General features: G+C 33.9%; 13 protein-coding genes and 1 long non-coding RNA gene across 24 annotated transcripts; 10 read left to right on the plus strand and 4 right to left on the minus strand.

Moving 5' to 3' along the window:
• Positions 1-55086: 55086 nt before the first annotated feature.
• On the minus strand, positions 55087-157864 carry sfl (sulfateless). The gene is made up of 15 exons (XM_053746249.2): positions 157688-157864; positions 97128-97696; positions 93290-93481; positions 85573-85825; positions 84504-84666; positions 82598-82804; positions 81037-81214; positions 78996-79241; positions 77308-77470; positions 70051-70233; positions 66762-66982; positions 64620-64775; positions 61399-61515; positions 58494-58676; positions 55087-57015 (listed from the first exon to the last, which is right to left on the minus strand). Exons 2-15 carry the CDS (start codon positions 97322-97324, stop codon positions 56796-56798), a joined length of 2679 nt encoding a protein of 892 aa, XP_053602224.1. The 5' UTR covers positions 97325-97696; positions 157688-157864; the 3' UTR covers positions 55087-56795.
• Positions 73050-75932, plus strand: LOC135309737 (uncharacterized). The gene is made up of 2 exons (XR_010369923.1): positions 73050-73532; positions 75287-75932. It is a non-coding gene; the product is annotated as an uncharacterized LOC135309737 (long non-coding RNA).
• On the plus strand, positions 123969-130873 carry LOC128670889 (uncharacterized). The gene is made up of 3 exons (XM_053746906.1): positions 123969-124034; positions 125670-130445; positions 130635-130873. The coding sequence occupies exons 1-2, from the start codon at positions 123969-123971 to the stop codon at positions 126969-126971; spliced, it is 1368 nt and encodes a 455-aa protein (XP_053602881.1). The 3' UTR covers positions 126972-130445; positions 130635-130873.
• A 666-nt stretch (positions 157865-158530) lies between the features above and the next one.
• Positions 158531-159595, plus strand: mRpL47 (mitochondrial ribosomal protein L47). Its single transcript, XM_053746789.2, has one exon. The coding sequence runs from the start codon at positions 158656-158658 to the stop codon at positions 159415-159417; it is 762 nt and encodes a 253-aa protein (XP_053602764.1). The 5' UTR covers positions 158531-158655; the 3' UTR covers positions 159418-159595.
• Positions 159590-163936, minus strand: LOC128670806 (uncharacterized). 2 transcript variants are annotated; one of them, XM_053746788.2, is made up of 7 exons: positions 163410-163936; positions 162895-163053; positions 162077-162528; positions 161607-161787; positions 161157-161277; positions 160353-160946; positions 159590-159704 (listed from the first exon to the last, which is right to left on the minus strand). In XM_053746788.2, exons 1-7 carry the CDS (start codon positions 163686-163688, stop codon positions 159673-159675), a joined length of 1818 nt encoding a protein of 605 aa, XP_053602763.1. In that variant the 5' UTR covers positions 163689-163936; the 3' UTR covers positions 159590-159672. The 2 variants fall into 2 exon arrangements, with proteins under 2 accessions (XP_053602763.1, XP_053602762.1); XM_053746787.2 differs by lacking the exon at positions 159590-159704 and having other exon boundaries at positions 159951-160946; positions 163410-163900.
• A 1823-nt stretch (positions 163937-165759) lies between these two features.
• Positions 165760-169124, plus strand: LOC128670834 (cuticle protein 19-like). Its single transcript, XM_053746839.1, has 4 exons — positions 165760-165809; positions 167700-167927; positions 168116-168289; positions 168673-169124. The coding sequence occupies exons 1-4, from the start codon at positions 165792-165794 to the stop codon at positions 168778-168780; spliced, it is 528 nt and encodes a 175-aa protein (XP_053602814.1). The 5' UTR covers positions 165760-165791; the 3' UTR covers positions 168781-169124.
• Positions 169116-174698, minus strand: LOC128670832 (stomatin-like). Of its 6 annotated transcripts, none has more exons than XR_010369917.1 (9): positions 174570-174698; positions 174113-174207; positions 173700-173855; positions 173167-173264; positions 172774-172935; positions 172436-172601; positions 172090-172181; positions 171587-171678; positions 170480-170564 (listed from the first exon to the last, which is right to left on the minus strand). XR_010369917.1 is itself a non-coding variant. In XM_053746832.1 (7 exons), exons 2-7 carry the CDS (start codon positions 171686-171688, stop codon positions 169181-169183), a joined length of 786 nt encoding a protein of 261 aa, XP_053602807.1. In that variant the 5' UTR covers positions 171689-171740; positions 172090-172181; the 3' UTR covers positions 169116-169180. The 6 variants fall into 6 exon arrangements, 2 of the variants coding, with proteins under 2 accessions (XP_053602807.1, XP_053602806.1); XR_008404795.1 differs by having other exon boundaries at positions 171587-171740; XR_008404796.1 differs by lacking the exon at positions 170480-170564 and adding an exon at positions 171436-171487 and having other exon boundaries at positions 171587-171740.
• A 329-nt stretch (positions 174699-175027) lies between these two features.
• LOC128670833 (band 7 protein AAEL010189-like) lies at positions 175028-182280 on the minus strand. Of its 5 annotated transcripts, none has more exons than XM_053746837.2 (8): positions 182035-182221; positions 181631-181672; positions 181247-181347; positions 180696-180851; positions 177507-177604; positions 175848-176009; positions 175398-175563; positions 175028-175169 (listed from the first exon to the last, which is right to left on the minus strand). In XM_053746837.2, the coding sequence occupies exons 1-8, from the start codon at positions 182123-182125 to the stop codon at positions 175035-175037; spliced, it is 951 nt and encodes a 316-aa protein (XP_053602812.1). In that variant the 5' UTR covers positions 182126-182221; the 3' UTR covers positions 175028-175034. The 5 variants fall into 5 exon arrangements, with proteins under 5 accessions (XP_053602812.1, XP_053602808.1, XP_053602811.1 ...); XM_053746833.2 differs by lacking the exon at positions 182035-182221 and adding an exon at positions 181757-181900; XM_053746836.2 differs by lacking the exons at positions 181631-181672; positions 182035-182221 and adding an exon at positions 182230-182280.
• A 5864-nt stretch (positions 182281-188144) lies between these two features.
• LOC128670782 (cuticle protein 8-like) lies at positions 188145-192796 on the plus strand. The gene is made up of 5 exons (XM_053746759.1): positions 188145-188285; positions 188970-189095; positions 189386-189482; positions 189925-190037; positions 191918-192796. Exons 1-5 carry the CDS (start codon positions 188181-188183, stop codon positions 191990-191992), a joined length of 516 nt encoding a protein of 171 aa, XP_053602734.1. The 5' UTR covers positions 188145-188180; the 3' UTR covers positions 191993-192796.
• Positions 192797-195481: 2685 nt separating this feature from the next.
• Positions 195482-197720, plus strand: LOC128670785 (uncharacterized). Its single transcript, XM_053746763.2, has 4 exons — positions 195482-195602; positions 196073-196187; positions 196590-196764; positions 197502-197720. The coding sequence occupies exons 1-4, from the start codon at positions 195585-195587 to the stop codon at positions 197689-197691; spliced, it is 498 nt and encodes a 165-aa protein (XP_053602738.1). The 5' UTR covers positions 195482-195584; the 3' UTR covers positions 197692-197720.
• A 569-nt stretch (positions 197721-198289) lies between these two features.
• On the plus strand, positions 198290-199627 carry LOC128670776 (uncharacterized). Its single transcript, XM_053746754.1, has 3 exons — positions 198290-198480; positions 198738-198885; positions 199240-199627. The coding sequence occupies exons 1-3, from the start codon at positions 198390-198392 to the stop codon at positions 199604-199606; spliced, it is 606 nt and encodes a 201-aa protein (XP_053602729.1). The 5' UTR covers positions 198290-198389; the 3' UTR covers positions 199607-199627.
• Positions 199628-202317: 2690 nt separating this feature from the next.
• Positions 202318-210615, plus strand: LOC128670796 (cuticle protein 19-like). The gene is made up of 4 exons (XM_053746774.1): positions 202318-202411; positions 204467-204634; positions 208669-208765; positions 209702-210615. The coding sequence occupies exons 1-4, from the start codon at positions 202400-202402 to the stop codon at positions 209836-209838; spliced, it is 414 nt and encodes a 137-aa protein (XP_053602749.1). The 5' UTR covers positions 202318-202399; the 3' UTR covers positions 209839-210615.
• A 3494-nt stretch (positions 210616-214109) lies between these two features.
• LOC128670777 (cuticle protein 7-like) lies at positions 214110-218224 on the plus strand. Its single transcript, XM_053746755.2, has 4 exons — positions 214110-214416; positions 214855-214951; positions 216228-216494; positions 217339-218224. The coding sequence occupies exons 1-4, from the start codon at positions 214321-214323 to the stop codon at positions 217443-217445; spliced, it is 567 nt and encodes a 188-aa protein (XP_053602730.1). The 5' UTR covers positions 214110-214320; the 3' UTR covers positions 217446-218224.
• Positions 218225-248225: 30001 nt separating this feature from the next.
• On the plus strand, positions 248226-276114 carry GV1. The gene is made up of 5 exons (XM_053746749.1): positions 248226-248385; positions 271752-271819; positions 273150-273334; positions 273882-274278; positions 275545-276114. Exons 2-5 carry the CDS (start codon positions 271796-271798, stop codon positions 275599-275601), a joined length of 663 nt encoding a protein of 220 aa, XP_053602724.1. The 5' UTR covers positions 248226-248385; positions 271752-271795; the 3' UTR covers positions 275602-276114.
• Positions 276115-288358: the final 12244 nt, after the last annotated feature.

The following is a 288358-nucleotide window of genomic DNA, read 5'->3' on the forward strand; positions in this document are numbered from 1 at the left end:
AAGCTACAAATTACTAGCATTTCAAAACGAACACTGCTGAGACAATGGAATTACTAGTAGTATATACCACTATGTCGTAATATGGCTGAGACAGCGGTTTACCATTAGATACACCTACTCTTTACTATACTGTAGCTACTCTGTTGTTTAATCAGTAATGGTTTGGTTATAATACTTAAGCATTAGTACCTTTGTGTCTATGGCGTAATTTTTCCTGTGAAACAACAGCATACAAATCTAAAATTAAAGCCGTCCTAAAAATTCTAAAAACAGACCGAGGGTTGTTGGAATACAGAACTTTTTCGTATACAAAGAGAATAGGACTCGGTAGAAGCTGACAATAGGCCGGCACGGTGGCACGAGATCAACCATTTTCGTGGAACAAAACACGCCGCAAGTTTTGTCCTTTCTATGTTACGGACTATTGTATTAGTTGTATTGTGTATTTATATTTGTTTTGTCCTGATGAAATTCATTTGGATACTTAGCTATATTAATGTTATTTACTTTCGCGATTTGAAATCATAATTTGAGCGCTATCTTATTAGAGTTTTGCAGTAACTAAGTAGTACGTATGTAGAAGTAATAAAATAACTTTTTGGAAACCAGTTACCAAATTCCGAATAGGTTTAAAATAGGACTTAAGTATTTATCTACATGTCTTTTTCCTAAGTTTTGCAGACGTAAGTAGCGGTATATAGAGACTATTGAGATGTTCTTCATTAAGTTTCCTTTGACTTGCGCTTAAACCTGTGGCTGCGGTCGGTACCCTCAATACTCCACAGTCAGTATTGCAAGTACAGTCAACAATACTTTGTCTCTTAATGATCATTGTCCTCCCCAAATTATTGACCGAACGAGCGAAGCGAGCCAGGTCTATACATCAAGTTGGGGCAAAAATATATTTTTTTGTATGTATTATATATGTTTGTTTGTCTGATTTTAATGAAATTTAAAAGGTACGTATGTAGGATCTGTCAATAGATTTTTTAAGTTCGTGGGGCAACAAAATCGGTTAAGTAGTTTTTGAAATATTCACAATTTTGTAAAAAAATATTGTGTTCGCGAGGTCTAAGTTCGCGGCGAACAAGTACTTAGTTATTTACTAGCGACCCACCCCGCCCCGGCTTCGCACGGGTGCAGTATTATGCATGTTATATAAATATAAACCTTCCTCTTATCTATTTAAAAAACCGCACGCAAAATCCGTTGCGTAGTTTTTCTTTAAAATAGGAACATTGTTTATTGTCTACGTAGTGATTGTAAACTTTAAAAAATAAAGAAAAATTTGAAAATGTATTTATTTTATTATCAATCATTGTTTACAAACATGATATGCTTGTAACAGACAGATTTACTCTTTCATAACTAATTTTTTTACATAACATAGATATTTTATGATTAAAACACATACTACTTATATATAATATTACAATACGAGTAGGTATACTATATAATATTACAATATAATTTGTGAATTTGATGACAAGCGGTCGGTTGTAAAATCATAGCCGATCTTCAAAAATATTTTTTACGCTGACCCCTGGCTTCGCGGTGTCTCCGCTCCGAATGTAACCGCGCGGGGATGAGATAGGGCTATTATATTCTTAGAATAGACTTAGAATACTGATTACATCGAGTAAGGATTATATGAAGTTGGAAGGTTTCATTGCATATAACATACATTTACCATTGTATTGCTGACTGTACCCACTCGGAGAGTTCAAGCGCATTTCTTAGTAGGATTAAGATCGGAACTTTAGTTCCAGATCACAATTTAACGACAGTTGGTACTTAGGTAAAATACCCTTTAAACAATTTTAAAACTAGTATAAAAATCACTGCATATGAACCAGGTGACCTATAAAATAAAGGAGTTCTTTTTATTGAACTTTATACAAATTAGTAAAAGTACATATTAGTATTTTCCCAGTTTCTTTCGCCGCCATTGAGCATCGAACTCAGTGTCTGTTTTCCGACTTTTTATAACTAATCACACTATTTGTGAAAATTGTCCTATAGTCGATTTTCACGCGTTCCTACATACAAACACGATTTCTTTTTATAACATGTAAGGATGTAAAGGATGTGAAGGTAAGTAGTATTCTAGTTATAATAAAAAATCAGGGAAGTTTTATAAGACTGAATGGCCTACGTAACGAAGTGCTATTTAAGTACCCATAATGGCAAGTTAATTGTGGCTCACTTTGCAAAGTGCTTCCTTTCGCATGATAGGGCTATTAAATTCTAAAAACAGACTTAGAATACTGATTACATCGAGTAAGGATTATATTAAGTCGGAAGGTAGGTTTTATATTACAGACCTTTATATTTATAGAGACAATAAGACGAAGAAATATTTAATTTTCTTTTTCAATGTCTGTTTTAATAGTTAAAATTAACTATGTGGAAAATGGACGCTGCACTAAGGATTCCGACTGGTCTTTGTTGCTTGTAGGAATTTGTGTTAACAGTGTACCTGTGACAAGGTTGTATGGAAATATATTAACGACAGGGGCAAAATTTTAGGTCATTTTAGCCCGTTTTCAGCATGGCTCAGAAACGGGCTTTAGAATGTACATAATGAAATAGTTAAGACTGTACGACTAAGTTAAAATTAAGTTAAGTATAATATTTGAGTTCCTAATGCCTCCACAGAAGTTTGAGACGATGTTTTGCGTGCTCAGAGACGTTATCGGCGGTGGCAGCTGGCAGTTCGCACGTTTGGACTACTTTGGACTCATTAGCGACTGCGGTCGACCGCTGACGCCATCTAGCAGTGACATTACAAACTAAATGTGCATTCAAATCGTAAAAGTTTATAACCCTATGGAGGTTCGGCGCTAATATAATGCCGCCTTCACACTATCGCGTAAAATATTCGAGGATAGTGTGGAGTCGGCATAACACTACGTAGATGCAGAATGTGAATGGAACCAATTTAGTAGTTTACAGTAGAATATGTTAGAATCAATTTGTAAATTTTAATATGTGTTCACTTTATAATTTGTTAGAACTCTAAAATATATTGTAGCCTTAATAACCTTTGAATAGGTAAGTACATTAGTAATTATGTACTTATCATCATCATCAATATCATATAATAAAATTGAAGAAAGGTCAAATTTGTACATTGGTTATTTTTTTAAATTCTTCATGGAATATACTTAGTTACTGATATAGATGACGAAAATATAGTTTTGAAAATTTTTGTCTGTTTGTCTGTTGTCTGTCTGAACGCGCATCACTCGAAATCTACTGGACAGATTTGCTTGAAATTTGGTATGTAGGTACTTTATATACCGGGTTAATATCTTAGATACATTTCATCCCGGTAAATGGTCAGGTTCCCGTAGGATAATTAAAAAACGCAATCAAAAATGTCTCAGAATCCCGGGTTAACATCTTATAGACATTTCATCCCGGAAAATGAGGAGGGTCCTGTAGGAAAATTAGATACAATTCATCCCGGTAAATGGTCAGGTTCCCGTAGGATAATTGAAAAACTAATTATTAATCAAAAATTCCTCGGAATCCCGGGTTAACATCTTATAGATATTTCATCCCGTAAAATGAGGAAAATTAAAATAACAAAGGAGCCGATTTACTTTAAAATTTTGTAGAAAGGTGTAAACAGAATATATACTTACAAGTTATTTTTATCGATTAAAGTCTGGTATAGATATAATGGGCGCAGTATGTATCAAATATAAAACTCTTCCGTTACTGAGTGACTGACTGGCTGACTGATTCACTGATAGACAACATACGCCTGAAACTGCTGGGCGGGAAGCTGAAATTTGGCATGGTAGGTGAGCACTAAGAGAGGATTTTTGGAAATTCTATTCCGAAGGGAAGTGAAAGGGGTGAAATCTGTAAATATGAAAGTTTTACACCGTTGAAGTTAGTGACTTGAAAATTTGGTTGTTTACAACAAAGTAATGAATACGTGTTTCAGATTTTTCTGAAAATTATATAATAATAATAAATCTTTAATGTCTCACCATAACCACTAAAAAGTTTACAAAACAACTTATGAATTACTTAAATTATCTTAATATATTACTTAATAAAAAGGAAGAAGGATTATGGTGGGTTGATACCTAAACTAGCAAGATTCCTGTATCTCAGGTTATCAACCCTCCACCCCAGTAAATGTATTAACAAAAAAAAAAGCTGAAAATTGGCACACTTACTTTTTGTAGTAAATAACAGTAATAGTAAATACAAAAATTGTTTAATTTACGTTTGTGGTTAATAAAAAACCGGGACGTAAAACGTCATGGAAAATGGGACGGCACGCGTTGCAGAAAGCGGGAGTGGGAGTAGGAGCGGGAAATGGGAGGTGTACTTTACATTACATAGCAGGAAGCGGGATTGGACAAGTTTGCGGGACGAGACACGCAGCGGGAAACCGAAAATTGAATTAAAGATGACAAAAAATGCGAATTTGAATCATATATGTTTACCAGTCTTACAGAGTACGCGATAAAAAATTATTGCGGGCGAAGCCGCGGGCAAAAGCTTGTGTACAATATATTTTAGAGTTCTAAAAGATTTATAAGTACATAAGTAATTATGTACTTTATTCAAAGGTTATTAACAATATATTTTAGAGTTCTAACAATTTATAATTAAGTATTTATAACACCGTGCGAAGTATGTATAGAAGAAATTGTACAAAAATGGGCTACGACACTAAACGGCTGGGAAGCAATCGCGACAACGCCCAGAAGAGAAACGATGAGGTGCTTATAATTTTATATTTTATCTATCGATTTGCTACAATTGAATGTTTTTTTTCTGAATACTACGATCGTACTACAAGTTTGCTACAGAATTCCATGAATTTGCTACGTAATGATAAGTCGAAATGGTGTTAATTTGAACGAAATCAGCAAAATGTTGTGTATTTTTTTTGTAATATTACGAACGCGCTACGAGATGCCACGACGTTGCTACAGAATCCTACGAATTTGCTGCGGAATGTTTAAGACATGCGACAGATACAGAAGCCAGCTACATTTCAAGAACATTTAAAATTTAAAACCACAAATGTCATGGTCCATGATTTATCAATTAATTTCGTTAATTATGTGATGTTAGATGTAAAAACTTAATTAATATTTTGTCCGAAATAGTTTGTCTTGAATATATCAAGAAACTATTTCGGATTTATGTATTGAGAAATTTTAGTTGAAGTAATTAGGTAAACCTATTAATAGTGTACTGATTATTCTATTCGTTGTTGGTTTGAATGGAAAATAAAAATCAGGATTCAATATCTTAAATACGTACAATTTTAAATTGAAGCTTACATTAATTAGCAAGTAATTGTGTTCATAATTTCAAGAATATAAATTGCTAGGTTGTTCACGGAACATTACAAAACAAGTTATGAAAGCCGCCTAATTTCGCAGAGAATCTACTTCAGCCATGGCTGGCTGAGCCCTGATATAGTGTGCAGTTTAATTTAAACAAGTTGCTAGTGCTTCCCTATTACCACTACTAATACCACAACTTTATTAACAATTAACCGATCGATGAATGGACAGGACATGAATTTGTCATTTTTTCAATCGCCGGTTGACAGTCAGTGATTTCTATACATGCTGTATTAAGTTCCTGTTCATTCCAAAATGTCAGTAGTATGTAGCTTTTTGAGAAATAACTATATAATAAAAAAATTGACGTGAAAAGTGCCTGAGATTTAATTTCTGAAAAAATTATTTGATTCGGATATCATTTGGTGACATATGATTTTGTAGATGATGACGATGCTTGTCGTGAAGCGTTATAGAATTGCGAACTTTAATTGAGCACTCCCGGTCTTATCCAACTTCCTGCAGTTTCCAACTCTCGACATCTCGGGTTCGCCATCCCAAAAGTTTAAAAGCGATAAGTATTACACATTCAACTACAAATATTACTGTCTACTTTTTAATTTAGTTTAAATATATAATCAGATGAATATTGACGATGAATTTCTACCTGTCATCTGAAGTACGCCCGCGGACCTGCCGGCCTGGGCGCGCGCCGTGGTATATTTCTGACAAGGGAATCTACGCTCATTCATACTTAGGAGCCCCAATTTCATAATATTAGTATAGAAGTATTGATTATTTTTATTTTATGATATAGTGGGCAAACAAGTCAAGTCAAAGGGTTGCCTGATAGTAAGCAAACACCGCAGCGCACGAACTATCTGGTCGGTGGACTTCGTTTCACGTAAATGTTTTACAGATTACTCCTACGTAATATTTGTTTGTTTATTTTTCGGAACTCGTTATTAAAATGAATCAGTTAGCAAACACAACTCCAGCAGTAACGTTTCTGGCATGTGTTTACCCGAAGTAAATATGTTTGGATGCTGAATGTAACCAAACCTGAGTTAAACTGTACATATCTACTGTGTATATTCGGGGTTTCCAAAGCGTTCTCGAAACTAGTTTAGACGTTTTGCTAATATCGACTGTACAGATCATAAATATAATAAAATACGACAGAACATTTGTCGGAGTCAGAACTAGTTTAAAAGATCGTGTGGTAATATGAACTGTATAAAGTAAACACGACAACGACTTTCCTTTACTCAGCAGTGGCGAACTTGTTGGCTACTACTAATCTGAGGACCGCTGAATTGAACCGACCAAAAAAAAAAACTTAACAAACACATGCTCAATAAAAACCCGAGAAATGGAGAGCTACACAGTGCTATACTCGTATTCAACGAACTCTGTCAGGATTATACCAAGAAGAAGAACTAGTATGAGGATTTTGATGAGGTCCTGGCATGCTGGATGACCCATAATGCGCATTGGTGGGTTTTCATTACTGCAAATATTGCTACGACAATGCGGAGGAAATCGAGTTACATTTTTTTTCACCCATCCTGTTACCGACCATTCCGAAAGATCCTTTACACCCAGTATCGTATAGACTATTGCGAAACCGAACTACTTTTTTTTTTTTCATTGTTTTAGTTCCGCAATAACCGGTGCGGCCGTAGGTGCACCACTGATAGCGTAATCTGCCAGAATGCACGTCGTTACAAGCTGCAATGCCTGGCTATAATTACCCGATAATATCCCTGTTGCGTGCTATCTTCTGATTTATCCGTTCCTGTTCCTATTACGAAGGAAATAGAAAATTTTAAAAATTTCGACTACTGACTTTTTGAATAAAAAGTTTTGAAAACATATCATTCGTTATATCTTTCCGCTTGCTGGAGAGAGAATGATAAATTTCTTTTGGCGTAAGTTCAAAAAAATTGTTCAAATTGTGAAGCTGTATTAGTCTTTTTCTGAGTGTGATTCTGATATAAAGTTTCATGTTCTACTTATAATCTCAATTTTCGCAACAGCGATGAGCACCGCAGCTGCGAAAATTTTACAAATGAGGCGTTGTGGCCGAAATCAGTTCCTTATGCGCGGGAATTGGAAAAAGAAGCGTATCAAAAATCCATTATGGAAGCCAAATAACAAGGGTGTAAATCAGGAAGCTCGGAATAAACCAGGAGCGCCTCGAAGCCGACCATAAATTCCCACGTCATTTACTTGTGAATGCAATAACTTCGGAACAGGCTCACCCGCCAACGAAGGACGAGTTTCGCTGGGGATCAACGGATTCGACCTGACTCACTTCGATTACGTTTTAACCGTATATTTTTTACATTTTTCAAAAGGTAAAAGCATCTGCAAGTAGTATTTTACTGTACGATTTTCGGATTCGGGTAACCAGTATTTTAGTTAAATGAAGGAACATTGTGATATTTAACTTTAATGTAAATGATTGGATACGAAAAACTATCGCATGATTCAATTATGCACTGTTTCATAAATGTCATCCTCGTTTTTCGCGATAAAAGCCTTATCTTTTTTTTACCTCATTGCATTGCGTACAACAACGCACGTCAGTGTCAAAACCTTTGGAAAACAACGGAGTACAAATCATAACTACAACGTTCTGTGTTGTCCGTGGCAACGGAGCACTACCGAGAAATGGCCAATGGGGCAAGGCTCGCAGTCCATCGCTGCCAAATATCATCAAAATCGGCTCAGCGGCTTTTGAGTTTATTCATTTAAATTAAAAATACAATTTTTCCTCTTTCTAAATCAGTTTACAGCTGATAGACTAACTGAGATAGGGCTAAGTACCTAAGTAAGTAGTATGTTTATTACAAGTTACAAAATCCATACAATAATTACTTAGCTAGACATTAATCATGACCAACTTACTCCTATGCCCAAAATCAAGACAAAATATTTGTCACGGTCACAGTCGCACTCCTCGGGTAAGCCAAAAAAATTGGCGGCTCAGCTCCGAGACTCCGTTGGAAATGATTCTGTGGAGTAAACAAATATTTGAAAATAAATAAGGCTTTGTATGCGCCTGTGGCGTCGGGAGAACACTTCAGGCAGACATGACGCGACCGCGTCACAAAGTACTGAGGTTGTTGTTGAGGTCAGGCGCCGCGGCCGGTATTCAAACCAGAGCTGAATCTTCAAAATTTAATGGTTTATAATTACGCGGACACAGACTGTGGTAACACATAGAATTCAACCGAAAACACGATAAAATTAGAGAGATTATGGATTCGCGATACAGATTTTTATATTGTCAAGTAGGTATTTAGTCTGGTCGATATAGTATTCCAGACATAAATTAAGTGCCATAATAAATCGAACTATGGTCGCCATAAGCTTCCTTCAGATATGAACTTGCCCGTATACATTAACACATGCTTACTAAGCACCAAGTTCCAAACTAATCCGCCATCGGGGAAACAACTTAGTTACCTATAGGTATCTCGACGCCTATAGGTTGTCTACCACCAGTACCATTAACATTGTAACATTTTATATAAAAACTAGCTTTTGGCGGCGGCTTCGCCCGCGTAAATTTACCACGGGAACAGTTATTAGTCCGAGATGAAAGGTATCCTATGTCCTTCTCCATACTTCAAACTACATGTATGCAAAATTTCAAGAAGATTGGTTGAGTAGATAGAGCATGAAAAGGTAACAAACAAACTTACTTCGCATTTATAATATTAGTACGATACGTATTTTTGTAACCGTGTGTACATGTGTATAACCTATATACTTATAGATAGGTATGTACTTACCTAACTTAGCACTAAGTTGTCAACTAATCCGCTTTACAAACGCTGTTCGTCTACTTCGACACTGTGTTTTTAACAATGTCCGACGTGTCTAGGTCTATCTAAAGATTTTAATACCCTTTTATCTATATTTTTATTTATGTAGCCTACTAGAACACGCAACAAAAGAGATGATTTAGAGTTATTAAAAAGAGCAAAATAAGAAAAAAGTATTCTTTTGTAGAAAGTTACAGCTTCGTATTTTCCTAGTCAATATTGATAAGAGATAGGGAAAAAATAAAGAAGAATTACTCCAGGCTTATTAGGTGGGTTAAAGTTTCTAATGTCAAGGTCACAACATAATATAAAAAGGTAAGTTTGTAGCTTTTAGAGAAATTACTGTTTACTATATAATAATGAAATTTGTCGTGAACAAGTGCCTATGAAGGCCTAATTTCTGAATTAATTTGAATTTTGAATTAGATAATGCACAAAATATCGAATAATGAATAAGTTATCTAACTAAAGCTGGTCTGTAACCGAGGTACATAATTGATGACCAGTGAGCAGTCGGTATAATATGTAGGTCTCGTCCCAAAGCCAGGCTAATCTAATAGAGTCAAGTGAAACTAGGTTAAATTGGAATGATAGCTACCGCGCAGCCGGGACTTCTAGCAAATTTCGATTGCGAATTCAATATTTAAAAAAATAATAACAATAGGGACATAACTACCTTTTTGTTATTTTGTTTGATAATTTTATGCAAAAATCAAGTCAACATATTAACCTCAATTAAACGCATATAGTTCGCATTTTCGAACTTTTTTGTTGATTTTAAGTATTTTAATAAATTGGTCTTTAGATCGGTTAACATCAGACAGGGCGAAGTGGAGGAGACTGACATGCTGTACCGACCCCACATAAAGTGGGATAAGGGTAGGCTGATGATGAATAAATTGTTATTCCATTTCAAGCCACACACAATTTATAGTTTCTTACTAAGTATAAGACAAAAAAAAAGTGGATACAACAATTTTTTTCATTCTCTAGCACTACTTCCATGTCATTTTTAACGATAGAATCGCAATTCCATAAGAAGTTGAGCAGACTCAGGCGTGGCGTGAACAAGATGGCTAATTAGGTATTAATTCGAGAGAAGCGCGGGTAATTCCACTGAAGTTTCAAAGGATCCTTTGCACATTCTTGAGTTTTTATCGACCGAGACGAGCCAATGTCGATAGGTTAGTGTTATGTTTTATAGAGGTAGATGGGTCCTATCTAATGGTTATGTAGGTTAAAAATTTAGGAATACTTGGATGACAGAAAAAAATCTCAACAGATAATATAGTAAGCAACAACTGAAAAATCTAATAAGGAATTTTGTAATGGGAAATGATTAAAAAATAGGGATCGCAATGGTAAGCCCGGAAATGTATTGACCACGGCCCTTTCTAATAAACGAAATGGAACATTTAAGTATTGACAGTGGCGCCAAAATAAATAAAATGAATTGTGTCATACATACGAACCCGTACGTAAAAACAATTGCCTGTTATAAAACAGGCCCGTTATCACCCCCATTTTTCCACGCCCTATCTGGTGACAAAGCATTTTTCCCAGTTAACGTATTTGTAAATGAAACAGAATTAATTTGAATTGCACTTACAATGTGTTGTGTAAAAATGGAGTACAGGAAGTATAGCTCCGGTAAACATTGGAATTATCTAGTGTAGTATTGTACTTACGTTACTGCTATTGTGTAGCCAAAAAATAAATCTTTCCTTGGCAATGCACTCCTTAACATAATATTGAAATAAATGGAGCCAAGTACAATTATTGTAACACCTATTTGGCAATATTTAAATATGGAAAACAGGAAATTCGAATTTTTGTGTGGAAACTAGGCTATATTTTCGTCTGTGGAAACTCATGGGGGCTAAAGCAAATTCTGGCTGGTTGACTCACAATTTACTGGTGTCCAAGGAGACTGAAATGAAATATTAGTGCATGACGTAAAACATGTGAACTACTCGTAATTAGGTAGGTACTAATTACGTAGTTACTAATTTGATATATTTCTGCACTGACATTATTTAGACTGTGGTTATATTTTTGGTGGTCGCGACCGTGGCCGACACTGGGCGGGACACAAACCAAACAGAGCATAATGCCGAATGTACGGACGTTTTGCCGCTATTACTGGTACATTCTCATTTTTTAATCCCATTAGCAGACGAGAGCAAAAAATATGACGGGCGTTGTAATTTCGAATTCACTGAGTAAATTTTGTATCAAAGTAAAATGTACATTTTTTGTTTAACATTTGCAACTTGAAAGTTAAAAGTTCTGGGAAATGGGAAAGGACTACCTATTATTTCTAAGCATCAAGTATAATATAATAATTAAATAAAATTCTCTTTGATAACATACATGAGTAAAACATGCTAGTTCCACACCAATATTTTTTCTTGGGCTCTGTTTTCTATTAAATGTTTACATTTTGAACACCAATTTTTACATTTTGAAAATAGAACTCAGGTCCCGCCGGGATTCAGTTAAAATTCCTGGGTATCGAGCGGGATTGCAGACGAGACGCCCTGTAAATAATGCCGACATAGCTCGCAAGACTGCTGCGACTTACAGTCGGGACATTAGACTATAGCTGGATTGTTCATGTACTGAAATAATATATTTATATAATTCTTTATAAAAAAAAACAATTACACATTTCTAAGCTTTGATAAATAAAATAACTGAGTTCTTGTATTTTTCAGGACATTATTTTGAGGACTAACTAAAGATATAAGTATAAATTAATGGACGTTCTTATTGAACTTTGGAGATTTGACAGTCAAGTGAAGAATTACGAAAATAGCTAATCAAATAGTGAAGATACGTTACCTACGTGAGGCTATTCACACTCCCTGATTTTCAGACCCTGCAACCGTGAAATGCACTGTTACAAATAAACAGGATCATTCATCTATTTATTAGGGGAAATAAGATCATATAATGATTGACTATTTGGTTCGTTAGAGATCCCTTAGAACAATATATATTAATTAATACATTTGAGATAAAAAAAATAGTTTGTAAACCCAATCTATGACTGTTTCAAGAATTGCCTACTAAGGACCTTGGTCTTTTATGGTGAATTCACCTAGGTAATTAATTAAGTATATCTATTTATCTTAAAATATTGTTTCAGTAAATTAATAAAATTACATTCAAAATATATTTCATTTTGACGAACTAATAATAATATATTTTTTAAACTTTTAAGAAAGAGACTACTCTCAATAAAAATAACTGCAAAAAAGTAACTCCTGGGGTAAGTTTCGTTGCTTCATAGCTATAAAGCCTCTGAATGGAGCGCCAAACTTCGAGAGTCGGAAACTGTGAGGAATCGGAAAGCAGCTTAAACGGTTACATAATTTGGACGTGGGAATTCGAGATAATTCCGCAGTCGCGTGAAAATCGCGGAATGCATCACACCAGCCAGCGAGGCTTCATTTCGCACTGCAGATTTGCAGAATGTACAAAATTGCGAGAATGCAGAAGCAGACTCGTGTAATTATTTGTTACTAGATGTTGCCCGGGGTTTTGCTCCCGAGGGAATTTTGAGATAAAATATAGCCTATAGCAATCTTTGATAATGTACCTTTCTAATGGTGAAAGAATTTTTGGAATCGGTTCGTTAGTTTTGGAGATTACCCGCCTCAAACATACAAACTCACAAACGCTTACCTCTTTATAATAATAGTATAGAATCCTGTTAATTCGTCGTGTCAACGTAAAGTATTTTAGAATAGAAGTTCTTCATAAGCTCCCAATCTTCTTCATAGGTGCACAAAAAGTTATGAATAAAATTGAATAAAATCTGACAACAATGTTAGTAATAACATAATCGATAAGAAAGAAAGCAGTAGTTAAGAAATTCATCCATCTTACTGATTGCCAGGTGACAACAGGGAATTTTTTTTTCCGCTTGTTCTGATAAACCTTTTTCACTTGAATAGCTAACCATAGCATTATGTTAATTCTATTTAATATGTTGAAAGTCTTTGTAGTTTTAAGTAACGGATAAGAAAAGGCTATTAAAATAGCTTATATACTTAGCTATAGTTATTTTTAATCTTACATCTATAATTAACTGTTTTAAAATTTAAGACATTTAATTACAGATTATGCAAAATTATAACAGTTTCTTTTTTCGATATTCATCAATCATTAATGATGATGCCTTATCTGTATCCTCACTAGTTGTGACTAATGCTTGCTCCGTGGGGTGAGCTGTGCTTCACTTGCACCCGGTATTTTTGGCGGCAAAACATTTTGTGGTTACTCGGGAAATTTTAAATTGCAATTACACGCTAATGACATGGAAACATGTGCGTTGTACTTATGTTCTTGAGTAAATAGAGTTTCATATGAAACATATATATTACAATTGTGGTGTGAAGCCTAATTTTTAATACGATTTTTAATACTAGTGGCGCCGATTTTTTTTCTTTTACTACCAAACAGACAAAAAGGCAAACAGGCACGCTAATGGGAAGAGGTCAATGTGATGGATATAGTTTTGTAAATGTCGACAAAAGTTTCACGTTCAGGCGTCAAATTTAATCATGAAGGAATTATAAAACTTGACTGCTACATGTGAAATTTTTAACTTTAGCGAAATTATAGACTGTGCATGAATATCCACCATTTTGAAACAGTTCCAAATTTATCACGATTTATTTCGTTTTGTTCATGGAATTAGACGGAGTATTTACCTACTAATTCCATGGTTTCGTTACAGTTGTGATTCACCGCTATTTCTGAAGCTGTTAAATTACCATAAGGATTATTGTGATTAAAATAGTACCATATCAAGATTATTATATTTAAAATAGTATAATATCTTATACTCATACAAAAGGCTCTCATTTGCTTCGGGCTATTTCTTGTTTCTATTTCTTTGTTGTAGGTAGTAACAGATATTGATATCCAAGCTCATTGTATCAATATTTACTAAAGGTTTATTTATTTTGTCTAAAGGTTTCGTGATATAGACAATTGACATGTTATTGAAATGTGAGTTGTATAGGAGACCTGCGCTGTTTACTTTATTTTTATTATATTTTAGTTAAAATAATACAGATTTCGTCACCTCGTATCTTGTACGTAGTTATGCAACTAATATTCTTTATTATCTCAAATCTTTCAAACGGTGGTCCAAATCCATTCACGATTTCCAATATTAGTCGTCCTGAGTGCCCAAGTGTCATATTATAATATTTACAAAATATTAAAAAAAAAAAACGAAAATCTCTTTTTTAGTCGACGTGCAAGTGGGTTTTTTGTTTTCCTTGTTAAACATTGTGAAACGGAATAACATATTGAGATGTATTTCTCTGCAAAAGACAAATAACTGAAACCTTTATCCAGAAGCATTTTAGGTCGGTATATGTACTTGCCATAATATATTTACGTACCCATACACATAAATCGATGAAAAACTATAGGTATACTTACTTATCTCAAAGTTGAATCTTATCTCAAACTCGTATCCCATGGTTTCCTCCGAGGCTTCCGGCTTCTCTGTCTCCTGGGATGAGATAGACGGGTCTATTTTTGCGTGTTTGTATCTATTGACATGCCCAAGGGGTTTATGTCTAACACTGCTTTTTATAAATCAACACAACAAAAATCTTTTGGAAGTATGAATTAATTTTAATATAAAAATATTATAGGGTTGTTACCTATTATGGTTTTATATTTAAATTGTTTTTGTTAGTATGTACTAACTGTAAAAATTTGGAAACTTTGGATATAAATGTGTCTAAGAGGGTAATTAAAGTAAACAAAAGCTAAAGATCAGGGTATAGGGAAAACGTTAATAAAAACAGAGAGGAAAATAATACAATTGCGATTTGGTTCGATCTTAAAATTGATTTGTTTGTCGAAGTAATGAGAATTTTATAGAACTTGTTGTATTTGTGACTGGAATGAGGAATTATAAACTCTCTCACGAAGAAACGTGCTGATAATAACTCTTTGGTTATTTTCTCTCAGATTGTTATTAAAATTTATTTAGCGAAGCTCCTTCGACATAGAAACAGACTCGTATCTTCCAGCTAAGTTGTATGTTCGAGCTAAGTTCAATAGGTATTTCAATACATTTACCGTATTTGATTGTATAGGTTTCTTTCCCATCTGAGCGTTTTCTAGGATGCTTCCTCAGGCACAGAGCGAGCGGAGCACAGCGTCCGCATGTTGGGGCTTGAAAGAAAAGTCATTTCAATAACCAAATCTATATCTAACCTAAATGTATATGGCTAAGTAACTGTAACCTAAAATAAATTTAATGATAGCCTTCCAAATAAATTAACAAAGATGCCTGAAACATTTTTCAAACAAAACGGAGGCAGATGTATGTTTTATTTTCTATTTATATTTTACGAATGTTTTTATTTTCATTTTTGTGATAGGTTTAAGGAATGTACATAATTATTGTCCTATTTATAACGTATATTTTAAAGGCATGATTAATTAGCGACCGTAGATCAGTCTTTTATCTTGTGATTGAGTCTTTTTCGTTCCTCAAGTGCATATCTAAAAGTATTCAAACTTGCAACAACGCTAGTTAAAAGTTGTACTGAGGCCTACAATTTTGTATAATATCGGCTGATACGAAATAAAACGAAGTTTGAAGTAGTCCGCAACCGAAGCCCACTTTTAAAAGTTAGACAGGCGAATTGCAGTGGGGAACTATTAAAGAATAAAATGGTTAGTACACATCTGGCGTTCGATATCGAACCTAGGCTATTAAATACTGGCGCGGCCAATCGAATTTAACGATTCTTTTTTAACTCGGACGTACGCTGTCTCAAAAGATATGAGAGAAGTCGCAAGTTGAATGGGAGCGAGTCAGCCATTAGAGTACTACAATCGGCGGCCTGGCTCCAGAGACAATCCAATTATAGAGAGGTATGGAGTCCCACTTTAATAAGATTGCTTCTCTATTGTCTAAATAAAGAAAGTTAAACAACAGATATCCTTGTTATATTTTGTTATTGTACTTATAAGTCTCTACTGCATTACAAGTGGGTTAATGTTATCAGAAGTTGGCAATTTCCTGCTGCGATTTTCGTAACACAACATTGAAAACAGGGCTTTGAAAACTTTGAATACAGAGAAAAATAAAAGTGTAAAGTGTTTTCTTTACGAGGGCAAGTCTAATATTAGCATTATTACATGTTCCTTATTTTTGTTGATATAAGAGTTCTCATTACCGATTTGGACGCGTAAATGGGAAATACACGCCCGGTGTCGGCTCACGGAGGCTTCAAACGGAATCGGGCACCGGGGAACAGTTTCATTTCCTTTCGCACATATTCACGAGACGCGAACAATATCTCAGTAACAATGGCTTCGTAATTTGGACGAGATGGCTCCCGCGGGACAATACGTCAAGTGACTCATTATCGTGGAGAACGGCTTCGGGCAGAAAAATCATTCTCCTTGCCTCGCGTCGCATATCGAACAATGTGTGCTGCGTGCGTGTGAATGGCGAGAACACATCGCAACCTAATTTGCGTCTCACGACCTCTCCAGCTAAGGGAATCTAGATTTTAATCGTACGTGATAAGGATCCTTAAAGATATTTTTTTCACTTGAAAATCTGCCTTAAACTTGTGAGGGTGCTCTCTAAGCGCTCTCTCTCCTCTTTTGTTCGACTTCGCGTGCTCAAGCTCGCAGTTATTTTTCGCTATTATTCCTGAAATATTCGATTAAATTGTTGCCCTTTTCTCAACCATGACATTGGTATTTTACTAACCCAAATTCAAATGGTATTCTCTAAAGAACTTTCAGATAATAGTTTTTATTCCTTTCTATTACAATAAGCATTCTCGAATGTACCCGACTCAGACCTGTCAAATTACTGGGTTGTGAAATGTAATCGTTTCTACAATTGTTGTTTTTAGAAGACGAAATGGCAATAGCTAAGTTATTTTTAATTAAACGAAGCCATATATCTTCTTGGAGTAGATTTGTAGTGCGCACATTTTAATTACAAATAAACTGTTGTAAATAATAATGAAGTATTTTCTACTGAAATAAGTTGATTATTATGAAATTGACAAGGATCATTTTGCATTTGTAAGTTAACATGAGAAATGGATGAGAATGTTCATTTGCATTTGCGGTGTACGTAAAATTGTATGCATTGGTTATTTCGCTGAGTGCACCAACCGTATGAAAGGTATTTTTGTGTTGTTTGTTTGCAGCCAGGTAATGTTACATCGAGACATCGCCTTGTAATTAGCCCGTGACGTCTCTGTGACTCATGCGACATCGCGCGTCAAAGCCCCTGTCCTTTGAGCTCCTGACATGTCACCCAGACTCACAATACCGCACTCTATTTGACTTTCCTTGCTAAGACAGGAGAAATGAACAAATGCACGGTGTAACTGAAAAAGGTGTTCGTAGGTACCTGAAAAATATCTTATTTTTTATCTTGAGCCAAAAGCTGTCAGGAAAATGTAATGTAATCATATAATAGAGTAGGCAGTATATCTCGAAATTTATAACTATACCTATTACGTATATAATTATACATACAATAAATGTGCTTCTTATACAAATATGTATGTAAAAACTAAACTTACTTCTGTACAATCCACGCGACTGCAACTTGCAATTTTCCTGTATTACTTGAAAGTACAGCAACGTATCAAATAAATTATTTAAAAATAATGAATTCTGAACAAAATTTTCTGTCGCGAAATTTAAAAGTAGTATATTTCCATTAAAATAATATATTTTGGTGCACCGGAGGCATCGGGCCGGAAGTCGGAAACGCACTTGGTGGCAGGTTGGCATCGAGAGCTATGTCACAAATTAATAATCTTTCAATGTGACAACCTTATATTTTTAATAAGCATACGTGGAAGTAACACAGGGATAGGTCAGGTGGTGTTGAACTCCTGGTTGTAGTTTAGTTTCCTAAAAATACATGACGTAAACGAAAATTTCTTACCTCTTCTATTTGGCTTCATAAAATCAAAGAAAGACATACATATATATAATAGTGTATGCACAGGTATTGACAGTTAAAGTGTAGATAATTAACTTTTATTTAGGACAACACTATACGGGTATCTTTCCGTAACTATTAACATTTATAATGGCCGTTCGCTTCGAATATTTTCATCAATGCAGTGCAGATTTCTACACTCGGCATACATCGCTTTTGTGAACACAAAACGAACATATCATTCATTTTATTTCGAACGAAAGTGCAGTTGAATTCATAGTGATTGTTCTCTCATGTCGCGAACGTTGGATCATGTTTATTTGGCTCGCTTACTGTTGCACGTTTGAGTGGCAAATAAGTCACCCACATCAAAAGCAGTTTAGAAACCTGGCTGTGCTGGTCGTCTGACTCAGGGATATTGACAATAGATTACGGTATTATATTGATCATACCTGTTCTTCATTTTTAATTCCCGTACTTGAATGTACAGACAAATGCGTTTGTCTACATGTCTGTATATTTTGAGAAATATTATAGGTAGGATCCACTATTAATTTGTACCAAGTAAAATCCAATGATTAATAATAACAAACAAATACAAACAAACAAAAGAACAAAGCCCCTTGTACTTATTTTATATTGTATACTTTTTCTGTAATTTTTGTACGAGTCGAGTTACGAGTCGAGTTAAAGAAAAAGTTAACGAAATCCGAATTACGTTCCATTTTCAAAGTCGTGTCACTGGATTCTTTTGGAATTCGGACAGCGAATGACATCGGCGCTGCAACAATACACTGGTGCATGGTGCAGTGTAGTTTTTGTTTTGAATTGTTTTGTTTTCTGTTGGTGACTGACAACATGTCGTGCGGTCACTACGTCGCAGTTTTTGCGAATATAGGAAAAGTTTTGTGGCTTTTATTGAGTGCCTTCCTAATGTTTTCTCTTTTTCATTCAGCAAACAATGGAGATGGACGTTTGAATGAATGTCTAAAAAAACATGTTTATTTTTATGTTATTTATGACATGACAGGGATGACTTTAGGTTTGGAGATTGGTTCTTATGTAAAATCTAAACAGACAATTCTAACCATACTAACTAAAATAAATACCAACATATATTATCTGCAAGATTACTGTGAATGAGAAAGTGTTTTTTTCCATTTAACATTATCATGGGTACCGAAAATGACTAAATTATAGAGGAAAGATTGTTTACATCCAGGAATAACTAAAAGAATCCAGGAATAATTTAAAGAACTAAAGAAAGAGGGCAAAGCAGTGTGAAAAATCTAGCAACGGGCCATCAATATGTCGATTGATTTTACAGACAAAGGCAAAAACTTTCGACACCCCAAACCGCGAATATATCATATTCGAGGAAACTGCGGAAAAAGTTACATGTATAAACAAATGAAGACCGATCGGGGTGCGTCGCCACAAAAACGATTTCCACCCGAACCGAGCATTTGTCTTGGAAAAAACCGTTGGATATACAAAGTTATGTAGTATTAGCTTTTGTTCGTGTCTCTGTATGAGTACAAAGTACCGTATTTTCCGTCCTCGTGGGAATTTCGGGAAATTATTTTACAGTGTTCGGAGAGAACTCGATAAAACACGATATAACCAGGCTCAGCAGTCTCGGCTTTGCGTTGTCTATCTGTCACCTACGGAAGCGGTTTGTACATATACTCGTTGATGTAGAGTTATCAGGCAGGCAATATTTGAAATTTCCTGCGCGATATCAAAGGATGAGGTTGTGCCAGGTTGATGAAGAGGGCTTTTTGTGTCGTGACAACACTGACGTGTTGTCAGTGTTGGCAGTCTGATGACACTTGAATGTTTTCCAGAGTTGCTGAAACCCACTCGGATCGCATTCACCTGTGATGACAATGAAAATCGCGCCATGTCGTGTTTTTGATGAAGGTATTTTTCTGTTTTGGTCTCGTACGTACAGTGTGGAGGCGTGTGGTTACTGCCATAGAATATGACTTCTTCATATACTCCCGTGGGTGTCCTAAGAGAAGGCTTTGACAACAGCTACGCAACAACAGCATTCTCAAAAAGGATTGACGTCAAACAGTTGTCCGGTCATAAAATCACAGCTGAATATAGAAAAGTTTTTTAAAAATGCTTGTAGGAAGATCGATTCAAGTAAATGAAAATTTCTACTTCGATGTATTAATGCATGTAAAAAAATATATATATTTTTGTACAATGCATTTTGTATCAATTTTTTAAATTTAAGTTCGTATTCCGAAAGTTGAAACATTTACTTTCCTTCACAAAAGGAATATTTGTAAATAGAACGTTCTGTCGCCGGACAGGTCTCCTGGGCGTTAATTCTACTAACTCGTAATCAACTGCTTTTCAATAGTAGCTCTTATTTACATGCAATAAGAACTACTATTGAGACACGATAATGACTTATCGTTAGTAGAATCGTCACCCTGGCAGTATTCAAATGCGTTATCTCTATTGAGCATATTTTCCATTTGCTCGGGTGTGGAGTGGCCCCATGATTGATAGCAGAGTAGAACCAAGCCTGAACATGATTCGCCGATTCACTGATCCTGTAAGGTTTTTGAATTTGATGGAGCCCGGCTTGAATGATTTATTGCTAGCCCGTTTCATATGTTTCCTTTTAACCACCAATGAAAAGGCGTATCTGTTCAGTCGTATCGTGTCAGTGGTTGTTTTTAGCGTATTTTTATTAGAAGATTCGATTCAAACGGCATGTTATTATTTCAGCATGTTATTTATTTGGATATAAATCTGAGCAGTTATCGGTGATTATTTTTTTTATTCCATATAATCTAAAATATATGTATTGCAATACTTTGTAACTCGTTTTTTTTTCAATAAATACTTAGAGAGTGAGTTTTTGCCCTTTTCATTTTAAAAAGTTTACGTGAACCTATCAATCCAGCCAACCAAAAAAAAATACCGAATTGAATAGCGACAGAATGGGAGAAAATACGAAAAAATCTTTTGTTGAAATATGATATCAGAACTAGTGGAAGTATAAATCAGGTCAAAGGTGGCTTTCAAGAGATTGAAAGCAAACTCGCTTATTTCACCACAATGCCTAGCGTATTTCAATATTCATAGCGTGTTTTCCTTCCATACAGAGTATTTCGAAAACATTTAATAAAGCCACAAGTCGACGTCATTACTTATAGTAGCGAGCATTGTACGAAACTGCGTGGTATTCCATACCGCAAGCTCAGTTCATCTATTGTTTTCGTTGGAAGTAATGAAAAATTCGTCGCAAATGTTTATATTGCATGCTACCTGCAATTTGGTGTGCATAAGTGCTCTTCTTTTCGTAGTTTTCGTGCCATCAAAAGGCTAAACGTCGAGGTAATAGCACACGGATATGACACAATAGATCGAAATAAATTTACAAAATATCTGTTGTAACTTTTTTACGAACAGTGTTTGTGGTTGTGTTCTTTTTCTAGACTAAAGTCTTAAGAGTGTACTCCACGGAGCCCTAGGGCTTCGGGAAGTTATGAGTGTCATATACGAGTACAACTTACATATGACATTACAGGCCGTCGAGTCGTAAGTAATGAATTTAACTAGTTTACAGTAGTAAAGATACAGAGCGTACTGGTCACGTCACTGGAATTGTAATACAACTTTTTTTATAATTTCTGGCATCATAGCATACTACCCTCATAATACTGGTGAAAGCAGGCGATGTCGCAAGTTGGCTAGTGGAATTTAACCAGTTGGGTAACGACAGCTAAGTTCGGCTTCTGTTTGCAGTAATGAGATAAGTTTGCAGATGTTCAGCAGAGGTTATAGGCACGCGTGACTTCCTATAACAATCGTCGTATGAGAACCAATCCGATTGCGGCCCGGTCACGTCACTGGAATTGTTAGTTGTATTGGACCGTTGCGTTGACCATCTGTTTTTGGTTATTGCAAGCAGTGAGAAAGGGTGAACATTATTATGACAAGATTATTATTATGAAATTATTATATTATGAAACAAACTATCTGCAAGTGTCATCTTATTGGTAAATCATTGGGTAAATGACATATAAAGGTCATTTACCCAATAATTATCGATGACAATTCTTTAGATTTACGTTTGATTCATTCCTCAACTTACCATTTTCGTATTTACAAAGTCTATTGAAATAACAAAAGGATTTCAATAATCCGGGAATAGTAATCCGTAACGGTGCGAGAGCGATCGGGATTCCTGGCACGTAGCGAACTTTCTTAGCATCGTCGCCTGCGAAGTTAACCGAATGTCATCTATCTACAATGCAGCGGCCACAGACGAAGAAAACTTTATAGACGACGGACGAGTAAGCAAATGAGATAGAAGATTTCCATACAACTTCGCGGCCAAATCCGGCAAAGTGGCAGATTGGGCCGCGCACGCATTGAGAGACAAAACATGTGTCAGCGCTCTGTCTCTTTTCTAACGTATTTCTAATACGCACATCTCTTTCTTGTATGAGCGAAATGGAAAATATGACGGGGTTTACAGACTTCTCTATCTACAACAGCGTCAGAATTCTTTGCCTGCCACTTGTCCTCATGCGTGTACCAACTATACAATTTGTCATATGCCAGATTTTCCGGACGGAAAAACTGAGAGACTTGGCTCGCGCTGCCTTGTGTATGCCGTGGGCTATAAATTAAGGAATATCACATACATCCATCATTGTTACGGATTATATCACTTTAAGACTATACTGAGCTAAGATGGTTATTATTTTTTGCATAAGCCATTTGACCACACTTTGTTTATTAGTTTAGTGGCTAAAAAATGAAATGTTTCATAAAAATTATATTTAAGTATTTATTAGAGCAATTGGCGTGTGGTCATCTCTATCTGGTCATATTATAGTGAATAGTCCATTGTTTAGACGTGTTTTTTTAGAACCAACGAATGATAACATCGATAAAAATCCATTCAAAAAAGTTCGATTGTCGTTCTCATTGTTGGCGGCCTCTCCATGAATTTTCTATTCGACTGATGACCTACCTATGCTTTGCCCTGTTCACTTACACACACTATCTGCCTAAAGGCAGATCTATGTTAGTATACTAACATAAAACATTCTTGATATTCTTAAATACGACCGTTTCACCAGGATTGATTGAGATTTTGCTATGAAATTCAGGCGTGCGAAGCCGCGGGCAAGAGCTAGTATATTAATCTTTATCATTATAAACCTAAACGGTTATTTCATAATGTATAAACACTATCCATTGTAATCGTTCCCAACGAAAACAATGAATTGAATTTAAGACTTCTATTCTGTATCTTGATCCTTGCGCCTTGATGATAAATAAACAGAGTAAATAAGGTACGACCAACCTAGGTACAATTATTCATTAGGTACATCACATTCTGTTTTTATCCAGTCTGGAGTGTTTAACGTAGAATACAATTAAAGATGTGTGCCCTTCATTGTGGCCGTAATATTTGGACACTACACTTTTCTACGTTGAAGGTATTTTGTATACCGGCGGAAGGAATCTTGCGTGAAAGAAAGAAAGAAAGAAAACATTTATTTGCCAAAAACATGAGTACAAATGGTCAAAATGAATTAGACCTACACGTTTTACCGAATACAGGTATGCAAATATAATTAAATAAAGTCAGTGCGTGCTTCAGTCCCGTACTGTAAGTAATATTTTAGCAAACTATACTGTCTCGTGGATCCTTTACAAATACGGCTAACTTCATAGCCTTTCATACGTTTGTCGCATTAAACTTTGCTTGCGGCTTTGCATTTGTGCCAAGATATTTATGAAGTACGTTTTCAAAGCATTCCAATATTAAGTTTCTCTTCATGCACTGATAATTATTTACCCTATCTAGCCGCACGCTAGGACTATCACATTTTTACAAATTTGTTTTAATTTTGGGCGAAAAATGAAAAACGGATCTTTTAAATTAAAATTTGATCAATTTATAATTAATGATCCTTTAAATATGATAGTTTTTAATACAGTAATAAAGGAGTTTCGGATTTTATTAGAAAGTTATACGGCGTCTAGAGGTACTGTATGTTGTGGACAAAATTGTGTGACTACATTGTGTAATGGTAACTATAATACTTTGTAATAAAATTCTTTGTCTAGTATGGTATAATATGACAATATTTACCACCTAGTGTGCGGCTAAATAGAGCATCAATATAGACTGACAACTGTTGATTGAGCTATAAATATGGAAGTGCAAAAGCAGCATAATCTGTCGATCTAATAATAGATAAATCATGATAAGTATCATTATCTGCTCCTTCTGCTGCGCTTACTGGCTACCTGCACACCGCCCTCTGCTTACGGATGGATGGTAATTTGACCTTTACCACAATACGACTACATACTTTCGTTGTTTGGGCAAACAAAAACATACGAACTCGACATTTCAGTCCGGGTTATCTGTCTTTGATATTCTTATGCATACCTCTGATCCGCAAGCTGCGGCGTATGAATAAATCACTCAATATGAAAATGGAGTGATTTGCGATGAGTCCGCGCTTCCTGGCCATTCCGCACACGTAGCAAACTTCCCGCCGCACTCTGCCACACCCCGCTACACCGCGAAACACAGAAAGTACAAAAGTTAAACTTCTTACCATGCGCCACACCCGTTGCGCCAACTTGTGTCCAACTATAAAATCTAAAAAGAACAGCTGTTGACAATGCTCCATTACAATGAGTAATGACTATAATGAAGCGGAGATTTTCTTTTGAACCGTTTTAACTGGTGTTGCAAGCGTGTATAGGGTGCGGTGCCCACTTACCATCAGATCCTTGATAGTATAAAAACCCTCCACACAAAATACTTAATGTTAGTGTACTTTGTAACCAGTTAGTTTCTTCTTATGTGCCTATTGTCTATTCTTTCCTCGGTGGCGTAGTGGTAAAGTTCTTGCCACTGAACCGTGAGGTCCCAGGTTCGATTCCCGGTCGGGTCATGATGGAAAATGATCTTTTTCTGATTGGCCCGGGTCTTGGATGTTTATCTATATATGTATTTGTTATAAAATATAGTATCGTTGAGTTAGTATCCCATGACACAAGTCTCGAACTTACTTTGGGGCTAGCTCAATCTGTGTGATTCGTCCTAATATATTTATTTATTTATTATTATTTATTTATTATTGAATGTTGACCGACATAGCTATATAGAGCTAGTTAGAACGACACACGACGAACGACAGGATTCTGACATGATTTGATATTGATTATTTCCAATTCTAGATATACTTACGAATACGACAGCTACATACATGCATTTTTCTTCGACAAAAGTCCGCCAGGACTCAAGTACCAACCACTTTAAACCCTTGCATAGAAAACTTTTCAGTCAAGTTTGGAAGACAATGGGAGTGCTATCATGCACGTGTAATTCCACCACTTTGTTTCTGTCCTCCATAAATAACAGACAACTCGCAGGAAAGAATCCTAACTTACATCTGGGAAATTTATATGCACAATTTTAATTTTTACAAATAAACAATCTTGCAGTTATAAAAATTCCACTTTCCACCACTTTTTATTCAGACAAATCTAGCAACTAGATGAAAACAAACATCGTTTTATAAAAAGAGGCAAAATAAATCTTTGGACATTTTTTGTTATATGAAATACAACAACACGACAATATGCAAATGTTAGGTGCACCTGTTATTTCAATATTTCGAAACAAAGTTGCGTATGCTGATTTTTGTTATAGAAATATTTGCGTGTTTATTACATAGAAGGAAGTATGAAATATCTATATCGTAAATAATACTGAGTCTATTGGATGGAATCATAGGTGTGGTAATAACTTGCTTGAATAAGTATTATATATAATAATCCCTAAAAGACAACTCGGAACAATAAGAAGATCTATTTTGATGTTATGCTCTTACACATTGAATATACATTACATATTCTAAGAAGGGTTATATAATAAAAGGTTTACAAAGTACACGGTCCTTTATTCTAAGAAATTGAAGTGAAAAATGTGCTTAACGAAATATTATTTTACATTTTCAGGTAAACTTTCGACGCCCTTACTCCTTTCATAGAGGATGTACGCTCAGTCGAGCTTGTTTCCTTACTTATTCATGGCTCTTAAGTTTTTATAAGTTGCGAAGTTTGTATCAGGATGCGGTTGTCAAAGCCAGGAAGATGAACTAAGTTGAGATCTGGGCTCCTGCACCACACAGTTTAATTAAAAACATCCCCTTTAATATTCCCCGGGTCAAAACAGCCATTGGGAAGTTTTCATGTTTATTCGAAAAAGTACATTTCAAATTAAATGTTTGTTCCGAAGTTCAACGTTTATATTTGTTGGCATTTTCTTTGAACTCGGTTTGTGCAAAAGCTTTGTGTTTGTTGTGTGCCGATGTATGGGAAACGTTTTTATCCGTTAAAAAAATTGTTTGTTGTTCAATATAAAATATATTTAATTACAAATATATTTTTAACTTTTAGTTACGAATGAATCAGGATTGCTTATTCAATATTCACTATTTGAATCTAGTTCAACACGGGCAAAAACATCAAGGAATTATTTATTAACAGAATACTGATTTTTTTAAAACGAAATAGCATTTTATAACAAAAAGGATGCAGATATAACAGCAATTTTCATTTCGTTATTGTATTTCATATCTATAGTATTTATATTTACAAATAATCGATATTATAGACCCATATCTTTCATATTAACTGCTCTTCATAAACTACGAGCCTCTACGTGTTACAAACGCTCCTTAGGGACTCAGCTCCCAAAATATTACTAATGGACAAACCCTTTTCGATACATAGCTAGTCATATTTACGATGCCTCTGTGTACTACAATACACTTTTTAATGGACGAAGCAATTTTTTTCTAATCAGACCGGTAGTGTCAGAGATCAACGCGTCCAAGAAACAAACAATCAAATTATTCGGTTTATAGATAGATGTTTCCAGAATTTTGAAATCTAGACATATTCAGATTTAGATAAATGATTATTTTTTTTATTAAGAAAGGAGATCGATATTTCATGTGTTACAAACGTTTAGTTATTTTAATAGGGTTTTTTAATAGACACAGTGATTCAAGATGATGGTGGTGTGGTGGTAGGTGTACAATTATTATGGTATTACCCGAGCGAAGTCGGGACGGGTCGCTAATATAGCATATTTATATGTCGGGTTGCCTCGTAGAAATGGTCTGTATATCCAAGAGGGGCTCAAGAGAAGCCAAACAAGACACAAAGGGGCGCAGATAAACTGTGCAAATCCCGCGGCATACAAATGCGAGCTCAGACCGGGACGAGAGAACTACAGAGATAGAGCTAGATACATCTACACATCATTATCTTCACATATTATAAAACAAAGTCCTCTGCCGCGTCTGTCTGTCAGTTTGCGATAATGGATTTTCATACCCGTTTTGATAGCGTGAGGTTGTGAAGGTTTAGGTGTACTTATAATTTAATTTTGTGTTTAAACGAGCAAGCCGGGACGGGGCTCTAGTAAAAAAGTAAAAACATATTCTCACTCTTTTATTAACCGGTGTTCTCGGGTCATTCGGGGCTGCGACGCCCCGTAGCTCGGGTTCAGCGCAAAAACATACCTTAAAACTTTGAAGATTCGGCTGTAAATCCAGAGCCAAGAGTTGCGAAACTCGGAGACTACGTTTAGCTGTATTGTAGACACACACTTATTTATATATTATTTATTTATATTCAAGATTGTAGAGATATAGTGAGCTTATCAGTGAAATTGACGTTAAATAATGAGTGGTCGCCTTGAGGTTAATATGAAGTCTGTGGTGGTCACTATCGATATCGATCGAAGGATCATCTTCTTTGAGAAGAATCTGTAGATTACAGCCTTTTGAAATGTAAAAAAATATGAATGAAATAAATCTATCTATTCAGTTTATATCTTAGTGTATGTAGCTTATTGGAAATGTATTTCGATATGTCAGAGTTTATAAAGTACCTGAATGGGATTGTTTATTGAAGTATGAAACTTAACGTGTTGTAAGCTATAATTTTACAAACAATATTTATAGCTATAGTTTTATGCTCTCGGTGTTTTGTGACTAGGGGCTAGCCCAATCTCTATGACGGCGGGACCCAACTGGATCCAATCCATTCATCATTTGGTCCTTGATATATCTTATGATTGTTACGTATAACATTAAAAATATCTTGTGAAGTTGTTATCCATTTCTCTTTAAATAGATTTTAGTCATGTCATTCTTTCCTGCACTGCAATCGAAATATACCTTAGTATAAAAAATATCAAATTCCTCACTTAGGTTACGTGGTGACCTAAGTGAGGAGACCTAATAACATTTTAAATGGGAAACAAAAATAAAAAGATAAAAAAGTGAATAATTTAAAATGTTTCATTCAGTGAAATCATATCTCATTTTTAAACTTAATTTGAAAGGTTTTACAATACTTACGTGATTGTAGTAGAGTATAAGACGCGGGCGGAAAAATTATAACCTCAATGGATACAAACGTCATTTAGACGGGGTCAAACATAATTTCGTTGTGTTATAATGTTTCAATATTAAAATTGACCTTTTTTTTAAATTTTGGAAGCCATGTAAAGACAAAACTACCATTACAACAGCAAGACTACCTGTCTTATTTACATTAGCATTGCCTTTATCATAATTCCTAACAAGCGCGCCAGCCAGCTGCATAGTTTAAAAGAAAATACCGATACACTCATAGAACTTATGGCTTGGAACTAACTCCTTTTATAGCTGGGTTAGAAAATTTTGGAGAAAAGTACCAGAAATTTGTGATTTATAGGTTATATAATGATAAATGTTGCCTCATAATATGGGGCATTAATGTTTACGAGATTTACTTCAGGCATATATTTTCATTTAGCTATACGTCGCCGCCCGGCACCGCTCGCGCTGTCGCCGCGTTTTCTCATTTATTTTCCACGTGTTAATCCCATAAAATGTCGCGAATTATTATATGCGGGGAGTAAGTTTCACTACACCTGCTGCTTTGGTTTATGTTGGTGCGGCTGTGACGAAATCAAACGTGTGGTTTTATGGACTTTTGCCTTTATTTATTGAATGTAAAAACAAAAATACTTACCTAATTTCAGTCACAATACATAGTTGTACAAATAAGATTTGAAAATTGAGGCGTGTGGTTCATCAACAAAATCCCACCATGAATGTCGTACGAGGCGGCGGCATAAAAAGCCATCAGAGGACTTAGTGCGAGTTTGTTTTTCACTTCTCATTCTCACTACACATTGTGTTGTGGTTGTCGTTGTGTCACAATGGCGAAATAAGTTTAGTCCGCAATGATGATTCGATGGTGACATGTAAATAGCAAAGTCGCACAACACCCACAGGTCGGAGTCATAGCCAGCAGAGCTACGCCCGCCGTTGTAAACACACAGAAACATCTGCAAAAGTTTCAACGTGTCACATTAGAGAATCGGGGGATATTAACTTATATGAATCTAAAATAAAAGAAAAAATCTAAAAGTATTTTCAGTGAATGCCATGAAAAATGTTAAAAACATTATTTTCTTATCTAGATTGTTTTTACAATTCCCTTTACTGAATGAGTCGTTTGCTTTCAGTATTTAAAAAAAGAGGGTAGAATAGATAAAGATGGTACTTAAAGATGCTATCGTGCTCTGACTAACGAGGCCAGCTATAGGCCCCGAGCCTTCTGAATATTTTAATGGCTGGCTTATCTTTGAGAAGCTATTCTGTCTCACAGTGCAATTGATATTAATTGAAGGTGACATTTTAATAATCCTTTGTTGATCTTTGGCCTCTGAGCACTAAAATTCTGAATTTAAAAAGTGAGGCGATTTAAAAATGGAATAGCAGCAAGATTTGTTTTTGTTCTTTACATCTAAAATTAAAAACTAGTCGCCTCTAAATATTTTTCATTGGGTTTTAAAATTGTTTGTTTTTTTATTTTATTTGAAAAGTTAATTTAGCGCCGCCAAGCTTTAACAAGTGAAACTACAGGGGGAAATGACATATTGGAATTATTTGCTTTTCCGTTTGTTTATTCTACTAATATTATAAATGCGAAAGTTTATGAGGGTGTATGTGTGTGTATGTTTATTATTTTTTCACGCAAAATCTACTGGACGGTTTGTCATGACATTCGATACACAGTTATAATATAACTTGAAATAACACGGAGCGATGCCCCGGGGCCCAGGTATAATATATATAGTAGTATTTTCATGTAACCAGTCCAAAATTACCCGGTTGGGCTGACCCTATGCTCCACTGTCCTAATCTGTTCTTATCAGCAAAGGCAAGCAAGCTATGGTGCCTTGGCCCGCATCCAGCCACATCAATCAGACACTTCATCCCCCCAGGGGTGGGCAAGTTGGGCGAATGCCCAGGGTGCTAGATACAAAAGAGCGACTTAGGTTTGCAAAAATGGCGGCAACACTAGCGATCCTTTTAGTTTCTTTTTTAAGTCGCAATAGTGGCTGTTGCAAGTGACTGTCAGTGACCAATGATATGGGCTCTGAGTCAAAGGGTAACATAGTTTATAATTTTAAAAACTTAACCAAATACATTGTGGGATGTGATATTAGTTGCCTAAAATAAAGGCAATTTGCTCATTTAAAAGGTTAGTCAGGTCAGTCAGTTTTCTTGGAGAAATGCGAAGATAATGCTAAAAAATATTATTAAAGATAAAAGCTAACGCTATTAGCCACAATTTTTTCCAAATTTTACCTACGGCGCTTGTAGTGATGGAACCGGCACTGCATCCTCCGTCCTCCATATCTTATAACCTCGATGCGATCATGAGACCCGATCGAGCCTCGCAAATTTCCTCCCTGATCGATCAGATCTGATGACCTGTGCCAATGTGAGCGGGAGACATTCGTTAAAACGGATTTACTAAATCAAATTTGTGATGAAATGTGTTTCTTCAATAAGAATTAAAGAAAGAACAAGCATAGCTTTTCTACAATAATAATTTCCTTAACACATGGATGGATGGATTAAATAAATTTGACATTTGTATGACATTTCGTTCTTATTTCAATCTGCGATTTAATATACTTTCACTATATATATAATGAAAGTACTTACACGAACGTGTTGTTTCAAATAAGAGTACCTATGTGCTTATAACAAATTGAAAATAGATAAAAAATAGGTCCATAAAAAACGGTCTCACATTATGGAACTAAAACTCATTAAAATCGCCTACAGTGATACGCATCCTTAGCATGAGACCGACTCGCACTTGGCACATCTCCAGAGTTCGCGACAGTTGGGCCCAATCTCAGACACGTAGTGCAATAGTGCATAGCAATAAATATTTATTGAGCTAATCTTGTTGGACATATGTCATCTTGGTTTATGTGTATTTGATAACGTGTAGCAGCGTTCATGACTGTTATTACATTGCTCGATTAACTGTGATCATTTACTATTATGCTAATTTGATGCAGAGATTTAATTCCTAATCAAAATGTACATTTTGAAAATAAAAACGAATAAGGAGTATCCTTTTACTTCCATATCCGTACCCCATGGTCAGTTTATTTTTTTCAATTAATTTATTTGAAAATTATTCAGATTACTTCATCACTCATAAATTATAAACTTGATAGTTCACAAGTTAAAGAAAGAATGATTAATAATCTCAGAACATAAAACTGGTTAGTTATGAAAAGTTGTAAGTTTGAAACTTATAAAATTTTCCACTAGTTACCATAAGTTGTTAGTTCGTGGGCATTGTAAACATGCCTAGTTTAAAGTGATTCCCTTGTATTTTTTTAAGAATTAAAAGACCAGTCTAGCGGAAATGAAGTTAGAAATATGTAGTAATGGTATTAATAAGTTAGGCTGCTTAAAACATCGATGAGGCAGTAGCAAAGCAAACTTATGTAGCTTACGACGTACTGTTACCAAAAGACAAATGTTAAGCATAAGACATAATATGAGAATATTATGTCCGTGAGTTGTTTCCCTGAAATATGAGATGTACATACTGTTTCGTTTCAATTTGTATGATATATCGCGAGGGATGGGGCGACTGCCGACCAAGGGTAAGGATTTATCAATAAATCTGATATCAAATGTAAAAAGAATTGGCTTGTAGTTCTGTCGTCGAGTCACGTCCACCGCCGAGCAAGTAGGCGTTGCGTAACTACGTCTACGGGTGTAAACCCGACCGACTTCGAAAGGCCCGTTTAAATTATTCATTCTGTGTATCGTAAAATAATATTTAAATTCGCCCTGTGAGAGTGTGCGATGCAGTTTTCTTTATTTCCTTTTTTAAAGAATGCGATTGAAATAGTTATACAAATTAATAAGTTTAAATAGCGTTTCATTACGCCGCAATAATGGTAAAGTATGTGTTTGTATATAGTTAGGAATAATTAGATACCTGAGTATTAGTCGGTTGGTTGGTAAACTCTTTATTGCACAAAGATAACACATACAAAAAAAACAATAAAAGAAAAGAGACGCGTACAAAGGTAGACTTATCCCAGAAAGGGATTTATTCCAGTTGATCAAGTGATTGAAAGGAATTGTTTCTTTTCAAATACTTAGCTGACTGGAAGCAAGAAAGAAAGATTTAGGGCAAACTAGTTATGAAACGTACGGATCATTATATAACCGACAAATGAAATGTACGACTTTGTTTTAAAATAAAAAGGACAATAAAATAAATTAAAAGAAATATTTATTTCAGACGAAAGTCCATATTAGGAATACTTTTATACAGTATCATAAATTATAGTATACAAATAAAATTAATGAAATATGTAAATAATTATGGCGGATGGAATAATGCAGCTTCATATTACTTATTTAATTAGAATGCAAGAAATGCAAAGAGGTTATGTCTTATACAGCTTTGTTTCTGTTTTCGCATTCAAATTGCATTAATTTAGTTTCAGTTTGGATTTTATTTAGTCAAAGAGTACGTCTGTCTGTTTGCAAATCCAAAGAGATTTACATAACAAACTAGCATCATGCCCCCGTTTCGCTCGGGTAAAACCATAATAAAAAAATTCCTTATGATTTCGTCTATCTCTGTGCCAAATATCATCAAATCGGGCCAGTAGTTTTGAGTTTATTCATTACAAACAAAAAAATATAAATATTTTCTCTTAATAATAATCTCTTAGTTATAATATTGTATGGATATGATTATATAATAATATTATATAAATTTACTCGGTATAGTTGGTCTTTGAAAAAATCCACACCATGAATAACAAGTTATAATAAATTTTAACAACCAATCAATAAATTTGACAGTAGAAAAAGATATTTCACTTTTTCTTTTGTCAAATTTCACTTACGGAACGTCTTTAAACTTACTTTTTACGGAAAATTACCGACATATAAATAAATAGTAGTATAAATATATATTTATATCTTGCATAAAGATATTAAAAAACTACAAAATTAAACAAAACCTGTAGTTTAAAATCATTATCTCGATTTAAATGTTTGAAAGTGATATAAAACTGAAATATTTGTTCTCACTCAAAAGTTGAATTAAAAAAGGAACAATGTTAAGGTCCGCGTTGAAGTGAAACGAAAAGAGTAAGGGAAATTTAGTAATTCTCCGTCGAGCGTCCGTCGGTTTGCCGAAACTATAGCCGGCGGATTTCAATCGGAATGCGCAAGTGCGCTCATTTTCCGTCGGCAAAACCGTTACGAGCTAGTTTCGCCATTTATTGGACTCTGCAATGCCTTCCACTAATGTAAGCATTTGGAGTACTTTTCTCTGCGTATATTTAAATTGGTTATTTAATTATTTTACGTAAATAAACTGAGATTGAGTTTTGTTTCTTTTTGACATTTTTTCGTAGAAAAGATTGTAATTATTAAATTTATTAAATTATTTCCTTTTGTGGTAGATAGTAGGCTCCTCATTTATTTATTTATTTTATATATATAGTCAGTGTACCTATTTTTTCTTTTAACACCAATTATTATACATGTACGTACAATACATGTATTTTTGCAAATAATTTTTTCTTTCTATCTACAGCCCGGTTATCAGACATATTTCAAAATTCCGTAATTTCAAATATTTCATCGGTAGCTGTTTATTTTTAAGACAAAACACTTTTAACAAAGACCTCGAGAGATTTTAATTATTTTTCTTTCCTCATGAAAAGAGTGATTTTTACTGCGGGTTCGGGGATAAATCGGGCCGGGCACAAAATTACCGGCTTATCCGGATAAGGCCACATTGAGCACCGCTGTCGCTTGTCCTAGCTTGACGATTTCTTTGTGTTACGACGAGGGCATCGGAAATCACGATAAATTTTGTAATAATTTACTTGACGCTGTCACAATTTATTATGCTTATATAGTGCTGGAAAATAGTAATATCAGAGAGACGGTGCTCGAATGCTGCCAAATTCAGGAGTAATTTTCATACGCAAAGAGCTAAATCTGATTTCGTGAAAGTTCCGTTTGAGAACTTTCTGCATGTATTCAGGAACAAATAGTAATATATTCATACCTTACTTATAATAGTGTTAAAATTATTAATAAAACAGAATTATTTATTCTATGTAGGTATTTTTAGAAAAGCTGAAATTACAATGGCTTTAATATCTATAAAATTATACCTAGTTAATTTTGAATGCTTTTTTAAGAATCTTGTTAACAATAATATTACTGAAATGAGAATAGTTTTCAATAGATAATACATCTCAAATTCGACTAAGAATTATACTATTATACAGATAAAATAACATTAAAGAAAAAAAAAAACAATTGAACTACTGAAACAGTCTCGCCTTACAAGATTGAACAGTAAGAAATCAAGCAATTATATTGCGTAGGTATTATCACACGGAGTCAATTAGGTTATTGCTGAGATGAAAGCGTCTCCAACTTAATTAGCTACTAATGTAATAACATGCCTAGGAGAATTCGCTCTCAAGTTACTCCACCCGGACTTACCTGGACAACTTTAGAATTTTATAGAAGTAATTTTATGAAATCTACACTAATATTATAAAGGAAATGTGTGTATATTTGTGTGAGGGGGTAATTTTCTCAGTCGATATCCAAAATTGAGTCACCTAAGTGACGCTACATTATTTCTGAGTGACAAGGATAGGTACTTATTATTCGGATATTCTCACGGGAGTGAAGCTCTGGGAAGCATTACGGAATATCGGGATTAATATGTAATACCTATGTATATTACAAGTTTTTATTTAGTTATACCTGTTCTAATGTTTCTGTCTCTTCTGCAATCTTCGTGCAATCTCGGCCGATGTTTCATTTCACCAATTACTTTTCTAACATGACTTCTGAGCGTATTGCGTCCACGAATATGATTGGAATTAGGACAGCTCTCAACATCAACCACTGACTGTTCAACAGTTTGTTCGTCTGTAATCAAATCTTGCAAGTTAAATTTCCCCTAATTTGTTGTCTTGTCCCACAGAGTCGACATTTTCTACGTTGCTTCAGTTTCTTCGAAAATGCATATTATGTTAAGCATGATCTGATGGTGCCCCCAGGATCGGTTCCCAATGAGAACTCCTCAACGGTTTACTACAAGGAAATGATTTCTTTGTCAAGCGTTAAAAGCAAGATTTTTTTCGCAGAAATGTGAATAACAAGAACATTTCAATTTGAGGCTTCGCACCATAAACCCATCTATCAACACTACCCTTGGAAATATCGATATCGTCGTCGGCAGTGTATGCCGAGCTTTATGTAAAGTAATTAGCGGGGCTCTTTAGCCCCCTTGATTGCATTTGACACGTTCCCCTCCCCCCGTAGCCCCCGCACCCAACAGGGGCATCCTGTTTCCGTATTCATTGGGCAACGCTAGGATAATATGCCTATTTATATTGTATTATATAGTAATTAATTAAGGGAATTCATATGTTTTTGGTAATGCTGGTCCGTGGTTCTATGTTGGAATATGCTGCGTTGATTTCATTCGAGTAATACAAAACGTGAGTTTGTTATTGAATGCATTAATTGATTTTAATGTACAGTGAAGCTATTATAGTTAGTTCATATATTGTGAAACTGAAATTCATTGTGGAATTTTAACTACCTGACAAATAGAAAAATAAACAATCAACATCAGCAAAATAATTATTAAAAAGCTGTAAAACTAAGAGTGGATTGCAGCAGTCATTTTTGACGTTAACATTAATCAGCGCAGAAAAATACAAAGTACGCACTTTTGTCTAAACTATAGTGGCGCGTAGGTTAAAGTTAATGTCAAAGTTGACAGCTAAGTTGGCAGCTGAAACCCACTCTAAAGTGTATTGATCGCCTACATATTTTTCACATTTGTTTTAAATGCAAAAGTAGCAATTATATTCACTTGTTATTAGATTATGCTTTTAGAATTAAGTCCGATAATTGTATTTTTACAAATTTTTGTGCAATAAATTTATTTTTGTACAATAAACAAACAAATAAATAAGTACAAATACGGCGGTACCCTTTAAGGTAATTGAATGTCATTATTTATCGACTTCACGAATGTACAATCTACGAACTTATTAATGCACAATTGTTTACCATTAGTCTGCAGACCGAACTCAGTGATTATTCTGTGAATGTAAATTACTCGGCTTAGTCCAGTGTGCAGTCGCGGACACGTTCCAGGACAAAGCTCGCAAACTATTCACAGACTTTTAAACTTTCACGTTTAAATTCAGTGGTGTAGGGAGAATAATGTGTGGCTGAATTTCATGCCCTTTATCTATCTAGATATGTAGGTAATTACGTACTTGCGAAAATCTAAGTCTAGCGCTCGATTCTCACGCAAACGGAGTACATTTCATTTCACTGCTTTGGCGCCAGGGTATGTGTACCAACAAGTGTATATCAAACTAACTAATCTAATGCTAATGTCTTCGGGCGAAACACTTCGTATAATTTATGATAGAACTTCACTCACTTTCTCCAATATTTGTAAAGGTTTAACACAGTTTCGGCTTTTACAGAAAATCAGAATCCAAAATCGAATACATATCATTCGATTAAATGTTTTAGATTGTGAATTTGCTGAATACCTTAAAAAATTGCAATTGTCATTGCCAATAGCCATTTTTTAAGATAAATAATTATTTTATTTTAATTTTTTAAATATTTTTTTTGGACTCGTGTCCACAATATACTTACGCAAGTAAAAATTATTATTGCTATAATTGAAGAGCATTTTAAAATTTCATAGGCAAAGGCATATGATAAAGAAGGAAAATGCATTTTATTAAAATACTTTATTACTTCCAAAACAGATTAAACAAGATCCAGAATTTCAATAGCAAAGAAAACTCGCAAAGCCAATCCATTTTCACGTTTTCTAAATCAACCCTACTTTAAACCCTCAATAGGCAAATAATAAATAATGGTAAACGGTTAACGTTTGTAACGAAGGGCACACCTTTTTCGCGTTTTCCCGCTTATTAATCTCTGTTTAAATTCCCAAGGGCTGCCCTCGGCCACATCGTAAGCCAATCGACACTTCTCAGCTGCTTCAGTTCACTCAGCTAAGCATGATTTTTTAAATAGATTCTTAGAATAACTTAAGTGGAATCAGCCACCACTCTAGAGCATTTTACTCATGTGAAATTTGTATTTTTTTCGTTTCACTGATTTTTGTATTGGGCATGGAATTTTTGAAAGGACAGAATTTGAGGAAGAGGAGGCATTTAAGATGAAAAACACTCTTTCCCAAATTTCAAGATTCTACGTTCAGCAATTCAATCAGCCAACGTCCACTTTTTTATATAATTACAGAATCTTGTCGTAAATATCATAAATATTTTTGTTTATAAATTTCCTCAGAGATACAGAACGACATGAAAAGTTAGCGTAACATTTCACTTTTGTAAGCTCGTGCTCCTCGCAGCCTATGATGTACCTACATATATAAGGTGGCATGTTCTACGGAAACTTTGTTTCTAAGAAGTTAACCACCCACACACCGCAAGAAATCTACCTGACTGTATATAAGTGTGTGCGAAAGATTAATATAAACAATGGCATTATGAAGAAATTTGACCTAAAAATGTTCTCTTTCAGGGGAAATTCGCAGAGATAAAATATGATTCATTCGGATTTTATTGAACAGTGTTCAACCAATGTTATAGACGAAGATCTAATGCTGAATCCTTATCCTTATAAACTCAAAAACGACTGCACGGATTTTCATGCGGTTTTCACCAATAGATAATGTGGTTACTGTGGAAGGTTTAGCTGTATAATTTATTATGTTTTGTATGCACGGGCCGCTAGTTACATATTAAATACTATTTTTTATTTCTGATAAGTCACAGGGCTCGTTGTAGAAATTATTTATTGAAACTCTCTCTCTCTCACACTCATTTAAATGTAAAGTTGTCACCCAAACATATGTTAAATTTAATTCTGTGCTACGAATAAACATTTTTTTATTCCTTCTTCTTTATAAGTCTTTGACTTAATTAAATATTTGACTATAAAATATTTTATTGTAGTATAATGAAACATTTTCTAGTAAGGCGTTAGCAAAATTTTAAAATTTAAGGTGTATTTGAAAATTTTGCAGTGAGATCTTTCACTAGCAGCAGGAAGTCGTCGGTTTATTTAAAACAGAAATCCGTTGTCGGTGGCTCCCTCATCAGCCGTCTGATAGAAAGCTAATTTACTGGCTTGTTTCGTATTTTAATTAAAAGGATTTGTAGATACAGATTCCCTTCAAAATGTTAGATTACTTTTATGGCCCCATTTGACAGACGAATACAGACAGAAGTTAATGATCAAAAATATAACTGTATGTAAAATGACAATACTATTTATTTTTAATATCATTACAATTCTCACAGAATGTTATATCTTTTGCACTCTGATTTCACTGGAATAACTGACTGAGGTACTTCTATAATGTAGAATAAGGATAAAAAAAAATCCATGGAATTATATTTTTATGCTTATTAGATGGATGACAGTATAGAGATGGAAAACAATGGACTGATTGGGTGGGACCACAGGATATTAAGGAGATGATTCAGAAAGTACGTCAAAGAGGGGCACAGCGTCGCCTGCCTCACTCCTCACTCACGCACGGACTTTAAAAAGAATATATCAGGTCAATTCGTACAAATAAAAAACAATATTAAATCACGCGAAAAGTCATCTTAGAAAAAATATATATGTCAATTTAAAGCCCCTCTGAATCGGGTGTTAAATAGTATAATTTTAACCAAGGTTTGAAAGGAATCCATTCCAATTAGGGCTATTTGTCCGAGTTGGAGTTGATGACTTTCAATCGTAACAAACATTCCAGTTTTCGTTTCGAAATAAGGAAATTAAAAAATAGTAGATTTTATAAAATAACTCACTACTATAAATAAAACCGAGTTTTATAATTTCGGTGCAGTTTATCCAAAAAATTATATATAGTCAATTTTAAAATATGTATGTCATTAGGGCAAGTCAAATAGGTACATGAAGAAAAAATCTATAAGGACCGGAATGGCGTTAGACGACGGTTATCGCGGTTCGTCAGGTGACGCGCAGATCTCAAACGGGTGACATCAGGTGACGCGCAGACCTCAAACGGGTGAACGTAAATTTAAACTGGCAACATACTGTATTATATGGTCGTTAAGATTACGAGCTTTCCTTTTGGCAGTGAATTCTAGAAATCCATTCTAATATAACCTTTTGGGTACTCTGTCTTCACACTATTTACTTGACTAATTAAAAAAGTTAATTATGTGTACGTAAGAATATCTAATTTGAAACAATGTCCTAGTTCCTTATTTAATTTCCCTTTTATTATAATAAATCGCTTAAAAAATTAACAAATGTATAAAGATTTAAAGATTTTCGGAAATAGAAGGTCTTATAAGGCGATATACTTATAGTCTTTTAGCCGGCTGTAAGTTGAACGAATATGTATAAGAGTTCTAAATTTTCTGGACAATTATTTATTTAAAACTTGTTATAGATATTTTAGTACTAATGAAGTAATTATCTGCCGTAGTAATTTAAAAAAAATGGTCATATGAACATACATAATCAACTAATACATATTTTTTTGCAGATATTGCTAAGTAAGTGCCTAAAATTTTAAAACACAATCTGTTTGAAGAATAGATAATAGAATAAAATGAATAATATATCGCTGGGTACACGTTTGAAGCCTACCTACCTATAAAATGAGAGCTACACTCGAATGGTTCATAAGTGCTCTTTTAAAATTCTCAAATAACTTAAAGTAGCGTTAGAGTGTTTACTGTGGCATGGAGGCCGCTCGTTTGTGTTCAATGAGTGCAGATCACTTGGCGGATTGTTTGCCGAACTAAGGACGCACTGGAGCCAAGTACCGGTCCGCCACATAGTTGCTTTTGGCTACTTCACATCCGTGCGCTGTAATTAAAGGAGTCTTTGATTTCTCCCGTCTGTTGTTTGATTACCGTTGATTAAATAAATTAAGGCATTTTTAATGAATGTTAATTCTAATACCTTTCTTAGTAATAATAAAAAAATATTCTCATCAAAACACAAATGTAAAATACGGCCAAAATCGCATGTGGTTATAACATGGACCTGTAACATGGAATAACAGTCATTTACACATTGCAGAATATATAAAATGACTTTATTGTGATGGAATTAACTACTATGGTATACTTAATTACAATTTCATTTCCCGAATGAAGTAATATTTTAGAAGACCTTCCTAAAGGAGCAGCTTTATTAATTTTAGTTTTGAGTCACTAGAAACTTGAATACAGAAGCACTTAAATGTTGATATTGGAGCTGAGCTCTAATATCCCAGCTGCTGGCTATTGCAGGCGACCTATTCTAAGAAACACTCAATTTCGCCTTCACAATTTAAAACTATAAAGCTTCTCGAATCAGTTCACTTTCTCGAAAGCTAAAAGCTTTTCTTTCTATTAGACAGTGATTGAATTGTAATAGGCTTTGTGTAACTAAACCATCAAATCTTTCACTTATATTTTTATCAGTGAAGGATATTTTACAGCGCTTATAACTGGCGATATTTATTTATTAACCTAAAAAAAATATGAAAAAGTTAATCAGAAAAAAAAACGGTTACTACGTATAAAATACATTTAAGAGTTTTGAACCGGAAAATTCACATTTGGTAACGGTATCGCGGTGGTTCGGCAATTATGGGACAATCGTCCGAATTATGACCATTATAAATTCCGTGTTCTCAGAGGAACAAAATAATTAGTGTATAGAAAATATAAATATGAAAATATTGCCATCCTGCCACCATGCCTGTTATGCTGCCATCTTTATTATACTTATTTTGGTTTAACTTGGCCGCAACCGCGTGATACTTTATTGAATTGTTATTGTTATTCTTGTGGTTGGACTACTCTATATATTTATCTAATTTATTTTCAAGTCGCTTTCGAAAAGGTTTACTTTTCATAAGAATTTAATTATCGAGAACGTTTTTCTATGCATTCATTTACTTGTGCCACTGGGAGAAAGATCCTTTTAATGCGTGCTTAAATCATTTTTATTAAGTTGAAAAGGTTGGATTTATGCGGGAGGCCGGTGCCTGTAATTTGCGAGAATCGTTGTAGAATTACGGGTCGGCCTGGAGGTGGCTCGCAGAGGCTTATGTCAACAATTACCATTATATAATGTTTTCTAATATGAGACCTTAGATTGTGAGACCTTTGTGAGATATTTGTGGGACCTAATAGAATGTTTATGCGTTTGAATCATACTTAAATTTATACATAAAATTTAAATATCTTAATACTAAAATTAAAAATTATTTAACCATGAAAACATAACATAGCATGAATATTAATAGCGCTATTTTTTTCTTTGTAGTATTTTGCCTTAACGAACACGAATAAAAAACTTTAACTGTTTATTTATTTTAGCTCATATCACATATGACTTTGCCTTGGACCGAGTTTAGTGGAAAAATCAGGGGGAGACCTTTGCTCAGCAGTGGGACATGTCATCAAAAGGTTAAAATATATCCGACTAGTAACTAGCTATTAAGTTCTGATTTTCTGTATCTGTATGTACGCACATATCATGATGTAATTGGAAAACAATCTAGTGCCTATTTATACCATATACTCATACTTGATTTACATTGATATAATGTAATCTGTTTGTGTATCATGTGTATAAGTAAATAACGTAAGGTAAATAGGTGAATTCATAAATTACTGCGCAGGAAGTTTATCGGTAGAATTATCGTATATTTTGGTTCACATCAAATTTTTGCCGCCGTTAACTGCCGAACTTGTGCCGTTATGGTCGATAAATAAACCACCCTGCGTCTATACTTTATAACAGTCATTTAGGGAGGGATGGGATATTCTTACATATTTATTACGGACTTGTGTAACCGCAACTTTTGAGTTTCCTTTTTGATTGCTACATCGAAAGTTAATGTTGTAATTAATATTTTATGGACAAATTAATGTAGTAATTTTACATCACCATTTTGGTCACAATTATAATAAAATCTTAAATAAACAAAATAATACAAGCATAATTTTAATAAACAATTTAACCAAAAATAAGACTGCCGTCCTCATTTCAAATGATCTATTTCGAATGGTCTTGGATGTTTATCTGTACATATATGTATATGTTATAACATATAGTGTCGTTGTGTCTCGAACTTACTTTGGGGCTAACTACATTATTTACTTATTACAAACAAACAAACGTTTACATACAAATATAAACCCTGAAAATATATGACTCTTTTATTTAGGCAGTCGTGTTTAAATTTAATTTATAATGCACTCATAAAATTACTATAATACTTAAAGCACGAAAAGGATATTTTAGAGCGCAATTATGTTTTTTTTTTAACCAGATACCGGCGATATTTTATTATTGAGAAAGTTATAATGGAGACAAATTAGTAAATTTGCCTTTGAAAGATTTATACCTTTAAACATATTTGTATATAAGCATTTATATACTTAATAGAAATTTTATTTGAAAAACAATATTATTTCAGCAGCCAACAGTTACTTTACTGCGGAACACACCACTAATTATGATCTAGAATAGTGTTACTAAGTTTGAATTAGCAATAACGAAGTTATCTACTTAATTAGCGCAAGTTACAAGCCCCGGCAAGTAAGCTCGGTGGAAAATTTAAAAGCGGAAGCACGGAATGTATTTGTGTTTTGATCACGGAAGTAATAACACTTTGTATGATTTCCATAGTTTTGGTACGAACATGTTTATATTTAGTTATTTGACTGAAGATTACTTTGATTCCTCACTTCACTACGTGTCAACGAATAAATAAATAAACTAAAATAAAAAACTAGACCAGAGTCATGTAAACATTCAATATGATTAATTATATGCTAGCATTTGTCCGCGGCTTCGCCCGCCATTAATTTTTCTGTGAAAGCGGATCTGAATTCTGAAATAAAGTTTTTTTATTGAAATCGTTTATCTGTTTGGGAGCTTTGATAACACAGACAGTCAATACGGCCAAGTTAACGGGATTAAAAATTATTTGTTGTTTAAATCCTAAAATGTATCTATGAATCACATTTTTTTAACTCGTAACAGTATATGAATTCTTTATAATATTATGACCCGATCGTAATAACGTGAGAAAGCAATTTGCTTCAAGAGGCATGCAACAATGGATACAAATATTTAGAGTTCTTTTCCCTGGCTGCTTTATTTGATTTTAGAGATATATTTTCTCTAATTTTTTTCTGTGCTTAAAAATTCCATTGAATCCGTTCATAACTTTTTACTTTATTAACGATTTTTTTCTGTAATATTAAGATATTGTTAACATTAGATATTTTTTTATTTTAAATTTAGTAACGCAAATATTTGTGCTGGATAAGAATATTAATCTTTTTAATTAAATTGTCTAAGAAGGCAATAAATTTTGGTAACCACTGTGGTTCTAAAGAAGAACGCACAACAAATTTCATAAAAGTTGGTCCTTCGCGATGTAATCCGTAGCCGACTTCATCTTGCCCAAGCAAATTCGTTTTTTATAGAGACTGATGACGCTATATACTTATTTTTTCCCGGCTATACTAAGGAAGGGTTGTATTCTTCGAACGTTTGTTTGTAGCTTGGTATATTCTTTATTATTTCGCATCAAAAGTGTTCTCGAGGAATTGAAAATTTTCTATTATGTCAATATGTTTAACTATAAACTAATTTTTATTTTATTATAAAATACATAGGTATATTTAACAATTTGTAAAAATGCAGTGAAGTGAAGGAACATTTTTCATCATAGCTGATGTTGTAGCAACTCGTAGCGCGTAGCCGACACCCGTCGTAGAGGCGCTACGCCGTAGCCAATTTGTTCTACGTTCGATACACATTGTCGTCACTCCACTCCGAGGGAGTATTTGGTCAGTTTAACTAAAACATATTATGTTTTTCGTGTAAAACTGGTAACCCGCTAAAAAATTGCAAACAACATATAAATACACCTCTGATACAATGTATTTATTTATATAACAAAAAGTGTAAGACATATAATTACAGTCTTGAATTTGTAATTCCTTTTGAGTATTATTCAACTAGAATGGCGCAGATTATTGTCATACAAAGCACATGGTTGTCGGCATTTGTTTTTATTATATCACCGGACATAAAAGTATACGCCAAGATCATTCCGATTCAGCTGAAGCTCGCCGTAAAGTCTAAATCTCGCACTCGGCCACGTATTTACACTGAATTTTTTTCCCAATTCTCCTCATGAATGTAACAACGGTCATAAAATAGAGAGAACATGGAAATGTGTTTCATTACGGAATTTCAAAAGTATCAATGGTAAAATTAAGTGAAATAATTTTTATAAAAATGAAATGTTGACACAAGCTTTATGGTTTTGTCATCTACACTAAACGTGTGTACAAAATTTAACATCAATAGGTTGAGAGTATCTGCTTCAAAATCGAGTTCCAAGATTTCACCCGAACATACATACGTTGACTGGAACGTGAAATATGTATGCCCGTAGCGGCACTACGCCGTAGTAGAGCTACGGGCTACGAGCTAGCTACAACCATATCTATGGGGCATGCTGCTGATAAATAATTTTCTATACTTACCTTCAAGTTTCACAACTCTTGTCTCTGTCTACCTCGTAAGGGATAAAGACGTCATACTGTATTTGTGTTTACTTCTTCTTCTTCATGTGGGGTCGGCACTGTATGTCTCCATTTAGATGTGTCTCATGACCACGAAATTAGTAGGTACACCGTAATACCTACTAATTCCATGCCACTTCCTATTCATACTTTCTTTGAAGCAATCCATCTACCTCTTCTATGGTTTTTCTCCATTATTAATACCCACTGCATGTATGTCTGTAACTATAAGATCTTATGACTTCAAAAGTAAAGGGGGTAGTAATATATCAAACGACCTAAAATAGTTTAATATTTTTAAGGAGTCGCCGTTTATCACTATTCATTCCAATGATAGAAACATCCACCTATAATCCCAAAAGTATAACTCTGTGCTATTTTTAGTTTATAGAACAGGCTCATGAATTTTATTGCGCGGTGCACGCGGCCGGTAGCAAGAATGGCGCTCTCCACTACTCATAATTGAATTACAAATCGGCGATCGGTAGGACAATCCGTTTGCGAGGTGCGATCGCGAGCCAACCGTTGCGGGAGTTACGAGATTTTTGCTGCTGGATTTCTAGGTGATTGATTTTTACTTTTTCGTAAGTATACTGGTAAAAGGTACTAGTTAATATTTATTTTTATAATTTCTCAAAATTGAATTACAAACCTCAGATCGGCAGGACAATCCACTTTGCAAGGTACAGCACCATGAGCCAGCTGTGAGGTGATTTTTACAGCTGTATTTCTAAGTAGTGGATTTTACTTTCTTCTATCCTTCTCCTCGCGTCGTTTTCCTCAATGCTGAGGGTCATGACTTCCCCGAAGGAGCAACTTTTCTTTCACGACGCGTCTCCACTAATTCCGGTCCTTTGCAACGTGAAGAGCTACATGCACCTTGGTATCCACAGTAGCACTTATTTAGCCATACTACTCGTATCTAATAGAGCTACGTTGTCGTCAACTTTGCCAGTAACAGCTAATGGTCACATGGCTCCAGATTTTGTCGGTCTTTCCGAGCGATGTGGCCAGAAAACTCCAATATTTTCCGCAGGCAGTTGGTAAAAAGCCTGGTTTTTATGTTTAGTTCGTCAAGGAGGCCCGTCAGAATCCTTCTCCAGCAACACATTTCCAAAGCGTCAATGCGCTCGCGGTCGGACTTTTTGTCTGAAACTATGGAAAATAAAATAATACTAATAAAAATAATAATACTTTCTCGAAAGGTTTGCAAAAATATTATTGATCAAGTATATTTTGAGTTCCGCCATTGCCATTCAATATAACAGTTTACTCCCTAGTCTAGACAAAGTAAAGTAATCATGGTTAAACTCGGAACGACCGTATATTTTGGCTAGAACTACTGTAGTTAGACTACATACAAGAGAGCTGGGGTTTTGTGGCGGTGTCCGAAATCGCTGGGATGCTGGATCGATGTAACAATCACCGATACGGGGATGAGAGCAATTGACTCAATAAAGAGGACTCGAACCGGTCGGACAGACGAACAAACTCAAACAGCGAAATAATGGGAGTCTGTAATAGACATGCACAAATAGGGTAACGTTAGTGTTCTCGTTTGGGTGGCTAAATTAGGTATAATTTTTTTTCTACTAGATACGCTATGCTTCGAGATTTTGCTCCAATATTTATATTGATTTCCAGTAATAGGTTATATAGTTATATTGATTTATTAGACAGAGCAAGGCAATATTACTTTTAAGATTTATTTTTAAGAAAGTTCAGAAATTTACATTTGTATCAAACTGTACTATATTATAATATTTTGTTCGACAAACATAATATTCATTTAGCTAATACAATCTAAAGTTATCACGAGTAACCAAGCTATAGCATTGACTAACAAGTTCTGTTATTAATCACACGCGGGGGAAGATGAACAATCTTTGTTCGAGGAGCTGTGACATTGTACAGTTTACGACACGATATCCTATGCAAACTCATCGGTAATACCGCCGCATAAAGGTCCACGTAGGATGCGCCAAGCAGGTGACTGTACTAAACACAATACACGTATCGAGTGTTATGTAATTCTGGGTGAATTATGTTGATCCTGCTCTGATTGAGTTACCGACAAGGCCGCAGAAACCCGAGATGGATTTACTGGAGAATTGTTCTAGATAACAATGTCATATTTGTTATGTTTTACTATCGATTATACTAAATATAAGGGCCCCGATGCCACCGACTTTGATTTGACTCGCTGTATAAAACATAATAATAATTATTATTTACATATCAATTCCCGCACGGCCCGATGTGACGCGATCTTCTTGTTGTTCGATTGTTTTTATTATCACCAGAATCGAAAGGTGAAAGAATAATTTCGATTAATTAAATTAGTAAGTATAAAATATACTGTCGACGTCAACTTTTTATTTTCTACTCTTGCTTGATACGATACATTCTTATGATGTATAGATTTATTGGAAATAAAGTAAATGTGTAAATGAATACTTTATATCTAATTATTAATTTGATGTTATTTGAAGCAAAATGTTTTTGTTTATTACTCTGAGGTTTCGAGTCAATAAAAATTATCGACTGAGAGTAAACAAATATGTTCCTGTATACCATTTTTATCCTTTACAAAGTTTACATACAATGCGACATGGACAGTGCCATACATACACAGAATTTAAAGTGTGTAGGTATGTTTCGACAAGCGTATTTCACAAACAATCGCATGCAAATTAACCATCATTGCGTCGATTGATCGCAGTTAATTAGATCGCAGAATAATTAACAGCTCTAAATATTTGGTCAATGTTACCTCACAGCACTTATTACTAAACTAGTTGTAGGTACCGCGAGATTGGTTCCTGTTAATTTCGGTATTTGGATAGATTTAGCCTTTCTTATGAATGTAGAACACATATAACACTCAGAACGGTTTCGTCAAATTGCATTAGTTATATGATATTACTCGTTATTCATAAAAAGATAAAACATAGTGCTAAAATATGTTTTGTTGCTATTACTCCCGGACTCAGTAATATAATAAATGGAATATCTCTGGAATAGCTGATAATAACGTCTATCAGGTTCCCAAGCTGCCTGACGCCGAGTCACAACGCGATTAACGTGCCACCTGCCTTCTGAACCCGAACTGATTTAAAGTTACGTCTCTCAATGGCAAATATTATAAAGTGACATAGTGACAATGCATATTTTAGCATAAAGTACGTTTTAACCTTTGAATAACGGGGTATAGTTTAAGCAACACAGACACATTGATATGTTATTATGATTTCCAGGAAATAATATCCATTGTATTTTCAAGAAACAACACACATTTCTGACGCTTCATGATACGTAAAAAAGTTCAATGTTCCATTGTTAAATTAGAGATGTCATTAAATTAATGCCTATACCTAAATAAAAATATACTAGATAGGTAATTTCGCCCACACAGGCATCAATTATTGTTAGTCCACCACACAGGCCATGCGACGACCGACTAGCAGTGCTATTTACCGAGGTATCCGTCCTCGCTGTATTGCCAAAAATTTATTAGACACTAAAGTTTTCATACGCTTTTATGTTTTGGGGAGATTACCGCTACAGTGTGCGGCCCGCCTTTTATAAGTCCGCCCTCGAAGGGACGCGGCAAAATCTGCTTTTTCTAAACATTGTCTGCCTCGCAAAATTATACCACAGAACCAATTTATTATACGGTTACTGCCAGTATTGCCGTAACCATTTTTGTTTCCGAAAACTTGCTTCCGAAAATAGGCACAGTAAATATGGGCAGAGTTCAGTAGGTCTTAGAATTTGAAACTTTTAAATAGAGTTTAATTTGTTACACTATAGTAGAATTTAGTTCAATATGTATAATCTGTCCCGATCGCCTAATCTGGCTTTATTTTCTTTTATACCTCGTTGTCTATTCATGAATTAAAATGGCTTATTAAAATAAATCCTTACGAAAACAAAGCTGTCTCGTCCGGTGTAGTTGAAGCGCTCAACTACATCTTCAGCTAATCCGAACCTGTCGCCGCTTTTTGCAAAGCCAAAGTTGCGCAAAGTTCGCTCGCTTTCTGCTCAATAAACGCTTGCACAAGTTGAGCGTGGCCGGGCTTCTGCCCCGCACTGGAGCTACAATAACAAGTTTCATCATAAACAGGCAGCTGATAACAAAAAGACATTCAAGATGGTAAATTGAAAAAAAAAAAAAACTTGTTTTTTTTTCAAATTTTAGAAATAAAGACACCTTCCAAATTCCAATAACTATAACCAATAATTTTACTGTGTAATTAATTGCACTTTACAATGCAAACAAAATATGACGTTAAATATAAGATTCATCGTAGATATCCAAATAATTACAAATATCCAGTTACAATGAAAGGTTTTGTATCAAACTACTAAAACATATGTTTTACATAAAAAATAGACGCTTAAAGCTTGAGCTAATAACTATTCCACATTCATGAATATAATACAACCTCTATTTGGTGCTCAGGTTGTTGATCGCAACTTTTTGGCAGAATGCTCCATTCCACTCACTCTCATACACCATTCCTGTAAAGTTTGAGCCAGTGATTAATCGGCCATTCGATGGAAAGGAACTTGTTTCAAATAAAAGGTGTTGTCTATTGATGTCGAACACCAATGCTCCGCTTCGTTGAAACTCGTAGTTTGAGGATTTCATATGCCAGTTACTTTGCTTCAATCGAGTCCAATTCATAAAGCTTTATTAAAAAAGTACAGATATAGCAATGTACTATCAATCAGCTAATTGGATTGTTCCAAACTCGGGTCACTTTTGATAAAGTTTTCCATTACCAAAAAAAAAAATTGTACCCGGTATATACGCAAGAAATGAGGTATATTTTGCTGTCGATTAAAACCAAGTACAACCCTAAAGCGGGCGGAGCCCCCTTTCGTATACCAGTTAAGAATATTTTAATAAAATTATTTAATAATCTAATTATGTTACTATTTTGGGAACAAAAAGTAAACATAGGTTCCTACAATGTAGGGATTAGCTGTTTGAAAAGTCAATAAAGGAAAAAAAAACAAAACTCGGGAGTCTTTTCATAGCCGAGAGGTTATTTCCAAACAACTTGTCATTATTTCAGAATATCCATTCAAACGATACGTGGTCTACGAGTTTAATTTATTTTATGTATTTATTAAAGGCCAACAGCTTACAATTACTTAAAAAGTTCATGTATGTATATTATTGTGTATTAAATGGTCTGTAATTCAAATACAAAACATAAAAGTTTAAAAATTTCTGAAATATCTATGTTACGAACTATTTCTTGTTACTCGAAGTATAAATATGTTACAAACAAATAGGCCGTGTCTCTGTAGAATTGAGTCTCGAGGTGACATCTTTTGTGAGTATTCAAAACGACGTGAAGACGCGGCTGATTTATGTGCCGCCATTATTCTTCCTTACTGCGATGTAAACACATGCCGCTCTAAGATACAACGCGATAAATAAAGAGCCAAATGCACGTATTTTCCATTATTTTTATACAAGGATCATGTCAGTGGCGTAGCTATAGGTACTTCTGGGACCGTGGCAAATTTCCAAGTTATATCTTGACCTACACTTTCATAGATGTACTTCACGATCACTCCATATTAAAAAAACAAAGTTTTCTGCCACGTCTGTCTGTTTATTTGCGATAAACTCAAAAACTACCGGGTCGCTAATAAGTAAAAAAATAAAGCTTATTTTTTATTTTGAATTTTATGTTATTCCCCGGAACTATTGTAATTAAAACAACAATTAACAATCAAGAGTTGAGCCTAGCAGATGTCGAAGGCCGAGCCCTTATTTCGGAAAGGGAAGACGTGGGCTATTAATATTAAGGTTTAGCAACTTGTAAGGCACTCGGTCTGCCCTGCTAACTTTCAATGCAAATACAAATTTCTGCCATTAAGCTAAAGCGGCTCTGAGGAGAGTCGGCCTACATGTTAAATAGGAAAACTTAATGAAAACTTAACGTTTCAAAGTATATTTTATGCAAAGTTTATTACAAAGTGAATATTTAAGCAGATACCTGTATATTACCTGTAATATCTAATCTGCGGCTTAGATTGTTAGCTATAATCTACGCTCCTAAATTCTTGGTAGTAATTAAAATAATATTTTTAAAAAGTTTTAAAGTACATTTATCATTGAGAATATACTAGTTAATTTGAGTTTATTTCACCACTTGTCGCCGTGATTAATATTAATGTTCCTATGCCAAATTACATCATTCTAATACTGAAGTTTTGAGCAAGACCGCGGACGGTCAGACTGACTTGGCGAATCTTATGACTTAAGAACCCAAAACACAATCCTAAAAAAGGCATATTTTAAGCTAAAGAGTGCTTTGTATCACACTAGCAAGCACTATCGCAATTTGCAATATTTGACAAAGACAGAACGAGACAAAACATAGGTACTTTAGCATGATGCTTTAACTTACATTAATATTACTTACATTCGAGGTATCCCTGGTAAGTTATTATTTTGTGAACAAGGTACTCGTAGGTAGCTCCCAACAATTTAACAGTAATCTATCTTGAGAAGTCGGTGTTGGCAACACAAATAGTAATAAGCCTGAGAAGTCGCAACTTCGCGGGCTTTCGGCGCTCGGCAAATATTGCGACACAAACTCTGATATTGTCCGTGGACATCCCTCTTGATGACAGTAATGACTTGAAACCGTTCCAGTTGAGTTACCTTAGTTACAAACTTACCCAAAATTAATATTTATCTTGCCCTTAACAATATCCTTGTTAAGGGCAAGATAAATATTAATTTTGACGAAATTAAGTTGAGTTAAGATTTTTCCAGTGATCAGGAGATAAAAACAAACGAATACATGTCATTAGTAAATATAGCAACCGCGCTATACCATTTTGAGTGAACGGACGACAAACAGAAATTGACTATATCTAATGCAAATATTCATATATATTTTTACAATATTAAATACCTTCGAATGCGATCGAGTAAAACTATTTTGTAATAAAAGGCATTTCTTTCACAGCCAAGCGAGCACACTTCAGTGCCATTTTATTGGCAGGATCCTATGAATCAGCAGTTACAGCGAGAATCGATTGTTCGAGCCGTGATAGCCCCGAGAGAATTTATATAAAAAAACAATGCCAGTTCCCATATTGCTGCAACTGGGAGCTCATCAAAATCGCGTTATCAACCTACACTAACAAATCAACCCACTCGGGGCACTACGTCACAAAACACGTCAAAAACAAAACACACACGAATTGTGAACTTTATTGCAAGTATCCCAAGGTATATTTTTGCACCCTTTGGGATTAGAGTTATCTGTTTTGTGCAATAAAGCTCACTGCTTGTACGCGTCATAAAATGGCAAATATCTCGTTTGCACCCATATACCTGTCGGTCCATGTCACGTAATATCGTTCCGCTATAATTGGACGATGCAAATGCACCCCAGTGCATCGGTGCATCTTCTTCAAGACATTTTTATGGCGACAGGAAAAGAGTTAATATCTTTTTATGTAAAACTCTCCACGCTTTAATTTCATTTTAGAAAGGTAACTTCCGTTTAAAAGTGGAGGCACGCCGTTATTACCTACCCACTGAATGGTTTGTGTACCTCAGGAAGAAACATAATAGGTAGATGAGATTTTTTTCTGCAAATTCATGTGCAATTGTTTATGTACGATAATGGATTATTCAACGGCCTATTAACACGTAAGTACTATCAATAGTTTGTAGATATCGTAGTTCATTAGCGTAACACTTAACACTTAAATGTACCTGTAGTGGGCCTAATGAAGCGGCGCGAGTGACCTTAATCACGATAAACGAATTACGCCGACATCCATCTCGCCTCAATTTTGAGATAAAAGCTATAAGACCAAAGTCACCCTTGTACGGGCAGAATCGACCCAAATCCACCTTTAATATTTGGTATTTGATTATTTTAGATTAAATAGGTACATGACATTGCATATTCTATTGGTGAAATTATAGGACAGAGCTAAAGGATATGTCATGGGGTTACTATAGATTATAATAGTTACAAAAATGTATCACCCTCACGGGGTAGACAGAGCCAAATGTAAACTCGAAAGTCACGTTTATTTATCTTGTTATTGGTTTTGAGATTAAATTGTGATAAGATAACTTGTTAGCCACCCATTTACACCGTAAAGCCTTCCCTTTGAACGAAATAAAGAAGCTGGCACTTCTACTCGTATATTTTTCTTCCCTCCCAACCAGTGGGCGAAGTGCGGGTTTGCATTTGATTTCTTTATATCGAATTGAAGTGAGACGCAGCGATCCAATCACATTGGGGTGTGGTTGTCGTTCCGTCACACTGTGACTGGTTAGCTGCGTCTCACGCAAGTCGACTCAATGGTAAGATGTAAATAAATAGCAAAGTCGCACTACGCATTGAAACCTTACGGTATTTATTCAGGTAAAAACTTTTGGTGCTACTTTGGGAATTTCGGTAAAATTTAAAACTAGCTCAAGCTGTAATATTTTAATTGCATTTATTGCAATCACTATCTTGTCATCTATTGTTTTGTCAATTCAACTTCTATATATTCTGACTATCCATAAAGATTTACTATTTCGATGGCCTCAAAAATAGCTATAATTTAATAAATATGTTACGTCTGGGAATCACTGTAGTCACTTAAATTTTTAATCGCGCGAACAAATATTAGATATGTTTTGCACTTGAAAAATATTACCTACCAAGTTTTTATACAAACTAATTAACCGAATTGATTGAAGTTTCATCAGAGCCGTTTCAGGATTTGGCAGCTGACATCGCCACAAAACACTGAAATGGAATCCAATTGATTGTACATTAGAGCCCTATGAAATGTCCGGCGAACGTCTCCTGTCACACACAGTGCTCGCCTGTCAATATCTATCGGCTAATGTGTACATCAGCCTTAATTTACGGGATATGCTTCAAAGAGTTGGATCAATGTGACACGACTCTATTGATAGACGATATCTATACATATAAAACTGTACCTTAGTAACCTATGTCTGTACACAGAAGATACTACAGAAAAATAATTATCATCAATAGAGTCTGTGTGTTTGTTCGCGCATCACGCAAAAACAGTAGTTTTTGCGTGTTTTGGATGGAATTTGATGCGGACGAAAATAATAATACGAAATAAACGCAGGCGAAGCCGCGGGCAAAAGTTAGTATAAGATAAACAAGGTTATTTCGTATTAAATAAAGACTTCATAACCAGCTCTTTCTCAGAAGCAGTTTGCACGAAATTACCTACTGACCCGCCACCATGGTAACTGCGTGGAATGACATAGTACAATTATATCAGTTAAAATACAACTTGACGTGTATCATTTAAGGCCTAATAATCAGTTCAATTACAAACTGAGCTCACCATATTCCTTTCAACGAGCGCGTATTCGCCCAGTTAATGAGCATTAAACCAGTGAAAACACGAGACAAAGGAAATAGTTCAGCGTCGGGAACGACGCTTCCATTTTATTTGCGGCTTTCATCGCACTTTGTTTACGGACACACCCATTCAAATCGAAATTATGGCTGCATGTAAAGTATTTCCCGGGCGTATTGAACAATACGCTGCGAGGTAATACATTTTTCAAGGCGCTCGCGGCTCGTGTCTCTCGGCTAGACTGTATTTTTCACAAACTGCACTTGCCTGCAGCGCTACGCGTACAAATGTCGCCATGACGCGGATGCCAGCCCACAATTTCTCTAAATGCCTCCCAGTTTAGCGTCTCGGGCACAATAGCGCAGGCTTGTACGGTAAATGTCGACCCTGCATATAAATCACTTCGAAATTCAGGGTCTTACAAGTCGAGAAATAAAACAAAGCAGATCCTTTTAAATCATTTAATAAAATAAGTAATGTTTTAATTTCTTATAAAGAACACATCTTAAGAGCAGTCATCATTGGCTGTGATAATAAAAAATATTTATAAATAATTGTAAAAATAACTACTGTTCAACTGAATGATAAATATAATTTCCTACTGGTTTACAGTTGCTCGAGTAAAACGTAAGGTTAAGTTATTGCCACATTAAACACAACCGCCCCTTAGGAACATAAACTGCCCTTGATATGCGCTCGGCATGTTCGCAACATGCAAAAACATATTTTATGAACAATTCCTTTTACTGACCGATACAAAACGTGGTATTCTGATTTACAAAATTATTAAACCGCCTTACACGTTAGATAAAATTAAGCTTATTAAAACAAACTTAAATAAAAATATTGCGGCAATAATACGTACCATAAAACACATTAATCCTATATTTAGATATAAATTTCGTAATATGATTTTCTGTACCGTTCTATTCTTGGGAGAAAACGAACTTTATACAGTTTTAAGTACTGACATCTATTAAAACAAAAAATAAGAATATTATTGAATTGATCTCGATTACTCTCCTCCCCCGTATTCCATCGCCAATAAATTCATCCATATCAAAATATATACCAAATACATTTTATGATTCATTCATTGTGTCACCATTGATATCATTTATTTAAAATATAACGCCACATTTTAAATATGTATATTAAAATTCTTAAGACTAAAACGGTAACAAAATGATGTGTTTACTGTGTACTTTTACTGAATGTCAGGACTCGCTCACTGCGCCTGCTAGTACGATCAAACTAAAATTATAAAAAGACTAGCTCTTTGTTCTATTGTCGACATACATTTTCATTGAAATAAGTACTTAAATAGAAAATATAAAAATACTTGTGTTAGTGCCGTTAGCATTCAAGTTTATGGCACGATAGACATAGACATGGTTGAAATTATATTTAGCTCAAAAATATTCGAAACATACAAAATAAATTACTTTAAAAATTGCATCAGGTACTTACATTATAAAAATGACATAATAAGTGTAAAATAAGCGTGGTCCGATTATTCGGTTAAATTGTGTAATTGATGTCGAGCTTTGGAGCGTATGTAAAATAATAACATTCATTTATGGCATGAAATCGATACAATACATTCGGTTACACGTGATTTGCAGAATAACTCCACGCGACTGTTTTACAATCTACATAACCGAACACAAAGGTAAAATGAGTTCATATGCAGTATTCTAACAAATAGCACCTAACCCGACAGTTAAATAAAGGCTGCCGTAAACTCCTCCCATAAAAATATGGCTACGAAACAACAAGATCAGGCAAGCAAAATCGAAACAACTGCGCCGCTGGATCGCAGAGGCGTCCTCTACTCTACACAGGAATATTAAACTATAATGATAACCAACTCTCGTCTCGAGCGAACAGATCGAGAACATTAAGTCATTTATAATATCACTCTTTAAAACATTATATTACAAGGATCGATAGACAAAGATATTTTCAACAAAGATACTCTCACATCGAAACACTTTGAAAAACAACAATGCGTAACGCGACGATCTACGACCGTAGTTTACAACTTACGGGTTGGCCATCCTTGGACCTGGTCAAGGTAAGGTGATGAGGCAGACTCCGAGTGAGCTGCGGGGTTCACGTGGTTCCAGCCGGCGCCGGCGCGGCCGCGAGCGATGCTATCCGTTGGACAGCTCGTCCTTCAGCCACTGCGGCACGGGCCGGCCCAGACGCACCAACAACTTCGATAACGCAGTGTTGTGGGGCGTGTAATATTTCTTCAGAAACTTAGCTGTCTGCTCGCTCATTGGTGGATATATTCTACCTTTGGACTTGCCGAGACATTTAGTTTTTTCGCTGCTCACCGCTTGACAGTAGAAGCCCTTTTTGGCGTCAAACCTGGAAAAGAGAATTATCGTTAATTTCTCTTAAAAAATACTCAAAAAAAGAAAATATTCCAAACTGACTAAAATGAATTTATATAGGCCCATCGGAGCTAGTTCGAGTTTTGGAACTCTTGGTTTCGTCTATGTATAGTATAGGATAAATACGTTTTACTGTATATGAATGAAACGCTAGAAAATAAATGTGGAAATGGTAAACAAAACATCTGTACAGTTAAATAAATTAAAGCATACTATTAACATACTCTTACTTCTACGCATATAAATGAAAGTTTTAATATCATAAACACATTCATGCTCGTTTCGGAACCAAACAATGTTTGTCAGTTGGCGGCCAGTGCTCAAATTGGCCGGGATCCAGTTGGGCGTATTATTTTTGAATGACAATGTAATTTCTTTATTCGTACTATTTGATTTGGATCAGTAGGGCACCATGTTACAATTCAAAATATACATAAAATAAAAATTGTGTTTGTAGTTTCTATTTTTCATTATGTAGTTTATTGTTTAATGTTGCTTAAGATATCAAATTAATATATTCAATACACATCAATTTATCAATCTCACACGTACGTACGTATTTAAGTACGCAGTTTGGAAGTATCTGTTCTGAATCATGATTTAGAAATCAAAGAAAGAACAAATTGGATTTCCAGAAATCTACATAAAAAATATACGTGTCAGAACAGACTTCTTTTTTTTTCTCAAGTCAGACAAAAGACACTTGATTATTCTAATAATAACGATCCAATCAGATCGATAACTCAACTTCTGCCGGAGCCGAAGTGATATAGATTGAATTGTTTTACAGATTTCTACAGCGTCAGATAGACTCGTGCCTCGATCTTCGTCGAGAATTCACGCTATTTTGATTTGAAACCGTCTGGACCGTTTCGCAGTGTTCGAGGCGCGAGTTTATCTGGCGCTCGACGTATTGTGTTATTTTGATATTAGTGTCTCAGAGCCATTACCATAACAATGTCAATTGAGTGGGGCGGGACGTCGGCAATGTCGCACTAATTACCCGGGGTATACCACTTACGACTCACTTGTGATTCAAGGACCATCTCGTCGCCATATTATGTACTTAGTGAAGGATTAAACGGAAACAATAAACTGCACGTTTATCGCGATAGAAATGTGTACTTAGAAAATATATTAATTATTATAAGCTGCACAAATAGTGTGGCATAAATAGAATTTGATTATGCTAGTTTCAAAAGCTCTCCATATTCAAGTAAACTATTCCAGGAAAACGTGCACTGATGAACCTTTCATACATATTACAAAGTATTTTAAAATTAAGCAACATGGCCCATATTTATAGAAAAACATATTCGATAGCACTAAAAATGTACTCTTATATTTTACTTTATAGGTCTTGAAGCTGCTTTGCAGTTGGCTGTACCTACTCGTAGTAACGACGTCGCGGATGTGCAGCCGGCTGTACACCGTACGTGGCTGTATACTTACTTGAGCAACCGGTTGTAGTCTACGTGCGGGGTTATCTTAAGGAACTTCTGCAATGAATTCATGACAGATGATGGTTCGGAGCGGAGCAGGGACCCGTCGATGATGTGCAGCTGGTGACCACTGAACTCAGCCAGCCACCGCTCCAGGTAGTGGCTGTACTTGCCCGGGTTGAGGCAGCGGTTCCTGCGTCATACATTCCTCACTTGTATTTGTTCTATTTGGTATTGTATAAAATTGTATTAAGCGATTTTATAAGCCACATAAAACGTAGAGAATGGCTTTTAAAATCTACAACGAAGATGTGGCCATATTAGCAATGACTTAATGAGGAAATATTTCTGCTTTACATATTGGTTTAGTCATCGATGGGTATAGTAATAGAAAAGTAGAAGAAAAATTGAAACTGCATTTGCAGCATTTCATACATAATGCAATGGCTTCTGTTCGTTCCTTAAGAACATAAACATTAGAAGAAATTGTGCACTGCAAGCCGGCTCTCGAAGGACAATCAATAATGCGAGTTACGATCAAACCCAGCTCGGCTGGAATTGATACTTTATTGATCAGCTAATGTAAATTACACCAATCGATTAAACTGTCTGCAACATCAAAGTAACTTTGCAATATAACGTTTATAGATTTGAATTTATAAGCTAGTTATTAATTGGTAGCGTAATTCCAAAAGGAATGTTGCATTTGGCTATTATTTATATATTTTTTATTGGTAAAAATTGGAGCAAATATTTTTCGGCTGGTAAAAACAAAATTTACAATAAGGTCGATATGTTTACGTTACACATACGTTATAGTATGTATAAATAGTCATTCTTTAGTCCGTGAGTATTTATTACAATTTGATTTCATGACACTGGTATATCGATACAATCGGGCGGGTTAGTAGTAAATGCTTTAACTTCAGCTGTTGACCAATGACCGTTGCGATGTTGTTTAGAATTTATTTTATTCTACGAAATACAAGTTTGATAAATCTTTGAATGTTGACGAAGTTTGTAAATGTCCCTGGACCTAATTTAATAGTAATTTTTTTAACCTAATTCAATAGTATTTAATGTACATATATTTATTTATTCAAAATATTGAACCCATACAGCAAACAAATCAAGAAGAAAACTTTCCTAAATACAAATTAACTACAAAACGGAATAACACGATAATTTTTGTAATCTCCCAACGCAAAGCTTGCGGAATGGGGAGGTAACGAGCTCGATACCTTATTAAAAATGTATGGCGGCCCGTGAAGTACTGAATCAATTCTTTATTGCAAAACGCGTTCGCAACAGAGGGATCTTTTTAAATTGCTTTTCCTCCCGTCTGCGCTTGTTTTTCTTATTGTCCAATTGTGTGACGGCGTCGGCCATGATTTGAGTGCGAAAACTAACAATCGCGACAGTATAGTGTTCTAATTGGAAGGTACTTCAGTCCGACTGTCGAGTCTTGATTGTGAATAATGTACGCGGAAACCTGTTAGTGAAGTGTAGTTATAGTAACAGTATTTAGTATAATATTGAATTATTTAACACAGGAAGCAGTGCTCGGGTCTAATGTGATTTAAATTCTTGCTGTTCTTACGGCAAGAAAGATTTAATGGATTTAATACATTTGATTTTTCTGCATACTCGATGAAAAAATTATGGTCAGAAATAATGGAATACAGATTTTTACAAAGAACTTCAAATGTTTTCATGTTTACTTTGTCGTTTATAAGCGAATTATCCAGTTTGTATATAATAGACATTAGAGTTTCTATACAAATTTTGATTAATAAGATACAATATCCATAATTATTTATTATTACATTATTTTAACCAAGCTACTTTATTATTAAAACTAATAAAAACAAATTAGTAAAAATATACGTATATCCATAAACATAAATATAATAAAAAAGACACTTCTGGTCCAAAATGTATTAGAAGACCTGTTTTATATTTGGGGTCCTGACCCCAAAAAAAAGAAAGAAGGAGGAGAAAAAGATACAATATGCATAAAAGTAACCTACATAGGATAATTTACTAAGCACATAATAAAAACGACAATGTCAATAAAAGAACGACCCGCGGTGCTTTAATGTTTAAATCTACCTTTATAACAAGAAATAAAACGGAACGCTCCGGAAAGTTAAACTTGAAAACAAAAGTACTTAGTCAAAGGAAAGGAGACCGTAAGCGGTTAAGTACACATGGGTTGAATGAAAGTAAATCTGACAACAGACATTATAACTAAGCTATCTCAGTTGCTTTTATCGTTTTGTATAATGTATTTATTTTAATTTTTTTCAATATTTTATCCGCACAAAATTTGCAAAAATGTGTGTGCATGACCAATATAATTGGAATTAAGTATTATTTTAGGCGTTTTGAACTATACAGACTGTTTTATTGCACATGTCACATTATCTTTGTTTCAAAACTTGCGTCAGTTTAAATTGACGAATCAAAAAAAATGTTTTTGAAAGACTAGTTCTAGAAACCATATATTTATTTGAAACTGATTGAAACACAATGAATATCATAGAAGGCAATGGCAAATCACCGCAATAACATTGCAAAGTGGTTCATTAAATTGAAAATCTTTATTTTCAACTTGGGATGAACTTGCCGGACTCGGCAAGAACACACTCATGCGGTGTTAATTTCAAAGCGCAGTTGAAGAAGAAGCGGCACAAGAAACTTCACCTTTTCTTCAAAAATATTCAGGCCATGTACCCTAACTCACACATAATAATACTTTGTAATAAAATTCTTTATAATCTGTTTTTTTTTCTCTAAGAAATAAAGGTAATTGGCGCTAGTTAGTGTATACGTAACAATAGTATGTGTAACAAACAAAAGTTGTAATGTCATCGGCAAAGAAGAGATAAATAAGAAACAGAAGGTATATCTACCTAAGATCTTTGAGCGGCTTAGGCGCAGAATCGTTGGCTGTGATAACTGTGTGGAAAGAGTAGTTGTTGGCCACCGGGTCGCCGTGCGACCGGATGTGTTGGTACCACGAGTACGCCCTGGGGACAAACATAGTTAGTTAGTAAACATATAGATAATTTTAGGTGCTTGATGAAAATAACACATGACAATGCAGTGTATATGTGTGTATCACTATGTGTCCCTTAGTCGCCATCGAGTTATGGAATGAATCTTATTTTAGGATGGAACCACACGCCAAATGTATAATACAGAGTATATTTGCTGCAGCCTATCATAGCTATAAGCAAAGTTTTTTTTTATAGTGTGGCGATCTATTTTCCTTATGTGAGATAGAAATAATATACGTATTCAGCTGGGAAATAACGAAATAGTCTCAATAAAGGTAATATCACAAAATGTCCTCTAACGTCAAAATACAAACCTGGCGTTATATTATAAGCAACATTCTTTATAGTAAGTACTTTACAAATTGCATACTTTGAACAAGACCACAATAGATTGAGCCAATACGTTTCAAACACACGGGTGGTACTGATCGGCATGTAGACTTAATATAAACTAAGGCGCCCCGGGGCCTACTTTTTATCCCGAAATTCCCATGGGAGCAGGAATTTCGGAATAAAAAGTACCCTATGTGTTATTCCTGGTTATAATCCGTGTACCAAATTCGCGTAAGAGGAATGCTGTAATAAATAAATCGGTTTAGTGCAATTGCAAACTTGAGACAATTACAATAAAAAACTAAGGCAAAAAACATTTTTCTCTGTGACATTAGACTTTACATTTCGCCGTGAATTTTTCACCGCCTGTCGTGGGGTATGATCAATCACAGCTGAAACGGAGTATAATAAACACATTAAGTGTACATTTCTCACAGTTGAGAAGGCGACGTCTTCATTCAGCTGCGAGCTCACGCGACGCAACGGCTTTATATAACGGATTGCCCACTCTTGTTTCTACCCTCTACTGTTCATTTTGGTTCATATTATTATTACAAGACGAACAATAAGCATAATATGGACGCTTGGAAGAAATTGTTCTCAGCGATAAGGTCGTCTTTTGCGCATATTAATATGTTTTAAGTTTGTAATTCTATGTCCTTATTTATGTGCAAATAATAGTTTTGTATTGTATACTATTATGAGTGTATATTGATAGAAATAGGCCCTTCTTACATTAGGATACTCCAAGCGACTAGTATTCTACGCGAGTTTCGGAGACCAGTCGCCGAGGACTATAGCTTACATATACTTGTGTGGTGATGCGCACACTACGCTACCAGTTATCGACGCGTCCAATACCAGTCTCGCGATACTCGCCATACCGGTCGTCGCGTCGTCTAAGAATCTCAGCAAAATGATAAAATAAAGATATGTATTTAGTAATTAGAGTATTTAATTTTTATCTTAGCGTTATCAATATTCTTTCCTCTGTATTGTCATGTAAGTATTATATTTTTTTGGTGTATTGCAGGCGTCAATCATTAAACAAGATACACATAGGATACTTTGAGACATTTGGTAAAATGAAATTATATTTATTTTAAATAAACACAAATACAAAAATGCCGTTTTATAAACAAAAATATAAGTAAAATGATAAATATTTTCTGTCATCTTGTTATAGTTCTATTGCTCTCAAAATTCAGTTTTCTTATAATGTAAGGATGAATCTAGTATTTTCTATTCTTTCTATTTCTATTTCTAAAAAAATATACATTGCAAGTGCTTCTTCGTCACTGCAATCACTCGACATAATTACAAAATGTCCTAAGCGGAGTGTGCTACGAATACAAATAAAGAATTTTTTTTAATTTTCAGTATCTTAATGTACGAATCTCGAGTATCGAGTATGTATTCTAGTGGTTCGCGACTGAAGTATCGTCTCTTGTTGGTATCGTAATGTATGAAGGGGCGTAGAGTTATATACATGTTTAATAGTATTTAACATAATCAAATGATCATATCTTTACATTTATACTGTCAATAAATCAAATAAAAATTGCCTTTATTTCTATAAATCACATGAATACGAAATGTATTCACTATTTAAATTACAATTACAAAGGCCTTTTTATTATATGTATAGTAAGGACTATACATATAATAAAAAGGTATTTCTAAAAATTATTTACTACATAATAAAGTCACAAATAAGCCGGCAATAAGCCCCAATAACGCCTCATAAAAGTGCGTCCCTTAATTTTCCGCCACTCTGAGATATGGCCCCCAATTTTGACGTAACACTGTCCGGAAAGTGATTTACTGAGCGAGGCAGGCAAGATGCCCATAATATAGAAGCGATTTAGGGACTATAGGATTTCCTAACTCGTTGTTCGCATTGTCTTTTTCATTAAGGAAAACGTGAGGTGAGGTATTATCTAAATGATTAAAATTAGTACAAATACATCGTCTAAATAGACTTCCATCGTGATAATTAACGTCATCATATTTATGTATCATAAAAGAGTTGTTTGATTTATATCATCTGGATAATACGGATACCTAGTCCAATTAATGTGAATGGAACAAATAAAAATACTTCACGTTGCTTTCTTAAAGATTTATTACTTGACACTACTCGTATTAAATTTCAATCGAGACTCGCGTACTTTCTTGTACAGGGTGCATTTAGTTGAGACAGGTGCCTTAGAAACTCCGCACCACACAGAGCAAATACGTATCACATTTCTGTTCAATTATTGACACAAGGAAACAATCTCTCTGTTTGATTATTCTTACATTTCACAGCTGTATAAATGTATATTTTGTGTCGGGTCACATTGGCTCATTTGTTTGACGACATTATTATGAAATTGATGTTTGATCGTACGCATAATAATATTTCTGTTCGATATTTTTGGGTGTACTACAAGCCAACTTACAATAATTTTGAAAAGTTATTAATATACAGTTTTCAACTAGAATACCATATACACAGGTACAATTAAAAAAAATAGTACCAAGTTTCTATGCAAGAAGTATGCCATTTATATAATTATATTTTCATTCAGTCGTCCTGTTTCAAATCAATATAATTGTTTAATAAGTTTTATTAAACAATTAGATTGATTAAGTATGCACATAGAAAAACATGATTGTTCATTCAGGGCTGGTATCGTGCGTGTGATTACTTCCCGCATGCCTGTCTGCATAAAAAAATGTTAATAAGCAAATCTTACCTTTTAGATGGCGATATAAGTATGGCGATGACTTTAGCATTAGGCAGGAGCGCGTGCGCCCGGCGCGGCACCAATTCACCGTCAAAGTACGTCGCAGATTTCTCAAACGTCATCTGAGTGGAGTTGCCCAGGCTCGGCGGGAAGAAGTTCATGTACCTGACAGACAGACACACAATATTATTCCAATATATAATAAATTTCATACGTACGTGGCTGTTTTCTGCCCTAAAGTAGGTCCGTTCCATATCTTCCGGTGGATTAACTAAGAGACACATCCTAGGCAATTGATAGGCAATAAACAATAATTCTAAAGGAGGGTTGACGTCAGGCAGGCGGCAGGTTGTAAAATCACAGCCGAATGTTCTAAATTTCAAAATAGGATTCTTAAATGTTTTTTATTTAAAAAAATAAGTTAAGTAAGCCTCAGATTTAATCATCAAAATCATGAAAAACTTAAAGAGTAACTCCATCGACAGTCATCCTGGGGTCGAGTCAAAGCTGACTTAATGCGTTACATACATTCTATGTAGGTAAATAAAAGTATATTTATTACGCAAACAGGAATAAAAATACTTTCTACGTGAACAGCACTGACATATTTGATAGCAAAACATATTTGGTTCCATTGAATGTTCACAGAGATTCAATATGTTGTATTGCGAATGTAATAATAAAATGGAGAGCACTTGGATCGCTCGAGTTGATGGATTCGCGGCGACCCTGCGCTGGTTTATGATTCGAGCACAATATGGACGAGATTGCACGCGTACCAGCCTAGTTTGAGCACGTGCGAGAACACCCTGTACTATATATGGTGTGATAGAAACTACCTGGCCACATTATACTATTTTAGTTAACCAGTCTCCAGATAAAACGTCTCACAAAATAATAATAAAAACAACTCAGAGAATATGAAAATGTTAAAACAAAGAACATATGAAAATATTGGATTAGAGTATTTCGAAATATCTACAATTACACACCCAACAAGCAAATACAAACAACAAACCCCAACAAACATATTATAATTAAATTGTTGATAGTTTATAATACGTTTCTGTCCTAGCGCAGTACATATTTGTTATTTACAGGAAAATCCTTGTACCCCAATTCTATATTTCTTTTTCATGTATGTATTTACAAATTCATGTACACATGAAAAATATAAATGAAGTATAAGCAGCTTATTTCTAAAGAAATCTCTTTCATCAAACCCGATTTTTGTTACTACTTCACCTGTATATCGTACAAATTCATTTTTACATTTCACCTCACAGTGTCAATGAAATTGAAATATGGAAACAAAGTATCAAAGGGGTCAAAAGCCGTGAAATTGCCCCGTGCAAGACATCTGATTGGATCCGCTGTACATTTGAACGGCGCCGCCGATTTACTACTGACGCTCTATTGGTTGCGATTCCAATCGGCCCACGAATAAAGTCCCCCATACAAATATAAAGCAACAAAGTCACTTTACTTCCTGACCGAATGCGAACCGTAAATGGCTGATGAAATATGACATATTGGTCACCGCACGTAATGACGAAATGTTTACAATTTTTGAAGTTTAATTAATAAAATTGTCGGAGAATTCGAGCGTGCCGAGCCAAACACCTGATTCAATAATTAAATACATATTTGCGATTTTCCACACGAGATTTTCACGTCGTAATAACATTGTCAATATTCACATGTAATTTACAAGTGCGCGCCCGCTTTATTTTTCAGTAATTTCTTCTTTGTGCGTCCTTTATGGCACTGGGAGGAAAGAACATGACAAAATGATAAAAATTACGAACCTCTTTTTTCAAATAGGTATTGTGAAAAATACTACTTATTATTGAATAAATCGTCAGTACTGAAGCAAGAAACACACTTCCATCTTACAATAAAATATATCTTGAAACATTAGCGAATATAAAAGTTGTAAAGATCATTATATTTCTTGGCGTATATGTCGTAAAAACTATGACATCATTAGAGGAATGCCTCTGATTACATCATAGATTTTACTTATTATATTATGATCATGCTATCTGGTGTCCGTTGTGGATGCACGTCGAACATTTGGCTAGCAGAATTCTGAAGGACTGCATAAGCTTCAGAATATAATTATTACTTAATTTGATTTCTAAAATTTACCAGTCCAGTCCTTTGAGATAGTTGTTGTTGTTGAAGAACTGCAGCTCCTCGTAGGTGGTCGGGCTGGGTAAATTGGGCACCAGCGCTGGATGCATAGCGAGGAAGGTGTACAGAGCTGTGCTGCCTGTCTTCTGAGGCCCGATCACCAGCAGCTTCGGCAGAGTGCCGCACCACTTGTTCTTGGACCAGATGCGACGGTGGCGGATGTCGTCGCAAGGATTCTAAGTGAAAGATGTTTGAATTTAGGCTTAGAGAACAAGTGACGTCACATTTTTTTAAGTCAAAAAGCGTAAAATCTTGTCCCTATTTTAATAATACACTGACCACTTTGTGACAAAATAATGACTGTTCTAATTTTGAAATATTTTCCACATGAAAAATTTTCCCTGCCAGATGTGATTATCATTAAACTTGTTATTTGGGAAGGTTTATTTACTTCGCCCACAAAAGTCGTAGACACAACCTATAATTATACTTTTATTACATTAAATTACTTTAATACACTGACCACTTAAAAAGACATTTAATTATAGTCTGTAATTATATGAGAGCATTTATACATTTTACTTTTTCAGGCAACTAGGCAGGCAGTAGGATTGTTGGGTTGGAAGGTAGTTTTACATTTTATTTACATTTCATGTATTTACTATTTCACTTATAAAATCTTAAAGTGAACTCAAGTTGGTTCCAAGTGTGGAAACGATAAGAGACTAGAGAAGATTTTATTTTACTTATTAATAGAATTCCACATGATATATTTCATTTCAGTAACCGTATTTCAGTAATAGTGAACTTGAAGAAGATGGCTCACACGGTATCGCACTCGACCACTGCTAAGTTTGAAAGAAAAATTAAATTCAGCTGGCAAAAACAATTGTCAATAAATTGCACAAATCAAAAGATCGGGTCCACTTCTCGTAACAACTCTCGGCGAGTCCACTGTCGTTTTCACAGCAACAGGAAGCCTCAACCCAAATTGATTTCATTCTGACAATAACGACCGCTCGTGCTTCACAAAACAATATATTTCCAATTTCCGCTTCATATTTCAGGCTTATTCTAGATATCTCGCAAGCAATGTAATATAAAATCCTCGCGTCCGTTCATACATTTTTCCTATTCGTTTTGCTGACTTCTATTTTCTTCTATAGAAAAATGCTTAGCAGATATGGAAATGGTTGTGAGAATATCTACGGTTATTAGGTTTCTAACATTTCGTTAAAAACATTATGTCTATCATGTCATGAGCATAGAAGCTATCTCTATCGAAAATTCACCTCGTGTCGTATATATTTAATATGTTCTATAATTTAGGCGGCATAAAACAGTTTCACAACAAAGTAACAATGTTACGGTTGATAAATAATTACCGATAAAAAATAAGGCCACCCGTAACGAGTTATTTTAATTATAATTATGTCCCATAAACTCCGTATAATAAACAATGGTTTTCGTAGGTCGTGGCTAGCAGTTTGCATATAAAAGTTTTGTATTTAAAACGACTCGATAACGGCCATAATGGTGTAATATAAATATTTACGTAAGCAGATTAATGTTGGATTCTGTTACTCCATTAACTGTTCGGTAATGTTGCTGTGCGGGTCATTAATTGGAAAGATATAAATTATTAAATATTGATATTGTTGACAATATGATTTTAGAGATCGACGTAAAGCTAATTAAAAATAGAAAGAACTCAAAACAGTCAGAAAAGAGTTTAATAAATACATACTAGGTTTTATTCTAGCAAATTTTGAATTATGCAGAGCATTAAAGACCCAAAATATGAAAACGCTCTGTGGAAAATATTTCCCTACAAAGGAAGCTTGCAGCTTGAAGGAGATAAATCGTTCCTTTGCCTTTTACTTCGCAACGTTAGCTCTAAGATATTTTCACGACATTTTAATTATGGCTACAAGCCGTTAATAATAAACTAGGCTATAGTTTTCAACATAGAAAGTACGTGTATTCTATTGAAATCTTATGGCATACAAATTATTCGGCTAATATATATTACTAAAATATATTACACATAATACATAAATTTGTTAAACCAGCTGATACTAAGACCTCTACAGTAAGAATCAAGATTTTTACAAAAATGTAATTTTCGACTCAAGTATATGTTGAATTTAAAGAGTGACAAAATCACCACGTCCGAAAACCGTTGAGAAGTTCCCTTATTGGGAACCGATCCTGGGTACCATCTGGTCGCCCTTATTATAATAATATATTGTCTTGGAACCTGAAGCGACGTGAAACTCTGTAGGACAAGCGGAAGTAGGTGAAATTTAACTTGCAAGATTTGATTACAAACGGACGGGACCATTGGGACAAAGGGATAAATAAAAATGGGTACATTATTCAAATAAATGACAGGACCCAGACCCAGAGGTGCATGTCGGAATATCCTGCGTAATCTGGTACCAGAAGTAAAAAAAAACTTTTTTTGAATATTCTTTATTCAATGTGGAGCGAAATTGGTACACTTGTCGCTTTGCAAAGATAAATGGGAGCAATTGGGGGAAATATTTGCCCAGGAGTGGACAATATAGGTTAAATAATAATATTCTGCCTCGAGCTAGGTATACTTAAACTTATTACTAAGTACGAGCTTATGAAACATTACTTTTAATATACTTCGATATGAATTTTGTCGTTAGTATAAGTGGGCATTATCGCAGCAAGGCACAACATAAAGACTAATAAGACTAAAGGAAAATATGAAGTAAGTTCCATGAAAAAATATTCTTCATTATTTTGCTAGAAATTCTCTAATGTTTTCACGTTATTAATTTTAGTGATAAATATTGTAGATATTAATAAAACACAGATTTGTGTAGATATTTGTATTCAGCCGTTTTTGGATAGCAGTATTATCTGAATTAGTTTGACAATGAGGTTTGAAATACAAAGGATAGTAACGTTGAAAAAACGAACATTGAATGATCATGTAATTACATGTGTTGATAATGTTTTATCAATAGTAACAATAAACTGTAAAAGATTGAGGATCTAACACAAGTATATTTTTGCATAGAAGAAATCCTCAAAAATGTGTTGTAAATGATGTTAATAATGAGAAATAAATATTTCTTTAATTACCTCTCGAAGATTTTCGTACCTCAGGTAGAATATACAAATTTTGGTCAGCAGAGGAGACGTTGAAACGAGGCGCACTAGCGGTTATCAAGCTTCTTCTTCTTCGTCCACCCCTTCTAACACTTTATTTGGGGTACTATGGGTGAACCAACATTCTGTTACAAAGTATGATCGTCTATTTACTTACCCCCCAAAGCGGGTTCAGCTCATCAGGTCTCAGTTGGAAGTATTTGTCGGCTAGAGTGAGAGGCGGCGCGGAAGCGAGACGCACGTTGGTCCAGCACCGGAGGAACTTGACGACCGACTCGAAGGTGTACAGGGCCAGCCGGTCGTTGCCGTAGTTGGACATGTGCGTCATGAACACGTTGATCTGTAGGCAATGACAACTTTTATTGATCAAGACTTCATGAATGAGTTCGAATACCAAAATTTTATTTTTTTTTAAGTATTCCGTACAACAGCGCACAATACAAAATGAGAAATAACAAGTTTTTTACATAAATGTCATTATTATCGTCAGAAAGACCCTGTTGCATTCAACGCGTGACAAAAAAATAATGTTGAAGTAAACCGTTGCGAAGTTCCCTTGTTGGTAACCGATCCTGAGTGCACCATCAGGCCATGCTTATCATAATAAATCATGCATTGTCATAGAAACTGAAGCGACGTGAAATATTTCTTGCTTGCTTGTAAAAATCGACATAACTTACTTATTACACGAAAATGTGTGAAATTTATCAAAGATACATCAACTAACACGCTCCACTTTTTAATGAAAAAATTACGCAACGTTGAAATTACAGGCGCATAATTAATAACAGATTAAATTATTATAAAGACGAATAAAAATAGCCGGGCGGAATATTCGGACGAAAATTGGCGATGGTTTATGCAAGCAGCTGATGAGCCGTGTAACGTGTAACAGGGTGAAATTGAGTGTAATCGAATAGTTCGCCGCTTCAATATACATTACGCCGTAGAAACAAATAACTAGAGGTAAACTATCGTATCAAGGCCATTGTTTGGCGTGATATCTACGACGGAATAATATATAATTTTTTTTGATTTTGTACAAAAGATATGTTGCCAAATTCAAGTATATTATACACATAAAATGAATAAGAATACATTGTATTTTAAGGATTTATATGAATAAACAGTTAGCTCTATAGTCATTATAGGCGTTTAGCTTCCTAGTTTCAGGTTTAGCCAACTTGATAGGTATAATCATACACATTGTGGAAATTCCAGTCAATATCTTCATACTATAAAATAAATTAGTATTTATTTCATCACAAATCCAATTTCAGTAGCATCAAATATTCATTAAGTTAATCCAAGATATAATCAATGAAATAAGCGAACACTGTTTAATATTTCGTTAATACGAGTACGATATAATAATCGTAGTTGTTTACATTTATATATATTGTTGTGAATGATTCCTCATTTTTGTATGTTTACTAATTTGGAATGTTTGTATGTTTTCTAAAATGAACTACGTATCAAACAAACAGATGGATGACGCCCGAATAAATTGAAATATTTAGACAAACTCCATTGTTTCTGAACAGGATGTTCAAAAATAAATCCCTAAAGATCAATCTCCAGGGAATGATTTTAAGATAAAGCGTGAAATTTTGTAATATCTGCGTTAAATTGGTTGTTGCTCGACCTGTTCGCTCGTATAACGTATAATGTAAAGGAGATGGGTATTATGGAATCATTGGAGTGAATTGGGTATTAAATTCTATAGGGGTTCTATATTTTAGATTTTATGTGTTTGCTAGAATATTGTAATATCATAGATTAATGTCTCCATCAGTTGCGCTCAGCGCTGCGTTGAGTGTGCACGTACATCGGGTCTGTTATCGTTTTTGTGGCGTAATATAAAACTACCTTCAGCTATGGAAAATAATAGTGACGGCGACATACAATTGAATAGAAGTTTGGAAGTTCAAGAAAAAACGAGCAGGCAGGAAAGTGATGTTGTTGAAGAGATAGAATGGGATGACTCAAACTTCAGGAATACTGAGAAAAGGAAGACTAGGGAAGATGAAAGTAATAGTGAGGAAGGTTTCCAAACTGTTACCCGCAGAAAGAGGGCAGCGAAGCGTTTACTGAGGAGTAACTCCCACAAGGGCCAAGTTGAACCATCAAGAGGAGAATCGCAATATATTGAAAGATATGAAGTATGTATTACTTCTTTGGAGATTTTACCTAAGCAAATGGCTATGGCAAAGTTGCTGAGAGGTGAGAATATTTCAAATATTTTGAGAATAAAATATAAAAGCCCCTATAAGGTTCTCATTCAAGTAGAAGACGAAGAGACGGCAGAAAAACTGTTAGGTTGTCAAAAAATACTTAATATGGGATGTAGATGTCAGATGACTACGGAAACCAGTTTTTGTTATGGTATTGTGAAAAATGTTGATTTAGATATGACAGAAAAAGATTTAGTGGATGTTGTAGAATCTTCAGCAGAAGTTGTCTCAATTAAACGTTTAAATCGCATTGACGCAGATGGAAAATGGGTACCGAGTGAAACAATAAGACTATGTTTTAAAGGAACCATTTTACCCCCATATATAACAGCATATGGATGTAGATTCAAGGTTGATACCTATATATTCCCTGTAACTCAATGTTCCGGGTGCTGGAAATTTGGACATGTAGTCAAGTTCTGTCCCACGAAGAAAATTGTTTGCCCTAAATGTGGAGAGAACCATGAAAATTGTGAAATTAAAGAATTTTCATGTGCCAATTGTAAAGGTTCCCACTTGGCCCTAGACAAAATATGCCCCATTTACCAAAAAGAGAAATTGATTCGCTCTATTATGAGTAAGAATAATACCACGTATAGAAAGGCATTACTTATTTATAAAGAAGAGATGGCGGAGAAAGAAGAGTCGGAGTCTGAGATCATAAACTGGGAAATGGAACTGACCCCTGCACAAGCAACTGGTATGGACACCAGCGCCTCACAGCCTGCCTCTGTCCCAATTTCCGGTACTTCTCAAAATACTTATAGCAATGTTGTAGGGGCTAAAACAATGGTCCAGCAAACGCGACTAGATAGTGAAGAAACTCCTGCCTCATATAATAAGAAGAAAAACGACAAAAAGAATAAAAAAAAGGAAGAAACGAAGGGAAATCTTTGCAACACGGAAAAATGTGCTATGGAATTCGAGGAAGTCGAAATGGGTAATAATAAAAAACAGGAATCACAACGAGCAACTCAGCAAGAAAGAAGATCAAAGTTTAGAATAATTTTTGAACGTTTTAAAGATATATTATTGTCTAATGTTTCGGTGGGAGAAAAAATTTTTTTGTTGCTTCAGTTGATTGTTGAACAATGTAAAGTTGTTTTAAAGGATATGTTTACCGATGGAGAGATGTTAGGCAAAATTTTTAAACTTTTTAATGGATAGACCTATTAAAAATTTTACTATTAATATATTACAGTGGAATGCACAAAGCCTCAGACCCAAATTGGCAAGTTTTGAAACATTATTGCAACAAGAAAAAATACACATAGCCATTTTGAGTGAAACATGGTTAGAGCCTGAAGCCTGTTTGAAGATCCACGGATATAATATTTACAGAAGGGATCGGCCTGATACCTATGGAGGAGTTGCCATCATAGTTCACAAATCGATTTCAGTACAGGTATGTCCTTTGAACTTAACTAACTCGGACATAGAAATTTTGCATATCAAAATTCTTAACTGTAGTTCTTTGGAAAATGTGTTTTCTATCTACTGCCCGCAAACTGTCGCTACTGGCCCTTCCGATTGGGATAGTATATTCTCTTTGTATTCAAAGAAAACTATAATCGCTGGGGACTTTAACGGCCATCATACTAATTGGTCATATAAGACTGATACAAGGGGAAATCAACTTCTGGACTCATCACTAGAGAACGGGTTTATATCTGTAAATGATGGAAGTCCAACAAGGATTAAACTCGTCAACGGGATCCTCCAAAAATCGTCACCCGACATAACATTTATTTCTTCAGACATTGCACTTAATAATACATGGCAAGTAAGCAACGAAAATCTAGGTAGTGATCATATTGTTGTAAAAGCTTCTTTGAGTTATCAGGATCATATTCATTTTGTTAAAAGTAGGAATTACAAGAGTGCTAACTGGGAGGCTTATAGGGACCATTTAAAAGATACTTTCTGTATACCTCACCTCAATTTCGAAAATATTCAAGAAAAATATGATTATTTTCTTGAGAAGGTCAACGAATCCGTCAATAAGCATATTCCCTTTAAGAAGGTATGTACAGATCCCAAGTCTAAATTTAAGCCAAGGGACTACTGGAACTCTGATCTCTCTAAAGTTATTGCCCAACGTAGATTAGCGCTAAAAGAATTTCGGCGTAATCCTACTCCTTCGAATCTTTCACTATTGGAAAATAAAATAATTGAAAGCAGAAAGTGTATTCAAAATGCTAAGTTCAGATGTTACCAGAAATTCTGTGACAATTTAGATGGGCAAACGTCTCCTCAGGAAATGTGGAGGCAAATGCGTTGGATTAAGGGATATCAAAACCAAAGATCAAATATATCTGACGAAAATAAGGAGAAGTTATTATGCTCTCTTACACCTGATTTCGTAGCTAATAGAGAATATTTAAGTAAACCTACTATTACGAGTAATAATACACAGTTAGACTCTAAATTTACGTTGAGTGAGTTTAAAAACTGCTTGAAAAGAAAAGATACAGCTCCCGGCGACGATGGAATAACATATTCCATGATTTTTCACATGCCTGATAATGCGAAGTTGTTTTTATTGAATATTTTTAATGACATTTTCTGTACTGGTCATGTACCCCGTCAATGGCGGGATATTAATATAATTCCTATCCCCAAACAAGGTAGTGTAGTGACAGAAAATCCAAAGTTAAGACCAATATCTTTGATTTCATGTATCTGTAAGATTTTCCACGCCATGATTTCAAGAAGACTCGAATGGTTCAGTGAGAAAAAATCGATACTATCCGTAAATACAGTAGGATTCAGACGTGGACATTCTTGTTTAGACTGCCTTTCACGACTTGTCACTTATATTCAAATAGGATTTGCTAAAAGTCAACCAACACTAGCTTGTTTCCTTGATGTAGAAAATGCCTACAATAATATATTAATAGGAAAGCTTATTAATTTGCTTGATGAACTTAATATTGGGGCTAATATTTGTAATTATCTGTGGTCGTTTCTTACCGAGAGACACCTGTCGGTGCCAAATGAAAATAAGGATAAAATGGTTACCAGATGGACTAATAGAGGCTTAGCGCAAGGTGACCCTTTGTCTCCTCTTTTATTTAATTTGGCCACTTATAAAATTTGTCAGCAAATACAAAATGTTATTGTTGGTCAGTATGCAGATGATTTTGTATTGTATTTCAGTCATAAGGATTTCAGTTGTTGTGAGGATGAAATTCAAGCCGCTTTGGATGTAACCGTATCTCTTTTAAATGATTTGGGATTGGAGCTATCTTCAAGTAAGACAAAACTATGTGTATTCAGTAGAGGTCGTAGGCAGCTGGTACCCAATGTTAAAATAAATTCGGTGACATTATCTTCCAGCGAGTGTATAAAATATTTGGGACTATGGTTGGACAAAAAACTACTGTGGAGCAAGCATATCAATGAAGTAAGCGAAAAATGTTTAAAATTTTTGAACATTTTAAAAGTACTAACAGGGTCATCTTGGGGAGTACATCCTAATCATATGCGAAAATTATATTTATCACTTATTAGAAGCAGACTGGACTATGGAAGTGGCTTGTTTGGAAATAGTGCTCAAACACATTTAAAAAAATTAGACAAGGTTCAAAATCAGGCTTTAAGAATCATAGGAGGTTTCCTTAAGAGCACGCCCATACATGTGATGGAGAGTGAATTAAGTATACCTCCCCTGTATATAAGAAGAGTTCAGTTGACATACAAACATTGTTTGAAATTTCAATCAATTTCAGAAAACGAAAGTGTAAACCTTCTTGATAAGTTAAGTACTCTGTGTCAATTTAAATACTGGAAGAAAAAAAAGAAACCACTGCTAGTAGAATGTTATGAAAAAACCAAACATGAGATTATCCATTCATCTGCTCCTCTGGAAATGTTTACTTTGAATACTTGGGTCTCAAGCATAGAGTACAAGATTGAGATTAATTTAAAAGCCGTCAAACAGGCAAAAGCGTCTTACGACGCGAGTGTCCTCAAGTTTGAAATAATGAATGAAATCCAAGAGAAATATCGTGGATGGCACATGTTGTTCACTGACGGGTCGAAAAGTGATGAAGGGGCAGGTGCGGCTTTTTACGACTGCACCACCAATTTCTCTGAAGGTTTTAAGGTCGATCCCTGTCTGTCTATAATGTCCGTTGAACTCATTGCAATTTTAAAGGCAGTATCGTACATAAGAGGGCTGGGTATACAAAGATGTGTCATCTTCACTGATAGCAAAAGTGCGCTTCAACACCTGGCTCGATGCGCCTCTGGAAATAGCAGAGGTATATCGATAGCCTACGATATTTTGGCACTTTTGTATGAAGTAGTTCAAACCGATGTTGAGTTAAGATTGCAATGGGTTCCATCTCATATAGGTTTGGTGGGCAATGAGAAGGTTGACTCATTAGCAAAAGAAGCAAGGACCAGTGGTTCTAGCACTACTATTTCACCGGATTATGTAGAAAAGTTTTCTAAATTCAAAAATATTACCTACAATTTATGGAAAGAATATTTTAACCGTAGATCATTGGAGAAAGGAATTTGGTATAAAACGCTACAGAGTCAACCTCCTCAAGTGCCTTGGTTTAGTAATGTAAAACTTAGTAGAAATTTAATTAAAGTAGCATTTAGACTTAGTTCTGGTCATTATTTATGTAATAAGTTTAAATTTATGATGAAAAAATCAGATACTCCTAACTGTGAAAGATGTGGTGTTTTAGAAGATGTACAACATATACTCATTGATTGTATTAAATATAAGTGTGAAAGGGATCAACTAGTGAGAGAATTAATGTTAAACTACAATGATGTGGGACTTGCCCAGTCAATATTGTCAAAACCTAACTCGATAGTTGCAAGAAAATTTTACGAGTTTGTGTTTATATTTTCTCAGAAGTAGATCTCTTAATTAGGGTACGATAGGGCTGACATGCCATTAAGGAAAAAGCCCTGTAAAAAAAAAAATAAAGAGAAAAAAAAAAAAATAGATTAATGTCTGATTTTTTTATTGTTAGGAGTAGTTAATGTAGAGCAATATTAAAAAAAGAACATTTATAATAAAATAAAACAAGTGCTTGTTGTAGAGCTCGCTGGAGAATTTTTCGTGAAATAAAAATAAGATTTCCTACTGGTTGATGCAGCTATTAGTGAGGCGTAACCTGTTGAATATTTGAGAGTCGATGTCTTAGAGCACTCACCGGGTTGTTGATGAGAGTCTGGAAGAGCTCGCCGCCCTGTATGGAGCGGTCGAGCCGTTGTCTGCCGCCCGGGTACCTCTCCAGTAGCAGCGTGTGTGTGAACAGGCCGCAAGTCTGCCGGGGCAACACCATCACATCATGGTGGCGGAAGCCACGGCGTAACCTATAGAAAAAAGTTAAGTAAATACTAGAAGACATTAGATAAACTAGAATGTATGGTAAAGTAGAGGAGAGGCCTTTTCCTAGCAATGGCTAATAAAAAACTATAGGCTAATTAAAAAAAAAACATTACGTTTTAAAATTCGAACTTCGTAGATATTTTTGTATTAGTAGGAAAAAAAATACAGTTCTACTTTAAAATTTCTAACTGTATGTTTCAGAATTATTATCTGCTGCAATTTAAAAAACTGAGTAAGATTTAGATTATTGATTATAAAAGCATAAAATACATAACGTATGCGAATGCACCATATACCTAGCGGATTTTGAATAAATATACGATTGTTAAACAAAATAAAAATCATATAAAAATATGTTGGCATCGATATACTTGCAATGTTACAGTAGTATCATATCATATATCATAGAACAGATTTTTTCAGTACCATTATGACCGATTTCAAATTGGTATGTAGATCACGCTTCGGAAGTGCAGGACGGGTGTCAAAGCTCGCATCGGAGTCCCGCACACCCATTTTTCATTCAACTGACAGTTAATAATATGTACGTATAGGCATTATGACTGTTATAATTTGTAATTTATTAGTTAGGTTTGTATTACTAGCTGATATATTTGATGACATATGTGCATAATTTAAATATCGAATCAATGTCGGCGATGTATTTTATAGTTTAATCAACAATACAGTCCACATAACATAAGAATTGGTACAGAAACAACAGAGCTGAAACCAAATGCATTCCAATTTTGAATGTTCGCATTACATAAAGTATACAAAACTGCTACATGTTGCAGATTGAAACGGCATCCGGCGAGCCCTAATCAATACGATTGCATGCGCATATTGGTAGTAACACAATTATTGGAATATCATTGTCTGCGGTTGTGTCCAGAGATGCTCTCTGTTGTATCTTCGCGAGTCTGTGGTCGAAACTAGTTTGTGCTAGTTTAGACCGATGTTGCTACGCTTATTGCAAGCATAATCGTTGTCATTGTGGTGAGTAGATACGCTATTAGACAATTATTTGTTATGCATTATATGCGGGCGTTAATCTACAGCTCTAATTACGAGTTAAGGGAGTAAATAGGTCTGAGAGAAAAGAATGAGGGCGAAGTTTTCGATGAAAAATTATGTCGCTGTTTTGTTTGGTGTTCAACAGACAGTTATAAAGTATACATTAAGATGGAACTAAAAAATCTAAAAAGAAATAAATGAATCGATACGTCACAGCGTGCCACAGTTAGTATTTTTATTTCTTCTTCTTGCTTATTCCTTTATTTGGGTTCAGCTCTTCTCGTACTTTACGTTAGTAGTTTTTAATTATACGTTAGTAGTTTTTAATTATAAGTATAAAACTGTAGCTATATTCAATTACTCGCCCAATGTTTTTGAATAAAGTAAAATTCACAAAAAATAAAAAAATAAAGTTAGATAGTCAATAGCTTAACTATGTTCATCTCGCATTCACTTCGCGCACCCCGCACGTAAAAATAAGTAATCTCTCACCTCGCCGGTCTAAGATGGGGGTATTCTTCGGTGCTAGTAACCCTGACATCCCACACCTTCCTCCAGGCTTCATACAGCGGCTCGTGCACAGGGTACACTCCGGAGTGGTGGGGCGACACGGAGTAGCACGAGTTGGTGGGGATGCCGTGTTCGATGGCGAATTGCTTGTTCAGCATCATCTCAGCTTCCAGTTGGGACACGTTCGTGTACAGGTGAGGTTGCTGGTGGTTCCACATGTGACAGAACCTAGGAAATTATAAATTACTTTAAAACTAGGTCAGTGTAAAATTGCTTATTGCTGTTTGGCTAGATTGTAATGATATTAGTATATTTATTACTAGCATTTTGATCTTGGCTTCGCCCGCGTGAATTTAAAATAATAAATTCATAATAACAGTCTCAATTTAATTCACTATAAAGTTGTTTTAGTGATAAACTTAAATCATTATAAAGAGGTCGGTCATAAAACTCAGAGTGAAAATGCAGCTGCCGGAGTCACTAGTATATTTTCGAGATTTACTTTTTATTCGCTTGAAGTTATAACAGAAACAGAATACGCTGACAACAGAGCAGTGCAGATGGATAAAAAGACAAATACTACGCTCGCGTCAAGCTCGTTACATGTTAATAAACAAACAAAATAAAACTCGTTAACGCTTCCTCGAAATTCCGGGCTAGCTACATAGGGAGATAACACGGCGAGCGCTATATTAAAATCGTAACTAACAATCGTGTGCGACCGAATGTCAACTCGAGTGAACATCGAATAGAGTGAGCTGTAATAGAGCAATTTTAACAGTGACTGAATTGATTGCAATATAACTTGTTGAACTGAACTTTATTAAAGTATGGTTGGAAATCATAACTTCCGTCCAAACGTTAACTTCAACAAGGACGTAAAATACCTATAAATCGTATTTAAAAGTTCAAAGGTAAGGTATGTAACCGATACTAAAAGTTCAAAGGTGGCACAAGTATCGCTTCTGCGTATCGATTGTACAAATACATACAACGTTAGTAAACAATTTTCTAAAAGGTAAATACATGTGTGACGAGCTTGTTAGCGTTTCGGTACGGAATATTGAAAATGGAAGAGTCAATGCCCGTACTACGTTTTGTCGTAAAGTTTCTTTTTCATCGTTACACGTAGGATTGGCGTAAGCTCGCATCTACATGGCACAGACTTCTATGTACACTGCAACGAAACTTTTTAGATTTTCAACTATCGTGCACTACAATCACGTTCTTGATTCGCTTTGATAACAAAGTTAGGTAAAGGAAAAGATTGTGTTGACAAGTTCAACAATCGCATTTTCTCTTCCTTTAATTCAAAATGACAGATGGATTGTAATTTTTAGTTTGTCAAAACTTTCAACTGTTAAAAAACTTCTGATACTTTCCCGGGTAAAAATTATGCATAATTTTGTTGTTACATTGGCACTTCCTCATATTAGAAAATAGTTTTTATCCAACAGACGAAATACATGACATATTATCATGAAAATACAAGCGGGTACACAATAGCAATATGGCGCTATACACGAGTAACATACACAAGTCCTTTTACCAATAAAGATAAGCTTTGAAAAGTGACTGTCGTCGGCTTGGGCCTTTGTACTGTTGACATTTCAAAGAGCCTGACTTATGGTGCGTTTGCGCTAGAATACATTGGTTTCATAAAAATATTATCACTTTACATGATGGTAGACTTAAGATGAAATGATTCGACCTACCTATATCCAAAAGCATCCGTGTGAGAAATGGCTATCCTCACTTGAGTAGTAAGTTGTTAGATACCTCTCTAGATATAAATAATGTCTAAATTATTTAAATGGATAGTGCGATGCTAGATTTGACCATAAATATAAGAAATCAGAATCACTCGTTGATAAACTAGTATACCAGAACGGTTAAATACGAGTAAGCAGTGGTAAACTTGACATACCAAGTGAAATGTTGTCTATTCTTGAGTCGTATTCTCGTGGTAGTACTGAAAAAAAAAGAATCTTGCTTCATTATGAAAATAAGTAACACGACTTACCAAGTGAAATGCTCTCTGTTCTTGAGCAACGCGTCGTCGCCTCTGTTCTCGGGCGTGGTCCCGTGGTGGTAGTACTTGGCGCTGAAGCCCAAGTTGAACTTGAATCCAGGTACAAGCCGTTGCAGCGCCGTCTGCGAAGCCAGGAGGGCTGCCACGTCCTCTTCGTGAAGACGAGTACCTTTGATACAAATTATTATTATTTGCGAATGCTTTCTCATTCAACATAAAACAACAAATTTAGAGGTAGGCTCTAATCCATTTTGTTTATTTTCGGCGTTGTCTTAGCAAAGCTGACCTCGATTGAGATTAGTGGACAAAGGTGCAGCATACTTTGAACGTCTCCGCAGGAATTCTTCCTGCCCAGCAACTCTGCACACCTTGCGTAATTCTACACTTCTTAATTACACTGATTAATGCGATTAGATTTCTGTCAAAATTCAGGTATTTTTCTAAAATTTTCATTTAGAATGCATATTAAAAAAAATCTACACTCTCGTTGTTTTTTCTTCAAAGATTTCACGCGATGATAAATGTTTGCCGCCGGGTTACGAAGAAGTAACATTATAAAATCGAGCCGGAAGATCATTTCGTATAACGAGTCCAGAATAGAACAGTGAGTAAAAATAGGTTGCGGGTGGGTGTGTATATGTGTAAAATAATTGTCGTGAAAACTATTTTAACATTCTATACTTTTCCAATCTCAGAAACAGATATCAATTGTAAATTATTAAAAACCCCTTTTCTTGATCAACTTTTACAATTTGGATTGGTTATATTATTTAGTAAATATAATTTAACATTTGTTTATTTATACGAAGTATTTAGGTATTGTCGTTCAATTGTTTTTAAATCGTTTCCAGACTACTATAGAATCAAACGAACCCTAAATTCGCAGTACAGATATTACATATTACAAAGCACATTCTAACTAATAGGAACAAATTACTGAATTTCTTAAATATCAAACCATGTAGCAGGATAAGAGCAGCATCAATTATTCTGAGATTTAAATTTCAAGCTCGCAGTCTGTCGGATGCAGCTGCCGTCAGTACATGTAGCGTCAGCCGTCAAAATAGCGCTCCATTTAAACTTAAATGAACCGTTTAAAGTTTATTCATTACGCGTGGTACACGTCACCGTTTTCCGTCGGTCAGAGATTAATCTGCCGGGTGGAGCTGTATTAGGCCTAAATCAATTCCTATATAGAAGTTACGCTGTAATATGTAGAGGATTAGGACCGGATTTGACATTTTGAACGAACATGATGGCCATTATGGCCATATATTATGATCTTTTGATATAAGATTAATATAAGATGTGGTTTTGTGGTGGATAAAATGGTTTTCTCACAATACTCTCAAAATACTTCTAATATACCACGACCGTATGTGTACTATGTACCTCTATATTCCAGATATTCTACCAGTACACCAAATTTCATCAAAATACTTCAAATTAAATTTTTGATTTTTTATCAAACATCCCACTCACTTTTAAACTTTCGCATTTATGACAACAGGATGGCATTTGTGTGCTTTCACAAAAACTTGGTTTTTATTACCTCTCTCTCCAACAAAGATGTCATCAATATCCACGAGTATCCACCTCTCGAGACTGAGGCTGAGTTGACCATGACTCAGGTAGCTCAACGCGTCCAAGAACAGCAGTCGATGCAGCCAGAACTGTAAGCCCGACCCGAATAGTACTCGTTGTACACCATCCAAGCGCCCGTGGTCTTGCATCACAGTTGCCAGGGGTATTCTCTCTTCTGTGGACAGAGATAGCTGTATAAATAAATTTTGATTTTCAGTAATTCCTAAAAAATCCTTAAGAGTAGCAAAACTAGTAAACATTAAAAGGTCTTTATATATTTAATTAGCCCAGCCTAGACAATATGAAGCATAAATAAAGTACAATTGTAAAGTCCAATTATATTAAGCAAAGAACTATCATTCAAACGTTCCACTCGTAAACTAGCTATTAACACATGAAAATTACACAGCAACCCTAAGCAATTGTTCACACAACATCATACAATGGTTACGGTCGCCCTAATTATAGTTTCCGATATCGCTAATTGATATAACTCACGCCCAATATGCCGCCGTCATGGGGAATAAGGGCACATCTGACATTTTTAAAGCTAATTTTCGAAAGTATCGTAGTATCAAAAGGTGATTATAAATATGTATATTACGCAATATCGAAAAAAAGCCAGATACGTCTTTTTGACGTACGATAGTTCAGCAGTACCTATGGCCTAATTAGTTACGGTAATTCCCGCATATGCGCGCAAACACGATCATTCCCGAAAGTATTTCGTTTCCCATGAATGTTGTATTCCCATGAATTATGAGGAGGCTGAATTTGCTTCAGCTTGATAGTTGAGTTCTAAAACTTACGTTATACGTCACTGTAACTAAAGTATGTGTTTTTATGAATTTTTGTTTTCCAAAATTTATTAATCTAATTATATAATTATCTGATATAGTACAATATCGGAAAATGGAACTAAGGTAAGCTCCACGATCTTTGGGTTAAAAACCTATAAAATAAAATAAAACAATATTAAAATAATCTCAATGGCTGAATTTCGTGGATATTTCAGGTGAAATTTAAAATTCGCGCGTAACGAGCAGACGTAGCACTTTGTGTCAGCGTGTTAGTGCACAAAATATTCCTTTTCATCGCAGAACATTTCCATTTCACGGCAAAGGTGGAGTTCGGCTGAGGTTCACTAATTTCACAACGAACCCTAACAAGAGGACACTGCTAAAAGGGTTGTTCCCTAATGGAAACCAAAAACACGCTAGCATATTTTGAGCCCACCTGTATTTTACGATCGCAGAAATAAAAAGAACTTTATACGAACATTGTAATGTCAACGAGAAAACTCGCTCAATGAGTGCTAATAAGATTATTTTTTCATTTCATTTTGTATCTTTACAAACAATGGAAACGAGTCAAAACAATATTCAGGTGCGGAACGAAAATAAACGCTTATTTATAGACGTAAGAGAAATATAAATTTTCGTAACCTTCTTGCTTTTATTATACCAGTTTTAAATGTGGCATTGCTATACTTACATAGATGTCGAGAAGTGAAATTAAACTCTGAAAATGTACATGAGGACATTTGGATTTCGGACATTTTCTAATATCTATTAAAAGATAGGGATATGATATGATAGGGACCAACACTGTTCAAATGAGTTTCTTTCGGCATTTCTTCTCAGCAGTGGTCGTTCCGAAATGCCAGTAGTTTGTAGCTTGTGAGAAATAACTATAAATATAAAGATTGACGAGAAAAAGTGCCTGTGAAGGTCTAATTTCTGAATAAATGATTTGAATTTGAATTTAAAAGTTGGACAATTATGTAGTTATACATCAAACACGTCGTAATACTGTCCTAATCAGTTCAGGTTATTTTACAACTAGTGGCAGCGTTCGGATAATCTATTGCTTACCAGTGGAAGCGTAGTCGTCCTGCCTCAGCGCCCACGCTACGGGTTCGTACGTGGAGCTGTTAGCTCGGAATACCGTCCAGTGGTCACCAGGTAAGGCTCCCCACGCGGTCTCACCAGCGCGGGCCAGCCGGAGCACTGGAGACGCGGGATTCAGTGTGGCATCCTAAATTAATAAAATCGTTCAGATATCTCAAAATTACTTAGGGTTTTTTAATTAAATAAAACGTAAGAAAATACCGAATATGTGAACAGTTGGACTTACGTCCTTTACAGGTTTTGCTTTTTAATTTTTGTTACGTGTGTTACGGAGCTGTTTGATAGAGAGAAACATTTGTCATTTTAATTAAGTTAAATACAATAAAAATGTTACTAAGGAATGCGTTCCATAACATCTAAATTTGTAATCTCAATATTGAACAGATATAGTAAAAATTTAAAATATTATAAGCTTCACATAAAATAGTATAAATATAAAGGAAACGTGGTTTGTCTACTTCAAATGTATATCGTCTTATCTAGTTGATTCGTCTGCTAAATAGCCCGAATACTAATAGGGGCTTAAATAATAACAAATTAACTGCCCTTAGTAACAGGGTTTTGTTTGGCAAGCCTTGGGTACGGAGCCCATGCTTCGCTTAGATAGCAACTTAAGCAAGTACTCTGCTAGCTCTGAGTAACGTAGTTAAAATCTATGCTATGGAAGTTATCAACGTGTCTTGTATTAGACTACATTGAATTTACTTGATAAGAAAGTTCTACCGTGAGTATCTCTATATTACTTCCTGGGTTCAAATTAATAATTTATACAACTAGCTTAGAGTATAATTACATAAATAAGATTTTATTCAATAATGTAATTTTTGACACAAGCTTGTATATTGGTCAAAGAGATTTTATTGCATAAAACACACAAAAAAAACATGTTCGTTTCGGTTGTTTTTTCCTCAGCCATTGAGGATATATACTTCAAAATTGGGTTGCGAGATTCATCTGAACTCGTATATAACATACAACAACGTGTATAACAAATTAAGTAAAGTCTTGTAAAAAAGTACTGAATGATCTTTACCTTCAACCTAAGGTTGGTATGCATAAAGAGAGGGAACCCTTTAAGCTGTGCGCCGACCAAAGTCTCTTCACCAGGGGTAGCGAACCCCACAACGCCCACGGAGTACTCCCGGCAGTATTTGTCCAGAAGCTCCCTATTCCACTTGTCCATGTTCGCGTATTTTGACAGCGATTCGAAGACGATGACGCCGTAGCGCCCCTTGTCCAAAGTGGTAAGGACGGGCAAGCTCTTGCCTGCTACTTCCACCTTGTACCTGTTAAACAAAGCAGCATATAATATGCATGCGTATATATTTTTACGCTCCCGACGACCGAGGTTTGTTTCTTTTAAAAATATATTATAGCATAACGTATTTCGTACTATGTGGGAATCGTCAATCACATGAACTGATCCCAAAGGCAAGAAGAGATGCAATCATATATTAAATAAATTAAATAAATATTATCATGGATAAAGTATTTTAAATAATTCACAGCATAAACCTTCACAATCGGTTTATCCATGATACGAGTATCGAATGTCGGCGGAGTTTCAATTATTTTCTTTATTTGCATAATAATAAATTAAACGAGGTTATTTACCATTGAAACTGGAGCACGCCATCGCTTCCAGGTTGACGTTAAAGAATTAATGTGACACGCCTGGCGACGTTTCCAAATAAATTTCGCGCCAGTTCAAAGGAGTCGACTGGCACGCCAGTTAAAATTGGATCTAGGCCCGAAAACAAGTGCCGGATAAATTTAATTCATTTCATTTGACATGATGGTCGTTGGCACATTCATTAATTAGACTCATTAATCATAGCCCTTTAACAACTCTTGTTATTTTTTTAAACACGCCTTTATTTACGCACAAAGATCTCAGGCTTCTTTTTCATCTGTCTCGATCCCAACAAGTGGTTAGCATAGGTCTAACGAAACTAAATTACCTGTATAATAATACAAATTCAAGACTTGAAATTAACACAATACTATTTGTGCTAGAAGTTTAAAGATGATCATATCGATAATAACAAACAAAGCTTGCATACTAATACACTTGTTCTTGGATTGCTACAGGGCCTTGGAAAAATATAAAATATATTGATTCAAGTCCTTAAAGAGATATTTTAAAGAAAAAGTTTATAGAGCAAAGAATAAGAAATAAAATATGTACCTAAATAATACGCGAATCGTCTCGAATCTAGAGTGCAAAGGTCAATTGAACCATATTTAAATAAAACAAATTTTAAAAATTGAAGTAATATAAAATTCAAATGCACCACGAGAAAGCTGATTTGTTTTAGTTGTAGAATAGTAAAGTTTTGTTTCTGCGCATTTGTTGCGAAGATCAATACTAAGGCAAAGAGGTCGCTGGCGGAGTGACATTGAGCACCAAGCAAGGATATATTATATGATATTTGTGCAAAATTTTGCATAAATCGTAGATACAATTCTCGTTAAATCGGAGCGGTGTCCAAAATTTTTTTGTATTGGGATATTGAAATAAATATTTTTTATAAATCTTGTACGTGCGATCGATCAGTACAAACTTCAGACACAGTTTCTAAGTCCTAATGAATTTAGGAACTGAGCAAACTATGATTCTCAGTTTCAAATACATGTCCTCCGGCAAGAAGTCAATGTTAATGAGCATTTCTCAATCGAAGCATTTTATGACATATTGGTTATCACATATATACATACACAAACTAATACGTACGTACAGTTAACAGCACATCAAGTTACGCTGCTTGAACCTCTATGGCGGGGTAATAGCGGCAAGTTTGCAATTAATTTGGGTAGGTTGATGTGCTGTTGACTGTACTACGTTTGCGAGCCAGTGTCAGTGTTGATTTATTATTACGTCGTAAGGTCGAGACCTGACGACTCTTTCTACGAGATTAATAAAACGAATAATTTAAAGTAGTACCTTTATAAATAACAAAAGTAGCACAGCAGGAGAATAATAATACCCTTAACCAAATACTAATCAAGACAATGATTGTCGACCCTTGTCATAAAATTGTTGAATTTAAATAGCAGCCAAAGCCTACGTTACTAAGGCGAACAAACGACCGGGTTTGATTGGCAATATCGAAAATTGAAAATGTCCAAACATTTGCTTTTGGGTTACTTTTCAATTTATCTATCAGAATGAGGTGAATTCGTCCGCGTCCAAAAATAGCTTTGAAAGTAGCAATTGAATTGGAAGATATTTATAATAAATTATCGGGCAGTAGGCAGAAAAGTGATGTTAGCAAGTGCATGGTATGGAAGGATAGGAAGGTCTATTCATTTCGCTCCAGTTAAGGCTCGTTGCAATTTGGCAGGCTGAGAGCACTAGAAACCGGGGCGAACTACCGAACGAGAACTCGAAAATAGCATTTATCTACTCTTGCTGCACTGGTACGCCGGCTCCTAATGCACGGTGTACTCGTTGCAAACTTGTTCATAGTATAGCTCCCTTATCCGGCCAAATTGGACGGTCTATCGATAACGGTCTGGGGCCGAAGTTGGGAAGTTGCCGACATGCGAATAATTTGTTTATGCTCGTTCATAAAACGACTACGCGAGGGCAATCGGTCGTTTCGGCTGCGCTAACATGTTTCAAATTACCTTAATTAGTGTCCTGCCATTAACTGGGAGAGCGTTGGGTATAAATTAGAGCACGTAAAATTGTGTACTTGAACTGAATAAGAGGTTAATTCGCGATAAGGGGGCGCGAGGCAGTTCAATAAGTGGGACAATGTCGCGGCCTGCGATCTCCTCATTCAGATAACACCAGTTATAGTGCATGGGCCGACTACGGAGCGGTTTAACTCATTAGTCAAGCCCCGCCGACGTTCAACTTGCTTCCGAACTTCAATGACTTTGCATATGCATGGAGAAAAGGTATTGTGTTGGGGATCGGAACATATTTCTTAATATGAGTCCCCACGAAAAGGTCACATGGAGTAGTTTAACAACTACTGTATTAATATTAGTAAGCTAAATCTATTACATTGCATTTTTAATCAATAAAATAAATAATGAACATTAAAATTAGGCCAAGTATAACGTAGTGAGTCAACGATTAGGTACTAAAACAAGAGATGATGGTAGAAAGCGCTAAAACTATGATTAACTAAACTAACGACATTTACTGGCAATATTATGGGTAACATTGCCAAGTTCCTCTACTCGCAAACTCAGTTTTAAGTGGAGTGGGCTGTAGTAAAAGTCAAATATTCAAATATAACTGACAGTTATATCATGAAATATATCAAAACACTAATTTTGTTACAAATACAAAGATAATCAAAAGTTTAAATTCGACCTTAACAAACTGCGTTGATGGCGGGTGAAGGGTCTATCAGAGGGCTGCCTTTGGGGCATTGGGCAACAGAATATCCATTAGTGCTCTATTAAAAAAGCGATTTGCTCTCTCGTACCACTATAAAGCCGAGTTTACGACGGGCGGGAGCAATAAACGGTGCTAACCTTTACATCACAAAGAGTCAAGTGGGTTTTAGAATCGGACAACAAAACAAAACACCTAGTACCTGTTATCAAGTCGTGGAAATTCTGTAAAATATTTTCGATGCACGCGTTCTAACTTTGCTTATGACTCACATTCGAACTTATGTGTTAGTATATAGGGTCCCCTAACCCAAGTTACTCGTACTACACGATAATCTACTTAATCGAAATAATTGTATAACTGTCAGTTCATCAGTTAGTCACGCAAAAAGTTAACCACGCATGCTATAGCGAAATATAACATTACGTTGCTCTTAAATTAAACAGTAATACTTAAAACCATAAGTACTTTTTTTGTTGTCTCTCAAGAATATAGTGATTAAGCATTTTTTTCATCGACTAGGTAACTAATCTGGCTAATTGGGATGGAAGACATTACTTAAAACGTACAGGCATTTGGCCGTAAAACAATCGCGGTAAGTTCTATTGTGACAATAACAGTAATTGATTGATGGCACACGGATAGTTGGGGAAGAGCCATCTGGGGCATTGAACGAAACTATGTCAAAACGAACGAATTAATGTGGAGTAATTAAGTCGTTTTGACACAGAGGAGCTTTAATGGAGAACTAGGCGAGATAGGGAGAGCCCGGGGCGCCTAATGGCACTACTAACTAACTAACTGTCACCGCAACGAGTCTGCCGGCTCCGCGCGCTGTCACCTTACACCTTGCTTTATATTTAATTAAGATTACATTACTCGCTTGCTAAAGCTGATGGTTGTTATTAAATTATCCGCTAATTAAACCGCATTGCATTATGAAATTAGGAGTGTTAATAAGTAACAATGCGAACTAATGCGGTCCTTAGGTTAGTTAGGCGAACTGGCAGAAGCTTTGTCAAAGGCATCATAAATCTTATTTTAATTACGCACTACATCTAAACTGAATAAGGCTTTTGATGTGACAGGCTATAAAATTGACAAGACTTCATAAATTCAGAAAAGCCTGTTTATTCAAATTTGATATCAAACCCACCTGTGAGATGCACGAATCTCAAACAACTGAATTTAATTTTTAAGTCGGACGAGATGTTCGATATATCATAAATATGTTTTAAACTTCAAATAAAATTGAACATAATTCATATAATGCAAATAAAAAATGAAGCTGGTATCAAAACAGTCTTATCATTAGGTTGACCTATTTAAATAAACAGAAAATTGCTTAGTCACGAACTCAAATATAACTTCATATAGCTGGTTGACACAACAATTGGCCCCTTTCCACTTATGGGACGAGTCGCCCCTCTGGGATTCGCTCAAATTAAATGCAATTACTCTGTTAACTTTCCACTTTATGATACTTACTTACCTCGAGCTACTGTTGTGAAACATCAGGATCCCAGACTGTAAACGATTGTTGACGGAACACTTAATAAAGAAACGCAAGAAAGTTTAATGGGGCCAATTGTGACCCTCAAAAGGGATTTGGATCCCGAGTAAACTAAATAAATCACTGAAATTGCTATATTTATATACGCTATTATTTTTTATATCCGCTTACTCGAATTTTACAAGTAAAAACTATATTGTGTAAAGTCTAAATTTTTATTTGAATTTACTACAGAAATAGTATTTGTACTTACGTAAGTATACATAAATCATCATACTATTAAGCCTGTGTTTAGATACCATAAAATATTCATAAACGTATACCTGATGCGAATGTAATATAATTGCTACTGTATATTTGCCTGACATTTTATTAATTTCGAATGAATATAATATATATGGGCAAAAACCTATCAAGTCTAGCTAGCCAAAGCCATAATCGCAAATTCCTCATTTTCATGTAGATTTTACTCGTGTTTTCACACAACGTAAAATTCTTTTTGTACAACGAAACAGCCATCATAAGAGCTCTTGCAAAAAAATATAGCGAAAGAAAACTAATTCCCGAGTCGTCAAACATTTCATGAACAGAATGTCGTCGTGACGTACCCGGGAGGAAACCGATTTTTAACCGGGGCCGGGCAAAAAGTCTCCCATGACGGGAGATGCGACGGACGGGACAGATAATATACACGAGAACGCTGCGCAAATGGGGCTCCGACTAGGGATGTCACTCTGCCCACTTATTTTCATTTCAATTATGTGATTCAAGTATTATTTTTAATGTGACTAAACCTAATCTTAAGTAAGTAACATACCATGTTACTTACCTACTTCAAATTAAAACAATTATTTTAAGAGTATAATTTTCTATAAAAAATAATTAAATGATACTTAATGATCCCAATAAAATAAATGACTTGATAATAGTTTCTTTTATAAAACAATTCCAGTTGGTCTTACTTCTCTAAGAAAATCAAAGCTTATTTCCATTTTCCGTAGAATTTCGCTTCCGCGAATTTACGATGCTGAGGTTCCTCTCCGATCTTTTACCGAGCGAGAGGCAGTACATCAAATCGTCCGCATATTAGCTGTCACCGCGACCCATCGCCCGAACAGGGGAAGTGGGAAAATAAACAATAATAAACCAACACGGCTCCATTCCCAGCAATAGTCTGCTCGGCGCACTCAGCAAATATTTGAACTAATTTTAAGAGACATTTTGAAATTTGTGTTTTCTTTACGCTCGAAATGGAGCGAACTTTTGCCGCGATGAAGATATGGTTCAACAATCAGTGTTGAGAGGCTTTTCTAGACTGTATCATAAAATTAATATTTAGCGAAAAATCTATTCGAGCATCTCTCTCGGACTCGGACGATATAATCTGGATGCGACATAGCCACGCCGGGTAGGGAGAAATGACGAAGTAATCACGAAGCAGTCACAAGTACACTACATAACAATAGAGATATTAAGAAATTACGATTTAAACAATAATTATGATCCAAAAATGTATCATTAAATGATTTTCTGATATATATTTTAATGTCAATAAATATTTTCGGGAGATAAAAATGTGAAAGAATCGATTATAATGCATTAGACTTTTCGAAGGACTGTGTTTATATGTGTAATAGATTATTAACACGCCACCTGTTGTGCTGCATAAATTTATGTTCCATTTTTTTTTCAGCAATAAATTATTTTTTTCGGCCTAAAATTAATTAATGGCAAAAACTAACGAGTCAATTGTTCGTGACTGGTCACATTCGCATGTGGCGTGCAAACATTCTCGTAGCGTAACACTCACTTTCCTTTTCATTGGGAATCGATCCTTCTTCATTAGGTATTTATAAGAAGTAGTCTCTGCGTGACGACTCAATTACATCACGATTTTACTGTTTTTATTTGTAATTAATTTACTGAAAAAAGGCCAGTCACCGCAGTCACGTGCATTTTTTATCTATACTACATTCGAAAATTATAAATAACTCTGTTTTTAATGATTGCAGTAGCAATGACTTTACGTCAAAGTTATAAGCATGCATTATGTAAGAATATTCTTACTTTCGGGACGATCGATGCAGTTCAAGAAACTTGGATATAATAAAAACCCGTACGAGTATCATTAGATTATTCAAACTAAAATTTTTTAATGAAATAAGAGTTTATTTATCTAACTACATGATAAAGAAATGTCGTTGTAGTTTAAGTTGATATTTTTTTCATTATTCCGTCTTTAATACAAATTACTAATTATGAAAATCAACTTACTCGGGGAGAATGAAGGACTTTTAAAAGTTATTTATTATTGTTATGCTAACAAGATTTGAAAACGCCCCGGGTGACATTAAAATTAAATTTGATTTTCTATTTAGTAATTACCGAGAACTTTCCGACTCGACTGGATGAATACATAATTCATTTTACATTTTAGTTATTAAAATATATCTCCTAAATTACGACCAATAAGATAACTTACTGTAGATTTGGTACTATTAGTAGTATTTAATCCCAATGAGATCTAAATAAATATCGTAAAGTTGTTTTTTCTCGAAATAGGAGAATTGTGACTCGACTGTATTCATATTTATATACATTTCATTTATATACAATTAATATTTGACCAACTATTATCACTGACAGGCAGAGCAGGTTGGTGAGCGCAATAGGTGGTATGATATTATTACATAAATGGACGCGGAGTGTTGATCATGCTCGAACGCACGTCCTCTTTTGTATTTTTCTTTGAGGCGCCTTGAACGATACCCTGCTAAGCTTTGGGAAAATTGCGTGATGCTATGATTATGCAATCATCGGAGATACGAAGCCCGACGGCTTCGCATCAATATTCAAATCAGAGGCTAGATAGTAGACACTCACCGTATTCGGTTGGCGACAAGGAGCTCGGCGATGTCGCGTCCAAGTCTTGAATATGCTGACTCGACGATGACCAGCACCTTCGCGTCGATGCGAAGTCGCGCGTCCGAGCGGTGGTCGCGCGCCGCCTGCTGCTGCGACGCGAGCAGCGAACATTGCGATAGTGGACGTGGCACGCGGTCGCGCCACACCAAGCTAAATTAAAATAAGAACATTATTCAACATATGACAACACTACGAAATTTTATCAGAGGACAGTAAAGCAGAAACATCACGCAAATTCGCGTTGGCATCAAAATAATTTTAAATCGTAAGCAAAGTTTTGAAATCAAAAACAAATCTTATTAAATACATCCAACGCCAAACTTTTTTATTTTCTACCGACTTGTATGTTCTATCTACATCAAATAGGTAAAGTTAAGTATAAAACAAATTTCTTTTTAGTATGCATCAAAGTGGGAAAGGTATTGAACTGAAGTTAAAAAGTCTGTAAACATTTATAAGTCTCAGAATCACCCTCAAGTAACTTTATGCCTTATTTTAGGAGCAAATTTATGGAATGTCGATTCTGATTTAAACCTTCAATGTTATACATAAGAATCAAACTCCTCACCTAGCTGAAGGATACCACCAGCCTTAACTTTGGTCGTAGAAACTTCTAAGATATATTTTGTAAATATTTATATGATATTCAATCACAATGAAGGTAAAAAGGAGTGAAAACAACAAAGATATGGATTTTAAGATGATTGAAGTTCAACTCGCGTAGAATATTATTTTCTGAAAACGAAACGAAAATCAAGAAAGTCATTATGTTCTATAGAACGATCCTAACTTAGGAAAATGTATTTAATCTAAATTAAAATCAATCTTGTACATCGATATTATTCATCAATTAGGTGGGACGGTAATTAAAATTGAATAAGGAATTACTACCACGTTATCTATCGTGGTAAAATTCAGAAGAAAATCAATCAAACACTGCCAAAGTTAAGGCCGCGTTCCAAGTTGAAACCACATCAAAGACCCATTAAGGTTTATCTCTACAGCGTAAAATAAATAAAGGCGGAATTTGTGGAAATATTTATCCTTAGGCGCCTGAGGTCTTGCGAGCTGGATCCTTGTGGCCTCTTTGGGAAGCCAAACCGGAGCTTAAAATATTAGAAACTTTAGTGAAACCTATTTATAATCATTCATTGTCCGTGCAACTCTTAGAGGATGGGCCAGAGGATATGCGTTTTAGTGTATATGTTAGATTATCGATTAGATGGTAATTTATTTAGCAAACTCGGACATTGTCGATGACACCGATGAGTATATATAGCTGCAAATATTAATAATGAGTAATTTTTAGATGCTGAACTTCAATAAAATGTGAATTAGACTTCAACTTTACAGACGAAAATTCAAATGGAACAATGAAAATTATATGAACTATTAGAAATTTATTAGTAAACAGAGGTAATTAATTTAGGTACGAACCCTGGCGTAGTTCAAGATAAATGTTCATAAAACAATACGCCATTAAATCAACGAGTTTTCTACGCGTTCACGAAGCAGCTTCCATTAATTAGCCAGAACACAAGTTTTGCTATAAATTCGCAGAGTCTGCGAAACTTAACGCCCGCTCATCTCCGAAGCGTAATTTTAAGCCGATAAAATAAAATATCATCGTTTTAACTACACGACATCTGGGCTAATTACATAAAATTACGCCATAAATTGCTGAAAACTCCAGTTTCAATCCAAAAATGAAACGTTGGCTAACAAAAACGCATCAAATGCGCTACACTAAGTTGGATCGTTTTAATTCTTTCAGGGCCATTTCCTATTTACTGCTAATTTTATGGATAAAGAACTTTCAGACCAAATAATGGAGTCCTATCTCCATTTCTATTTATTAGATGAGATGGTTTCATAACAGAATCGTTATTATTTCAGGACTTCCTTTTATAAAGTCTTGAAGTATAAATACTGCCCAACTTCTCTATTTAACAAGTGACATTAACAAAAGATTGGGTCCATCGAGGCACAAAATAGATTTCTGTGAAAATTTAAATGAAATAGTACATGCTTGATGTTGAATATACACAAACACCTCCCGTATTGACGCTAAACAAATTAATCAATAGCGTACGGAACAACAGACACCGACTATCTATGTCGATGGCAAGATTAACTGCCTTGTTTCTATTCATATTTCACAATATTAAATGTGTACTAACATTACAAACCTAGCCGTTATACATAGAACGGTAATAATACCTGCGTGTGGCAAAATATGAACCGGGAAGTAGGACATAAAGACGACGAGACTGAGCAAACAATTACGACACTTTACACCTGTCTGAGCGGAGACATGTTTGAACACTAGTACTCAGTTCAAACAGAAAATACTCCCATATAACAAATATATGTGGGTTGTCGAGCCATATATAATATACAAAGAATGAACTATTGCATAATTAATGTATGTTGGCAGTCAATAATGCTGTTATATTGTCATTTCTCTGTTTTCACATCAATATTTCATGTCATATGTTCAGTAACATTTTTGATAGTTGCACTTAATAGATTTCATTTTGTAGATCAATACAAAACTCTGTACTTTGATGACTACCTGACGACCTTTAATAACCAAATATAGATAACTAAGAGCAAGACAATCTCCCCGTGTTTGTTTTGCTTGTGGTTGTTTTATTAAAATGATATGAAAGTCAATGTTTAGAAAATATTAAAAACAGACAGACAAAGTTTATCAAGCAATATAAAAAATTAGTAACATCTTCTTATGACAAAGATGTGGAAAATTCGACGAAAGAAACGACTGAATAAGCGGATTGATATTAAAATTAAACAAACACAACACAATTGACAATACAGATGTCATAACTTGGGAACCTCTAAGGTAAGGGAGTCTAGTAGGGGATTAAATCACCATAAATAATTCTCAATTAATTAAAAGAGGGATCTCATTGAGAGGAGACAAAGTCTGGACAAAATTGTAAAAATCGTCTAGTTCCAGCGAAATGTTGCATGCAACAACATTTTATTCAATTTAGGTATCAGCTTAAAGATTTATTGATTTTGCCTTGTCAATCATGAATGCTCAAATTGAATTTTTAATGGATTCTAAATTTATAGCATGGCATCACTGAAAAGAGTCTTGTATAAAATACGCAGACCTGTTTTTTTTAAAGCATAGACATTCGCACACTCCAAATGTACAAATGTTTTCTTTAAATTAAAATAAATGGGTTACATATACCACATGCGCACTAATCGAGTATGATACCATATTAATTCGCACCATCAAATCGATATGTTAGCTTATGTTCCCGATTCGAATCAAATTGGATTTTGTGCAAATTACGCATGTTTTCGGCTAGCGTTATTAATTAACCTTAATGTTCGCGCTATAATTTAAAATCATTTAAATTTAAACTAAAGTTAATTTTACCTGCTCATCAGCAATTTAACATATTATAAACTTTAAATATCGAAGTGTTAACTGAACTAATAGCAAAACGTATATGTTAGAACTTTATACTAAGAGATCTATGTAGTACGTAGGGTTATGAAGATTAGATTTAGATTGGTAAAGCTTTTATTCCAGAGTCAAATTTTCCAATATCAATCAAAACACATCTATTATAATTTGCCTCAATTCAAAGATCCTAAAATAATTAAGATGCAGCATGTTCAGTTTTTATTTTTGCGCGCTAACATTACAGTGTTTGGTAAATTAGAAATTGACTCTAGGACAGGAGCTCTGGTACCGTGTCAATATCTTCAAACAACTTAGTCATGGTATATCTAAAACATGGAGTTCGCACAATACCTGGTGAATGGCACTGTCACGTAGTACGTATAGAAGAAGCTGGTGAGGACGGATAGCAGCATGATGCCGAACACGCACTTCTTCACGTTGATGTGGCTCGCCAACCAGAAGCAACACCGCGGCGCCGATGTTTTGTGATGCGCGTGCTCGCCGCATTCCAAAAGCGGCGCGCGCGAACCTCGAGTCTCACCCGCCATCCTTAAACTACACACCACTATATTTACACAGAACAGTAACACTTAGGCCTCTACGGATAACACTGTAGTCTCTATCTGGGCACTCTGACGGCCGCGTTAGTCCTTGGTGGTGACGTTTTCTTTCGCCACTTGCCGTGTTTCCACATTTCATAGTGCTGGGGAGTTTGAATGCGCGCGTGCGCAGGGTGGTGGGATGCGTGAGCGCAGACGGCCATCGCGAGCCGAGCAACGCGTCCGAATCCGGTTTAAAATGGCCGCCGACGCATAATGGCGGGTTGTGGTCATCACGGCGACGTCGGGCGCTGCCGGTGATAGTCACGGCATCCGTCTCCAAGGCAATTCAGCACCGTCCTTGGCGCTCATTGGTAGTATCTGAAACAAAGAAAAGTATTATAGGATGGTGAATATATACTTGCGTCTAACAGCCGTACACTATATGTCACGGATTGTGTAAGTCTTTACCATATTATGTTGACATAATATGACAGAATGTCTTTACATGCTACGAAATAATACAAATATTTGATAACTAAAAAGTAAACACGCTTCAATTATCACTTATGCGGTTTATCATTGAGAACTATATCAATTATTACAATACAATGTGTACCAAAATTTTACAGCTATTCGGTTAGATTAAGAAATTAAACCAACAAAGTTAAAGAAGCAATCAAATAAATAAGTTTTAACTTAAACTAATATCTATAACCTCGTAGGTTTCACCCTTATGCGGTTATTTAAAAGTATTTATCTGATCAATTAATTCGAAATGGATCATTTAAAAACACAGCATAAATCACTATTAGTTATTAAAATTGCACTTTTAATAAGTCGTCTATAACGACTCCATCCTCCAATGTCAATTGATAGATAATATTTCTTAAATGGCTTTAACAACAATTCTAATATAATGTTCAATCAGGTAAACGAAGACTATAATTGACATTAAAGGTAAGCAAATATCCAACGATATTAATAAAATATTAGGTTATCATCTCGCAGAAGGTCACCGAGGTCGCCGAGACGTGAACACGGTCATTTCCAAACCAGACCTTACAGTCATTCGAGTGATGGCTCACATTGAAACACTTCTTTGCAGTCCGAAACAAATTCATTCAACCATAAAATTGGGAGAGCGATCCTCAAAATTCTGAATTAAATTTGATCAAAAAGTTATATATAATGAATGCGAAATCGGTTTTAGGGACACAATGAACCGCTATTCCAGCTCCGTAAACCACATTTTCACAATTTGAAATGCTAGATTAGTTGTAACAATGCAAGCGTTATTCTAAAATTGATAAATCATTGTGGTTAGATACATACACATATTCCTTAAAATCATAATTCCCTGTATTTTTTTCAAGCAAGTTTGTAAATATAAATCCAATCCACACATTTTTACTTCCTAATAAAGTTTATGTTCTCGCCATATCTGAATTGAAGGTTAAACTACCTAAAAAAAACATTAAAAGCAATGTTAGTGCAGTGCGAACAAAAGAAAAAATATGTAGATTTGTGATTTGCCTGAATTCTACTCAACTAAGCATTTTTCGTTACTTTATTTTTTACTGAAAAATATTACACATACACAGCAACATAGAAACAGTCTTTTTTACATATAAGTATATACTAAATTAGTACTAAGAGTTATGTAAGTTGTATGTATGATGAAACATCGAAAAATCCCCATCGACAAAAAAAATCTAAGCTTAGCTAGCGTCTCGCAATTCCGAGTCTGTTAGAAATTAGATTATACGACGTCATTAGCTAATTCTGCACAAAAACAGTGGTCCATTTCGTAACTAAAAGGGAGCTTTAAAGAGTTCGTTCGAAGCGGCAGTGGAAAAGAGACGCGTGCGGAATCCGTGATTGTGCGACCTTTTGAATATTAACTAGTAAATGACCCGCCTGTAACCGGGGCATGGATCCACCGGATCTGCCCCAAAGGTTAATTCACATTGCCCATTGCCATGTCGAGTTTTATTTCTACACCTGACCCGAGAATTGTTTATTGAGCCGTGATAAAATAATTACTTACAAACAAAATAAAACGTAACAAGTTCAACACTTTACAAATATCATAATAACTGATAAAATTAAGGTAAGAAAAAAAGGGACGTCTTTGCCCAACAGTGGAATATTTAATGGCTTTAAATGCAATGATAAAATTATTAAGTAGCTCGAAACAAAAGAGACAGCATCATAAAATGGCTAGGGCACCTAAATTAGGTCTGTTTAAAAGCTCTTCACAAAAAGAGTGATCGCGGCGATGAGCCTGGCACGAGAAAAACCAGAAGTTGTTAATTAAAAGAAAAATACTAATCAGAATTTCGCAGTAGTCACCGAAGATAAGGTTTTTGAAACATGGGAAGGGTATAAGATAGTATACAAGTCATTCCAGCCGCACAATAGCTCTGTTAACTTAACTGCCAATATCTACCTTCGATAATAACCTTCGTGTTATCCGTGTAATGCCGGTATTACCTTTACAGGTATAATAACGGAGCACGGACGATGCTACCTTTGTTAAAGCCGATTCTGATTTGTTCTCAATTCAAAATCAATTTGCCGAATTAAATCTGATGAAAATATAAAACAAATTAAACCTACCATTTTCGTCTAAACTTATTTCTCTAATCTCTAACAATTACTTCAAAGCAAAACCTAATGTACTGAAAGGGCTTGTTATTTTGTGACTATTTTGGTTTTAAGTTTTTGCCCTTTACAATTATCTTACAAAAATTGACTATTTCTCCTTCGTTATAAAACTAATTTACAGGTTCGGTTACTCCCAGTCAAATTAAATAAAATATCAAACAGCAGAATGTTAAGGTATACTTTACCTGAAATTCGCCATTTGATATAATAAATAGGTCGAAACGCATTTTCAATCCATGTACTATTTATACACAGCAAAGATAATGCGGCGTTGGTCATTTAATAAAATGACTCAATTACCAAAACAAATACATGTTAGAAAAAACTCATTAATAATACTATTATTAATGGTATCCATAAAAATGTTTCGTGAGTGAACAGGGTCCCCCAACTATCAAAATGTTTTGAATAAGTTCTAAATGCGAATTTAGGAAGACTTAATGCATTTTGAAATAGTCTTAGAATGGTTTTGTAGTGTTATGCTAGACCCATTTTGGGCACAAAATTCAGGATCTTTGATCTTGAATTTGTTTTGTACAAGTCTTGGAATATGCTAATTACTCTCATTTTGATCTTCAAAATGCACTACATCGTGCTACAAATCATGCGCTGTGTACACTGCTACCCTAGTATCATTATGTGGCTAATCGTCAGTACAATATTACTCTCGGAGTGTATGCGTCGTTTGATAATTTAAATTAAAAAAAAAACAATAATTGACAACAAAAACAAAGCTGCCATTACGCGATCTTATGACTGAAAGTAATTGTGATTAGCTACGACCAGTTTTATGTGCGAAGGTGAGTTTTTCGTTGATACGAGGGCTGCTATTTATGTATCCGGAACTGGCCAATAATTCTAGAATATTTAAAAAGTAATTACAACATTTGAAAATAGAACTCTTCGGCTAGAGAATAAATATTTTTTATGTCCCTGTCATTTGTTTTTTTTCAATTGGCGCCAATTTTGAAAATAGCTTGTCTTCATTGCCATGGATTTAACTCGTGAACATTTTCGCGCGATGATTTATTATGATTTTCGGCGTGGATTAACTCAAAAACAGTGCATCGAACAACTGATTTTAACTTTTGGAGATGAAGCACCATCGAAAACCACTGTGTATTATAGGTTTAAGGAATTTCAACGTGGACGGTCTATGCTCACGGATGAAATTAAGGAGGGTCGTCCTAAATCGGTAGTGGTACAACAAAATATTGATGCTGTGCGACAATTAGTAATGCAAGATCGTCATGTTACATACCGCGAGATAGAGGCGTCTCTGGGCATTAGTATGACGAGTATACACGCGATATTACACGAACATTTAATTGTTAAAAAAATTTGTTCGCGTGGGATTCCGCACAACTTGAGCGTAGATCAAAAACAGGCTCGTGTCGACTGGTGTAAGAAAATGATAAAAAAATACAACCGTGGCACGTCAAAAGCTGTTTATAATATCTACACAGGTGACGAAACCTGGATCTATGCTTATGACCCTGAAACTAAACAGCAGTCAACGGTGTGGGTATTTCAAGATGAACCGAATCCAACAAAAGTTGTTCGTGCGAGAAGCACTTTAAAGCAAATGGTCGCTTGTTTTTTTGGTATCAACGGACATGTAGCTACAGTGCCACTAGAGAATAGTAGGACGGTTAATTCTGAATGGTACACCACCATTTGTTTGCCAGAAGTCTTTGAAAAAATACGAAAGAACAACCCACAACGCAGAATCATACTTCATCACGACAATGCTAGCTGCCACAAGTCGGCTGAAACAAATAATTTTTTGGAGGGTCAAAAGATTGAATTGACGGGTCATCCGCCGTACAGCCCCGACCTGGCACCCAATGATTTTTATTTATTTCCAAACATTAAAAATAAATTACGTGGTCAACGTTTTTCGAGCCGCGAAGAGGCCGTTGATGCGTTCAAAACACACGTTTTGGACATACCTCAATCAGAATGGAAAAAGTGCTTTGAAAATTGGTTTCATCGTATGCAGAAGTGCATAGATCATCGCGGAGAATACTTCGAGAAACAATAAAACCATATGTAATAATATATGTTTGTTTAATTTTGTTATTCCGGATACATAAATAGCAGCCCTCGTAATATATATGTATATTTATGGTATATTTTCAAAGCTCCCCCCCATATTTTCCTCTATTTAAAATTAATTAGAATATTAATATTTTTGTACCTGCTTTAATAAGATTGTTACAAGATCTGATGTCTGATAATATGCTTTTGTGAAACTTTTGTTCTGATTTAGGCGGCCATAGTTTGATACTATTTGAGAATTTAGGGTTACGAATTTAGTTATTAATTAAATGCATGTTAATTTTTTCAGTTTATCTTCCTGTGATATGGCGATGTTGGTGTTAGAGTATCTAGATGTAGATAATTATTTAACAACAGAAGATTTTCTTTTACTTGACTACCAGGACGTGACCATGGAAAATCACTAATTTTATTTTATCTGAAAATGAGTGCAAGTTGAGTTTTATATTATAATGATTACCTATATATATTGTATTATAATTATTAGTTTTATATTATAATTTTAAGAATTTACGAGTATTTCAGTTAAAAAAAATTGTTATTGTGTAATAAAAAAATCGTAATTTATCAGGGTGAACATTGAATGTTATATGATTGAGAAATAAAAGGAATTAAATAAAAGCAATGGATGTTTTATTTTTGAATTAACAGTTACAATCAAATTTCGTGTACATCTAAACACTTTGTCGCAGTTAATGTATTAGAAAGTATGTAACAGAGGTATGAAAAATAAATCTGTATGGTGTTCCATACATACTATCTTTCACTATACTTGGGTTACTGTATAAATACTTTCAATTTCACATAAAAGAAAAGAATATTTGAAAATATTAAATAAAGACGACTTTATAGGAATTTAAAAAACGTCACAAATATTCTTTATTCTTACAGCATGTATATAGCAGCAGCATAGTAATATTTCACCACTTATAACCTTTTCACGAAAATTTTGTGCGGAACCATTAGATTTTGTGTCAATAACGTACTTATGTATAATCATGAGATTTTTTTGCAAATTTTAAATTTTCTGTATTTGGTAAATACTTTTTTTCTAAACTCGCAGCTCCGTTTTAGTTTCTTCCATTTTTTTAGGTCCATAACAGTAATAGTATTTACTTTATATTAGTTATTTTAAATTAGTTGCAATTCTTTCTGTGTTATTCAACTTTTTTTAACAATAGAGCGTGTAGGTCCTAAAATAGCAATAAAAAGGATTAGTTTAAGATTTCTAGCCAAATTTGAGAACATTTCATGCTCATACTCTTGTAAAAGCCAAGAATTTTTCTTATATAGGTGTTTTATCATAGCTCGCACAATAAATGACGTTTGCAAGATAAGTAGTCTTATATTAATCTTATTGGCGCATTTCTATACATAAGTTGTGAACTTGGTTAAGACTTTATTGATACTAAAGTATTTAGTGTAGAGTTAAACTCTCATATATTGCTCCTGTAGGACTAGTACTTGAATATATCGTATATTTTAATCTCTAATGCATTCTCAAGACGTATTTTATCAGATTATTACTCTTGGCATTAATTTGTAATGCATTTTTAAGCAGACATACATTAGCCATGGCTTTCCCGTATAAGACTTATAGCAGTATAAGCTAACCAATTTGATAGTTGGAGACACCATAGGTATGTCGCCTTTACGAGCTAAAACAGCTTTTAACGTTCATACATTAGTATGACAAAAGCAAAAACCGTAACTATAAAACTTTACACCGTTAGAGTCGTAGCAAAAGTTACAAAAATCTACACATCGCGGTTTAATACACAGGTAGTTTTCTCTTAGCAATTTAGCCATTTAGATATAATTCCGTTTGATGACATCATTTTCACCGTTCCGGATCAAAACACAAAGGTCATTCCGTAGTGTCTTTAGGGCGAAGGGATGGACCAAGTTATTATAACTTCGCTCGTTCCCCACACCTCGAAGTCACGGGTTTTGGAAACCCGCATAATAATGCTATCGTTAACATGAAACTCGCATAAAGATCGCTCATAGTCATACAATATATCTGACCGTATGAACGAGACGAATCAGTGTCGATGACGGGGATAAGGTTTTGTCCGTGTCAATGATACTCAAGAAAGCCCACAATTATAGGAGAATGGTGTAGAACGTTTATTTATGTTGGAATATTTTCCATGAAAGTAGGGTTTAGTGGCGTGTAAATGTCAAACTGTGTTGAAAGCCTGGGGACAAAATGCGACCATGCGAATCTGATATGAAGCCGATGCGTGCACGCGACTCGGTCAACGGAACGGACATCTAGGTATAAAGTGGTATAAATTTACTTTATATTTAACAAATATTATCGTACCATGAATCGTCACTTTATAAGCCAAACGGAAAAGAGGTTGTGACATATTTTAATCACGTCTTTAATAATTATTATATTATTCAAGAAAATAAGTTGTGTGTTCACGTGGCTTTTAATTGGTTTACAGTAAATACGACTATTCTATCTAATCGAACAATGGCTAATCCATTTCTTTTTAACCATTATTTTTGTGTTGTTTCATATAATTGGTCTAGTAAAAATATATGTTGTAATCGCGAGTTTAAATTCGGAAATGACAAATGTACACACAAGAACAGCCATTATGATATATTTTGAGGAAAAAGCAACCTCCCGACATAATAGCCGCATATTTGGTCAAGATTAATTGCAGCCGACATCATCTGTCAACCCCCGAGCACTATTCCCATGTCTGCGTTCATTCTGCACTTGTACAAATGTCAACATACCAACTAGAATATACGTCACAAGATAAATCTATACAAGATCATTTTGTAGAAGATACTAACAAAATACTACGTTACAGAATACTAAGTATTAATGTAACAGAACGTATATTTTTCTTTAATATAACCTGGACAACTGGATCATAAAAACAGACTATAAATCAAAATTCACACAATCTCATCCGATATTAAAGACATAAAAGTAGTCAGTGAAACAGATAAAGGTAAATTGGTATATTGAATCCGGAGAGGATGGTTTTACTAGAACCAACTGAAATAAATATCATCAAGAAACAAACAACTCATTTAACTAGAACCAACTATAAAGACAAATGTAGGTCATAAAGAGAAACAGACAGACGTCGCCATTAAGGCTCTGGGAGTCCGCAATTCGCCCGCATATTTGGTGTTTGGTCAAGATTAATTACCACAGCATCATCTGTCAACCCGGAGCTTTCCGTTTTGTTTGTTGTACAAATGGAACATATCCATCGTTACGTTTTTAGCACGCTACATTGCGCGCTTTTAAAGGTACCTAAAATTATTTCAACGTTTCCAACGAGTTTAAAACAAAGAGATTGAATGTTTTTTTTTCATTAATTGTAATAAACGTGTAATCGGATAAAAGTAAAATATTACAAATACACGTTGTATTATAAATATATTTAACCACAATATAAGTACATATAATTTTTCTGGTACAGCTTTTGCCTAGGGCGGAACAGCGTAGGTTGTATTCGTGGAAACTCTGACAGAGTCATTTGGAAATAACAAGAATGTAGCTCGTAGCTTTAACACACAGATCCTGTTGATCCTCCCGGGTTTGACTATGTTCATAAATGATGCGCAAAGTTTTGTATTAATTACCGTTATCATTAAGCGAAGGAAAGTTTGCAACTTTCGAAAAAAGTTATATTTCAGCTATTGAAGAAAAATTACATCACAGATTTTCGCCTCGAAATTATTTGGGTTCAAGGAATCAAATTTGAATATCCATAATGCAGCTGTGGATTGAATTATGTACGGAGTGGGCGGCCGAGTGAAATTCAACAAAAGGCACGAATTGGAATGGAAACAAAGCATGCCGTTTCATAATTTATTTGCTGAATCTCTTACCTGGTTGTTTCATTTGCTAAATGCAGGCGGCGCGCGAACAACAATCGAGCGCTAATTGTGATTCTACTAATTTGCATCAGAGCGCCACTATTCCGCGCCGCGCCTCCGAGGCGCCTCGCTGGATTTGCACAACTATGTAAAGTTGCTAAACTGATACTTAACATTGAAAAAGATAAATAAATAAAAATTGTTTAAAGTTTTGCTATCACAATTAGGATATTTTAGTTTATGACTTTGCCTGTATGTGAAATCGAAATGGGAAATTGTCAAACCGTTGTGTTATCGTCCACAAAAAAGTTTTATCTTACTGACCTGACGAGGTATAACCTCTTGAATAAGAAGTTAGATGTCATATTTGAAAGAATCTTGTTTTCGTCTAACGATACAAAAACATTATTTGTGTAGTACAGTACAAATGAATGAGAAGACGTAGTGTACTGATAAATTCATTCATCATATTATCTCCGTAATTACCAGCGTATATTTTTCAAGACATGTTGATTTTCGCTGGTGACCTTTTATCTTTTAAACTACGATAAAAACACAAAAAGTAGGTGTTAAAGTCTACATCAACGTACACATTTTTGTCATTTAGAGTTACTTGGAAGGACGCAAATTGGGCACAAGTAGTATACTATCTTTGTATACGTATCTGTATAGTTTTACCATTAAATCCGATTAAAATGTGGATTTGGGTCAGTCCCGGTTGTTCGCAAACTATTGTTGCAAAACTTTCAAGGTGAGCTAATCCAGGGCGAAGATAATGGTCGATGTAATAAAACGATACTGAAACTGTTACTAATTGAATTATGTTGGACTAATGACCAGGTTTAACATAGCACGAGGTCTATAAACCTTTATAAACTGTCTAAATAACAATGAAATTTGCATAAAATTGAAAAGAAGGAAGCTTAGAAACCTAGAAACAGACAGACACGGAGGGCGACTTTGTTTTATACGATGTAGGTAGGTGATATCTGACGATACAGACTACATAGATCTGTAACGTTTATTAACCTTCATATAATCCATATTTGGCCAAGTCTATGGGAGATAGGGTTGCCGATTTTTGAAGACCAAATGTTTTGGATATACATAAAATTAATAACAAAAATGTAAAAGTGTATTGGGAGTTAGAAGGATTTCCAGCAGTGCCCTTCTAATGGGTTAAGAGAAACATTAATATTAGCCCGTTGCATTAATGTTAGTATGGGAGCGATAGAAAAACATTTCTTTTTTTTTTTTAATTAAATACCATTAATAATACCAATATCTGATTCGGATTTATGTGATTTAAAATTATTGCTAAGCTATTTACGTGTACAGATGAGTAACGAAAGAGTAGCAGACGAACATGTAATATTTAACGATGGAGATTAATTGGAATGTTATGAAATCGATCAAGGGCAATCAATCCCGTATTTCAATTAATCGTCGATGTATGCATGTCGAGTGCAATATCTCGATTGCTGCAACTTGCAGACAGATATCTAATTAAAGGAGCAGCCATCAGTTTCTCGTTAGCGCCTATTACTCAAAGTGCGCAATCAAATTATTGATTCTATTAGAGGGAAAATAATATAATTTAACTGAATATAATTGGACTGATTTTATTAATGGAGCAATTTGGCTGTAATTATATCGAATTAAGTAATTAAAGACAGTGATATTTCCGTATTAGATATTTATATATATATATTAGTGAGAGAAATATGAAATAAGATGTATGTGAACTAACAATAAAATTTAATGAACATTAATTATTTATTGTAGAAGTTATATCTGAAAAGCGACAACTGTCGTCTATTTTAGAAATAGTGCGAGGCATTATTATTATAACTAAAATAGAATTTGAAACATGGACAACGTAAGTAATATTACCACTAAAGACCCCCGTAACTGCTTAAGTTAAACAGTTAAACGTGTAGTGTAGTGACAGATATGTTTCCTTTTGTATTCTCCTGGCCACAAAAATCCATCGCGAAAAATCTATCAAGTTTATACACAAAGTTATGAAGTGCAACGCTTGTTTGCATTAAATTATGCAAGTGGCACTGGCTTCACACGATTATAGTAAATTTATGCGAGACATTATCCGGGGACAGCGTTGCATAACAACGCCTTCAGTGTCCGAGCGTGGCGTCTCGCTGCCTCCTTTATGAAACTCTATGATAAACGGCGTTATTGCGTCTACTACCGCACATCCTGAACATATTCGCAGTTTTTTTTTAGTTTTAGCTTAACTTTAGAAAAATATGTAATTTATTATACCATAATATGCCCAATATATTTGAAGTAATCAGTAGGTTCAACTGAAGAAGGCAGTGGGACACTGACACAAAGACTATAATCATTTCGAATAACGTTGAATACTTGTGAGTTCGAAATGTATTTCGGCGTGTTATGGTGAAACGTTAGAAACAGTGGTCAATAATTCGTTTTATTAGCTCTGTGCGGTTTTTGCTAATGACGGCCCGCTGCGAGAACGCGTGATAATCCCCCCGACCATTAGGCCCGACCACTCTCTCGCAAATCGTCCGCATATTTTCCTAAGATTAATTGTTCTCGAATATCATCTATCACGGTGAGCTCTCTCGTGACCGTCGTCGTCGGCTGCGTACGATGTTTTGTTTGAAACACAATAGTAGGAAACGCAATGGAGGTAATTAAATTTTTCTAACGACAGAAAAAGCGGTTTCCATTTAAAAATCTCGATGATTCCCAAGGCGCGAATGTTCTTTATGACGGTAAGCAGGTAATGGCGCAGAGGGATCGACCATTATAACAAGCGATTACCCGGGTCATCTCACGGGGTTGGAATTGAAGTCGTATTAAAAGTAACGACTAAAAATACCGATCTAAACGATATTTTTCGAAGATATAGGATAGTTGCAAAAAATAATAAAAATATTATTTCTTTTTTAGAATTCATTACAAGATAAAAGAAGATTTAATTTACATAATAAGCAGCAGTATATTAAAAATAGCTTACGCGACAAAATAAAGGAATAATGTAACATTAATTATGGCATTTACATAACCCATTTAAACAGTAAATCCTAATTTCGTCGGCCTAAATTAGGGTGATTACAAACTCCCAGAAGATAAATCCGAAGTTGAAAATACCCCTCGCAGAGTTTATTGCGTAACGGACAAGAACAAATTGAGTCGATCTTTTTTTTAGGGACGAAAAACCGAAACGTTGTGCATTTTTAGCGTTTTCAACGTGTAAACTTCGAATATCAATCAAGCCGACCTTTTTTCAATAACGCTACCACAGGGATCCTTTCAGAGGCAATTTTTCGAGTAATTTCGCTTTTAGATTCCAAGCCTCTGTGCCACCAAGATTTTGCGCTCGCCTCCAAACAATTTATCTACAATGGATATTTCATGACGACCACACGACATAGAATTAGTAGCAAGGCCAATTATTGTAAATCCATTGAAATATTGTAAAAGGAACCATAAATCATTGTATGTTTGTCTATAGTCAGACTCGTAAACAGACGATCTGAGTCATTAGTACGATTAGTACAATATTATTTGACATAATAAAAAATGTTGTTGATGTCGTGCGGTCCACGATCAGGCGTTTGTTGGAAAATTGTACTTTTAAAGTAAACGACAGAAGTTTCTTGTCTGCTTTTCCGGGTCGAGCTTTTATAATAAGAACGTGTTTTTAAAAGAACAACATCCAATGTATTAGACCTGATGCTTGAAATTAAAGTATTATATACGACGTATCCCTATTATCGAATAGTGCCTTATACAATACAATATGTTCAATGAACAAATGAATGTTCCAGTCAAGATTTTTCCTTCCTAATAAGTTGTGTTTCCCTACTTGTTTCCTTTCCTACGCGTAAATAAGGAAATTGTTAATTAATGAAATTATACGAATCAAACAAGACTATGAGGATTTCAGAATAGCCGATTAAATGAACCATTACCATAACAATAGATGTATTTCCCTAATAAGTGAATCTACAGTTCAAATAAGATCAAAATATTACAGTGAATAGTTCAAAGTACCGATTTAAGTTTCTAACTCAGTTGAATACATAGTCTAAAGGAGTTGATTAAAGTGTTTCAGCTTACAGCGTCGGCGACAATGAATATTCAGTGCATAAGCATAATGCAGCCGCAATCTTAGTGCTCCGACGTGCAATAGAGAATATATAGAAGGAAAACGTATAAAATTCCTTTTTTATTTAGTAATAAGTAGATATGAAACAAATACTTTTAGACCCGAGACTAGAAAGGCCTCGTCAAACAGTTAAAATAAAAAGCCCAATAGGGCTTCGATGAGCTTGATTGAGAACGAACCGGGAAATCAATGGTAAGAGATTGAGAATTACAAATAACAATTTAATTTACTGTCTGTATGTACTGATATGTATAACTATTATTACACTACCAAAGAGGAAACAAATTTACGGCCAACCTAATGGGATGGCCACTTTACTTTTAGAATATTGTAGTTAGAATTCAAATAAAAACAGACGGCCAACAAAGCAATCCTATAATATTTATATATATTTTAATTTGATTAACTGATTTATTTATATCAGTTCAGATCGTATAATACACTTTCATTGCTATAATTCCAATAGGTTCTGAATTCGCCATATCGTAAATAAATGAAAATTCCGCGCAACGGCACTAAATCTGGCGTATATTCAGGTTTCTTAGTATTCAGGTATATTGGTTAGTGCCACAGGGCACTAACCAATACGGCCAAGCCTTGCCAACTGTGGGGTCGTTGTAGAACGCAAATTAAGAACCACATCTGTGTTCTCGTTATTTAGCACCGCTGTCGCAACTGCATTGCTGCCCATTTCTCATCTTAAATGGCGGGGCAAAGCAAACGGCGCTCTTTGTACTCTTTCAGGCCGATGTGGTGTGGCGAATTATCCATATAGCTTTTTGGAGTGAATCGTGACCAATAGTTATACATAAAAATCATTCCAGGTATGAACTAAACAAAACTAATTCGGATAAATAGAAATCAGTTTTTGTAATAACTTTATTATAGGAATAACAAATACATAATTTGAAATTAATAAAGAATGATACATATAAAGGCGGAGGTATCCAAAATAGGGAAACCATACGTAGCGTATGCAATGTACATAAAATTTAAATATTTTTTAATTTATATCTCTCGTCATAAATTGCTGTGCCCGACGGGCCCGTAAATGTACTTTTCTTTGTATGTCACAATGTCAACTTTGTGATAAAATTATCAAAGCTACAGATACTTTTATATTGTTATATGGTAGTTTATTAATAAGGTTTTATAATATACGAATATTCCGAATAAGCTACCATATTAATTTTATTAATAAACATTAATTCTGACTACAATGACAATGATAGCAATCATTGTCATCGGAATATTCGTATATTATAAAACCTTATTAATAAGCTACCATTTTAATTTCATTAATTTTAAAATTCTGAGATTTTCACTCGGCCTATTAATTTAGGAAGTACATTTTTTAATAGTCAGTGATCGGTGTTGATATTTTTTCTTCAAAATATCCAATTAAATGTAACAATAGCTAATATGAAAATAAATAAAAAAGTCTAAAACGTTATCATTACAGTTTATCATTTCCTTATAGTATACACATTATGAAGACGAGTTGGTGCGATGTAATTTTTTCGGTCAAGTTTATGAGTCGAGCCCGCTGCCATAGAATTTAAGTTATAAAAGGGAGGCTCGTCAAAACGATCGTAAAGTCAGGACCACAGCTTATTTGAGTACAAAATAATAGTGAGTCATTGGGAAAGCCAAAGCAGAAATTACACTCTGAAATATTACGTGTACAAGGCAATATTATCGATTGTTATCAAGCTTTGTTTCCACGTGTATTCGCATTAAGATAATACATACTTTTATTTTCAATAAAATCTAAAAAAAATTTTATTGATTATACTATTTTAATTAAATGAAAATACTCACCCAATCATCGGTAGAAATTGTATTGTCGCCGAAAGTAAACAATCTACGAAGCGATAGTTAAAATGATGTATAGTCCAATATATTTACTAATAACGATAATAGTATGTTTATAAACACGTCAAAATTCTAGTTAACAAAGAGGAAGCAACACTTATTGTCACACATTTCGTGCGCGATTTTAGTGGACGAGATCGCGGCGCGCAACACGTCCGTCCTTCGCTGTGGCTGGGGCTTACTGAACTGACTGAGCGGCTACGAGAGTTATGTTGATATCGTCGAGTGACATCCCAGCGAAGTTGCTACGAACGGCTACGAAAATGCTACGCGCTACGGGAAAAATTATATGTTGAGGAAAAATTAGGAAAGCTCCAACCGCGACAGTCCATCCATTCACTCGGTCGTAACGATACAGCGCACGATCCGACCCGATTAATACTAAGCACGCCAATAAATATTGATACTCGAGCTCCTTTGTCTTGCACGGAAGATTCGTTCCCTTATATTAATGGTACACTCACGTTTGTTTGACAAATCGTGTAGGCACGGGGTTTCGCTTCGTTTTCTTTTGGCATTCCATTCTCTGAAGGCTTATAGGGATAAATATAATAAGAAAATGTGATAAATCCTCATTGTTAGTTGAGTCAACGATCCAAAATATTTAATAAATAACTTTACTATGAACGAGCCGGATTTTATTAATACGATTTAATGATTCTGTTACATTGAAACTTTATTTGGGTCAAGAGAAAATAAACATTGTTTGATGGTTGGCCTCAAACCAAATTGATAAAATAACGACACATATGAGCGCACTTACGAGTAACCAATAACATTAATTTGTTCAAATATCAATATCATGTGAAAATAAAGGGTTGAAATTAGGTCACCTATCGAGCTAACTCCGCTGGTAATTTGTGAGTATTTGCGAACGAAAGTCAAATTGCTGAGCTGACGGCTCTGCGGGCCAATGTGTGACGGACGATAATCCGGCCTAATTAATGTATGGACCCGGGAATCCGTTCATACGTGATATTGTACGAAAGATCGATCGCTTGCTGCTTACCAATACAAATATCACATTCTATTTATACCCAATGGATGGATATAATTCATCGTCATACCCGAAATTAGATTTTCATTCGTTGGGCAAAGTTGTTTCGGCATCAAAGCCACACGATGTTATTACTTTTGCATGTTTATGTATCAGTTAAATCAGTATTCTTAATATACCTATACCTAATTTTAGATTTATATATTTGCATAGATTTGAATATTGGTACATAATAGGGTAGATTTATGGATAACGTTTTGGTATTTATGTATGTTTGTGTGTGTGCTTATAATAAAGACTATTCTATATATTGATGTAAACAACGTCGAGTTAGACATTTGCGTGTCAAACTAAAATGTAATCCTCTCATCCGCAGAGCTAGACGTTATTAAGTATATGTGGTCGTCAGTGGAAATCTTTGCAAAAAGACTCGTCAAAACGCTATCTCCCGTACCACTATGTTATTAAAGCACTTTTATTACTACAACTAAGCCGATCTCGAATACCCTCGAAGCAAGTCCGTACCGTACCATCTTTTATTACGCACTGTCCTCCAGATGATCCCATGTGGAATAACGTAGATAGTCCGATGGACGTAGAATTTTATTAGGGCCATTAAACTCCACTGGGCCCTTGGAAACAATGAATTGCCAAATTATTTGCGTGACGAGTTCCGCGGCAGTAAAATTGACAATAGATTGTCACTAAGTTATTGATTGGGGATTTATAAAGCGGGTCGTATGCGAATTTATTCCTATTAATACATAGTATAAAATAGAGTCGTTTCCCGTTGTCTGTCTGTCCGTATGTATGTTTAGATCTTTAATACTACGCAGCGGATTTTGATGCAATTGAATAGATAGTTTAGGAGTATTATTTATTATGGTTTTATGCGTAAGACTTACATAATGGGATTACTATGAAGTTAAAGCCTTGAGATACTTCACGTAGACAGAATAACAAATAACGCATTACGACCTGTAAACATACAACAGCTTATGTATTTCAATTTTCCTAATGAAACATGAGTCTTGCATGACTTTCAATGCTTAAAATCCACTGTGACTATTTAAAGTTGAGGTGCAAAATGAATGAAATTCAATTTTACTTAAGCGTGGCTTGAATGAAGAAAGAAACATAATCGGGTGATATTAAGTTCTTCACTCCAATTAATTTTAATTAATTGACGTTCATTCAAAAATTGGAAATTCATTACTACACAGATAGAAAATCAAATTATACCTTTAGGAGACGTAGAGAGCAATAATTCAAATTGCATTACCTAAAAGTTAAGACTTATTCCAATCGAATTGACGAATTCGTTTTCATAGTATTGGATAAAATAAATGAAATATATTGAAAACAATGTGCTTTATAACATGAAAATGGAAATTTCGATCGTAAATTTAACATGTTTTTTTATTTCGTACTAGTGGCTCGTCTCGGCTTCGCACACTATATATACTAAAAAAAACCCGCAACAAAATTAGTTGCGTAGTTTTAAAGATCTAAGGATATATATAAGAACAGACAGACAGCGGGTGACTTTTCCCGTTAATTAAAAAAGGAAAAATATTACGACTACACTAGATCGAGTCAATTTCTTTCAAAAGTGATGTATAAAGTCACAGTGTACGATCGTAGATATTCGTAGACATCAAAGTCGTAGCACCGTAGGCCTCGTAGACTTAGCTTTATAGACTTATCGTAACTAAGTTCGAATAAATTCTGATATATAGATAGATATTATAAAAATTAAATAAATGCATAGAATGAACATTTTCATTTTAGTTATAACCCTTAACGCAATATTTTTATGATTTAATCATTAAATAATGATGATCCTTATATTCATCATGATCATTAAATTGACGACCTCGGTGGCGCAGTGGTAAAGTTCTTGCCACTGAACCGAGAGGTCCCGGGTTCGATCCCCGGTCGGGTCATGATGGAAAATGATCTTTTTCTGATTGGCCCGGGTCTTGGATGTTTATCTATATATGTATTTGTTATAAAATATAGTATCGTTGAGTTAGTATCCCATAACACAAGTCTCGAACTTACTTTGGGGCTAGCTCAATCTGTGTGATTTGTCCTAATATATTTATTTATTATTTATTTATCCTATCCGATGAATATTACAAATACGAAAGTTTGTGAGTATCGGACGCAAAATCTACTGGACGGATTTTGGTATACGGGTAGAATATAACCTGGAATAATATTAGATTAAATAGCAGAATGATAATTTTATGTCACGAACACACATATTACAGTAAATGCTAATAACAGGAGATATCAACCCGTAGAACATGTATAAAAGTGTGGAATCTTTTCCACACAATAAAACAACTGAAAATTCTCACCAAACTTTGTGCATTTACTGTGCAAATGCCGGTTTATTCGGTGTACACCTGAAATAAAATTTCTGGATAAAAATATTCTGTTTATCAAAATCATCAAATTGTAGGCACATATCTATATATCTCTTATTGAAACGTACTAAAATATATATTTAACTTATTACATAAATATGTAACAGGAGGATTTTAAGCCTGAGACTGTAGCTAACAATCAACCTGAAGTAATGTTTTTGGTCCAATTTCATTAAAATTTATAAAATTGTTTAAAAGAATGCATATTTAACGTGAATAATTTTTTTACAGACATTAAAATCGTTTAAATTGAATTTTCACTTTTTCCCCGACTGACAGAGTTGTCAGTCAGGGAACGCATTTTTTCAACTATAAAAAAACACGGTTAAAACTAATGCAGTTGCATTTATTTTCGCTGGTCTTATTCGGTTTTAAAATAAAAACGTGTTGGGTTGCAGTTAGTAGCGGAAACGTTGGTTGGAAAAATCTAAGTTTTCCCAAAAAAAAAACTGTTTAATCTAAAGATAAAATTTAACACAGTGCTAAAAATATATAAAAGTTAAATTTTGTAGTCATGAAACATGTCACCTCATAAGTATTCATACGTAACTCATTAAAATTATCAAGTAAACAATTAGGGTGATTTGCACCAGCAAATTTGACATTGATTTTTAACCGGCACGTCTCCGACGTTTAGACAAAATTTCGTACTTTGTTTTTCTTCGCACGTTAAAGTTAACGTAAAAGTTGACAGCGCAACCCACCCTTAGACGTCAATCAACGAGGATGTTACCGGAATTGACCTCCTAAGACATTGTGAGCACGACACCCCACTAATGTGTTATTTGTCGTACAATAAGGTAGCCGGGGCCAGGGCTGTCACCGACGCAAAGTGTAAAGTTTTTCCTGAACAGGGCTTTTAGTCACCTAGCACCAGGCGAGGTGAAGCGCCACAACCTTCGTTTCTGAAAAGCTTTCAAGTTCGACACGGAGAGCTCTATTCAAATAGCCTTTTCTGTATACAAGCCTTACATAAATCAGGTATTGACTAAGCTGTTTTCCTTTCATGTGCAAAATTAATAAATAAAATATACTCTTTCATAAAAATATAGTACTATTCTAGTTTTCGGCGCAAAACGAAATACTTTAGAAGTAAATAATTTTTGTGTAGCTGAAGTTTTAGTATTACGGTGTATTATAGTTACGTATTATTTTAATTTTATAATTTTGGGTCTCAAGTTACTTATATGATTTGAATAATGGTAAAAATAAAAAAATATATGTTAAAAAAGCTTTATTTCTAATTTCATATATTATTGCTTATTGGTGTCAGATTTTATTCACCCCGAAAGGCATCTCTGACATTACTTAATTTGAACTAACTAAAATAAACTGAAACAGAAGAATTCGTAGCGGTCGTAGGAGAGTGCAACGGGCGAAACTTTTTTCATAAAACTGCGCCGAGCCAGTGGGTTGCTGCGAAGAAAGAGCGACCAAGCGAACAGTTGTCGGGTTACTTATTAACTTTTATAACTCTTGTTATACTTCACGGCCATTTTATTCATGGTAAGAGAAAAAAAAGTCGGGTGTGATAAGGATACATACAATATCAATAATTGCTTACTTACTCCGCTGGCTCAGTGACCTCAATGTGGAGCTTGGTTTCCGAATCGTAAGCACGCCATTGTCTTTTATTCTGTGCGATGGGTCATATGATATCAATGGGTAAATATTTTAAAAACACGATTTGATTTTCAGAGCTCACGAAATAAAATAAAGTTTCCTTCATCCGTCATGTTTAACATGATACGAACGTCGGACATGATAATTTATGCTCAGAGTAATACCTATTACATTTTATTACATTACTATTATTAGGAACTTTATTGGACTGTTTATAGCGAAACCTAGTATATATGACATTAATTTGTAGATTTCGAGCCTCATGAAAAATAATATCTAGACGGTAGCAGCTTGTGCTATAAATAAACTTGAATTATTATAGGTCACGAACATTCCATTGCCAGTACGAAGAAGCGTCTCAAGTCGGATTGTATGTAATGAAAATGCTGAATAAATTTGACCCGGGAATCGAGAAGACAATGCCAAGAATGTAGACAAAAGTTTTTTCATAAATGTGCAAGGAGCGCGTCTAGCGAGAGAGTGAACAGCTGACGTTTAGCCCGAGGCTTCTGGCCTGTTGTACCCGCCACTTTCTGGCAGATGTGTTGAAAAGGGGAAATCGGGATATCTTGCCAGATTTTATCATTTGGCCCCGGGCGATAAATAAAAGGAATCCCGTTAAATGTTATTCGGAAATCAACTCGCTGAAAAGATTTGAAAGGATGAAGCATTTGACGAGCGACTTTAAGCTTTATTGGTTCAATGGCGAAAATATTAATGTATTTCTCTTTTGACGCAATAAAACTTTGATAGGATGAAATGTTTCGGTTGTTAACAAAGTCAAAGATCAGTCAGTACCTACATGATTTCGTCAAAATTGGTACCTTTATTCGATAGCAGGAGTTGGGATGGCAACGTAAGCGGAGTGAATATTAAAGGTACTATAATTGGATTTTGTTACGAGTTGTCATGCCTGAACTAAATCAAACTTTATTTCCAAAGGGAGGTATTGGACCGGAATCTAGTTACAGGATATTGGAAGTTATCTGAAATAATCTGAACACACTTTTTTGTATGTTTCGTTGTGAGGAAAAGTTCTCCCCCTCCATTCCAATTATCTCCTATATGTAAGAGTATCATTATTGTAATAGAAATCCACGTAGAAAAATGAGTAGTTAGGCTTATATTTTTAAAGTTTACAGCCCATTAAATTGTGTTGAGATTACAACAGAGATATCGTTAAAGCTATGTTCAGATATCATTTATATAATGTTTACGTCATAAAATTCGACGTTCTAATTTTGAATAACTGAATGCTAAAATTATTCAGCATTAAATTTAGAACGTCGATGTTACCGTATAATTACGATAACATTAATCAGAAAAACTGTTCAATGGCAAGGGTAGTTCCAAAATGCTAGTAGTTTGTATTTTGGTAAATATTAATTAATTTAGAATATGACGGGAAAAAGTGGCTGTCTAACTTCTGAATAAATGATAAAAATCAATTATTTCAATTCCACAAAATTAACAAAGCCGTGTTAAAATACTAATTGATTTATAAAAATCATAACCCTTCATTTCATAACCCTTCGCCGTGGTCGTATAAAAAAGCTTGATAAATAATTTATTATCTTAGACGAAGTCACTCGAGCGTCACGCTGTCAATGCTATACATGCAAGCGGTGAGAGTGAACGCAGCGAAAGTAAATACATGGCATGCAATACGATACATCAGCTTTAATGACACAATAAATATAGTTTTAAATTTTAAGAACGCAGCGATCTCTGTAAACATTGTGAAAGTTTACATAATAGTGCCGTAGATTTTAATACGAGCACTAAAATGTTATGGAGGCGGGCATTAGACACAAATCTCACACAGACGTCGCCACTTAAAATAATCTGGCGCGATTTAAAGCCGCCAAGGTATTTAGTCTATCAAAAACAGATGTTTGCGAGTCCTGGGCAACATAAACACGGACATTGTGCCGCAGGCATGATTAAGTACCATTTCTTTGTTTACGCTATGTCGCTAAATACCTGACTAACCAATTATTAAAAATCTATTTTCATTAATGGATTATTTGTTACATGCTAATTATAGCTATATAGTTATTTGTTATTCATCTAACGTACATCGCTCTGAAATCATTTGTATAATATTACTTTTATCTTTACCGATAAAATTGTGAAGTGTGAGTGTGTTGATCTTCGCTTAGAACATTATGGGCAGCCATATCACGAGCTAGTTCATCTTCTTTATATTAAATTACAAAAATATTAACATATTACTTAGTTATTGTTACAAATAATCCAAATATCGTTTTTATTGTACCATAACCTCGTGACTGTTGATTTGATTGAAACAAGCACGTATAACGCGAGTATCAGTCACATTCTACAGACTTTCTTTAGCAGTTTCTTATTTTATCTGTTGAGTTCAGTTGTTTGTTATCTTACCGAGGACTAAGTATACTTCAATATATTATTTGATTATATCTTAAGACTACTGTGCAAAATATGCATGACTATCAGGTTAAAGAAGTTAATCAAGACAAAATACTGTAATGGTAATCATTTGTTGTTTTTCTTTTGCTGTTTATTCACAAACAAAACATTTTTTTTTCTACAATAGTTATTAAAAACTGTGAGCGTTCAGTTACCGGGAAGGCAGGGACACATTAACGTTAATTTTATAAACAAACGTAGAAGTTGGCTTGCGGCCAAGTGGAGCGAGCGCCGGCGCCACCGCCAACACCCGTGCCATTTCAAATGCTCTATCTGCTACTGGCGATCTATCATTTGCACAGGGATTCTGTATCTGTATCAATGTACCTATTACAGCAGTACTAGCGTTGTTGTTTTCCGGTTTGAAGGACGAGGGAGGCCAAATAGAGAGACCAAATATTTCAATGGCATTTTAATGGCTGTCGAGCTGGTAATGAAATTAATTCACAGAGCAGATTTACCTATTTATACTATAAATCTAGTTTATTACTAGTTTCAATTAAAATGTGGTTGAATTCTAAACTTACACAGTTATAGAGGCCCTATTATCTCCATGAAATTTGACTCGCAAACCGCACACTCCCCAATGGGTCGACATAACTCGACCCAAGCTGAATGCTTTAATTACGCGGAGTGAGTTGTTCACGCAGGTGACTCCTTAATTACAGGGTTGAAATTGAGCTGCCCATTCGAGTGACACATTTGCAAACGGATTATCGTGTCCTACACGCAACCCTAGTGCGAAAACGCCATAATAATATTTTTATTGGGAGAAAATTTTGTTATCCGATAATTATCGCGTACTTATAGCACTTTTTTTTACGTTAAACAAATGTAAAGCCAAAGGCTTATTTTTCTCAATTCAACTAAGTGCAACTGGCCCAACTACTTATGAATTTTATGCATCAGTTTTTTAATATTATGCAATATAACTAAGATTGTATAAATTATCGTTAGCTAGTTCGTTATCTCAAGAACAAAGAGTCTGAATCCGTCTTTATTGAAACTGTTGCGCCTATTTCGACGCTACCGCGCCGCTCGATAAACACATTAAAGACACTTGTATCAAAATATAATGCTTTAATCAACGGGAACGTTATGCAAACTTGTGATTAGCAACATTAATTGACGTTATGAGTGTTTACGGACGGCCTGGGAATAATAAAGTGAGCAAGCTAAGGATTTAAATTACAATTCATTGCTGAAAATTGCCGCTTCAACAAAAATTAAATTTTACATACGCGTAATGAACTTTTGTTTGTGGTAAATATGTACATTTAGTCTACATGTCTAGCTGCTGGATATTGAAAGGGCATAAGAAAACTCAACGGACGTGTTATGGTAAATATACAATTAATAAAATATGAAGTGTAGTCAATAATAATATTAGCCATATTTATTGCACTTTACTGTTATTATGGTACAATAAATATGGCTGGTGATATATTCCAACAAATAGTGGAAAAAATATTTGATATTTTTTTACAAAATTCTTAATTATGACGATTGTAGTAGTAATAAATACTATATATTTTACAGTCACATCAGCATTCTCTGTAAAATTGTATATCCGAAGTTGTTCATCATAAATTGAGCTACGTCAATATTTCAAATTTTCCCACAAATCATAATCAATTAATATTAAAGCGTAGGTGCGTTGTAACTTATAAAATTTGGCAAATTTGTTTTATGATAAAGTCATATTTCTACATGAAATATAATTTGGTAGTACATTAACGAGTTCAAAGTTTATGGATTCGCTTGAAAGTTTTCCTTGTACAATGGTGTAAAAAGGCGCCTACATTTGCTATTCCGCCTACGTCTCACTGTTTGAGCAGGCAATTGACTCAGAGCAATAACGCTTTGCTTCTGGCACTTGAGCCCACACGCATTTTAACAATTTAGAACGCAACTGTAACATTCGCATCTGTATATTTTGATTTTGAAAAGGGAAAGCAAGGAAAATGTATATTATTTTCCAGTACGAAATCTGCTATACATTTATTTACTTCTAGCACGAGGCACAGTGAAATATACAATCTTCACACGTCACATTCAACAAGCGGAGTCTAGTTAGAAAAATACTAAACAAGTCACGTGTCCGTAGTTGTGTCTAATATGTATCCTTTCGAAGTAGTTGACCATAGCCATCATCAATAAAGTTGATAACATTTAGAATGTATTCAAGTCACGAGCGCGACTCCCGGCAGCATTTACGATGATATCTTATATTCTACGAGTAACATAAATCGAGGAACAATAGTTTTCCAATAGTCGCGTGACACTTTCTGTTAGCTATTACGCATCCATAATGTTGTTCGCCATTTATATAGCACAAATTCAAATTAATTTAATGTTCATAGTTGTTTACGCTATAAATAAACGTCTATAAGCGTTTATTTACTAAATTGATTTTCTAAGATATCGAATATTTGTCTTTTAAATTATACAGTGAAACGAAATATATTTGTTGTAGCCTAGAATAGGGAGAATCCATTTCAAAAACAGGGCTATCAATACTGGCAAAATGAGAAATCCCATAACACGGGTATGCAAGTACATTGTAAATTTCCACACAAATTAAAAAGAGTATACAGCACCGAAGCCGCATTATTTCGGGCGTCCATCCCTCGTGAATCCAATTTGCGGCCGGCAACGTCTCCTTGTAATGGGATTTCGACCGCACTCTAGAAAAAGCCTATTTACACTTCTCGAGTACCTTATCAAGCACAAATCACTCCGATAACAATACAGACACAACTAATTTTAAGTTAAATATAGTACGATCGAAAACGCGTGTGTACTGTACGTACGTAAAATAAAACGATCTTGAATTTTAATTAAAAAAGAAAAAACATTTATATAACACAAAACACACGGGTTTGGACAATGCTCAACTCATTTAAAAATCAGATTTCAGAGCCGGTTTAATTAAGCCCGGAAATGAAATGTGGAAGTTGCCCACGAACAAAACAAACCAAGAGGAAAATTCCCTACTGATTATGGATTCATCGAATCGATCATAAACGTGTGTGTATAGGGATTATTTTCATCACAATATTTTGTTAAGTAATTAGATTTTCCATTAATATAAAAGATTTAATTTTAAGAGAACCAGATATTATGAAGACTAATTGTTTTATCCGTTGAATTTGCGGAGGTATCTTGATCTATTAAATATTTCAAATTAGTAATTTTCTAAGGCGCGAGGTAATTTCCATTGACAAACGAGCGGTTGAGCGCCGGCTGCGTCTTAGCCGTCACGTGCGCGCGGTAAATAAAATACGTTCGAGTAAGCCCGTAACCAAAATGACAAATCTCATTCAGCATGCAAATTTGCGAGACCCTATCTAGGCCGGAGCTTACCTTCATTCTTTATTTTTAATTTAAAAACGTAATTCGTATCCGACGCCGCAATAAGAGACACTAAAACCTTCCCCGTTTCACGACATACACTTAAAATTTCATGCGCCGTTTAGGTAAAATTGAAGAGCTCCATCACGTGTAATGATAAGCCACGATAATAAAAGGGAAAATTTTACGTTTTCCGCGTTTAGTCAGTCATCGGATAAGATCCTGTATCCACGGAGCGGAAGGGCGGCACGGTCGAACGGCGCGGACGCACGCGGAATCGCAAAGTAGTAAATCAGTTCATTGTTGTGAACGGCTGGATATTCAGTTATTCAGTTACCTCTACGCCATTTTCGCGTAGAAAATTTGCATTGATCTACATGCAAATCTTTGGGAATTTAACGGCAACGTGCATGAAGGCAATTATTTTATTTTTCACGCTTCAACTTCTGTTTCGAAAATGTTTTTGGAAAATGGGCTCTGTTTAATGGCGGATGTTATGTTTTTGATTATTTACAAAAAGTTTTTATAATTACAATACAAGGTATTCCAGTAAAATTAAATACGATAAGAAGTTATGAGTTATACTTATAAGCAATATAAATTTATAAGCAAAAGGCATCTTTTTAGGGCTAAATATTTATTTATGTTCGGGTTCCGGGTGTAAAGTGAACAATATAAAAAACCGAGAAGAAATCGAATAACCTCCATTCTCACTTACTGTCGACCTTATTCTGCATTACGGGCTCCTATTAAAAATAAAACGAACTTAACGAGTCCCCGAGACACGGTGCAGGGGCGTAGGGTAGCACGGGGAGGGGGGACGGTTGAGGCGCAAAGGTCCTCATGCATTAGCGCGTAGAAGCCTAATGTTTACTCGGCGTTACTTTGTTTGCCAAACAGGCTTTGTCGATGTCGACCTCGCCGCTCCGCTAACCTGTTGGGCTCCTCACATTTTCTAACTCCAAAACGGGTTCTTTATTTAAACCTACAATGTGATTTTAAAAGCATTGAGTGGTCACAAATGAATTATGTAAGTAGCTAATAACAAATGTTATTTGAGACCAATAGACACCGATAAATGTTTTGCCTGGAAGAAGCCGGTTTCTCATAAAGTTCGCAAGACAAATCGAATTCTCCACTAGCTGTCATTTAGCTTGATTCTCAAACAACATGCCACGGGTGAACGTGCCGGGTGCCGACTCCAACAATCCGGAAAAGGAGGTTGCGATAGCTGGAGTAGATAGAAAAACGTCAAGTGGTTGTTTTTACGCCTGTACGAAACTAAATGGCAGACATGAACATGGAATGAACTGGCGTGAACGCGTGTGGAGGCCGGATATCTAGCCGTCAACGAACCATCAGCATGTCGTCGGATTGGCCCGTAACGCGGGACCTTATATCCGCCGCGAAATGGAACGTGATTCCACTCCCAATACCGCGAACAGATACCAGTGACGAGATGTCGATATTTGTATTTTTCGGAGTCGTTCGCGCTTTTCATTTGTAATCGATTCTTCTCTCGGTTTCATATATTCAAAGAGGCTTGAATGCTCGTATACACATAAGACTTCGATTTATCTACGCATTTCAATAATAACGTTGAGTTAACATAACTGAAACGCTATTCGAGTGAGTAGATGTATAAACTACGTTCATTCGTAGGAATGAACTTTACACATGTAAAATATATGTGCGAGCAAAGCGAACTAATATTTAGTCGGCTGCCGATACACGGATCGATGTCGAGATAACAGCGTACAAAGTTTATGATTTATTGTATTCAACCTATGCGACACTGAGTAAACAAAGTGCCTATCTTAAACATGTCGATAATAAATAATTCAACCACGACCTGTTTGCAGTTTATCTTGTTTCAGAATCACACGTACTTTCAGGTTCAACATATACAGTAGATAAAGAGTATAAAATACTCTTTAGCACATCATCAGCTTTAAGTACATCTTAGAAATCTATTACTTTTAAAGCGGCAAAAATCAAATAAAATCTGTATGAATGCAGCGCAGTAAGACAAAATGCAGTAAATATAGCTCAATCAGTATAAAATAAATATACTAAGAACTACTAGAGACAAGAGAATTTAGAGCGACTGCCATTTAAGCTCTTTCGTAAAACAAAACAAATCTGCCATAGCATAAACAATAGAAGGATATTTACGCGAATAATATTTATCATGTACACGAGTCTCACGTAGTTGCCATTTGCAAGTCATTCCAAGACAGTGTTTAAGACAAATTGTTATGCATGTGGAATTATGCAAAGTCTGTATGATAATATTTTATGCTCGGAACCACTTATCTATTGCGAAGCCTGCATTCCATTCCGTTGCTGTAGTAGACTTACGCTAACTTAGATGATAAGTTTAAGTTTGTTCACGTAAATATATTTTGCAAGCTTTAAGCCACTAACTTGTTGGTAGTTGCTACCGAAAAATATCTAGATATTCTGTGCTTGAGTGTCAAATAAATTAAATTTAGAAAAATGTTAAACCTTATCCTTAAGAAATACGACATTTCAAAAAAATATTCTACGTAAAAAAATTCGTCAAAACGGAATAAAAAGGAATGTTGACAAAAATATATATTTTCTAAGGTGATTCTAGGGTGCGAATAATTTAATATTATATATTTTAAGGAAATTACTAATTAATTAATACACACATATACTATACTGCAACCAACACTGGTAAAATTTGATCCATTGCTTTAGATATTAGCACGCAAAAGGAGTGGTGTAACACTTTTATGTTTTAACGTTTTTTTTTATTTTCATTTCGGAACTCTTTCATTCTGTTTGTCTATTATTTTGGTTCTTGATAATGTCTTGTCATGGTCTTGTATGTCAAACTGAAAGTTACGTGGTGGTAGTGGTGATTCAGTGCAAGAATTACGAAAACTAATTTCGAAATTATCACTGTCTTTACCATCAGAAGACATTCTTGAATCTCATCTTGAATCGGGACTTGATTTAAAAGAGGTAAAAGAATCTCTTTTGAAGTCTCAAACTAATTTAGGTGCTCTTAGTAAGCATTTTGATAAAAACTTATATGTAAGAACCGAAACATTGCTACACCATATTTATCATCGTCTTAATAGAATTAGAAGCGCAGAAGCGGAGCTCGATGTTTATAAAATTTGCGTTTCTAATCTTAAAAGTCAACTCAATGAATTAGCTTCCTATAAACAAAGTACTTCTCATGCAAGTACTACCTCTGTAGTTAGTGAGGGTATATCTGTTACTACTGCTACGCCTATTGTTTGTGACAAAAATTTATATTCAGATTTATCTAAGTTAAAATATTCTGGATCATCTTGTGTGCATTCATTTATTCAGAAAGTTGATGAGTTCGTTCAATCCAGAGGAATATCCTTTGATAAAATTTTATCACTCGCATTTGAAATCTTTGTTGATGATGCTTTGCATTGGTACAGATATAATAAAGATAAAGTTAAGTCTTGGCAAGAGTTGTGTGTTTTGCTCAAGGAAGATTTCTGTAGTAAAGACTATGATTACCGCTTAGCTGCTGAAATTCGTTCTCGTACGCAGGGTGAACGCGAAAATATAATTGTCTATATCTCTATTATGCATGGTTTATTCGCTCGTCTTTCGAAACCGGTCTCAATGGAAGAAAAGTTAGACATTCTTTTACATAACATACGTCCTTGTTATGCTAATACTATCGCGGCTTCACCGGAGATTAAGACTATTGATGAATTGATATCTATATGTCGTAATTATGAAAATATTCAGTCTAGATTCTCTTCTTTTCACGAACCTCCTTCCATAACTACCGGTACTATTGCTCCTGAATTCGCTTATAATTATAATTCTTCTTTTCCTAAATTTGATAAATTTAAAAATAATCAATATGGTAAATTCAATTCATTTAATAAGTCTTACACAATTACTAATGGTAATAAAGTTAATTCTATTGACGCAACTCAAACATCTAAAAACGAAGTGGCTGCTCTATGTACTGAGTCTTCTGGATTTGTGTATTGTCCAAGATGTAGGTCTAACTCACACTCACTTGGAGTTTGCAAGCAACCTCGATTTTTGATTTGTTTTAAATGTGGTAAAAAGGATGTTCGCTACCCGGAATGTCCAAATTGTCATAAAATGGAACAAATTAATAAGGTTAAGTCAAAAAACTAGACAAGTTCGATTGGAGTGATCGTTCAAAGGAATGGGAAAGTTGGCTTACTTTTATTAGACAATTTTCTGCTTTTAATTCCGTTGCTTCAATCGATAACAATTGTCTAAATAAAGCTAGACCTTATGTAACTATAAGCATTTTTAATGAGTCGTTTACAGGGCTACTTGATACAGGTTCTTGTGTAACTATTTTAGGGAATGGGTCTCATTCAAAGTTAATTGATATGGGATTCCAATTGATTGAGACTGATAATACTCAATTCGTTGGTGCTGGTGGACATAAATTAAGTTCAATTGGTCAAATGGCACTTCCTATACTATTTAAAAATCAGTGTCATCAATTGTTTGTGCATGTAGTTCCTGATATTCAATATTCCCTCATATTGGGTATAGATTTCTGGCGTACCTTTGGTCTTTTTCCAAAATATCTGGGTGCTGTAAATTTTGTTAAGGATTCTGAAACTGTTAATAATATAGATTTTAAAACTAAGGGTACATCTGTTTTGTATTCTTATGATCATCTTACAGTTGAACAAAGGAATACAGTTGATGATCTTATTAAGCAATTTCGCGATATCTCTTATGAAGAAAAAGGTCTAGGTCGTACTTCATTAATACAACATACAATTGATACTGGGGATGCTGCCCCCATACGTCAACGTTATTATCGCATGTCACCGGAGAAACAGCGAATTATTATTAAACAACTGGATGACATGCTTAAAGACGATGTTATAGAGCCTTGTGAGAGTCCTTGGTCTTCTCCTGTACTTCTTACCCCTAAAAAGAATGGTGAATTGAGATTCTGCCTGGACAGTAGAAAATTAAATTCAATAACTAGAAGAGATGCATACAGTTTACCATATATTTCTGAGATTCTAGATAACTTACGCGATGCTAAATTTTTAAGTAGCATTGATTTATCTAAAAGTTTTTGGCAGATTTTAATAAGCAAGGAAGATCGTTGTAAGACTGCTTTCTATATTCCTTCTCGTGGTACGTTTCAATTTAAGTCTATGCCTTTTGGTTTAACTAATGCTCCAGCTACACAACAAAGGTTAGTAGATTTTCTTTTCTATGGACCTGAATTTGAACATAAAGTATTTGTTTATATCGACGACATTATAATAGTTTCTGAATCATTTGAACATCATATCTTTCTTCTGAACAAAGTCTTAGAAAAACTCAAATTAGCCAATTTAACTATAAATTCTGAGAAAAGTAAATTTTTCAGACAAGAGCTAAAATATTTGGGATATGTTGTAGATTCCAATGGTTTGCGTGCTGATCCTGATAAAATTAATTCTATCCTTAATTACCCAACTCCATCAAACCGTAAAGAAGTTCGTCGATTCATTGGTACTGCTTCATGGTATCGTCGATTCATTCCTAATTTCAGTCAACTAGCCTCTCCCCTGAATAAACTAACATCTCAAGGTAAGAAGGCTCCTCCATTTGACTGGTCAAAGGAAGCTGATGTTGCTTTTACTCGTTTAAAAGGATTTTTGGTTTCAGCACCTATTCTTTCTTGTCCAGATTACTCTAAACCTTTCGAGGTTCATACCGATGCTAGTGATCATGGTTTAGGCGCAGTACTAACTCAGACTCTAGGTAGCGAGGAAAAAGTAATTGCTTACATGAGCAAATCTTTAAGTAAACAAGAACGCAATTACAGCGCTACTGAACGCGAAGCTTTAGCAGTTCTGTCCGCGATTGAACATTGGCGTTGTTATTTAGAGAACGGATTAAAATTTACTGTCTTTACTGACCATTCTTCACTAAAATGGTTTTTAAATCTTAATAATCCTACTGGGAGACTAGCTCGCTGGGGTGTCCGTCTTTCCGTTTTCAATTTTGAAATTAAGCACCGTAAAGGCAAGGATAATATTGTTCCCGATAGTTTATCACGATCCGTTCCTGTAGTTGCTATTGATTTATCTAACAATGGATCGAATGAGCCGGTTCTTAAAACTACTGACTCTTGGTTTTTAGATATTTACAATGGTTGTTTACATTCTCCAACAAGTTTTGTTAATTATCGTGTTCTAAATGGTAAACTATACCGTTATATTAAATCTATTAATCCTCTTGCTAGGGAATTTGAGTGGAAAGAGGTTATTCCTTTGGAGTATCGCCAAGACATAATTTTTAGTAATCATTGTGAAGCGAGCTCTGGTCATTTTGGTATTTTTAAAACTTATAAACGCATATCTTTGAATTATTTTTGGCCTAGTATGCAAAAAGACGTTAGTAATTTTGTAACCTGTTGTGATGTATGTTTGTCTTATAAATATCCGAATCATGCTACTTTAGGAGCTATGGGACGTCCAAAGAATTGTAGTCGCCCTTTTCAAATGATTAGTGTTGACCTCGTTGGTCCTTTACCTATATCTAGAAAACAGAATACATTTTTATTGGTCATAACTTGCTGTTTTTCTAAATATACGATGATATTTCCAATACGTCGTGCAACAGCTGATATAATATGTAATATTTTGGAAGATAAAATATTCCTTGTTCATGGTATACCTAGTACCATAATAATGGATAATGGTAAACAATTTATCAGTAACACGTTGAAAAAATTATTTTCTACTTATAAAATACCTAATATTTATTACACTCCTTTCTATACTCCGCAAGTTAATATGGTTGAACGGTATAATAAAACTGTAGTTACAGCTATTTCTACATTTATAGATAACGACCACAGGTCATGGGATACTCAGATTCCAAAAATTCAATTTGCTATAAATAGTGCTGTTAATGAGGTAACAGGCTATTCACCATCATTTTTAGTTTTTGGTCGTGAACTGGTGTCTTGTGGTTCTCATTATTCAGATGCCGACCTGGAAGGTCATATTGTATTCACACCACGCGATGCTTACGCGGAAAATTTTGGTTACTTGAGTAAAATTTTTGATAAGGTCTATGCCTCCTTGATTAAAGCTCACGCAAGAAATAGTACTTATTATAATCTTCGTCGAAAGAACATAGATTTCAATGTGGGTGATATTATTTGGAGGAAAACATTTCACCAAAGCGATAAGGGTAATAGATTTTGTAAAAAACTAGCACCTAAGTTTATAAAATGTCGCATAATCGGAAAAAAATCGAAGTTGGTTTATGAATTGGAGGATATGTGTGGTAATAAATTAGGATCTTGGCATGTTAAAGATTTTAAGTTAACTTAAATGTTAAGTAGCGGATTTTATTATGAAAAATCCTTACCTAAAAAGGGGGGTATGTAACACTTTTATGTTTTAACGTTTTTTTTTTATTTTCATTTCGGAACTCTTTCATTCTGTTTGTCTATTATTTTGGTTCTTGATAATGTCTTGTCATGGTCTTGTATGTCAAACTGAAAGTTTGGTTGATTATATTCTAATGTGTAAAGATTAAAATAAATTTTAATCTCCTATTTATCTATTAAGATAGATCTGTAATTAATTATAGGATCCCCAAATATTTTGGGTAAGAGCTACTTTTATTCTTTGTTATTATAGCTGTTATTTTGTTTGAATATAGTTCTATGTGAAAAACCTCATCATAGATAAATATTATATGTAAGCAAATCACCTATAATATCTTATCTATTTACCATCCCTTTATTATAAATAGTGTGTAGCTAATTAATAGCATGCTATTACTTTCTTCCCATAGGGATTTACGCTCCGGTACCGGATTCCCCTTCATCCTACGGCCGCACTTTGAAGATATTCTCTTTCCCTAAGTTTCCTTGATGTCTGGCTGATTTGGAGGATTAAAGGAAGTGGTGTTTTTGTTTAGAGACCTTTTTATCAATCGGGATGTGTTAATATTTTGTTACCCACCTATTTAACGGTATTCTTCCATTTCCTTTTAATTACATTTTCTAAAATTAAAGTCTGTCATTTTTGTAACGAAGTCATTTTTGTTATCTTTTCCTTACTAGATTAGAATAAATGTGACAGTGGCTATATAAAAATGTAGCGAAAATCTCCGAAACGTCGCAGCACGTCACAGCCCGTCACTCTCCGGGAAAAGCAACACCCGAATTAAATTCCTCAGCTGTTCTCCAATGCGTCCACGTTCTGTTCCCGGCACGAATTTCACGACAAAACTCTAGAGAGATTTCTAAAATTAGGTACATTATTTAGTTAAAGTGCGACGCGTTTGCACGCCGACTGCGAGTTACGAAGGAAAAGGAACGGTTTTCTTTGGAAATGTGACTTGAGGACAAATGACAGTACAAGAAGAAGCCATGCCAATCATTTCTATCATTATTTAGTTGAATGTTAATATTTTAATGTGTTCAAACAAGTTGTTCTAAATATGGATTGTTTTCTAATTATATTTAATCCGAATGGTTAATAATGTTGGATACCTATCCATTCAACCTAACTAACCATTCAATCTATTAATTATTATAACGAAAATGTTCTAAATGTAAATTTAAATGTATATATTTTTTTGAAAGAACAACAAACAAAACATCTACTGAACTCTAAACCTTTCCTAGGTTTCCTTAGGTTTATTAGTAAAAGATAGTAAGCATATACTTAAGTAACAAAATTTCTTAATATCATCCGTATTAGCATCAACTTGTATCAAATTCCCGCTAACGACGCGTCATATAACTGAAACAATTGTAAAGTGGAAAAGCGAGTTATGGCCGCATTGAGGGGAAAGGACAGGCGAGTGCATTAAGATAAAGCGAGTTGGGACCATGCCAGCGTCTCAAGTGTCCGGCCTTGCCAAGCGAGCCGCAGCTCGCGCCTATCGTCGTCAATGGCATATTTATATCATTATCATTACATATTATAAAAAAAGTCCGTGTCCGTGTCGTGTCCGTGTCTGTCTATACAAAGGCGATAAACTCAAAACTACCGGACGGATTTTTGTACGGTTTTCACCAATAGATAGTGTGAATCCTGTTGAAGGCGTATATGTGTGTATGTAATCTATGTACGTATGTATATGTACTCTATTACGGTTTTACCCAAGCTAAGTCGGGAAGGGCCGCTAGTATTTTATATATTAAGAAGCTTTTATTTTACTTGCAATGTCTCAGGTGGAATCAAATTAATTTTAAAACTCTGTAATTAATTTTAAAAGCAGATATATTCAACCGATTGAGCTGTTCAATTTTGTATACATGTTTAGATTGGATGACAATGCATTATTATGATAAGCATGACCTGATGGTGCACCCCAGTCCGGCTCCAAGCTTGGGAACTCCTCAACAGTTCACTGCATGGATATGATTTTTTTGTCACGTATTTAATTGAATAAATTCTCTCTGACAACAAGAAAAGCTTGTGTCAAAAATGACATTTTTTTAAAAAAACTTATTTAATTGACGTTCTTGGTGAAAAAGCGTGGTGAAATTTCTTCAACTGCGCTTTGGAAGTGGGCAGTACCTACACTTAGTTTAAATACATTTTTGGCGTCAATAAGTGATGTATATGTTAATAAGTCCTGTCCTCTTCCTTCTATTCTGCATAGCCATAGCAAGTCAAAGTTTAGGAGATGTTATTGCCCAGCCAACAGTGCGAAAATAATAGCTAGATTTATTTTTAAACTACTACGCCCATATTGCTCACAGAGTGTTGTATCAGGTAATAATTACTTTTTGGCAAATATTATGAAGCCTGGACTGGCTGGATTAACAGCAGCTAAAACTCCAAGATGTCAACGTCAACCCAAATCTACCGCGCTGCTTTTCGCCTCTATGGGAATGACAGTGACAGCTACCGCTAGACTAGAAACATGGAATCACCAAGGTTCGTGAGCGAAGGCTCAAACCGCCTAAACGAGACTGTCATACTGTCGTATTCCTGTAAAGGATAGTTTCAGTTCAATAGAAAGAAGATACTAACTACATACTATTACAATATCTATATATATACAATATATATATATATATATATATATATATATATATATATATATATATATATATATATATATATATATATATATACAATATCTTCAATAAACATTTTTCCTAGGAATCATAAAAAGCTCTTTCCTTTCACGATTGCGCGTAGGGTGGGAGAGTAGTCAATTGGCTCTAGAGAAAATATACTAAATGTTTTCTATTTGAAGTTTTCTCAACACATTTTTATTTCATTTTCATAAAATATTGCCGGTGATTACGAATTTTAATTAAACTCTTCATGCAATCAGGAGACTTTTATGACAAAATTTAAAAAGGAAAACCAAAATCAAAAGCGCTAAAATATGGATTTAATTGGCCCAGAAAATGTATTATATTATGTCTTTAACCAGACGGGTTTCTAACTATATCTATTACAAATTTCATCAAATCGGACCAACGCAGCAGTTTGTCTTGAAAACATGACCAACAAAAATTTCTTTTTTGAAATTAGTATAGAACCCATAATGCGATTTTTTGATAATACATAGACAATATGTTCATAGAAATAAAACACAAGGAAATGGGATCTTTTTTACAAAAATTTTCATTCGTCCCCGTCGGGGACGAACCGGGGGCGACGAACGAGAATGACCGAAAGGTATTAATGGTGATGTATGTGTTTGTTGTGTAATAGCGTTACGCTGAAATTATCGGTTTACAACTAATACCCGAGTTAATAACAGAATGGGTATCTAATACCCTAGTATTAAATACATATTAATATGGTATTTTTCGGACACGCAGGTAATGCAACAGGCACCTGATTTATTAAATATTTTCACTAAATTAGACTTTATCAAACAGAATCTTTGAGAAGTAATGTAACATCGTAAATCTTTATAACAGAGCAGAGGTGCAGTTATTTAACCGTTTAACCGCAATGTCAATAAAGTCACCGAAAGCGCAATAAACGGTGGAAACCTTTTACGGAGCGATGGAGTGCCGTCAGCAGTTTCTTTGAGGCGCATCCTCAGTTGGAAGACAATAATGAATTCAGGCTGGAGGGCCGCGGGAGGGGCGCTTGAGCGTACTCGTACGCTCCACTTTGCACTTCCTCTCTCATAAAGCGATTAATGACAGCGCACGACCTTTGAGAACGGCGATCAAAATAAGAAAGAAATAAAATCCAATCACCAATACGGATTCTTTTTATTACACTTTAAGTATCGGAAATGTCTTTTAGCAGTTAATTTCTTTGTTGCATCATAAAAATAGAGAAAATTGGGTTTGCATGGTACACATACTGATGTGTAATATGAAAATGGACAATATGATATAAAACGCGGTGAATGTTAGGATTTCGCGTCTTTCGCTTACGAGCTATCAAGTTTACTACATACAATCCAGTCACGACAGCGCCTCAGCGCAGGGCCGGGAAATACATTCCCTTGCTTATAAACATATTCCCAGGAAAACCGCTGACGTAATACAAGAAGACGTACCAAATCATGTTTTGACGGGGAGGCACACTAAGCTGTTTTATTTATGGTTATTTCAAAGAAAATTGACTGACACGTGTAGTAATCGGATGCTTTTAGTGTGCTTCTTTTTTTTGGGGGTAGAAACGTCAGCAACATTAAACAAAAAATGTTCGTACTTAGTCCTGTTAGTATGTAGTTATGGCTTCGTATTTATTCATAAATGTTCAACCTAAAAATACCAATGTGAAAAGTGAAAAATATAAGAAGTAAGCATCAAAGTATGCATAAATGTGAAAGTTTGTATATTTGTAACCCAACACCAACTTATATTTTAAATGCGGAAGTGACTTTGTTAGTTCTTCTCGCTTTATAAAGCAGCGGTAAATAATTTATTTCCCTTTTATACGAAAACAAGTACTTAAGACATGACTGAAATTATGTTTTGTTACTGATTGTCTAAAGGAGCTGTTGGACTTAACCGCCAGTTTCGTTGAATTTCCAATAAACTTGAATATAACCTATAAAATCTATTAGCTGTTGGCATTTACTGCTTCAATAACAATAGACAGCATTGCACTAATTTACCTTCACACAGCAGTATATCAGGCAGTGTTGCATCATCAGTCGTGCCTCGGCATCCCGGCTGGCTAATGTAAAGAAAATAAAGAAAGTACAGACACGCAATTTACCAAACAAATGCTCATTTACATTCCAAAATAAATAGGAATATTCTTTAGAAATGTAGTTTAAAAGTTCGATCGTGCAATTAAAAATATTAATTAGCGCAGAAAAACTGCTCAGAAAGGATTAGTTTGACCATCGATATATTTCAGTTCGGATGTTGAATACAAAACGAAAACGATAATTTGAAGTATACATGGGTAGTAGTGATATCTAAATCATCTTTATTTTGCCCTAATGTGCAATCAAACGTCGGTTGGTTAATTATGTGCGCTCAATGAATGCTGGCTGACCCTTTAATTGGTGGTCTGTAAACTTGGTATCTAAGGAGAACTGAACCGCAGACTAAACTCAACTGACAAGGTTAAGCATATCTTTACTTACTTTAAACAGGTAGTTGCAACTAACTTCATCAAATGTCAAAGAATCCATATAACTAGTTTTTCGCCGCAAACTTACGAACACAATATTTTTTTACAAAATTGTAAATATTTCAATAACGACTGAACCGATTTTGATGTCCCACGAAATTAAAAATTCTATTGGCAAATCCTACATACCTTTTAAATTTCATCAAAATCAGACCAACGTTTCGAAAGTTATCGCGTTACAAACATACGTACAAAAAATGTATTTTTGCCTCAAGTTGAATATAGTTGCCCCAAATAGAAACAGATATATTAAAGTGGTACATTTTTGGTCTCTACATTTCCTTTAGAAGTACAACTCCGTCACTTCAAAAAGGCAAAGCGGTAAATTGTTTTTCCTAAAACACCAAATTGTTAACATTTATTCAACACCTTTCAAGTATAATGATCTATTAAACATGGAACGTGAAAGTTTTCACAGATTAAGACAAAATTTCCACTTTTATTTGTTTAATGAGCAAACATAAACAAGAACTTGTTCAAAGGGTGAGAATGTCTCTGCTTAACCGCCGCGACCCGGATTTCGTGCCAAATATTTATTTTAATTACATCTCGGTTCCTTTAAAGCTCAAGTTAAATGTCGTCCACCTTCCCGGCCAATATTTGACGCCAAGAATTCTCGACAATTTGTTTTCATCCCACTAACAACCTACTACGTAATAGAATAAAAATAGTATTACTCTTAATGAAATACTCTAAAGTAATTGAAGTGAATACTAAGAAAAGTAAAAGCTAGGATGGAAATTATACTTATTTGCGACGGAATATCGATGAAGCCTGTCCTCTGGGAAATAAGCACGTAATAAAACTAGCGAGTAATCAGACTGAGACTCAGTTCGAATGAGCAGAAAAATGAACATTTGCTAGTAGACTACTAAAGACAATCGAACATGACAGCCGAGTTAATTAAAACTAACCGCAAGTTTTCAAAGGAGACAATGCCTGTGCGAGACAATAAGGCAATGGGAGATGTCATAACTGCTCTCGACTACAACCCCTAAGTGCGAGCTGAAATTACTTCTCAATTAGTCTAGTAGCCATTGGATTTACAATATAAATAGAGCAGTAGTATAACGCATACAATAATTTTGCAGTGTACGACCTATAACAACCTCCGTAACAAGGTTCATTTCTACTTTGAAATAAAAAAAAATATTCAGATATAATGTGTAGTTGTGTGTTTTTTAAAGTAAATTTCGATTTTGTCTAAGTGACTAAATCATGTTTTCTTTTTAAATCATGCCTTATAAAAAATTTTCTTCAGTCCGATTCATTATATGAACTGGAATAAGAGTCAAAAACAATATAGGCAATAAAAAAATAAGGAAGGAAGGACTTGGCGTATCGCGGCATCCACTTTTCCAATAAACAACCCGGGAGAGTGCATAACGTGCCCGGGTTACTTATAGCCTCCGGAGGCAACCTAACAACAATATTTGTTGGTGCGGGACACTAGATTAATTTTTCTTCTAGCGTTTCGATAGAAGCCATAGTGTGGTTAATCAACAGTGGACTGTCTAAATGAAATACATTCATGATGTCATTGTATTTTGCGATTTTACGATTAAAAATGTACTCTACGGTACTCTGTTCAACTGGATCATGTGGATTGCTTTCACAATAAAAGGAGCTATTTGACTGTCTGTAACATTCATTCCCTAAGTCCGCTTTCTGTTTAGCTTTGATTTTCCAGTAATTCAAATAAGACTTATTAAGTTTAGATTGCGTAAAATAGCTTTCATTTGATGACTAGGAGAATAAATGCGGAAACACGCCTACATGTATGATACTCCCGCGAATATACCAGGTAATGAGGCGAAATTGCGGTGGCGACAGGGCAATTAAAATGGATAATTGGAAATTATTCAATTTGGCACAGTATGTATGTTGCATAATTAGCGAGTCATCAAATGGTATTATAAAAGAAGGAGATACGGCTTAATACAAATCAGTTTCATTTCCGATTCTGATTATTAAATAAGTTGTGGTTGATATCGTCAGGGATGCTTCACTTTTCCTGTAAATCCTCGGTTACTTGGACATGTTTCTTAGAGTGTCATTTTTCTTATTATACATATGCCGAAATTAACGCCCGTAATAATTTATTTAGATGAAATTAGATGTACACTGCGACTTTTAAAAAGTATCTTATGGTAAACTGGTGTTCTATGCACCAAATTATAGGTCGATCTCGATCTATTCTCGGTATGGCGAATGTTGACAAGTATACAAATACAAGTATAAGTATACAAGACAAGTATAACAATAAGGTTATTTAACATCTATTAGAATCCTTTCGGCCGCGTACGAAGGATAACGAATTTCATTACACGACAAAGTTATAAAACGTTGCAAGATTGTCATCATAGTTATAATTCACAGAGAACATTTTAAACGGGAGTTGTAGTAATTAACTGTTACGGAAACAATGGCACCTCTCTGCATAGATTCAAAGTAAAAATTGCTTTCCTCGTTTAAATGTAGCTTTTATAAAAAAGAACAATGAGGATATTGCCAGTGTTGTAGACAATTATACCAGTAATTATTCAGTTTAGAGTCAAGGGCTATCTTTTAGTATTAATATTTTAGGTTATTATAATAACCGCACCCCAAAATTAAGTCGTGATCGACAAGCGAAGCGACGTTAGTGGACTTCTGTGTAAAGAGGTCTTGTCGAACTGGCAAACTTCATATATCTACCAAGATAGTGTGACATCAAGTATGAATAGAAATTTAAGTGATAAATTGTACACTAACAACACAAAGTCTATATATGTATATTTGAAATAATGTCATGTTCACACTCATATAACGATATTACCTAAATATAGTGTGCGTGACTTAAACAAATATGGGAAGACATAATCTAACCTAGGTAGATTTCGTGACACTAACAAGCACAGTAACTACACCTCATTTTAGTTGATTAAGTCTTCCTCAAGACGAAGTAACTGATGATGTAACATTAACTGGCACAAACCAACCGTACTGTTTAGTTATAATTTCGGTAGATCCCAACCGATATGCCAATACTTTATTTGTAAATAAATAAGTAAGCATGTGATTATCGCCATTTCCAGAAGTCGTTTTAAAAAAATACGAGAAGTGTTAAAAAGTTATGAAATTTCGAACATTTATAACACTAAAATCGAAATCTTTTGGGCGGTTATTTGATTAAGTACTAAATTATTATCGGGTTAGACGAGTAATTTCTTAAAAATCAAGAAGATAGAAGCTACAGAATGAGACGAGGATTCTTATGAATAAGTTTTCGCATACATATACAGACAAGAAAATCTTAACAAGACCTCATTTGCATGGAATTCTTACATTTGAAAGTGTGAACGATACCTTTCTTTAGGTCATGTATACAGTAGTCAAGCATTCCTTTCGTGGCGACATGAAAAATATCTTATAATGCTATATGTAGTCCACATCCACAGACATTACAAGTATCCGAATTATTTTTCAATTCCAGCAACAGTATTTTATTTGAGAAAAACAAAAATAGTTTGTGACCCAACCCTATACATTGTATTTCTCGTACACAATGCACATGAAAACCTGAAACAAAATTGTAAGTTTCAATACAATTAAAATATTTCTCTCAATATTTGTACTATTTGCACTCTTTCACATTTGTCACTTTATTCTGTCGCTACTTGCAAAATTATAATATCCAATAGAGATTCTTTTTTGTGCTCATGGTTACAGGACTGTGTGTTTCAGGTCGGTTTACTTGAAAAAAAAAAAAAAACACATAAATTGACACCAGAAGATGAAATGAATACCTGGCCTAATGTCAACATACGAGGTGCAGTTTTCTACAATGCCTTCGTTTATCTAAGTCTACAGGCCATAGATGAATACATATAGGGTAATATAATAATATCTCGAATGATGATTTCTATCAAGGAGATTATGGAAAATGTCATATCCAGATATAAGAACTGTATTTGAAAAACGATGAAAAATAGTAACTCTACATTAAAGAGTCTTAAGATACTTAGTACTTTGGATACGAAATTAACAACTTCACTAAAGCTTTATGATCCACGGAGTTGTACATAAATTAGAAATATATATTAACAAAAGTTATTTAATCTACGTCAAATTTGGGATTTGCCTTATCTCGAGAGATTTCGCAAATTCAATCAGCCGAATAACGGGCAAGTAATTTCAATACATTATTGTTAAGTCAAGATTTCGCGAACTTTCATAAAACTTTGTGTCTCGGAGAATCGCGAAGATCTTGTTGCACCGAATTTAATGAAATTCGAGTTCTTAATGAGAATATTAAATCTGACTGCATTAATAAATTATCTCGCAGGGGAAGTAAAGTTTGCGATTAATTAAGCAAGCAGGTGCAGCGAAGGATGTGTCGCCGAGTTCTGTATTAGTATCAAGATATGGAGTATCAGCTAATTTGTGTCAAGGTATATTCAAGATGAGACGCTAATTAATCATTTACACTAAATTTCGCTTCATTTATTTCAAATTATAATAAATGTGTATAAAATGCTTACAAAATATTTCATGATAAATGTATAGATTTTAGTGTCCTGTTTTAAATTTTCTCAAAATATTGCAACGAACTTAAACATAGTAGTAAGATATAATCTGGATTAACATTCATAAGAAAATACAGAATTATAAAGAAAATTACATAGGAAGTTGAAGATAGATTAGTATTTAGTGATTAGTAAGTTTTATTGTTTATTTACACTTCTCTGTATAAAAGTTAACTAGGCCACAATTTACACACATACGAGATTCAAACAAAAAAAATAAACAATTGAAATCATAGCAGAAATAAAACAAATAAACGGAACGGCCATTATCAGGCAAACAATGTGAGTCGCGCCATGGACACATATGGCACCAACCCACAGATAACAAAAATAGGGAGATATGTTTTCGATTTTAGTGTATTTACATGACAAATCTAGAAATAAAAAACAAAAACTAATTAATTCTGACTGTATAGTCATAATCATCTTGGACTTTACGGTCAAAGTATTTTCTTATTAAAGTATTCTAATTAAATTATTAAAATTGAGATTTAATTTAAAACTAATGAACGATAAGCAATAAAGCTCAAATCTCTGTGAAGACGACACGATATAATGTCAATCATTTGTCACTTGTGATTGTGAAAGTGATTTCTAAAGTGGCTATGCGATCAGGAAGTGATATAGTCGTGGGACTACCATTTGTTTACATTTGTACCAAGATTATGAAAATAACAGGATCAGGAAATAATACTGACAATATGTACAAATTATATAGAATATTTTTATATGAACTCTACCCTAAAACCTCACAGCATATCTCCTAATTTTGCTACCCTAGGTCCTCATTAACGTGGTGCAGTGCTGGGCTGCTGCTGCAATCCAAGTCTTAACGGAAGGTAATTTAGCAGCTGTACCCGTTTGTGGCCGCATAATGCCGCGATGGCTATGAAAAACGACACATTGCAGTGCTGTAATGTAATAATGTGAGACTACTAGCAAAGATACCCAGGTTCTATTATTAGACGTATCGTGTTCCGCACGGAAGGTATTTCACTCGCTTATCTCGAGAAAGTACGTTGTACTAAAATGTATTATCAAATAGACTGTTGTTACGCTATGATTCTCAAATAAATATTCAGATTTCTGTGATTATTGTAGATTGTTAGGTACTCAAAATCATTGGTGTATAACAAACACAAATAATATATGTTTGTATTTTTTCTTTTTTATCGCAATCTTTGTTTGGATTTCGATATAATGCGATTCAAAAAGCAGTGCAGAAAAATAAAGGAACAAATACACCGACCTGAATATCAGAACGCGTCTGAACTGGTATCTGTAGAGCTTTATTCCCTACGGCGAGCGTCACAGAAGCACGCAACTCGAATCAAACTTAGATGTAGTTATTTCCGTCGAGGATAAACTTGGAAAATAACAACGGTTAAATAAAAAAACAACTTCCGCAACAATAAATCAAAAGGAGCTTAACACTAAAATTGTAAAAACAAGATGAAAGTTTAACTTATCTTTTCTATTTCCTCATCTGCTTTATATTTATTTCATAGGAATAATATAAAATAATATTATTCATGTAGATAATATAATTGTGAATCAATGTATTATGAATACAATTGAATATCAGTCATTTTTGTTCAATGTTCAATTTTATACTTCACAAATAAAGACATATTTTACTCAAGGCCTAATTAATTTCAAATTGAATGTTAATCACCCAAAACGCGTATCCTTTCATTCTCTATATTTGGGTACATATCGCAATTTTAACTTTGAAGTCGCCTTCTGGCGACTGGATCAAATTAGTATAAGTATTTAGTTGGTTAAGTATAGGGACTATATTGTAAAAAATAAATCAAAAAATCAAATCATTTATTCAGAAATTAGGCCTTCACAGGCACTTTTTCACGTCATATTCTAAATTAAATGATGTTTACCAAAGCTACAAACTACTAGCATTTCGGAACGACCACTGCTGAGAAGAAATGCCGAAAGAAACTCATTCAAACAGTGTTGGTCCCTATTATGCCAGAAGGGCTTACCATTTTTTAAATATAAATTTATGTACAATTTTTTATCAGTAATATAACAATGTAAGTACACAATTGATATATTGAATTTCAAACAGCGGTCTCCTGGATCATTACGAGGCGAGGCGACACATTAATTCAGAAGGTGGAACAATTGCGTCGGGCAGCTTCGTTAGACCGCCGGCGACACGTGTAATAAGATAAAGTAAGGTTACAAAATAAAGTGGACACGGAGGGTTAGGTCGTGTATTACAGTTTTCAGATGACTTCAAAATTTCCTAGTTGACGAAATGATGCGTCATTTTTGGAGAGCTAACGACGAGCTGTATTGGGGACAAAGATGATAACTAGTACAGGCCGTTGAACAACACCACAACAAAAACCCACAAAAAATAATTACTAGATAATTCGTATTTCCAAACGTACGTATTCCATCACGACCAAAGTTAGGCAATCCAGGAACCCCACAATACTTGATTAATGCGTGGTTATTATAACCCATATTGTATTTTATACGACATTGTAAGTAGTGTTAATTCTGCGCCAATATGATTTTGAGGTAACTCTCTGCCCGTGCCCTACTAGAACAAAGGTCTTCCGACATCGTCGCTCGGGAACAATACCTACGGTGTGTGCCCCGGATTGTCCTCTACTTCTACTATTATATGGAGCATACCCAATATAAATAAACGTTGGGAAACCAGATGACGTTATGTTTGATATATTCAGATCTAGCGTCAAATCGTTACCTATACCTTTCACCATTCGTAGACGCGTCACGTCGATAACGCGACCTCGTATCGGAACTATATAACCAAAATTACAACACAAGATCGCAATTCTACCCTGAAATTCAAGACGCGAGATCGATTTGAATATTTGTTCAGGTCTATAGCATAATTCCATCTTAAGCAACGGAAATAAAATATCAACAGAACCCTCCATTTAAATTTTAACCATAATCTCGCTGCGAGTAATAGCATCTTCGGCACACTGCCTCGCCACCCAGAGAAAGCCACTTTCCTTGGAAATGCTTTGATAAATTTGGATATAAATTACGACAATAACCGAAATAAGGATGGAAATGTGTTTGGCGCGTTTATTTATCGCGCTGTTTCATTAGCTTTATATAAAGTTGCTACATTGTTATCAAATGGCAACATCTTCGGATTTAAGCAATTGTTTCATTGATGATGCTATTTACATTCATTAGGTTTGTTCTTTTACCTATTCCCAGTCCCGCGTGGCAATGGCAGAAGCGAAAACCCAAGAAGTGCCGAGTCAAAGATCATATGTGTGCCAATGGTCTCATAACTAAGGGATGCAGACCTAGAGCTGACCCTGAACTGGACTCCGACGCTCAACGGCCGATGAAGAAACCGGGAAAAAGTTCAAATGAAAGAGACAGCGGTCTGTTCTTTTATTTAGGTTCATAAATACGTAGAAAAACCTAACCGTTTTTTATTTCCGACTATGAAGGCAATCGAGATGTCATTTGTCGAATCGATCTAATTTCGACTGAACTTGATGGTAGACGGCTTTGCATCGAAGTCTATTTGGAAATTCCAATCTTCAAGTTTATTACACCAATGTCGCATTCCGTTTCAGGTATAGAATTCGGTGAAATATAATCAAACTGTTTCCCGGTCAATAAATTGTTGAAATGTCGTAAAGCCTGCAAAATATTGCTTCCTACGAGTACTTACTTTAAATCAACGTTTCAGTGAAAGGTGCCGGAATCCATTCCTGAAAAGAAGGAAAAATAAAAATGAGAAGCCATTATTTAAAGATACGTAAAAATACGTAGCCGTCAGTACATTCGTGTTTCGTGGGTCTATCGCCGACCGCGAGCCGCGGGAGGCACATATTTAACGCTCGGGCTTATCTCAAACGGGGGTTTGGGGGCGAGGCACCTGCTACAATATCGAGCCTATCTTTCTACTAATGGCGTACATGTGAAAGGTGAATAGCTCCATCCGAGCCACGGGTAAGCCACTCGCAAACGAGGATGGATAATGCTTTATTTAGTTAGCGGAGATAAGCCTCTTGCTTGATGGTATATAGAACCTATATAGGTTAAAAATGTAGTCGTATTAATATAAAATGTTATTTATGGCAAACTAGCTGTTTATTAGTGTTTGTAGGTGTAGAGGATTAGTAATGAAAGCGGAACAGACATACTTTTGTATTTATAATATTAGTATGGACATACATTATAGTGTATGGCATGCATGTACTGAGCAGGGAAAATGTTCCAATAGATGTAAGTACATCTGTAAGAAGTATGTTTTGATGTTGCATAATTGCTGTACATTTTCAATGAAAGTAAGGACTTTCATTGAAAATTTACAGCAATTATGCAACATTAAAACATACTTCTTCATTATATTAATCCGTTAAATGAGTGGTATTTAAGATTGAGTGTAAAAATCTGCAGAATCCACAAGACCAATCATTAGGGATTACTGTCTCTTCAAAAAATATTTCTACGAAAACGCGATATTTGGTACTGTAATGCCAATTGATGACGACAGAAAGGAATAAATGTCTACGGGTTACGATTCAGAATAGCTTTCGGTTCAAAAAGTCGGGTAACTTGGAAAAAAAGGGATAATTTAGGTCACAGGGTTGACATGTATTGAGAACGTAAACAATACTAGCAACAGAGCAAAAAGTTGCTCAAAATGTTCTATGCTGAAATCTTTAGGGACTGCAAAAAGCATTGCTGTGGGTGCGGTCATCAATTACGCGTTATAATACAAAAACAAAATGCAGAGAATATAGAAATGCAATTCATGTAAAATTTGTTTTAAAAAAAGTGTTTGAGATTTTCCTGTCGAAATCGTACCAGTCCACATAGCATTTTATAGCATATTTTATGACATGCCTCTTAATCACTTAAATTCAAAATGATACTTCTACAAAATTATATTGATTGAAATATTACTCAAAATTTTCGTTACGAAAATTTGTGATTTATTTTCGTGAGCATTGTCCTTTGAATGATTCTTCGATTTGTATTTACATTATTTTGTGCTACCGACACCGGTTACAACCCGACGCCACGCACCTACATGGTCTGGTCACCAATGTCCATTACGATGAAACATGCTGCTCTAATTAATGGACACAGTCTATTATCGCGCGGGAAGCACGTGTCCTGCATACGTGCCACGCATTTAACTAGACCCGCTGTTGTTTCTAACGCTCATACAAACAACCGGTGCCAATATACGTACTTCATAAACATACTCTTATTCTTTTATGTCTAGTGCTTCATGTCTACTGTTTTATCTTCTTTTCATCCAGAACTGTCTGCTCCTGCCATTGTGGTTTGGTTACAATTTCGCGTGTAGATGTTTCCTTTGTACAGTTGGATATTGTTTTTCTACATTCATTTCCAAGATAACATGTAGAGTAGTCTTGCTTAATAAGTTTCAGGAAAAGAACAAATCACATAATCAAAAAGATCTGCAGATTGGTAGGCTATTGGTTTTCTAGTAGATCCGAACATAGCGTTAAGAGTTAATGCGTATCATTTGATAGAATAATACTTTCCACTATCCTAAAGACATAAAAATTTTAGATTGTAAAGCAAATTTTGGCAGCCATTAATTAAAGATCTTGGCAAGAAAGTCGGCCTGCGAGGTTATTACCCGCATAAGAGCAATTTATTCCCTATGCTGCCTAGGTGCCTACGGCATGATTGGTAAAATAATTGTGGTTATAATGACGTAGTACAACAGCATATCAATGAAGAAGTTTGTTGAGAATACTCCACTATTACCGCCACATTGATATCTACGGAGAAAAATGTGATGAGCAGTTGACTGTACAAGTATCTAACCATCTCATCGCAGCACTCCGGTAGTTTTATTACTATACGATTTATCATGAGGGTAAAGCGGACGCTATTGTTTTATTATTCTATTTTCCTTCATATCCTGTGTCATCTAAACATAGTGACATCTATTGTTGTGATGAATATTATTATTGTAACTTTTGTTGTTATACTTTTGCAATGAGTCAACATCAGACTGAATTATATAATACGTATTAAATCTGCTCTTATTAAAATATACTTTGTGAATATTTGCGATTCAGTAGATGTTCTCTTCTATTACGGTCTTATGATTTTAGATACCTTGGTTGCTTATTTTGATGATTAGGGCGGCATATGGCTATTTAATTAATTAATTTGCTCCTTACCAATATTAAATTGAAGTTATAGTTACGCATCGGTGTTTCTCAGAACGTTTCGACCACTGCAAGACAAGAATTCGTTTTACTGACTTTAAAATAATTAATCTGTAGGTACTGTGATCTAATGTTTTTATGAATGCTTGATTTTGGAAATGATTTCTTACTCATTAAAATTGACGGATCGTAATGACACCGTGGCCGCAGCATTCGAAACACTCTCCGAACCACCCGGATATGTAAGGAACATCTGGCACTTGAAGCCTAATGGGCTGTCTTGTGTCCACAAGCGGTGATTGATCGACATGACCATGATGTATACTGTGCACACATATCTCGATTTCGTCTGACATAGGTCATGTTAGGTTTGCTGAAGTTATAAGATCCATAGCAAGTCCATCAAACTAGTCACGACAGAAATTTAGGCAAATCGAGTTCGATCAGCGAAACCAAACTATGCGATATCACATCTAATGACCAGGCTTAATGCGAAAGTCGCGGGCATCGTGTCGTTGGGAGCATCTGGCACCTGGAAGCCTAATGGCCTGTCGCGCGCGTCCATCCGCCACGTGATTGATCGACACGCCGGTGACGTGTGCACACACGCTGCTTACATCGGCTTCACGATATCGCGCGCAATCCATCACACATCGAAATTTGCGGTTCCCCAGAAATGTGATCTAAGCTTGTCCATGTCCATTCGCCCGCGGAATGCGCTATGCCCTAAATTGAGCGCAAATATGCCCTCGTATATTTTTAATCAATAGTGGGACTGATCAGTCAGTAATTTTTAACACGTATTTATTGAGATTGTAAAAAAGAACCCTTGTAAGATCATTTCGTTGTCCGTGTGTAATAACCTTTTTTCTCAAGAACGTGAATTGTAGAGACTTAAGGTCCTTTTTCCGTGTGAAAAAATCCTTGAAATTGTTTTTAATCAACGCGATCACAAGGTAGATTTAAAAAAAAGTTTATTTGTATGAATTGGTTCATACAAAAATAAAAAGTTGGAACATGCTAGGTAGAGATAGTATCATTAAAGTGTAGTGTAACTTAAATATATTATAAGGGAATCAAAATTTAATTCCCGTTGATCGTATGGGATTACAACACAGACAAACGAAAACAATAGATATGCTATACATATCTAAATATATGGACATGACAAAAATTACGGAAACCTACACTGTGCATAGCCCGTCACGCTTTTAGCAGGTTATTTCTGAATAAATTATACTTACCGTATCTATAAAATTTCATGATTCTTTTCTGAGTAGTTTAGCAAGTAAGCATAGCGCAAACAAATAGGAAACAGGTAAAATTCTAACTGTATAAAATAATAATAAAATTACACTATAAAAGACCTTTCTTAAGGCCTAAAGATGTCTGAGCAAATATTAGCCAGGAATCTCATTACTTCCCCGAGTATACGACAGAATTTGGATTTTATTATCAAACTTTTCCGATTCCCCAGGAAATATTACAAATGGATATACTTTTGTGTTTCGTTTCAGATATTACTCGTAATAATATTCAATTACTAACTTACCATAGTATAAAAAAAATAAGTATTATGTTTTATTTTCGTTTTCAAGTTACAACATAACATAAAAATGAACTAACTAGCTAACTCCGAAAATATTACCCAAACTTTGACTTAAGTTTGGGTAACTAATATTTTCGGATACTTATTTTAAATCAGCACCATTTTAGCTTTTTTTCACAGATCAGTTAAAATAACATTATTACTGATAAAAAAAAGGTCTTACTAAAGAAAGCTACTCGGGAAACTTGAATGTGAATTGAGTTTAAAAGTTATGAGTGCCATGTTCAAGAAAAATTTCCTTATTTAAAAAGACAAGTTAAAGTTTTGTAATTACTAAGTTGTTTAGTTTCTTTCTCAATTGCCAACTGAATTTAATTTTTGTACTTGGAAAAGTGTTCAAAAAATGTCGATTAAAAAAGAGAAAAATGTGGATTGAGGATTCAATTGGGAATTGAGATGCAAAAGTTGAATCCAACAATAATAAAATGTATTTAAACTAGGATTTTCATAAAGGGAGAGAGTAATCACAGGCACAGAATCAAGAGATTATTTAAAATAATATGTAATCTGTTCAATGTATACTGTAAGTCATTGTTTAATATATATTTTCAATTTATTGTTTCAATACCTTATTAACTAATCAACCAAGAAAATTCGCAGCGCTCTCAAGTGGAACAATTTGAAAATCTGATCCAATATTAATCCGATGAGCCCGGAGGCTGTACGTGCTAGGTATTTCGGCTTTGCAAAATAAACAAAACCGAAAACGCCTTCTGCAATAACAAGCCCGAGTCGTTCGAGTGGAAGTGATCAATTTTCTCAACAATTTCACCATCATCTTGAATCTTTTCAAAGGCACAAAACATTTAGCCAATTCAGCGCACAGGGGCCGACCCGTGATAATAGAGCCTGTTGGCTGGGTGGGACACTCATCGCAAACATAAGCCATTAGCGTATTGTTACCGCCTTTTCAACCGACCCCTCCATTTTCGGGAGTTTTTTTGCCGAGCATCTTCCAAGTAAATCATGATTCACAAAACTAGATTACAACAATTCCCAATAAGCCCGTCGGGGTCATTATGTTATTCGCGAGTGGCCTATTTGATATTCATTTCAGGATGTTCATTAAGCGGGAGAATTGAACTTACGAGATCCCACGCAAATAATGATGTTTTTTACAGAAAGTATTTTTTTTATTTTGCGCTATCTTGTGCAAACATGTTTAACATAGTACATAGTAGTATATGTACCTACAAGAATAACATAGCCAGAACCAAATAAGACTCGAGCATTGTATTTAGTACTAAAATCAGCATGTCGGCTGTTGAAAATATACTGTTTTAATCTTGGCAAGCACTGAATGCATCTAGGATAATCTCGCGAGTTGTTTCCAGACGCTAATGTACGCTGCGGTAGATGACTGCGGCTGAAACAGGTATGTAACAAAACATAGTAAAGCAGAACTGAAGCAATTTGTGAACGATCAAGTGGACTTTTCAAACTTAATTCAATTTAACAATGTTTTCTAAAACTAGATGTCTATAAATCGATATATTACATAATTGATTAGAAGTACTTTCAGTAGCATATGTCGACGATATGGATTTATAATCGCATTTGAATGCGGTAGTTCCAATTGCCGACTTTTTAAGTAAACTGTAGACTTTTCTTAAGGACACAATGTCGAACCTATTTGGGAATACCGCTGAGGGACGTTTATTCGATAGTTTAATACAGCGCAGGAAAAAGTTACGTGGAAAACGAACTGTAGTTAACCAATCGGCAATTTTTCTTATTTATGAGCAATGCTCTTGTCAGTAGAGAATTACTCTTGAATTAGGTCCACATTGGTCTCCATTGTCAAATCCTCAGTTTCAACGCAAAATGCCTTTTGTTTTATTCGAGCATTTTGCGGAAATACCTCATTGTAAGAAGCTGCACTTATACACTGTCAGTGTTTTGTGTGTATGTAGACAGAGCCGCAAACTCATGAACAGGTCGCGTGCGGCCGACAGACGATAGCAGGCGTGAAGCCGGCCATTCTCCACGGAACAAAGCTCCCTGATCTAATCAACGCAACAATACACCTCAGATAACTCCACAATTGAGCTGGAAAATAAACCATCCGATATTTTAAATTACAAACAGTATTACACGGCCCGAACGAGTCCATTGTAGGCCGTGTGCGCTCGACAGCTGTTTTAGATAACGTGTGACCTCCCTGGAATAAAGCCGCATAAAGCGCTTCATAAACAATTATGCCGACAACACGGTAGCGTGCAAGCACAGTAACATGATATTACAATAATCAATAAGTTAATAGAGCAAAAATTTTAAATTCTTTAAAATAGAAGCTCGATAAGAGCTGTACTGAAAATGTTATCTGGGTATTTAGTTTGATTCTCTGTTTATATAGATAAGTAGCAAAAACTTTACGCAATATATTTTCTCAAATAAGAAAATATCATAACTGTTATTAAAATATTGAAAATGAGAGTACTTGTATATAAATTACCCGTGTGCGGGCAAAGCCCGACAGAGGACTACGGTGAGGAGAATTATAGGAATAATTTTACTCTGATACTTTAATCACTCAGCTCAACGACTGACCTTATTTCATTAAATGAAACATATAAAAACATAATATCTACCTTCTTAATCTATTATTTAAATCTATCCATCTCAAAGGCTTTAATCAATTGGTTAAGTTTACACAACGAATTGGATTTCAGAAACTTCAAAACATAATCCCTTAAAATTAAAAGTAGCCCTTAACAAACACAAATAAATAGGTATCATTTTTTTTCGATTCAATAGCTTTGATTTTTGGCCCTTATAAAGACGCCACTCAAGATTCATAGAATACGTATAAGAAAATGGTTTTCTAACTGCCTCTTAATGAATATTTCTACAATTTGTATTTGAGTATTCTTCTAAATTTATTTAATTAATTGTAAGTACTTTATGTCTGCGATGCATAACTGATTATTATCATGACACCCGTCTTTTTCACCTCATTTTACTGGAACATCGAGGAGGGGAATTCGCGTTTTCTCATATCGATGACAAACTGCCATCAACGCTGGCAATAAAGCATTGAATGAAAAAGAATAAGTAATGGGAGGTCGTTCGGGGACGTTCAAAATATTGTGATAAAATCATGGTGGGAAAATAAAAAAGGTGTTTTAAATAATGGCGGGCATGATCGGAGCAACGAGCGGTGCCTTACTGTACGCGATAGTCGAATGTGCGCGACAGCCGTGCAAGATAAAGAGAGCCCTCGATGGAACAAAGCGCTGTCCGATTTAATCAGCATGTCAATTCATCTAGGTAGCCTATTTTAAAACTGACAAGATTATAGCACAAGTACATATGATTTATATTGATTTATTCACTACAGAGCTACTTGTTCTGGATGATTTGACACCCAAGATCATGTTGCAGGCAAATATGAAGAGTAATAAAAGCAAGCGTTGGGCTGCGCGTATATCTCAAAAGTACACCCTTACCTAAGCACATTGTATTTCAGATTTGGAATTTAAAAAGGTGGTTGGGAGCAGTTTATTACAATTAACTTCTGCTTGATTTAATCAATAGGTCTCAAAAAGCAAGCCGTAGCCTTGGTTTGAGTAAAAAACGAAGATCATTTTGATCGGATCGGATCGGATCGGATCGGATCGGATCTAATGTTGAAAAAACCATCTGTGCTATAACAGATTAGTTTTCCTACATCTCGCTTTTTTCAGCCGGGATCGGGATTAGTCTTGGATTAATCTATATTATGTGTATATATATATACCCAAAATAATTTATCTAGACTTCATTGCGTTTTGCTATTAACCAATTATCATTGACCAAGAGCATCATTGCCTTGACTTCTCTATTTTCCACCTCTGGTTATGGAACTCCATTCCGCAATCCAGTGCGCCCACCTCCTTCATGTGTCCTTTTTATCAAAACGAACATTTAATAAAGTAATAAGACCTATGAACTCGTATATATGAAAACAATAGTTGATGCCACGCTTAATCGTTTTGGCTTTCAACGCCATGTCCATCAGACGCGGAGTGTGACCGAGCAGGATATTATGCGCCTGGCGAAACAAAGCGACACTCCTGATTTAATCAACGAGACTATTCGGCGAACCGGAGACACAGGTCAATATGCGGTCGCACAATTGGGTGGAGATTGCTAGGCGAGTGCACGATAACATCAATTTATTTTGCGTTAAGATAAGCCTTCCTGATGCATAGAAGTATGTGTTGTATTATTTATAAAAAAGTTAAAACATACTAAGCTAAATTTTGTCACTTTTTGTCAATGTCAAATATTTTAAAGTGTTATTGTGACAAAACGTATTTTAGCTAAAAATAACACTTTCTTTTATGAATAACGGGTATAGGCTGTACGTGTGTACAACACCTAGATATAACTAGTATTTTGTATGGTTAATCATATTTTGCATCTTATATCAGGACGAAATACCACAATTACAAAAATGGTAAGCTCTTCTAGTATGGATTATGTAATAAAATTGGTTACATGGTTACTCCAGCTAGTCTACCATTAACTTTAACGGAACGATTGAAATGAAGCGCAGTTCAATTTAAAAAGAATTGAAATGAGTCGTATTATTATTAAAAATTTACTTGATTGTACGAATTTGCGAAGCAGATCTGTTTAGATCCTGAACTGGATGACATTAAGAGATGATATAATATTAAGCCCACAGGTATAGGTGATCGCTGGTATCATTTGGTTGAAATTGAATGGTCAATCAAACACAGCAGATTTCATGCTAAGTATGATTTGTAGATTACGCCATCCGAATAAATTATGAATGCAAATATTCCACACCGTACCATACACATATTGCGATTTCGCACATAGAATTGATAACTATTCATCCAATAATTTATTCACAAAACTAAGTAATTAAAAAGCGTTGTATTATTTTTCTTCTCGCTCGCGGCTACCTACATTTCCTAAGACAGTACATTTTTTACGAGATGAAAGGTTAACTTTTAGTTCAAAGAAGATTACACTAGAGATACTTTCCTATTGAACTGAAAATTTATTTAACGAATATACAGTTAATATTTCAGTTTAATTCATGAAATCGTGAAGAGTAGAACAACCAATAATAATCATGCGCACTCTGATCAAAAAAGTGAAGAAGCGGTGGAGAGGAAAAAAGGCGCTCTGTCCCTTTCTTCCTCTCCACCGCTTCTTCTTCAATCTTGAAACGTTTTTGTAGCACAATGTAGGCATCGTGCTTTTCAAACGTAGCTGGCTTTTGACAGATGGATTCGTGGTTACTCGTAGGGCGGTGCTACCAAATCATGATAGGGAATAACATATTACAATAATTGAGGCGTTACCGCGCTAGAAAAGGCCCACTCCATATCCTCGTACTCTACGGATAATGTACGCCGCTACTAAGGGGTAAAAATGCTTGACAGCTTGCTTGACGGCCGGTCGTAAAATTACAGCAAATTTTTTTATAAATAGTAGTACAAATAAAATACTTTATTATTTACATTGTCCAATGGATCATGTGACAATGAGAGAGTGAAATCGTGAAATCAAATTTATAAGGATGTAGGGTCGAAATTACACCTTATATTATTGTATATTACAGGTACTTAATTCTCTGCTAACATATCACTTCAAAAACGTCAGCGCTTGTTACAAAACAAGAATTCAAAAAGCGTCAATTGGCGTCATAAGCGTCCCATAAAGTAAAATGTTTAGGGCGTCGGTAAACTGCGCAATTGAGACATTACAACAAAATAAAAATAATGCAGAATAAATAATAACAGTTTATTGGCAGCTTGGATGGTCAAATTGATCGATTTTAATTTAATAATTAGATACAAGATTTCTGTGCTCACCTCTCTCTCTTTCTCATTTGAGCGTTTTCTTAGTTACTTCCGAAGCCGTTGAACATCAAAGCCCAAGGTTGCTACTAATTACTGATCTATACTCCATACATAGGCTGCTAAACCATATAGTTTTTTTTTGTTCCGGATATGTATCCGGAACAATATGCATATAGTTTTTTTTGTTCCGGATAATATATCCGAAACAAAAAATATGGTTTTATTGCTTTTCAAAATATTCGTCGTGATGCTCTTTTGCTTTCGGTGAAACCAGTTTTTATAGCACTTTTTCCAATCGGAAGGCGGATCTCTAGATCATGATTTGTTGGAATAAAAAGTTGGAAATAAAAAGAAGGCGTTCGGTGCCAAATAGGGCTATATGGCGAATGACCCGTTAATTCCACCGTTTTACCCTCCAAATATCGGGTCGTTTCATAAGAAATGTGACAGCTTGCATTGTCGTGATGGAAAATGATTCTGCGTTGTGGATTGTTCTTCCTAATTTCTGCAAATACTTCTGGCAAACAAATGGTCGTGTACCACTCCGAATTAACAGATTTACGATTTTGTAGTTGTACAGTAAGTAGCCAAGCGACGTATACATTTATACCAAAAAAACACGCTCAAGCAACTTTTGTTTGGTTCGGCTCATATTGGAACACCGAAATTGTTGATTGTCGCTTGATTTCGGGGTCATAATTATCACCTGCGTAGATACGAGTATTATAAACAGCGTTTGATGCACCACGATGGTATTTTTTTGGGGTTCCGTACACAAAATAAAAATGGAACCCTTTTAGGATCACATGTGCGCGTACTGTCACAGCCTATTTCCTCCCAATTAACTGGACCAAATCAGGTGAAACTTGGTAAAACGTGCCTAAACCTAAACACAACGTGCAGAATAGATAGATAATAAGGGTGAATTTCGGCGGTAAATTTGGAGATTAAAAAAGAAGTTTTGCAAACCTTATTGTTTCATATCGTTAGTTATGAGGATCTCAATGTATTCGTCAATTCTCAAAGCAGTTTCGAGGTTATTCATGAAAAAAGATGAAAAGATTTTGTTTTTCTGCTTAATTCGAGAAAAATTTGAAAGATGGCGCCAGTTTGTAAAAATACAAAATATAGTTCACTTCTTCTAGATTACAGGAAAATTATAATTTAAATTGTATGTAACCTGATCACGCGAGTTCAACTCGCACTTGATCGATTTTTTATAATATTTTTGCGCCAATCGACACGAGCCCGTTTCTGATATACTCGTTATACTAATGCCCAAGGACGCTTCTATCTCTCGATATTACATTATTAGTTCACACAATGCAAACTGTTTCGTAGTACAATTCATTTCCATTTTCAAATGTAATAATTATTTTTTAAATATTATTTATTTATGTAGTGGCCAGTACCGGATTCTTAAATAGCAGCCCTCATACATGCATAATATGTAAAACCAACAATAAGAACGAAATTTTAACAAAGTGGGGAAAAAGTTGCCCCCCTGTGTCCTTTATACTGCGAAATTACGCAGTTATGGCGCGCCGGGTAACGAGCGCAACTTGCTTAATGCAAGCAACAATTACCAAAGAGACACAATGGTGTTTCCACCCCTTTGAATAACCTGAATTTCCCTTAAATAAAAAATAATAGTACATTTATGTTAGAAAGTAGCTGATGCCCCCCAACTTCGTTCACGTGGCCGAACAATTTTTGGTAAGGAGTCAAAATTATTAAAGAAATTTAATTGTACAGACAAAGCGTAACGATATATTAGAAAATGCTCATCAAACTGAAAAACTATATTTCCTATAGATTTGCTGGACCATTATGTATCTTCTTCAGGTGTTCCAGATCTTCGATTTTCATACATCAACAGGAAATGCTCATCAGGCTGAATAACTTTTGTTAAGGCGTCATTTCAATATTTCCTATAATTTAGCTGCACTATCATTGCCAAAACATTAGGTGTTCCAGATCTTCGAGTTTTATGTCTCAACAGAAAATGCTCATCAGGCTGAACAACTTTTGTTTAGGCGTCATTTCTATATTTCCTATAGTTTAGCTGTACCATCATTGTTCTCCATGAGGTGTCCCAGTTTTCAAAATAATTTATACCCTATATTTAGCCTAGGCTTAATAGCTATATAACAAAAAACTTTAATTCAAATCCGTCCACTAGTACCGAAGATTAACGTGTACAAACAGATAGACTGACATACAGACAGATTTTTTTTCAAATTCTTACTCTCTGTTAATATAACTCTATCCCTAATTTTGTTTTTATGTACATTTATTTAATGTACAGATTTTTTTCTACTGTTTCATTATAATTGATTGATAAAAATAGTTTAGGTCGTCGTACATACATACAAGGCAACAACGAGTATAGAAAATGTCTTTTTGGTTTCATTTTGATCAAAATTTAAAATAATAATTTATTTACAAACTAAACTTATACACACACTTCATGTCTCATGTCTATAATCATAAAAGGTGAACCTTGACTAATAGGTAGGTACTTTAATATTGTTAAAGTGATATTTGGTGTTAAAGTTGGAGAGCTGGCATATGAAATATTTTTTTTTTGCCGCGAGCGGAGCTGCAGGTAACAATTAGTATAAACTTAAATAAATAAATGCAAAGTTTGTTAAGTATCTATCTGTTCAAAATTTTTAATTTTTCATAATTGATGTACATACAGTTAGGTGTACTATGCTTCTTATTGCTTTGATCTTGGAAAAAATAAGAACTGTTGCTGTGGGAAATTGAATAAAAGTTTGGTCAAAGCAAAGTAAATATGTCCAGTATAAACCATGGCACACATACAACATTGCCCTATATGCCCTACTAGCTATTGCTGGTGTCAGATTTTATTCAAGTCGCCTATATTGTCACATCATGAGTATGATACGAACCTGGAACCTTTCGATCACAGGTGGACACTGGACAGTCCTAACCACTTAAACTACAAGCGCATCCAATGAACCTACAACTAAAGTAGTAAGACTTGTAAGACACCAAACTGATCTATTTGTGGACAATTTTAAAAACACCAACACTGCATAATTAGCCAAGTGAAATGATGCTTTCCTTTCCTTCTTCGTGCTTAGACTTTTCCTTGATATCAAGCTTGATAATAAGGCCAAACATCTTTCGACATCTTGTCTCTATTGCCTTCAGTAATGATTGCTTCTCTTTGATCAATGATTGATGAAGGTACATTCTGGTTCATCTATTCAGCTTATTCTCTCCTTGTGCCTCCAGCACCACATTTCAAATACTTCCAAATGCATTCAATCCCTATATGTAATAGGCCTGTATGTAATATATTGATATTAAAACAAAAAGATGATTATCACTTGTATGCTACTTGACATGATTTCACTTACATCTGAGTGGTGTGCTGGGACATACAATCTAATATTCAAAACTCATTGGAAATCAATCCATATCTTTAAATTTTAAAAATAATAATGCAATGAATTAATTTGGAATTAAGCGAGAATCTCATGATTATTTTTAAAATTGGAAGCATGTGTGTATCTTAACACACCTTCTTAACCCTTAACCTTCTTTGGTTTGTACCATTCTACATTCCTAGATAAACAAATTCCTCCATATAAATGTTTACAAATACATTACCTTAATCCAAGCTATTAAATCTTGAATTAATTTGCAATAATCTACAAATTAGTTCAAGCAATAATCTAACTAAAACATTCCTAAAATAATTTTTAAAGCTTTCAGTTTAAGTGTCAAATTACAATTTGGATTGTTTAAATATTTGTAATATTTATCAATATAAAGTTCAGAAAAAGCTAAATATATAATTCAAAATAACATATCATATACCATAAATAGCATTCTAGTTCACATTCACAAACAAAAACAATGGACAGGAATATCAAAAATTATAATAAAGTTCTTAGTGTTGAGGGAATAAAAAAAGTGTAGGTAATAAGGTGACTAAAACCAATAAGATTAAACTAATATCGAAGTAATATGAAACCAATAGAGAAGTTTGTTATAAAAAATAATAAAAGAAGCTTGTTGTGTAGAGGTACAGTACCTACCTTTGGAAAACTGGCTGATGACAGGTGTTCTCCTTATCCACTATTTGTGTTACACAAATTAAATTACGTACTTTAGATGTTAACAAATACACAAATCCTGAAAGAGAGTTCATGAACAAACTTTAAAAGAACAACTAAAAATCTAATCCAATGATACAATGCACACACCGCTCACTCACTCGACATATTTCAATTACTGCGTTTTGTTTTCGGTTACTGAACTAATATTTCAAAGAAGAAACACTACAAAAGACGAAATCACCGATAAAGACTAAGTGTGAATTATATTAAATTGTATAAAATCAACATTGCTTTAATCGTAGTTTATATTTTTTCGCTCAGATTGTAGAATATATATACCTAATATTTACCTAATATTTTTTTTTTACAATTTAAACAAAACGAAACTTCTCTGACTGACTGACATTGACGGTTTCTTTTTTTTTAACAATACGGCATGGACGTATAAAATAGGTCATACGGGGAGTTAATTTAGTTTTAGTTACTAATTTTTAAACTTTTTATTATTGTTCCCAGAAATCCATCCTTGCATTTAACTTCTATCATTATAGTTTTCTAATATTTTGTAATAACATAAGTGTAGTTAAGTCATCTTTTTTAACTTACCTTTTTGTTGTATGTTTAATTTTTATGTTTATTATATATTGTTTAAGACCCTCCAAATATTTTAAAGTAGTAAAATATGCTGTGTTTAATTATTTAATTTTGTTATGAATAACCATAGTATATAATTGTGTGAATCTTGGAATTAGTAGATACTACGTCGATGTACTTACTAAATCCATGGTGTGAATAGCGAGGTATACTTCTAATGTCTGCCACTTCTGTGATCTTTACTTTATTTACGACATAAAAAATATATAACCTCAAAAAATCTTAAATTGACATTTTGACTAGTAAATTATTAAATAAAGATTTCTGAATGCGAAGTGCTATTAGTCTTCATAATGAATTATTTGATGAAAGTCTTCATTAAGAGCGCTGCTACATTAAGTTACAGATCTCATGCTGCGGCTGCTGCAATCATAACGAAAAGCAATGTTCATACATCTAGTGTTTCCTTGGATCTGATGGAATTCTTCGACTCCAAGAAAAACTGGACTGAGACCAATATCAAAGTTGGAAGAGCATGGAAACTAGATGAACTACGAATTAAATCTAATACAGATTTGCATAAACTGTGGTATGTTTTGTTGAAGGAGAGAAATATGCTGTACACTATGGAACATGAGTATAAAGAACAAATGCATTCATTTCCGAATCCAGAAAGAATTGACAAAGTGCAAGAATCCATGAACAACATAGAGACTGTAGTAAGAGAACGTAATATAGCATACTACAAGCTAGAAACTGGTGAAACAGGAGAAAGACCTGTTGAAGATGTTGTAAATATGTTTGGTTTACCAGAAAAGTATGAAAAGTCAGAGTATTATCTACCTAAGTTTATGAACACCCGGTGGGTACGGCCTTATCTACAACATGGCCTTATCAACAGCATAGCAGTCAAAAAGTTCTATAGACTTTATAAAGAAAAGTTGCATAATCAAGAGCGAAGAGCTCGTAACAGAGACTACAATCATGTCCAACATTTATTGAAAAGATTTCCTAACATGAACATGGAGACACTGAAAGCAGAATACCCAAATGTTGATATTGAAAAGGCTAAACGAACTAAGAAGGCAAGAGGGCATTTTGATCCAAAATATTAGACTGTATTTTTATATGTTAGCAATGACCTTTAGAATTAAGTCTATGGGGGCCCCCCATAAAGTTAATAGCACCTTAACAAATATGTAACTAACTACCTATCCACTCATTGAGTATGTTAGGTAAGTGAACGCTTGAAGATAATGTTGTAAATAATGTTAATAAAACAACAAAATTTAATTTTTGAGTTTTATTCCTTACCAAAATAGAAAAATAAGAAGACATTTTTTATGAACTCCATCACACACTAACATGGCTTACTTAACATTACTGCTCCATTTTGTCAAACCTTAAAAACAAAGGCATATCAAGGTACAGTTGTCTACAAAGAGTAGAAAATAAATGTTGTCTTTTAGATTGGTTGTTTATCAACCAAAGTAACTAAAATCTCAAAAGTTCTACTCTTTTTAGACAGAAACCATTAAAAATAGATAATGCAAAATTTTACACTATCTCATTCAATAGTCATTTACATCTACAATAGCACAAAATATAGGTTCAGTTGGAAAGGCATAACAAAATTAAAAACAAAAAAAAATGTTTAACAAGCATAAAATTTTAATTACAGAAAAATGAGGAGTCAAATAATATTATCAACATGGAATAGGTATTTCCCTTGGGAACAAAATTATAAGAAACAATAAATTATTCAATGTTATGGTACTTTTTTGTATGTAATCACTACATTACGGCACACATTCCATATGAAAGCAAGTAGTGCTAAAAGGCAGAGTTTATGATTTACTTAGGATGTTCAGTGTTTTAGTGTGACACTTGTAGAATCAATGGTAATGTTATTACAATACATTTCACTGTGTGATGTTGTTTGTAATAACCACTAATTATAATACAAAATGCAAAAGTCAAATCAACGAAAAATATTATAAACCTAACAATCCTATTCTTTCAAATATTTTAAGTAATTCAGGTAGCTCACCTTTGTTTTTTAAATCATTCATAATCAATATAAGCTCTCTGAGGGTTTTGTATAAACTAGTATATTTTTTTATAAAGCTCTCACTGACAGTGTAGGAGCAATAATCAGGTACAATTATATCTTCACTGTCTTCAGATTTCTGTGCTAATTTTTTATTTAGATTGTCTAATGTGTCTTGCACATTTTGAACATTGTAAGAATCCAAATAAGCCTCTAAAGACACATATAATGCATGGACCACATGATTTACATAGGTATCACTAATAACATCTAAAGGCGTCTCCAATTTTGGATATAAAATATCGGGACATTCAGACTCAGATATATTAAGATTTTTACATTTTTTTACTAAGTAGCTTGTGATATTATTAAATTTCTTAGGAGTGCTTATAATTTTTTTGGATATAGTTATTTCTTTATCACTTTCAGGAAATAATGTCCATTGCTTTTTTGTTACAAAATTAATTAATATCCGAATGATATCATCCTCATTTGTCGATAGAAGTGTCTTAATATGCAAAGTGGCAATAAGGTGCTGCATATAGCTTGGTTGTATCAATTCTAATATTCTTATTACCGAAACTGGAGGCAAGCCTGAAATAGAAAATGTAAAAATTAAGTAATTCAATTTAAAATAGTGTTAATTTTGCTACTAAATATAGTTATATACAAGGTGCAATATATGCATCTTTATCTTAATCATTCAATCTACAATAGCCAAACAGTTCAATAGGTATAAAATTGAACAAGTAAATAAATTTTAAATGAAAAATTTACACACACAATTTAATAATGAACACTCACCTGATATAATCTTATAAAATTCTTTAGCAAATGTCATGCAATATTTTCCTGTGTGAGGATAGTCACTAGTTGAATTTGTTTCACAGAAATAAAAAGTTTGTATTATAGTGTTGAGCCAATTCTGAAATATAAAATAAGGATTTAGTAACTATATACTTCACAACCTTATTTCTAGCATTGGATTTGCATTTGCATTAGATTTACAGTTAAGATTGTAATATATACATCAAGAAAATTACACTTACAATTATTTACTAATATGTTACACACTTAAATATCAGATGGGTCCTTGATTTACTTAATACTAAGTGACACTTGCAGCTAAATGTAGCACATGTCTCTCTTTAGCACTCCAATTTATTTCCAGATGATGACTTGAAAGAACAAACAAATGCACTTTCACATGTATAATGTAATCATGGATATGGATTTTATGAATTGAATACTCACAACCATGATTCTTAAATATTTCGTTGGATACTGAAGATGAACAATATTGACAAACAGTTGCAATATTTGGCGGCAATTGTTGTTAACTGCTCCAGTGTAAAGGACATTGTTCGACCAAAGTATATAAGCCATTAGTGGCTTGTGAGACCTCATGACATGGCAGCCTAAATTGCGTGTATACCTGAAAAATGAAGATATTATTTTAATATATTAAACTGATTCACAATTCAGTGACTGAAATTGTTAAGTGTCAAAAGGATTAGAAATTATATCTTCATCAACAACCAACATCTATAGGTATCATCAGATACCTACAAGTTAATATGCTGGATTTACTGACGTGTATTGAAGCTGCAGTCACATGACTGTTGATAAATAATGAATAGAGGCATATTAAGAAAATCAAACACTAATGTTTGTTACTTTAAATGATATGACAACTAAGAGCCAAATAAAAAATATCAATTCACCTTGAAAGCCATATTGCTAGATCATACTGTAACAGCTCTATGATGCTTTCCAATACATACATCAGCCTCTCTATTCTCTCGTTTCGTTCTAGCAGTTCATAAATCTCAAATTTCTCTTTCTGCCAATGTAGACCCCTGACAGTTTGCTTCATATCTTCAGGAATATGTTCACATTTATCTATAAGAGGTCCATCTTCGCTATCACCACTAATTTCATGTTCAAGTCTATTCATACAGTATTTAACAATTCCTTTATCATATTCAAAATTTGATCTGTTCGTAAAGGTATTCTCTTTCATGTCCAAGGGTGATGTTAGAAACTCATTGTAGCATTTTCTTAGACTTTTGACTAAACATGGAGGATGCATACTAAAATTTTGAGATAGTAAAGTTTGACACTTGTCCATTAAGAATCCAATTGTGTAGTCAGCATAGCTGTCTTCGTGGGCATTCTGAAAATCATAATTACATTATTTAATTGAGTACAAATTACAATTGTTTCTTATACTTCATGCATATTGAAAGGCTAGTAGTTAGTAGTTTCGAGAAATATTATTTTAATTTACTCTCTACTGGTTATGATTTGGAGGTATTGGTCAAAATATTCTAAATAGGTAAAGTTGATCAACAAGGATGATATGTGTTCCAAAGGTCCAATAATTAGGGATACAGAGCATATTGTGCCCGGAAGAGAGCTAAAAAAGGATTGTGGTCTCCAAAAGATTTGAGACAATGAGAATAAATAGAAATGCACTTAGATGAGAGATTTCAAGAAAATAATATTAATACTCATTACAATTACTATAGGTTTAACTTACCAGCATAATTTCTATAATGTCTTTGAGTATACTGGCTGACAAATACTGATTTGTTGTAATACTAAGGTAGCCTACTTCTAAAGCTTCACACCACATGTTAGTTTTTATTTCTATTTTGAAAGACTGCTCAGCATATGATGACATAGGCTTTATTAATGTCTGGAAATAATTACATACTTATTAAATTAGAATTAGTAATAAATTTTAAAGATGGGAAAATAATTTTTTTTAACACTAAAGTGAATTACTAAAGTTTTTCAGAATTTATAACAATTAAAATTGTTATTATTTTGCAAGATATTGTCAAATTTTGCTTTTTTTTAAGTACATTGGTGAACAAATATATATAATTCCCATGCTACAGATTGTAGATACAAATGTGATGTCTAGATAATAGTTTTGTTAGAATTTGCAGGCATAAAATATTTAAATGCAGAAGTTTATGTCTAGTCAACCTTTTAATAGGTAGGTACCTATGTACCTAGTATTTTATGTAGGTACAGATAATTTCTCACCCCATTTTTATATTCCTGGTGAACACAAGTGGTTCCATTAGCACAAGCAGGTAAATAAATAAGCTGAAATCTAGAACGTTTATCAAAATAAGCTTTATATGAAACTCTTTCACAAGCTGTAATAAAATTCTTCTTCTTCATAGCTTGAATGTCCTCTTCTAAAGATGTTTCAGCTTTTATTCGCTTTCGTGACGGCTCCGAACCTTTTGCTTCAATTACTCGTTTTGCTAAGTTTGTACTCGTTCCAACAAGTTTTGCTTTCTTCTTTCTGGGAGTCATGATTATTAGAAATGATACACAATTAACACCTCTGAAGACTTACAGACTGACAAAACAATGTACAAAAATGTATTCTGCTTCTTTGCCACTTTTATAAAAGCTTTACATAATGTTTTCATCTACGCGATTTATTAAAGATTTTGTAACTTTCCTTTCTTTTTTTTGTTGATTTCCCTCGCAAACGAATCGCATTCTATTTTATTTTTCTCACTATTTTCACGATACGATAGTTTACTTACTTTGACATTGATAGATAACTTTGTTGCGGACTTCCGGTTGTTCTATACTCGATGGTTTTACCTAAACATATGCCGTGCCGCTGAAAAATTCTCTGCTCTCAGAAATCTTATTGTTTCCAAAACCGTCGATCCAATGCGGTTTTTTGCCATTCTGCCAAGAAGCATTGGTTGTCGTTGCGTTACCTTGTTCTCGGTCTGCCTCTCCGCTTTCGAAACGGAAGGCCTTTATCCAGGATTGAGACATAAAATAGGCTTTAAAAAAATCTTATTAGGTACTGTTCTAAAATTCCGTACTAAATTTATCCGAAATTATATAAATATTGTATAATTCATGTGTGTAACATATTCTTTTCGCTTTCTTCTGTGGGTGAGAATCATGATCAACAAAAAAGAAAAAAATACCCGGAAACGGAAATAAACAGAAACGGCAGCGCAGATACAGGCACCTATATGGAAACAAGAAGCAGACATGCGCGCAATGTTTGAAATTTGTAGGTACACTATTACTAAAGCTGGTAGTACCAGCACCTACACCTGACATGGGGCCAATAGACTGTTGGGTTGGTACAATATAATGTTTTTATATCTGTGGGTTGGTAGCTTGTAGGCTACCGTAAAAAAACTGCACCTCGCTTATTACCCCACATTTACACTCAGCCACTGCCACTTCTCCTGCCGCTGCCGGAAATATTTATCTAAATACTTTTGCGGCATTAACGTTACGAGTGAGCATTTACACTCAGCTCATCATTCATATTCTTTATCTCTCTCTCTTCTTTATTTAGCAACTCGCAAAAATGACTTGAAATGATTGAATGAATTGCTGGTTCGACAGCATTATGACTGCTCAGTATTAGTCCCATATTACCAGCTCAATATAAAGTTCTAAAAATGTAATTTTTATTACTCCACTCCTGTGGTGGTACAGTTGTCCTGACTTCCGCGCGAAAAACCGACAATCGAGAGAGCGCCGGGCAGTGGCAGTGACAGCGCGAGTAACCTATTTACTATACTATATACTTGTGCCGTGCTACCCACTGGCTGGGATGCTCATTTCCCTGCCCAATAGGGCTGAGTGTAAATGTGGCTTTACGCAGCATGGATCTGTAGAGAAGATGCGGCATAAATTTATCTTGCTTGTTGCGAGCCGCAACCTGTCCACCCACCAGTTTCACTCACCAGTTCTATGGGATTGCTTCTGTCGAGAAAGTGCGTAAAAAAATATTATCCCATTAAATTTTAGGAATATGGTTCCAATTTTATATGACCTGCCGCCTGCCTGGCGTCAACTTTTTGGGAATGCGATTTTTGCCTATCATCTGCCAAATTCATATCATCCGTTGCGGTTTTATTTTATATTAATCACATTATTAAAACGTCCATCGCGCAGAATCTAGTCAAACATCTGTTTTGTCTAGATTCTGCGCGATGGACGTTCGTTTCCGGTCAAACAATTGTTTAGGTATCTACCTAAACAATTGTTTGACCGGCATATTTGTTTTGTTCGTAAGGTAGTATAGACGGTATATTACTACCACCACGAGTTTTATATTATGTGGATTATTATGCATATGGATTAATTATGTATCGCAACCTATGCGACGCCACTCTAAGAACAAACGGTCTATAGGTATGTCTAAACTAACAGACAGTGTTCAAATCTACGCAACTTGATATTGAAACTGCGCTGCGTAGCCGCCAAATAGTTATTGAAAATTGATTCATAGTTTGCTGCAATCGTGAACTTGCCCACGATTGCATACTCTTAATGTTTTCAAGTTGACCGTTGGTATAAAACCACAACACTTTCTGACAATGGCAACAGTACTCTAGGGGTCCTTGATTGCACACCACCAAACACAAAATGGCTTTTTTGTACAAGGTATTTATAAATAAATTAATTTTATTAATTAAAATAATTGACAAATTTAAAATCTTGCAATGAACTAAAAATTATTAAGTAGGTAAATTAAATAACTATCAACGTGAGATCAATTATTAGTTCTTTAGAAATTTGCCATACAAATCTGTCATAAAAACTGCTTATTGAATAAATAAAAGTTCTAATAAGTAAAAATGTAATATTTTTGAAATACTAATCAACTCCAACTCTTATTACGTATTTAAGTACTTTATTAGTTATATAAAAAATGTTTTAAACAATTCGTAGAACTTTGGTGCCCCTCTAACCTAAACAAATGGAAGTAACCATTACCTATATTAATGCGTGAAAACTTTATTAAAGTTTGATTATTTTGCCATTAACTTAAAATATATAAAAGTCTTAAAATCGTTACGTGAGGTAACTTTAATTTGTTTATTAAAAAAACTAAGTACATACCTATCTATGTTTCATTCCAATTAGAAAGGTATAAAAATCTTACAATGAACTAAATATATCATTGTGAAAAAACAGATAAATGATTTTCCAAATAAGATGGAAAACGATTAAGAGAACCTAAACAAATCAATAATAAAAAATTTCACAGCGCCAATATAGATCTAACTCAAAAGGTCGCGCAAAATGACAACATTAACAATCGATTAGCTACCCTAATTACCGGACGTGTCGTCAGCTGAAAACTTTCTTCTTCATTTTCATTGCCACATTGAGTAACGAGATAGCTTCAGCTGACCGTGAAGGTCGCTTTTTGTGATTGGTGAGATCACAATCGTAACGGTTTATTTGTGACAAAAGTTCAACAAACATTACGTTATGTCGATATTTTATGGTTAGCTACCTATTTCTGGCACATAATTTTTGAGTACGAATTTTGGCAGTACATTATTATAAATAAGTACATTTTTAATGTCGATGTGATTCAAGTATTATGAATTTATTTTGAAAGGGAGTTTGTAATATATCATGGCAAGTAAATAAGCTAAGGATCAGTTATAAGGTTACCTATTTAATTTTACTAAGATTTAGAATTTTGATAAGCTAATAACTAATAAATTAAACAAATAAGAGACTAGTGGATGAAGTTAGGGTATGCTTTTTATTATGCTTTATAATAGCTAAAAAATATTATTTTCGTAGAATAATTTGGGAATACTTGTGTTCTAACATCATATTATAAGTTTTAATTGAACAATTTAAAATCAGTTTTTCTAATTAAAACTGCCAGAGGTTAGAAGTTTTTCCAGAAGTTAGAATATGTACCTACCCCTGTAGGTACATATTCTAACTTCTGGCCTCTGTAGTGTATCATGGAAGTAGTAAATCCCACTAATATTATAAAGGCGAAAGATTATATGTCAAATGGCTGGGCCAATTTTTATGAAATTATTCAAATGTATAACAATTGAGGTATCTGATATCTTGAATTAATTGGTAGTTTTTGGCCCAAAATTACGCGATTCCCGTAGGATTTGATCAAAAAGTCTCTGATAGTCAATATAAGCTATATTTAAAGTAGTTGGCGTTAGCGTGGCTACTGTTCATAAAAACGTAGTATTTTTTGAATAGATAGTAATGCGGGTAACACCGCGCTGTGAAGCTAGTAAATAATATTTGTTTTTTTGTTTACTCCCAATCTTATCTACCACTGTAGTAATACCATTAATAACATCTATTGTTTGCATTTTTTGTTTTGTTTTTATTCTAGCGTTAAACGATCCTAAATAAGTTTAAACCCCATTAGGCATATATATTTTGGATTACAATTTAGAATCAGCACCTAATTATAAATTTAGCTTATATTCGCTTATGATTGTAATCTGTATTGTTTGCTATTAAATAAATAAATCTCCATAAATGTATGAATTCCAGGTTGTCTTTCCCTTGGCGTTAGTTTCCATGGTGTCTGCTGGTAGACCGGGAGGATACTCGTACAATCGCTTCAGTGGGCCGGTCAGCGGTCAGATTGTGGAGGTGCAAGTGCCCGCAGCAGTGGGCATTGCGGCCCAGCAGCACGCTGACTACGGATACGATCACAACACGGGCAAAATCCACCCGGACACCGCCAAATATGCGCGACTACAGACTGTTGACTATGTTGTAAGTTTTCCTTATCTTCCAAAATAATGTTTTCCAAAAGTAACTGAATGATTTATTTATATATAAAAAGTCTATAATTAATTATAATTAATATAAAAAGTCATTTTTCGATCTTAACCTTAACCAATACACCACGACCGCTTCAGAATATCGCGCATAATTATTACTATCATGTAAATTATCTGCAGGCTAAACCCGACTACCAATACGCATACGGAGTAGAAGACCCTCACACTGGTAACCTGCAGGCGCACAAAGAGCATCGTGATGGAGACGTCGTCCATGGGGAGTACTCTCTCGTGGAGCCCGATGGTTCGGTCAGGCTTGTGCGGTACACTGCTGACCCCAAGAATGGCTTCCAGGTATATTCTTTTTATTATACTGTTAAAGTCCACGTTATGTTTTTTGTTTCATACAACAGCAATACCAATGATGAGCCGGTCGCTGTGGTCTTATTATTATTATTATTGGTCAAAACTTGCCAATAAAATTACCAAGATATGCTTTTCAAGGAAATGACTTATCTGCATACGTGCTAGTCTTCTTTATTTCGTGAATTTTGTGACAACGGATGGGGTCATTGTTTGCAGGATTGCGTGGACATTTACTAGTTGTTATATGATTCATATTAGCTTTTCCAAATCTAGAGAAAACAGTGGGATTTCTCCTATCATATATATCTGCATTAAATGATCACTTATAGCAAACTAAGACAGGTTCAGTTAAAAAAATCGTTTTGTTTCAGGCTACAGTACACAAGAAGGCACCTGGACATGGGCAGCAGCAGCAGCAACAAGTACAACGACCGGTCCACTATGGACATAACCAAGAAGACGACTCTCGAGAATACTAGTCTCAACAACCTTTTTGACAGCGATAAACGATGGGGTGATGAAGTTAAACTTCTTAATTACGAACTATTTCGAATATTGTTACCAATCTGGTATCTTCATCACAATCTGGTATCTTCATCACAAATCTGTCTTTCAGCGTTGTTTTTAGATATATAATACCTGAATGTTCAAAAGTAATATTCAAACAAAGAGGATTAACCTTTTGGAGAAGGATAGACATTTACGGCAATGTCTGTCTTTCTCCAAAATTCTTTGACAATACTTTCAAACATTCAGGCGTCAGTATTATGTTGACTATTTATAATTTTAGCAATATTAATAAATTAAACGGGTATCGAAATAAAATATTTTATTTATGGAAGAAGATTTTTCACTTAAAACAATTTAACACTCCAAAAATTATCGTTGGAATATATTGCGCAACGCGTCCGCAGAAAAAGGAAAAACGACCGTGTGCGTATGATCACTAGCAATCGTGTTTAGTGATTGTAGATATCTTAGCTGTAATAAACGAAAAATAGATTTTAAAGTAGAACTTTTGCCCAACTGGAAATTTTTCCAAGCTGTGCTTCCAACTGTATGGATTGCGACATAATGTTTCGTGTGTTGGTAAGTTTTCTGTATAATTGCTAGCAAAAGTATTTGTTCATAGGTACCTACAGACTCTGGTACCTACAGACCTACAGACATCTGGAGGAGAAATGAATTACGTTATTAACCCTATATAGGATATTTTTTAAACCTTTGCACTCTTGAAACTTGACCCTAACATACATTTTCAACAAATTATTAGCAACCAACCTGCATAGTCAAAGGATTGTCCAAAAGCATTGACGTAGCGATCTGGAGGTTTTTAGTTGATTCGATCTCTGCTTTGGCTACTATTATTTTGGCGTTTGCCAATCTTGCTGATTCAGCCTCAGCAGCCATCGCCTTTTGTAGTTGAACCGGCAGACTAATATCCTTGCTAAAATAAATTTGTTGAACATCGAAGAAAATTAATAAAATTAAATTAGAATAAAGAAAGGAATAAAGGGAAGTAAAATTTAATAAAATCGCACTTAGTTGTTTTATAACTAAGTATTTTATTAGTGTTAGTATATATTTCTCATCTTTGTATGTTCCTGGTTATGTTCGGTGTTGTAAAGCAGAGAATCCCGGGTTCAGCGTAAAAAATATTTCAATTTTTTTAGTTTCGGCTGTGTTTTGCAAACGCTGCTTGCCTGATGTCAACCTTGCTTGGGAATACTTATTGTTGCCTATCAGCTGCCTTAGCTATGTGACCCTTAGTCGCCTTTTACGAAGTCCACGAATGGTTATGGATCCAATTGTGGGGCGGAACCACACGCCACAGTGTATAGTAATATATGCCTGGGCATAAAGATCAGTCTTTAATTGGAGTTGATCAATTAACTTGCACATTTTATCAATGAAACAGATTGGTATGTACAAGTAACGTTCTTCATCTGCAGAAACACTTATATACAATAGGATGGTAGTTCAGTAAATCAGATAGTACCTTAACTATCCCGCCTTGCTTGTTGAAGTCCCTCGTCTGCTGGAATACTTGCTAACGACAGCGGGCCGGTTATTCAACAAATTGGATACTTTCACAACTTACATCTCAACTCTAACGACTTGTATTCCCCATTCCCTGGTAAAGTCCCTCATCTGTTGGAACACTTGCAGACTAACCGCGGGGCGGTTGTTCAGCAGATCAGATAGTTTTGTTGCTCCGATAGCATTCCTCAGTGTTGTCGCGGCCAGGAACTGTGTGGATTTCCTTGAAGTAAAAAAGCAGGCTTTTTTACTTTTTTATTCTATTTCATTTTATTTTTTTATTTGGTTTGTCAATAATTTATAACTAGCTGTGGTGCGCGTCCGACCACGATGAATAATATCTAATATATTTTTCATACAAATTATCACCACTCATTGCAGCGCGATTTACACGATACTTTAGAAAAAAAAAGAAAAAAGGAAGAAAAGAAAGCAGAGATTTTTCTGTTGAGAAACGATTCCCTACTTTAGAAATAGATAGCACCTGCTACGATCATTGTTCTTTATAGAATTGATTGACAAAGTACAATCTCAATAAAAGAACGGTAATATAAACATTTGGTGTCCAAACTTACTTAAAATTTGCGACGTTAATAATAGCCCAGATTGGCTCGCATATTTTGTAGTAAATGACGGCATCAACTGACACTGTTAACGAATCTTTTGTCAATGCCTGTGGAATAATCACAGATTCATCAAATGAAATATGTAATGGAAACAAATATTGTTTTGATAAAACTATATTATAACTTTAATTAGATACAGTACTGATATATGAAGAAAGTTTTAGAATTGATAGATGATATCAATAATGTGCACCTACTTACTACTATGGAAAAATATATTGCAATTTTAATAAATAATATTGCAATTTATTTAGAAGAACCAATCTTTGGCCTAACAGACCAAGACATATTTAATAATGAAAGAATGGAATTTCTAAGGGAAGCATCTTAGGCAACACTAGTAAAGTATAACATAGTAACTTAACTCTTGGGGTTCAACAGCGTAACATATTATTCGGAGATCAACATATTTAATAGTGTCAACACAGGGCAAATAAAATAGTAATCCTGGGCCAAAAGTACGGTTTTTGTATACTTTCCCATTGCGTAGAATTACAACACGTTCAAATTGACGAACAGTCTAAGAAAAACGAAATATAAACATTTAAATGATTCAAATCCTGCTAGTATTTTGCTAATTATAAATAATGTGAAAATTACACGTTACATTAGTACTTACCACATATATAAACAGCAAAGAAAGAGGAAATGTAACAATAGCAATGACGAAAGAAAGTATTACCAGGAATTTCTCAATACACTTGGTTTCACCTGAAAACATCGATCAAGAGATGTAGTCTTTTGGACAACCTCGGTCTTTGTGTGGTTGAATTCTGAAATTGATAAATATTAAGAAAATATATTTACTGTTGTCCTGCATTCGTTGGCTTCTCAAATATGATTTGGTAGTCGGAGTTTTATCAATAATATATTTATTTTCGAGTGGTGATTTCTCTTTTGAGTCTGGTTTGAGTTCATCAATCCCATCAGCAGCGTTTGCATTAATGGACATTTTAAATAATGAAAATTACTTTAATTTTAAATACAAAACTATCAAAACGAATTTATGACAAATACGGAAAATGGTAAATAATAATTGTCAGCATAACGTGACGTGAATCATAGAGAAGAAATATAAGGCACCAAAGAATACTTATTTAAAATTAAAATTCTCAAAATTACCCCGAAACTTGAGGGATTTCCAAAGGAAATGGGAAAAATATAGTAGTTTGTTGTTGCGATGCGATGAAATTCAAAGTCTGCAAGTATCTTAGCTGGAATTGAAAAACAGTCTCAGTTAAAGCCAAATCATTCCAAAGTTTAGAGGATTGAATCTCCTAAAATTTGAATCTACTTAGATCAGAATTCTGGAAAAAACCAATAGGTACTTAGCATAGCTCGATTGCACTGCGGTATATGACTAAGTATCACTGTGCAGTTTGTAATATATAGGTATTGTTTAAATATCCAAAGCTAGAAATTATAAATAATAATAATTATCTACATTAAATGTATACATAAAAATTACAAGCATAGTTTGTGGATTATTAGCCATAATTTTGGAGGCTTCTTGGAGATTTTCAGCTGCTTTAATTTCTCCTTCCGCTTCGATAATTTTGGCTTTCGCCAATCGAGTGCCTTCTGCCTCTGCTGCCATCGCTTTTTGTAACTCTACTGGTAATACGACATTTTTTCTGAAAAGTGTTATAAATAATTACCTAATACTAATCGTTATCGAATCAATATTAGGTATAGAGATCTTATATTCAAGAGAGATATAACTTCACATCTTCATCTTAAACAATTCTGGTAAATAATTTGTTGTATGTAATTTAGATAGCTTTGTTACAAATATAATTCAATTACATTTCAACCCTTTCTGTTTCTACTCCCCATTCCAATGTGACTTTGTCTATTTCTTTTCTTGCTAAGCGGCTGATTGCTTCTCTGTTGGTCAGCAGTTCAGATAATGTGAACTGACCCAATACATTTCTTAACTCGGCTATAGCAATCAATTCAGTCGCCGGTCTGTGAAGGATGGAGATTTAGAACATTTTAATGTAAAATAAATTCAACTGGTTCTACAAACATAATTATTGATGTTAATTTATTTGTCAACTATTAGTTTATATTTAGTCTTCTACAGTTAATATCGGTAATATAAAAAGCTGGCTTTATCAATAGATAACACTAGGTCTACATAATTGTTACCATAGCTTTCTGGTAAGTAAGTAAGTATTAAGAAACCAATATAATTACTTATAGGATTCAACGTTAAGAAAACAATGTAGTGGGTTATTCACATGGAAATAAGTAACCCCATCAACGCTTACGGTTACTGAGTCTTTCGTTAGGATCTGAAATCAAATGTAAATTGTATGATAGGCATTTTTAAAATCCAGGAAATTTTACCAAGTTTTTAAATTTATTACGGTTCTGTTTGGTCTCTCAACATAGGTTACCGAGAAAACGCCGATGAAAAGGCTGCGGTAAGTTAGTTGCGCCGTTTCTTCTTCACATGCGTATTAGAAGTTTTCGAAGAATTTTGAATTTGAACCTGGGGGCTCAAGAAATACAAAGAGTAGCCGGGTCGTGGTCGAGCGAGCAGCCTCGTGCCTCTCATCTGCATAGGCAATACCTATGACTACCTCGGGCGAGGCTTGTCCTGAACTTCAACCTGTCCTGAGTGTCAGCTTACTCGCGAGTTTGTCGCCAGATAATGGGTGAGCCATGTCGAGATTCACTGAGTCGCTAAGCTGCACCGTAGTTAATAAGTAATCATGTAGGAATACCTCTTGTGGGGGTAAGTTAAACGAGTGGGTCCTGAGGTCCACAAGAACTACGGTGTCGGTGCAGGGCACCAGCCAAATGACGCCAGGTCCAGCTGGGCAATTTGGTCTCAGTTTTCCAAACCTTAGTATAACAGCCCTTTGATATTGTTTTACAACCTGCAGAATAAAACAGTTCCTAAGGCAGACTTAAGACACTAGTGATACGATGACTATATAATAGTCGTGTTTTTATTATCTATATATTCATTAGATTACTTTTTTAGAAGCATTTGCCCATTAGTGGGTCATAAACTATTATATTTTTATATTTACTAAACTATTCTATTCATTTTATTGTGTACTTAATCATTTTAACCATATAGCCGTAGTAGACGACAAGGATAATTTATTTTAATTAGTAGGTAGGTACTTACCTTAAAACAAAGCAAAAGTAGAATAGGAAATAATAAAATAAAAAAAATTGAAATAAACCGGAATATTTTCTCCTTTACACTTTCTTTCTTTATTGCTGCAAAAGAGAAACAAAACCATAGGAATTAACTTATATAAAATTAATTTCCCAAGCCCCAAAAAGTTTGTTTGTTCACTCTTCATACTTTATCTAATCAACTAATCAATCTTCTTGAAATTTCGCATACCAGTTGACAATGCGATGTGAAGATGAAAGGTACCTTTCATCTCAGTAGTGTTCCCATGGGAAATAAAAGTTATATTATGTTATACATAGTTATATAACTTTCGCAATCACTGTTGGTTCTTAGTTGTTTTAAGCATTTTGATAAGATAAGGGAAACGTAAAGTAAAAAAAAATAGGGAGGAGGGACGTATTAGGTACATAAGAGAATTTTGTGATGTTCACAGTACACTGACCAGTGAGAAATTTAAGTGGTTTGTGATGACTGTGCTGTGGTTCCATAGCTATTCGGTTAATTTGTTGTTTACCATTAATATTTGTGTGACAAATTTGAACATTAATTACAAAAAGTGAAAAAATAAACACAACATGACACTTTACGTCTGTCGGATTGACAATTAAAGTTACCCGCCTTTTGTTAAAATCGGTTAACTGTCAGTATTTTCATAGCATATAGAAAGACACAATAATGCTGACCGCGCCACGAAAGAAGTCCCTTTGCAATATGTGAAACCATCAATAACGGATCGGCCACGTTGTAGTTGTAGCGCTGGTCTAAGGAATTTATTTCATGGCCCGAACATTATTTAAATTAGGTATACACAAAATGATGGCTTTGGCGTGTTGGTTGGTATTAACATTTAATTTTTACTTCATTTCATTTTTGGATCTTTGGTCTGAAAATAAATGATTTATTATAATTAAAATGGCAAATGAGAGGAATGATGGCCTGATGATCCCGGGAGAAATGTCTTCAGGAAGTCCATGGGAAACGGGAATATTATGGTCGAGTTCTTCTCAGCGGATATCGTGTTGAGGGACTGTAGGTATCGTAACTGGAAATAAAGAGAAAAAGGTCATAGATAACTGAGCGCAAGTGGAGGTGGCCCTGCGGTTGAGACGCTCGACTATAAACCAAAAGGTCTCAGGTTCAAATTCTTCTCGTGCTAAAGTTTGTTGCGATAGAATTTTGAATGTATGTCAAAAGAATATTTATTTCTTTTAACATAAATTGAATATATGTTTAAATATAAATTTCGAGAAACAATGAAATCAAGAATTACTTGAAGCGCCATAGGGTTGTCGACCATCACAAGCGAAGCTTCCTTTAGTGCTTTGGAGGCTTTGATCTCGCCTTCAGCTGCGATTATTTTAGCTCGAGCTTCTCTGTCCGCCTCTGCTTCTGCTGCCATCGCTCTTTGAAGCTGGACCGGTAATCTCACGTCTTTACTGCAAACAGCATAAAATTTAGACAAAGTTTATCGACACCATTACATGGACTCAAATGTGCAGTTATATTCGAACAAAGCTACAATTAATATCGAAGTGATAAGACTGAAATAGTCAATACCAGCGACTTTCGCGATATTACCGGACTAGTAAGCTTACGGGGATATTCTTATATTATTTTATGTGGTGTACGAAATAAAGTATAGGCAGTGTTAAAAGGCGGTTTTATTCTAATTTCGAATTAGTAACACGTGACAAAACTCTTAACTAAGATATCAACTCACATCTCTACTCTTTCAACTTCCACTCCCCACGGGTCAGTGGCCTCATCAAGATTAGCTTGCATCATGTGGCTGATAGCTTCGCGGTCAGACAACAGCTGGGCCAGGTCTCTCATGCCAAGCACATTGCGGAGAGTGGTGGCAGCTAGCAAGCGGGTCGATGCGCTGAAATTGATCTAGATTTTTGTTAAACTGCCAGATTACTGTGCGAAAACTTAGCAAATATTGAATCCTGGAAAAGAATTATCTTGTCCGCTATCCAGAACTCTTGGGGTCAACTTTTTTCTCTGTTTTCCGACTGTGGGAAATTCTCATTACTCTTTGTCCCATAATATATAAATAAAAGTTCTAGTCATCCAACTTAAACTTGAACTAGGCTAACTAGGATTAAATGTTCACAGGAGATTTAACATTAAATGAAAAGAAGACAAATGGGAGTAACACAACCCACATTGAAAATAGACTTGTGGCGACATCTACCACGCCACATGCACAACGGCGCAGATGTAAAAAGCCGACCAAACGCAACTAATAACAAGCCACACAAGTGATCCAGGACACTACGGACAGATGGCACAACGGTCGACTCACTATGGACAGCTAACAAGCCTAGACCGCGCAGACAGTGCGTTTTCGATTGGAAGCATAAATACAACCTCCGACATGACACCGTCGGAGCCGTGCGGTTCCCCAGGCGCAACACCTAGCCTGGCGGGAAGATCTTCCCTTTGTGGCGGTCGAGCATAATCACCTAGCTCCCGCTACAGTGGTGACCCCGACGTGATTGAAAGCAGCCTTCGTCATCATCACACCCGACGTGATTGAAGCAGCCATCGCCAACGTCGTACTCTCCAATCTTCACCATCACTCCTCGCACCCTCATTGGTCTCAAGTCAGCAGCAAACAGTCACTCGCAGCAGCAAGCCATCACTCATCTTCAAGGGCATCTACAGGACCATCGCAGCCGACGCAACGCGCTTCCTGGTTCTGGCACCCGCAACTCTCTTCGACTTCATCGACGCCGACGCACCCTGCAGCCCACGTCTGGACGCGCGCACTCACCGGCGTGGCAGCCATGTAGGGACCGGTGTCAACAAGTCATATTCCGCTCACGACAGTCTCGACTCACCGCAGACTACGAGCTCAACCTACGCATCCCGACTCACTGGGACATCGAGTAACATGGCACACACGAGAAGCACAGACTGCACGTCAAGACTTCATCAGACCTTCGGTCTTGGGGAGGAGTAATGTGGCGACATCTACCACGCCACATGCACAACGGCGCAGATGTAAAAAGCCGACCAAACGCAACTAATAACAAGCCACACAAGTGATCCAGGACACTACGGACAGATGGCACAACGGTCGACTCACTATGGACAGCTAACAAGCCTAGACCGCGCAGACAGTGCGTTTTCGATTGGAAGCATAAATACAACCTCCGACATGACACCGTCGGAGCCGTGCGGTTCCCCAGGCGCAACACCTAGCCTGGCGGGAAGATCTTCCCTTTGTGGCGGTCGAGCATAATCACCTAGCTCCCGCTACAGACTCAACGTCTTTATCAACATATACGTTAGCTTTTCTGAGGCTATGGTTCTTAACTTTAGCAATGATTTGGGCTTCACCAGAAATTAGAGTGTTTAGAAATATATTTACCTGTAATCAGCAACTCGTACGACTGCATTAAGTGGCTCTTTGATGCGATAATATACCACTGCGTCGACTGCTACTGTCACAGAGTCTCTTGTGAGGACCTGGAAGTAATTGTACAAAATGACTTTCTAACAGCACACAATACACCCATCACAAAATTATAATTTTACGAGTTTCAGAAACAAAATTTCCCAAAGAGTCAAATTTCATATTGCAATATTACTTAGTAGTATGTCTTAATTTCTATTGTATTTGCATCACAGAATTAGAAACTCTAGTAAGTAACTCTAGTTAACTGCTATTTGTTCAAGTATGAAATAAACATTTTTCTATTACATTACCTTAAGTCACATATTTTGGTAATCTAAATAGGTAACATGGCCTTAAAAGGTTTTTAGAACTTAAATAATTTACTTTAAATGCTTCCAGTATTAACTGGGAGATAATTATTTCCGTTTGCGTAAAAAGCAAGGTGTCATTTGAAGCTGAGCGGTGAGGTTACAACCTGAGAGCTACCATGAAACATAATCAACAAAACACATAGCGCGTCACGTTCTCTTTTTTTACACGATGTACATAATATGGGAAAAAGAGACGGCATGTGAATGTTAGTAACGTGCTACGTGTTTGTATATTTCGTGGTACGGCTTCTGACTCTTGATGACATTTGCCAAGTTCAAATGTCGTGGGAACGTGAAGTGCATCCAACTAAAGGGGACACTCGAGAAAATTATTATACAAACCAAAGCTACAAACACTGTTTTCATTGTTCATCTAAGGAGTCGCTTGGAGCTTAATTTTTGAACAGTTTTGTACTTAAATTATCAATTAGAAATATGGAAAACAAAAATTATATGTGAGTTTCTTCTTCATGTTTGGGAATCTAGCCCAATATGTGAGCTGAATAATTTCGAAATGCTTTGGGTGGTGCGTAGACTGCAGGGTAGAACTGAGTGATTTTGTAAATTGACTAGTTTAATCTTTATATGCACCATCAAATTAAATGTGAAATTTATATATTTTATATAATTTAACATTCAACATTTATTGTTCATTATTCGAGAGGAAAATTTTGTCTTTGTCCTTCGAAAGAACCTGAAACTCTTATATCACGGTAGTATCTATAAAAAGGACTAAAGGAACCACTGTAAAAGTGTTTTATTATTTATAAATAATTTTTAATTAGCTTAAGTTTCGTTATAAAAAATTTATATATTTAATTAATTAATATTGTTGAAAAATGTTGTACTAATATAGGTACCTATATAATTTGTGAACAGCAGATCTATATTTAGCAAGATATTTATTGTTTGTTCCACCGTTTAGGAACCACTATTAGTATTGAGGTCAGCTCTGCAAGTTGTCTGTCTGTCCGCCTCCGGGAACATTCGACATATCAAAATAAACAGTTCATTCGAAATTATGATATTGACTGTTTGTATGTTCTTATGTAATTGAGTTTCAGGAAATTACCGAATTCTGATGAGATTATGATAAAATCAGAGATGTTTCTTATAAAAATAATCTATATCTCAACCAGCTTATCGATTTAGAAAATTGGGCTACGAGGTCCTTAATTTGGATCGATATATTATTTTAAAAAATCCTATTGTCCTTATTTGTGAAACAAAAATTTGTTTCACATTCACTTTTTTATTACATTTCAAATGTGTACAAAATGATAGAAACAAATGAGAAAATTGGTAGTAAAAGTAGTGATTCTGAAAAAAATGTCAAGAAGTGATTGAATGCACACTACACAGTAATAATAAAGTTTATAAAGTAAAGTTCTGCAAATAATAAATATAACTAGATCGATATTTACTACAGATTCACATGCGGAGAAGTAATAATTTTATGTAAATGCGTAAACAAAGAAATCGTTTGTATACCACGTGTGTCGAACACCCTGGTGCGCCGTAATGGCATTGGTATTGAAAACAGTTAACCCAGTTGCGGACACTAGGGTTATGTTATTAACTTTTGTAAAGTAGATATGAAGAAAAACCACGAAGTTTTCTTTATTTTGAATTAAGAAAAATTCGTGGTTTTTCTAGTCTAGTACTCAATTTGGAACTCTAATATTAATTCATCCGTACTACAAGCTTTACGAATTCAATAAAAGAGATTGCTAAACAGTGATAAACGTTTAAATTCGAGCATAAAACTCCTAAGTGAACTAACATAAAATAGAACACACTAATAAATAAATAAATAAATAAATAAATATATTAGGACAAATCACACAGATTGAGCTAGCCCTAAGCCCTAGGCAAAGTAAGTTCGAGACTTGTGTTATGGGATACTAACTCAACGATACTATATTTTATAACAAATACATATATAGATAAACATCCAAAACCCGGGTCAATCAGAAAAAGATCATTTTCCATCATGACCCGACCGGGGATCGAACCCGGGACCTCTCGGTTCAGAGGCAAGCACTTTACCACTTCGCCACCGAGGTCGTCACTAACAATAGAGACTTAGTTTCTAACAACCCGATTTAGAAATATGTATTCGGAAATAGTTAAATATAAGATTTCTGTTGATAATTTTAAATCATACATTCTGTAATGACACGATAAAAATAATAATTAAAATGTAGAAAGTCGAACAACGATTTCAGACTTCCAATGAAATCTATCAAATTTTAATTACAAAGAAGAGATAAAATATATAAAATATATAAAAGCTGGCAGCCCTGCTGGAGCCAGGCGTTCATTACACTTGATGTGACCATAAAGCTATCAATCAAAGTTTAACGACTCAGCAACAAGCGCTCCCTGTAAACTAATTGTCTGGATCACGGCTGGACGACCTACAAATGTTACTTTATTACCCTCGTAATGAATTAAATTTCGTATTGATGGGTTTTGTTAGGCAGAGCGCGCGAATCATATTTTCTGTTTAGTTTATTGTGTGTTTTGAGCTTTTTAAATGCGTCTTCATTTTTGACATTACATAGTGGTTACCATAAAATGACAAAAAAGCAGTGGTATTAATAATTATTATATTTATAGCTTATTATTATTCAAGAAATTATCTTGTTAGTATTATTAAGTTTGTTACAACTATTAAGTCAATTTATTACAAGTTCTGAGCATTCTTATATGACAGTTTTGAAGTTCTTTAGTGATAAAGACATAGAATATTTATTTGCAATTGTTGTATTGATATTGATAAGTTTACCTCTTGTGGAGGGACATCAAAAGACACAGTTCTCAAATCAACCTTTCTGTACGTGTCTATACAAGGCAGAACAAAAAACAGGCCAGGTCCACGCGCTCCACCTTTTCTTAATCTTCCCAGGCGGAAGATTACAGCTCTTTCAAACTCTTGAACCACCTGAAATAGACGAGATAGTCAAGTTTTAGAGCGAGACAGTTCCATTACGACCTTTACTAGAGGTAGTGTTCTATTATGTCTGTAATTAACAGAAACGAAACATGTTTATAATACAATTGCATATTTCAATAGGGTAGAAATTAGAACTAATCTCATCCCCAAAAGAACATGCAGATATATTATTGGTCACTATTACAACGTCAGAAGCAGTCAGCAGAACAGAAATAGACGGACCTCTTTTTAGATTTATTTATTTCTCTGTGCGATGACGTAGCTTGTGTGGTACTGTTTGGTAGTAGTATCTTAATAGGATCTCATCGTATTCTATCATCTTAGTTGCTATATTGTTGAATACATATTAGTAATTATATAACGTAAAATTAAAAAGCATGTACCTTGAAACATTCGAATAACGAGAAAGGAAACGTTATGATGACTAGAAGAAATGATAGGAAAGTTGCACATCTCTCCACACATCCTACGGCCTCGGGATTGGCTGTCGAACAAAATATTACAAAGTTAACGTTTCTGATTGGTAAGTGAAAAATCTCCATAATAGAGACAAATTACGAATATCGCAACGTTTAATTTATCGCCAAACCGCTGGCAATTTATTTTTGAAAAATTGATTGGAAATCGTTTTAATATAAGCTAATTAAAACCAACTAGGTCTACGTTACTAAATAAAACGAATCACGCATTGGATAGATATAATATTTGAAGCCCTGTGCCCACATTCTTAAAATATTGGCTTTCAGTTAATGTTATGGATTACTTACGCATTTGTATCGTGATACCACAAGTAGTACCCGAATCGCAATCTAAAATATTCAAATGAAATCGATTAAAAGATCGTTTAAACTTTACAAAAAGTACTTGACTCGCAGTAACCAGTAAGTACTCACGACTTGGCACGTTGTCGCGTCTAGTGCGTACATGTCTAAGTTCTGTTTGCATTTTAGTATCAATTAAATTTATGATTTCACTTCGGATTTAGATTAAATTCTCATAACAGCGTATCGCGACTCACAATCACAGACTGGACATACGGACTAACTTACTGTCAGAAGAGCAACTGTTTACGCGACCCAAAAACAACGGTTCCAACTAAAAATATCAATTACAAGACATCGTTCCACAACAATACGATTTAAATCACAGCGTTTAGTCAAAATGTATTTACGTATTTCTAGGTAGCACTCCACTTCGCCCGAATCCTTGTCGAGGCAACCGAAATCCATGTGTACTCCGGAGAGAGAGTGTCGCATACGCATTGACGTACACTTAGATGGTGTTAAGTGATATCTTAGATCCGGTGTCTATAGAGGTACTAGATGAAGTGTCGATTGTGGTGGTCAAAAATAAATAAATAACGCACGTTCAGGCATGCCGGCAACGCGCGCCCGCGCACTGGTAGTCGGTGCTCCAAATTGTGAATTTTACGGATTTCTGAAACGCTTATGCTCCGTCGTCGGTTGTAATTCGGTGGAGGATGTTTGGATAATTTGAGAAGCGGGTTGTGTTTATTTCAAGTTACGATGAAGAATTAGTAAATTTCGAGTTATACTTACTTATTGATCTTGAGATGACTGCTTAGATTATACTGGAACATAGAAATGATAAAAAGTTTTTTCCGGACCTCATATTTCCAACGACCCATAAGAAAGGATTAGCCGTAAAGTGGCCTTAGTATTTCAAAACTACATATTATTTTATTTATTAAACTATATTGTTCCAAGTAAAAACATAATTATAAACAATTGCTAAAAGCATACTCTTCCAGATAAGCATTACGACAAATAGAAAAAAAATGCAGTGCAAAAAAGGAAACATTTATTTATTTTATCATATACCTAATAGAAATTTTAGACCATAGCAACTTCCAAGAAACGCATGTAACTATATGTACGTAGTACAGTTCTTATCATCTATAGTTAGTAATTAGGTACCATACAGGTTTCTAAAATCAGTTGGATCATATAATTACACAGGTTTAAATACAAAGTATTGATTCCACAAGCAAAGAAATAATCCGCAGAGACAAATTCCGATTGCTATAGTTGATCTAAAACAGGTCACAGATCTATCAGGGCCGATGTCCAACACATGTCAGCTTTGATCTCGCTTCGAGCGACTCCCACTTTATAGGAAGTTATTTTAGCCCACAATATCATTTTATGAGAAAAGTAACGGAAATGTACACCGATTCAACATTTTAATGTTTGTTGTGTTGTGTCAATTTTTTATAATTTACAAATTTATAGGGTCTTGAATTTTATTAGACAAGACCATGGCAAGACTATTAGAATTATTTAGCTTGATTTTGTTACACGATTTTGTAGGGAAATAATAAATTTCCCAGTGATGATCATGAATTCAATATTACGTGTAGGTATAGCAAATGTTTTAATTCATTTCTGAGCATGGGCCGGCCTCTTTTCGCGTACGCTACGTAGGTAAGTATTTGTATATGTAAGTACCTAGTATATTGATTAGTATTAAATTTACCACTACATTATTTTTCTGTTTTGATTACCAATTTTATATAAAATTTCAAAATTGTTTCAACCTAAAGTAAAAATTCGTATACAAATGAATCCTACTATAAGTGTATTTGGTTTTTCCAAAACTGCTCTGAAACTAAATCAAGTAGTCATTAAGAACTATGAATTTTCTTGTTATCTGAACTTAAGTGTCATCGCCGTGATAATAGGTTTCATATCTAAATATTTCCATGATTGATTATGAATCTAGTTTTCATATGATTAAAGCTCGGTCGCTCATCATATTCAAAATTTCTTAGCGTAGATACATAAATTATTACTTTATAATTTGTTGTACGGTTTAATTACCCGGCCAATTTTAAATTTACCAGTTTCCCATGAGTATTTGTTCATAAGTATTATGTTGCTGTGTAAATTACCTAATCTATGACTGGTAAACATTATTGTCTATGAACTCCACATATGTTGAATGCACAATTAAGATTATTGTGTTGCAACAAACTGCACGCAGTTTTCCCACACTAAACGAAAGATGTTAATTATGCAAATTGTATAGGAACTGCATTAATACAACAACCGAATATGGAATTTGTTATGGCTTTTTGAAATAATAATGTTTAAAAATATTAGTTTTGAATTATGTACCTTCTTATTGGTGTTATTTTACCATAGAAACAGTAAATCCTTACTATACACATGTTATTGGCTGTTTCAATTTTTTTTGGTAAATGCAGCATCAACTTTTAGTTTTTCTCTTGAAATCCACATTTATCGGACACAGTCAGACCGTTGGCACACAATCAGTCCTTGACGACATCAAGCCCTTTTTGTGTTTGCCTAAATGGGTAGGTGGTAGCAAACGAAGTTGATATAGCGAAACAGTTCTAAAAATATATATTGTATGGTGACGATAAATGTTGAAAATTGCGAAAAATATTTCACGATGTTTACTATTTTGATTTTCAAAACAGCTTATGTCACTATAACATGGTTGAAACTGATTGATAAAGTTATAGATTATAATAACTTTAAATGTTAATAAACTACAGTTCTGTACAGTTATTCCAAATTAGTCATACATTTTATACGGTAAAGCTCAGCTAGAACACGTTAGGCCGGATGTTATTTGAACTTTTCACCAATTATAAAATAAAATTACATATGTAGGAATATCCTTGATACTATAATCACACAGCAGGAATCTGAGTGGAAGCCTAATTTTCAAATGTCAATATTAATATACTAGCGGCCCTTAGTAGGTCTTAGTAGGGACGGGCCGCTATTATAAATTGTACCTACACCTAAAGCTTACTAAATTATATACTATATTAAATTTTTATATAATATATTTTAATTACTAAAATACGCAATGACTGTAACCTGTTTTACACACCTTAATAAATAAAATAAATATTATAATATAATTAATAGAACGGGGAATTTATAAATTAGAATTGTGGGAACACGTTTTGTTACAGTTATTCTGGCCATTCCATTCATTGGTTTCTCAGTAATGTCATTTTATTTCATACTATTTGATCCATTTAGACTTATCAAGCCACTTGAAGAATGTTGGTCCAAATCTTTTAAGGTGAAATACCATTTTGTTTGATGTTTTACCGTGGTAGTAATACCGTTCCAATTTAGCTTTTGGTCAATTAATATGCCAAACACGAGTAACTTAATTTATTTAGTTTTCTAGCAAAAACTATTAAATACAGGCTGTTGTGGTAAAAATGAAACGGATGAACAAAGACAATTTTACACTGAAAAGATAGATTGTAATTTTTCATTTGGTTTGAGCATCATAGTAGTTGGTTCAGTACGGAACACCTAGCTATTCTCTAGGTATATCTTGGTAGTAGATCTGCGTAAACTCAATACTGGAATAGACTATTCAAGGTTCCGGTTTCTTGCAGCTATTATTGACTACTATTATTAACTATCATTTAATTTACGAGTATTTAACTGCTTTGAAAAGATTAATGTTTGACAATAGTCAAAAACAGGGAGCTATCTCAGGGAGTCCACACGTTATTTTTTATTACTTATTAAATAAATTCGCCCTTATATGCCACTTATGGGTTGACTATTTAAAAAGTAATTTATGTTTGATCTCAAGTATATATCCATATCCAATCAAGATCGGACTAGAGGTTTAAGTGTAACAGACAGACGGCTTTTCGTATTTATAACATTAATAATATAAATGTATCAAGCTGTAAACAACTACTTTAGATGGCATCACGTAGTAAATGGACCTTCTATCCAAAATGATCACTCATTTCGAAATTAAGGATTAGTTGAGATTGATTGGTTTAACCATTGGGAAAACCATTCGAACGATGTGTTTGGAGAATGAATCGTGATAATAATATTTATATGATGCGATTATATTTTTTTTTACATTATTAAAGAAATATTTTTAGTCTACATTACTTTATGTGTATATCTATATTATTCTCGATTAATAAAATGTTTTACAGACAAAAATGGTTTTCGCAACGAGATTTAGGGAGTTTCGTGTTTCATCACACACGATTCTGAAAATGAAACACGAAGGATAATATTGCTGTCAACATTTCAGAAGCTTCGAAGCTATAGTCACGAATGTTTCATATTAGTTGAAACGATTTCGATGAAAGATACACTTTTACTTATGGACTTTTAAATATGTCAACAAAAAAGATAGACACATTATATATGCGGCACAAAATATTATGTTTTAGATGCATTTACGTAGCAAAAATTAGGTGTAATACTCGTCCTCTTATTCATAAAAAAATAAAAGCATACTTCTTCTTCTTCCTTTCTTGTGTTATGTTCTACATCGTTCGCAAAAACGTTGATTTTATAATAAAGTATCTTTTGTCTCATTCTGTCACCGTCAAATATTGTAATGTGCGATAGTGACAAACTATAGGTTGCTGCATGCTTTAATTTTTTTATCAATAGGAGGGTTAGTTATTTAAATAGGTATGTTAACATAATACCACAGATGTCAAAACATTACACAATGTTCTAATATCTGTGCATAATACACATGTTTAATTAAAATTATAAGCTAGCTGTTGCATGTAGTTCCGTGAATTATGTGTGATATTATTAACTATACTTATTCTAAAATTCATCAAAATCGGCCCAGCGGTTTACCCGTGAATGCGTATGAAACAGACTGACTTTATTTTTTTTTATGGTATAGTGGGCAAACGAGCATGCTGATATTTGTATAGATTAAAGGCATTTAATAAAGTTCACATTAATATGCTGTAAGCGTCTAGTATTTCCTTTTAGCTTCATAACTAGTAAAATTCATCGCAAAACACCTCTAAGTGTAAATAGAGCACATAACTATGACCAATTAAGTGTCAACATGTAAGTACTTTCTAGTGCTTTTAGCTGTAAAATGCGATTAAACCATAGAGTTTAGACCACATAGAACGCCCTAGTTACAATAATCTAATTATAGATACAGAATCAACCAGATACGTTGGGTAAGTATTTTTTAAATAAATAGACGTGGACAACACTTAACGTCTCAAATGCAGCACTAAACTCCACGTGGCTTCAGATGATAACCACTACGCCATAGTTATACTGTTTCGTAATTTAATATAATAATTTAGGAATCAGGAATCGGAATGTACTAAATGTAATTTACCAGTATCTCATGTGTACATCGGAAGTAGAATATTCATGTTATAAACAAGATGTATGGAAACTTACCAACAGTAAAATGCACCTACTCAGATAAAATTAATCACTTTAATTGGTTAATTAAATTTTGTTATTATGTTTATGTTTCACACCATCACCAATAAACATGAAACATTCTTCAATACAGAGACAGTATCACGTCTTTATTCCTTATGTAGAAGGCAGAGCAAAGATTCGAGAATCTTAAAGTTTACGTCTAAGCAAATCCCTACTTCGACTGCATATAAAACTTATGTAAGGTTTTCTTCAATGTCAGTGTAGGCAACACGCCTGTCACACCCCTGGACGCAGGCGGCCATAATAGGCTGCGATTAATGCTTCCCATCAGCTGGGTCGCATATCTATTTAGCAGAATAAAAAGTTACCTACCAATTCCTTAAACAATTTTCCTTCACATGAAGCAAGTTTTGCTCTATGGATATGAGTCATATTGATCTGCAAAGCCGGGCCTCGACTGAGCTCCAAAGCTGTGACTTTCGGAAACGAGCGCCTGGCAGACGCCATTTCCACCTTTTAATAACCGGTATACAAAAACGGTTTTATAATACAGCAGGTAATACAAAGTCTATGCACGGGCTGAGTTATGATCTAGTTTTGCAATCACCTATGGTCAACATGTAGATCATTATTTAATAGGCCTATTAATCATGAATCAGAATGTGGCCACATTCTGCAATACTCTCAGTTATAATGAAGGTATTGATTTATTAAGATATAATAGTTTAGAGATGTCTACCGTAAGTTTGTTCGAATGAAATTGTTGATTACATAAATAAATACATTGTAAATATATTTGTTAATATTTATATAATATGTGTAACTTTAATTTAGTTTTTATTTTCATTAGATAATAAAAACAGAAACAAATTATTTTGGAACCCCATGTATTTTCATAATATTTAAAGGGAAAAAATCAATTTGCAAGTAAAGATTGATTTGGTAATCGTTGAGGATATCCTGGATGTATCATCAGCTTATGCTTACTACGATACATTGTCATTGGAATAAGGAATCCAAAATTAGAATCAGGCGAAACTAAATAAAATAAAACTTTTATTTGTTACAGACGTGGTAGGTTTTAGTGGCCCTATGGGCCCTATGCAGGTGCATGGTGTATCTATCATCAAGTGCATTGGAGGGGCTTACATTTATAAGGCTAATGCAATCTGTAAGGCAGCTCCAAGTGCCGTGTAGAGTGCATACAGCCATGCGGGTGAGTTGCTTGACTCTTGTGTAATGTTAAAGTTAACATCGGTTTTAGGAAAATATTTGGGCCGAATTATGATGTCCTGATGGTACTTCTAGGATATATAATCATAAAATAATTTTAAATATTAAAGTTTACAAATAGAAATCTACACAAGTAAATGTGATTAAGACATTTTATGCAAACAACTTCTACAAAGTTTTAAGTATATTAATAATTAGCGGCTCGTCCCGGCTTCGCTCAGGTACAACCGTTATAAATTATACCCTAAACCTTTCTCTTAAATCAACCTATCTATTAAAAGAATCCAGATCAAATTCGGTTACGTAGTTTTAAAGATTGAAGTATACATAGGGACAGGCAGAAGTGACGTTGTTTTATGCAATGTAGTCAAGACAACCAGTCAACTTTGAAGTGCGGGTGATTTTAATTTATTGAAAACTTTGCCTTATACTCCGTACACGCGTATAAATACCAATATTTACGTTTCTTAGTTAAAAGAAATCTATTTTCATTAGTTTTATCTCTGCAATGACATAGGTACTTATAAACTTCCAATTATATATATATATATATATATATATATTAAATATGTAGATGCTTTTAATTATTTATAATGTATTGTTACACTTGTGACAACTAGGTACGTAAAGATTTGTGAGAGAAAAATAAATACATTTTTGATTGCAGATCCTGTTAATGTTAGCGTGTGTGGGGGCCGCAGTGGCAGCCCCTCAGTACGGGGCACTATTGGCACAGGCACCCTTGGTACATGCTCCCGTGCTCCACGCCCCTGTGGTACATGCTGAACCTATAGTAAGTACAATATAACTCTCAGTAAAAATAAATAATACTACCTTTTAGGATGTTATATATCATAATGTTAATACGTACCTCTTTGATGGAAAATACCATAGATTCGTAAAAATAAGGCATGTGGGTGTATATGGTGGAATAACATTCTCTCTCTTATCGGCAACCCCGATAAAAGATCATTTTGTGGCCGTCATGGAACAAGACAAAAAAGCCCATACAGGCCAACTAAGTTCGTAAGTTACTCGTCTCTCCTCTAGATCTGCATAATGTTTGTTTTATTTTGTTTGTAGGCTTATCCAAAGTATGCATTCAATTACGGCGTGAAGGACCCTCACACTGGAGATATCAAGTCACAGCAAGAGGAGCGAGACGGAGATGTTGTCAGAGGTATCTTATTTTTTTGTGATAGATATTTCCATAATAAATGAAAACAGACCTACTTTATTTAGCAATTTAAATTTCTACATGATGAATATCTTTATAGTTAGACTTTCGAGAATCTTATTTTCGAGAAAATTAACATAGACCTATTGAGAAGTGTAAGAAATATATTGTTTAACAATCCATAAATTTCTTTAATTGCTTTTAATGCAAATGTGTCTAATCTAAAATACTCTGAGCTGATGAGAAAGAAGTCTTTTCTCGGTCATGAGTTTTTAATAATCAACAATGTTGTAAAATTAAAAACTAGGACTTAATCGCCGATAAATGTCCAGTTGGACATTCAGGGAACAGAAAAATATATGGGGATATATTTTCCTAAGCTTAAGTTTCATACAACGAAAATAAAGTTATACCTAAGTGAAAAAAATATATATTCATTTTACAGGTAGTTACTCGTTGGTAGAGCCTGATGGTTCGACACGCACCGTCCAGTACTCGGCCGATGACCACAACGGGTTCAATGCTGTGGTCCACAAAACGGGTCACGCGGTCCATCCGGTAAGATATAAGCTTCTATATACATACATCCAACTCTGACCATACCCTATAAAATAAAACAGAATATAGATGCAGCATGTTTTGCTCGCAAGCGCGGACGCTTTTCAAATCTATGACTTTAGTTGCGAGTAGTTAAATGCAAATTTTCACTAACACAAAAGAATACTTCTTTGGATGCAACCTGCTTTCAGTCGATCTATATAAGTGTCTTAGGGAAGAGTTGTGAGGCCTATGTCCAATAGTGGGCAGTGGCATATTTTGGCTGAAATCATTTAGGTGTTTTGTATTTCTTTTGTAGTATGTACCTAGTAGCGTTAGTCTTATTATTTTCAGATTTTCTTTTCAAAATTTTGTATTATCACTATTACTAGTTATTAAGTGCCATTCTTCTAATAATGAAAATTACCGTTGCCTTTAACTTACTCTATTTCAAATAAACAAACTCATGGTTTTAAACATTAATCCAAAAAAAGAAAACCATGAACTAGATCGGAAAAAGGTGCGATTACCATGTCAACAGTTTCTCAGAATATTCGCGGGCCATATCGGGGAAATTCGGTAAAGATATGCCGGCCAAGATCTGCCGACTCGTTTCCTTATAAGAACATGCGGCCACGTTGCGCAAGCGCAGCGCAACCCAGAGAAACCGACTTTGTGTAATATCGGGCCTAGAGTTATTAGCAAGAAAATTTTATAAACTATGCTTTGGGTTGCGAAAACTAGCCGGTATTACTTATAATAGTCAATTTGAGACTCAGTATTTTAGTTTTTGGGAGTGAAATATCATTGTTTTTTTATTAAAAGTTTTCCAAAATACCTGGGTATTAAATTTAATGCTTGCGGCATTTATTAGCACTTACATTTTTAGTGGAGGTCAGCAATGATCATTCATTGAATCTTTTTGAATTGAAATTAGCTTATCGCACCTGAAAAAGAAAATGATAGGATCACATGTTATCCATCTTCTGTCTGTGTATGTCGTTTATGTTCGTCGTGTCGAGTGCACTCTTTTACTTTTTTAACTTTGTACTATAATAAAAAAATTGTGTATTTGTAATATTTTTACTTAAAATTGTCTACCTATAACTTAAGTCCAAATTGTTAGTTTGTATTCAGTGTGTAGTATATGTTAAGAGGTATATGTATATGTCAATGAATTTATAATTGCCGTGTCCCTATCCACATGCCATCCACCCTGACGATGAATCACTATTGTTTATTCACCAAACATCTAATAAAAGTAAGTAGGCTGTTGAGCAAAAGAAAAATTAAGATGCGCTCGAGTGAGTTTCACCTTGAATTACATTAATAAGATTTGTTTTAAACAAAAACTATTTCTTTGTTGAAAAGTTATAAATAGGTTTGTGATGTTTTCTTTAGGAAAATTCATTAAGTATTAAGCACCCACAATGAGTTTCCAAGCGATCGTATTGTATGTACTTATTATTTTATATTATTTCGGACAAACGACGAAACGTTGACTAAAATTAACTCGTTTACCTATAAAGAAAAATTGGTACAACGACACAAAATATAAAAAAGTTTAAAATACGATGATCCCAAAACACGTTGGCATTAAGGTATTGAAAAATATTTCTATGTAAGATTTTCAGGTCAATTCCCATTAAATAGGTATATCTGATGTTATACTTCTACCTGTGGACTTCTATTCATTCTAGTCACCATTTGCGTAGGCTTTACAGATTATTACCTACTAGCGACCCGATTCGAAGATCTAAGCAACCTTAGGGACGGACAGACAGCGGGAAGCGACATTGTTTCATACTATGTAATGATAATGATTATTTCACACCTTTTTAGACTATGTCTGGTCTGACTATTTGTCCGTTAAATATTATTATTTGTAATTACATTTTCAGCAACAAGTAGTAGCAGCTCCGGTGCATTACGCCGCTCCAGCCGTTGCCCTGCCATCGCCCTACGCACTGCACTAAACTTTATCATAAATAGATCTAACAATATTGAATCTTTTTTGATAGGAATATTTATAAATAAATTCATGAGCTACGTGAATATATATAACATTTCCATATTTTATTTCAATATTATATGAAATAATTACCTATCTATATGTACAACAAAATATCTGTATATATATTGCATAGTAATAACTTTCAAAGATTTCCTTAAATGTTACCTTTTTAACCTTGAACGAAGAGAAGAATAAAATACATGAAAAAAGATGAAACTCTTTTAGCGGATCCTGGTCTCCGATGCCACCTAAGGAAGAAACCGGAAAAATGGTCAGACAAGAGTGGGATGAAAATCTAACAAAGTTTGACTGTGGATTAGCTGGGGTAACAACTTTTATTATAAACCAAAATTGAATGTACTTAGTTATCACAATATATTTTAGGGCTGTATGAACTATCTGATCATTATTGTGAGGAAAAATAATGTATAATCTTATATTTATAAATGCGAGTGAACTAAAACTATTATTACGATATTTTGTAATATTATAATTAAGGAAGAAAACTGCGTGTATTATTCATAAAATGTAGATCGAACAGGCTATGTTTTAGAACCTGTGCATTACATTAGGTACTGTTTTGTGGATATTTGTTATACTTTATATTGTGTATGGCAATTTCCATCTGGATTAGCAGCATCTGAAGTACAAGTAGGTATTTTTATGTTAAATATTTTTTGTATCTTATTTTTATGGAGTCCATTGTACCAATTTATAAGTTTAACTTACACGTTTCGTATTTAAGTATTAAATGATATTTCCTTGTGTTAATTGTTTTATTATGTTATGTAGTAATGGCATTTATCAGATTTCTATAATAGTAGATTGTTTTACCAAAAATATAAATAATTGATGTATATAAAAAAGTTTACAAAATATTGGTCCTTTTTCATTACAACTAAAGCAATACCAAAAATGAAATGAAAGTGTCCGCTTTAAGGATGTTTACCATCTTTTTAATTATATAAATTGTAGTAATTTTTGATAGCTCGAGCGATAGCCCATTTTGCAATATTTTCACAATGGAATTAGTTACAACAGGTACTAGTACTTACTATTTTTATCATTTTCACACAGAAAAGTATGATAGTTCCATCCCGGAACTGTTGATGTTTTTCCATATTTGAAGAGGTAGCAATAAACAAAGTTGCTTTTGCATTTATAATATTAGTTGATATAAGGTTCGTCATTGTTCGGCGTACAACTTGGCTTCCTTTCAGCTACACTATCGGCATACAGTTTGCCAAACTTTGGCAGATTTGGTAGATGAAAAGCTCTCATATATAAACTACGAAATGTTCATTGATTCACGTCGGCATTTGATTCGGCGATAGGTTTTGGCATTAATATTCATGTCATAGAACCACCCGACAAACTTTAAAATCACGATTGTGTTTTTGCGTCGGACATTCACTAGGCGCGTTTGAAAATACAACACTTAAAACATCTACGTCTTTAGTTTTATTTATCTAGAAACATATATAATCAAAGATATGCTGCTACTGTATCTTGACATAAACTTTAAACGAGTTAATCTGTAGGTGAAGTTCAAAGACCCGACTTTGCATATTAGCTCAATTTATAATGTTAAATATCTCCAATAAATCCTATTATAGACAGCAAAAACATGTTTTGACTCATTTGGGCATTGAAAGCCAGTAAGGAAGCGGTGCGTCATTTTTTTCTGTTATGTTCTACTAGTTTAACTTACTAGTTTTAATAGTGTTAAATATATCAAAATGATTATGACTGAGTACTAGACTGGGAGGAGAGTGACGCCCGCCCTAAAATAAGACCATCTCGTACGAGGTGATAAAGGATAAAATGCCTTCATTACTGGCAACGGTATTCGCAAACACGTATGTTATACATACAAAACAATATGTTTATTGATATGAATGTAGAAAATAAAATTAAGATTTTCACGATAAAACTAAAGTTTGATTTGAATAAAAAAGTGGGCTCAAACTGCATACGACACATATGCATATGAACTATGTTTTTTAAAATAATTTTCACTCTGCAAAAATACTAATATTATTCATTTAACACTTTTGAGAGCATTATTGTCATAATAAAGAGTTGCCTGTATGTTAAAATAATATGATTTTATTATACCTTTTGACGATTTTCTGGTGACGTCAATTAACGCCATTTTTGGTGGTGTAAAAATGTAATTGACACTGCAAAGTAGGCTTTTTATTGCATTTAAATGGTTGTTCTTCTTAAAAAGTAACTCGGGGGCGTTTGAAATCTCCGGCAACTGTACAGGATGATTGAAAATTCTTTATTCAACTTAGGATGATATACATCAATTAATGACGTCAAAAATGTACTTAAAATTAAGTCGCAACTCACTTTCAAACGCGTAGATAAAGAAGTGGCGCAACCAAATTCACCGCAGAAGAGTGGTTTTATATATTTGAGCCATAGGTTGGCTTTTCACCAGTCAGAGAAATGTTCGCAGCAGATATTGATGACAAAATATAGTTGGATCAGAAATATTCAATTAAACGGATTCAATATGGAAAGTTTAACATTTATGTTCGTTTTTCACAAAAGTTAATTTATTTCTATGAAAAGTTGCAGCTGCGCGTATTGTGAAAATTACTTTATACTCACCTAACATATTTGCTTATAATTCTGCAATTTTCAATTATTTATTTACACAGATATAAGTACTATTTATAATGTTAGGGCTAAAAAAACTTAACACGTACAATATATGTTAATATACTATACCATAAAATTCTAGTAAATATCTATGGAAATAGCAAAGGATTAATGACGGAGGAATTCCAAACACAATAACGGTGGGTGTAACACCAACCTGCGGGTAATCAGCGTGGCCGCGGCCTTATCTAGTGTCGGGCTTTCTTTAAAGGACTCCTAATCGCATATGACATCAGTGAGCCTGGTTTACATTGTACGACTTTATTTCTTTCATTATAACACTTATAATTAATTATAGTAGATTTTATTGAATTATGAAATTTAGATATATATCTAAATTTCATAATTCAATGAAATCTACTATACATAACATACGACATAACCTACTATAAACCTATATATAGTTTATACCTAAGTATAAACTATTTTTCTCTATTCTCTCTTCAAAATTCATTCATTCCTTTTTTATCTCGATTGTTTTTTCGTTTTCTCTTTTCATATATTTATACGAAAAATAGTTTATTAATAGAAGAGAAAAATAGTTTACATTTAGGTATGTTACGTCGGTTATTAAATTGCTTTCGAAAGCTATCCACTAAACTAATTTATTTTAGAGAATTTCCTAAAAAAATTAGAAGAATGATGAATCAGATTGCTTCATTTAAGCACTAAATGAGACTACCTAATTGTATTTGGAAATATATCGTATCGTATCGTGTAAACTCACTTTACGGATATGGGAAACTGTCCGCACCCACAACATACTATGTGACCGTTGTTTCTGCAGTATATACCACAAAAAGGAGTCGCGACGAAAGCCCCGGGCATAGTGGACGAGTAGTCTTAGCGCTGAAGTGTAGTTTACCTTGTGTTCTGGAGATATGGGATCTTTGGTCACGGTAAGGAAATAAAGTTTAGTTTTCAAAATCAAATTTAGCATTTGTGCAAATTACTGTTTATTTATTTTTATATATTAACTATGACACGTGTATAGTGTAATAAACATTTTCGATTTTAACCATTTTTATATTGTGTGGGGTATTTGGAATTTCTTGTCTCATTATTACCTATTCCGATTTTAACATTAGCAACAATCGTAGCGAACAAATTGCGAATTACTAAAGCTCAGGCATTTCGCAAACACGAGCAATATTTGTATATTGAACTATAGTGTTTTTAGGTATGAGTTTACTCGTTTCCGAAAACGGCTCACGATTTCGTTGAAATTTGAAATATATGTGCAAAAATAAATCTAGCATAGCTCTGTCTGTCTCTAAACTCTCCTAAATGTTTGCAAAGATTCAATAATATTAGTTGAGCAGATAAAGCGTAAAACGTGGTAACAAACGTACACAAAACAAAATTTCAGTCTCTGCTGCTGGTACTGCCACTGCTATGTGATGGCCGCATCATATCCGTGCCCAGGCAAAGGAGATTGACATCCGCAGAATCTGTGCCAAGTTATTACTACACAAATATTAATGGTAAGAGAGTTCTAGTCAAATTTAAACTATTTTATGTTGTAGTACATAGATATCGTTCAATAATTCATGATAGTATAATTCTATTAAATCATATTTTGAAGATATTAGTTTTTTAACGCAATATTAACGATGCTATAAACTTTTTAAAATTATTTTTTAAAAGTATTATAGTTTATTTCCATATTAATAATATAAATTTAATAGTCTACGTATGTCAAATAATTATTGAAACATTATTGGTATAAAAACCACTAGTATCAGTGTAAATTGAAAATAAAAACGGAACGAAATATGACCATATAAAATTATTAACTCCTATAGTTTTCCTTCCAAGTCATAGAATTTTGATGAGTGCATATATTTACCTACATAATTCATATTTAAATATGTTATATTTTAAAGGTGTCCCTGGCACATATTCATTCGGCTACGACAGTTTCGACCCAGCCACTGGGAACACACAGTATCGAACTGAGGAGCGATACCCCAACGGCACAGTGGTTGGTAGTTACGGATTTGTGGACGCAAGGGGAGTGCCGCAGAGGTTCAAATACGTTGCTGACCAAAGCGGATACAGGTGAGATTACATTTTACATAAATTATATGTATTATTGCACTAAGAACTAAGCTTGTATCGTACATTCACAGTTACACATTTCATCCAAAAATGCAGAGAAATATTTAATGTAATTACGAATATAAATATTTGCCCCCGTTGAGAATCTAACCTAGGATCCAGACAGCGGGGCTCGCCGACTACTTTGCCACAAAGGTCGCCTACTTAGAATTTGGTTGTCGTAATTGTAAAACATTTATGTATTTTTATATATATTTTTTTATCATAACATTAACTATATAATCCTGACTTCACGCCTCAATTACTCATCCAATGTTTCCGAAACTTACTATAGTTAGGAGAAGAGTAGTCACATCTTATTGGATTAATCATATATTTTGCATGACACAGAGGATTTGATAGATTTGATGGAGAAGTTGATACTATTCGTTAGTGTATGTGTAACTGATGGCATATTTATTTACACTTTGAACAAAAATCCTACTGATATTATAAATGCAAAAATTTGTGAGGATGTATGTGCGTATGTATGTTTGTTACTCTTTTATCCAAAATATACTGGACCGATTGTTATGAAATTTGTTACACGGATAGAATATAACCTGGAATAAGACATATGGTACTTTTTATCCCTATGTTCCCACTGTAGCAAAGCCCCGGGGCCTGCGCCTGTGGGACCGTAGTTAGAAATATGTAAGGTACATTGACAACTTCCTAATGAATATTACATTTTCCAGGGTAATGAGCGATCCAGTATACAATACTGTGCCGCAACCTATAGAACTTATGTCGGTTGAGCCCACGGAGCCTTCTATAACATGGACGAGACCTAGAAGACCTAACAAGAGCCATAGAAACAAAGGGACATACTTTACGAAAATACCTATAGAGAAAAACACCAATTTTGTACCAGACAACCTATTTTAGATTATTAGAGACAATTATACGTTTAATTTATTTAATTTATATATATAGATTATAGAAAAATGTAGTTTTATTGATTTCTTCGGATTTCTAAGAGAAAGAGAAAAAGTACTTTATAGTATCCTCATTATAATTAAAAAAAGTAGAAGACAACATGTCTACTTTAAAACTATTGAAAGTAATGGAAAGATATGAAAGATACTTGATATGACACGATAATAAGGAAGCAATTTTTATAAGAAGTGAAATCATTAATTGGCAATGAAAATCAATAAATGGAAAGAACTCCACCGATAAAGCCTAGCTTTATCTGCGCCACGGCGCTTCGCTCCCGTGGGACTTTCGGGATAAAAAGTATCTTATGTGTTTTTCCAGGTTATATTCTACCCGTGTACCAAATTTCATAACAATCTGTCAAGTAGATTTTGGATAAAGATTAACAAACATACAAACATCCTAACAAACTTTCTCATTTATAATATTGGTAGGATTGACGATGATGAATATTCACACGTGGATTTCCAGAGACTTTCAATTTTATGAAAAATCCTCTATGTACTATATTCTTCTTTCATTGATCTATTTTCTTTTTTCTGTCAGAATGCTGATATGACATTACACATAATGATTATATACCAATGGTACATAACCACGAAACTATTTCTTAAATAATTTATTTTAGTGAATTTAGCATCAAGATAATGAAACTATTGTATTTCTTTGAAGAGGAAATCGTAATTATAAATTTATTTATTTTGTGTATACCTATAGGACCTATAGGATTAACAAATGGTAAGCTTGTTTATCCTTTCCTTATCCTTACATATTATAAAACAAATTATATCTGCCACATCTGTCTGTTTGTTCGCCATAAACTAAAAAACTACTGCACGGATTTTCGAGAGATTGTATAATTCCTGAGGTTTAAGTTTATCATTTATTATTTTTTTACCCGAGCGAAGCCGGGACGGGCCACTAGTACTTAAAAAATGTTTTGGTCAGGTAAATAAAACATACCATATTTATTCATAAATATTATTGATATATAGGTTATCCCGTAAAGAAAGACTTAGTGGAATCTGAAACAAACAATGAGACATCATTTCCCAATGGGACTATAGTAGGGAAATACAATTACAAGGATAACGATGGGAATCCAGTTCACGTTAAATATTTTGCTGATGCTTCTGGATACGGGTAAGCAATTCACCATTAAAATTTCCTTGGCAACGATTGATTTGACATTATGAGGTCTTCTATGTCAAATTAATTCATCTTAATATCTCCACGTGAAATGAAGAGGCTAAAGTTTCCACCTTTACATCTTGGACTTGGTAAAATCCATCCAAAAATGTGGAATAAATATAGTCCTCTCCACTAAAAGAGGAAATGTCTGTTAAAAATATTCTATAAGGAATACGAGTGAAGAATTAACATTCTACGTTTACACATCTCTTCCTCTGTCTTGTAACTAGACCTGGTTAAGAATGTATGACACCTATTGAATTTCAATATGAACTTTATTGTACTTTAATAAAATTCAAATTGCAGTGTGGAATTAAAGACTATCAAAATGAACACCGCCGACGCACCTTGCCATGATAAATTAAATAATATAAAGTACATGTTACAACCTGAAGCGGAACAAGATACAACTTCAACGACATTGAGTCCTATAACAGACGTGTTTACGTCAACAAAGCCTCCAGAAACACCTAAAGATTCAAAAAATATAGAGGGCGGTGAGGGTGCTTACAAAGGTGATCCAGATTACGAAATATTCGTGAATAATGAACTGAAAACGTCCAAGAAATGTGGTCAGGAGAAAGTGCATGTGTATCATGAAAAAACTAAGAGGAAGTCCCGTACTGTAAGCGAGTTTGATGCGATGAGCTACTGTGAACAGATGTTTTCTTAAATAAAATAATATTACATTTTATATCGTGGTTTTATCTACAGATTAATTTGGTAGAATATTATACAAGTAGCTTATCACGAACATATAACAGAAATGTATGATGAGGCTGTGTTAAATTTTTGAAAAATGCCACGCATTTCGTCCATGCCTGACTATTGATTAATCTGTGAATAATTATATTTTGATAGAGGCAAGTATAATTACATATTGTAACAATATTTACTTGTTTAATTACTTATATCAGCACCAATAAACCGTAAAATACTAGTCTAGTCAAATTAACCAGCACGTAGGTAATACGTACTTGTATAATGTCTACGTAACAGAAATAGATAATGCGCATCGATGAAATGATTAATTTATCATATAGTGAATCTGGTTAGAACTGAACACAAGTCTACTTTTTTAGCTATTTATTTTGTGGCGTACCTAGCGGGACTAGACGGTGAACTGCATAGACCTCAAGACTAATCCTGGGACCAGTCCTTTTATTATGTATAAATGGGTATAGTCCATAGATCATACAGTCTCCCTAGTATCATTAACATTGCACGAGTTTAAGAGACAAGAATAAACTTCGACGCCAGTATAAGTAATCAAAATCGATAATAAGTGTTACTAATTATCTTTATTTACTAACACTAGTTAATGTTAACGTTATCGTTAACGAGATATGAAAAAAAAATAATTTGTACCGACTCAATACCCGGTTAGCCACTGTTGTGAGTTCGATTCCCGCTCGAGTCCTGATAATTTTCATCTCATTATGTATGACATGCTCAATAAACCATATACATATTACGTTTAGTACCACTTTTATGAATATATTATTGTAGGTGTGCATAAAAAGCAATACCTATATACCTACCCGTTTCGAAATATTTTCTTTAATCGATTCGTTCTTTTAGGAACTACAATGAACATGACTTATAAGTTATCAAACCACCATTACCAAAAGGATTTCAAATAATTACTCAAATCCGCCTACAATTGTGAAGTACCTCTTTTTAAGGAAGGCGGTTGAAAATATTAAATATCAGCGATAAATCCTTCCTTACAAAGTTTTAATTTAGTTTGGGCAGTGGTGATCACTTACTACCAGGTGACAGACTTGCTCGAGCCATAAAGTATATATTTAACTTGCAAAGTAGTAACGTCAACATTATTATGTGTAACGTCTCTTAACGTCAAAATATTTTAAACCAATTGAGCTGAAATTTTGTACTACTACACGTTTAGTTTGGTCGACAATGCATTATTATGATATATGTGTAATCAGGAAACTCTAAGCGGATCAGCTACTGCACGGGTATTATATTTTTGCCATGTGTTAAATTAAATGTAATAAGCTGACCACATTATTTTGGTCAGCATACGTGTGTTATTTTTATTTTAAAAAACATATTTTAATACCAACTTGTGTTTAATAATTTGTTGATGATTAGGTCAAAATCATTTTGTTTTCAAAATTACAAATGTGATAGAAATAATTGACGACACTAAAAATTATATTCTCGGGAAGAAGGCGAAGTTGCCTAATAACAATGAATTGAACACGTAAAATTTTGAGCTTGTGTATAGTGTGACAATAAAATTATACCTTAGCCGATACAGCATCACTCGGCTACTCGAGCTACGAAGTCTCTGAGCGACCGTAATAGCACAAGTGTACATGGTAATTTTCTATCTCTTTGCGTGTGTTCCCGGTTAGTTCTATACTATGATACCGAATAGCAGAGCCCCGTAAATATCGTAAATATAAACCTGAAAATTTTGAACATTACATTACGCTGTGATTTTGCAACTAGCTACTTGTCTGCCGTCAACTCTCTTTAGTTATTTATTCTTCAATGTGTTAGTAACAATTTATTTACCTCTTTTTCGTATTTAACGATTGATTTACACTGATGAACTATTTGTACCTACTTACTTTCAAGTACTTATGAGACAATGCAAACTTTTTTAAATGTTATAAATAAATTAAAATAACATCAACTGTTTCTAATAGATATTCTTTATGTTCAGCATGTTTATTTAGTGTGTGAAGGCAAAAACTTTTATATGAGAGCCACTAAATTAAGGGTCCATTACCACACGTGCTTGTTATCGTCAACTGTATTGTTACAATTGGGTGCCAGGAAAGTGGGCTGGTTATGAAATCGACAGTGATTTTAGCGGATTTGTGACATATTGTGATTTGACCGAGTATGACTATGAATATAATGAAACGCACTCAATTTGGTAAAAAGTCATTGACAATTCGTCCTGTATGTTTAAAAAAAAAATTGTTTTTAGATGAGAAATTTTAAAGAAGATATAAAGTAATACTATTATAGAAGAAGAAGTAGTGAAATACGTAGGTATATTAAATACTATTAACTCTTGAGTTGTCTAAGAAATTTATTGATAACCAGGAACAACACAAAATGAATCAAAGATTGCGATAACAACGATCATTACCATCTTTGAAAAATAAATTCAGTATTTGCATTTCATACAGGCTCAAATATTACTAGGGTACCTAAAGTGCAAGTTAAGATTTAGGGTACTGAACAACTCAATTCTCTGGTGATTAGTGAAAATATGTTTTCCAAAATTAATTTATATTTTAAATTATCTACTTAGGGTCATCTCCATAGTTACGTTATCTAATGTTACACATTCGGGGAACCTGCCACCACCCCAGCAACTACATATAAATGGCGGTACGGTTTCACTCGCTACACTCTGTGCATTGATTTCGCTGTGTTACGTGTAGTGATTCTGGTAGACGCAGTGTTTTGAGCAGCGGAAATGGCCCTTAAGGTAAGGACAAGAAAAGAAATGAGGAGGTAAAATAATTAAGCCATATAAAAATGTTCGATCCGAGCATTTTGTGTCACCAAAAAGAAATTTTTAATTTAAGACATAAAATAAGAATTATTTTCGATAATATAATTTCTTAACATATTGACTTTGAAATATCTAAAATTGTATGTCAATTAAATAAAGTAATTTAATTAGTATATATTATATTAGTATATAAAGTAATTTAATTAGTATAGTGGATATGTGGAATACAAATAAACAATGATACATGTATGTAATAGCAATTTTTAATTATAAAAGGCCACTGATCTGCTAGAATATTTTTTTGTGTAATATAGAAGATGCTGCATAAGAAAATGCAGTTCAGGTATAATGTAAAAATATATAAAAATAATACATCAAAATAGATAAATTTTACACAATAAGTAACTGTTATAAACTAGGTCATTGTAGATTATATTTGTTGTTTAACGGAATTTTTTAACGATCTTTTCGTGTCGAAACGTAGACAAATTATTATGAGTTAGACCTACTTATCCAAACCAATATAATTAATTACTGTGACTGTTTTGTAGTAGTTATACTCGTAGAAATGCCATCCAAAACGCTTTGTAACATCCAGACCTCTCCACCCCATAGAGCATAAGGAGTAGGGAAGGGATCAGTGGGAAAGACCATACCGATATTTGACTATGAATTTTGCAAACAAAAAAGTCTAAAGGAACAAAACCAAACAAATAATAATAATTTTTGTTTGCTTGAAATGTACTTACCATGATATCTAATTAATCCATCTAGTATTTTATTATCCACATATAAGTACTAATCAGGTAAAAAAGAGGTGAACTGTTTATGTATTGCCGACTGTTCAAGTGAAAACAAAAGTGTTTACGTTGCATTGAACTGCAGAGGAGTCTACAAGAAAACATTCCTCCATTCATACAAACTTTGTATTGAAAGTGTATGGGAAACATTGAAAAAAGTCCCCTTTATTGTTCCTACGATGGTTAATCACATGCACATCATGTTCAATTGTAACATTGTTCTTGAATTAGCAGTTTTATTTGTGAAAAAAAGATGTCGCTAATTGCCACTTTCCGATGGTCGGTATGACTGGCATTTGTATTAAGACTTTTTTGATTACCACCATCGTATTAGCGGAAAATGAATGCGTTCTGTAGGATAGGCTTAGAAAAGTAACGAATCAGTCACCGCTTCTGGATTTAAAACGTGAGACATTGATACTTCATAAAGTGAGATAAGAGTAGGCGTAAGATGATGATAAACGAAAAATGATATCTCTCTGTCATCGCAAAGCTGGGTCAGCTATATTAAAAAATAAAGATGATATCATAATGTAAAGCTCATGATTCGTTCACAACTCTGTATTAAATTATATGCTATGTTATATATACAGGTGAAATGCTTCTCGGAACTCCAATTATATCCAAAAAACCACGAATGCTATCTGACATGATTTGACATAAAAAGTTCATTTAATTTCAGATTAAGTAGTTGTCAGATTAAGATTCTTCCGACTACGTGGTTGTTAGAATAAATTTTAATGATAAAATCGCACATGTAGATTTATTCCAATTTCCCACGTAACCTCATACTGAAGTTACGTACATAATTGACTTTCAATAGAGACATTAGCTTAGAACAAAAACCTAACAATATTCTGATCATGTGTAAACAGCAGTTACACAAAATGAGGAATTTTGTAACGGACGTAACATCTGCTAATTTTGAGTACAATTTTGAATAATTTTGCGATTGTAGTTTCATTTTAAAGTGGAATTTAAAAGAATTTTTGAAACGATTAAATCGTTCGCAACGTTTATATATATACGTTAAAGCTATTCTCTAAATGTATCACACAATGAACTTTTAGTATGGTAAATAATTGTTTCAGTTATAAAACAATCAAACTTAATTGTTAAAATATATTTTAGTATCTATATATCAATCGACCTGTATTGATATTTTCACCGTCGACTAGAAAAAATCTTGAATTTAACGTATCTGATTTTGTAACAACATCATTTTCAGATCGTGTTAGTGGCGCTGACGCTCGTTGCGTGTACGCATGGCAGATTTTTCACTTTCCTGAGACCAGTCAAAAGCGTGGATTCTCACCCAGCAGCCTCAGTGCCTGCGCAGCCCAGGCTTGGCTTCGACCACCACCACATAACCGAGGACGAACACGTCGACTATTATGTAAGTTGAGTTTTCTCACTTCACATAACAGCGTTGCGTTTATCGATTAATTGAGAATCATGAAAAAATGTTGCATAAATCGATTGTAGATACAATTGCTTTAATTCAGTATTTTCTAAGTATTTTCTTCTATTAAAAATACATTTTGCAATTTTGATAGTAAAGTAACCGAGTTAAATTTCTTTATCATAGATAGTCCTTCGATCATTTCCGTACATAAATACGGTTATAGATGTTAGTATGAATATTCCAATATATATTTTTTTCTATTAATAATATTCAATATTCTTGGACATAAGACCATTTGCATCGACCACTGCAGTCAATTGGTGCATTACCTCTGTCTCGATTACGCTTTCATTTACTTAACTGCACTTTCTTCAACCTTTACTGCGTCACTCATATACTCGTACTAGTAGGTAGGTCATTGTGCATGGAAAACGTATGTTGTTAGAAAGAAAAGTTAGTAGGCTTTTCGATAAATTTAAATTATTATAGGTGGATCAATGATCTCTCCATTCTAACTGACCTGTCTAAGTCAAAGCAAATGTTTGATAACTTATAATACTTATTGAGAAAAATATCTCGAAATAAAAAGGATGAATGGATTTGTAGGGCTTGAATATCACCCATAAAATGTACTCTAAATTGTTCAGTTAGTATTACATTTCCAATTACATATTACATATATACAATCAGTATCACGTTTTCATCAGTCACGGGGTAGACACAGTCAAGAGTAACGATATTAGAAGACCACGTTTCGCTGGATAACGGGCGTATTTGTGGATGACATTCTATAATGGAGACAGGTTGCTATCTGATCACCTATGAAAGGAATCTCCTGTTTACTGTCCTTTCTCTTGATAATTTAATAAAAGGATTGAATTTAAAAATCTTTTTGGCTTTAGGTAACATTTCATTTTTTATTGTATGATGACAGTTTCCTATATCGAAGTAGAAATAGAAGTTAAAATCTAATAAAACATTATAAGAAATTAAATTAGCACTTAAATAAATTGCTTCCTCCACTGAGGTTTAAACTGTATTTAACACTGATTAACATTTCTATAATAAAACAACGTATCTACTAATTAAGTAAGTATTCAAGAAGTGGTAGACAAGAAATCAATCATGTGTGAACGAGGAATTGGCACACGTGTAAACACTTCCTCGGCGTAATAGCTATTACCGGTGTTTGACATGGAGCATGTGCAAAGCTTCTTATTGATGTGATGTCAGATTTATAATTTCTGAATTTAAAAACGTAAAAGATATAAAGATGGACAAATATGCATATATATATATATATAGGTATAAACGCGTTTAAGTTAAAGTACGGCATTTCGGGAGAGAAGTTCCCTAATAGTATGCAAACACTGGGGTCGGACACATTGCGGCTGTTGGAGTCCAGGGTCCGCTTTCCTACTTTCTCTTTTCCACTCTGCATGGCCTTCGGCATTCTTGGTAAATAGTCAGATTATTGACACGTATATATTGTGTAGTAACATCAGACTAGCTCTCTTTGGTTTAGCCCTTTCCTTGTTCAGAACTTGACAATCATTATTTTTATGATAATATGTTATCATATAATTAGCTGTGATAATATGCTGATGATGTGAGAGGGGTTTTATTTTTTTTTTTATTAGAGGTTGTAAAACTAGGTATTTTTTATTGCCTTCTTAATTTTGATTTGGTTTTGATATTCCATTGTAATTAATGAAAATGGCAAGAGAATATAATTACAACGAATGAAGCGCACCTTTTTTTGAGAAGATTGAAAGTAAATAAAAGATTTTTACTCGCAATTATTTTTCTAATATTTCTATTAAATATTACAAAATTTAACACCAAGAACTATACAAGACTATTTCTTATTTTGCGCCACACAGTAAAGAATTTCCAATAGAGTTATTTTAGTAGATAATGATCCATTGTTATACTCATATAGTTGTCAACTTCATGCAACCCGTAAAAACAATGTTAAATACACCATATTAGCTATAGTTATGTCATTCGCCAATATTGTGCTCGTTATATTACGCTACTTTGCTTTCCGCTTGTAACATAATGACTATGCGTGACAGAACGGTTACGCAAACGGCGCGAGCGCATATATACACTTAAAAAAGAGATTACAGAAGTATAACTAGCTAGTTTTCAAAGTAGCTGCAATGAACTGTAACCAAATATGAATTTGAGATTTTCACAAGATATTTTACGTAACTCTGAAAATTTAACTTTTGTGGCTTTAACATCATCACTCTTCATTTTCATCATACCTACTATATCATAGAGGTATATCCACCTACTGCTGGGTATAAGCCTCCTTTTTTCGCGCCACTTTCTTCAGTCCTCTGAAAATGTATGTAAATATTTCATAATGTAAATTTTACAATTCGGTTTGTGTGAGGGGTATGTATGTGAAGCAAAAGGCACATTAAATACGATGTAATATTTGTACTATCATTATTTTGTTAAGTATGTAGGGAAGATGAATATTTCATGAATTGAAACATTTTAGATAATAGATATGTAATTGTGTTATAAGGGCTATGATGATCACGCTTCAAAAAATATATTATCATAAGATATTTTAGGTAAGAAGGCATAGCAGAGTCAAATATATGCCCAACGAACCGTACATAGTTATAATAATTCGTACGTTAGCGGAAATATTTTCATACTAGCTTTTACCCGCGGCTTCGCTCGCGTGAATTTCATTGCAAAATCACGATATTTTTTTTTATCACCTACTCTGTAAGACTGGTAAACATATATGATTTAAATTGGATTATAATTGGATTTTTTCTCATTTTTAGTTCAATTTCCAGTTTCCCGCTGCGTGTCTCTTCTCGCAAACTTGTCCAATCCCGCTTCCTGCTATGTAATGTAGATATCCCGTACCGTTTCTTACATATTGTGCCATCATGTTTTTCGCAATGTGTCCCGTCCTGTTTCCCACTGTCTCCTTCCCATTTCCTGCTCCGACTCTCACTCCTGCTTTCTGCAACGCGTGCCGTCCCATTTTCCATGACGTTTTACGTCCCAGTTTTTTATTAACCACAAACGTAAATTAAACATTTTTTGTACTTACTGTTATTTACTATAAAAAGTAAGTGTGCCAATTTTCAGCTTTTTATCTTGAAAATTGTATTAAGTCCCATACAACCTTTCACCCCCCTTTTGAAGGTTGAGGGTTAATTTTCAGAAAAATTTGAAACACGTTTTCATTAATTTGTTGTAAATAACCAAAATCCAAATTTTCAAGTCAGTAACTTCAACGGTGTAGAACTTTCATATTAACAGTTTTTACCCCTTTTTTTTTCTACAAAATTTTAAAGTAAATCGGCTCCGTGGATTGTTATTTTAATTTTCCTACAGGATTCTCTTCATTTTCCGGGATGAAATGTCTATAACATGTTAACCCGGGATTCCGAGGTATTTTTGATTCATTATTAGATTTTCAATTATTAGATTTCAGAAAACTACAAAACTATGTTTTCGTTATCTATACCAGTAACTAAGTAAATTCCATGAAAAATGAAAAAAAAAAATCAATGTACAAATTAGGCCTTTCTTCAATTTTATTTTATGTAATGATTATATTTATTTTATAGCTTAATAACTTTCGCCCGCGTCTTCGCCCACGTGTATTTCCCACGGGAGTAGTTATTTTTCTAGGATGAAAAGTATCCTTTGGTCTTCTCCGTACTCAAACCATACATATGCAAAATTTCATGGAGATTCATGAAGATTATTTGAGTAGATAAAGGGTGAAGGCCTAACAAATAAACTTACTTTCGCATTTATATTATTAATTGGGATTAGGCAATCATTGCGAGTTGCCTAATAATAAGCAGCATAATTAAATACTGGAGTTAAAGAGCACCCAATGGACATGTGTCAGTAATATCAGAATCCAACATCATTTTCTTATTCTTACCGATATAAATTGGTAATCGATTGAACACAAAGGAAGAAGGGCTGACAATGATAATGAAATGCCTAATTGTTTTCTATATAATTTCCAGGCGTATCCCAAATACGTGTTCAAGTACGGCGTGAACGACTTCCATACCGGCGACATCAAGACCCACCACGAGACAAGAGATGGTGATGTTGTTAAAGGTAGCTTTGTCTTTTTCTCTGATCCTCAAGCTGTTATGAAAGTAAATCTAAAAATGTTGAATATTCAGCTGTGCCATCTTACCCAGCTATTAAGCTATTAGCTGTTAAGGCTATCTCTCCTCAGACGACATCTACGATAGGACATGAAGTCTTATATGCTCTGTATTGTTCCGTAGATATCGAATGAGACTACTAACGGAAAAAATGCCTAGAGATAGAGAGAGAGAGATCACAGCATCTTGACATTAAATGCTCTACAAAATGCACTGTCTCAACTTTTTTAAGTTTCTGAATGCACTGTTGATAGAATAATTAAATTTTCCCTGTCCTTCCTTGTGGTTTCCGCCTTTCCTATGAACTTCCGTTGTTTACCCAACATTGTTTGCATTGTGTTGCAAACAATGTTGGGAGCCTCGCCATTGCGCAATATTTGCGCTTTTGGATTATAATTGGATTTGACCTGTCTGATCTTAAACTGGTGATAATATGATTGTTGCCGAGATCTAAACTGATCTCAGTAAACATTACATACCTAATTAATTCATTGAAAATTCTACATAGGTAAAACCATAGATAAAAGAAATATATGGGTAAAACCTAACAATAAATATTTATATTTAGAAGAATATTAATCCGGAGAATTTAGAATTTTCTAATTAGACATAAATAGTACTTTTGTACTTACTTTTCTTATTTTCAAGGTCTAAATTTCATAGCACCTAGGTATTCGTGTGCAAAACAATTCCGGCTTTTTACTTTTTCTACTTCATTTCACACGGTCTTCGTATCCTTAGTTGTCAGACCATTGGCACGCATAACATCCTTGACGATACCAAACCAGCACTTGGGTTATTGTATACCCTTTATACGAAAAACATCACCTAGATGTAGCCCATGTTCTAGAATAATTCCAGAGAACGTTACCCCTGGTTCCAGGTCAATACACGGTGGTGGAACCTGACGGCTCCATTAGGACCGTGGACTACACGGCAGACAAGCACAACGGGTTCAACGCCGTAGTTCACAAGACCGCGCCCATCTCACAACACGAGGCCGCTCACCTCCATTCCTAGGTTACTTTAGGTTCTATTCTCAAGCTCCAGCAAAAATATTTCATCCACAGATTTAACTAAAGCCTGACTGAAGGGTGAAGCAAGTGGGTGCGTCTGTGTAACTTGTAGCTTGACACCCTGCCTGTTCACAAATCAGACATAATCATTACTTGCCTCTTAACTTGAGTGATGGGTGATTTGGCTTGAAGATTGCACATTTTTATTTCTTCATAACTATTCAGAAATACTTGACATTACTGAAATAACTTATATTCTACCAGGTGTATCTATGCTCAAAATATCACTTTTTCGGAGCACAATCTTAGTATTTTACATTCAGTGTGTCTCTCACTGTATTTATATTGCCCTATATTAAATTATATCCCTTATATTAAATTTGTAAATTATAAGTAATATTTAATTGCTGGACTTGAGAAGATAAAAAGAAAAGTTATGAAATTTTGTGATTTAGAATAATTTAAATCGCCTGATAGCCGGTCAAGTATTTTTTACATTATAAGTGAAAATGGTTTAAAACACTGTTCCTAAAAAAAATAAAGTGAAATTCGCGACTAGAAACAACGCTAGTAATAATTAAGATTATTGTTGAAAGTGACTTTAAATTTCACGAATTGAAAAATGTAAATTTTACTGACCTCGTTATTTTCAGAATTTGTTTATTTATACTTACTTGTTGTTGAGTAATTTTACGAAGTACCTGATAATTCTAATGTTACTTTTGTTGTATTTTATAGGTTTGTAATATTGTTGTCAATAAAGTTGATGGACTGAAATATTTTTGTTGCCTTTTGACGAAAATTTTCATCAGGAATTTCCCACATTATTTGGATTTATATAATACTAATGGCCAATCTTGTCCCCGCTTAAGCAAATACATAATAAATTATACACCTAAACCTTCCACAGGAACCACACTATCTATTGGTGAAAACCGCATGAAAATCCGTGTAGTTGTTTATGAGTTTATCGCGATCAGACTGACAGACAGACAGTCGCGACAGAGGACTTTGTTTTATAATATGTAAGGATATAATACTAGTGACCCGGCTCGGCTTCGTATGAGACCTATAAACAGGATACTGCATCATAATCCGTTACATTTACACCAGATATATAAATTGGTTTTGAACAATTAACAAAGTATGAGGAAGTTAAAAGAGGATTGAATCTGCAAAAACACGGCGTCTGCTATTCATTCTGAATTGATACAACACGCTGTTTATGATATCATCTCAGCTGCTTAAAACAAAGACCTCCATACCAGTACCTAAAACAAATTGTATAAGTAATTACTTTAGATCTAATTTACACAGAATTTATTTTACTTGGAAACTAGAATCAAAAATGTAATGGCCTGTTTTGCCCAAACATTTAAAAAAGAACGACGTTTAAATGACAAAGCATATCAGGGAGCCTATCTAAATATGATCTATCTTTCTTATCAAGTATGTTATTGCTGACACTGGTGTCAGTGCTTTGATTTTATTTAAGTCGCCTAAAGGCATCTGATATGACGTGTAGGTTGTAGGAGACTATCCGTGGAAAGTAGTTTTACACTTAAAATAAACTTAAATAGTCTAGAGAACTATAAGTCTAGTTTGACGATCAGATGTTGTCCGTTCAGATCCGAGAAAGATGAATCAAATTCAAAAGCGTTTTGACATGCATTCATTGAATACTTGTCATAGTTTCTCCAATTGATAAGACGAGACAAGGGCTTTATATTCCTGGTTCTTCCACTCTACTGCAAATCTATTAAAAAATGCAAGGTTTGCTGCTATATTTTTACTAGCTATTGCCCATGGCTTCACCTTTTCACTCTCCGGCTCTAGAACTATCTAAAAATCACCTTAATCTGAAGTTCCCAAAGTTTTAATGTTAAAGGCCAAGCAAACATTACCTCATATTTATGAATATTAGATGGAAGAAATATCAACATTTGGACAAAAAAGATGGTTTCTAATTTTATTTTTGAATGAATGTCCGCGTTTGTATTAATTTTCTCGATTAAATTGACGATTATTTATAAGTAAGACAAATTGATAGAATCGACTAAAGACAAACGGTTATAGTAGGACTACAAACATAGACTTCTTCAAAGGCTACTCGTAGTACCCAGCAACCTTGGCTAGAATAATTTAGTGTCCATAATGCCCTTTATTGTTTTACACCTGGGAATAAGAAACAAAATGCGTAAATGTTTTGTTATCAGCTGCGATCAGCGTGTGTGAATTGCGTAATTCACTTTTAGGACACTGGTTAATTGCTAATATTGAATTGCAGCCTATTTTGAGCATAATATTTTCTTGTAGGTGGTATGTATGATTCCTTAAAATGCCAGAACTGTTTTGTACAACTGATTTTGTAATTGTAAATTTTCGGAAAGAACTAAGTCAAGCAGATATTATTTTTGTTTCTATAAGTTATTTTTCTACTTAGTTAAAAAAAAGGAAACTTTAAAAAATGTTGCAACAGAGGATTGTATAATCGGTGATTGATAAGTTTTTATTGAATGAGCTTTTTGAGTAACCATCTTTTGAACCATAATTTGAACCCATCTTTCAATTTAAAAGCTTTATCAAAAAAGCTTACACAAGCACCCGTGTTGTTTAGTTTTGTAGATAAATGTGCATCTCAATGCCATCAAAGCGTCTAATCGGAAATCTCAAATCCTCATTGCAAACGGAGGTGTGTATTTGACGAGGAGTATTCTCCCATTGTTCCACTATCGGATATACTGTCTTTGTCTTTGATTAGCCATGCTAGTTAGTGCATATCTTTTATTTTGATATTTTTATACTTGAGTTAGCAAATTAATTTAAAACATTTTTCATTATTAAAAAAAAAAAAAACTTCTGTTCAGTCAATCTTGTTTGTTTAAGTACTTAAAAAAGGTAAGTAAGCAAATGTTAATGTTAAAACATCAGCGATGTATATAAACAAATTTTTTAATATCAAAGTGTATACTCCTGAGCACACCTCCTGAGGGACAAATTGTCGTGGTTTGGTTACAAATATAAGCGTGCCTTACAATAAGAAATATACCTACCTAACTGAACAATGCTTACTATGAAGACATGCACGATCAACAAAATTGATATAAATAATAAGTTTTCCCGTGATTCCCATGGGAGTAAACCCAGGCTAAACAACACTCCATGCAAATAGAGTTGTCAGTGTCCATATCCAGTTTTGACATGAAGGACGTCCGCAACAGTTGCAAGATAGTCCCACGATACTGTCGTACAGATTCTATTCCACATGTTGCATACAATATTGTCAAGCTTGTTAATAGCCAACTTGAGACATAGTGTGGGACCACACGCAACTCGGGGTGAAATTCTATTGTTGGCATGTGGGTTAAGATCGGAGTGATGAGATGTCCAAGGGAAACTTGACAGATGTCAGGCGTACGTGTTTGAGGTTTCGTAAGTTATGATGTCGTAAACATAGAAATAATACATCTTTTTTATCTATATTCGTAATAAATCCTTTTTGGATTAATTATATTGAAATGCTTGGTCATAAATACGAAATACCGGACAAATTTTCACATGATGCCCTGAACAAGGAATACAACAACTGTATTCGTAATAACTGGAAGTCGTAATAAAGTTAAATACAGACTTTCAATACCAAGTCCTATCAGAACATCGAATATATTATTCGGGAAAGCAATAAAATTTTGTTAGCTTTTGCTATAAATTTTAAAATAAATTTATTTAAATTTCTCTGGAAACCTCTTATGAATGAAATATATTTTGACAGCAAAAACTGTTATCAAAACTATAATAAAATGCTGTACATACAATCAAAGAATGAAAGACGAAGGGTAACATTAAGCTAACACCTCTATTGTATTACCAATTATCTCTTCCTTGTATCGATGAGGTCACAGCACCATACATCTCAATAAGGCTTCCATAAAACAGTACCTAACCTAATATTGCAATGTACTCTATATGCCATTGTGGCGATGTGCGAAAATTTTCTTAAATATGCACCGTGAATGTACTAAAAAAACTAAGACGTATTGTCTGGAACAATTCATACGACTATAATTTGTTTTTATTAGATACCTATCACACGCGGGATGTTGTGATCTGTATGAATCGGAAATTCATTGTATTTGTTTTTTGTATTATTGAAGATAACGTATTTGAAAAAGAAGAAGAACCAAATCCAAAAGTACCAAACAAACCATAGAACCAACTAAAACATTACGCTTTGGTTAACACCTGTTTTAGCTACATACCTCTTAGCAGCGCTCAGTTTATTTTTTTCAGACGTCCGTCCGTACCTAACTTCTCAAGTAGTGGATGCTTGCTCGGAAGCCACTGCAAGGCTGACGCTGCGCTGCCTAAGAAATAAGGCCAGATATAAATGCTTGCGAACCCTCCATTGTGATATTCTAAGAACCGTTGTATACCTTTTTGGACGTCTCTATTTTTTTAAATTTATTGTTCTATTATTTAAAATAAAATGGCCAGTTATAAGTGTTTATTTGTATTCGTAGTATTAAGTGCTGTGAACGCTAAACCAAAGTTAGCAGTATTCGGACCACGCACGGATTATTTTGTGAGTTTTTAATAATTTTAATTATTTTTTTATTGTTCAATTGGTTATGATTTTTCTTACTATTAAGTATATTTTATTAGGTCACAATGTAATAAAAAATACTTAGACTAATAAAGATCAATCGATATATTGTAGTTACAACGAAAATAATTAAATCAACGTTATTGATTGATTTGATTTAATTTTAATTTGTAAGAATATTTAATACTGCTCAAATTACTTAACAAAATATAACTATACTACGATATTTTAGTAAACAGTGAATCCCTTTTAAATTGAATTAGCTCTATACTGCATTATTCGGAGTTAACTTGGTATTATTATCATTATCACCTTCTCAAGAAAATAAGTTTCAGTTTCTTTTTTCAATGTTCAGTTTCGAATTTAATTTTCTTTTGTAAAAAAAATATATAGCTGAAATATCTTTTTTATCAACAGGCGGAGCCAAAATATTCTTTTAATTATGGAGTAGCAGATCCTTCCACGGGTGACGTCAAATCACAGCACGAGACGAGAGAGGGAGATGTAGTTAAAGGTAATTTGATATGAATTACTAAAAATATGGTATTCTAATTTAACAAAGTTTATAATTATTTCCATTAACAACTATCCATTGCATTAAATAAGCTAAACTGTAAGGAAGATACCTGAGTAACAAGATTTTTACATAAGTTATTGCATTTCATGCGTGATAAAAAATAATTTCCGTCCAGTAAACCATTGAAGATTTCCCTCGTCCAGTGTTCACCATCATAATAATGTATTGTCATCGAAACTAAACGTGCATACAACATTTCAATTAAATCGGTTGAATATAGTTGCCTCAAAATTGAGATGCAAAATTCCACCGTTCAAACATGTTTACCTTCATACATTGCAAAACATGTCATAATCCAATATTTTCAAATCAATTTCCAGGGCATGGTTCATCTGCCAATAACTTAATTTCTTTGCCTAATCAATATTAATTTAATTGTTCATCCTCACACTTTGGAGTCCAAGATGTAGCATACATTGAGTTTTACAAGGAACTTCTTGTCTCCTTTGAGTTGTGGAATGAGCCTGCCTTAGTTTTCCCTGAGAGACTTAACAATTGACGTGTGCTTATTTACCTGCTTAGTTGTATAAAAATACCAGAGGGGTATATAGCTGAATATATCTGAAGGGCCAACTGCACATCAACCTAACCAAAATTGCAAATTCGTCACTGTTACCATTAAATAGAGTTCTTTAAACGGGTAACTCTTGAGACGCGGTTAACTATAGGTACGCCGAAAAGATCCCACATGATTCTGTCAAGTGCGGTTCCCAACGATTTCAATTATCCTGAGCCCTACTTTTACCTCTCTGAGTACATGGACACTTTTTATTTCAATTACTTCATGTCAAAGGTGTACTACTTGGACCACTCTCTATTCGTAAAATTTCAATTAAACTCGTATATAACCTCTAATGTTTGCAAATATCTCAGTGTGTTTGCATAACTATGCTGTACTTTTGCACTGAAATGTGCAATCGCTTTATGCACGTGCTTTGATATTTTCAAATGTGCAATAATATAATGGAAATTCCTTTGCTTATACAAAACACTTAACTATATATTCTATTTAAACAAAAAAGTAAACAATTTCAAGTAATGTTCGTTTAGGACTCATAAACTTGTTTAGACAGTCGTGGAAACCAAAATGTATTTTATCTCATAAAACGTATGGTATGCTAGTATCATCCATCTACCCTTATCCCACTTTATGGGGGGTAGGTACAGCTTATTAGCTGCTACATTATTCTAACATTGAATTTAACCATTTCAGGTCAATATTCCCTAGTGGAACCCGACGGCTCAGTGCGAACAGTAGACTACACCGCAGACCCCATTCGTGGGTTCAATGCCGTGGTGTCCAAGAATGCGCCCTCGGTCCACCAGCCTTCAGCGCCCATAGCGCCGGTCCAAGTCGCGCCGGTCCAACCAATGATCCAGTTTGTGGAGAGGCCCGTACCGGTTCCTGTTGAAGTCCCGGTACCGCAGAGTCAGTTCGGGTTACCGCCTATTACTGGATTTGGGCCAGTACCTCAATTTGGTAAGCTTTGATATGATGATGGATAGATGAACTCTTTATGCCCTTTTATAGAAGAAACATAAGGTTATATAATCTAGTTATAACTTAGTTTAAGTGTATATAACAGGTATTCAAACACAACTGAGTTTTTATCTCAAAAGTAATTTCTTCCAGTTCGTTCTTTCATTGTTTCTTTGGTAGCCACAATAACAATTTCTGCTGATGCCTACATAATGGTCGCAACCGAAATCTGTTTTGAAGTTGCCTAAAAGCATCTCTCATGACTTGTCATATACTATTAATAGCTGGGTAGGCAGCACGTGCAGTCTCTTCAAGATGTTTTTCTTCCCCAGAAGCATGTAGTGCTCGATGAAAATGTCGCGCATAAATCAGGTTGGAATAAAAACTCCTGTGGCACGAATGGGATTCGAATCTGAGCTCTTTTAGTTCAAAATCGTACCACCGCTTTTGAACTTATGTTCAGACGGGTAGACTTTGAGGTGAATACTTAGCAACTGAATGTGAAAGTGGAAGATATTTTATTTTTAGGCAACCAGATTTTTTTATACACTGTATATTACTCACTCTTTTGGCTCAGTGACCATGAAGTGGATCTTGGTCTGCGAAACGGAAGAGTGCCAAAGTATTCTGGTCTGCGCTATGGTTCACCAGTTGAAAAAATAACATCTTTGGTTTCCGTAGGCTCGAAAATATAAGTATACAAGCGTGCCAAAAAATTAAGGCAAAAAACCCCTGTCAAAAGCGAACACAATACCGTGCGTAATTTTAATCAAATGTAGACAAAGCATTATACGGCTAATTATAGTGTGATAAGTGCCATTGTTAATTTGCCTGCTTGTTGTAGTGTACCCGACGAGTCCCAAGGCCATCCCTCCTCTCTCGGACTTCGACGGTTTCGACTGGGAGGCGAATTTCCCCCGGAATACGTTACCAGCTGGCTACTTCATATAGAAAATACAAATTATTTTCTTTATTTATGCCTTTAAAAAAATAAATCTAGTATGTTCATACTCAGCTACTATGGCTACTTTTACCGAGAAAATAAAACACGATTATTAAAAATTATGTAGTAGCGTAAATATATCTTCGTTTTCGTTTTTAAGATTTTACAATTCACTAACTGGTAAAAAAAAACCCGCCTTGTACATACTTTGTTTGTATTTAGGTTAATTAAATTATATATATTAATCCAATGTTACTTTGATTGATAGATTTTTTTCAAATTCGAGTTGAGAGGATCGTGAATCTATTACTTTTTGCCTGTTTCAAAACTTTCTGATAAAGTAATCTGACAGATAAATTGACCGGTAGATAAATAATTATGATGTGATTGGCCAGTTAGCCCTATATTAAACTTTTCAAATATAGTTTTTAACGTTATCTGTTCGATATGTTACATATAACTATATAGCTACATATAGCTTGTTGTATCTATATAGCTACATATAGCTTGTTGTATCTATATAGCTACATATAGCTTGTTGTATGTATCAGCAAGCGTTGAAACAGTGCCTAAATATGATTGTCACATAATTATGTCACATGTCATTTGTGAAAATTGAATATTTGTTAAAAGGCTGAAAACATCTGTAAATTATTATAATTATTAGTTAAATGATAATATAAATGATTAGCTTTAAAAGCGTAGGTAGGTATACGACATTGTTATGTTAATTAATGTCATATAAAAGACATCATATGAATATTGACAAATATAACATTTTATTGAATTAATAGTTTTTTATTGTGTTATTATGGTGTTTAGAAATGAAACTGCGACGATGAGTATCGTTTTAAACCTGAAAAACTAGCGACCCGTCTCAGTTTCGCTCGGGTAAAACTATAATTAATGATACCACACCTAAACATTTCCCAGGAATCACAATCTTTTGGTGAAAAACGTATAAAAATCTATCCAAACGCGCCATGCCCTAATATACCTACTGGATGTTAGTACCTAATAACCTGATTTATGCGAATTCATAATATATTGTAAATACAATATATTTTTGTAAATTTAAGAAAGTACAAATTTATATTACTTACTCTTTATAAAACTATGCTTTTTTTTTAAATTTACTGGATAATTAAAGTAAAGAGTTGAATCTATTGATTTAACTATCTAGACCATACCTTTAGAGCTCCATAAAAATAATTTCTTGTTGGTAAATCTATTAATTTGTACTTAAATATTTTACATCTTATAAACTTTAATTCCATATTTTCATTCACCTATAATTTTAAACGGCGATCTCTTTGGTATTTTGCTGTTCATTTTTGAAAGGCGTGTAGGTATATCCGTGTGCAATTCGCCTTTGTGAAAGATTAAGCATTTACACACAGTTAAACATTGCGCATGTATTCTCTAAGGGAATTTTATTGCAAGGGGTCTGTCATAGGTACAAAGTGTATAGTAGAGAATTATACAAGTTTGAATAAGTTGGCATATAGTATGGTTGAGTTATAATTCCTTATGAATACACGAAAATTTATTTAACCTCTCACGCCTAATTTTCTGAGGGTAAAAAGGCAGATACTATAAATTTCTGCTGGCTGCGGTCCTTACACATACCTCTCCATCTACATCCCTCTCACATCTGGACGTTTTCGTTTCTTCCTCAACCTAATTCATCAGTCTTACTTTTTCATCTTGGTTAGGTATGGATTCTTTGCCTTTGCTCTAAGGACACTATCTATTTCACGCGAAGTTTTCTCTACGACCATGTAACCATTCCAAATGAATTAAATATATCCATATAACCCATGAAACATCTGCACAATGCAATGCCAAGCATGTGGTCGTCAAGACCGAATCGTGACAGACAAGATCTAAAGCGGAAAGAAATACCTAAGCTCTTCCTTACGAAACTTGATATGGCGAAGCCAAAAATATTTGCAATACTATTTATAATTCCTTGTGATGCGGTTGGCTGGCATTACGATGAATTAATTAGGTAAGATTTCAACTTTATTTATGTACGAGGGCTGCTATTTATGTATCCGGAACTGGCCAATAATTCTAGAATATTTAAAAAGTAATTACAACATTTGAAAATAGAACTCTTCGGCTAGAGAATAAATATTTTTCATGTCCCTGTCATTTGTTTTTTTCAATTGGCGCCAATTTTGAAAATAGCTTGTCTTCATTGCCATGGATTTAACTCGTGAACATTTTCGCGCGATGATTTATTATGATTTTCGGCGTGGATTAACTCAAAAACAGTGCATCGAACAACTGATTTTAACTTTTGGAGATGAAGCACCATCGAAAACCACTGTGTATTATTGGTTTAAGGAATTTCAACGTGGACGGTCTATGCTCACGGATGAAATTAAGGAGGGTCGTCCTAAATCGGTAGTGGTACAACAAAATATTGATGCTGTGCGACAATTAGTAATGCAAGATCGTCATGTTACATACCGCGAGATAGAGGCGTCTCTGGGCATTAGTATGACGAGTATACACGCGATATTACACGAACATTTAATTGTTAAAAAAATTTGTTCGCGTTGGATTCCGCACAACTTGAGCGTAGATCAAAAACAGGCTCGTGTCGACTGGTGTAAGAAAATGATAAAAAAATACAACCGTGGCACGTCAAAAGCTGTTTATAATATCTACACAGGTGACGAAACCTGGATCTATGCTTATGACCCTGAAACTAAACAGCAGTCAACGGTGTGGGTCTTTCAAGATGAACCGAATCCAACAAAAGTTGTTCGTGCGAGAAGCACTTTAAAGCAAATGGTCGCTTGTTTTTTTGGTATCAACGGACATGTAGCTACAGTGCCACTAGAGAATAGTAGGACGGTTAATTATGAATGGTACACCACCATTTGTTTGCCAGAAGTCTTTGAAAAAATACGAAAGAACAACCCACAACGCAGAATCATACTTCATCACGACAATGCTAGCTGCCACAAGTCGGCTGAAACAAATAATTTTTTGGAGGGTCAAAAGATTGAATTGACGGGTCATCCGCCGTACAGCCCCGACCTGGCACCCAATGATTTTTATTTATTTCCAAACATTAAAAATAAATTACGTGGTCAACGTTTTTCGAGCCGCGAAGAGGCCGTTGATGCGTTCAAAACACACGTTTTGGACATACCTCAATCAGAATGGAAAAAGTGCTTTGAAAATTGGTTTCATCGTATGCAGAAGTGCATAGATCATCGCGGAGAATACTTCGAGAAACAATAAAACCATATGTAATAATATATGTTTGTTTAATTTTGTTATTCCGGATACATAAATAGCAGCCCTCGTATAATTAATTATTATTTTAGGTAAGTAAGATATGGTCTTTCTCAAGCTACAGTGTGTTAAGTAACAACAATAAAATAATTGAATAATGCAAGTATTGCCTTAGGTTTTAATGCAAGAATACTAAAACCTCTCGCCTAAGGTCGAAAGGTTACCTAAGGTGAAAGGTTTATTCACACAAAACGGTCATCTTTGAGCAATAGTAATAGAAAAGCTAAGGTGGATACATACAATCATGAATTTGCAGATAAATCGTGAAAATGTTTCTTAGGAGAAATTGTTTGTTTACTCGTAGTTAATGGAATAATATGTTTTATCTCGTTCTGGTGGGACAAATATAGTTTGAACTGAATTATTGCTATTTTTATGAATAATAGGGTTGATTGCTACACTGTGGAGTCCGGTCTTGTGTATAATCATCATTGCATCCGTTTTCAGACATAGGCATGACTCCCTGCCTCTCTCTATTCCTCATCAAATGCTTTCGACATTCTTCCCAATATCGCTCACACACCTCTTCGTGACCACGTTCCTTCTCTGGTGGTTTCTTTTGGTCTACAGCCTAGTACTCATATAGTCCCATTATTCGTTCTTGTATGAAAAGCAGGTATGTTTTGCTAGGTATATCTTGTTCTACTCTTACCCATATTTCAAGATTTCAGTTGACGCCTAATTACAAGCAAACGCCCATTCTTCCACATTTTTAATTTAACAATTATATTTCAAGAGCTCTTTCATTAATTTAACAAAGCAATTCGCGTATGTTTATATTGTAAACAGTTATAATTTACATCACCATAACACCTCTCGCGTCGATAATTTGGGCAGTGACATTAAAACTATGAGAACTAGACCTTTAAAACACTCGGGTGTGACACCTATCTCAGTCGTCTTGCAATTCTTTGATACATATAACGACCTTGATTGTAAGCTACTGTCGAAAAAGTCTACGACTATTCATTGCGTTGGATTGTAGACCTCTAGTACAGATCATATCTATGTCCATACCTAGCTTCATTCATTATTTTATACGCTAAATGATAAGAGTGATAATAGCCTTAGGATAAGAACCTTATGAGAAATTTGTTATTCTTTTTAAGTGTGATATATTACGTAAATGACTAATGACATAAAGGGTTGAATGTAATGTACTTAATGCAGTTGAGCCGATAAGATTCTAATTTAATAATACAAAATTTCAAGTAGTTTTTGATCTTCCCAATGAGTGAAGATGCAACTATCGTAAACACGTGTAATAATACGACCCGTGAATTACTCACAAAGACATTAAAAATAAACTAAATTCGACAATAATTGGTTCGACTCAATCAATAGTGATTAGATGACATAATGCATGTTTTCCACTCACAATCCTCAGTTATGAAGGTACTTCCTCTCGTAGCAGATTGCTTCCTGCACGTTCCTTAGGACGTATTCACACTGAACGAATTCTCTCGCCTTTAGGAATTTTGTGATAAATAATTCCATGTAATATATGAATGATTGAGCAATAAGCAAAATTTCTTATTGGAAATATTGTTTGTATCATCTAGTATGTTCGTGTAGAAGAATTTCTTACGGTGGGAAATCGTGATCCGGAAATTCCAAGGATGACAGATAGATATTGCTCATGCGTGTGACCTAGTTTTAAAAGTTTTGTCTCTAAGCAAGACATGACTTTGATATAAGCAAAAGTTATTTAATGATTTACTTTACGATTTCGATTAAAAACTTGAATAGCAGGAATTTTTGCTCCTTTCAATTGAAAATGTAGTCAAATCTAGATATAAACTAACTTTTTAAATTCCCAATGACTATAAATCTGTATTTAACCATATTTAAAATATGGTAGTGAACAAAAAGCTCTCGCCATTGTGCCTTGTGCCTAACCAATTAAAGACTATAATTACCGTCCAAGTTTATCCAACCTATTACGACGATACCGATAGGGCTAACTCGATAACGTTTTGTTATATGTTTCAAATGCAGGGCTACCGGTTTTATAAACAACTAGCCGTGCCCGCAACTTCGTTTGCGTGCTCGGTTTGAGATAAGTTATGTTTTCTTGTACATGAAATTCGTTAACAATATTTAACTGAAGAAACCAAAAGGTATTTGAACTTATTTCTGAAAGACAAAGTACTGGTCTGATTAAAAATATACTTAATTATTATGATAGTCACATTCATTGAGACAATTATTTTAATTTACTAATTGAAGTTCTTACTAACAAACAAATAATACTATTATCACGCTAGTAAGCCATTAGCGGCTAGATCGGCTTCGCTCGGGTAAAACCATAATAAATTATACACTTAAACCTTCCTCAGGAATCACACTATCTATTGGTGAAAACTGTACAAAAATTCACCTCGTAATTTCTGAGTTTATCTCGTTCATAAAGACAGACAGATAGTCGAGACTGGGGTACTTCTTTTTATAATATATTAGGATCATATAAAGTAAAAAATAATAATTTTACATACTTAAATTATTTTTATTATTCTGCGCATCTCGAAAAAAATTCGATATTGACTCGGTATATCTTCCTAAATATCATATTCATGTTGCTAAAGATTGTACGTTCTTACCACTGACCCTAAACGATTTATATTTAACGTAATTGTCATCTAAATACGCAGCCTCGAAATCCTGAAATACCTGAAAAATATTATCAGTTCCATGCAAACGAAGTGGGAAACAAAAGTTGGCTTAACATGAACGCACCAACCCTATCTGGCAGTGAAGGTAGAATAGCACCTGCGACCGTAGACGAACCATTATTGGTCAATTGAGACGTTAGCTTCGATAGATCTTTCAGAGATGACCAAATATAGTGATTTCCCCTGGCTTTGCCCGCATCTGTGCTTATACAACTTATGTTCATAAAGTGATATAATGTCGTACCATGAAATTTTAACTTTAAGTAGGTACGAACTATCCTTCGAATGAATATAAAAATATTATAAAACAATTGTAATTTATTTTTGAAATTAGGTAAATGAAATTAAAATTTATTGACTTGTGACGAAATAGCAAATAAATTTGCACTACATCAAACACCTAAATAGGATATTTGATATATAATTACAAAACGATACCGATAAACGATAATAAAGCTTTAATGGACATAATTTACTTGAAACACTGCGGCGAAGTTTAAAGACAAAGCCTACATTGTTACTTGTACCTGATAAGGTCTATGTGGGGATTTTATTGTACGAGAAAAGTTATTATTATACCCTCGACCTAGCCTCCTTACTAGGTGCATAAGATAATTTGTAAATTGTTGAACAGTACCAGACATTTTACAAACGAATGGCATAATTTAAAAGCTCAGCTAGCCAGTGACGTTTAAGGCAGGCCATCACATTTTAAACTGATATTCAAATGTATGGAAATGTGTGGATTGACTTGACAGCAATAGACCAAGTCTGTTCATAGCTTATTTTCAAATGAATATGCAATGAAGATATCTTAGTAATTAGATACTTTTGAATATAATAATATTTTATAGATCTTCGTAACACAGAATGCACTGATTGTGAACTTTGGTTTTCCATAGTTTTTTCAACTTTTTATGGCACAGAGCTACTCTATTCATCTATGGAAAAAATATTTATGTAATCCGAAATTATTGGTACCTATTATTTGATAAAATTAGGTATACCCGATGTAAAAAAAAAAACACGAAATACGTAAAATGAAAAATTGCCAAGTTTAAAAAATCTATTTATCATCTTCGTTTTATTTATTGATGTTCAATTTTTTATTGATGTAATTTATTGGTTGGTGATGTTTATTCAGTAATACCTAATAGAGAGATTGGCGGAATTTACAATTGCAAATGGATAGAAAAACGGATCCAAGAACGTTATGGCGAAAAGGTTGAAGATAGGTTAGTGCTTGGCTTCGTTTCTATTAAAAGGGAATATGGTCTAAAATTAAAATAGCTGTATCTTACGACGTAGACTGTAGACAGTCTTGTGTGAACATGAGAATTTTTCGAAATCACTAATATAATCTATAGCGACGATATTATCGATTTGTGTTTTTACTCTATCCAAGTAGAACTTTATCGAATTTGGTATGACATAGATATTATCGTAAAAATGTTGGTGATGTCAGATGACAGGCAACTTTGTAATTGTAATAATCATTTGTACCAGTTACAACAAATTATTATCTAGTCTTAGGGTGCGTTGCACCGGTCAACTTTGTTAATTTTAACCTGCTCTCCTACATCGTTTAGATGAAATGGCGTATTTTGCGTTTTTTTAAGCGCAGATTAAGTTCACGTCAAATCTAACTAGTGCAACTCACCCTTAATGTACTTTACTACTGCATGTTCAATTTGAGTCGCCACTCTGTTTATCACTGCACATATGTCTTGAAGACTATTATACTTATCATATCAAAGTTTGTTTGATTTTTTTTCTAACATTTAAATAATTTCATTAGAATAAAATTAATGTTATGAAAATATGAAGCCAAAATATCTTCTGCTGATAGCATTAATATATTGAAACACGACAATGTATCAATTCATCCTTGTTATTTTCTCTTCTGATCATTTTATTAATTATCTCAAGATATAAAATCGATTTCGTACTAACAATCTGTATTTGTATTAAGTACCTTAATTCATTTCAAATTACTCCAAATTCAATGCCGAAGACCTCACGTTTGTGAACATCGATGGTGAATATCTTATTTTGCTATTTCCTGATTGAGATTATAATTTATTTACTCATCTCAAACATATTTATATGTAGATATAATTACATTTACCACTACTGCAAGAAGTAACATCCGTTACTTAGGATGATCATAGTACAGACATTTGGAGTGAGAATCCATCAATGAATCATCCAATCCATGAAGTATAAAGTAAGAAAAATATTAAAATGCCTATACTGTGCCTTCCCACGTGGAACTGAAAAAAGAATAAGGAAGAAGAATAAGGAGATTTTCTTCTTTTCTTATAAATTTTTCCTCCCTTCTTTTTTCTACTTCTTCTCGGTTTAGTTCAATTCTTTTAGACGGTGTGTGTGAGAGTGACCATGGTTCACCTGGGTGGACCGCCGGGAACAAATAGTGCCCGTGGCCAACCCAGGTGAACTTAGCAGGTGGACCACGACCAACACCCGACATTTCACTTGTCGAATTACTGCAAATTTCACAATCTTCAGATTATGTGGCCATGGTTGCGCTATGCGATTGTTCAAAACAGTATGTCGACTAAAATGTGCTTTGCAGAGTATTCCAAAATGTGTACCAGTCTAAGTACGTTTGTGCCTAGCTCTTCTAAGCTGTTCGCACATCAGTTATCAGGCATATATCAAATGCTGTTAAGTATTATATTTGCGGCACAAGCTACTTACGCAGAGTAAAACTGGCTGGAATTTTAACGCACGTGCAGCAAACGCACTGTACAGGAATCTAGTGTACACAATTAATGATTATTTAAATACTTAAATATAAATATGTTATCTATTTAAATTATTGTATCTAATGTAGATTTTGGATATTATAGAATGAATTCTTTTAATACCAGGCTCTGAAAATTACAAAGGTAACTATGAAAAAAAAAACAAATAGATGCATTCATACATATTTTAAAGTTTTTTCCGAAAGTTGACTGGCAGAGAATGCTGTTAGCATTAGTCCGCCCTTTACCAACTTGGTAAATAATGTTTGAATAAATAAATAAATGCATTTGTTATTAAATGTAATGCATACGCGCAAAGTAAATTTACATTATTTAATTAGGGAAATATAATTAAATTAGGCATTCATGGTCATCATTATCATCTGCAGCCCTCCGTGACCCACTGCTGGGCAGTCTCCTGCCTTCTACGCCAACCATCTCTGTCCTGGGTCATCGTCAACAAGTTTTTGCCATTAGGCATTATCACAGTTAGACAATACTTCCAGTAGCATAACCTAACTGCAATTGATAGAAGCCATCGTCGGACTAAGTTATCGAACCTGATACTTTTCTCATCCATGATTGTTAAAATTAAACAATAATGTATGAAAAAGGTATCATATATAATATTTTAATATTAATAGGTATAATATTTTGACTTAAAATAACTCCTACATGATGATATAGGTACTCGATACAGGACTCTTATTGAATGTCACAAAAGAATCACTTTCGTTGGAATCGTGCATTGTTTCCAAACATTTTATTTAACAGCATTGTTATGCAGTACTGTATAGTTCTGGCATCGAAACCTAGAATCGATTCTTGTCTTACGTATCGATACCCGAGTAGAATCGCTAATGCGTCGGTGTTTTGGTTGGTTGATTACTTAATTATGACCCGTGCGTTTCTTTGCATTTGGACCCGCGTTTTATTACCAGAATTATCACTCATACTCAAATACAGGCGTTGTCTGTCTGTCACATACAATCGTACACAGCACATTGTATACGTAATATACAATGTGCTACTTGTTTTAGAAAGAAAATATATTTACATTCTGTATGAAAAAACCTGGAAATGGTGTACCTAGATTTATCCCGATAAAGCAAGTGGAAATCATTCCTAATGAGGTTTGACTTCTGGCAGGCGGTTATAAAATCACAGATTTATCTTCAAAATGTTTATTTTAACGCGACCCGGGGCTTTACGGCGTTACAGCCTCGAATGCCAGGAACTCGTATTAGAGAGAGAGAGACACTATGCCGTCAAACCTTCGTTACCGCTTTTAGAGGGTTCTATGTGCGAATCGGACTCGCGCACCTAGAGTTCAATATATTAACTATCAAATAGCAAAAAAATATGTTTGTTGTTTAAGATTCCGTTAAATATTTATTTTGTTCTGATTTTTAGTTTTTATTGTTATAGCGGTGACAAAAATATTTCACCTGTGAAAATGTCACCAGTCTAATTATCATGGTTTATGAGATGCAGCCAAGTGAAAGACAGTCAAACATTCGGACGGACGGCGGAGTCTTAGTAATAGGGTTCCATTTTATTGTTTTATCATCAGGTACGGAACTCTAAAAATGGTGTAACGTATAACGTCCTTAAAAGAAAAATGCAGCATTTTGAAAGGGACGCGGCATCGCAGTACTGGTATTTAAATAACACGAGTTAACATTGGTCCAGTGAGCTGCCCTTGACTTTTAAATGCTCTCAACGCTTCCGACGCGACAATACAGTGGATGTATGGCTTGTATGGCTGACCGGTTGTATGGGTGTACAGGTTTTGTTTAGCACTAATTAGTTTTAGACTACTGAATAGGCATTGTGTTAGCCAAGCAAAATGTAATTATTTAAGTAATTATATTTTTAATTACAAATTTATTTTTCATATAATCAAATTTTATTTTATATTAAATTTAAACCAAATTAAATTACAAATTGTTTTTGTCGTCTTTGGTGAAAAGGCTGCGGTGAAGTTTGTTACGTCGCTACTTGTTGATATCCTGAGTTGAATAAAGAAATTTGAATGTATTTGTGATAAGCAAGTTGTTAATTTCAAAGTGCTTTCAGAAATTATGTAAAAAAACTTGATGGTGTACCCAGGAACGGCCCCAAACGTGGGAACTCCTCAACGGTTTACTGCACGGGCATGATTTTCTGGAACACATTGCAACAATTATTTTTTTTGTAAAAAAAAACTTATTTAAGCAATGTATTAATACGAGTAGAGTCAGTACAAAATTACTTAAAAAATAATTTGTGGGGTCACACATCAGCAAAAAAGAAAAGAAATATGTGGTGTAAATCCAGACAGAATTAAAATAAAATTCTAACTAATAAATTGAATAAAAAATCAAATAGTTTAGATTAGACTAACATGTCGGAACAACGTAATATACTTCTGTATTTTATGAGATACGTTACGTTACACTTGCACTATATTCTACTAAAATTACTTTTGCAATAATTTGCAAGTTTGTATACGAACTTGTTCCAAGTCTCAATATTTCAGAATAATCTGAGAGTGAATATAATTTGGGGTGGGAATATTTTAATCATTCTAACAAAGCTAAATGGTATTTAAATTATCGTCCATCTTGAGTAACGCCTTTTAAAAGTGTTGAAACTAAATGGGATCACTTGTCACATATCTTTTAAGGAATATAATCTAGACTTGAATATAGTGTAGAACCATACATTTCTGAAAAATGTTTTATGTTGTTGACCAACATAAATTAACTAAACGTTACATGAGACTCGAGAAATTTCAATTCGAAAACAATATTTATCAAATAAATAATTTTCTATTTAAAATATAATATTATTATAATAATATAATAATATTTCTATGTAAATGAAATTAACAGCACTCTGTAGATCATAGTAATATCCATATCCATTATTCCATGTTAATATTATAAAAAAGGTTTGTATTTTTGTTTGTAATGAATAAACTGAAAAAATACTGGACCTATTTTGATTAAATAGAAACAGATGAAACTTTCAGGAGAAACATAGGTCACTTTTTAAATGTAATAGTTTTAACCGAGCGAAGTTGAAAGGGGACGCTAGTAAGCTTAATAGAGGATATGAGGAATATCAATTAAGTATAATATAGCACAATTGACTAAACTAACAAATACAGACCAATGGCAAGCTTATTGCTAAGCAATCTCTTCCAGCCAACGTATTGGATGGGTATTTATTTATAAACCTAGATAATATACATTACACACCATGACTTTTTTAAACGTTAAAAGCATGTAAAATTGGTATTTTATGATATCATTTCAGCAACACTTCCATTTCGTAATAATGACATGTTATTCATCCTTAGTGTGAACGTAACTACATAATTACCTTTTTACGCGTTAATGATAGTTCTGCACTAACCATATAGATCATTAATTATTTGTGCAATGTGTGAAGAGAAAGTGATTTGTTGTTGTTCAATCGGTGTTTAGTTGTTTATTGAAAAATATGCGTTCGGTCTTTAGGTAAGTACTTATTCTAAGGGAGTTTCTACATGACGAGGAATCAGATTTAGCCAGTCAGACAAATCTTTCTATTATGTGTGTATGTGTAGGGACTCCATAATACACTATCGAAGAGTAGAAATAAAAAAAATACTTAACTTGTTCGAGGTCCGCGCATTCTTGCTGAGGGTGTAGGGACCGGATGGCCGGTCTCAGAAATTAAGTTGGTAGCAACTTAATATATAATATCATAAATAAAAAGAATAATAGGTATATCATGAGACAAATCGAGAACCTTTTCCTTGTTTAAATCGGTTAAAAGTTGGTATTATATTCGAAAACTAGGCGCTTTAACTGAATTATTTGAATCCATTTTGCCTTACAAAATTAAGTATTTCCAAAGTGTTAATGAAGTATGAAACTGAGATGCAACATTCTCCATTAGGTAAGAGACACCTAGAATGCCGATCCCAGCTGCAAAGCTTACCCGACTGCCAAGTAAGGAATGCGTTATGTGCTCATCTAGATGTGTAACTTTCCTATGTAAACCATTTTCTAGGAAATGCTTTTTAATTAACATAAACTGCTTTGGGTCAACTTTACTTACTAGTTAGCACGTTATTTATGAAGCTAACTTTACTATTATGCAAACAGTACTTTTAGATACCGCAAATACTTAAAATTAGAATACCTATCCCATCAGAGGATATATAAAAACAGAAGTCAATTCAAATCACAAACAGTCCGTATGATGTACATGTAGCATTATTATTTACACTAGTAATAGTAAAAACAAATATATTATTCAAATGGCATTATAATATAAATTCGCATCATGCATTTATGTTAAATGATATTTGACCCTGCGACCAAAAGCACTAAGTAAAGTGGAGGAGAAAAAGTAGGAAATCGTACCATGGTCACCGCTTTACGACGGCGGAATTAAAAACGTAAACGCTTAGATGAGAGAGAGACCAAAATTGTAAATTTTCAAAATTCAATTTGAAATATAATTTTCATATTTATTCAACAGCAGCGACGCCCTCAACTGGCCCCGAAAGCAAACTTATGCTACCTTTATTTTTAATAGTTGCAATAAAATGAAAAATAAACGATTGTTTTTAATAATCGTTTCGACTCGATTTTTCCATTATGCCCCATGATTATGACCAAGAAAATAAAACAAAACAGATAATATTAAGTCTCAATAGGATATGGATAAGGATCTTCTACATACGATGACTAGCGACATTTAGGCTGAACTATACAATAGAAGGAAAAATCCGGGTCGAGAATTAATGGATTATGTTGAATTGAAAATAAACATTGTAAGAATTATTTTTAAGTAACTCCTGTTAATATAAAAAGTACTTAGATAAGTGTGACCAAGTTGATATGTTTATTTTTTTATAGTTTAAATATAAAAGGGATAAGGTACCTACAAACAGCCACAAGACGTTGGATGATGTGATAGAGGCCAGAAGCGTAAGGAAAGAGATACTAAATAAAGAGTCAGAAAGTTTTCACTGAAACTACAGCCATTGTTTTTTACCTCTGTAGCGTAACTTCACAAATTTCGCAATCAGTCAAGTTTTTCTCGTCGACCAACCTGGTTGGTAGGATCAACAAGTTGCATAGTAGTAATATTTTGTTTCAAATCATTTCCATAAGAATAACTGTACAATTTACAATCAATTTTAGTTTCCAAAATCACAATTAAGTGCAATCGTGTGCATCATAGTCTTCCCGTGAATGAATAAAATATTTAGACATACGTAATGATCCATGAAATGCAATGTTATCACATGTATTTGCGAGGATTGCGCATGTCAGTGTGCATCAATAAAAATACTATCACGACTTGTTATGAATTACTAGCGAGTAAGCATGAGCGTTAAGATGTTATTTTGCTTTTTGGATTGTAGAAAAAAATTAAAACTTTAAAAAATCATTATTGTTAAATACCTTGACTTTAAATAATAATTTGTTATTTCCGTTAAAAATAAAATTGTAATAAATTTTTAGTTTGTTATGAAAATAGAATTTTCTTTCGGTTAGGAAACATTTTCTTCATTTGAAAATTTAGCCAAAAGCTAGGTTATTCAAACTTCAGGACAATTATTATGTTTTTATTAAAAACTATAAATTAACATAAAATTTAAAATCTTCTGATCTATGAACGAGCGTCATTTTAGTGGCCTGGAAGTGAAGCATCGGCTCAGATCGTGTTCCGATTGGCCCTGAACAGCCGTGCTCCACGGCAGACGCTCTTATTAAAGCTTATCCACAACATATCTCCAGCTAAGGGAGTTGCTACATATTCAATTTGGCTAATTTATTCGATTTTATCAGGCCCTGTTTGCGCAGCGCATTAGTTTAGTGCATGTTGCAGGATCAGACAGTATCGAGAAAGTTGAATCTAGCTGGGACTAGCTAAGAATAGAATACGAATTTAGTTTACTAATATTTTTATGCCCTAAAAAATTTAATTAGTTTTAAGTAGTTTTTTGATATCACAGTAATAAATCACAGTATTGAATTTAAATATGAAGGAAGACCATTATCAGCATCGTCAGCTCTCCATAACCCACTGCCGGGTATAAAAATTCTTCTCTCTACGCCAACTTTTTATTATCTTGAATTATCCCAATCCAGTTTTTGTCTTCAACTATTTTCGAAAATGCAAGAGAATCTCAATTCGTCGCTATAATTTTAGGGTGCATTCATTTTAATCGTTCCCTTCTGTTAGAGTGATCGTGATTATAGGTCGTTCTTGGCTACATCTCTGGCATAGTACATTCTGCTTACTTAATTTCATCCTCAAATATTGCAGTTCTTGTAAATAAGTGTACTGACTGATTCAATAGCACATGTTCTATTATTAGATACAAATAACCATTTGCCCACAGCAAATTACCAAAGCTTGTATCGTTTGCATAATAGTGAAAAATATGGCACACGCCTGTGCGTTGGGCTAAATAAAATATGGAGTTAAGTTGTACTTAAGTAAATGTTAAGTGAATTCTATGGCACTGTTAGGAAACACAGATTGCAGGACGTTGCATACATGAAGAATTTTATTTATTTATATTATGTTTATTGCTGGTTACTATTATTGTAAAACCAACTTGAATAAAATTGCCTAATTTGTATTAACACATTTCACTTAGTTTTTTGATAGTTAGATTTATTATATTATAATACTTCATTTAGTTTTTAATGGTTAGATTTATTAAACTTTAGCACCATGTTAATTTACGTGTATTTTATATAGTATTGATGTGAATTGTTAAAATATTTGTCTAAACTGTAGCTTTGAGAAACTGACACAAAATGATAAAATACATAAAACAAATTTTGCATCAAATTGGCGTATAATACCTTCAATAAAATCATATTAGAAGCTTGCCGTTTGTAAACATTTTATTACACATTCTCTCATTATAGATAAAGAGAAATCAATAAAAAAAGACACGTAGAAAGGCGGACTGGACTTATCCCAGAAAAGGAATACTTACAGTCAACCAAGTAGGAAAAAATTAAAGTAAAAAGAAAGGTAGCATTTAATTTTTATAGTGCAAGTGAACAAGTACCTTTACAATGGTAGACTCCCGAGCGTAGGGTTGCCACTTCGTAATAAATAACAACGTAATTGTCGGTTGGTGTAGCCGTGAACACGTTGATGTTTTGATTAGCATCCATTTGCATGTCGTTTTTCCATACATCTACCTCGGACTAAGGACAACAGGAATATAAATAAAATGTATAAAAGAACATATTTATTAAACGGAGATTTTAACTGTATTTTGTGGTATTTAACTTAAAAGTAACTAAACCAAAGATTATTATACAGCAAAATTTTCTTCTCCAATTTCTCACCTCAGCGTTTCCTGGTTTCTTCCTCAGCCGTTGAGCGTTGGAGCCCAGGGTCCGCTTTCCTACTTTGTCAACTGCCACTGGTACAACATTATCTGTGGCGTGACCTTTATCTTTTAGTAGGTATGTGGTACTTAGCACGTAAGGCACGAGAGATAAGCTAAAGTTTGTGGAGAGGCGTCACATTGACAGGCGATAACAGAGCAAATGAGACTGATATTTTCAATGAAACCCTAGGTACAGCTGAAGATCATGGTTGTCGTTCAAATATATTGTTAAGATATTATTACCCAAATACAGTTTTAAAAATTAATATCTAATCAAACTTTGAAATATTTATGTTGTTTCAGTAGCGAGACCAACTGCAAATGACTGGCACAGATAATATATTTTTGATCTTGTTATTGGACTGCGATACAAATTACTGATGCAATTTACTTATTTATTATCACAACAATTTGTAATGATAATTATTCTTGATATGATTTATTTATTTTGCTCTTAAAATAAAAGGTGATACATTCATAAAATAATTACTTAATTAGAAAGAGTTGCACCGAATTTAGTAATATCTTCTTCATTTTTATTCAACACTTTTTCAACACCACAGTCTGATTATGACATTTTTTTCTAATCGAGTGTGTTAAATATCATATGTATTATATCATATGTATCATATGTGTATTGTAGCTCAAGTTTAGTCTATTCTTTCTAAGAAGTACATACATTGCTATAAATTATTCCATAATATGTATGTGCATGTGCCAAACTAGCAAATTGTACAAAAAGCGACCTTCATTATGCTACCTATGCTTAATTTAGTGAACACATCATAAAAACAATGTCGATGACATTTAAGGAAAAATGGAACATGGCAAAAAGTGAACTTGAGATGAATGCCGCAATTTTTTTTTGTTTAACATTTTTTTGTTCTGTGGTGTGTGTGCATGTGGTGAACATTGTTTGTAAACTGAAGAAGAAATACCGAAATTTGTTATTTCTTGTATTTTTTTCATAACTATTGACAACATGACTATATCATTTCTTTTCTTAATAATGATTATTAACTCGAAATAGAGTCAAGGAATAGGAAATATGAAAGGAGAATGAAGAATATTGCTTAAGGGTTCATGGTGTAAAAGTAGAATAAATAAAATAAAATTGTGCAGTTACGTAGTCACTTTTGGTGAAAATAAAAGTGACTACGTAACTGCACATTTTTATCCGTGTGATCCGTATGATTTGATATGACGCCAAGATTTCTATTTTTTTTAATCTGAACAGTTTTTGAAGAACAGATTACAGAAATATTCGTAACTAAAAATCTACCACAATCTATCATTTACATTTAAGAGTAAATGGTCGATTATTGTGGATTTTTTGTTACAAATACGCTCTGCATATAGTCAATTTTGCAACACATTTTATTAACAATTTATGTTAATAGTAATTAGACGTCAGTTTCAATAATTACGAGCAATGCATAAAGTTACAATTTAATTGCTAATCAGTCCTAATTCACGGTAGAAGACACGCCTGTAAGATCATTACATCATTACTCAATACGTGTAAGACCGTGACATTTAGCATACTCACTTCGTTATCCTGCACTATTAAATTGTATCTGGTTTGTCGTTTAGGTGTCTCATTATTTACAATCATCTACCGGGTATATATTTTAAACTTTTTTATGGGCTATTCTAAGCAAATTATCAATATAAATAATTCAAAAAATATCCAAGGCCCAGGTCAATCTGAAAAAGATTAATTTCAATCGTGTTTTTTTAAATTGATTTTTCTTCCTAACTATCAATCTTGTTTTTAACAAAATATCATCGTAATCTATACGATTCACACATTGCGCTACTCTGCAGCGTGCCAATATATGTGCCAATAATTTTAAAATCAGTGCCACGATTCCTGCTACGTACGCCATGGCAATTTGTCTCAATAACTCAATCTCAATCGATCTGGTAAACTGATCAACTTCTTCATGCGAGTGAGGGCGGCTATCAATTCCATCTGTGATTGAAGCCACATGTTGAGTCTATTTACGTATCTGATTATAGAGTTAAGACGCTTTGCGTTTTGCAAGTCAATGTACTTTTTATGGAATCCGTCCATCTGTATATTTCTATAGAAATAAAAAACAACATTTTGTATAGCATTATAATTTCGTTTGTAAAAAAGAGTGCAAGCTGAAAGTTAATTTAAAATAGCGGTCTAAAGCTCTTTTTGGTAAATGATCGGAGAACCGGTGTCTCCAGTTTAAATAATTATAATAGATACCCATAATCAAATAGTAACTATAAATTCTACTAGTTTAATATCTACTATAACAATAACACATTCTTATAGGCGCGGTTAATAAATTTTTAAACTAAAGTTGCTATTTCTTCGATAGTATTAAAATCCTGTCGTAAAAGTCTTAATTTCAAGGTAAACATTCCTATATGAGTAATAATAGTAAAAATATATTCTTAGGTCAACAATCTCACGTTATGATCATCAGTGATGCCTTGAGAAATATAAATAGATACATTTTTTTCTTTGCTCAGCAGCAGTAGGATACAAAATAGGCTAAAAAATGTTTTTTGTCAATATAAATGAAATTAAATTTAACGTATACATATATACATAATAATAATAAATTCATTTACAACATCAACAATAATTAAAAAAATATATCGTGCTAACGTCGATTTTGGTTATGTAGTAGTGGAAATTATAATGCAATTTATAATGCTTAAATTTTTCATAACTAGATCACGAGTTGCTGTCAAATTGAACCGAATAATCGATTTTGCGCATCTGTATGACGTGATGGTACGGTGAACGAATCGATTAAGTCACGACTCGCTCAAGATGACTCTGTTGCACGGATGATGCATCCAGCATTCCGACAAATAAGGTATTTTATGAAGGAAGTTCTTGAATAATATTTCCAATCACTTTTAGTTCGTACACCAATGCTTCACATATGTACATAATTTGACTACATTTTTTCGAGTTACTTCTTCATTGAGCTTATTTTTTGTTGAGGTTCATCCAAGCAAATCCAAGAAAATTTGTTTATTTGTCTGCATAAACACAGAAATGATATTTAAACTATTGATTTATTTGTATTTGGGTACAATATTTGTACGTTCAGCTTCATGTCGAGTTGACCTGTATAAATTTATATAGTAATACCGTTGAATTGAAATGAATGAGCAAAGTTTTATATGGTACACCTTGTAACTATACATAGAGAAAAATAGTGGCGGACTTAGCCTTATATAGCAAAATGCTTAGAATAACAATCTCTCATTAAGTTACCGATGTCGTTTAAGGCTGCAGTGATGAAGCACATTGCGTACATTGCCATCGGGTAACCAATATGCTTGTTTGCCTACTGTTCTATTGATAAGGTTTTCATAAGTGATGTGATAAATTATCATATAATATAAGGTTTCTATTTTGTGATGAGTGATACACTTATGAAAATAGCAAAATTTGAGAAACTGGAATATGACGCTCCATTTAGGCTAAGGTTGACAACTGTTTTGAGGTTGCGATGTGGTTTGCAAATGTTTGCGAGCTCTTAGCTTAGTGACCAGCATTATATGCTAATTTTTGATGGGTTCACTGAGCAATGCGGTTGATTGACGTAACCGTACACTTTGTAAATGATATAATTTAAAACGTTCAAATATGGGAAATAAGAGTCATTATTATTTTGGAAAAATATGTAGTACTTATTTTTGTTTCTCAGAAATTCCACGATGTGTGTGATGTGATTCCGTGAATCTAACATCGAAACCTATCTAGTACATATGTTGAGGTCCTTTTTATTTTCAAGGACCTTTACCTTACCTAAATATTTACTTCTGATAAATAATATTCCTTTAGGATATTTTTTTTATTTCCATAGAAATCTTCTATTGAAGTAAAGTAAATTATGTTCCAAGAAATGTAGTCGGTGGTCTTACTGGTAACTGGAAAATGGTGAACGGAATGGTTTCCTCAATAGTAATTTAGACTTCGGCAGCTAATAACAGAAACAATAATGCAAATTGTGGGCTCTCCAACATCGATACGTCGAATTGAAACCTGTGGAAATGAAGTACCTACCAATAGTGTAATTGACTTACGTCATTAGTAAAAGTAGATAGTAAAGTTGATGTGTCGGAAACTTTGAAGAATTCATGAGAAAAACTTCTAATATTCAATTAAAGACATGTACAAATTTCATTAGATGAATCTAAAAGAAGAAGTATTAAAGCTATTGTTTTTTTACATAATCAAATCTAGATTTGTGACTCGTGTTTGTAATATAAAAACAATAAAGATCCTGCATTCGATATTTACGACATATATATTCAGCTCAAGTAGATACATAATAATCGTCACGTGGGAATTAAAAAAATATTTCGTTACTATTGGTGACTTCAAATATTTTATCAACTGCTACCTTGATTATACTTTATAGAAATGAAGGAAATGAAACGACATATTAATATAACTTGTTTATATAGCTCGGGGACCAAACTTGTGCCCTTTAGGTGGCTTTTACACGTAACTTACGAGTAGCATTGGTTGCACCAGTCCCCACTAGATCTTTTTGATTCGACTCTAAACCAAATACATAGTGATCATTGCCCCACTAGACCTTCCTAAATTTGAAAAGAGAAGACTCTATGTAGACAAAAACTATTTTTGAAGTCATTCCACTTTGATCTAATCACTAGTTGATTAAATGATACATTTTGAATATCCAGTAGGTACTAGATCCATTGGTTTAGTTTCTACGCTTTATTGATCTTTGGCCAATTACACTTACTAAAGCAGTATTTTCTTCGCAAAGCTCGAATGCTACAGCTGCTGGTTGCCCAACTGGTTCATTACAAAAGCAAGATGTTTGAAGTTTGTTTTCTGGCGTAGTCAAATATATCAGTAGCATTTTTGTTGCTGTTATATTACTTGCATCTGGTTTTTGAAGGCAAATTGTTACTCGTTTTATGTATTTTAAAAGGAAAATAACTCCCCACAGGAAAATTAAGGGAATAAGAATATTGAGCTATTTACAGTAAGTAGTACAAAATTTAGATCAAAAAACGATTATTCAATGAAATTTTAATTAGAAAAATTATAATAACTCCATTTCTAAAAATAGATAAATAGCGTAATAAAATTTCGTTAATTTTAAATATAACCACAATCTTCTTATTCTATTTACGAAATATTAAAAATGTCTGTCACATTCTCTTTTCGAAAATATTTAAAGATTAGAAAATAAAATATTTTAAAAAATGTAAATGTCTATCTATTGCATATTCAAATCTTAATATTTAATAATCATGCATACTGAAATATAAAATATAATAACGTAATCTTATCAAATTTCTAGTGATAAATTAGTCTTAGCGGTTTAATTTTTTTTACGTCTTTGTCAATCGATTATCTTTTAGAAAAATTGAATTCAAGAAACTCGATTCGCTGATATAAGAACATTTTTATATTTGTGATCTTTCATAGTATGTAACCCTTAAAAACCCTGTATAAACCCTTAATTGCACCAAAAATATTTAGAGGAGTACATAACAGGTAAAGTACAAAGGCAGCCTTATCGCTAGGGCAATTTCTTACAGGCATTTTATTTTCTTTCCCCTTCTTATCGTAGATCATTCATCCATTTTGTTCTTAGTTTTCCATTACCCGTAGGTGGAATACAATTTTGAAATGGTACAGATTATGGTAAAACGTGTACTGAAACGATTGTTCATATTGTAACCAAATATTGATACGCTATCGTGTGGTTGCATTGTTCAAACATCAAAGCTCAACAGTCGGTTTTTATTGATCATTTTACACAAGTGGCCCAGATATCTAAATGTTATCTCTCAAGTTTTATTACAAAAAGGACGCATAATTCACATTGTTCGGAATAATAAGCGCATTTGTAATCAGAGCGCTACTGTTTCTTGTATGTCCAAAATCTTATACGTGGAACATTTACTAAATCATGTTTGAAATTATCTTGAACTATATCTGGGGCTTTTAAGGTCTCTTTTAAATATTTAAATATAGCATTTATAAAATAAAGGTGTAATCTAAGGCGGAGCTTAGTTAATAACGCCTTAATAGTATAAACTCTTAAGTCGTAAAAATAACTTATATTAACCATCACTTATTAAGTTTTAAAACAGCAGTAAAATCGACCATAAAGATAAAACTTTGATAAAGATTAAAGTGATTTTATTTAATTACCATTATGTATGCATAGTTCAAAGATTTTGAGATACCATTTGGTGGAATGGAATTGTTTAATCTGGAATATTTTATAATATTTAAATTATCTGTCATTATTATATTTACCAGAGCGTAAAGTGTTAACAAAACCCATCATACCGTATACATTTGAATAAAATAAACCTAATAGCTTAGAAGGACAATGCAGTAATCGCCGGATATAAATTTTGTGATTTCCAAAAATGATATAAAATAATAACTACTTACTCAAATTGAGGTATTCTATCTACCTATCATCAATACAATATAACACAGAGAAAATAGTTTAAATATCAATAGATGTAGTGGCGTTCAGCCTCTATATAGACTTGACTGACTTTATGACCTTTTAAAATAAACAATGACAGACTAATAAAAAAAGTCCTTTTTTTCTTTCGACCGGGACGGAGGGCTGGGAGTGCTGGACTAGACGCGGAGATGGAGATCGACGATGCGACTACGAGATAAATAAAAAAAGTATTTTATTTCAAGTCGCCTCTTCAATAGATATGTTAGTATTTTTTATACTTTTTTATATTTATGAATTATCAATGATATGAAGGGAAATCCGGCCTTTCGCTTGGATCCACGTTCTTGATCGATATTATGGATACTACCTATATAGAGACCTCTTCAAATCACGCCGGTTAAATTGATTTATATAGATTGAGAGAATATTATGTATACTTGTTACTAGCAGTAGCAGGGTAAATAGAAGTAAGAACGTAGAAACCGGGGAGACAATCTAGTATAAAAACATAAATAAATAATGTGCGTGTGGTCTGAGCTCGCTTCTTGAATAATTTACCCTTGTAAAAACAATAATTTACGTTAGTATCATGTCCAAGTTATCAAACACTTTAGTTCACCAGTTCGAATTGCGCTAAAATCATTAAAAGTAGGTAATATTACACATTTTGTTGATAAGTAATCTAACACGCAGTCCATTCCTTTTTCTAAAGACCATTTCAACATGAATGAATTACACATACTGTCACTCGCGACAACATGTTATGTTTTCATTATGCTACTATGACAGGTTATTGTTAGGAGAAAACGTAGGCGGTGCGATCATTCAGCTCTCTGATAGGCGGTTAAAATTTGACTGTCATTATCAACTTCATATTATCATACAATAAGCACCCGTATACATAGAAGGTTATAGACGAAGAGATAAATATCAAAACACTTTCGTAATATTCGAATATTATTTTAGTAGTAAAACAACTAAATGATAAAATATTTATATGAATTATTTAAATATTTTGATAAATTGGTCATCAGACAAGCACAACATTTGCAGTAATTAATTTAACACATTTAAGTAAATAAAAAAATTAAATTATTATTTATACAAATACATATTAAAAACGCAAATTTGGAGTTAGTATGAGTTAAGACTTACAACTAAATATTTTGTCCATCTGTTTATAAATAGTACTTTTTTAAAGAATAAAATGTATTATTATTGCATAGTTTAATTATATTTCAAGTATCTTTTAAACTATGCAACTCAAACTAAAAATATTTGAACACTAGCTCTTGTGCTAAAACTTATCATGTCTCGGATCCTAGTTATAATTCGTTTAAAAAGTTTGCGTCTGTGTTGTTTATAAGCGATCTTGATGGTATTTGACCATGGCTTTCTGTGTTTGGAGCTCATTACAACATCCATTCAATACATTATCAGATAAAGGCAGATACATTTGGCATGTCGAATAATCCGAGTGGGTATGTACGTTTGGGAAAAGAAGAGAGAAGTATGACATGGTTAATGTTACAAATAAATAGTCGAGGATTCGGAAGTTGAGGACAATAAATTAAAATAGATATTAACCTATAATAAAATTATAGGTGTGGCTTGAGGTTCTGCCCTAAAATAGGATTATTCTATTATCTTAAATTCGCATCTATTACCGGCATACAGGTTCATGAAGTGTAACTTGACAAAATGTTGAGTGTGTACTTAATAAAAAGATATAAGAATGCTATAACAAATATAAAATAAATCTCCTTAGGCCTGACTAACTTTGTATGGAGCTGATGATAAATTTAATAAGTTTTTGCAGCCGCTTTATTTTCGACCCACTCCGCAACCCACCGAGATCACAGATTACGTCAAGTGATCTCATGGCAGCATGACACCTTCCCGTGTAATTGCATTATAAATCACATGTGCAGTGATGTCAACCTCAGGTCAACAGTTTTCGCGTATTTAACACAACTCTTATCATTAAGATTACCAGATAAATAGGATCTCACTGTTTACGTCCGGTTGTTAAAATAAATGATGTCTGATATGAACGTAATTTGTGAGAGTAACCAGTAATCTCGTCATGATTTCTCATGAAGTGCCAGCACAAGGTTTACTATTTTGGCACAAATTTCACTAGTTTACTTTTGTCACCACTACACCCAGAACGGAAAACCAAAATGTTTGAAAAATTAGTGGATTTCTATTCTCGAGAAAATAATAAATGTATTCTAGTAACTTAGACGAGTATACATTTGGTGTTACTCATTATATGTAAATAATGGAAATATAATATTTTAGATAAAGGTCACGTTTGTTTAGTTGGTAATTCGGTAGGCGTAAAGTTGATTGACGGCCACAGTGGGAGGGCGTCGAAGACTACTTTTTGTTGGATCGTATCTTGTGGTCAACAATCGATCGTGGTTTCTTTTATAGTTCAGAAAGATTTTCTAAGAAACCTTCTAACAAGACTTAATTTGTATGTTACCTTCATGAAATATATCCGACATTTCTCAGTTACTGAAAGTTATATATTTTGCCACTATTTCCTATAGATGTAGAGTTGATGTAGTCGTCTGACCTCGAGTATAACCAACTCTTGTAAAATAGTAGATAATAATGTAGTTCGTAATGAATTTCCATTCACCTCCTTGCAATCTTTATTATATTTATTTGAAGGCTTTGTTAGTTGGGCGCATCTACAAACATAAATAAAAGTCGTGACTGGCAGACCATTGCCTTACATATTAGGGCTTCACATTGAAGATAAGTAGCGTAGTTAACTTGGTGATTTTAACCAGTTCTTAAGTAATAATACAACAGTCAATAAAGCTGAATTTTGTCGATTAACCCGATGACTGATCACATTGAATGTCTATTTATTTATTGGTTAGGGATTTTTGGTCATTTTTGATGGTTTATGCTTTGTCCTCAGTTTTTGCCCGGGAGTAAACCCATCTTAGATTGACATATCCTTATGACATATTATTACAATATTACAATGTAAGGGTGATGAGGTACATTGGTTAATTTTGCACTGTATAAAAATGACTCACATTAAAACTAAGCAACATACGTTGATTTGTGGTGAGCATGTAAATCTTATATCAGGTTTGTAATGTATTCCTACAAGTTATCTAGGTTTTCCCTTCAGAAATGAAGAATGCAATCGGTCTGACATTTGTATCACTTTGTTTTTTGATTAATGCAGTTTTAAATAAATAAATTAAAGGATTAAAATTATAATACGATAGGTACAAAAATGGGAATTTTACCCTTTAGTATAAACAAAATATATTGTTGAAAGAACCTACTGGTTCTTTGATATAAATGAAATAATATGTGATATAAATGAAATTAATCTGATTAGAGATGGTAGAACTAAATAGACGTTTGTTATTTCTTTAACAAATGTATATTAAACATTCATGATTACATCATTATATTCTCGACTTCATAGAATTACATAACTTAGAGCTATTAAATCTTCACTTATAAAAATGAGCTTTCCTAGAAGGCGATCGCGTGAATTCGTAATTACAAAGGTACGGGCCCAAGGTATGCTGTGGGCAAATTGATTAAATTGCGATGCTGAGCCAAGGAAAGGAAAGGCGCGGACGTTGACCCTTGAAGACAGATAGACCATTGTTTACGAAATACTTTCATTGTAGACTCTTCCTACTTTTAAAATAAACAAAAGACAGCTGCGCCTAGGCAAATGCTACCGTGAAGGACGCAGGTTATGTTTCCGCATCGGAACGTACTCTGGATGACGAAGACTTTTATCGTACGAAAGAAATGTATAGCTTATATATTCACATATATATTCACAGCTTTTTGATAATGGAATATATGTCTATTAAGCATAAGTGCTGGTGGTTCGATATACAGAAATATATTCAGAGGCAAAATATAAACCACCCGACAACCCGGAGCATGTCTTTTTTATACGTAGTTTTGGATTTTTATATTAATTATGGATAAAAGCTATACCTTATAAAGGAATTTTTATTTTATTGTGAAAGTTTTTTATATTATGCATTGAAGTGAGGATACTATATACACCTTGAAATTGAGTAATTTAGTTTTACTTACAACCAGTATCATAATGTCTCTGCGGATATCTAAAATCCTCTATCTAACGAGGTTCTTTATCTAACCCATATTCTTATTCCAAGAACATATTAAAAATAATATGTTAAAATTCTATGGGCAGCTCGTTTAATATGTACATTAAAAAAAAGACAAGTTTTCTAAATAGGTATGTTGGCGATCTCTCGATAAATTTAAGGTACTTAATGAATTGATCAGTTAATACATACATATAAACATATAAAAACATGAATAATATGTTTATCTTAATATTCAAAATATGCACAATATAATACGACGAAATATTCAGGCTCTACTATGCCACAAACAAGGCAATTTTTAATCTCATAATATTTGTAAGTTTATTGTACTAACATCATAAAATATGAATTAAGTTCATAATATAATATTTTGCATAGACAATCAATCAAGTATTTACTATAGCAGTGAAACAGCTTTATAAACTAGTAAACGCCGCGCACTTGTAGTCCCAGAGATTGTGAAAATGATACCTAAGTTGCCTTGCCAATTTCTGTGAAATTCGACGATTAGCGTTTATGTGTATTTTGAAATAGTACGCAAGGTACCTAAATAATGTTTTATCTCACACAATTTAACAAATTTATTGATACACTGTATAATTGTTTTATGACTATGAAGGTAATAATTTATTGTACATGAATAGTGATGAAATGTGTTGGTATTGAATTCAAAGATATCACAAGACTGTCGTGAAATATTTACTCCGAATTGATCTACTTTTATTTAATAAATTACCCGTTTATCATTGTGTATGAATACCTAATTATAACTAATGCTTCTTCTGTAAATGGTACAATAAATATTCATCTATTTCTTCAATCTTAATCTTATGTTACTCCTAATTATTTCAATAGCAACTGTATTTCGCAATGAGCTATGTTTGTAATAAAACAAACGATATAAAGCAGTAAACAAAACTGGTAAATAACATTGCTCATTCTCTGTTACGAGCGGCAGTCGATGAAAGCATCTTATTTACTGCATATTGTTTTATTATCTTTTGTCTATGACTTAGCGCATTGTTAGTCATTTATATATTTAGGAAAAAATCTAATATTTATAAAAAATGGGGTTACAAGACTGGGATCCATTCCATTCTAGGGGATTTCTAGGGAGGGTTGACGTTAGGCAGTCGGCGGTCGTAAAACCAGAGCAGCATCTTTAAAACTTAAAGGTTTGTTTTTTTGTCAGGTTTGTGGTCATCACCACCCGGAAGAAAATCGGTAACGAGAGTGAGAAAGCTGTATGACAATAATAGCTGTCGCTCTCTGCTCCGCCCGCGTGTTTAACCTCAGGGCAGATCTATTCAAAAGTTCATCACAATCGGCCCAGCGGCTTAACCATGAAATCGTGACAGGTCAATATTAACAGTTAAATATATAAGCTGCTACATCACTGGGTATGTTTATAACTGTAATCTGTGATATTCTTTAAACCTCAATATATAATATTGAGTAAATGTTTTGTAAATTTAAATGCTGAAGGAAAGCTTGATATTATGAAAGTGATTTGATGGTCCAGTCATTAATATCATATCAGATGTTACATAAACACGTCTATAAATAAACCGACTGTGAAACAATGTGCATTGCAATAGGTCACAGTTGAGCTTGGCAAGAGCATTAAAATGGATGGTTATTAACTAATATAGAGCCATTTGTAGAATAAAAATACCTAGGTGCAAAAAGGTTTATGGCTTTATATCGACTTTAACACTTTTTTGGTCGATTGTATGAGCGATCTTAGAACTTGTACTCACTGGGATCATTCAGTCGCTAGTCAGGGTCTTAACCACTGGACCACTACGAGAAAACCGTAAAGGAAAAAACGTGATCGGGGATAATTATAAGTACTAAGTTATTAATTTGTTACATTTGAAATGATACTGAATATTTTGATTTCTTCATATTTTTTCTGAATTTTGAGAAAATGTAAAATAACAAACCAAATTAATTACGAAATTATAACAGTTATTTCATACTCCTTGTTTTTATGTGGACCTCCGTAAACAGAAGCCTGTTTTGAGGTTATATTTCTACTTTTACGATTTTGTCTCTTTGTTACAGTTTCCGTAAACAGTGGTCTTGTTTGGTTAAAAAAAAACATACCAGACTGTATGAATCCTTGCTACAGTTTATTCAACTTTACATCTGAATATTATATTTTACTTCAGTTCTTCTGTCTCTCTACACAAGTATCTATCACTTTCGTTCCTGAAGCCCATGGCCTGCGTAAAAAATAAATCATTAAATTTTGAAGATTCAGCGATGATTTTCTGACGTCAACCCTCCTCAGGAAAAATATTGTAGCCGTTGAACTTATCATTTAGTCGTCTCGAACGATATCCATGGGAGCATTTATGGAAATTAGATTTAGCTCAATTATACCTCTAATTAGAGAAAGATTGCTTTCATTTATGTAACGTTTATATTACTAATATTTTGTTGGATATTTTACATAATTTACGAGGTTTTATTGGCAAGGCACGGTAATAATATTAGATATTTCATTTTGATTTAAAATAAATATTACCTTATATAAAAATAATACAAATTTCTACTGTCCCTTGATGAAACATTTTTTCTCTGAAATGATTTACATAATGGACTGTCTGAAGACAAGCAATGAATCAGTAATGAGACAATTTTAAATAGAATGAGCTTACCGTTTATTGAATATAATGTCAAGGATCAACAACAAGTTACCGGAATACATTCAAATATCAATCATATTAGGGAAGTACAGGATGAAATGTAATGTAATAAAACTGGAGTATTTTCCCCATTGATGTAGCCTTTGCTTATGGGCCATTTTTCTGGGAAATTCGAGCTAAATATAGTACATATTTATGGTATTCAAAATTATAGATTTCAAAATTTCATTAAAATCCGTCTAGCAGTTTCAAGGCGTCGTGGGCCACGAAAAAGATGGCGGAAGGACTAGACAAATTTCAGCGCGGTTGGCAACAAACGAATCAAGACAGAAACCTATGGAAGATGTATGGGGTGAGACACACACCTTTGCAATGGTATCTTAACAATGAAAAAAAAAACTAAGCAAAAAAAATACCTTAAGTCAAACGTAATATTTAGTTATCAAATGATATAAGATCTAAAATGCAATAATCTAGAAAGGCACAAACGATTTATGGATAATTATAATAAGTGACGTCACAAGTGACGAGACAACATTATCAGGGTCGGCAGTACAAGTAAACAACACGTGGAGTGTTCCTTGGTGGCGGTAACCGCTCTCCAAGAGATGAACCGTATGCTTAAGTTTGATGACTCGATTCCATTTCCCTATTTAAAAATTTATGTGTTTGAAGTTTTTAACTCAGTTTCTTCATAGCCGTCAGTCCATCTGTTTCTTATAGTGTAGGTCATTACCGCCTGAAAAGGTCTAAGGTTCGAACCCTACACGTGTCGCGTGATTTGTTTGTATATCAATCTGATTCTTGTATAGTAGTTTTTATAGACCACCACATGCCACTTGATATCGGTAGGTAGTCGTGAAAGTCTTAAATTAAGACACCATTGTTAGCTATAACACACTCGAAAAGAAAATAATATGTTTGTTCATTATCTACGTTGATTATGTGCATGGGATTTCAGAATAATTTTGCATTTCTTTTGAACGCACACTATTATATTTAGAAAAATACATAAATATTGAGCGTTATGCAGTGAACTACTTATTGGAACCATTACCTGCTTTATTAGAAAAGTGATAGATGATAGTTCGCTAGCATGAAATTTATTATTATATTTTTATAATAATGTGTGTATCTAATTTTATCGAATTCTATCGTCGATACATGTAATATTTTTAAGAGCTTAGCATAAAAACAATAGGTATTCAAAACTAGCGAAAGGCGAACTCGGCGACTTTTTCGAAAACCGCTTTGACCTATGTCGAAAACCGTACATTACCATTCATTTCGTCGACCTTTGAAAAAGCTGCGAAAAAGTGTTTTTAATGCGGATAATCTGTCTGCCTATCGGTTATCAAGATTGGTATAGTCCAAGTGTGCGCCGAGCGCGGCAGTTGATGCTCGCGCGCCGAAAGGAAGACACCTCGCGCTTCTCGTACACGACACGCAGTGCTCTGTGATAAACTTTACGAGTGGTTCTGATAATAGTTCCCCAGTTTTACAAGCCGGGTGATTATATCGGGTGCGTTGTGTTTTTTAAATGTTTACTAAATAAGGATGCATGGATTACGACTTAATTTGCAATCGCCATACTACTGTAATGTTTACGATCGGCAGTCACGCATCTTCTTTGCAACTATTTTTACGCAAAACGGTTTTGACAAATTATTTTGTAAGTTATAATGAGGTTATATAATTGAGATATATGAGGGTTATTTACTTTCTCTATGTATCAAAATGTATGTAGAGTAGAATGCAGAATCTGCGGCCGTGACGAATTTTTATGTCAGATATTACGGTATGATGCATTATAATGTTGGTCATTTTACATATTTAATAAGAGAATAGAATACTTGGTGAGCATCAAAAAGAAGACCTATTAACTCATAGACAATATCATGTTACTTATATGTCTCTTTATTGAATTTGAACATCGATGATAATTTTGACAAATCAGGCAGAATTCATGCTTCAAATTGTTTATTTTTTAATATTGTTAAATCCATGGAATTAGTAGGTACTCCGTACTTACTAAATCCATGATTAAATCCCTCGAAGTACTTACTAAATCCATGGTTAAATCACATATAACTGTCAAGAATATTTGAAGGTCTTTTCAACAAAAACTGTGATCTAGTCGATCCTACAAAAACTATATTCCATAAAAAAACAATTTACATAGGTAATTGCGATATGGTCTGGTCATACGACTTATAATAAGCTTTGTACGAAAATGCGTATGAAGTGTTGTAGGTTAATCATATGTAACGTTATATTAGTAACAATTTTAATGCACTATTTGCCGTTTTCTGTTTGGTTCTAAGGTTTGACTGAGAAAAATGACTTATGATATCTATTAAGTACCTATTGTTAACTTTTTAAAGTGTATAGAAAAATCAAAGAAATAAATTGTTTGAGTCAAAACTTTTTATTTCTTAGATTTTACTATACACTTTTAAAAGTTAAGAATAATATACTGGCTAAACACCCAACACAGATGCAGGGATAAATCTTTGATAAACAAGAGAAACAGAACATATATAAAGTCTACAAATATGCATGTCTTCATTATTTTCAATAAAGAATACAACGCAAAATATTTATGTATGTCCTCTGAGCAACGTGTCACGATGAAACTTATACCAGATTTTAGGTAAGACTATTGCTGCGGCTATGTCCCCTACATAGCCGTGAAAACCGCATCAAAATTCTATTCAGTTGTTTTTGTGTCATTCGCGAATAATAATTATATTTTTCTTTAATATTTCCTATGTATAGATATGAAGCGGTGGTGGTGTAATGGTTAAGACGCCCGCCTGTGGATCAAAAGGTCCCAGGTTCGAATCCTACTCGTGCCATATGAGTTTGTATTCAAATCTGACTCATATATAGTAGTTTTCATCGACCACCACTTGCTTCCGGTGAAGGAAAATATCGTGAGGAAACCTGCACACTGGTTATTAACTTGTGTGTGAAATGGAGAAGGCAATGGCAAACCACTCCATTAATAATGCCAAGAAAGTTGTTGTGTGTGTTTCATTCCACGTAATGACCACGACCCTCAGCCTTGAGGAATACGACTATGAAGAAGATAGATATATATACCTACCCACTTATTTATTACATGTCTATACATATCAATATATGTAGATGTCGTTGACGCTCCAACCATGATGCCAAGTAATATTAAAATTGGAACTAATGCAAAGATATTTTGGACCCTGATTGGTTAATCTTGTTTAACCAATGAAATCAAATGAACTGGAAAAAATATTTTTTAAAGAAGTAGGATATATTATTCTTTTTATGAATTCAGGAAAATAGGTATATTATTTTTAAGTATTTGTAATAAATATAGTCTAAAAAACGTGGTAACATAGGGTTGCCACGATATTTAGATTGTAGATTGTGAAGAAAGAATGACGACACTAAAACTAGAGTGATCCAAGTGACACTTTTTACTAATAATGAGTTTGTTACACAATGTCATAGATAGACATAATCATAATTCTTTTGATTGATCTAAGAGACAATTTTTAAATATAATGAGTTCATTACCCAATCTAAATTTTATATAAAGTGATCTAGAAAAAGAATATTTTTTTTCAGGCTAGGCTAGTGTGTACTTCTATTGTGCCTCGATCAATTCGATTCCTACAACAAATAAAGCATTTTATTATTAATCATAGTTTTATGATATTTCATTTTAAATAATCTGAAAATTAGTTCATTTTTAAAATAATATCAAACTCATCGACACCTACCAAGGGTACTTCCGGTTGGCCTAGCTAGAATTACGAAATTTGGCAAGAAACAAGGTCCGAAATCACAATTAAAAATAAAGTTTCAAATTTAGAATTCAATGTTGAAAGTCTATGAAGCTGTAATTAGATGAACATACATACATACAATTAGAACATACAATTCTAGGAATTTGTGGAATGTTAATTATGTAAAAAAATATATACTTTTATTATTTTAGGGTTACCCATAATTGCTAAACAGACATATATTACTGCATTCAGCCTTCAAACATATTAAAAGATGTCATTTCTTATAATAATGTGTTTGCGTAAGGGCGTAGGGATAAATTGTGCGTGAAAGACCTTATCTGGCATGTTAGCAAAAAGCCTGAATAATTATACAAAGTGGTCGTCGATAGTGCAAATACGGAAATGTCTAAAAACATGTTCTGAGTTCAGCCATTAAAGACCCTTATTGAAATGAGCGTAAGGGTTAGTATAGATTTTTAGACGTATCTGTTCTGTATATTTGTATGCAACGACGCGTAGCGCCACCGACAACATGATACCATCTAATAACCGACTAATATGCGTAAATTGCTATGCTGTGATTTTTTGTAATTTCGTCGGGCCCTCACGGTGTGTTTCGCAAAACGGATTTCTTTGAAAATTCTTCGTTTTTCTGAAATAAATTACATTCCTAATTATTATTATAGTAGTAGTAGTATAGTATAGTTTTTGTTAAATGTTATAAAAAATAGTATAATAATACTTGATGGGCACAGAAAGCGAGGCAGGGCTAGGACTGGTCGGATGAATTTAGAGATTTCGACATATGACGGTTGGAAATAATCAGTGACATGCATATATGTAAAGAGATTGGGAAGGCTTTCGCCCAGCAGTAGGACATGTTGCTGACATGACAGTGTAGTTATTATTAATAATAATAATAACCATCCAGTGAGAGGCGAGACACCACTTGCCACTCAATAGTCAATTATCATGATTATGGCAGGTGTTCGAATTCTTTGCTGATATGATGAAATTTCATTCAATCCAGTACTTCTTTCTATTCAGCAATTATAGTGCGCACTCCCAACGAAACCTGCTCATGGGCATAACATTTCATTGGTATATCCTGGAGCGGGTTATAGCGAGAGACCTACCTAACATCAAAACTCTCCAAAGGGCCTCTACATTTTGGATCTACTAAACTATACTATATATGACGCAAGTTTCTCAAAGGACCGGACTAAAGTGCCGTGAATTTCTAAGAAGATACATAATAATAACAATACTTGACATATCAATATGTGGCTGGAATATAATTATGCTTTTTTTAATAAACACATACGAAAGAAAAACTAAACTCATTATTTTATTAAATAAGATAAGATAAGAAGTAATTGTATTGAAACTGAAGCTCAATTTACCTATCGAACAATTTTTTTAAATATTATTTTGGTATGGTTATATACATAACAGAGGAATATAATATCTACAAATCATTGTTGATCAGTAAAAATATATTTTTTTATTCAAAAAGTGTCAAGGTTTAACTCATTTATGCATAAATAGTCAACTGAATATTTTAATATAATTTTATAATGCATTGAGAAAATCGCCGAGAAATATAAAGTCATGTTTAAGTATTCAATTATTATTTGCAAGTAAATTGTATTTATTCGTATTAATTTCTTTACTAACTGAGTAATATACATTTATATTATATACTTATATCAATATCTCGTTTTTAATCTAGATGATTTTATTTCTTGAGTAGTAGTTTTATCTGTTCAAAATTTTTGTTTTGACCGGAAACACAGTCAAGCAGTTAAGTGGTTACACAAAAGGTACTAACAATCGTGTTATCTAACACCAACTACAAAACAAAATCTATTTAGCACTTTGCCAAGGGCGATTGTCGGCTATGTTAAGATGAAATTGTTCAAATCAGTCAACTTCAATTATTTATTCAATGAATATCTTACTAACTCGATCTTACCATAAAATATTGAATATATTTTCAAAAACAGTGTCGCTAAAAATAAATTATAATCGGTCAAGTGTCTAGGACATCATTTGAATAAATATGAATAGTTGTTTATGTATTATTGTATGTATTATGTATTATAATAAGAATTCAAATTTGCAATAATTTGTTCTACTTTTAAGTTACATTATGATTTATAATGAATACAGTTTGTGTCACTCTGGTCTGGATAACTAGGGATGCCGACGATCGTGCGAAGTGGAGACAAAACACTAAGAAAGCGGATCCTGGGCTCAACGTCTGATGAACGAACCGGGAAAACGCTCACATAAGATAGAGAGAGAGATAGTCCTGTTACATATGAGTTGATATGAGTAGCTGTCTTGAACATATTTCCATTGTAAAAACATAACAGCCTTGGGGCTTTGTCTAATAATGTGCGATTAGTCACTGTCATCTCCGTTTACGTGGCCATTATAATTATAATGTTCAGTTTTTTCTATTATTTAAATGTGAGTAATTTTGACGATGACGGCTTCTAATGGGTTCCTTCAACTTTTGTTATTGTAGTTTATTCATAATGTTTCATTTAAATACTTTAAAAACATAAAAATGGGTTGTATATTTTAATAGGAAATCTGATAATAACAATCGCTTCGAAAAAAATAAACAGGATTTATGATGATTTGTATACCTACGAACGAACAAGTTTTCATTCTAAATATATCATAAAATATGATAAAAAATGTATGCCACGCAGTTTGTTGTATGTCTTGCTTTTTATTAACGAAATACCAGAACGAAAAAGGATTGATAGCTGTACGAAATCTTCTACCACATATATCTTCTTGGTAGGGCAACGGTAATAGTGTTGTCCACATATAAATGATAATATATAGGAAAAAACATAAACTGTATGGCTAGCCCACATACACTGGATAACTAGAAATGGCCGGCTTTAATTAATGAGTACTTAAAGTGTCGCTCAAAGGTATAAATATTACTGACTATAAAGGCAGTAATAATGTCTCACAAACTGAACGTTTGTTCTTACATGATTATTTAAGTACTTTTTAGTATTAAAATAATACTAAATAAGTTGATAACGATTGATATTGCATAAAATGAGTAAAATGAGTATTGTTAGGCTCGCGTTGACCTTTCCTCGTAAAAGGGTAGTTGCCATCAAATCAAATCAGATACTTTGTCCATGTGCCAAAAACAAAAAATTGGAGCTTGTATGACAGTGGGCACAAGGGACGTCATTAATGTTGGAGACACAAAGTATTAAAATTATAATATATATAATTGAGAACAAAAAATGTTACTATAAAAAACATTGAATAATTAAAGTGACATTTGTTTACCGTAATTTTGTACATTTTATTTTATATAAGTACATGCAACAGAAACGACTTTATTTTTGTTATTAATTGGGTCATATCATCGGCCCATCTTTTAAGCTCTTCCCAATCAACATAATTTTATGTTAATTATGCTTGACTTTATAAACCATAATTAAAACTATATAAGATATTTCCTCACGGGAGCATAGTACATATAGGTAACATTTTTGTAACACATACCATGGATGTGTTTTTGCGATACAAACGAATGCAGTAAAATTAATTAAGAAGGTATAAATTTTCTTAACGAACCGGTAGGACTTTTACGGAATGGACTTGCATATAAATATAAAACTATCTCGTTAGGATGTTGAGACAGAATCATAATCACAACATAATATAGCCTAATTTTTGTCAACCTAAAAAGGAACTAAATTCTTAGACACCATTTTTTTATAATAAGTACATTATACATATATTGAATTTTCATAATCAAAAGTCAAACACAAAAAAATCTTTTGAAAATATTTTTCACATACCTGGTTGTTTCATGATGTATATTAAATACTAGCATCCTGTCCCGGCTTGGCTCGGTTAAAACCATAATAAATCTACCTTCCTCACTATATATTCAAAAAACCTGCATTAAAATCCGTTGCGTTGTAGTGACTTTGTATACTATATAATATAATATGTAGCGATAACGAAGTACTCGTATTTCTTATTTCGCCGTTAGTGGTTCGCTTGACAGTTGAACTTTAAGGTTAAGTATATTATTATTTCTCAATACGTTAGATTGGATTTCTTTTACTTTTATTAGATCCACGAGTATTGGATTTTATTTAGAACTGACCTTGGCCTCATTTCTTTGAAATTCGATACTGCATTAGTGATGATATTAACATAACTTTGTAAGGTCATTTTTACATACACGGTCAGTTACATTGCATCGTGTCGGGCGTGATTAGATGTCAGCAGTTATATATAGTGCATGACGTCTGATATCAATTCTAATGGCGCTTATATATTATAAGCCGAAGACTTTTTTCGTGAACCTTTTATTTTTAATAAATAAAAACGAAACTGACTACGATAGATTGCTATCGTAGTTCGTTTCGTTTTTATTTTAGAAATTAACCTAGCTAGCTATATATAGTTGTAGGCTATGTAGAATCTCGAAGTTTGAATAAACATGGTAGTTGATACTAGATCTCTGTAATCTATTCTGTCATACAAGGACATTTAGCATCTTCTGATGAATCCATTGATGTGGCTCGGTTCTGGCAGGGAAATATTAAGTACTTATCTAACGATGTATCGTATATAGATTTGCCATCAACACGGAACGCAGAAGATACGTCGAAATTTCAAGAAGTGGGCCCGCATACCACATTCACATTCGACATTGGCATGGTAATAATATTTGATATTATCATTAATGATACAAATTTTGAATGGGGTAGAGGAAACAGGAGTGTAAAACTAGAATGTTACTATTACTGATTTGGTAATGGTTATCTAATGGGTAACTAAATGTTATCAAACGGGACTTTGACACTTAAAGTCCCGGGTATGATGCCCGGGCAGATCAAAGTGTAAAATTATCATTTATGTATGTATATGTTATAAAATATAGTATCGTTGAATTAGTGTCCCATAATACAAGTCTCGAACTTACTTTGGGGCTAACTCGAGCGATTTGTCCATGTTATTATATATTTATTTACTTCAAGGAGGTATTTAATTAGACCATATTTATAACATAAATATGCAATAAACGTATCGCAATAGTACATAAATATTTTACCTTGATACATATGACTTGTACTTATATTACATTAATTGCACATATATCACGTATAATGTATAGTTTTATTTCTTTTACGCTTTGTAAATGTGTTCTCAATTTTTGTTTTTAGGTACTTTCAATAAAAACTGAGTTGAATGGGATACAATCACTAGGTTTTTATTTATTTACATAGATAGCTCATTTTTGTAAAACCAAAAAATATGACTTGTTGTCTTATACGAATACTATGAAAACGAAGTAGTTTTTGTTTATAATATATCTCTAATACTCGTATATACACCCTTTTTGAACCCGTCCGATTCGCCGTTGGCAATTTTTTATTCATAATTAGCGTAATTTATTATATATTTATTTATTTATACGTAATATATATTTATTTATTTATAAAAACATAAAGTACTATAAGTTAAAATTAAAAATCAAAACGAAATACTAAATTAATTAAAATAAAAAATTAGCGTAATTTATATTTCAATGCCCTGCTAATTTTGAGAAATATGTCGTTTATGTTCCGTTAATTGTAATATTTTTTTTTACCTATAATCGAACTAATCGATGAAGTTTATGAGCGCGGCCCGCGATTGCTCCGTCGTCCTCTGATTTTTTGACGTCTGTCAAGGGACAACGCAGAAATTGTATGAAAATTCGATTTACGTGACATTGACGTTTATTAATTGCACGTCAATGTCAATCCATGGAAACAAAACGTTGAAGCCCAACAGAGTCGCAAGGCGCTACTTTGACGCAATACAACGAAAGATTTTCAAGCATTTCATTGTTGTATGAGTTGCACGAATAAAGTTGCAATTTATGTTATTGATTTAATTGTAGGTTTGTGCAGAACAGAACTACAGAAACAGGCTATCAGTATAATAATGGCAATGCATTTTTATACTGATAGTCTGTTTGATTTATAACAAGCTGACTTTGTGACTTCCGCATAATCGGTATTTATAAGCATGTACCTAGCAATTTAAAAAACTCGACTCGTACTCGCATTATTTGAAAATTGGAATTATTATATATGAATAAATATATTTATATCCAAATTTAAAGAATGCGAGATAATTGATCGCAAATAAAATATGAAACATGAATTTCATACACTTCTCTTAACTCGGCGAATCATATATGTGAAAACCAATATCATACACTGAAAATAAATGCAATACCATTCACACAATATATAAAGATAGAAAATATAATAGAATAAAACCAACGTACTTATAATGAAATCAATGAACAAAAACGAACAAATTTAGAAGAACGTAACAAAATTATTGATGTCATTTTGTACTTTATATCTGAGTTGCCAATAAGGTTCTGACCCTTTCATTTGTATTGATCATTTCGTTTCAAGAAATTGTGTGGTTAATGAGTCATTCGGTTATGTGCTCTGTGGACTCGTTGAAAGATATTTCTGGAATTGGAAACTGGGCACTTCAAGTAAATGATTCAGAAATATCTAATGTCAGGTTAAGGAAAATCCGGGAAATGTCTATTCGACATTTTTGGCGGTTGGCAATTGAATTAATGTATTAGAGAATGGGACTGTATGAATTTTTTCAACAATGAATTAGGTAATAATCAATTATCAATTGGAAATAAATTGGTTGGATTATTTTAGAATTAATCGAGCTTACTTCAAAAGAGACCTTCAGAATATTTTATTTTAAAATAAAGCCTAAATATTTAGTAGACGTGAATGTTATATATATTGTAAAGCTGCTATATAAAGTAAAATTCTGGTTATATAATAACCAGATAATCTATCTATCCACCAGTTCATATAGATAGATGTCAGTAGTGTTATCTTTAAAATTATGTTAAGCTAGTCTTGATTGGAATATTCATTAATGATTAGGTAGGCCATTTCGTAAATTATTGGATTTCTATTCAAATGTAATCCAGTTAAGAAATTGCATTGGTTCAAAGATATTGATATGATCCTCCGGTCTTAGAATGTTCTTGTAAGTTGATATTATTACAAAAACAACTTACTACTACAAAAATTATAAGATTATTACACTAACAACGCTCCAATTAAAAAATTTAAAGAACATTATTTAAATTTTAAGTCAAATATCGATGATGACAGTAATTAATAGCTTCGTAATTTTCCTTGAAGATTGGGACCATAGATCTCAGAAACTAGTTTCTAAACATATGTTGATCTGGTTTCGAAAAAATAAAGCAATGTGTCGTGTGGCAACAAATGTAATAGTTAAGTTAAAATTAGCTGTGATCCGAAAATAGAATTACCTTGAGGCTATTGACCCAAACAATAACTGCGCAAACAGCGTTTATGTAACTTCATTCAATCATCGATTTCATACATTAATAATATCACGTCTCTAGACATATGACTATGGTAGTTTTCTTGCACTGCAAAGAATATCGAAGTACAGAACTAAGACAAACTGTGACAAACATGTGTGGATTGAGCTTCATTACTTAAATTACCGACGTCGGGAAAACTAGGAAGCCCGAAAATTAATTATTAGTTACAACCACGCAAAAAAGGGATTGAGTCCAAATACGTCAGTATTTTCTCGGGACCCATTTTATAAACCCGCCTAAAATGAAGACCTAAAATTCGGGGAATCTCAGGACACATGACAAAATGGATGTGTTATATATAGTTCCTATGAATCGAGAAAAATGAATTCTGAAAATTAGGTTATCTATGGCTTTGAGCAGAGTTTATTATTTTGGAAAAGTTTTTTTTTTATAATTATGGACTTCTACACATTCGCTATTCCCTAACAATATTTTTATAGAAAAATTGTTGCAATTAAAATTAATGATTCATTGTAAAATTTGAATGCCAAAGAGTTAGACATCGCAGAACCTTTCATTACATAATTGAATTGTTTTCACGTGTAATTAAGCACGTGCTTGCTTTTGAAATCAGTTTTAAATGGATATAAATTATAGAGGTAACATCAAATCCATTTTAGTTCTACTTGCGTTCAGTCTTTTTCAATTTATAAGATGACTTACTATGATCGTTCTTTTAATTTAAATTTATAGTTCATCTGGTTTCCCTACATAGTATCTGTAAATTGTTTCTTTTACCTTCCTGGATGTTATATATTGGGTTTCTCAGTAAACTAGCATAGTATGAAATAATAGTATGAAAGTTTTTCAACCTGATTTTGAATAACAGCCAAATTTTCACAATATATTCAGTACTTACATGGCATGTAATATTAATGATACAAATTTGGATTAATTAATCGGTTAATTTGCAGAAAGTTTTTGATAGTTGTTTGGAATAGATTTTTGGATCCTGCTCTCAATTTGTCATCCAAGCTTGTTGTGGAAATTTCCCTAAATCGAAAAAAAACGCATCTCTAACGGATTTCGTGACGGATAAATTCATAACTTTTATTTTTAGTAAGTATCGTGACCGCCCGGAGATGCTTAAAATGACATCTCTTAGATGACAGGGCATTTTTCATGAAGATGTTGCATTTTGACACTGCTTGTATTGTGACCTAAGCATGATTACTTAAGACTAATGTAACTTTGTGTCCCAATTCCTACGCTATTCCACTTCGAGTAACCATTATATGCTAATTTGACGACCCGCTGATGTAGCTCCTGAATACTAAATACTTTAATTGTCAATATTTGAACTATGCCTTTAAAAAGGTTACCCTATGTTCCGTATTTATAGGACTGCCGTCGTATATAGATATACCTACCCGGTTGACGTGTTCAATAAATGTAACGTAATTTCCATATTATGAAGGCGATTTAAAAAAAAGTCTGTTCGATAAAACTCCGGCCTATTTATTTACTGATGGTCTGTTATTGGCTACAATATATTATGGCCACTTTTACTATCAAAATAAGTAATAGAAAAGTATTTGCAGAAATTAACAAATAGCAATATTAAGTGCATCACGAAACGAATGCAGTCCTGTTAATATATTTCAGACCAATCTTGCTTCCGGCATCGCTATAATTGACCACTCAAATGTTAACCATATTGTGTCATAACTGTACCTGAACCAAAATAATTGGCGGTTACTTCAGTTTTGCGTAACAAAACTAAGCTTTCATGTCTTGTCCACATTGAAATGTGCTGCAAGCGTCCTAGGGGCTTTGCCAAAATTGAGAGCGTTACTTTGCAAAAGAGTTATATAATCAAATGAAGAATGCACAATGCATTTTGGCACTAGTGAGGACGTGACCGTTTTCTCTTATCAATATTTTTGACATCGAAGGATTAATGTCGCCCGTTGTGTGTCGTGAAAGTACAGTCACACACAACAATGCAAAGCAATTTATATTCGCGGTTTCGCGCGTGCTTGTGGTGTACTGTCTAACAATGCGAAATAGTTTTCAGATGAACTACGATGAGCTGCGGTTTCTTATATAATATCATTTCAATTTTAGAATTTCCTGTAATCCTTCACGATGTTTTGCAACGAACAATTTGGCAATGCAATTTGCGATGGTCAGAGTATTAACGATAATGTTCACTTGTGTTGTTATTTTTGGAATACATATTTTAAGGCCAATTACGGACACGTGAGTGAATCTTATAAATATAACAATGACTGAATAGTGTAACATTTCTGTAATAATCTTGTGTACAGAAAATATTTCACCAAGCGCAAACGGAATTTCGTTGCATTAGAAAATAAATTTCACACGCGCAAACTTGCGTTTAGAAATATTGCACAAGTCATTTCTGAATGTGTAAATACCGCATAAATCTTATCAAATTATGGTAAGTGATGCGAGATGAGATGACAGACCGCAATTAGGTATTATACTTACCGGTCAAGGGTCAGTTCACAGTCTTAGTGTGTAATTATAGGAGGTTCTTTACAACAAGCTGCTTAATTGCATTTAGGCAGTATCTCTTTTTCATAATACATTTCTATTATAGGTAAATATTTTTGCCACATACTGTTTATCTAAGTAGTCTAGATGTTTCCTCAATTATCGAGTGACAAGAAAGATAGTTGATAGCTTTCCTCGCGTAGGTATTTCTGAAAGCAAAATTTACGAACCAAGTCAATAAAATGTTTGACGGTTTTAAAAACTTAATTTCTCAAGTCAAGTTGCCTTGCTTGGATCTCTGTGAGATCGTAATTACCAATGAATTTGGGTAGCTTGATATACCAATATCAATTTTCTTGGCCCTTTCCAGATTTCAGTGGACTCTGAACAAAGATCAATATTTTGGCTTTCGACGTCTGGCAATGCAACATTATGGCAGCGATGAAGTACTTAAGAATCATTCGTAAATATGTAAATTCGTGATCAACATACCACACGTAACTTACGCTCTTTTGACCTCCATTATTGGTTGTGCAACAATATAATAAAGAGAGGATGTTCCCATGTCAACTCTTAGTAAAATGATTTTATGTAATAGTAATTGGGATGTTGTATGATCGGTTTCGGTTCGGTTGCAAATATAATGCCTGTATTTTCATAAACAACCTCATTTCATGCATCCAATTTGGTATAATAACATCTATTTTGTACAAAAAATTCACGTTATTATACCTATAGAATATTTATTCTAAATATAATAAAGCGAATCCTGTTTTTGAATATCAAAAGTTAGATGACTGTTTTTTTTATTTTGGTGACTATTCCAAAGCCCTTATATTTTGAACCACCAGTGAAAAAATACTGTGATAATTACAATACTTTCAAAGTTGTGACAAAAATAAAATGACACATCTTTGGACTTGTCCAAATGCTCTATACTAAATAATACGCTACGTAACGTTACGATAGAGATAGCGTCTTAGCGAAATAAGTTATGTTTGTTCGACAGATACCGTAATTATTACATTTACGGTGATGACTTCTTAAAAGTTTTTGAAAACTTTTTGTTTCTTAAAATATTTGATTTATTTTCAACAAAAGATGTGAAGATTGTTTACATAATGAGACTCGTAAGAAAAAAGAAAGAAAGAAGTTATATTATTACATACAATGTAATATTTTGCAGTCTATCATCTCTAGATATAAAAGTGCTGTATAGTAGCTTCATCTTTCCGATCATCATCGAGTTGTTACCGCGACGTCGGTCATTCGCACGTTTCCCGCGAGCGGTTACGCAACAGCGGTTTGACCGTGACCTCGCGCCGCGCGTGTGCGCTTGGCCTAATGCATTAATTTATAATATGTTATTATCTTCTTGCTATTGTTTATAGATTTCATATATTTTTTAAATATTTATATTCCACTAGCTGCTCTCCAGGTCTCTTCGTTCCCGTGGGAATATCGAGATAAAAGTACCCTGTGCTTTCCAGGTTCTATTCTATTCGTGTACCAAATTTCATAACTATCCGTCTGGTAGGTTTTGCATGAAAGAGTACACATATCACATATATCCTCGCAAACATTCGCGTTTATAATAGAATTATTAATTAATTAATAGTAATAGGATTAGTAGGATTGTTTTTCTAAACCTAGTTTACATAATTGTAAAAATAAACTCAGCATTTATTTGAAATGTTTACGAGTATATACAAATTGCTTAGCTTGTCTCTGTTATTCATAAAAAGATAAAGCATACTTGAAAGGTAAATTATATTTCGTAATTATTGCAAAATTTGGCATTTACAAGACGAGAAAAAACATTTCTAAGCTTTATCTTTTTTAGGAATAATAAGATGTATCTTTACACACTATTTATATAGTTATATATAAATCCTTGAGAATTTTCGAAATCTTTGGAGGAATCTGTATAGATTAATTACGACGTTTACGATGCGAATAAGCGGCAAGTGTGAAGCTAATGATAGTACTAGTTATAAGATTATTAATAGTTTTAATAGTAGATACTTCCTTGTTTTTTTAAGAATTTAGTTTTGTTTCGCGAGAAACACAATGGCTTGTTATTCTAACAATAACAACGGACGTTAATTGCTCTCCCATATAATTAAAAGGTACATGTAATTAAGACTGTATCATAATTGGTATATCTATTGATCTTATGTTGGATATCCTTTTGTTCTTTGACGATCCGTCAGTTATTTATCTATATACGAGGAAGATCTGTTTGTCTATGTCTGTGAAGAAGATGTGTTTATAGCTGAAATTACCGAAACTATTTTTTAACTCTTTTCCAACCAGGTTACCCAAAAAAATAGCACATATTGAATACATACACACATGAACACTATATATAAAAAACAACGAATGTATAGTTAGATAAGAAAATATGACTTATCATACATAAGTTGTGACTAGAAAAATTAAACAGAATTTTTCAGAAAAAACGACACGAACGCACGCGATATTCAAGAAACTTTTATATAACTCACTTTTCTTTGTTAAACTAAAAGTAAATGTATGATTAGCACGTTTTATGCCCACTACAGCCATCATCACAATTTTATCAATTCCTTTTATTTCTTGGTGAAAAATATTAATAAAAAAATTTAAACAGATTATGCCACACAATTGACTTAAACAGATTTTGGTGGCCACCGTTTTCGTGTGAGGTGGCGCTAGAATGCGGGGACAAGTACTCATTTTATGATCAGACACCTAAAAAGCCTATGGGCAAATGAATCATTATAGGTAAGTACATTACCTCAGAACTTGCTTCATTCGGACGACGGAAATATGTAATTTCAGACCATTAATCATATTTAACATTTAAATGTATAAGATAGCGGGAAGAAATATCACTTTCTTTAACAAAAATGGAAATGACTAGTCACTTATCATTATTTATTATTGTTTAATTATATCAGTTTTTTCACTCGTTATACGATTCATCGTTAATTTATTGGACGTGACGGCATCAGCCATTTTGTAGTTACGAGTTATCGTGAAGTAGTATTATGCCTTTTCTGTCAATAATTATTTCATATGTATAGTTGTTGACAGAAGGATCCTAGCTTGTGATGATGTACTTTTACAACGATAATCAAACAACAATATTGTAGTTTATATTCGATCATGTTCTATTTCATTTTCTGGGAGAGGCATCTCTCTAAATAAAAGAAATATTTTATGAAAACCGCATAGCATTAACCATTAAGATTAACCAGAGTAGACATACATATTATAAACCTGATGATGATCTTATAAATCAATCAATCTCTAATCGATTTTCGTATATTATTTACAGTAATGCTAGGATTAATTGGGTAATGTTAATGGTAAATTCGACACTACCAATTGCTATATGACATAAAAATATTTTTTGTACACAACATAACAGTGAAAATTTAAAACTTACAAATAGGAAACTAAGTACAAAGGTACTAAGGTAATTTCTATAGAAATTTCTTCCAATAGACCCGCAAATATTATCATAAAATCAACAATATAATAAAGCAAATTACTTTATAACAACAAACAGTAAGAAATAATGAATATATCTCTCGATAGACTTGTAAAACATGGCATCGAACATCATTTGCATTCGTTATTACTGTCACCGAAAGTAACGAGAACAGAGAAAGGGCGTGTATCGTATAGACAGGTGCCCTTCCTGGTGCAACCTGCCCATTACGTGAGATTACGTTCTGTTTGGACTGCGCATGCGTTGTATTGACGTATTGAGAAATACCCATACGCACAAGATTTATTATTACAGGAATGACTGAGCTTGCTTAATATGGGGAAGAGTATTGGAGATTTTTGGAATTGGAACGGAGTGAGTGAGAGAGAGGGATGTAGAAATAGAATAATGGCGGATTCGGGCGAAAGCGCTAAGACGTGATTCTAAGGTGTGTTTTTGTTAAAATAAAAAGTGCTGCCTAATTAGATTTTTTTACTCTGTACTTCGTACGTCCTCAACTGTACGTTTTTAATGGATATAGAGGCAGACAGCTTTTTTAATGTCTGACTGATAAAAGTTTTATATCTACTTACTTACAAAACAAAATAAACTTACATTTATTAATGTACTCTACTAGTTCTTATATAACCTAAACTGTAAGCTATGAAATTATTAAAAATTATACAGATTTACTATAAGTTAAGTCTAATTAAAAAATATATAACAATTTCAGAATGATGTATAGCCGTTAACACCAGCAATTAAAGTTCAACATAAAAGACTGTCGGAATCTTTCCACACCTTTGAAGTCATAAGAGTCAAATGCCAATTTACAAGTGGAATTGACTGGTTTATTACACCTATTGGGCTAATACGGAGATAAATGGATAATTAAGATTTTCGAAGCAGCTAAATCGCTTGACTTATTACTGGCACCTTTTCAATGTTTACTTATTTGCTCAAATTAACATTGTTGGATAAACACTATTGCCTTATTCAATAAGTATATTTAAAATATTTTATCTTCCATGCAGCAACAAAAATCATAGATTTTGGTCAAATTAAACGTCAAGTTGACGTGACTTAAACGACCTATGTGGCATAATAGCCATTGACTGAGCTAGTACTAGACTGCTTCTGTGTTCGATTCCCGGTCAGGTCAAGATGGAAAATAATCTTTTCAGATTGCCTTGATCTTGGATGTTTATCTATAGTATCGTTAAGTTAGTATCCCATAACATAGAAGTCTCCAACTTACACTGGAGCTAACTCAATCTGTTTGATTGATCATATATATATGAAATTTGTGAAAATCGCAACCTAATATAATACTAAGTATAAATGTGTAATATCAGCACCGTTGGAATTTTGGGTACAATATACGTAGGTAAACCCTATAAAAAATGCATAATTTGTTCAAGGATGTTTTTCTTTATAACACCGAGAGTTCCTCTCTTATATTTCGCAAAAAAAAGCAAATATAAAAAATACTATACATTTTATTTTTATTTCGGTAATTAAAGCTGTTTGCCTCTATATACACTAGGCGCCGCTCGCTAGATCTGTTCAATTAACATCAAAATGCAATTGTACTGTCATCTTTGAGCGAGTAACGAGTGGGTGGCAAAGTATCTCCATTTACATGACTTGTTCATTCTAATGTAATGTTGTTTCTCTGTGTGACACATTGTCAAGGCACCGTGCCAAGGCGACATGTCAATACAAAGGCTTCCTTACGCCTTGCGCACGCACATCTAGGTCTAGTCAGAGACCTTATGATATAAGCTAAGTCATTAAAACATGTATATCATTGATAAACATTGGTTTTGTTATACGTGTCACTTTTTAGAGTGTTAGATCTTTGATAAGAGGAGAGAAATCAATTAAACTTTTTAAATTATTATTTTGCAATGTTTTATAGTCAAGGATTTTATTCAGAAATCAGACATTCACTTTTTGTGTGAAATTTATATTATTTAGTTATTCAGAAAATAGCATTTTAGAACGACCACTCCTGAGAAGAAATGCCGAAAAATTTCTATCAAACATTGTTTTGGTCACACCAGATGGACACCTGAATTAAATAATTATTTAATAGACTACTTAAAAAAACAGTCACGAGGATTCTGTACATTTATAGAATTCTAATAGCTTTTCCTGTAACTATATTTTGAATTTTTGTTTTAAATTTTAGGCTTAGTAATTAAGAGATTCATGGAGGGATGGTGAATTTATTGCATATAGTTTAATGCACAAAATACAATATATAAAATACAAAGAGGGTAACCCTAGCAGTCAATTTTAGGGTCATACGGAGAAGATGGGTTTAATACACGTATATCTTCTGACAACGAAGTATTATAGATCTATTTTAAAGTAAATAGTATACTGACTGATCTCCAATTTAATTCCAAATTTTAACTCAACGTTTTCGTTTTTCCGTATTGCAAAGATCTAAAGTTTGAACATATAGTTATACATTAATTTATTTTATTCATTTATTTCATATATGTAAAAATCTTTTTACTACTATATACTCAACATTATTATTATTACTTTTTTCCCACTACACCCACGAAATACACTCACTCCGCGCAAGCACACACAACTCCTTGTTTTTATATAACCGAGTTTGTAACAAAGTAAGTTAAAATATTTTGACTTTGTTTAAGTATCTTTGATTCTCATATGTTCTGGCACATCAACAAGTCAATCAATATCCAAACTAGCATATTTTAGTTTTCTACTCTAACCTTGTGTGATTCTTGGTGATCTGTATATTACAAGTTTCTTTGAAACTTATCTCGGACACCATTCTCTCACAATTTCTAGCATTAAGGAAACTGTTCTTTAGTTTTAAGGATCATACCTCTAGTAACAATAAATAAATAAATAAATAAATAAATATATTAGGACAAATCACACAGATTGAGCTAGCCCCAAAGTAAGTTCGACACTTGTGTTATGGGATACTAACTCAACGATACTATATTTTATAACAAATACATATATAGATAAACATCCAAGACCCGGGCCAATCAGAAAAAGATCATTTTCCATCATGACCCGACCGGGGATCGAACCCGGGACCTCTCGGTTCAGTCGCTAGAACCTTACCACTGCGCCACCGAGGTCGTCAACAATTGTGTGAGATGAATAAAGATATATATTATTATTATATTATTATTTTCAAATAGATGAATTGTTTATTCTTCATGTTCCATAGTTACAAATTAAAATTTATTCTCGCTACAAATATCCATTTATAATTAATATTATTATATTGCAGAAAATGAATCGTGACCCGGCCTACTTCTGGCTTAAAATTAAATTAACTGTTACTAATGAAGTTATTCGGCTATAAACAAATGTTCTACTTTACCAACGCAATGTTTCAGACGATTTCTCAATGAAAGGGCTTCCATTCTATAAATAATTCAAGTGCCCTTTAGACCATTTATGTCGGGTATGTGAAAAATTGTCATTATATAAAATAAAGCAATAAATATCACTATTTTTCTCGCCACATGGAGCATGATATATATATATATGAATAAATCATATAAATAAGATCTTAAATCCAAGATATATTGTCAAGATTTATGAACTGTGCAATTCTGGTTATAATTAGTTGATAAAAGTTAAATAACTATCATTCGAATTACAATCTACATAAATTATTTCATATGAGTGAATATAAAAAACTAAAAAAGGATAAAAGAAAGTGCCAACAAGCAATGGAGCGAAACAGCATATTGGGTCTTCATATGGTAGAAAAAGTCCGGAACACCAAACTGAGCTCTCTGACATACATTCATCAGATGTAGATGCCAAAATCGCCAGGTTGAAATGGGACTGGGCGGGACACGGCTGTCGCATGCGGCCAGAATGGTGGGCAAAAATTGCCAGTTTTTGGGTAATAGCCGGAGAGGTAAAGGCAGACCAATGAGTAGATGTGGCGGGATGACCTAATGGGAGAATGGCCAGACTGCCTTGATTCGAGATGGATGGAAAAATAAGGAGGAGATCTTAGCCCAGCAATGGAATATGTCATCAAAAGGTTAAAAACAAGAGTGAAAATAATAAGTAATGCTCAAATTATGTACATTATATTAATATACTGAGCGTTAACTATATGCAAAGAGTCGTAACTGACTGACGTATCGTATATAATAATATCAAACAATACTTATATTATAGCATTATTGCACATGTATATTAAGAAACAATGAAATTTGCATCTTTTCTATTATTATATAAGTTTTAAAAATCTCGTACTTACTTCCAAAAATTGGTTCAAGATTTGAAATCTTTGTGAAATCGGCAATAACTCGTGAGCCAATTACTGGTAAAATCCTCGTACCACTATGAGCCTTTTATTTATATACATAGTTTGTAGTTTATTTTGCGCATTAAATTTTATGTTTATGTCGTTAAATCTCAGGTATGCAGCGGGGGAATCCAATTTGAGTTAGTGCCTTGCCATGTCAAATGTCATACATCCAACGAAATGTAACAAATTGAATTAGCAGCATGCTTATTGGCGCAGCGCGGAATTATGAATAATTAAAATTTTAAAAAAGAAGTGTTGACAAAGATTATTGGCTTTTGACTGCACCATACATATCACATTCAATTAATCTTGACATTGCTACTAAATAGAAGACAATGCTTATTGCTGCACACTCAATAATTATATTGAGTGTTGTAACTCCTAGAAACCTGTGGTCCGCTTAAAAATAAATCCTTAAATAGAATTTCGACATATAGACTAGACATACATACTAAATAGACATCTAGTGTCTAATGTTTATGTAGTGATCTCTGCATGGGGCGAAAACCACACATTTCTTTGACCACACAGTTCTATTGTCTTATTATTTCAAATTCTGCGCTCCGTTTCCTAACTGGGTGTCATAGCCTGTCTGATAGAATTTGTCATTAGACTTGTTACATTCTTGTAACGCGGCTTCTTAAAGAAGTGCGACTGTATGTTTCTTGATTTACCATTTATGATGTAGTTGCGTAAATATTTGTGCTGTTGATCGCAGTTCGAACCGTGTGAAAATTTACTTATCATACTTATGAGCTCAAAAATCGGAATACTTTCAGTTTGTTTGAATTTACTTATTTCTGAAACTGAAATATTTTTATGCATGATAGAAAATAAAGCTACGTGAAATACTAAAAATGTAATGGAAATTCGTAGTTCCTAAACATTCATCCAGATAGTATTAGTTACACAAACTGTATTGTAATTGACGACCTCGGTGGCGCAGTGAACCCAGAGGTCCCAGGTTCGATCCCCGGTCGGGTCGTGATGGAAAATGATCTTTTTCTGATTGGCCCGGGTCTTGGATGTTTATCTCTATATGTATTTGTTATAAAATATAGTATCGTTGAGTTGGTATCCCATAACACAAGTCTCGAACTTACTTTGGGGCTAGCTCAATCTGTGTGATTTGTTCTAATATATTTATTTAATATTAATTATTCGCCGATAAAAACAATAATTTTGAAAACAATGTGCATGATATTTATAGTATACGTTACTAGTAATACCTTACAAACTAATTATTAATTCAAAAGTATATTGATGATAAAAACGAAATAATTATATCGTTAACTGTAATCTGGTGTTAACTGAAATTGGTTTAATAATTCGACCATTATACTTTATCAGTTTAATTATCCTTAAAAAACTTATATTTAAAGTGGCTTTAGTAATTTTAGTCTTTAGTAATTACAAGTGACAAGAGAGCAGTTAAAAATTAATTGTATGTCACCTATAACTTCACTCTGTAATTACTCACTGGTGTTGTTGGTGACATTTAGTCATAATGACTATTTTTTGTGTCATCAATCAGTACAGGATATTTTTAATTTTTATTAAATCCATTCAGGTTGGTCGATGAATCATTGCACTTTCAGTTGAGACTTTCCCTAATAATAATAATAATAATATAGTATCTCATCTATTTGAACATAGTTCTAGCAGGAGCCGTTTCGTTACATACAAATTTCGCTGACTGTCGGTTTTTGTCAAAACGAATTACAAGAATTCAACGATATCTATTTCAAATTTCATCGTTCAGGCTAATACGAAAAGTGTCCCAAGTGAATTTGAAGTGAGATCTAAAGACGGTTTTTATCTTTTTCTCTTCCATTAAGCACGGTGTTTGGTATTAAAAATAATACAGTATCACTCATATTACATACTAAATTAATTAGTGCGCTCCGTATCAGATTGGAAGTGAATATGAATTGTTAATCTTAAATTCAGATTGAGACGACTATAATTGTACATATCATGGGATAAGAGTTTCCACATAATCAATTTTCGATATTTCTTCTTACTCAATTATTTACTTCTGCCATACAGACTGATTTTTTTCAACGGTATGCTATTAATGTCCCACATAACATAACGTTGAAAAAATCTTACGAGTTACGAACAATTACTCATTCTTGAGTGTGAAGAAAAAGTTGGTGCTTTTCATTCGTTCAAATAACATCTATGTCATCTTGAACACCGCATTGCAAAATGTCGAAAACGAGTAGCTTATCGCACAAACTGGACTGTTATAAAATGTCAAGCTCTATTTACTACACTATGGTGATGCATACATGAGATAGCAAACTTGTTCACCTTTCTTCAATTTATTTTGAAACTAGCGTTTGCCCGCGGCTTCTCTCACTTGTATTTCTCAGGGAAACAACGATTTTTCGGGGTAATAAGTAACTCCTGTACGCCTCCGTACTCGTAATATTTTCTGTATGAAATTCCCAAACTATCGGTTAATTATGTGAATCGTAAAAAAGCATTAAACACGCAAATTTACTACCATTCGCATTGGTATTAGTACCAATTAGATTTGGATAGTTAGGATTAGGATAAATCTCAGAACATGAATAAAGTAGCGTACACTACTCTACTATCGTAGGTAGATATTTTTGGTCTTCTACTACCAACGCATGCGCGGGTGTGAACCAGCCTTTAAAGGCTCTATAATTTTTTATGAATAAGACAGTAGGTAAATTAGTTATTTAATTTATTATTTTAAATTCGTTTCAGACATTCTGTACACTCAAACACTCACATACTCAAATATTTTATACAATTTACTGGTTGATGATTTATGTTAAACTGAGATTACATAATTGTTTATGTCGGTAAAGCCACTGATGTTTGAAATCCAAAATAATATGCAAAGTGTTGGTAGACTCAAATAATTCTTTTTTTGTTTTCTGATTCTGTGATACCTATATTTTGTAATGGTCTGGCTCACGTGATCAAAACTTTTTTAGATTCGATATAAAATAATGGTACATACGTTAATTTTATAAGTAAACTAGCATTTGCCCGCGGCTTTGCCCGCGTATTTTTCGTGCGTAGCTCATAAATTATTATTGTCAATATCTCGGGTTCTAAGCAACGTATTGCAATGAAACTTACCGATATACCAGATTATATATATCTTGCGATATACTATATCTTAAGTTAGACTATCCGCTATATAACATATAAATTGCATCCAATTATATCCTGTAGTTTTTGCGTGATGCGCGAACAAACATTGAGAACGATGAGGAAGAACATTGTCATATTTCCTTTCCAATTATGCTGGTAATTTAGATTCTTCAATATTCCAAATCCACATTTCTTTAGTAGAATAAAGTGTAAATATTTATTAACCAATTAATATTTATTGTTTCAGAAATACACATCGAATGATAAGCTAGCAATCGAATACAAGTCAATATGAAATTTCCGGCTGGGTTACAGGTAAGAAATAAGATTTCAAAAATATATAATTACCTGCTCCGCCATCCTCAATTTCCCACGAGAGCTATTTTCCGGGATGAAAGGTGCCCTATGTCCTTCCCCGTACTTGAATGAAATTGGGTTGAAAGTGTGAAGAGAAAACAAACTTAGGTACTTTCGCATTTATGGCACTAGTTCGGAGCGTCGGAAGTCAACTAATAAAGTTCGAATGCAGCACTTGTTTGCTTAGGACACAATTGGATCAAGACATACCACATGATGAATATGATTAATTATGATCTAATCTCTCCCATGTTCTCATGTTTTTAGTAGCGTTAACTACTTTTGTACGAAGCCCAGAGTCCATGTAAAATTATCTTTGAATTTCGAAAATTAATTTGTGATTTTATGGCTGGCCTGACCGATCCTGACCTGATCAACCCTCTATGGAAATGCTGGCGATATATTATGGTCCTTTCCTGGGTCGAAAACAATATATAATAGCAATAAACAAGAGTCTAGTTACTAACAATGAGAAAAATAATGCCATATAAATTATTGAGGAACATTTTTTGTATTTTTTGACCTTCTTCTTTCAATGAAGGGGCTCGAAAGGGTATATACACTTGTTTTAAAACCGGACAAAACAATAATTCCTCCATGACTCAGAGCTCCAAATTATTTTAAATTACCACACAATGTCTTACGGTACATTAATTTGCTAGTAACTGAAGCAACCCGCTAACTTTGCTAAGTCGCTTAGACAAGTTAATAAAATCTTCAAGATCCATAGATAAGCTAGTCAGTCAGTGTATTAAAAGCGCGGTTTTGGAAAGATATTACAAAATTAGATGTGCTAATTTAACATAAACAATGGAGATTCCTAACTACGCAATTTGCGAGCCATTTAATAGATAAAATTTCGTGCTAAATCTTCATTTGGTTCGCAACATAGAGAGTTTCGTGGGAAATAAGCACAAACAAGTCAAGGTCATGAGATATCTTGATTGGATTGAAATTAAGTCAAAGTGAAAATGGATGTTTTGGTGGGAATCAGGTGTTACGGCAATGCTGTGGACGTTATCTAGCGTTGGCATCACCTTAGTTTTACTAGATTGCTTAATTTTTAAATATACCCATTCAATTAGTTTTGTTATCCTTTTTGTGGATGGGAAAATTCGTTATTCTCATTTATATTTGCATTTTAGAGGTTTGAAGATTTCATAAAATAAAACAGTTGCCGACTTGGCTGATGGTGTTCGCACCCAGCACACATAATCGTAGTGAAATACGGCACCACTTTTCTTGTTAAAGTAGAAAGCTGCAATTCTTAACTTAGATTTGATTGCAGTTGCTGACTTGCCTGATGGTGTACGCGCCCAGCGCACACGCAATCATGGTGAAGTACGGCACCAGTGGAGGGCCCATTGTGCCGCCCGCGCCAACGCCGACGCAGCCGCCGCAGCTGCCGTTCCGGGTTCCAGCGCCCGTCTGGGAAGAACGATCCAACGACTCCCCCGACCCTAACGCGCAATGGTAACCACATTTTTAGAAACTTTTATTTAAAATATATAAATAAATAAATATTGCTAGTTATATTTCACCTAATGCCGCTATCGACAAGACTTAAAATTTTTCACGTAAAAAAATACTGAAGTGAGCACTTCAGTATTTTTTCTTAATTTACGTGCAACTAAAATTCGATTTTAATTGTGTTTTGCCAATTAGGTATATGCTATATTTTATCTTTTAATATCTCAAATTTAGACAATACCTATACGCTGGTACCCATAGACATATTGCAATGTTAATTCTACCTCTACTTACTAGAAGTTGTGAGTTATTACATTTGAGCACGTGTGGACTCGTATTCTAAGCCAATTAAACCATTCTCATAATAAGTCTGTATAATAATCATGAATTGTCGAGTGAGTCGACTATTATTTATGACAAATATATTATGTTCATGGTATAAGGAAATTAGATAACATAGAACTTAAAAAAACAAAATACATAAGCATTCAAACAAATTCAAACTACATTCCTGTGTCACTTGGTTTTTAAATTATCTTTTTTTCTACAGGCGGCCCCAACTATTCATACCCCAGCCGAGATACACTCAAGTGGTCTTCAATCCTTCAGAAGTACCCATACCAATACCACAGAGCAACGCTCAACGCTTTGCCAACTCTTACCTACCTAGATCATCAGTCCCCCAACCAATCCAGGCCCAACCAGTCAAGGAATACTTCACACCAGCTCAAGTCCTTAGCTCTCAATCCCTCCCTGGATTTGGACTTAGATATTTTGTCCCTCTCTATGCCAGAGAAGCCCCTCATGTGCGACAGAAACAGGAGGATGCTCAGTATAACCATATAGAATCTAAGAGTGTCGAGGATACAAACAAGGATGCTCAAAATGATTTGCAGTGGAAGTATGAGAAGGATGTTTCAAAAAGAATTGCTAGGAGAACGGCAGAAGTAAGTATGCAACTATTCCTTATAACTTACAGAATATAACATGTAAAGCCTGGGTGTGCTAACAATATAGATAAATTTCATTAAAAATAGATTACTTGAGAGTATCAGTGAGAATGCGTAAAATAATGTTCGTTAATTGTCCATAATTCAGTAAAGTACTTACCTGTAAATATTTGGCGTAGAGAAAATTGCGTCGATTACAAAAGGTCAGCAAACACTTGTACAAACGCACTAATTAACGTCCGACTTTAAATGCACACAAATTACGCACATTTGGAAGCAATTGGACAATATGACCGGTACCATAAAGTATGATTTCCACACGCAATTATGAAGATGTGATCGACCATTATTATCATTAGCTCTAAGGTGTTATTATGAGTACAAAACAATAATAATAGCAGTTTTAATTTTTTTGAAGAAAGTTTAGAAAGAAATTCATTGCTCATTCAGGGAGTACTATACTCCCTGAATCAGCAATGAATTTTCATGACCAATTTCCTCTGGGAAGATAACTCGTAAATTATTTTATAGATAAAAGTTAACTGCAGCTCTGCGGATAGATGTTAATTCTTTAACATTACAATTGGTGCCGGATACAAAATTCGACATATAAACCAACATTTATTTATCGAAATCAAAGTTTATTCACCCTTAAACGTGTTAGTTATATTTAGATTGAGACGTTTTTGCAAAGAAATTTATTCCGCACGATAGTAAATCAAGTTAGGCACACAGGTAGGTAAGTACTTAATGCAAAAATGTTGGCATGTAAACCAACGGATACAAATTACCAGTAATGTTTAGACTTTAGGAAGCATTCGAGTGTATAACTGGTATTACCAAACCAGATAATTAATAGTTCTTTTTTCCAATCACGCCGGTTTCAGCGCTTTAATAGATTATGTGATGTAGCTGACGTATTATGAAAATTTCCGTGCATAATTTTTCGTTAGTCGATCGATTAGGATTTGTTAATTTATAGCCCTCGATTAAGTACACGCGGTGTTTGTTTGGGTATAGAGGAACACGTGGATTGATTCCGAATAATATGATTTTTTGTGCAAATATGTGCATTAGGTGGTGCAAACACGTGGCATGCGAAACTAGCTATGGTGCCGACGCCTCGTGCGTGTGTCGATAAACGAGGCCTTACGTATGATATGTTATATTATGTATAGTATACGAGTATAACTCATTTGTGCTATAAAATATTGTATTGGATATTGTGATTTGTTTATCACTAACCATATGTGTTTGTTTCAGGGCACGGGAGTCCCGAGTCAGTCGTGGTCAATCTACGAGCCCCCTAGACATCACTAATATTATTTATAATAACGATTTACTTGAAACAATGGTTTAAATTGTTCTTAATGATGCCTATTTTTTTACTTGATCTTGAAAAGAAAGGCAAAATATTTGATGTAGAAATAACTCATAGGAAAGAAGTAAAACGCTTATTGTATGGTGGAGTTTGCGATAATTATTCTGCAATTTTTGACTGAATCTCTATTAAAGGATTTTAACGATCACAGGGTCGGAATAAATATGTATGTGGATATTTTTCTGAATTTAGTTCGTAACTACAATTTCTCAGAAATTCTGTATATTTTTCGTTTGATTTTATTAATTTGAATACATAAAAATACAATTTAAACCAATGTTTAATGCAGTAATTTGTGTTTTGTAAATAAGCCGTGACAGAATTGAAGTGACAAAGTTCTGTATTAACGTTAACCATGTGATGTCCTTAGTTTAAGTGCCCTAGCGTAAGAATAATGTGCCAGAACGTATAATATGTCTAAAAATATATCTACCTAAAAATATATATTATACGGAATAAAGAGACATCATCTCTTTCATTCCATCTGGAGTTGGCAACACAGACTGACACGTTCAGTATGAAGTAATAAAATGTTAATTAGTTATTCTCGATGTCAGAAAAACAGAATCTTAGTTTCTTTCAACTGTTTGTTAGCAATAAAAGTTTTATATTTATAAATAACTGATGCTCGTTATATTAAAACAAAACATTTTATTATATCATATACTATTGTTTGTCTCCGCAATGATCCGCTCGATCATTAGATGACCTAATCGACTTCTTCTGTTGAAAAATGTGAAAAAGGAGCTATTATATAATAGTATTTTCAATGGAGACGAAGTAAAAAGCAACAATAGCAGTTATATATAAGACTATATATAGCCTTTTGTTACCAGACTATGATGAATGATAACAATATATTTTTGGAATTATTCTCTTTCTCGGATATAATTCGAAACTCTTCCTTTTAGACATTCATTATTACACAATTATAATGACACAATTAGACAATTATAATGCGAATACATTTCAGTTATCTTTCTCAAACTACAGAAATGTTAATAAATTTTAATAATACATTTAAATATGAATGGAATAGTTTGATTACTTTATCTTTAATAAACAAATGTTCAAACATATTTTAACTTCCAATGATTAATTTTATCTCGACCAGAACCATTCGCGGAATTATTCCAACTATATGATGTAGCTGTATTAATGCTTGTAAATATGTAAAATAAAAACACTTTATAATTTGATATGCATTTTATTCATAGTTGTGCTCTGATAAACATTGAAAGCACTGAAATAATATCACTGTTACATAGTACCTATAAGGAAATCTACTTTATCTATGTAGATTTCATGAACTTAATTATTTCTAGTTCCTTCTGCGTTTGTAAATATTTTAACGTTTAAACTAATATTTTATGATTTTCCTGCTGTTTGCTGAAAGAATAGCAAAATTTTTGGAAAATTTTCCCAGCGTTTGAAAGCTTAATATTGTTTTGGTAATACACCTACTGCACATAAATGTATCTCTAAAATCCTCTAAAATTATGTGTGTAAGTTTAATATTGTGATATGAAACTGTTGCCCGCAGCTCCGCCCATTTCTGTAGTGTGTTTTATTTTTGTAGTATGTCCTTAGATCATTAGCTCTATCTATTCCAAATGTCATCAAAATTCACATAACGGTTTAAAATTCTATCTTTTAACCGTAAAAGAGACAAACAAACAGACAATCTTTCACATTTATAATATTAGCATGGAAGTTTTATTGTCACATATATTTCCTTTTTTCCACATGAAAGTACCTACTATACAGTGTATTTATTTATACATAAAAGATATAAGTGAAAGAAAAACCATTACTCAATCTAATATCAGGACTTAACATGCATTTCAGTTCACAGGTTTGTGCAATATTATTATTATTGTTTATTGTCTTGTATTAATTAGTCTTTGTAATATTGTTACCGCCAAATATTCGCTGTCTCAATTTTCCATTTAAGTAAGATTTCAGTCGTAAATACCGCATTGATGTTTTAATAGAAAACGATCAAACGTAGGGTTTATTGACAGAAATCTGAATAGCAAGCCATTTTATTTGACACATTTGTGGGTATTTCTGTAGTAATAAAATAAGATAAGTTATGAAACTATTCTATTGAAGAACTTGTTTTGTCGGTATCCTTACATCCTTATCCTTACATATTATAAAACAATGTCCTTTGCGTCTGTCTGTTCGCGATAAACTTAAAAACGACGGCACGGATTTTCATGCGGTTTTCGCCAAATGATAGTGTGATTCCGGAGGAAGGTGTAGGTGTAATTTATTATGTTTTTACCCAAGCGAAGCCGGGACGGGCCGCTAGTACTTTATAAAATAAATTCTTCGTTTTGGTAAGATTTTATTCTTTTCATAACTTACTGTAAAAAGGATCTGTGTATCTAGTTTGGAGTCCCTTTTTTCTCATAATACATTTTGTTCTTTGGCATACTGGTTTTGGTATACTTAATTGATTTTTGACATTATTAACTTTCAGGTTAAGTTAGTTATGATTCATATAGTTATACGTAAGAACGTTATGCTTAAAAATCATTATGTCATAATACAGTATGCTATATTACATTATGACTTAATTTTTTATGCTTATGTATATGTACCCATCAAATTTATATTTTCAGAAAAAAGAATGTTCACCCACATAGTTATTATTCTTTTATTATAAAAACATATGATCTAGTTTTATGAACAAAAAACATTGTAATAAATTCTAATGAATTTAACAACATTTAAATTGTAGGGAGAGTAAGAATTTTCAAATAAATTGATTAAACTACTCAGTTCCTGCGCGGCCTGATCTAACTGCGATCTTAATGTTGTTCAATTGTCTTTATTATCTCCTGGCTCGAAGGGTTAAGCAATCAAATCACAGCTAACAACCCCATACAAATCCAGCCACTTAATCTAATTAAACCTTATTACATTTTGCAAGCTCAGTACCCTATTATTAGACACTACAAGTTGAGACAGTGATTAATCCCACAAAATGAACACTAAAGTCTCTCAATTAGTATCTGAAGCCAGCTATTATGGGCTAAATGCAGTTCAGGCTAAATCGCCATAAAGATCAGTTATTGTAGAAATATGAGTTATAAGAATTGCTCTATCTATATTTTGGTATCGATCTATTAGCGATAAATATACTTAATAGTAAACTCCATATCGACATGGATAGAAAGATTTCTAAATTTCTATCGATATCGATACATTCGTGATTAATTGGCCCATATTTTCTTTCATTAATTAACACTTTACATATTTGGTTATCTGTATTTTTTTCGTAGATTTATCTAGACGGGTACGTAGCTTAGTATATAAAAGAAAAGTTTATCAAATATTCTTCAAGGACACATACAATTAGTAAATCAATTATCTTATTTTTTCCACCAGTCAACTTTGACGTCAGCTTTAACCTATTCGCCTGCGCCGTCGTCGTATAGACAAAATGGTAATGGTACTTTGAGTTTTTTTGCGCAGGTTAAAATAAACGCCACAGTTGACTGGTGCAATACCGCAGAATTAGTAGGCACTACGAACTAATTCCATGTGCAACACACCCTAAAGTCTCCTTTACGTCACTGAGAAGCGTAATTTGACGTCACGCGACGCGGTTTGCCGAAATACTTTCATACGATCACTTTCGTCGATTCACTTTCATCGAAAGTGCAAGTGGCCCGGCCTACCTCAACAATGACGACTTTGACGTAGCACTCTCGTTCTTCGTCACACTTGACGACGAAAGTGGCGAAACTGTATCACGGTGTCACACTTTCCGGTGAACTGAAGATTTTTTTTAAACTTAGTAACCGTGTTATGAGTGTATACTTTTATTGCCGTCGACATTTACTTTTATTCTTATCAAGTATTATGTGTTTGTACCAGATATAATAGTTGATATAATAGTTAATAAAATAGTTGATTGTTAGACAAGGATCGAAAAGAAAGTAAAAAGATTTATTGATATTTAACTGAATTTATCTTCGGTGAAGATAACTCAAGAAACTGTAGAGGTGTCACTAGATTTTTATAAAACTACGTACTACCAATATAGTAGCATTTTCTTTTTTTTTTTTTGTTTAACATATTTCATAATTATGCGAAATTGATCGAGGTCAAATTCAGTTCTATTTTTAAAGTTTTTCTAGACCTAAAGTGAGATTTCGCATATCTCATCCGTCATTTGAAACAAATATACGCAGATATGAGAAAGAAAAATAATTTACTACTATTCAGCCAGCAATGACGTCACGAAACAAATAACACAAATAACACGAAAAATTACGGCAATAGATAAGTTTGCATGGCAGCACAAAAACTTACAGACTCGACTGGTCATAATCTTGTGGCGATCTTGACGACCACACGACCAGTGTAGTGTCACTAACACGTACACAATAGAAAAGAGTACAAGGTCTAGTACTTGCATAATGAGGGACATAAAAGGAACTGATGGGCTGCATGCCGCATTCACACAAAATATGGTGAGTATAGAATGTGGATTTTTTTTCTATTAGTATCTCGTACTGGTCCTGAAAAAATAAATTCACGAATCGCATGAAAAAAGTGCGTAACTATATAAAATAAATAAGATACCTAAACAACAAGTCTTGTAAATATGATTCGTCTTGTAGAATAGTTAACTGATGTTAGGAATAATGAATTAGCTCGGCTAAAGTCGGATACTATTCAGAAATCAGGTCATACATTCAGAAAAAACAAATAATTAGTTTATTTTTAACAATAAGAAGAAGTCAAGACTATAAGATAATTCCTTTATTCCAAGATATTTACTTACGTGGTCGTCAACTGAAAACTAATTAAAGTTTAACTTCACGCTTTTGAAATTCGTATTCGTATAGCTTATAGATTTTAAAAAGAGGATGATTTTAAATAACTTCTAAATAAAGAAAAAAATACGGAAAATAAATAGAGCTTGGCCTTTCAAATTTAGCCTCTCTAAGTCTTACAAATTTAGCCGAATCGATACGCTAAGAAGTAGAATAGAGCTACGAAACATCGAAAAACGCAATTTCAAAGCTTTTTTGTTTAACACGTGCGATACTTCTGCACACTTATTAATTCCTTATATGAGATATTCGTGTCATGTAGGTCGCCATATGTTTTGTCGATTTACAAATCGAATTAAGTGAAGTAAATTAAGTACAAATTGCATTTCCAGATGGGCATTAATTAAACTTGACAGTAGTTGATGAGCAACACGCTGAGATAATCTGACCATGTAGTAGGTCACTATAAATTTATCTTCATAGTTAACGATTGTTTAACAGAAATAAATGAGGTGAATAAATGGGCCGTTTTTAGTGGTTTTGGAAGATATTATCTTGAATCTTTAATTTACTTAATTAAATATATATACAATTTCGTCTTTTTTGCTCATTTAAATATTCTCTATTCATCACATCGCGTGCCGCCAGTCCGTATTATTTTAAGAAAGTAAACATGTGATTCGTTATTTTTTTAGATGAATTACTCTTAGTAAGAAATCATAATTCATATTCTGCGACGTAATTTAGTATCACTAAAACAAGCAACATCTTAAGGGCTACACGAAACACATAAACACGTAGTTAGCACATTACAACTCTGCATCGTGTAAAAAAGAGAGAACGTGTGGATGTAATGACAAGCTACGCATTTAATATTTTATAGTAGCCCTGCCCTGAAGCAAGAGGGGTGATTCCCAATCAAAGACGTCGTGAGACGAGTAGATGTCTCAGTGGCGAATGGAAGCATCACAGCCATAAAACTGTCCGGGTACAAGTTTTGAGGGAGAGATTTACGCAAAGTGCCTTAAGTAACATTTTCTCTGAGTCATTGCTTTAAAAAGAAAATATTGACAGGATCAAAGGGCAGCCATTATTTATAACTGCATGTCACTTTAGCAATTTTAATTAAACGCTACAATGACTTCACTCTCATTGAATTAATTTAACAATCCTTTTATGGTTCATTATATTTTTTATACATTATAAATTGACAATATAATTGGATAAAAATCTACATAAAAGATCAATATTTTGAATTACTTATATGTTATAAGTACTTGATTTCCGTACAATGTGACTTTGATAATGACGTGATTAACATTTTTAGTTCATGCCCTTGAAATTACGTACTAACATTTTTATTACATGGTTTGCATTAATTTAAACATTTTAATTTTTTATCGACGATTGACCATCCTAGAGATGATTAAAAATTCAACATTTTTACTGAAAACTGAAAATATTTGTACTGTACTTTCTTAAGTTTTGAATTTAAAAAGATATAAAATTTTTATTTGCTTTCATTCCTATCTTTTGAAATACCTACTTGGTCCAACTCAAGAGGCATGTATATGAAAAAAATAGGCGAAGAGAGACCTAATGCTCAGCAGTGGGCAGAAAAGGGCCGCAAAAATAGTGATATTGACATTATGGACATCGTAACACCGGAAGTTGGTAATGTTCTTTAATTAAAATAGAACGAGCAATATATTATAATCCTCCCATTAATAGACTGAAGGGTATATATTTGCATTTGGTTTCTTAATAGTGTTGATATAGGTGTTTCGTTCGCTGTTATGACGCAATTTTAAGATTGATACCTTGTCATAAAGATTTGCAATAGAGCCAATTGTCAATAACAATATACATGACTGTCTATAATTTCTTTTTCCATATACATATTGCAATGAGGAGTTACGACAAAAATAAACTCGTTAAGATGCCCGCCTGTGAACCGAAAGGTCCCAGCTTCGAATCCTATTCATGCCACATGAGTTTGTATACAAATCTGACTCATGTGTAGTAGTTTTTATTAATCACCACTTGCTTGCGGTGAAGGAAAACATCGTGAGGAAACCTAAACTCTGATTGGATATTAAATTGTATGTGAAATGGAGAAAGCAACGGTAAACCATTTCATTATTAGTGTCAAGAAAGTCGTTATGTGTGTTTCATTCCACGTAATGACCACGACCTTCAGCCATGACGAATACGACTATGAAGATGTGTAAAACTTCATGTTCTACACAGCAGGAAGACACAAGAAAATCCTAAACTAGAAGCCATGATAAACATATTTGTTTCACTCAATTTGAACATAGAGCTGAGCAAAAGTAAGGGTGGGTTGCACTGTTAACTTTGACGTTAATTTTAACGTGCGCAGAAAAACGCAAAGTACGCCATTTTGTATAAATGTAAGCGGCGGCGCGCCGATAAAAATTAACGTCAGTTTTGACAGTACAACTCACCTTATTGTCTATAATTACAGATGTCAATCATCTAATTTTAACTCCTCCGTCACGATTTCTTTGAACAAAACTAGGTATTAGTTAAAATAAATCATACTTATTTATGTATGTTTTAACGCAACCAGTCGTTAACCATATTTAGTGAAGATTTAATTTATTATTGACACACTCTTGTGTGTATAACTTATTGTAATTTTAACCAACTAACAGTAATCTGGTATTTGATTTACCTATGTTTTTCTGCACAATTTTAATTTAATGTAAAGCAATGGTTTTACATTATACACATTACCCTAAAGTTGCACCGTTACATTTGACGTTGATTTTAACCGACTTATCTGCCTGTTTATCTGCAAATAATGTTAACGTCAAAGTTGATGGTGAAACCCACCATTCGATACATGTTTTGTAATATTCTAAGTTTAAAATTCATAAAATAAAAATAAGATATGACGAATCTAAAACCTTGAGCACAGTTTAATGAAATTAACTGCCTACTCGGTGTACGTTCGATGATTTCACCTGTCTGTCAGATATGCATGGTTAATGTCAGTTAATTTGATGTTAAAATTACATGTGATTATACCATCAGCATTAACATTGTACCTACATAATATATAACATTTATCATTTTTTATTTAATCATATAATACTAGTTGGCTATAGCCACGAGCTAGTGGGTTCAGATGCTCTATGAAAAGATGACTTGAAAGACTTAAAGTAGGACAGTTGCAGGTTCTGTAAAGGTATAGTTAGGTTTAGTGGACGGCCGCCAACTTAGGGTTACCAGGTAACCTGCACCATATTAGGAGTTTCGGGAAATTGGGTGAAATAGTCCCGGTATGTGAGGACTGATCCACAAAAGTAAATAATAATGTATGCATCTAAAAGATTTTTTAATAATGGTTTGCAAAATGTATGACGATGCTAGTAAAATTCACTTTATTTTATACCCATTCATTTATTTGTGTTCCTTTAGCGGATTGGAATACATTTTATCTACAAGAAGTTCGCGATTAAGTAGACAGAGGCTTTAGTCTCGAATAACTATAACAAAGAAGAGATTATTTAGAGCATTCTATAATATCAGACCTAATAAATTTTGTGAGAAATTGTATTTTCAGTAGCATTTCTATAAGTTTCGATGACCGTAAATCAAGACTTGTAATATGCTCAGAATGGAACGATTTCCACATAATGTGGAAGTCTAATAAATAATTTCTTATTATTTAGTAATAGCAACGTGGAAAAGTTACAGTTGGCTGCATTCATTGGATGATTTCGTAAACACAAATAGGATTTGAAGTTGGGAAATCCGTTTAATGAATAACATCTCTGGGAGTAACCATAATAATTTTGAAAGGTAATCTGACGCACGGAAACCACGGTCCAGCAGCTTTATTGTAGGTTTGTTTATATTATTGTTGAATGTTAAAAATTAATGACCTACTCCAGAAATGTCACGAACTTAATTTTCATTCGCACTTACATTATTTAAATAATATGCCATGGAGTTCAAAAAATTGGCTGGTTGTGTCCAAAAAACATACACAACGAAAGTAGTAAATATAATATATGCAGCAAATTCACACCTTCCCAAAGATATAAGAATATATTACTTATGATATTTTGTAATAATAACGTAACCACATTTCAAAATAATTCAACATTTTGTTATCTATTTGCCTTTCCCATAGCAAACAAAGTTTACGTCACGAAGCGTAACTGTAAAATTATTAAATTCGTTCCACAAATTACGAGATGAAAGAAGTAATTAAGGCTACGGTGGTGGTCCTCAGTTCTCAGCTATAAGGAAATGATGCTCTTCCACGACTTGGGTAAATATTTCGCGTGGGTTTCTTTAAATTTAGTTCGTGTCATAATCTGAATTTCCATAATATTCACAGACGTAGATAAATATAATTTTTGCTATGATAAAATTTTAAATAGGTACTGGGCACCGAAAGTACTGAAATTTCGGAAACATTCAGAGTATGACTTCTTCTTATCCTTATGGGAAAATGTCTAAAAGACCAAATCCCATTGTTAGAAAGAAATAAATCTTAATTAATAAACACATAAGAACCGAATATTAAAACTAACATAAAAAAATAAAATAAAGATGTCTGTCAAAAACAGCTCGGTATGGTGCCATGGTACGAAATTAAGTTTAGTTAAAACAATAAATATATGTTATTTTATTCAAGTTTTATAATCATTCAAGTTTGTTTATGAACTCTTTATTGCACACATAAAATACATACAAAGATTGTGGTTGTGTAGGTACTTAACTTTTGGAATGATATACAATGTTGCAAAATCTAGTACTCAATAAGAGAGCATAATAATGAGGAAGTTAGGTACATACATACTAACGTAATATATTCATATCAAGCTTCTCTTGTAATTGTTGTATGACATTGGGTGGGGACATTCATGAGGCAAGTTGTTTTGAGAATTGCATCATATTTTGTCACAGGAATAGTTGAGTGTAAGACATCTTTTCTCTCGTCGTTGAAGGACAGGAGATTTCAAAATACAGTATTTCAATCCATGTTTTTTTTTTCGAAGCTTATTCAGAGTTTATCACTACGTCCACAAAATTACTAAATAATATAAAATTTACGTGAAAAAGTACCTGTGAAGGTTTGTTTTCTGAATAAATAATTGATTTTATTCAGGCAGGGATTGACCTACTGTACTATGAATTTATGAGAAACGTGCTTGATTCTTCGAACAAAATAAGGATTATCGTAAGGTTGAAGTCCAATAGGTACGAGTAGATCTCTATTTGACTTAAAAATTCTAGCAAGTTTCAGATGTTACACATCATATTCTTTACTTCGTCTATGACAATGCCTTTGTTTGTTTGTTTATCAAATATTGTCATCATATTGTATGAAAAATAACATAAAACTGTCAACCTAGATCATTAAAAGGCAATCTATCTAATGAATTAATGATCATGGGCAGAGGGTCACCATACAACCTTCACATCATTGCATGCAAAGAAGATTATATAGTAAATAATAATGCAAAGGTTTCTTTTCGTTTACATTAAAGTAGGAGATGCAGGGTTTATGACAATGAGGTCTCTTTTTTTTGTCATGTATGTGTATTAGGTTGAATTCACAACTATGATGCGGGATGTGCCTTTACGAATTGCGGGTTAAAAAAATAAAAATTACCCCTATATGTTAATTTTTTTTACCTTTGATTTAAATAATGAAAGTTAGGGTGAGTGGCACTTTTCAATATTGACCTTGACTTTAATCTAGGCGTAACCCACAGAAGCCATTTTATATAAACGAGGCGACGACGACGGGTCGCGCAGGTTGATTGTCGTCAAAGTTGATTGTTGCAAACCACTCTTAGTACATACGTTTTCGTTTGAGTTTGGAGTTTCATCATCGATCTTTATTAAGTATTCGAACTTGTTGATCCACCGATATTAAAATAAATAATTACGATATGACAAAATTATGATAATATTGTACTTGATCTACTTATCAAGAAAAGCCAATAACAATAATCCTTGGAATCAAAGATGTTAATGCACGACAAGTTATTTACATTGCTGTTTCGATTATTATGCCAGCTCCACCGTTCGCCGAACTTGGACACATGCCGACGTAAATGAATAAATAATGCGCAGTTAATGTGAGTGGTTTTATTAATCGCAATGAAAAACCAGCAATGTATACCGAATCCGCCGGAGTTTAATAAACTGTTCGACGACAGTGTGGAGCTGGTATTATATTTACATAATATTCATTAATATTTGCAAGCAAATGAATTATGTATCGTATGAAATCTGATAATATGAACCCCTAGCTCAGTTACTGATTCCAATAAAATTCCATTCGAAATTTTAACTTAAGCATACGTCACAAATAAATTACATGTCTGTACCTCGCATTTGTAAGTAAACGTTTTAGAGCGCGTCTCATTGCATGGAATTAGTAGGTAGGTACTACGGAGTTCCACGTCCCATTGTTCAGTTGCGCTGCGACGTCCTCCGTCATGTTGACATCCATTGACGGATCAACGCAGAAGAACGTAGAAATTGTATGAAGTTTCGAAGTACGTCAACTGGTGTCAGTGTCAAACCCTATAGACAACAACGGAGCACGACGGGGCTGCAATGTGGTGCCCGATTGATGACGGGAATGATATTGATATAAATTAGAAACATCAAAACTAGGCAGCTAAGTAAAATGTAGAATTAAATCTTAGTCCACGAAGAGCACCTACGAAATAGCTGCCCATTGAGGAATACGCTGAGTGCTATGCAGCCAGGTGCTCTAAGTGCTCTAAATACTATATTAATTTTGACCATATTTACACAGTAGTCATTTTTGAACCGTATAAGACGAAGATGGGTTACTAAAACGTGTGAAATAGAATTGAAGATCAAATATTTTAAGATGTTAAATGTTCCTTTGAATTTAAACATTCATTTAAGCTATATAGCAAAAAATCACAGACTGAAAAAAATTTTTTCTTAAAACAAATTTTACTTAATCATAGGTAGTGGAAAAATAACTTGTTTCACAAATGTAACGCCATCTATATCAGCGTCGGCAAACAAAATATTCGAACGTACTATGAAAAGCCTGCAAAGCCTTCGCTGGTTGTATAATATCGCGAAACAGTTCGCCGAACTTCGGCAAATAGGCATACACTGCTTGGTTCTAATAATGGCGAATAAAATCTCTCATAAAAATTACGCAATCATTGTGCATGCACGTCAGCATCTGTCTAAGTTCGGTATTCCATTGCTATATATATTCGTGCGCAAGAGATCTTGTATTCGATGTTTTTGTTCTTTGCCAAACCGGTAGATAGCGCTGAAACACTTTTAATACTAGAAATACACTATGGATGCATACGCGCTTTACTATCGATGTAGCAATGTTCCTTTAACTGCCTAAATTTATTACAAATTGTTATTACCGCTACATAGAAATTCTTGTGGGATATAGACGCTCAGACTCAGACATGCATGCACAAATTGCGTAGTTAGAATGTGTGATTTTATTTACAGCAATGAAAAATCAGCCACGTTTACCGATCCGCAATCTTCGACAAATTGTATCAAGATAATGTGTATTCGGCATTGTAATCTATAAAATCTTAGAACATGCTAAAAATATAATACTTCTTTACTAATTTCACTGGCTCTTAACTAATATCAAAGTAAGTTTAATTTTCATTGCTGCTAACACTAATAGCTGCAGTCATGTGTCCGAGGAAGTGTTAAGTAGGTCTAGTTCTAGACGGTAATTTTCAAAATTCAACAATTAATTTCTTCATTCATTGGTATACGTAACAAGCGACTGAATGTCAAGTATCATATAGATAACAATAGCAATTGTTTGTTACATATTACTCAAAAACATATGTCTGTCCGTGACTTCAGATTAGTTTTC

This window comes from Plodia interpunctella, chromosome 6 (genome assembly GCF_027563975.2).
Source record: "Plodia interpunctella isolate USDA-ARS_2022_Savannah chromosome 6, ilPloInte3.2, whole genome shotgun sequence".
NCBI classification, from domain to species: domain Eukaryota; kingdom Metazoa; phylum Arthropoda; class Insecta; order Lepidoptera; family Pyralidae; genus Plodia; species Plodia interpunctella.

Excerpts from the sequence above, each read along its gene's own strand:
- sfl (XM_053746249.2), bottom strand. The coding sequence starts at position 97,324 with ATGGCGGGTGAGACTCGAGGTTCGCGCGCGCCGCTTTTGGAATGCGGC. Across the intron at positions 81,215-82,597 it reads CATCTTTGTTGGAGAGAGAG|GTACTCGTCTTCACGAAGAG; the intron begins GTAATAAAAACC and ends TTTGTATCAAAG. Across the intron at positions 61,516-64,619 it reads CTTATATCGCCATCTAAAAG|GGCGTACTCGTGGTACCAAC; the intron begins GTAAGATTTGCT and ends GTTTGTCCCCAG.
- LOC128670889 (XM_053746906.1), top strand. The coding sequence starts at position 123,969 with ATGCCACGGGTGAACGTGCCGGGTGCCGACTCCAACAATCCGGAAAAG. Across the intron at positions 124,035-125,669 it reads AGGAGGTTGCGATAGCTGGA|TTACGTGGTGGTAGTGGTGA; the intron begins GTAGATAGAAAA and ends TCAAACTGAAAG.
- mRpL47 (XM_053746789.2), top strand. The coding sequence starts at position 158,656 with ATGAATTATTTGATGAAAGTCTTCATTAAGAGCGCTGCTACATTAAGT.
- LOC128670806 (XM_053746787.2), bottom strand. The coding sequence starts at position 163,688 with ATGACTCCCAGAAAGAAGAAAGCAAAACTTGTTGGAACGAGTACAAAC. Across the intron at positions 161,788-162,076 it reads CTAGCAATATGGCTTTCAAG|GTATACACGCAATTTAGGCT; the intron begins GTGAATTGATAT and ends TTCATTTTTCAG. Across the intron at positions 160,947-161,156 it reads ATTTTATAAGATTATATCAG|GCTTGCCTCCAGTTTCGGTA; the intron begins GTGAGTGTTCAT and ends TTTCTATTTCAG.
- LOC128670834 (XM_053746839.1), top strand. Across the intron at positions 167,928-168,115 it reads TACAGACTGTTGACTATGTT|GCTAAACCCGACTACCAATA; the intron begins GTAAGTTTTCCT and ends AATTATCTGCAG. Across the intron at positions 168,290-168,672 it reads ACCCCAAGAATGGCTTCCAG|GCTACAGTACACAAGAAGGC; the intron begins GTATATTCTTTT and ends GTTTTGTTTCAG.
- LOC128670832 (XM_053746831.2), bottom strand. The coding sequence starts at position 171,919 with ATGTCCATTAATGCAAACGCTGCTGATGGGATTGATGAACTCAAACCA. Across the intron at positions 171,015-171,331 it reads ACGCTGTTGAACCCCAAGAG|GCATTGACAAAAGATTCGTT; the intron begins TTAAGTTACTAT and ends ATTATTCCACAG. Across the intron at positions 169,283-169,582 it reads ACAATCCTTTGACTATGCAG|CTAAGATATCTACAATCACT; the intron begins GTTGGTTGCTAA and ends CGTTTATTACAG.
- LOC128670833 (XM_053746837.2), bottom strand. The coding sequence starts at position 182,125 with ATGCGTATGCGACACTCTCTCTCCGGAGTACACATGGATTTCGGTTGC. Across the intron at positions 176,010-177,506 it reads GTACGAGTTGCTGATTACAG|CGCATCGACCCGCTTGCTAG; the intron begins GTAAATATATTT and ends GATCAATTTCAG. Across the intron at positions 175,564-175,847 it reads GAAGTTGAAAGAGTAGAGAT|TAAAGACGTGAGATTACCGG; the intron begins GTGAGTTGATAT and ends TGCTGTTTGCAG.
- LOC128670782 (XM_053746759.1), top strand. The coding sequence starts at position 188,181 with ATGGTGTATCTATCATCAAGTGCATTGGAGGGGCTTACATTTATAAGG. Across the intron at positions 188,286-188,969 it reads GAGTGCATACAGCCATGCGG|ATCCTGTTAATGTTAGCGTG; the intron begins GTGAGTTGCTTG and ends TTTTGATTGCAG. Across the intron at positions 189,483-189,924 it reads AGACGGAGATGTTGTCAGAG|GTAGTTACTCGTTGGTAGAG; the intron begins GTATCTTATTTT and ends TTCATTTTACAG.
- LOC128670785 (XM_053746763.2), top strand. Across the intron at positions 196,188-196,589 it reads TTACTACACAAATATTAATG|GTGTCCCTGGCACATATTCA; the intron begins GTAAGAGAGTTC and ends TATATTTTAAAG. Across the intron at positions 196,765-197,501 it reads GCTGACCAAAGCGGATACAG|GGTAATGAGCGATCCAGTAT; the intron begins GTGAGATTACAT and ends TACATTTTCCAG.
- LOC128670776 (XM_053746754.1), top strand. The coding sequence starts at position 198,390 with ATGAAACTATTGTATTTCTTTGAAGAGGAAATCGTAATTATAAATTTA. Across the intron at positions 198,481-198,737 it reads ACCTATAGGATTAACAAATG|GTTATCCCGTAAAGAAAGAC; the intron begins GTAAGCTTGTTT and ends ATTGATATATAG. Across the intron at positions 198,886-199,239 it reads GCTGATGCTTCTGGATACGG|TGTGGAATTAAAGACTATCA; the intron begins GTAAGCAATTCA and ends TTCAAATTGCAG.
- LOC128670796 (XM_053746774.1), top strand. Across the intron at positions 204,635-208,668 it reads ACGAACACGTCGACTATTAT|GCGTATCCCAAATACGTGTT; the intron begins GTAAGTTGAGTT and ends TATAATTTCCAG. Across the intron at positions 208,766-209,701 it reads AGATGGTGATGTTGTTAAAG|GTCAATACACGGTGGTGGAA; the intron begins GTAGCTTTGTCT and ends CCCTGGTTCCAG.
- LOC128670777 (XM_053746755.2), top strand. The coding sequence starts at position 214,321 with ATGGCCAGTTATAAGTGTTTATTTGTATTCGTAGTATTAAGTGCTGTG. Across the intron at positions 214,417-214,854 it reads GACCACGCACGGATTATTTT|GCGGAGCCAAAATATTCTTT; the intron begins GTGAGTTTTTAA and ends TTTTATCAACAG. Across the intron at positions 214,952-216,227 it reads AGAGGGAGATGTAGTTAAAG|GTCAATATTCCCTAGTGGAA; the intron begins GTAATTTGATAT and ends TAACCATTTCAG.
- GV1 (XM_053746749.1), top strand. The coding sequence starts at position 271,796 with ATGAAATTTCCGGCTGGGTTACAG. Across the intron at positions 271,820-273,149 it reads AATTTCCGGCTGGGTTACAG|TTGCTGACTTGCCTGATGGT; the intron begins GTAAGAAATAAG and ends ATTTGATTGCAG. Across the intron at positions 274,279-275,544 it reads TTGCTAGGAGAACGGCAGAA|GGCACGGGAGTCCCGAGTCA; the intron begins GTAAGTATGCAA and ends TGTTTGTTTCAG.